This window comes from Phodopus roborovskii, unplaced genomic scaffold (assembly GCF_943737965.1).
Source record: "Phodopus roborovskii unplaced genomic scaffold, PHOROB, whole genome shotgun sequence".
Lineage (NCBI taxonomy): Eukaryota > Metazoa > Chordata > Mammalia > Rodentia > Cricetidae > Phodopus > Phodopus roborovskii.
Window position 1 is genome coordinate 15347929 of NW_026125397.1, and position 288358 is coordinate 15636286.

Genomic DNA, 288358 nt, shown 5'->3' on the forward strand with positions numbered 1-288358 from the left:
GAAACCCTGTCTCAAAAAAACAAAAACAACAACAAAAATTATAATGGCAAAATTTCAAGAATATCGTGTCTTATTAATGAATGAGTATGTTATCAATGGTGAATAAGTACTCACTTCAGAATATTTTCAATTCATCTGTTGGCTTAGGTAGAGTAAAAGGTTATAAAGGTTTTTGAATAAAGGATTCTGTGCTAAGGATTTGTGCCTGCCACCCTCTGAAATTTCAGCTTCATGAAAGAACATTATTTGTGTGTCCATGTGTCAGAGGGAGATTCTTGTGGCCAAATCGTATGCCAGCACTTCTAAGAATACCGAGAAAGAATTCAGTCTGGCCTTCAAGGCCCCTTGTAGGCAGTGACCTCAGCTGGCTGAGTCATTATCAATCAGGGTGATGGCTACAGAAGCCAACAGACACATGAACAAGGCTTGTCTTCTCTTTCTTCCTTTAAACTCTATTTACTGGAGTGTTTGCTTTGGATTTAACTGGCAATTCATTTATTTTTCTGGTCCTTGGCATTGAACCCTGGCCCTTACCCATGCTAAGAAAACTATGCTCTATCAAGGAGGTATACCACCAGTCTCTTTAAGGATGAAGTTACTTCTGAACATGAACAAAAAGAGGAACATAAGCAAATACATTAACATAATATTTAAACTTGCTTCCTCACAGAGTCTGCTAAGAGACTCCTCAATCCTTGATACTCAAACCTTTCTTTTTGTACATACTGATTATGCACAATAGTGGCTTCCGTGGTAGTTTTTCTTGTCCTGAGTAAAATCAAGGAAGGTTAACAGTAAAGCACATCACTAATTTGTGACTAAAATATGCACCATGTACAGTTATATTATGAGAAATACAAAACCCACCCCTTTCCCCCTTTTAAGACTGTGTACGGCTCTGTGTGTACCATGCCACATGTGTTTCTGTGTGTACCATGCCACATGTGTTGATGTCTGAGGACAACTTTCCCTCCTTATCACCTTGTGACCCTCAGGTCAGGTTTGGTGGCGAGTGCCTTTACTCTCACTGTCCCTCGTTCATCCCCCATGTAACTAAGTCTGGCCATGTCCCCCTGCCTCCTCCACCTCCACAGAGTTGAGACTGCAAGATGTGACATGCCAATCATCACGTGCCTTTTCTTTTCCCTTTACAGAGCTGCAGACAGGTCTCCTTACAGCCGTTCTGCTTCTGTGTGGTTTTACTACATCGGCATCAGACATCCCCCCACTTCTCCCTTTCTCCATAGAAAGGGCTCTGAATTAGACCACAGGTACCTGGGCCTCTTGGGTGACAAAGAGGCAGTAGCAGGTGGATAGCATTGAATACAGTCAGGGAGTGAAGATCACCTGGAGGGTTCCCATACTGGATATCTAGACAATCCACATAATCTCCTGGCTAGGAGTCAGGGCAGAGGGAGCAGCGCGCACGCGCACATCGGGTCTCCCTTTAGATTGCCACGATACTCACTGGATACTAACCTTCTTTTCTTCTTTTCTTTATTTTGGACAACTTATCAATAATTGTTACTGTTTGGTTTTAGAGACAGAGTTTCACTGCAGACTCATCTGGAAATTAACACATAGCCCCACTGGCTTTGAACCCACTCCTGCCTCTGCTTCTCAAGTGTCGGGACCATATCCATAAGCATTCCTAGCCTTTCCTCATAGAGGAGGGCAGAGGAGGGCAACCTGTCTTCAGGATCTGTCACTCTACTGAGTCCGCTGATCTGGCCTCCAGTGACTTAAACACTGTACAATTTATATATGCGTACAGTTTACACGTTATCCCATTAATATGTGCAATATTTAGGCTTTTTAGGATCACTTTGGATGAACTCAACTAAAAACAATACAAAACTAAGATACCATGCCCAAGAGACATGGATGAGTTATATTACACTTTAGTGGGTTTCGATTCTGTCTTTTTAAAAACTGTCTGTGAGCTGCTATTGTATAATTAAGATTTCTCTCAGGATGACCTCCTGTTATTGTCAAAGTTCTATTACATTTCTAGCAATGTTTTGCTCTTGGAATCAGAGGTGTCCTCGAGGGGTTAATTAACGGCCAGCTGCAGCCCCAGTACTCACCACTAGAGGGAGGAAGCACACCACCGAGAGCAGCGGCAAGTGGCAACTAAGTTTCTATGGCTTCTTGAGGCTCTCCCTTCTGGCTGTCAGCCAGCAGGCATGGGCATGAGACTCAGGTGCCGCTTGGCAACAGAAACTAGGAGCCTTCTTGTCTGAAAGAGGCCGTTTTGCCAGTGATGGGAAGCACCTGTGAAGGAAGAAAGGTTTCTTACCTCAGCACTGGTGGCATTTCTTTTATTTTGTTACGTTTTAATGTTTATTTATATACCTACTAGTTCATGGATTTATTTATTCTTTGTTATTTTTCTTCCCTTCTTGTTTGCTTTAGACAAGGCCTCCTGTATCCCACTCTACTCTTTATGTAGCGGACAATGACCTTCAACTTATCCAACCTAGCCTCCTACACTTGGAAAACGCTGGGATTACAGGTGTGTGTCCCAGCCAAGTCCAGCCAAGTGTTTATTTCTGAAACACCCTACTAACTATTCAGAGTAATCAGGTCAATAAAAATCAGGTTTCCATTAAAACATGCCAACTGTGGAGAGAATGGGGACACTTCCGTCTTAACTAGGTGAGCCCATGGAGGGGCAGACACTTTGACACATGCACACATACACATGCCATTTCAGCTGCACAACTGTGGGTTCTTGCAACCCCGCCTGTATATGTTGTACAATGTACATGTTTTTGTTTTGTTTTGTTTTGGTTTTTCGATACAGGGTTTCTCTGTGTGACCTTCCTGGCTGTCCTAGTAATCGATTTGTAGAGCAGGCTGGTCTCAAACTCACTGAGATCTGCCTGCCTCTGCTCCCAAGTGTTGGGATTAAAGGCATGTGCCATCACTGCCTAGATCTCTGGGGTTCAATAAAACAAAGCCTCCATTGCTAATGATACACATGCAATTTATAGGCTCCATTTTCCCACCAGGAAAGAGAAGAAACAAAACACGTGTGACTAGTATGGATATATATATATATATATATATATATATATATATATATATAATTTTAATTTTGAGTTAGGCTAGGCATGGTGGTACCTGTATATAATCCCAGCCTAGGTAAGGGCAGGAAGCTGGTGCTAAGTAGGGAGACCTTGTCTCCAAAAACAAAAACTGATGGGAGATGTCATTCTATATATGTTTCTCATACTGGTTAATGAATAAAGCACTGTTGGCCAATAGGAAAGCAAGAGAGGAGGGACTAGGAGACAAGGAGGAAAGAGGAAGTGGTAAGTAGGAGTCAACATGGAGAGTCTGGAGAAGGCAGAACCGCCAGCCGCCTCTCGCTGGTAAGACCACGTGGAAATACATAGAAATGGGTTAATACTTAAGACAGAGCTAGCTGATAAGAAACAAGTAACGGGCCAACAGAATTATATCAAATACAGAGTCTTGGTGTGTTAATTGGGGCTGGCGCGGCGGCGGGACAAGACCCAGCAGCGCGCTGAAAAATCTTACTTGTTACAAAAAACAATAAAAAAAACATCATGGCTGATAAGTGGTTAAAAGCACTTACCAACACAAGCTTGAGGAACCAAATTCTATCACTAGAACCCATTGGAAGGTAGGACAAGAGAATGGGTCCACACAACTGTCCTCTGTCATCTATATATGCACCAGGGCACACATTCCCCTCCCTGATAATAAATAAAAATTTAAACCCTAAACAAATAAAACCCCCCCCAACCAAACAGCCGTCTGCAAAACATTAAGTCGAAGCACACATGAAAACTAGAGAAGCCAGGTGGTGGTGGCACATGCCTTTAATCCCAGCACTCGGGAGGCAGAGGCTGTCGAATCTCTGTGAGTTCAAGATCAGCCTGGTCTACAAGAGTGAGCTCCAGGACAGGCTCCAATGCCACAGAGAAACCCTGTCTCGAAAAACCAAAAATAAGTAAATAAATAAGAATTAAGTTGACTTTAAATTATTATTTTCTTTATCAAAATACTTAAATATTAAGGTGTTACCTCTTTTGATTTATAATGAAAAACTAAGAAAGTATTTGGTAATTTGAAATATGAGTGACATATGAACATTAATTTATTTTATTATCTTTGAACTAAAACTAATAGGCAGCTACTCAGGGTTACCATGGTCACCGACGTAAGGAGCTCAGCAATGAGGTCTAGGGGAGAGGAAATAGACTCTAACTCTCAATAAACTTGACCATCATTTAAAATGAGGTAAAACTCAGTAAGACGTTCTTTTAAAGAACTAGTCAGAATCTTTGTAACAGCTGCCATTATGCAACTACTTTGCAAAATTCACCATCTAAAATATCTAAAATGCCTTTTAAAATATCACTATTGCTGGGCAGTGGTGAGTTCGAGGCCAGCATGGTCTACAGAGCAAGTGCCAGGACAGGCTCCAAAGCCACAGAGAAACCCTGTCTCGATAAACAACAACAAGAAGAAATATACCATTACTGTCATATTGAGAACTATTCTTTTGTACAATATAAATATAGGGAATATAATTTATATCTCACCTTTATTAAAATCCATTCTTTTTCTTAGTGTAACATTGAATTTTTCATAATGTCCTCATTTGTGTGTAAGGAAGGATAAATATTTTATATACTAAAACATGTTATTTACCGCCTGCTGGGTTAGTGTTGGCTTTGGAATGCAAGGGAAATATTAGATTTCAAACACTCAGAGAAACTTCCTGCCTGTGTGGTGGGTGAGCAGACACCATACTGTTCACACGTGTTTTGTTTCTTCTCTTTCCTGGTGGGAAAACGGAGCCTATAAATTGCATGTGTATCATTGGCAATGAAGACTTTGTTCTATTGAACCTCACAGAGCATTGACTGTTTCTTTGCTTTGTTCCTTAAACTGAGGCTTGATTGTCCCATGTCACATCTGATCCCATCAATCACATGACATTGATAGTACGAGTTCATAAAGGTCTGTCGAGCACTACTAAAAAATTTCAGAATCTCAAGCTTGAAGGTCAGTGAATCTGCTTGTCATAATTTGGTAGAGTTAAATTTAGGAGGACAGTGTGGTCCACAAGGTTAAGGGTTTTTGACAGAGACTCTTCTTGACAAACTACTTTTCGATGATAAAGTGTATGAGTAATTTGTAGGGGCACAGTTAAGAAAACCATGGCCCTTTTGCAAATCAGATCAATCCAGGGAGGAACTGGGGTGGAAAGGAATTTGCAGATGCAAGGCTTGGTTTTGAACACCAGATCCTCCTGTTCAGGTCATGTGACTTTGCAGAATCACTCTAAGTCTCAGAAGCACAGCTTCTCATCTGCATCATCAATCACACAGAGCATTGTGAGGATGACAGGGAGGAACTTATCCAAAGGACAGCTGTGGATTACAAAGTACTATTTCATGACCCCACAGTTTTGTTGAGGGTCTCCTGGAAAAGGAATCCATTTCATTGCTTTAAAACACAAATGGAAGGAAGGTTGTTGTTGATACAATTAGGTCTTGGATATGCACAGCTTCCTTGAATTATAAAACAAAGCGCCCCACCCCCCATGGGATCGGGAACATTCCTTCTGTACCGTATCTATGTTGACCACCCACAGATTCAATCAAGCACTGAATTCTGAGTCATTCTTATAGAAAACACTCCCCCAGCTCCCACACACTTTGCTGTCATCCAGGTTGGTCTCAAACTCATGGCACTCATAGTGCCCACACCTCCTCAGTGCTGGGATTATAGGCATGCCTCAATGTACCTAGCAAAAGCACTCTCTTGTGGCTGCCACAGGTCATTAGAGTTTTACTGTCCTGATACTTAAACAAGACAAGCTGTATCGATCTTACTAGAAATTAACTGAGACTGTCCTATGGGTGCTACAAGGTCCCCATTCAGAGGCCACATGGGATTTAGAGTTCCTCCTTTCCATAGTCATCTGTGAGTGCGAGCTTAATCTTAATTAACCATATATGTCTGCAGTACACATTCAACATCTTTTCGTCTTCTCTTTTTTTTTTTTTTTTTTTTTAAAAGTTGGGGGATAAAGCAGCAGCTAGACTCCAAATGCAGGGTGACAAGGCCTTGCAGAGACACCAGATTTCCACTAAGGTCAAGTGTAGTTAAAATTGTCCTTCTATTTTCAGTGCTAACCTCCGCTCTGACATTTCAGCGTCCTATGCTTCAGCTGTCTTGTAGATAAGATCTTTGCTTCTATAATAAAACTTTTGTGTTGTGAGTTACAAATTGACTCCACCATAACTCCAGTGGCCAAGAAAACATATAGAAACTGGTTTGAATCCAATTCAGTTTAAAGCAGTGGGACTCGGCAAGTTACTTTTTCTCTTGGGTTACCACGGTTTGTCTCATTTTACTTAAGGTGTTTGGAGATTCTGCTTCCCAGCTGGGTTCATTTCAGTGTAATACCATTTGCAAGGAGGTGGGACTATTCATCCTCCAATGGCATTTCATGGGGAGGAATCCAGAGTTTCCCTTAGACAGGGTTGTTGAGAGAACTGAGGGAACAGGATTTGCTTGGCTCCAGTCTAGGGCCAAGCACAGTACTATCTTTCTCATCTCACAGCCGGACCCCGGCTCTTTGAGGCAATGAGCCAGCTGCCACCCCTAATAAGCTCCCAGTTGGAACTCAGAGTTATGGTCAGGTTGGTCTGGAGGGCTTCTGACTCTGTTCTGACAGCCGCTCTCCTTTTAGGGTGCCAAGGCTAGAGCAAAGCCAGGTCCCCTGCATCCGATTTCTCCTCCTCATCACCACTGGCTTGGGGAAGGAGACTTCAGAGATACAGCAGGACAGACACGATGTTCTTCCCGTGCTTCTTCTCCCGTCTCATGCTCTTCCTTTACCTTTGTTGACAGATGGGGAACTCCTCCTTGGCATTTTAAGTGAAAGGAGTCCCTCCTGCTTTATGGGAGAATTCCTATGATCTGATCTCTCATGTTGTCAGGTCTGGCTAAACAGATGAGTTTAATACCCTTCAGGACGACACTAATAGACGGCTTACACAATTCCGTATTTATAGCAACAATAACAATGCGTATTATTTTGATCATTTAAATACAAATTAGATATTAACTACAGAGTAAAATATGAGCAGCTGCTCTTTCTTGCCTAGATTTTGGTTTCTGCTATTAATTACTTTGGGCTTGTTGCTATTCTTAGATTCCTAGTCACTTTTCCACAATTCAAATGCATACGGGATCTCCTCAGGAGAAGCAGAAACCACTTCAAGAATTAACAAGAAGGGGAATCGAATGCAAAGAACTGGAACTCAGTGAGCAGAGCTAAAATGAGGCAGTTAAGTAATTGATGCAGTAGGAAAAGCACCGTGAGGGTAAGAGAGAAAAGCCAGAAAGGTGGTGTCTGCAGCCCAGGGTCTGAAACCACGCCCTCCGTGTCTACGGAAGGCTGGAAGTGGAAAGGGAGCGATGAAAATCCTAAAGAAGCTACCCAAGGTAGAGAAATAAAGAAATCACTGGCTTTCCTTGCCATAGCCCTCCCCACACTACTGCCAGCAGCCTTCAGGGACAGTGAACTTACACAGGATGCTGGGAAAGCGTACCTGTGGGCTCATTTCTACTGAAAATGCAGAGACCAACAAGGGATGCATCTGGGGGCAAGCAGGCCCAGGAATGGCCCAAGCCAGCTTTCTAGCATGCCACGGGAAGAAGTTTTGCAGAAGACTTCTGGCCCGCTCACCACGGACTGGACACCCGGTAGGTTTGGTTTACTCCTTCCGGGGAGGGTTCTATTCCCTATCCTAGACTGGGTTTTCTATTTTCTATACCTTCATCTCTGCTTTTAGGTTCATCTGGCCCATATTTGAAACATTTTTCTAGTAAATTCCTGGGAAATAATAGAAGAGAGTATATTTTAAACTTTATATTATAAGTATATAAATACCCTTATTCTGCCTGATTCCTGATAGTTTGATTATATGTGGAACTCTATGTGATAATAATTTCCCTTCAGAAATATGAAGATATTATTTCACAGCCTTCTGTTTTCCATTTGGCTATTAAAAGTCTAATGATAGTCTCTTGGGGTTTGGGGAATGTTGTATTGATTTTTAATAGATTTTTAAATAGTTCTTATATGCATTGCACAAAATCCAAAAGCAATAAAACAGTAATTCAAAAAAGAATGTAAGTTTTTTTCTCTCATATTTCTTTTTCAACAGCCAACTAGTTTCCCATTCTCAGGGGAGCAAATACTATTTAGAAACTTCTTGTAATATTCAACTGCCAGAGATACACCCTATGTATTTATATCTGCAAATCAGTTATCATGTCATCTTAAATTCTCTAGTTTTCTTTTCTTTTTTTTCCCTTTTTTTTTTGTTTTGTTTTGTTTTTTAAGACAGGGTTTCTCTGTATAGCTCTGGAGCCTGTTCTGGAACTTGCTCTGTAGACCAGGCTGGCCTCAAACTCACAGAAACCCTCCTGCCTCTGCCTCCTGAGTGCTGGGATTAAAGGCATGCACCACCACCACCTGGCTTCTCTAGTTTTCATACATGCATGTGCACATAGGTGTGTGTGTGTGTGTGTGTGTGTGTGTGTGTGTGTGTGTGTATTCATGTACTGTGTTCTACAGGATCCAAAGTTTCATTAAAATAAAGCTGAAATTTGGAAAAGACCCTTTGTTTCAGCCACTGATACTTAAAAATATTCTCTACTTGGGATTCCAGTGACCATACCATAAATTTACCACATATACACCTGTTTTTTGACAAAGAAGCCAAATATACAATAGAAAAAAATCATCTCCAGCAAAATGGTGCTGGTCAAACTGTATGTCTGCATGTAGAAGAATGCAGGCAGACCTGTATTGATCACCTTGACCACAATTGAAGTCCAAACGAATCAAGGACCTCAATATAAGGCCAGATACCCTGAATAGGATAGACGATAAAATGGGAAATAGTCTTGAACTTATTTCCACAGGAAAAGGTTTTCTGTCAGAGCACTGATAGCATAGGCACTAAGACCAAAAGTTAGTGAGATCTCACAAAACTGAAATGCTTCCCTGTGATAAAAGGACATCATCATTTGAACAGAGTGGCAGGTCACAGGATAGGAAAAGATTTTCCTCAATTACACATCAGATAAAATACTGATATCTAAAATATATACAGAACTAAAAAAACCTGGACATCAAGAAAACAACCCAATTAAAAGTTGGGCTACAAAGCTAAGCAGAGTTCTCAAAAGAAGAAACCCAAATAGCTGAGGAGCGCTTGAAGAAGTGTTCAACAACCTTGGCCATCAAGGAAAGGCAAATCAAAACTACTTTGAGATTTCATCTTATACTAGTCAGAATGGCCACGATACATAAAACAAGTGATAGATAGCTCATGCTGATGAAGGGAGAAAGAGGACATTCATCCATTATTGGGGGGAGTGCAGAATTATACATCCATTATGGAAATCAGTGTGTCAGTTCCTCAGGGAGCTCAGAGTAGCTCTATTTCAAGATTCATCTAAACCACTCGTGTACATACACAAATGACCTCATATCCTTCAACAGAGATACTTGAACATCTAAGTTCATAGTCCACTCATAACAGTCATAAAGTGGAAACAGTCTAGATGTCCATCAACAGATTAATAGATAATGGAAGTGTGGAACTTTTGCACAATGGAATATTATTCCACCGTTTTAAAAAAATCATGAAAATCACAGGTAAATTATGGAGCTAAAAAAAAAAAAAAAAAAAAAGCCAAAACCAAAAACCCATTCTGAGTGAGGCAACTCATACACAAAAAGACAAATATGGTATGTATTCTCTTATATGTGAATATCAACTTTCAAGCCTTTGATAGGAATCTCACAATCTGTGCATGTTCAGTTAGTATAGAGTATAGAATTAGTTCAGTATAGAGTAAAGAATTAGGGAGAATGGGAGGATCTCCCAAGAAAGGGAATAACATATATAGTTACAGGAAAATAAGTAGAGACTGATGCTGGAGGATTAAATGGAGGGGGAAGAAAAAGAGGGCATGGGGGGAAAACTAATACTAAGGACGATCAGAGGAGTCATATGGAAATCTGTTATAGTAGAAGCTTCCTAAGAGTTTATGTATGTATATATGTATGTATAGGAGCACACACACACACACACACACACACACACACACACACACACACACGAATAAAAAATCTAAATGAAGTCACCAAATAACAGGTATGATAATGCCCCAACTAGATATCTTTTGCCAAGTGAAACTTTCAGTGTCAGGAATGGGTTAAGTGAGTGTTGACCAAAGGAATTCCATGGAATCCTCCAAACATCTTAGGTTAGTGCCAAGGCTATAGGTAGCTTTCCATAAACTGATGGTAAGACCACATGGCTGAAGACAACATTTACATACCTCATTGAACATGGATAAGTTTAGTTGGTGCCTAACTAGAGCCTTCATTGCCTACTGACTAATTACTGGAAGGTACTCTGCATGCTACCAGAGGAGAAAGGTAAGCACCAACCATGCTCTACAAACCCTGAGATCTACAATGGTGACCTGCCTGTGAGATACAATAGTGGCATAAAAGTAATAGGAGTAACCAATCACTTCTGATTGACTTTAATATACCTTCCTTGAGATGGAACCCATGAGAGACACTGCTTGGGTGGCTAAGAACCTGAGGCTAGATAGTTCACACACTTAGAGAAAACAAAATAATATTGTTTTGCTCTAGGGACACATGATTAAAATTACTCCTCTCAGCATTCTCCTATGCCCATGGGTTAGTGTCTTGCATAGCCATCATCGAAGAAGCTTCCTATTGCAATGGATAAGAGGTCCACCATTGGGCAACTGTGCAGAGAATAAGAGACACTTGGTCCTCAACGGGCTATCTCCATCAAAACCCTGTCCTCAAGGGCTCAGGTGACTATGCACGAGATGAGAAAAAAAGATTGTGAGAGCCAAAGTGAGTGGGTGATAACAAGAAAACATTGTCTTCCAGATGTAACAGGATTGCTGCACATATGAACTCACAGAGAGTATGGGAATGTGCAGGGCCAAGCTGACAAGGTCACAACACTGACAGAGGGAAGTGGACAAGATCTCTGGTCCCTTCACCAAGAAGCTGTCTTCAATTGACAACTGCTTTCAGAGGAAAAATCAGTTGGGTAGATAAACCACACTTAAGGGAGGCCCCATGCCCAGCAGTAGGTGGTCAACACAGAATGAATTCATTGGATTTTTGTAGATTTTTTTCTCATATTTTTTGGGGTATTTTTTTTAAAAAAATTTACCAGTCATTTGTATATTATAGTTTCCAATTTTGTTTTTATAATTTGTTGTTGGTTTTTCTTTTCCTTTTTTTTTTTTTTTTTTGGTGTGTGTATGTGTGTGTGTGTGTTTCTTGTGCACTTTAACTGTTTAACTTTGTTTTTAAATTCTAATGTGTTTGCTTTTTAATTTACCTGTTTGCTTTCTCATGAATGGGTGGGAAGGGTAAAGAGGATCAGGGAGAAGATGGGGGAGGGAAAACTGTGAAAAATTTATTTTCAATTAAAAACAAAGTAATTTAGAAGTGTAGGGCTGGGGACATGGCTCTGTGGTAGAGTGCTTTCCCATCATGTGTGAGGCACTGGATTCCATTTCTAGCAGGAGGGAAGGAGGGGGGCGGGAGGGAGAGGAGAGGGAGAAAGAGGAAGGGAGAAAGGGGAGTGAGGGAGGAGGGAGGGAAGGGAAGGAGAGCAGGAAGGGGGGGACCTGGAAGTCTTCATTCATTCTCACCTTTAGCGATTTTTAAAAGTATATTCACTTCTTATTCTCAAGAAGCAGTAGAATCCTCTTTTATTGATATTACTGTTTTCCCAACCATGTAGTTTGATGTGGATTCATTTCCATCCATTGCAGGGCAGTATATTAATTAATTGTCTTGTTGCTGTGATGAAATCATGTATAGGTCAAGCTCAGGAAGGAAAGGGTTGTTTTGATTCATGGATTAAAGATATAGTCCAGCACAGCAGGTCTGTTGGCCCATGGCTTGGGCTTCTTATTGGCTAGCTCTCTGTAAATCATTAACCCATATCTGTTAATCTATGTGTTGCCATGAGGCTGTGGCTTACCTGTAATCCGACATGTTACTCCTTCAGCAACCAGGCATCTCTCCTCCACCTCTCTCCCCAGCATTCTCCTAGTCCCGCCTATCTTTCTGCCTGGCCAATCCCCCATCAGCCCTCTACACAAGGGACATCTAACATTGTTGGGTTTTTGTCTGTTTGCTGGTAGGAGGCTGGTCAAGTTTTCAGAGAAGATAAGCTACACTCATATTCTTCACAGAGGCTGAAGATCCACCTGGCTGTGGCGGTTTCTAAGGAGACAAGAAAGCAATGCTTTAAAAGCAGTTTTCTGATCCAGTACTTCAGAGAGGCCTCTGCAGAGAACACATTTCCACGTGTTTGCCTTTTCATAAGCTGCAGCTGGACTCATACATTTGGCTATCTCCTGTGATTAGATTGGTGACTACCCCAATTGACATCAGAGAGCCTTCATTCAGTAACTGATGGGAACAGATGCAGAGATTCTCAGCAAAATATTAGGCCAAACTTAGGGAATCCTGCTGAAGAAAGGGAGGATGGATTATAGGAGTCAGAAGGGTCAAGGGCATCACAACAAAACCCACAGAATCAACTAACCTGGCTCGTAGGGGCTGATGGAGTCTGAACCAGCAACCAGAGAGACTGCATGGGACCAACATAGGCCCTCTACATATATGTGACAGTTTTGTAACTTGGTCTACTTGTGGTACTCCTAACAGTAAGAACAGGGACTGTCCCTAATGCTGTTGCTGGCTTTTGGGAACCTATTTCTTATATTGGGTCCCCTTGCCCGGATTTAATATAAGGGGAGGTGCTTAGTCTTACTGAAACCTGATACACCATGTTTTATTGGTACCCCTTGGAGGCATGTCCCTTTCTAACAGAAACAAAGAAGTAGGTTGGGTTGGGGGGGAGGAATGGGAGGAGAGAACATACGGGAAACTGTGGTCAGGATATTAAATATATAATAGATGAATAAATCTAGAATATCTAATTCTTGAGCATTTGTGCAGAACCATGACCTAAACCAGGCTAATTTCTACATACTACAGCTTAATATTTTTGAAATGAGGTATCATGTAACCCAAGCTCATCTTGAGCTGCTCTTGAACTCCTGATTTGCCTGTCAGAATCTCCCAAGCCCTGAGATTACAGTTGAACATCACCATGCCTGGCCATGTTCATGTTAGCTCTTGGCTTCTCCCTCTACTGTTTTAAGTTATTTTATTCTTAGTTTTTCTGAGTAATTTTATGTTTATGTATTTTTCCATGTTATAAAATTTTATAGGAATTCTACAGTCACTATCCTTCCTTTTTTGTTAGTTTATATTTGGACAATTATTTTTCATCATTTTATTGTGACCCTTAAAAAGCAAACAGAAATATGTACTTGTATCCAATATACTGCCTTTGGCTGGGGGTTCACACAAACACTTTTTATTTCTTTGGAAATAAAAGTGATTGGGTTATTAAAATGTTTGCATGACCCATAGTGGGACCATTCCTAAAGTAAGTGGCCCAAGCATTCAACTTGGCTTTTTTTTCACACTTTCAACACTGCCTATGAAATATTAAAACATCCAGATTTGCAAGCTGGTGGAGTCAGGAAGTTGCATCTGAGGTCGGAGGTTATTCCATAATCTCATTTAGTTTTTAATTCAGCTGCTAAAGCCTGAACAACTTTAACATTTTAGATACTGGCTTAGGTGAAGGGAGTTCAGTGATTTAAAAAATATATATATATATACAGAAGGCTTTGCCCATGTAGGGTTTATGTTGTAGTAGAAGGAAATAGATGGTTAGAAATGTAAGGTGATTTCTATAAAGAAAGTGGGAGTTTCCTTCTTGCTTTGAAAATGTTGGGGTACGGGGAGGGAGGGGAGCTGGAAAGGAGGATGGGGTTGGGTGGCTGTGGGTATGACAGAGATAGCCCTCTGGGAGATGACTTCAGCGAGACAGCTCAACTTTATTCCAGGGTATAGGGAATATATAAGATTGGGAGCCTGGAAACAAGCTCAGGTTTCCATTAGGTGGCGCACTCCTATCATTAGGCTTCATACATGACAGCAGGGTCCTATGGCAGAGCCCCTAGTACCAGTCTTAGTTGCCATATGTGCAGTCGGGGAGGCTTCTAGCAGGAAACTGCCTAGGGTCACACTAGAGCTAAATCAGGCATCCAGGGTTAGAGAGAATTTCCAGATAAGGTCAGTCCTCCAGCCTAGAGTCATTCTCTAGATAAGGGCAGGTGGTCAGCAGGAAGTCTCTCTGGGGAGGGAGTCTCTCATGTAGTCAAGCTTTGGAGGGAGTTGCCAGGCCATGATAGACTTAAACCTCTGACCAGAAAGGCCTCCCCACAAAAACGTAAAGCAGACAGAGGAGAAAGAGGAGGGTTTATGTGTTATGTAGAACAGGAAAGGTCTCTTTGAACATCTACTTAACAAAATTATTTACTACCTTTACTATTAGGTGTTTGTAGTTTGTTGACTGCATTCATCTTCCTCTTGTTCTTTTCCTCCGTCTCAGGCTAGTCTCAAACTTACCATGTGGTCCAGGCTGGCTTTAACTAGCAATCCTCCTGCCCCAGGCTCTAAAGTTCTAGAATAGCAGGTGCACACTGCCATACTTGTTGGGTCTTTAACTATCAACTTGGAAAGTTCTATTACAAATTAAAAATGAAGTTCCTAAAAATCTTGATGGCAGGAGCCAAAGAGATGGCTTAGCAGTTAAAAGTGGTGGTTGGCTACGCTTCTGTGGGACCAAGGTTGGATTCCCAGAACCCACATGTCTGTGCCTCCACCAGGCATGCATGTGGTGCCTAGACATACATGTGGGCAAAAATACCAGGGGAGCTATGTCACAATGAGCTGGTAAGTTCTGATTGGCTATTTTAATTAGGGTGGTCAAAATAACGGATTTTGACTGGCGGACCTTGGTGGTTTGATAGTTGTATCTTAGTGATCAGCCGCAGGAATGAGTCAGGCATATCCAAGTGGCCAAGTAAGGGGATGGACGTTGGTGGCTAGCTTTAGGAATGTAACATAAAGATACAGCAAGCGAGAGGGGAGGGGAAGTGGTGAAGTCTGCCGGCGCCATGTTTGCTGTGCTCGGGCCAGCTACAGCCTTTCATCTTTACCTTAAGCCCCAGAAGAGCCAGGTTTGATCAGACCTGAAGAAATGGAGGGAAGCGGGAAAAGGCAGAAGCATGAGGACTGTGGGCCATGAAGAGCTGGGTTGGTGCACAGTCCCGATGGTAAGTTACACTGATGAGGCCCTGACCATCGGGTTTGATGGGGTCTTGCCGAGACCAATGGATGCTCTGCAGGGTCTTTCTGCAGCCGTATCTGTGTCTTTGCAGGAGCAAGTCTGCCCGTACGAAGGGGTCAGGTAGGAGAACTCATTTCCAGGCAGCTGTAAGAGAGGAAGAACTCTGTGTCCATTCTCTCACAGTGAAATCTAACATGCCGTGATGCAGCCACACCAAGTCTGGCTTCCCTTAGGGTCAGGAGCCTAGAAGCAGGGGCGTCAAACCCAAGCGTTCTAGCAATGAACCCCTGTGTATTTGTTTACTATTTCTGAGGTCGGAGCAGGGCTGCTGTTCATACTTAAAGAGGCAAAAGTGCAAAGATAGCCTTTTCTTTTCCCTCATAAGGGGCTGTGGGGTGGGGGGGAGGGGAAGCTCAAGAAGTCATACCTGTCCCTGGGGAGGGAGAGATTTTCTTCAGTGTTGTAGCCATTGGTAAGGAACCTGTTCTGTATATAAGCCCTCACTTAAGCCAGTCAGCAACCAGAATGAAACTGAGGTAGAACTGAGTATCAGATACTGATTTATTCATTTATTTTGTGATTGACTTAAAGCCTATTTGCCAAGCGCGACTTCACTTGCTCTCCGGACTCGAATGACCCGGACAAATAGCTGAAACACTGGGTTGTGGCTCTGAACCGCATTCTGACTGCCGTTTCTGTTTCTGAAAACGTCTTGCCTGCTTGCTTGCACTGCCTTTGTGGTTATAGAGTATAAAATGAGAATACAAGCGACCCAGCCCCAAATTCTTGTAGTAGTTATCCTGGCTTCAGGCCACGGGTGACATCTTTCTTCTCCTCTCGCTGCTATCAGAGGGCTTGTTTCAGAGAAATTCCTCCAACAGAATGAATTTGGTCATTATTTAAAAAAAAGGGGGGGGGGGATGAGTTGGGAAAATAAAGGGATGAGTGGGAGGGGGTAGGGGAGAGGAGAGGGTCTTGGGGTACATGTGATCAAATTGCATTATGGATGTATGAAAATGTATTAATGAAATCTATTATGTACAATTAATATATACTACTAAGAAGTAAAGGACAAAGAGAAAAGATTGGCGAATAATATAAAACTGGTAACAACAGGTGAGTAATATAAAACTGATAACAACAGAGGGAACACACGCACTGCCACACTTTCCTGCATGACCCACAACTAACCAAAGAGCTGGGAGATCAACTGGGAGCAAGCAAAGGAAAGGGCTGGTCACGAGGTGCTTTGGCCATGAGAAAATGGAAAACTCAGCTGAAGCCTGATGGGTCTCATGGGGCGAAAAGCGATGGGAGAGGGGGAATAAAGCCTTGATAAGGGAGCAGTGGGCATTGCTGCATAACACTGTACCATGAGCATAGCCCGGAGGACTGACTGGGATTGTGAGGCATGGCTTCAAAAATACATCTCATTAGGCTAATTGAGAGACGGCATCCTTGCCGAGAACCCAATCAGTACTTAGTGAGATTCGGTTAAAAAAAAGGACTCATGTTAGAAGCAAAGCAGAACAGAATAGAATGCAGGGATGGAAATCACTGTGCAAAGAGAAGACTTGAGCAGTTTCCGGGTCAAGACAACAAAACCTAGACTACTGAACGCAGAGCAGAGAAATACCAGGTAAGTGCAAAAGGAAATTCCCTCAGCTGATGAGAGACAGCAGGCTAACTGATCCCTGCCTCAGACAGAGTGTGATACGATGGCATTGCTACACTCCAGGGTTAAAGAAGGCTCTCTCCAGAAAGAAACTAAAACACAAATTACCAAAATAGTATCAGACCTCTTACCTATAGTAGTAGAAACTAGCACAATGCCACTAATGACTATGATATTTCCAGGGGACAATAATGACATTTGTTTGTAAAAAGCAATGAAAAGAATGCTGTGTCTGTAAGAATTCTGCATGGGCAGCAATTACACATACTCCCTAACAATGTATCGAGAAATAGTACAGCTTCCAATGGGGATTTTCCCAGACAGAGGTGGGGGACAGCAGCACTTTTACTTTTACTGTAAGTATTATTATTGTTGTTATTTTTGTTTGGAGGCAGGGTCTCTCTATGTAATTGACATGGCAATAAGGTGATCCCTCAGCCTCCTGGGTCCTAGAATTACTGGCATGTGTTACCCAGTGTGTCAGGAAGCAATGAGTCTCACACAAAGTGTTAAAAATCTTAAAACCCTGGCCAGGTACCCTACGTAACCTATCTACATGAGCTCTCACCATGCTTCTGCCATGGCATTCCTAATGGAAACCATTGGTTCATTCCAATAAAATAAATGCAATCAAGGTCTTGTGGTCTTTGTTATAGAATTAAGGAGGACTTTTGAATCAGAAGAGACAGCTTGTAAGGGGAACTTCACTGGTAGTTAAAACCCGAAGTATAAGCTGTAATTGGGATGGATGCAGACAGGGAAGATGCTGAGTTAGGGGACTGAAATGCTGATGGTTCTTTTCATCAAACTGGACAAAGCAGGGAGCCATTCTGAAAATGTCATCCTTTCACGGAGGGCATCCTAATGAACTTCTCGGAAGCGATGCTGTTATTTTGTGCTTGTGTAATAACAGGGAAAGAGTTTGATGCTGTTCATTAGAGATAAGAAGGTAAAATGTGGTGAAACAGCTTAGGAAGGAAGAGATGTGGGGGAGAAGATGATTGCTCATGCCCAAGTATCAGACAGAAATGTGAGGGCAAAGTAAATGAAGTCAGCAAGTTAGTTAGGTAGTGAACATAAAGGAAGCCACAGTGGTAAAACACTCTCACTTGGAGCTGTGTGAAATCCTGATTCTTGAAATGAAGTCAGGACTCTCCATCGTGGGAAATACTCCAGCAAAGGTAGCAGACAGAGACAAATAGATGAAGGGTTGGGAACTCCAGGCTGTGCAATGTTGGCTATGTAAAGTTGTGTAATGCTAGCACAGAAATGTGTATTCCAAACTACGTTTCAGTGAAATAGACAGGTGCCAATGATCAGAATGTGATCTTTAAATTTAACGTTTTATAAAATAAGGCAGATGCAGACCGACTACATATAGGCAAGATTTAAATGACGTCAAGTTTCCTTTGATAGATTCAGAAACAGATCCTCTTACTCCACAGGGTTACACATGTGTGAAGGAGCCACAGGTAGATGCTAAATGTCCACCTCAGGCTCTGCACCTTATCATCTTAGACAGGAGCTCTCGCTGAACCCAGAGCTCACTGCGTCTGCCAGACTGGCTGGCCACAGAACTCTTACATTTTTGGTTGTGAGACTAGCCTTTAGCAGCTGAGCCATTTTTCCAGCCCTGGCCACAGAACTCCTGTCTCTGCCTTCCCAGTGATGGGATTGCACACAGAAGGTGTTTGTTTTTATGTAGATACTGAGATTCCAAATTCAGGCCCCAACTTCGTGAACGCTACTTAAAATTTTTATTAGTATTACTATTACATTATTATTCTTTGTATGTGTATCAACACATGCATGTGAAAGCATGTGTGTGCATACATGTGTGGACATCATAGGACAACTCTGTGGAGTCATTTCCCTCCATCCACATTTATAACTCGGGTCACCAGACTTGAATGGTAAGTACCTTACCACTGAGCCATCTCACCAGCACTACAAATACGGGGAATGATTGTAAAAAACTGATCATATGCTTTATGTTAAAAAACAAAAAGAATTTTTAAATGTTTTTGAGGCTAGATTCTCTAATTACAATTGTAAAAAGCTTAGTCACTGAGTCTGCTAGACTGGCTGGCCAGATATCTCCAGGAAGCCTCCTGTCTCACCTTCCCAGTGATGGAATTAAATTTTTCAGAATATCTATGACAGGTTTTGTAGAAGTAACTGAAAGACGATACATTTCATAGCAGTTAAAATTGCTGCCCGGGGACAACTTAAAGACACGAAGTCATGAAGTGTTTTTTTGTTTTGTTTAGTTTTGATTTGTTTGTTTGTTAAATAAAATAATAAAGTTTGTCAAGCACAGAGGGGAGGTCCTGGTAGCCAAAGTAACATTTCGGTAGCCAAGAGTTATTTTGAAGAATGGGGGAGGGAGTAATGGCGAGATAGAAGGATGAAAAAGAGATGGCTGTGCTGGATGAGGTCGGTGCTCGTCAGCCTTGCTCCCCCAAAGGCACACAGAAACCACACCTCCCTCAGTTACGGAAATCACCCCTTCCCCCCTGAAAATTACCTACATGAAGCAAGGCATCCAGTATTTAAACTTCCAGTGAAAGGAGTAAACATCCCAAATGTGAAGAATTCAGACGCAGAAATGACTAGGTGCTGAAATTTGCTATAGGATGACTATAACTGAAGAAGGGATTGTCACGGGAGGAATAAGCTAGTGGAACGGAATGAAGTGTTCACAGACACATGGGAAGGGATTCAGAAAAGCAATCTATTACAACAGTAGTGTCAGTTATTTGAGTAAATAATTGCTTATTTAATAATTAATGTTAATGCAATGGGCCATCTGCCTTAAAACAAAAAACAATACCTGTAATCCAACTCAGACCTTAGACTAAATCCAAGATTGATTATAGATCAAAATGTTAACCTTGGCATGGTGGAAAATACCTGTAACACCAGCACTCTGGAGCCTGAGACTGAAGGATGGCAAGTTGAGACCAGCTTAGACTATATAACAAAACAAACAAAAGAACGAAAATGTTGAAATAAGAACAATACAACTACTAGATAAAATTATAGGAATGAATTTATAGAGCTGATTAGCCTGGAGGAATTTTCCATGTTAAAACAAGAAGTTTCCAAGCACTGAGCACATGGAAAGGAAATGTAAACAGTTAGCCTACACAAAATTAAACACAGCTCTTATAGAAAACTATATGCCACATAAACACAGGAGGCAGAACATTTGGAAAGAGAATACTAGCAGTGATAATTACAACAGTAATTAGCTGAATGGACACCCCCCCAATGGAAAAAAATACCTGTGCTGGAAAGTTTTATGTCAACTTGACACAAGCTAAAGTCATCTGAGAGAAGGGAGCCTCAATAGAGAAATTATCTCCATAAGATGAAGGCAATGCAAGCCTGTGGGGCATTTTCTTAATTAGTGATTGATGGGGGATGTGTCTAGGACCAGCCCGAGGTGGTGGCCCTGGGTTCTGTAGGAAAGACTGAGCAAGCCCTAGGGAGCAAGCCAGTAAGCAGCACCCATCCCCGGCCCCTGCATCAGCTCTTGCCTCCAGGTTCCTGTGCAGTATGAGTTCCTGCCCTCGATGCTTTTGATTTGAGTTGTTGTATGGAACCGTGAGTGAAATGAACCCTTTCCTCCATGAATTGCATTTGGTTGTGGTGTTTCATCACAGCAATAGTAACCCTAAGGAAGATGCAATCTGAATAGGATCCATAAGTGGTTGAATACATGGTCATAGACTCCTGGTATGGAATGTTCTGAAGTTATCTAGAAAGGGAAGATTATGTACTTATTTAGAAAAGTATGGGAGAGTCGTGGTTTCCTCAGAGGCATCAGGGCAATCTCTAGGCCCCAGGTCCACTAGAAAATTACTCATGCACAGTGTGACAAATAAAAATTGTGTAATGATCCATGCACTCCACTCCACAAAATACATTATATTTATAAATATTTTATAAGCATAGAGATAGTAGAAGGATATTTTCCTGACTGTTGATAGCTACCTGGAAAATGGACTATATAGTTATTTATATACTTCAGTATTTTTTCATCCAGCCACGGTAATCATTTCATAATTAAAATCATATCAATTTTTTAAAATTTAAACTCTTAATTTACAAAGCATTTTTCAAAAGCTAAATTAAATTGGAAATAGCTGCCAGTGATTGCAAAAGTATGAAAAGTGAATGAGACATGCATAGTAGTGTGTGTTTTTTTCTAATAAACTATTTTGGAAAGGGCATTATATTTACAAACTTTTGCATACACCTAGTTTCCTTTGTTACTCACATCATGCATTAGTATGGCACTTTTGATACAATTAAGGAGCCAACACATATACATTATTAAAGCTTATAAAATATACTGTCTTCATTCAGGTCTGAAAGTTTTTCTACCATTCTGTTGACTTATTGGTATCCATCCAGCGTATCATATTATACATACTTGTCGCACATTCTTACATTGTGTGCGTGTGTGGGGGGGTGCTGTCTATCTAGTCTAGGTAGGCCTTGAACTCACTATCTTCCCATTCTAGCCTTCTGGTCCTGGGATTACAGGCATGTGCCACCATGTCTAGCCTTAATATTTGATTGAGTATAAGATTTTTAGGGTTGTTTTTAATGACATGTCAATTGTTAAGAGTGTTGATCTCTACAGCCTCAGTGTTTGGGGGGGGGATGGGAAGTCCTCTCCGGGCAGCCTGCTGTAGTCCTGTAGATCAGAACCAGAGGAACACACTTTACTCCCGTTTCTCTTATCTTCTCCTTCTCTATCTTTCTTGTATTAGACTGCAATCACTGGTTTTGGGAGTTTTACATTTATTTATTTAGTGTTTATGTGTACACATGTCAGCCCTTGTGGGGTCTGACACAGCTCGTGGTAGTCGGTTTTCTCTTTCCATCCTGTGTTTTCTGGAGATTGAACTCAGGTCATTAGTCTTGGTGGCAAGTGTCTTTACCCTTTGTTCCACCCTTAAATGTTTTGTTTCCTCATGTTATACCAGAATGCAAACTATCAACATGACATACGCTGTTGACACTGACCTTGGTCATCTGGCTGGTCCTGTGTCTGAGGATTCACTACTGTGACATCACTTTATTTTCTATGCATTTTGGAAGGGAGGTTGCTGCAAAGATGTTGATGATGAATGGTGAGTGCTATGGCATCTTGAGAACAGATATCTACCTAAACTATTGGGAACACTTCTCTAAGAGAGACTGGCCTCTTCTCACTATCTACTGGGTCAGTTTCTATTTTAGTGTGGACCAAGAGATATTTACCTTATGCCGAGTTACAATACAATTCTTAATTTTGTCACCTGGATTGTACTAGTTTTGGTCAATGGATGTATTTTTCTTTACCTGGTTGCTGTTTATTCTTGTCATAACTCTGTCGTGGCGCGTATTCATTCCATTTTGAGCACTCCTTACCTTCTGACATCACAGGATGATGTGTTATATATTGCCCTCCTCAGTCTTAGAACCAGCCACGAATCGGAGAGTTCCTAGATCCTTTTATTGAGCAATAGAAAATCATCTTAAAATCCTTCTCTGGATGCAAGGTATGCTTTTCTTTTTATTGACAACATTGCTTCCTGGCTACACTAGTGGCTAGAGCAAGGAAATGCATACATGTTTGCATTTCATGTGCTGCTATGCCCCACAACATGACTAACGGTCACTGCATGGAGTGAGTTCAGAGTCAAGACTACTGCATGCTGCAAACTGTAGTGTTTTCACTGTGTGTACAAAGTTTTCTGCACTCACAGAAACACAGTGATTTAATATGGAAAACAAAGGCTTTATACTTTCCAACCACCATTCTCCAGCAGGTTAGTGGCAAATTAGTATGCATGATTTTGCATTGTGTTAGAATGCTTGATTTTAAAAATTGCAGTTTAAGTTGCTGACTCCAGTTTCAGAAAATATGCTTAAATGAATTTTGGCTCAGAATGAGAACAGGATTTCCAAATATTTCTGAAATGGGCTTAAATATACTTCTACTCTTTTGTAGTATGCATTTATGCCAAGTCACATTCTTAACACTGCTGTTTATAAAAATCAAAATATTGATCAACCATGAAAATGGCAAAAATGTTCATCCTGTGGCATCAGACATTTGGCCAATATTCAATCTTTATGTAAAAATTAGCAAGCACAATCACCCTATTCATATGCAAATGTGTTCTTATCTTTAATAAATGTAAAATTATATGCATGCTCAAACTGTTTTAAAATAATTTTCTCTATGATTTAGTATCAGCAAATGTTTCATCTATGTACATTTTTTACATATTTACATATGCAAGATTATGTAGAAGTTTCTGAGGCATAAAAGGGTGGTACATGGTAAAGTTTTTAGAGGTTCCATGCTATGTTAGCATCACTAATAACAGGAAAACTTTCTTATTCATTCATTCATTCTTTTTTTTTTTTTTCTTTCCAGACAGCGTTTTTTTCTGTGTAGCTTTGCAGCCTGACCTGGGAACTCACTCTGTAGACCAGGCTGGCCTTGAACTCACACAGATCCACCTGCCTCTGAGCCCCCACTTGCCCACCTGCTGAGTACTGGGATTAAAGGTATGCATGCCAGCACACCACCTGACCTTTTTCCTTCCTTCCTTCCTTCCTTCTTGTGATAATGGACTTTTTTTTTTTTTTTGCTTCTAGCCTTGCAAACTCTACATCCTTCCAAAATTGCATCTAATTTGTGAGCTTTTTAAGCAACCACTGTTGTTTCAGTCCTACACTTTTCAAACATAAATGGTGTCATATTTTGCAGCATTTTAGGTTCAGTACTGTTCCAGGCCTCATTAAAAGTATAGGTATAGGTACTTTGGTTATTTTGAGTTAGTCTAGTTATGGAAACTTGTTGGGGGGGGGGTGTCTTGAGTTACAGAAAGCACCACACAAAAGTTTCACGGTGTCTTTATTCTCTTTTAAAAACAGCGGCAAACAATATCCAGATATGACTTCTACCGTTCCTGCCCTCTGCTTGAAGGTGAGATTAATTTTTAAAGGGGTTTGAAGTCTAGACGTGGGGGTTTTCTCTACACTGCCAGCTGGGCCTCCACAGTTGGGCTCTGCTAATACTGGGAACTGAAATTGTCCCAGCCCCTTTGATTACTTTCTTCTGGGAAAGACTTGTGGGCCCTGAGTGAGTCCCATCCACAATCCTCTTACCTCTTTTGGAGCACAGAGGTCAAGTTTCTCTTTATTCTCTTCAGAAATATAAAAACAACATTAAAAAAAAAAAAGCCCCAAGGAGACTGGTGTGTGGAATAACAAATATACTTTGAGCTGAGGAGTTATTCACTGCAGGTGTGAATATGGTGGTGGCAGGTGGTGTCATCAAGTTCCCCAAATGGGATATTTTTTTCTGAAGGTCTTCACTAATAAAGTCACTTCCCCACTGGAAAAAAAAATTACTAACTAAACAAGTAGAAAATATTTTCACAGTAAACCAAAGAGCCTTTCAGATAAACTAATGCATCCAGGCATGGCAAAGTTGGGCACTGGTGGCACACGCCTTTAATCCCAGCACTCAGGGGTCAGAGGCAGGTGGATCTCTGTGAGTTCAAGACAACCTGGTGTACAGAGTAAATTTTAGGACAGACAAAAGTTCACAGAGAAACCCTGTCTCAGAAAAATAAAAATGAAAGGAAAGCAAATAGAGTGATAAAATAGCCTCACAAAAATGAAAACTACACAGCTTGTCTGAATACTGGATGCTCTTGTGTTGCCTTTCAATTGTTTGACTGCTGAGGAAGTAGCAACAACTCCTAAAAGAAAGGTTGCTGGATTAATCCAATTTTAAAAATGCTTTGACTTCAAATTTTAAGTCTAAGGACAGGTTACTGGGGAAAATAATTTTCTGTTTTTTGTTTTGACAGAAAATGAAAAGCTATGGATTCCTTCCTGAGTAATATGGCTTGATGAAGCAAGACCCCTGAAACAGAGTCCCAGGTGATCCAACATTCAAAACAGCTGGGACAAGGCAGCCTTGTAGACTACAGCCAGGATTTCTGCCTCTTCCTAGGATCTCCATGGTATTATATCAGAGAGCAGTTTGGAAAGAACGATGTTCAAATTCCCAAATATTGTCTATAAATGGTTATAAGTGGTTAATGAAGGGAATTACGGTATGGAAATGAATACTTTATATTGGAATGTATTTTTACTTATTGATACAAATTTAAGGTCAGTTTGTGACAAGTATATTTCTCCTCTTGTTTACTTATTGTGTTTATATAGCTCATTTAAAATGTAATATATAATTAAATACAGATTGCAGATAGTTACCTATAATAGTCAAAGCTTATAATTAGGTTGGTTAAGTTTTCTAGAAATACAGAGATACATTTCAATTGGATAGGCATTCTTCAAACCTTACAAAAACCTACAGGAAATGTCATTTAAAATGGTGTAGGGTTTTTCTTAACAGTGAGGCACAGCTGCTCCTGGCAACCCTAACTGCATCAGAAAGGAAGATGGGCATCGAAAAAACTCGTTATGAAGTTTACTTCCAATATGGTGAAACCAGCCACTTCGGCAAGGTACTGCTCTTGTCTAGACTGTTTGACTTTATGCTGTATAACCTGGACATGCAGGACCCACAGAAAAGTGACTGCTAAAACAAGATAAGATGGACAGTGCTACAGGATTCCTGCTTCATGCAAGAGTCTGCCAGACATTCTGGAGGACACACATTAAAAAAAAAAAAAAAGACTGACAAACTACCAACACAGATGGGACAGTTTGAAATTTCCTACTTTGCTGAGAAGTCTGCTAGATACACTGTGGCCTATGGGCTGAAGATGGATGAGCCAATTTACAGAAGAACTTTGGATAACTGTCCAGGTAGCGAGATGTCTCTGTCATTTCTAGAGTTCACATATTATCCTTCTGTGGTCTTTGATGGAGTTGAAGACAGATAGTTATGGTTATAGTTTTCCTTAGTTAGGATTAAAGATAAGTTACATATAAGACTTTAGACTCAAAAGATAGGAGAGATGATGGAATATTTTCTTTAAATCTTGCTAAATGTTAATGGACTAAATATTGTTAACTATAGTTCTTATTTGATGACTATTTTGTTATATATTTTACTATGTTAAAGTTAAAACCCTTTTTTATTTTAGACAGAAAAGAGGAAATGATAGGAAATGTCATTCTGTGAATATGTTTCTCTTATTGGTTAATGAATAAAGCACTGTTGGCCTATAGTAAAGCAAAATAGATGGGACTAGAAGACAAGGAGGATTCTGGGAGATGTAATAGAGAAGAGTCGAAATGTAGGACGAAAGAGGACTAAGCAGTCTGAACCCTCTCTCTGGCAAGATAAGACCATGTGGAAACACTTAGATTGATAGACATGGGTTAATATTTAAGACAGAACTAGCCAATAAGAAACACTAGTAACAGACCAACAGTTTCATAACTAATAGTGTCTCTGTGTGTTATTTTGGGCTGATGCGGCTGTGGGACCAGGCTGGTGAGAAAGGGCTTGTAACACAAAGTCACTTCTACACTGAAAAAAAAAATTACTCATAAAACAAGTAGAAAATACTTTCAAAGTAAACCAAAGAGCTTTTCAGATGAACTAATGCATCCATGCATGACAAAGTTTTGGAGCTTACATTCCACATCTATGGCATGCTATGGAACGCCACAGTTGGTAATTTTGGAAGTGAGCATGACTTAGGTGATTACAAGAACACCTTAGCATTCTCCCAAAGCTTTCACCCCTTTTAGGTCATGCCAAAAATGACTATATTTTGAAGTTACTTTCTAGGATGTTCCACAGTATAGTCAGTTTACTACAAAAGTGGCTGGCTGTATTCACCAACGCAGATGCAATCTTGCTAAAGCTTCAGTCCTAGTCACTCCAGGACAATTCTCTTTACCCCATGACTAGTCCTATCAGGCATGCTGATCTGTGTCTGTTCCCAGGCTGGTCCCCAAGAACAATTTTATACTTCCACACCATGTATTACTCTTTATGAGAACAAGGGTTTTGAATGAAGTCCTTAATATACAGACCAGACTGGCTTTGAAATTCTGATCCTTGTGCCTTAGCCATTGCATTACCAGAACCACAGGCATGGGCCACTGCATCCAGGTTCTGTCTAAAAATTCCCGTTCTTCATGTGTCCCTAGAATTAAGTGTTTGGGTATTTAAATGGCTTCTGAACATCAATGAAAATATCTGAAATAAGCTTCTCTAGAAGCAACCCAGATTCATCAGTCTGTGTCGCCAAATCCATGCAATCTATATTAAATATAAGATGCATATGTTAAATATTTATTACATCTCTTATCAATGCTTTCTGAAGACAGACTTCATCTTTTGTACCATGCGCCGCCCGAAACCCCATAGTTCTAGAAGCAGTAACTCAAGTTTTACCTTTAAGTCTGAAATTTCCCAACACATTGCATTCTTCCTTCTTTTGGAAAATACTAGCAAACGATCCCTTTGTTTTTATTGTTCTCTCAAGTGAGTCTCACCAGTGATAACATATGGGATTGCTTTGAAGAACAAGGGCTGCAGCCTAAGGTTGAGGAGATGACCCTCAAACAGTCCCTCAGTTATTTTAAGACAGAGCACAAATTAGAGATCACCACGTTGTCCTAACATGTATTCATGCTTTATTCTTTTTTTCATGCCAGCTGCTAAGCTCAAGGAATAGTTGGATCAGCCAATGACAGAGATTGTGAATCGCGTGTCAAAGAGAAAGCTGGACCACCACATGCGGGCACTGGTGCGTGAGTTGTGCTTGTAACGATGAGAGTGTCGAGGATGTCGAGGTCCCCTGTGTATGATATACCATTCGCTGAGCACTGTGCATTCTCCTAAGCTTCAGTGTTTCCGCAGAACCCTTCCAGTACTGGTTCCCATTTGGCCTCTGGCAATGTCGGTCTAGCCAAGCCTGGTATTCTCTCTCACCCCTGCTTTGTATCTTGCTTGGAACTTAAACCCCAATAAAAAAGGATGACAACTCACTTTGCTCATAGAACAAAGCGAGTCAGCACACGGGGGAAGCACATCCATGACACCCACTAGATCACACAGTTGTAAGAGTAACACTACTTTTCAACTGCTTTCCTTTGTAATTAAAAGTCAGCAGGGTTAGGATTCACCAAGGAAACAGCGCCTTCTAGACACAACAGGACGAGGACTGTGTGAACTCACAGAGATGGTGGCCTCATGCACAGGACCTTCATAGGTCTAAGCCAGATGGGATTCCAGTACTGAGAGGGTAAGTGGACATGATTTTCTACTACTTACCAAGAAGTTATCTCCAATTAACAACCACTCACAAAGGCAAAGTTGGTTTAGTCCAGGGGACTCTCAGGGTGTATAAAAACCACACTGAAGAGCTCAAGGACAGACCTTGCCCAGCAGTAGATGGCCAACTCAAAATGAACTCAGTGGCATTTAGGGAGGACATTTTTTGTTTGTTTGTTTGGTTGGTTGGTTGGTTGGTGGAGTTTGTTTTGTCTCACCATGCTTTTTCTGGGTATTTTTCTTTTCTTGCATTACTGGTCTTTTGATTATATATTATGGTTTCCGATTTTGGGTTTTTATGAATTTTCCATGTGGTGTATGTGTGTGCATGTGTGCCTGTGTGAGTCACTGTGTGCATGTGCTTCTTATGTTATTTCTTTGTTTTTCATTTGGTCTTTATTTCCTTTACTATGCTTGTTTGGATATACATATAAATATAAAGTAAACATTTTTAGATTATGGTTATCATTGTTAATAATAATAATAATAGCAGCAGGTCCTTGCTATGTGGTTCAGGAAGCTTTGAACTTGTGTTCTTCTTGTCTCTGCCTCCTAAATCCTGGGGATGACAGGTGTGGTGATTGGAATGAGAATGGTTTCTTAAACTTGTACTAAACTGTCTTGAAGGATTAGGAGATATGGCCGTGTTGGATGGATGTGGCTTTGAGGTTTAAAAAGTTAGCTAGCTTTAACTCTGCCTCATGTTTGTAGGTAACATGTGGGCTGTCAGCTACTGCTCCAGAGCCATGCCTGCCTGCTAGCTGCTATCCTCCACACCATGATGGTCACCAACTCTAACCATAGCCCTCGATGAACCCTTTCTTCTATAAATTCCTTTGGTCATGGTGTCTTAGCCATAGAAAGGTAACCAAGACAACTGCTTCTATTTTGTAAAGTAATATAGTATTTGTTTAAACTTTAATACAAATTAGACATAAACCTTGATTTAGGAAACAAGATAATATAGAGAACAAGAGATTTATGTTCAAAGACCACAGTGCCTGCTTTTGAATCTAGATCCCTTGGCTATTAGCTGGTGGCTAATAACCCTGAGCATGTTATCTGCTGTTTCCTCCCGGGAAAGGAGAGCAGAAAGTACTTCTATATCTTAAAGTTCTGGTGGATCTGTCAAGACAGTTAATGCAGTCAGATGATTAGGAAAAGTCTTGGCACAGAGTAAGTGTTCAATTGATGTGAATAATATATTTGGAGCACTGGTCATACCACATCTGTCTGCACTGGTTTTAAACCTTAGCTTTTGGATACTTGTGACCAAAAACGAACAGCTTCCTAATAGTCTAGTGTACTGTGTGACATAATGGTGACATTGGAACAAGGTCCAAGAATGGAGTCGTGTGAGACTTCTTCGAGCTTGTGAGAAAACTCTGAGAAAACAAGACAACAGAGCCTGGCATTGGTGGTGCACGCCTTTAATCCCAGCACTCCGGAGGCAGAGGCAGGCATATCTCTGTGAGTTCAAGGCCCGCCTGGTCTGCAGAGATAGTTCCAGGACAAGCTCCAAAATAATACAGAGAAACCCAAGACTACAGTCTTGTGACTTCAGTTTCTTCAAAACCCACGGATTTGGTCTTGGGATGTGCTGCCATGCTCTCCCAGATGTGGCAGGTAGGAGTGAGTTCACTTCAAGTTATTCCTTACATCATCTGGCTATTGTTATTAGTTTATGGGCCTCTATGGAGAGACATGCTTTTTCCCTGAAGGCAGCCTGCCCTTGTGTTTGTACACCTTACTTACATGACTCTTCTTAACCCTCAGGGAATAAACTGTTTGAAGCTAAAGTTGACTATTGCATGAGACTTTAGTCTGCCTCATTTATTGCCTCTGTTCTCCCAAGGCCCACCACCTCTGGAGTGATAAACAGGCATTATGTTCTGTTTGGTTTACTACATAGTCACTCACAGAAAATCGTGGAAGAATCTGAAAATGAGAACTAATTTTCTCTGAAGTTGCGGAATGATGAACAGTAATGTGCTTTGCAAGCCATGTCAAGTTGGACCTCATGGCTCTCCTTTTGAAGTCAGCCCGAGTACACTATGAAATCAGAGTACAAACAAACAAACAAAAGGGCCCACAATATTTGTAAAGGTTTGAAAGTTGTTTGATTTACAAGAATTTCTCACAAGCCCCATGTGAAGCCTCCCTGTCATTCCCCTAAATTCTGGCATCACACAGCAGAGCAAATGCACACCAAATACTTATCTTCCCACTGCCCAACTTCCTCACAGCGAAACTGGATTCCTCCTTAGCTTTTGTACCCTCCATTCTTTCGGCATGCATAGTCATTCTTCGGAAAGTGTCCTCATTGTTTCCAACATAAGGCAATCTGACTCGTCTCTTTCCCAATTCTTCCTGCACAATAAAATCAACACCTGATGGGAGATGTCATTCTGTATATGTTTCTCATACTGGTTAATGACTAAAGCACTGTTGGCCAATAGGAAAGCAAGATAGGAGGGACTAGGAGACAAGGGGGAAAGAGGAAGTAGTAAGGAGGAGTCAAGATGGAGAGACTGGGGAGACCAGACACTGGCCCCACTGCCCGGTAAGGAGGCCATGTGGAAATACTAGATTAACAGAAATATGTTAATAATTAAGGCAGAGCTAGCTGATAAGAAACAAGTAACTGGCCAACAGAATTATATCAAATACAGAGTCTCGGTATGTTAATTGGGGCTGGCACGGTGGCGGGCAGAAAAACCTTACTCCTTACAAACACCTTTAAAAACAAAAGTCAGGACAACTTACTCAAAAACACCAAGAAAATTAGAGGGACGAAAATGAGTTGGCATTTTTCAGCAAGGGGAACTATAAAATAGAAAAATCAGAATAAATGATAACACATAGAGACAAATATAGAAATATTTAGCATTTACTTATTTTTCTGTCCTAACTATTCAACTACAAAAGTAAATACATGAAAATTATAGCTGAAATTACAACTTATGGCTTCTTTAGATACAGAGAAATCTTAATTCTAAAATTAGAAACTGATGGCCAGTTGATTCTGGTCAGAACAGCATTACCATTGATGCCTTGAAGCTGTTACATATCAATGGTAAATACAAGCAATCAATGTGTTTTAGATAGTCAACTTGTTTCCACAACTTGCTAAAAATAACATTAACATTTATGTGTTTTTAGAATACTTATCTAGTTTTCTTTTTGAATATTTGTTTTCTAAAAAAGCCATGATCCCTTTATTAATTATCTTGTTTTAAAATGGGAGAGTGCATGGTTAGTTGATTGAGAAAACTGAAACAGGAGGTTTCCTATACTGTGCAGGTTCACTGAGCAAAAAGTGGGCATCAGAGTGTGGCTTCTGCCTAGCACTGGGCCTTGGAAGTCTGCCTGTTCTTCAGTGTCTCCCCCCTCTCCCCCCCCCCCGGGTCCCTGCAATTATACTCTGACCAGTAATTACCAAGTGATAGAGCTTTCTTGCCTGGAAAATACCTCCCAAATGGGTTTTCAGGTGAAGAATAATTGTTGACATGCATTATGGTTGATACAATTATTTGAAAAACTGTTTGGGGGTTAAATGAAAATAAATCAATATTGCAAGTTTATATTCCTGCTATTCAAAACTAAAGACACTTAGGAAAGAAAGTTGTACTTTGGGGATTTATATTTACAAAGAGATTGTTGAGGGCCAAGTTCAATTTTTTTTTTCTAGGATTTAGCTATTTAAAAGGAAGTTATGACTTATGTTGTTATTCTTAACCACAGGAGATATTTTTCTGAAATTCCTCAATCTTCTGAAATAAAAATGTACACAACCTATAGTAAATGTTTAAGCCCAGCTCTTTAGCCATTAGCTGTAAATTATTACGTTTCTCTTATTCAAAGCCAAACAACTACGTATCAGAACTTTAATTTTTGGATTTTTTTTCCTTGAAAATCAATTTCAAGTAAATATAAGGATTAAATCTTTGGTTTAAAAAGGCAGCCAGTTCCGAGTTGTGAACTTTCCCCCTCCCACCCCAACTTGTCTGATAATAGTGTCTGGTAGGTACACATAGTAACTGCGTTTAATTGTAAGAGAAGTTTGCACAGAAAAACATTAATGCTATCCTAGAAGGCCATTCAGGAAACTAAATCCTTGTGTGAGCACCACTAGAAATTACCAGGGATTTTAGAAACTTCTGTTAGTCTTCAGAGTGGTTGTCAAGTAATGTTAAAACCTGCAGACTCATTTTTAATTCCCATAACTGTGGTTGCCTAGCCTCTGAAGACTTATGCAAAGGATACAGTCCTATCATAAATCCTGGCTACTACTGTAGGAATGACTACACACGGGACACAAGTTCATAGAAGCTTATTTATGGTTCTGCTCTCTATTGGCTGTTTTTTTTAATCCATATAAAATTACTCATTTGCATTATTCAAAGAAAAGAGCTCAACATAAAGTAAACAGGGGCAATTGTAAGCTCTCAACTACCAAGATTAATTATATGCGTTGGTTCTGCAGGAAACCAAACAGCAAGATATTGAATCAAGAAAGGCAAAATCCTAGTTGTCATTTACTTTTTAATCACAAGCCCTTGAGATTGTCTGCTCTCTTCTGAAACGCGTAACAAAGTAATTGATGGCAAAGTATTTTCTTGATGAGAATTTTATTCCATTTTTTTTTCACTATTTAACTTTTTTTGAGGCAGGATATCATGTAATTTGTGGGTGCCCATAAAGATGGCTGCACTCCATCTTGGCACAAGGGCAGAGAGTTCAAAGCTGTCAGCAAGTCATAAGACCTAAAGGTCAAAAGTGTGACTGCAGAAGGATGCTTTGGCTGTCTTAATCAACAGACCTGAATCTGAGGTGGGCTACTCCTGACCTCAAGGCTAAGGAACAAGAAGTTAGAGTTAAGGTGTGGTTACTGAAACCTTAGAATAAGTGAGGAAGGAAAGTCTGTTTCACATATATGATACTGTGTTTCCCTTTTTGGTTAAGGTATATAAGAATGGTGAAAAATAAAAACATGGCATTTCAGTATTGACTGATATGCCCTCCTGACCTTTATTCTGACTCTGACTTTCTTTATTGCACATAGCTAGCCTTTCCCTCACTCAGGTACAGACTTGGGGCCGTTCAGCTGGCTTTGATAGCAACCCCACAAAGACTGCTCAGGACAGTAGCTCAGGCTGGTCTCAAACTCACTGTGGTAACCAAAGATTACTTTAAGCTTCTGATCCTCCTGCCTGAGTATCCCAAATGCTGGTATTGCAGACATGAGTCATTGTATAGTTTTATGTAATACTGGAGATTAAATTCAGGGCTTCATGTATGCTAAGCAGGTACTCTACCAATTGAGCTATACATCCTTAGATCTCTACTCCATTCTTCAGTTCTGTTTAATAGATACGGGCTAACTGGGCATAATACATTCTTGAAGACTATCATCTGTCTATCTATGTATCTACCTATATATCCATCTATATATTTTATTTTCTTTCTTCCTTTTTTTCCCCCCTACTTTTGGTTTTTCAAGACTGGTTTCACTGTGTAGCTCTTGCTGTCCTGGAACTCATCCTGTAGACTAGGCTGGTCTTAAATTCACAGAGATCTGTCTGCCTCTGCTTTCTGAGTGTTGGGATTAAAGACATCTGCCACCAATGCCCAGCCCATCTATCTATCTATTCTAAATGCAAGAATCTATATAAGCATTTGCACAAATCTGCGTACAGAGGCCAGAAGATGTCATTGGACAATGTATCACTCTTTGGCCACTTCTTTTGAGGTAGGGTCTCCTCCTGAACCCAGGGCTTGTACCTTCTCAGTTAGACTGAGAATCAGCACACCCAGGTGATGATCCTGCCACTGCCCCTTTAGAAGCTTATCCTGGGATCCATACTCTGTTACTCGTGATTGCAGAGCAAGCATTCCAACTACTGAACAATCTCTGCAGCCTCACCTGAAACAGTATTTTATTTGATCACTGATGTGGAAAATGGCATACTTTCAGATCACTGATTATTATAAAAGGTACAGAAGATTAATGATATTATCAAATATATTAAGAATTATAAACATCTTTCTCAACTTATTAAGCTAAGAAAAATGATGCAGTATTGACAGAGTAAATTATTTTGCATTAGGTAAAACAGCTTATGTTTGCATTTGCTGTAATTAATAATAATTACAGCATAATTATAATGAAATGCCTTTACTATTTTTTAATATTTGAACTCAGATATTTCTTTATTTAATTTAAAAATATTTTGTTAAGCCTGGCAGTGGTGGCTCACACTTTTAATCCCAGCACTAGGGAGGCAGAGGCAGAGGCAGGCTGATTCTTGTGAGTTTGAGGCCAGCCTGGTCTACAGAGCAAGTTCCAGGACAGGCTCCAAAACAACAAAGAAACACTTTCTAAAAAAAAGAAAAAAGAAAAAATTTTATTAATAAGATAGAATTATATATTCAGAGTATATACCATGATTATTTGATGTATACATATATTATAGGGGTTGCTATTGTCATATTATTTTTACTTTCTAAACTAGATCTTTTTGATATTATAAATCCCATGTTACTAAGCAAGTAATAACATACTTTTGTGTCTTCAAAATCTTTTCCTTATTTACCTGCTGTGCTCCTATCTTATTTAGTTTGTGTGTGTGTGTGTGCGTGTGTGTGTGTACCTCTTTTAATGAAACATTTACAATAGCATTTTCTTTGTTTCTTTTGTAATCAGAGTTATAGTAAGTAATCAGTGAGCATTGTTGTAGTCAATGTAAAAGTCAATCAGAACTCCACAAGAAGCCAGTAAGACACCTATCACATGTTAAATAGATGTCATGCTACTACTAACTATGTGAAACATAAAGGTGCTATTTTTTTTGTGGTTGTTGTTTTGCTGTTTTTAGAAACATGGTCTCAGTGTGTAATCTTGTTTGGCTTGGAACTTGATACGTTGACCCAGTAGGCTTTGAACTCACAGAGTTCCACCTGCCTCCCAAGTGCTGGGATTAAAAGTATGTGGGCCACCAAACCCAGCTATGTGCTGGCTGTTATCTCTCTCTCTCTCTCTCTACCTACCTATCTTATGTGTGTGGGTAGGTAAAGCCTGGCACACTTGTGAACATCAGAGTTGGTTTTTTCTTGCCGCATGGTTTCTGGGGATCTAACTCAGGTTGTCAGCTTCTGCAGCAAGCACCTTTACCCACTGAGCAACCTTGCCAGTCCCAGGGGTGTGAGGTTTACCATATTTTTCATCTTCTTCCCACACCATTTCCATTATCATTTTTGAGCTTCTACGACTTGTTTACTCATGTCACCATTAGAATAATGGCAATTGGCAAAGCAAAAGTCAGTGCTATCTCATAGTTACTCCCAATGAACATCTTTAGGCTTTGTATAGTTTTCTTCATGTAGGTAGAAATGAGCTGTGCCTGATGCCAGGAAGTTAAGAAAGAAAGAAGGAAAGTTCAAGTTTAGCCTATACCATTTAGTGAGAAAATCTCAAAAATAAAAAGTAAAAATAGGACTGGGTATGTAGGTCAGCACTTGTTTAGCATGTGTGAGATCCTAGATTCAGTTCTAGGTGGTCATAGAAACTCAGTTAAGGAAAGTTAGCTAAAATTACCTGATTGCTAGCAAACTTACAGAAGAAGCACTGTGTTGGGTTTACCACAGTTCATTGCTATAGGATCTAATAGGTTTCAGGCTTTTAAAATTTTCAATTCTTTTGTCAAAAGTACCATAGTTGAAAATCTAGCACTTCACTCCAAATAGATCAAGAAAAACTAGAAATGCATTCAGGGTACAAGGCCAAGTCTCAAAAATAGAAAAGACTGGCAGCTTTCTAGTTCCTGTCTGTGTGCATACTTCCCAGCAAGTATTTGTTTTCTTTTTCTCTGTGTAGACTGCTTATCTCTATGTTCTGTGTTTTATTTACATTGTTGAAGTCAAGTAATTAATTAATATAGACAATTACAACTTCTAAAGGCAGTGGCTTCTTCGGTAGGCAGGTATCACGGTACGTTGATGATCCTTTGTGTGATAGTATCATGGGTACAATTCCCATAACAGGATTAGTCCCATGATAATACTGTGTGTACCCAAACTCACTAAGATGCATGCATTAAATTGTGGTGATATCTTGCTTGACTAATAAAGCTTGTCTGGGGATCAGAGAATGGAGCTTGCCGGTAGTTAACCATAGAGGTCTGTAGGTCTGTACAGACAGACAGGAAGTGAGGTAGCTGGACAGAAACAAAATCTCTTTCTTGTCTGCTAATATCCTAAGGAGGTAAAGTGTGCTGTGGCTTTCTCCTTCTCCTATCGCTCAGCATTTCCCTCTCTATCTGACCCCAGCCTTCTTAAAAAAATGCAGACCAATTAAGAACTCCTTTTACATTAAATGTGTACAAATTTTATGCCTATTATATCCAAATAAAGCTTTAGAAAGAAATAATTTGGCAAGTATAGGGAAAGGTTCATATGGTACAGTGGCTCTCAACCAGTGGTTCTTGACCCCCCCCCCCCCAGGGTCACATAGTATATATACTGCATATCAGATTTTTACATTACAATTCATAATAGCAGCACAATTTCAGTTATGAAGTAGAAATGAAATAATTTTATGGTTGGGGGTCACCACAACATGAGGAACTTTATTAAAGGGGTCACAGCATCAGCAAAGTTGAGAACCACTGGTTTGGTAGGATGAATAAGGCAACAGCTTTGTCTAAAATAAAAGACTTGCAACAGAAACCGCATATTGCAAGTGGCATCTAATGATGCGATGAAGCTGAAAAATCACTCTCTACCAGCTGACACGTCTACAAGAAGTAGACAGTCCATGTCCTGGGTTCATCATTCATAGTCTCGGTATTTGGAATATGATCCAAGGGGCACACATGCAGACAGCCAGTTAGAAAAGTATATGCACTGGATTCTCCTTGGAAGTCTGTGCTGTAACAAGTACAGATTCATCTGTAGAGGAAAATAATGCTACATTTAAGAACACAGTCCCCCTTTTGGAGCAGCCCAGGATGGCCTTGAGCTTGCTATATAGCTGAGGCTTTGAACCCTTGACCTTCCTGCCTCCATTTTCTAATGTCTGGGATTGCAGGTATATACCACTTTTCCTGGCAACAATTCTTTAAATGCTATTAGAAGAAAATTGCTAGAAGACAATAGTCTAAAAGATGAAGCTTGGAATATCATTGAAGTTGTGTTGACATCAAAATAGAGTAATATGAAAATTTAATAAGTTTAGATCATAAAAGAAGGAGAAAACCAGGAGGTGATGGATGTTAATTGGCTTGGTTTTAGTTTTTCTGCAACAAATGTATAAAATGCCCCATTGTACCCTATAAACAAATAATATATTGTATCTATATGCATATATTTTTCTATTTTATTTTTGCCATGTTACATATATTACATGATTATCTATTATATGGTTGGCTACCTCAATTTTCAGATCACATCTTCCATTGGTTTCTAAAAAGTAAACATTTTGAGCAGTAATTATATGAAATGTCTTTTTCCTACTCCTACAGTTAATTGATAGTTTGTGCTTATATTTCAAACTTGAAAATTACTTACTTTTCAGCATTTTTCACCATGGGAAACCCCATCATACTTGGTTTGAATTTTTGTTTTCAATTCATTGTTTTTGGCATTTTGTATGTGGGTATTTATAGTTTTTCATTTTGTTGTATTTTTTCTTTAAATGATGTCTTGGATTTTTTTCATAATTTTTTCTATTCCTGAAAATTCTGTTGGTCAGATATATATCTATTAGAGTTGGTCGTGTAAACTTTAATTTTTTAACCGTTGTGAAATTCCTTGTAATGTTGTTGAAATCCATAGGAAATATTCAACATTAACATCTTGACATTAACATCTACAAGTTCTGTTCCAAACTTTGAAAGATTTCTAATTTTTAGCCATACTCCTCTGCTCAGAATATTGTTTTACTTTTAGCACTGGTCAGTGTGTTGTTATAGCTTTGTGACTGCAGGAAGTAACCAAAACAATTATTTTTGCATCTTCTTAAAAACCTTTCAAAGAATATCATTATGGGTAATAAGATCATACTGTATTTGGGATCCATGCTAAGTTGTTAAACTTTATCTTCTCTTCCACAAAATACGGCAAAAATAATCTGTAACCATATAAAATGGTGGATATTCTAACTGTAGTTACTTCTTTGTTACCCAACTTACTGTGCACCTTGATTATACACTGTGTAATTTGTCATTTGAAAGAGCAAAGTGGGTATTTTATATCTGTTAGTGCTCTGTACATGTTGGTGAATTTTCCTGGGGAGTTATGCAAAAACATCTTGTCCCGCGCTACCGTCTCGCCATCTAGAACAATGCGGCACACTCAGGATCCTTCTGCAGTAAAGCTTTAATGCATCTTGAGAGGAAGAGCATAAGCTTACAGAGCGGAGACCCCAAACATCCAAAACCCAACCCTTATATAGGTTTACAACCTTCACCTCGGACGTGTCACCTCCTGATTGGCTGCAGCCCATCGGCCCATATGACGCCATGGGAGAGGCAGAGGCCAAGGGAGGGAAAATCACCCTGCACCTGCCCACTGATTTGTTTACTCTCAATGCCAGCCAAATGCAGGCGCCATCTTGTAATGGAGAATGCAGGGACAGCTCCCTACAACATCTCACATTTAAATTAACCAATTTTTATTTCTGTGTATAGCCACATGGCCATGGCATACTAGTAATATGCATCTTAACCTTTCAGCAACTACATGGCGTCTCCCTGACTTTGCCTTCTTTCTCTCCATATCTTTGTTTGGATTTCCCACCTGGCTCTAGTTTGCCTGGCCATTGGCCAAGACAGCTTTATTCATCTACCAGTATAAGCAACACATATTCACAGCATACAGACGGATGGATAGTACACATCACAGAAGATGTCTGGTGAGTCCCAGTGAAGGACCAGTGTTGGTGATGTAGCAGAGAACAAGGAGCCTTGAACCAGACTAAATGTGAGAGCTAGTCAGTAATATGCCTGAGCCATTGGGCAAACAATGATAATTAATATTTAGCCTCTGAGTGTATTTGCAGCCCTGTGTCATGGAGATCCTGCAGCCCTGGGTCCAGGACTGCCTGTCCCCCTTCCCATGCTGTAGCAGATCACAGATGGGGTGGATGTTGGGGTAGATCAACGCATAACAGTGGTTCTAGGCCTGGGTAGTTGCAAGGTTAGTCAGCCCACCAGCTCTCCCCTGTTTTCACCACCAGGGGGAGCTCTCTAGCATTGCCTTGGCTAGATCACCCCTTGCAGCAATGAGCAAGGGGCGGGGCCCGTTTTCCTACACCTACACCTTTAGGGCCAGCTCTACTGTGTTTCCCAAGCAAGGTTTAAAGGCCACTCTTCTGAGTGCTGCAGCTGAGGAGGGGCAGGGACAGCTTTCTTAAGGGCCTGTCTTAGGCACTGATGGGAGGGAGTCATCTTTCCACCGCCCATGCCACCATAAGACAGATGACTAATCGAGTCAGCTCTCTCATACTCACAACTTTGGGGCTGGCTCACCCACACCTCCACCAACAGGATCAGCTCTACTGTGCTATGTGCAATTCTTGACTAGCTTATGTTATTGGCAGCATAAGAAGTAACATTAAAGCCGGGCGTTGATGGCACACACCTTTAATACCTGCACTCGGGAGGCAGAGGCAGGTGGATCTCTGTGAGAGTTGGAGGCCAGCCTGGTTTACAGAGTGAGTTCCATGACAGGCTCCAAAGCAATACAGAGAAACCTTGACTCAAAAATCAAAACAAACAAACAAACAAAAAAGAAAAAGAGAGAGAGCAAGAGAGAAGTAACATTAAATTAGCTAGAGGAGTGACGGTGATGAGAGGATGTGTTATCAGTGCCTATCATTTCAATCTGTTAACTGTTTTTCAGTAACTTTCCATGTTTTCAGTCTATGTGTTTTATATTGTCCTGAATGAATTAAATGTTTGAATCACAAATTCTCAAATAGTATGTTAAACATCCCACCTCAAAACCACCAATGTCAACAACACTGAAATTATAACTTAGTTACTAAGACCAGTGCTAACAAACACTTCTGTTTTATTTTGAAATGTGTGACCATTCAAAGAGTTACGATCAGGTACGTGATTAGTGGATAAAACAGGAGTCTTATTGTGATGATCTTTCTTGTTCACAGCAATTGCTTGTGCTGTAGTCAGATGGTACAATGTGGGAATGCCATCTTGAAGAACCATGTTGGAAGACAGGCAGTGACAGCACATTCAGTGGTAATTCAGTGTGATAAATCCAAAAGTGGGACTCAGAAAGCAGCTGTTCCTGAATAACAGCTCTGGGCCAGGCACTGGGCTGGTTGTTGATGTGCCGTTCAGTCTGCATGGCCTGCAAGGCCAGCACTGGAGCCAGCACTTTATAACACAGCCTAGATTTCAGGGACTCAACTGTAGCATCCCAAAAAATATTTGAGGAAAAAGTATTGTCTGTACTTGATTTGGTTATTTTTCTTTTTTTTTAATTTATTAATTTATTTTTTACATTCCAATCCCCGTTCTTGTTTACTTTCCTATTACCGTAATAGAACATCATGACAGAGTATAGGAGACACCTAATAGAAGGAGTTTATTTTGGGTTTATAGTTCCACGGGGTCAGAGTCCATCACCATCACTCGGGGAGCTGTGGAGGCAGGAACAGTTCAAAGTTCATATCACAAGGCTAAAGCAGGAACAGAGAGAATGATACACTTTTTCCAGCCTCCCCAAACAGGGCCACTAACTGGGGACCAAACATTCAAATGCCAGAAACTCCGGGGGACATTTATCTTTCAAGCTATTATAGCACTGAAAAAAATATTTTAAGAAAACCAAGGCACTAGGTATTGTGTGTGTGTGTGTGATTCCTTAAATAATTCAGTAATATACCTACTGTCTGGAGAATTTTCTTATAATTTGGTCCTAAAAGTAATATGGAGATGATTTAAGGTACATATGTGCATGAGTATAAGTTATATAAAAATGCCACACCATCACACCATCATATATAAGGACTTGAGCATCCTCAGATTTTGGTGTTCATGGGGCCCTAGATCTAATCCCACACATATCCAGAGGGACAATGGTACCACTGTTTCCTTTCGGGTTAGGAAATTAATACTTATTTGATATTTACAGAAGATGTTGCTGACATAAACACAAATATAATGAACTCTAAAGATTGTTCTGATATGATTATGAAAATCTATTTGATATCTCTCTAAATTGTTAATTTTATGCTTTGTCCATATGTTAATTAGTTCTGGACATCATGGTTATAAAAAAATTCTTGTTCATGGAAACACATACTTTGTTTGTTTTAAAACATTGCAATTTATTCAAAAGTTAAGATTATTTATGAAGTTATTTAATTTGGGAACCATGCTACTTTTATAAATTTGTGAGCCAAGCCTGATAACCTCAGCTAGTCCATAAATAATAGGAATCTAAATCCTCATTTTCTTCAGCAAATATTTAATTAAGGAGAAAAAGCAAATAAGCAATGAATGGTCACACATAGAATAGCCACAGTAAATTAGAAATGAAATTTTAGAAACATTTCTTATTGTTCTAAAAATATGTAAACCCCATCCCAATTAGATGAGTTGTATAACTGAATGATCTCACATTGGCTTTGCACAAAAATCCTTTCAGAAAAGGGCTATGGGTTTCTTACTTTGATTTTAGAAACTTAAATCCAGAACAGGCTACAAAAGAATAAATGTAATCTCTGAAAAAAGAAGGAGCGTCGTTGTGTAATTTTAGAAGTAACAATCAGACATGATGAACTTTGTGTCGTTGTTTGGGTTCAGACCTTTTGTGAAGCAGGTATGGCAGCACTAGCCAGTAATTCCAGCACTTGGAAGGTAGAAGAAGGAGAATCGTGAGGTCAAACCTATTCTGGCAAGGTTGTCAAAGAAACAAAACCAGGTCAAATCGCAGGTAAGCCAACAATGGAAGAAGACAAGGAGCCTGTGTGTAACTTACTGATGTAACACGCCAACATGGAAATACGTTTTTCATTAAAAATGGATTTTCACTAAGACATGACTCTTAGCATGTACTGTACATCCTCCCCCACTCCTTTCTACATTTTCTTAATCTGTTGTTGTTCACCATGTAGGATCAGGAATTCAAGGCAAAGCTGGGCTACATAGTGAGATCTTGTCTTAAACATCTTAGAAAATGGATCGTGGTGCCGCCAGCCTTTAATCCCAGCACTTGAGAGGAAGAGGCAGGGAGAGTTCTAGGCAAGCCTCAGCTACCTAGTGAGACCCTGCCTCGAAACAAAAACAAAGCAAAACAACAACAACAACAACAAAATCTCTGGAAAGCTAGCTAGAACATACACAGAAAAGTAAGTGATGCACTTCTATTATTTTGTTGTAAAACTCACTTGACTGGTTTTACCAAGTGCATAGCTAGAAGCTATGATGAAACAAAGTGACCATTTTAACTAAAAATGTTTAATAAATTTTCTTAAGTGTACCAACAACCTGACAATAAAATAATAAAACTTTGCGCCACTTTTCTGAGTGAAGTAAGCAAACTAGAAAGGCACATTGCAGTGATATATTGTTTATGATTTAATAAAGCTTGCCTGAGGGCACAGAAAGCAAAGTTAGCCACAAGCCACAAAGCCAGGGAGTGTTGATGTATATCTTTAATCCCAGAAGCTATACAAACTGGTCATAGAGCTAGGCAGTGGTGGCACAAACCTTTAATCCCAGAACAGAAGACAGGTAGATGGATCTCTGTTAGTTCAAGACCACGAAGCTGATCCAGTCCTAAAGGGAAACATCTCACATAAAGGTGATCTCAGCACTTGGGATCACACATCTTTTAACCCAGGATTTAAGATGTATAAAAAAAGAAGCAAAGTCAGTCTTAGGGATTTAGCCTCCAGCCATGTGCAGGGCAGGATTGCTCCAGCCTGGGTAGAGCTTGCTGCTTTGCTTCTCTGGTCTTCAGGCAAGCTTTAATAAATCATAAATCATATATCACCATAGCATGTTGAGAAACAGAAATGACTTCTTTTCCAAACACATTTCTTTAGGGCCTCAACAGTATCAGAACAAAAAACAAGGCCTAAGATCTATCTGCAATGCAGAGTCTTTCTGGGGAACACCCCTCCTCCAATGGACTCAATGTATCAAATGCCTCAATGTATTAAGAGTGAGCTCGAGCTAGCCCTTTGCCTTCACATTTCTTCCCAGAGAATGGCAAGGATAACCAGTTTGCTTATCCAGGAATACTGTGAACTAAATCCACATTGGGGAGTCTCAATCTGACTAGGGGTAGATGATAACAAAAAGCTTTTAAATAAAAAAAAAAAAGAAAGAAAGAAAAGGAATAGAATGAAGTTACTAAGAAACAGCAAAAGAAAAACAGAGTAAGGAACTCCATCTCTGCTCTGGAACACAGGAGCTGCACACCTGCTTGCTAGCCCTCTCCCACCACCACCAATATCCACTTAGACAGCAACTTTGTTTGCTAAAGATAAAACTGTCTTAACTAGAAACCTGCAAATTTCAACTTCTGTAACACATGCTTAGCTCTGGGAAAATGATTATGATGATGCCTAACCCTGTATAAACCATGAACTATTTCTGATCACGGCTAGTGTCTTAGTTAGGGTTTCAATTGTGAAGAGACAACATAACCACAGCAACTTTTTTTAAAGGGAAACATTTCATTGGGCTCACTTAACAGTTTCAGGGGTTCAGTCCATCATCATCACGGGGTGGCGTGTAGGCAGACATGGTGCTGGAGAAGGAAGTGAGATTTGAGGGAGCTATGTCTTGATCAGCAACAGGAAGTGAACTGTCACAATGAGTGAAGCTTGAGCAAAGGAGACCTAAAAACCCACCCCCACGGTGACGCACTTCCTCCACCAAGGCCTCATCTTCTAACAGTGCCATTCCCTTTAACCCTTTAAGGACCATTTTCTTTTACAGCACTACACTGGGCCCCTTTGAGCAATACCTAGAAGCTACAGTTATGTGCTGATTAAAGGTTTTTTTTTTCCCCTTTATTTCTGAGAGCTGAGAATTTCTTGTTGGGGAAGGTGAGCTTCTAACAGTTCTTTCTCTGAGGCTTAATTCAAAAGCACAAGAAAAGGAAATAACTGAAACATAACTGGCCTGACAAAAAAGGGTGAAATTTGTTATTTGCAAATGACTTGAATGGAATAATAATAAAATATTATGAACTACTTGCATTGCTGAATGTACAAAAAGCAATTTCAGATTTTGTAAAATTTTTGTAGTTTTGATTATAATGACAAAATAAAAGCACTTATGCCAGTCAAGAATGGATTCTTCAAAATTATTGGCAATAACTTTTTGTAGGAAAGGAAATAATGGTAGCTACACATTCTCTTAGGTGAATTTTACAACTGTGTGTGTGTGTGTGTGTGTGTGTGTGTGTGTGTGTGTGCATACAAATGGAGCAGATCATAAAATACTATAGCCAGAGGGATTCATTATCTAGGGCCCAATCAGGAAATGTTATAAAATGTGCTGGTTAAAATATAACCATTTTTAGTACAAACGTTTAAAAGTCTGGATACTAAATTTGGTTAGGGGAATGCTGAACTTCTACTTGATAATTTTTACTGGTAGGATATTGAGAGTTCCTTCTCAATCTCAATCTCAATCTCAAATCTAAACATAGATTTTTTTTGTTCTAGAAGTTGTGAACTTTACATGTAATATTTACATAATTACATGTGTACATTTCACAATTCAGAAAATGTATTTTGAAATAAAATATTTGGTTTTGAAGTTAATATTCTCTTACCTGTCAGTTTATGTGTGAGATTGATTACAAGATCCCTTGTAGATACGCAAGTTCTTTATATAAAATGGCATTGCATTTCTATACATTCCACACACATCCTTTGGTATATATACTTTAAACCATGTCTGTATTATATATCAGATACGATTCAATGTGGAAACTATGTAAATGGGTTTTTTGTTGTATTTTAAGGAATCCTCATAAAAAGAAGTCTACTTATTCAGACACAATTTTTTTTCTGAACATCCACTGAATATGTTTATGGTTGACTGAGTTTATGGGAATAGAATCCATAGATATGGAAGCCTGATTACACATATAGTTTTCAAGGACAAACAACATGCATCAGCTTTTGGCTTTATTTCTTTTTAACCTTTTGATGTGATTTTCCTGAGGTGAGCAACTTAATTAATTGTTTTGCAGTGTTGGAGATTAGATTCAGAGCTGTGTACACTTAAGGCCAGTAGTTCGTAACCTTCCTAATGCTGCAGCCATTTAATACAGCTTCTCATGTTGTGGTGGTCCACAATGATAAAATTACTTTTGTTGCTACTTCTTAACTGTAATTTTGTTTCTGTTATGAATCATAATATAAATATCTGATATGTAGATGGTGTTATGCAACCCCTGGAAAAGGGTCTTTTGTTTCTGACAGGGTCATGACCTGCAGTTTGAGAACTGCTGATCTAGGCAAACCCTGGACTGGATTTTTATTTGAAAAATGTTGAGAATTCCTTCTTTTACAAACACAAATTCTTGTCCTTCAAGCATCAGTCTTTGGCTTTATGTTCTTTATCATTTAGATGTGATATTCTTGAGGTGAGAAACTTATAATTAATTTTTTGCAGTGTTGATAATTGAACTCAGAACCATGTACATCTCAGCAAATCACAATCAATGAATGTTATCTCCAAATCTTTTTGGTGTTCATTCATTCATCCAGTCAACAAGTATTCTAGATTATGTACCAAGCAATATTACAGAAACAGGAGAGATATGAATAAGAAAGAGTTGTAATCCTTGTCAACAGAGATAATGATCCAGTGGATCATTAAGTGTAGGATTGAATACTTCTGCTATAAAGTAAAGGTGGGAGTTTCCACAGAGAAATGAACATAGGATCCACATGATATTCTAAACACCAGCCAGGCATAGACAACACACACCTACGCCAATTCTGGTATTTAAAACACAGAGGCCAGTTTCAGACCAAACAGGGATATATAGTAAGATAATGTCTCAAAATTATCACCACAATGGCCAGCAATAACAACAAAACATTCTGATGTCTTGGGGTAAAATAGACCTGGAATTAGTGGCTTTTTGCTACAAGCAAATACCTGGCAAGAAGCAGGCTGAGGAAATAGAGGTTAATTAAATGAATCATGAGAAAGAAATAATTTTAAAAAATTAGCATTAACCATTAAATAATTATAATAAACATTGCCTTTGACCTTTAAATCTTCAAAGGTGATTTTAACTTAACATTACAAAATTTCAATAGCTTTTGTTCCTGCAGGTTTTTTTTTTATTTTCCTACACTACTTTTGTAGCAGTATTCCTAGGGGAAATTATTTCTGATACATAAAACATTTTATTGAAATCCCATTATGAACAGTATATGTTTAAAGGCAAAATGAATGTAAGTAGCCATGTAGCAAACTTTTACTTCACTGTGAATTTTTTTATATGATTGCTAATCCTCAAAATTTCTTTCCCTTGAGATTTTTTAAATGAAAGAATCATGAATGAGTAAATAGAAAAGTGAAATATAAATGATATCCTCAAATGATTAAAAATTCTACATCAGTGCTGTAACTATGTACTGCATATAAAAAAGGTCAATATTACACAATAATGAATAAGATTTAAAAAATATCGCAGCTGGGAAGCAGATATCCCTGCAGCACAGGAATCAGAGAGCAGGTAGGCACTGGGGACAGCCCGCAGAGCCCATGTCCTTCAGCTTCCCTGATGTCCCAAAGTAGTGCATGGCTGGGGATCAGCTATTCCAACACACCTTTCTATGGGGACATTTCACATTCAAATCACAACTTAAGATGTTCAAAGGAGGGTTGGAAAATGTTTGCAAGGGCCTTTTAGAGCTTAGTAAATAACCTGATAGGAGAGAACTTCATGAAATGATTAGGCTCATGTCTTTGCATATAGGGTGTTCTGTAAAGGCCTCTCTGCTGACCTAGTGATTTTTTTCTCTTTTGATGTAGTCTAAATGGTTGTCTTAGTTGGGGTTTCTATTGCTGTGGTTAAATATCATGACCACTATGCAAGACTGGGAGGAAAAGGGTTAGTTGGCTTACGCTTCCCCAGCACTGTTCAGCATCTAAGGAAGTCAGGACAGGAACTCAAGCAGGGCAGGAACCTGGAGGCAGGAGCTGAAGCCGAGACCATGGAGGAGTGCTGCACACTGGCTTGCTCCTCATGGCTAACCTGCTTTCTTATAGAACCAAGAACCACCAGCCCTGGGCTGGCCCTGCCCACAATGGGCTGGCCCTGGCCACAGTGGGCTGGGCCCTCCTCCATCAGTCACTAATTGAAAAAATGCCTTACAGGCTTGCCCACAAACCTGATCTCACAGAGACATTTTCTTAATTGAGGTTTCCTCCTCTCAGATGGCTTTAGTGGGTGCCAAGTCAGCATAAAAGTGTCCTTGCACAATGGTGTCCCTGGTATTTTGAAGGCACGGCCTCTAATTCTTTGTAGGGCATGGCCATCTTGAGTTTGGTGAGCCCTTGGCTCAATCTTTTTTCCCAATTAAATAAGATCCCTCTTCTCAGTTTGCCCTTGCCATTTCAGTGAACCTGCACTTAGATGTCTTATATGCCAAAGGCTTTTACACGGTGCGTCTGCCTATGTCTGATGGGGACTGACGGTGCGCCTGCCTATGTCTGATGGGGACTGACGTGGGGAGCTCTCTTTGACCTGGTCCACCCTCAGCATGTGCAAGTGTGTCACAGGCCTCTGTCTTCTTGAATGCCATAGCTCAATTTTTGACAACTTCTTAACTACAGAAACCATGTCTTCTGCTTAAAATATGCTTCTTTGGACAGGATGAGGCATGTCTTCAACCACAGCTCCTCAGGAGTCTTCCCAGAGGTCCAGTGTGTTTCTATAGTTCTATATGACAAAGCCTCAAGTTACAGTATCCATATTTAACAACCAAATTCTTGGCTACCTTCTCTTACATTCCCATTGCCCTTGTGGATTTCATACTTATTTATACTGTTAATGCTGTATTTGCACAGAACAGAAATAAATGCATGTGTTAAAACTGACATTTTTAGCAGGGTAGATATTTTTTTTTATGTCATAGTACCCAGCAAAATGTTCCAGAGATGAGTTTTCTGGTTATAACAAATGTGTATTATGTGGGTGACCTTGCTTAACAGCAAACTACATTTCTGGAAGTGATTTTTAAAAAAAAAAGCTGTAAAAATTCCTCACTTTTACTGGTCTAACAATACTGATGTTTTATATGATTTTATAATATAGCTGAACAATAAGAGCACTGTTAGTTTGCACGAGCTGTATTATATGTGTGTCTTGGAAGAAAGATAATTCAGCTTTTACTTTTTAGAGCAACTCCAGTCACCCAATTCTATTCCCTAGAGCCCCTCTTTCAGAAAAAGGAACTTTTTTTTTTTCAGTTCCTCACTGTTGTTGATGCGTTCAGGTTCATGGTTGTACAAAAAATCGTCTTTAAGAAATTTAAAAAGATGCACAAGTTGGGAGAGCAGGTTAGCTGCTCTCCCAGCTAAGCTGCCCCAATCTCTAGGCCCTAACCCCAGGGCACACCCCGTGCCCCTCCCCCTCCCATCTCAGCCCTGGTAAGGCAGCTGTGCCCTGCCCAGAACCCTGGTGGAACTCAGCAGCTGGTTGGCAGGGGAGAGATCATGAGCTGCCACCCACTGTACTCTGTTCCATACGAAATTGAGAAAGATAATTTTGTTATCATCACATAAGCTGTTTTGAAAGCTCCCACTGAAATGACTAAATAGTTGCAAATGCAAAGACCCTTTTAAATCTGTACACCAGGACAATGCCCGGAGATAGACTGTAATAGTCAGAAAAACTAATATGCCAGACTTAAACAGTTTAGAGAGTCAGCATCTTTACTTAGATTGTGCCAAGGCGAATGGGAATCAGTGCTACTGTTTTCTTCTCCTCCTTCTCTTATTCATTTATCTGTGTACATGTGTGCACATGGGTGTGCATGCGTGCGCATGTGTGCGTGTGCCCTCCGGTGGGGTATGTATGTGTGTGTGTGGCATCTGGACTCAGAACTGAACCCAGATCCTTTGCAAGAACAACAAATGCTCTTAACCACTGAGCTATCGCTCATGGCCTGTCGCATCCTGCTTTTTACATGGGCTCTGAGGACTTGAACTCAGGTCCGGGCTCTGAGGACTTGAACTCACTCAGGTCTTCATGCTTGTGCAGCAAGTGCCCAGAGCCTTCTTTCTAGACCAGTAGTACTATTTTTTTTTTTTAAATCAAGGAAAATATTGATGAGGTGAAAGGACTTTCATGTTAGCATATGGATGCACCAGCTTTCATTTAACTTGAAACTTACTGTGAAATTTTTAGTAACTTTCTAATTTTCTAATATTATGAACAACCAGTCTCTAAATATGCAAACAGCAAACTAGCAGCCTTGTCCCAATCCTTGTGGAGCCCAAGAAATGGAATCATCGAACCAAAAGTTCTCGACACACACTGCCAATTTCTTTGCCTGGAATTTTTTGTTTAAATACTCCTATGATTATTATACAAGAATAATATTTTAAAAAGTTAAGAGAATAATATCTATCATAATCTACATATAATACATATGTGTTTGCATATACACTCACATATATAGATTAAATGAAGTTTTCCCATCTGATTGATAACACTCCCTCCAAGAGCCATTGATTGTTTAACAAATACCCCAACATCAGTCACGAGAAATCCTCTTTTGTGCTGTTGGCCAGTTCTCTAAGAGACTCCTAAAATACAGGCTATTGTTATTGCCCTTGCTTCTCCACCCCAGCTCACAGAGGCGGAAGGTAAATCCCCATTGCAGAAGACACCATGCACTAAGAACCAGAGGACCTGACCAAGATCTGACCTGAAAGCCCTTTCCCTGAGAACTAGCTTTCATGATACCAGAAGTCTCTGTGCATGCTTTCAAGCGAGGGAATCAACCAATAGAATACCCAACTATGATGCTTATTAACCATGACCATGGGCATAACACAATAATTGGAAGGGTATAGTCATAGCACATATATCTTGACAGTAACCAACAGCTCTCTAATTAGAATTAAGGTAAGCTCAAGAGGGGGATGATGTCTGGTAAAGGAGATATAGCCAAAGTACCTAGGGCCAGTGATGGCATGGATCTTGGAAGAGAACATAAATTACCACCTTACTAAGCCAGAATAATCCTTGACTACATTCTAAATATTTATCTTTATACCCACAAGTAAGTATAGTCCTTGACTCTCAGCAGAGAAACTTCTCTTTACAACAGATGGGAATCATTACAGAAGACCACTAGCATTCAAAATGTAAAGAACAAGAAATTGTGTGGTGATTTGTTCCACTTGACACAACCCTTGTACCTAATGCTCCGAGATCATTGTGGGGTGGGGGTTTGTGAGCCAAAGGAAGTTTGCTGTGAGATTGTCTTCTAAAAATGTCAGAGAGGCAGTCTCATCAACAAGGCTTCTAAAACAAGACCTGAACAACAAGGACACCAACAGATTTGCTAATACAAAAGGGAGAAAGCTCCTGTATCGCAGTAAATAAGGATCAGGCTAAACAAATAGGCCGAATAGATGTTTATTTAGGGAGAAATAACTTACAACCTAGACAGATGAACACCAGGAAATTCAACCCGATCCTCTCCTGTCCGAGTCACGCCAGAAAGAGAGCGCCTTACTTGGCCCCCCCCCCACCTCCTTCCACCGGTCACTTCCGCCCATGGCTCTACCCCCCAATGGGTATGGTCAATGCTACAGAAGGACTATCTCACTACACTCCTGAGACTTCAACATTGAACAAGGAACTTCAGAAACCCACGGAATGCTGAGAACAGGAGAAATAGTCTTTGTTTGGGAAGAGCCCACCCTCCCTAGTTGGTTAACACATACAAAGTGGTCATCTATGAAATCACATACACACAAGTAGTATTAGATGGGCTGAGTAGATTACATTTAAATATATTAGGAATTTCATATAGTGTGCATAAATTATGTGTTCATATATTTAAATGAATGAGAATAATTAAAGAAAAAGAGGCATTAGAGGCATGAATTTAAGGAATGGCAGTGGGAGCTATGTGGGAGGGGGTCAGAGGAAGGAAAGAGAAGGAGGAAGTGGTGTAATTATATTATGATTAAAATAATAAAAAGCATTATATGAAAAGACTAATCATTGCAAATGATCCCTAACTAAAAGTTGCTAATCTTGTAGTCTTAAAGTGCTTACCTATGCTCTTCTTTTTTTTTTTTTTTTTTTAAAACTTATATCGATTCTTTGTGGATTTCACATCATGCATTTTGATCCTACTTACCTCGATATCCCCTTTCATCCATCTTCTGCCCTTGCAACCTCATCTCCAAATCATAACCAAACTTTAAAGAAAAACCAAAACCAAAACAAAACATAGAAACAAAGCAAAAAACAAAACCAAAGAAAACCAAGCCCAAAGCAAACAAACAAAAAGAGAAGAGTCTTGTTGTGGAAGCTGTCCTGTGACCCACTGAATCACAGTTTGTCCTTTAGTCCATTCATCATTCCTTGCCATGAGTCACTGGTCTGGGTCGAGGCCCCTGGTTTCTGCAGCACCACAGATAATGGGCTCTCGCTGGGACTCCTCTTGGATGTCCTGTGCTATAGACATCCTGCTGTTCTGGATCTGAGTCCCCTTCACATGCTCCAATGGTTTACAGAGTTGGTGGATGTTGGGGTGGGCCAACTCCTAGCCTTGGTTCTGGCCTTGGGTGGTAGCTGGGCCGGCCAGCTTTCCCCCATCGTCACTACCTGGGCAAGCTCTCCAGCACTGCCTCAGCTGGCTTCATCAATGCAGCCTGCAGCAAGGAGCAGGGTCAGTTCTCCTGCTTTCTCAGATCCTCAGATTTGAGTCCGGTCACCACCATCACACTCACGTCACCAGGGCCAGCTCTGTTTTGCCCAGGCAGGGTGCAGGCCCCTCTCTCCTGATTGCTGTAGGCGGGATATGAGGGGGTGACAGGGTCAGTTCTCCTGCTCTCTTGCCTTCGGGGCTGACTCACCTGTGCCCCTGACACAGGGTCAACCCTAGTGTGTCGCCCAGGCAGAGTGCAGGGTCCACTCCCCTGTGAGCTGCAGCTGGTGAAGGGCAGAGTTAGTTCTCTCACACTAGCGACCCTGGGGCCAGCTCTCTCATCTGCCAACCACAGGCAGCAAAGGACAAAGCGGAAGGGCATCTTTTTCTCATCCATGCCACCAAAAGGTAGACAGGGGAGGCAGGGTCAGCTTTGTTGCTCATACACCCTTGGGGTCAGCTCATTTGCATTCCGATCACAGGTTAAACTCTCCAAGTGAGGTGCAAGCCTCTAACAGGGGTGTGACAGGGAAAGCTATGCCCTGAGGGATAGGATCAGCTGCAGTATCCAGTGAAGGGCACAGCTGGCTCAGCAATGCATGGTTTCAGTGACCCCTTGTACTAACATGGGGCATGGACCGACTTCAACATAGACCTCAGCTGCAGAGGACCCTGACATGGCCCTTGGCAGCAGCTCAAGCGCGAACGTCACCTTATCCCGGTGGCAGAAGCCAACCAGATCAGTATGGGCCCAGCAGTGGCATGGTTCTATGACACTGACAAGGTCTCAGGTGGCTGAACAGACCCCCAGCCATCCACATGGCCCTCGGTGGTAACAGGAGCCATGGATATCAACTCAGACTCTGGCTGTTGTGTGGCCCTCTGCAGAAGCCCTGTCCCGAATGATACCATGACCCTGGGGTGACAGCATAGGCCACTCAGATCAGCATATGCCTAGAGGCTGTATGGCCCGCCAACATCCTCATGTCCACAGGTTGCAGCCCAGACCCTGGGCATCTATGTGGTGTTTGTTGGCAACATGGGCCACGGACATCAATACAGACCCTGGCTATAGTAGGACCTTGGACTCAGACGTGGTCCTAAGCAGTAGCCTGGGCCCGGATATCTCCATGGTCCCAGGTGTCAGTGCAGGTCACTTGGACTAGCATGAACATGGTGGCCCAGATCCCTGGCATTGGCACAGTCTTAGATGGTCTCAGGAACTACAGACATCAATGTAAACCTTGGCTGTGGCAGGACCATGTATCTCTGTTATCATATATGTGTATGTGTGTGTGCATATACATATATGCATGCATGCACAAAACACACACACACACACACACACACACACACACAGATGCCCCCTCCCCTCGTTTGAGATGGGGATGCAGCAGGGGAACTCTATGTAGACCAAGCTGGCCTTAAACAGAGATCTGTCTGCCTTTGCCTTTTGAGTGCTACAATTAAAGGCCTGTGCCACGATGTTGAGCAATACAACCCCTATTTTAAGACAGGGCCTTGCTGTGTGTATGCTGGATGTTTACTCCATGTTGGCCAGCTTTCATAGCGTCAAAGGGTGCTATGTAAACTCTGAGGTGAAATGTCATCAATGGTCCTATCCAGCTACGGATCTGATGAGCCACTCTGAGCTTCCTAGCAAGATATGCCCACTAGGGCTGGAGAGATGGCTCAGCAGTTAAGAGCCCTGGCTGCTGCTCTCCCAGAGGTACTGAATTCAATTCCCAGCAACCACATGGGGGCTCACAACCATCTGTAATGAGATCGGGTGCCCTCTTCTGGCCTGCAGGCATACAATAGACAGAACAATGTATACATAATAAATAAATAATTAAAAAAGATATGCCCACTGGTATAATAATGTGCTGAATGTTATGGGGGAAACAAAATGTTTTCTGGTTGGATTTGAAGTCAGCTTTACAGGAAGGGACCCATGTCGCTATTGCAAATCTGACAAGAGCGTCTATGGCTGGTAAAGTCATGGGCTCTTGCTGAGAACCTATTACTGTCATTTTGCTAAATGGATAAATCGTTGGACTGCCTTTTAGATACTTACACCCACACTCATAGATCAGTGCTGCTGCCAGCCTGTATCAGAGAAGCTGCTTTCTATAGTATGCAGCTGTTAATGCAGAGGTTTACAACTGGTCTCTAAATGGAACATTCCTGCTCCAAGGCCCAGGGAATATCTCAGAAGAGGTGGGTGAAAAAGAGCAGAGGAGCTGGAGCTTGAAGCGGATTTCTTCAAGACAGCGTCTCCTGGACATGGCGTAGCCCCGGTACTCAGGAACTCACTGAAACTGTGGTTATTTGCACACGACCTGCACAAAACAGGCCTTCTGCAAGCTTTATCCTGCATGACCTGGGAGCTCATGAGGCCCTACCCCTCACTGGGGGTCTATGTTCCGTAAATGGGTGCTGAAGGGGGTGGTGGTGTAATTTTCTTCAGGGGTGTAGCCATTGATAAATTACCCATACTTCAGTCAAAATCTCCTCCCCCAAAATGCTCATGCAGGCAACTGTAATTAAACCAAGTGCTTCATCAAAATAGGAAGAAGGGTTTCAGTGGGGGAAAGCACAGATAAAAGCAAGGAGTGGGGGATGAAAATCAGTATATACATGTAGGAAATTGTTTAAGAAAAATGAAAGCTAATTTTTTTTTTCCTAAAAAGCAAACAACTTATTTTCTGAACAAATATGCTGCCAAAGCTAGACAGAAATGTCTGTTTTCCAGGAAGCACTAGCTGGGGCAGGAGAATTACTGAATCTGGCTAACCTGAGTATATCTGATATGAAGATAAGACTATACGGCTGGATTTGGGAAGATTATTGACATCAAACCAATCGTCAGTGGCCTGGGGGCTGTTTTGCAGCTATTGGCTTCTGAATATTGTGTATGCTCAAGCTCCCATACTTTGCCTGTCTAATTTGTTCTGTTTCTTTTAAACTTCCCACTGGGTTATGAACAACATCCTAGGTTTCCCCAGCAATGGAAATACATTCTTGTTATTTCTTTTTGTAATTTCCCGTGCACAATGTATTAGATCATGTTCACCCCCACTACTCACTCCATCTCCAACATTAAAAATGTTGGTTTAAAATTATTTTATGTATATAGTGTTTGCATGCATGTGTGTCTGTGAGCAGTGTCACGGAGACAACTCAGGGCATCAGCTCTTGAGGAACTGGGTTTGCGAGACACTACGTGGGCGCTGGAAATTGAACCTAGGTCCTGTGGAATAGCAGCCAGTACACTTAACCACCAACTCTCATCCCCAGGCCTAAAAAAACAAAACAAAACAAAAAAAAAAAAACAAAAACAAACAATAGAAACCCATCAAGTCTGCTGTTTTGCCCTCTGTAGTTTCACGGATGGATGGATGTTAGGCCATCCTCTGGACAATTGACTCTCCAGCTCCCATAGTCCATAGCTCCTTAGCTAGGGGCGAGGGTTCGGGAGCTGCTTCCGGCCAGTCACGTGGCGTTCCTTTAGTAAGGCACTTAACCGCCCTGTAGTGAATTGTTAATTTGTGTCCTGTCACGTTATGAAGGGCCATCTTCACAGGCACGCGGTGCCTCGTAAGCGGCAGGCGCTCTACAGGTGTTAGTAGCTGTAAGAGAAGAGTTTTTAGAAATTGCGTCCAGTTGACACCTGTCAGCCTGCTTTCCTTCTGGCCTCCCCTGTTCTGCCTCTATTGAGTGCCTCTCGCCACTCTCTTGCAGAAGGAGCTTCAGGGCGGGACGGCTCTCCTCCTGGATTCACCCCTCCCACCGCCGCGTCGCCGAGCTGACGTCAAGCGCAGCCGGGGCGTTCCCGTCAGGCTCGCCCCAGCCTGACGCGTGTGTTCAGGTCGGGGGCTGCCCGGGCTCTGCCGCTACCGCCGAACGTCAGGCATCAAACGCCGACTTCAGCTGGCTCCCGGTCTCCAAGCCCAGGGCCTCGTTTTCCTGCACCCGGCCGCGGCCCCGCCCCCGGGCGCTAGAGGTGGTTGCCTAGGGAACGACGCTGCGCGCCGGCCGCGGGTGGACCGGCCGCGCGTGCGCAGTGGCCTGTGCTGGTGGCGACCCCCGCCGCGGGTGCCCAAGGGCTGCTTGCTGCACAGGATGGCCGGTTTCTCCAGCGACGATGAGGTGATGCTGCAGGCGATGCTCCGGCAGCTGTTCCAGAGCGTGAAGGAGAAAATCACCGGCGCTCCGTCCTTGGAGTGCGCAGAGGAGATCCTCTTGAGGCTGGAGGAAACCGACGAAAATTTCCACAAGTAAAGTCGAGCTTAAGTTTTTAAGCAAAACAAAATCACTGGTCCAGGAAAGGGGAAAATGATTCGGATACAGAGATTCATTTGACTTTTGTTAAAATAGCTAATTAGTGGCTCGGTTTCTCTATTATTTGTCCCAAGTACCGAATTTATTTTTCTTTATCTTTTAAAAGCTGGGTTTTCCAGAGCCTCTTCCGCCCATCCCTCCCCCTTACATCAGTAGTAAGCCATTCGTGTTGTTTAAAGAACAATTTTAACCACTTAGAGGGATTCCCTTCACTTTATCTGGAAGTAGTGGCCGCCGAGATCCCCATGTGCTGGTGTGTTGTCCACTCTCTACTGCAGTTAAGCCACCCAACACTGCCAGGGGCTCCCATACTGAAGCGGGTCTGGGTGCCTGTGCCTGGGCAGGACGCCCGTGCAGATGCCCTGTGCCCACCATGGAGGAGAAACAGAGAAAGGAAGTTGTCAGGTGCTGCCAGAATGACCTTTAAAATATAAACGTTCCTCCCACTTACAGATCTTTAGAGATTCGTGCGTTTCTTCAGAGTTCGTTCACATACTGAGTTAAGTGTCTCAGTTACAGTCTGTGTCCTTCCAGGCTCCCAGCGTATGATAGGTTGTAACTTTTAAAAAAATCCAGCGCTTTCATTTCATTTGGTCTCACAGACATTTTTCTTGTGATGTCGCTATTGTCTGCTTATCTGCTTATTGATTCTGGTCCTGGGGATGGAACCTAGGGTCTCATATATGATAGACACTTTATGGCGCTTTTATTGACTTTTGGATAACTTGAAGTTCAGTTTTTCTGAAAATGGGTGTTAGGATACCTTCAGGCCTTTTTCAATTTATTTTTAAAATAACTATATGTGTATGTATCCAATATATGTATGTATATATGACTCATTTTGCAAGAAAAATATAGAAGTATAGGGAAATACTATGCAGTAAACTGTTTCTACATTAGGATTCTCACTTCCATTCAGTAATGTGACTGGAGTGTACCAAGGTCAGTTGGTCAGGTTTTTACTTACGTAGGAAGATTGGTCAATCTATAGAACTATTGGTCAGGTGTTGAACTAGCTGGCCTGGTGGTATGCATCTGTAATCTCAGCATGGAGGAGGCTTATGTGGAAGGAAATTTGAGTTTGAGGCCAGCCTGAGCTACATACAGAATCCCTGCTCCCCTGCCTTAACTCTCCCAATACATGATAGATTTAGGAGCTGGAGATCTCTTACCAGCATTTGTTATTTATTTCCTTAATGACAAGGCAAGAAGTCTTTGAATATTGCAGGCCTTTGTGTGCTAAATTCCTTGGATCTGATTAATAAGTGAGACTGGTATTGACTATGTTTTATTTCTATATTTGTTTCAGCTATGAATTTGTGAAATACCTTAGACAGCACATATGTAACACGTTGGGGTCTATGATTGAGGAAGAAATGGAAAAATGCACATCTGATCAGAACCAGGGTGAGGAATCTGGTTATGACACTGTTGTGCAAGATGTTACCAAGAGAACTCAGGAATCTAAGGAGTGAGTATGATATAATGGTTATGTTTGCTGTTCATGATACATATATCTCTTCATGCTGTAAGCCTTCTAACTTCCCCTTTTTGGCTCCTTCTAGCTCGCTGACCTCTGCAGACACTCTAAAATCACATCTCAGATCTAAAAATGAAAACGTAGGATCCACATTTAAGAGAACATGTGATGTTTTTCTTTCTGGTCTGTGATACGTCACTTAATGTAGTATTTCCCAGTTCCACTTTCCTGAAAATCCTATTTTCCTTTTTGGATGAATAAAATTCCATTGTACACAGGTACATTCATTAACCATCCATCAATCGGTAGACATCTAGGCTGATTCCGTTTCCTAGCAGCAGTGAATATAGCAGCAGTGAATATGAGTGTGCAGATACCTCTGATACGATATAGAGTCTTTTAGCTATGTCCCCTGAAGTTGCATGGATAGAGCATGTGGCAGTTCTATTTTTAGCTTTTTGAAGATTTTCTACACTTATTTCCATAGTGGGTGCAATGGTTTACATCCCTGCTAATGGTGGATAAAGTGGATAAAGGTTCCTCTTCACCCACATCCTTACCAGCATTTGTTGTCATTTGCTTTCTTGATGATAGCCATTCTGAAAGGGGTGAGATGGAATTTCAAAGTAGCGTTACTTTACATTTCCCTGAAAGCTAGCAACGTTGAACACTTTAAAAGTGATTATTAAACATTGGTGCTTTTGTTTTTCTTTTGAGAACTCTGTGTGTTCATGGCTCATTTATTTCTTTGGACTGGCTGTTTTTATGTTTAGTGTTTTGAATTCTTTGTATATGCTAGATACTAATCCTCCGTAGGCTGTAAAACTGACAAGGATTTTCTCCCATTGTGTAGGCCATCTCTTCATGTAATTGGCAGTTTTCTGTACATTACATTCTCATTTGTAGATACTGGCCTTATTTTCTGAGTGATTCAAGTCCTACTCAGGAAACCTTTGCTTCTGCTTATTCCTTGAGGTGTACTCCCCTCTAGCAGTTCCAGAGAATCTGGTCTTCCTTGATCTATTTGTAGTTGACTTTTGTGCAGAGAGATAAATAAGGATTTCCTTTCTTCTAAATGGAGAAATTGTTTTCCAGCCCCATTTGAAGATGTACTATTTTCTCCAGTGTGTAAGCTTTATAAAAAAACAAACAAACAAGTTCAGTAGTTTTTTGTATTGTGGAATAGTTTTAGTGGTGTTCTTCTTCAAAGTTTTTATGAGAGTCATCAGTGACACCGTCCAGCTGGGCCTGGACTTTTCATTAGTTGGGACATTTTAAAATATCATTTCAACCCCACCGCTTGTTGTAGAGCTCTTTCAGTTGTTTAGCTCATCTTTTTAGATTTTCTGATCTTAGTAGATGATGTTTCCAAGGTAAGACCTAATAATTTGTGTCTTCTGTTTCTTTGGTTTTGTTAAGGGTTTGTTAGTCTTGTACATCTTTTCAAAGAACCAACTCTTCATTAACTATTAATTTCTGCCCTTGTCTTTTGAAAATATGTTTTCATTAACTGCTTGAGAATTTCATATATGCAAATAATGTATTTTGATCATAGTTGCCCCACTTCTTTGCGTAATTCCTCCTAGATCCACCCCCTCATCTTCTCAGCCTTCCAACTTCTTCTTCTTCTTTTTTGTTTTGTGACCCCTTTTGAGTACAATTAGTGTTGCCCATGTATGGGTGTGGGGTCATTTACTGGAGCATGGTGGACCTATCTGTGGTCACAGCTTTAAAGAAAACGTTTGTCTAGAAGCCATGAGCTGTCAGTAGCTATTTAGCCAGGGTTAGGGGTTGGGGAGAACCTCTCTCCCATCCTCTTAATGATTTATTTTGGGTATGTTTCGCTTGTTTGTTTTGTTGTTGTTGTTGTTTGTTTGTTTTGGTTTTGGTTTTGTGAAGTACATAATTAAGTTATTTGAGTCCTCTCTGATTTATTAATTTCTGTATTTAGAACTATATACTTCTGTCTTAATGGTATCAAATAAACTTTGTTGTGCTGTATATTCATTTTTCATTTGATTCTAGGAAGTTCTACTTCCTTCTTGATTTCTTTAATTACCATTCATCATTATGTGGTGTGTTGTTTAATTGCCATGAGTTTGTGTATGTTCTAGGCTTTTTATTGCTGTTGATTTGTGGTCATATTCCTGGTTTTTTTTTTTTTTTTTTTTTTTTTTTTTTTTGGTTTTTCAAGACAGGATTTCTCTGTAGCTTTGGAATCTGTCCTGGAACTCGCTCTGTAGACCAGGCTGGCCTGGAACTCACAGAGATCTACCTGCCTCTGCCTCCTAAATGCTGGGATTAAAGGCATACACCACCACTACCTGACATATTCCATTAAAAAAAAAAAAATCTTTATTGATTCTTTGGGAGTTTTACGTCATGTACCTCAATTCTGCTCACCTTCTGGTTCCCTCCCATATCCTCCCCTCACCCCTGAAACACACCCTCAAACAAAACAAACAAGCAAACAAACAAAAACAACAAAACCAGTAAAACCCAAAACAAAATAAAAACAGCAAAAAACCTCTACTTTCCTCCATGTTTCCCACCTCTCTGTGGGAAACCACAGCCCCAAGATGGTGCCTGGCTGGATGCCAGGTAGTCCGAGCTTAGCTGTAAACAAGTCTTATTTGGAAGTGCTTGATGGATCTGGTGTGCTTCCTCCTTCTGTGGCCTATCCAGGACAGCCAGGTGGCATGAGCTGATTGGGCAGTGAGCGCATATTTAAGGGCTTGCTGGGGCTCGGGGAGGAGAAGCAGAGGTGGAAGCTGATGTACAAGGTTCCTGAATAAACTGCTTGAAGAAGAGTCGTGGTCGTGTTTCCTTGCTGGCCGAGGTAGATGCGACACCTCTCCACCAACTCTTCATTCGTCCTGGTGGCTTTGGGGGCATCTGTGTGTCCTGTAGTATAACTTTTTGTCCTGTCAGCTTTACTGGCAAACAGTTATCGCAATGAGTCACTGGTCTGGTTCAAGGCCTCTGGTTTCTGGCACACCATCATCACACCATCCTCACTGAGTTCTCACCGGAACTCCTCTGGGATACCCTATTGCCACCTTGTCCTCACGATCCTGCATGTATCTTCCTGGGCTCCACCAGGTCCTAGACGGGGTAAATGTTAGGATGAGCCAACCCACGGCCAGGCTGTGGGCCTAGGTGGTAGCTGACCTGGTCAGTCTGGTCCACTGGGGCCACCCACCTCATGGGAGGGGGCAGAGTCAGCATCCCTTACGTCCATGTCCTCAGGGTCCATTCACCCTTGCCTGAGTGCAGGAACCAGTTCTCTTGCTGTAGGGTCCAGAGATGCAAGGCCAGCTTTTCCAGCATCAAAGGATGGGACCAGCTCATTATTGCCTTCTGATTTCATTTTGAATGTTTCCTAAGGCCTCCTGAAGTGACATGGGCCACAGACATTATTGAAGACCCCAGCTGCTGCTTGGCCACAGACCCAGACATGGCCTCAGGAAACAGCTTGGCTTGGTTGACATCCTAGCTCTGGGTGGTAGCCCCAGCCAACCAAATCAGGATGGCTCTGGAAGCATCATGGACTTTGGACACTAACAAGGCCACAGGTTGCAGCCCAGACCTAAGGCTTCATGTGGCCTTTGGTGACAATATGGGCCATGGACATCAACATAGACCTCGACTGCAGAAGGGCCGTGGACCCAGACATAGCACTCAGCAGCAGCCTGGGTCTGGTTGTCACCATGGCCCTAGATGGCAGTGAAGGCTGCCCCCATTGGCAGTGTGGCCCTTAAACCCATACACGCCCCAGGAGGTGGCCCAGACAACTGGAATCAGCATGGCACTTGATGGCAACAGGAACCATGGACATCAACACCGACTCTGTAGGATCAGGGACCAAGATGGTCCTAGGCAGTAGCCTGGCCAGGACATCACCATGGTTCCAGGTGACAAGCAGGGCTCCACCATCTGCCCATTCCTCGCCTCTTCATTTCTTCCTTTCTGTGTCTTTCCGCAGCACAGAAACCATTCCAATTTTCTTTCTCCACCACATCTTTGCTCATCATAATTAGTCAGGCCCATCTGTCCAGCGCCACAGATGTCTTCCACCAGCCAGGGCCCTGAGGACCCCAGCTGGCTAGTTAGTCCTATTGCATTATGAGGACCAGTTTCAGTTTTCTTGTATTTGTTGAGACTTGCTTGGTGTCCTATCAGGATCTATTTTGGGAAAAATTCTGTTGCCTGCTGAGAATAATGTATGTTCGGTGTCATTTGGATCGAGTGTCTGAAGGTATCTGTTAACTCCATTTGACTGATGTGTGATGTCATCTAATTTGTCTCTGTCTGTTTTGTTGTTGCTGTATGGAGAAAGTGTCCGTTGGTGTGAGTGGGCTGTTGAAGTCACCTGTTATTACTGTGCTGGGCTCAATCTATGACTTTGCATCTAAAAGTATTTATGAAACTGAGTACATTACATCTCTGTTCTGGGAATGGCTGTATGAAATTATAGTGTCCTCTAATGGATGTGCCTTTAATCAGCATGAAGTGATATGCTTACATGCCTTTTTTTTTTTTTTTTTTTTTTTTTTCTTTTGGCTTTTAGGGACAGGGTTTCTCTGTATTGCTTTGGAGCCTGGCTCGAAGTGACAAGCTTACCCTCACCAGTTTTGGTTTGATGTCTGCTTTGTCAGACAGCAGTGACACCTGCTTGTTTCCTGGGCCCATTGCTTATGCATCATTTCCTGTGTTTCCACCCTCGGATCTGGTTTTCCTGAAGGCAGCAAGTACACGTTCCAGATTTTTATGACAGATAGCTTTGTGGGTAAAGTAGTCTGGATTGGCAGTTGTCTTTGAGAACTTGAAGTACATATGCCCAAGCTCTTCCAGATTTACAGTTTTAGTTGACTAATCTGCTGTTGTGTCGAGGGGCTTGTCTCTGTTCTTGGTCTGGTGTTTTTCTCTTGTTGCCTTCTGTGAGCTTTCTTTGTTCTGTATATTTAGTATTTGAACTCCAATGTGATGGTGAGAGGTTCTTTTCTGGTCTCTCCAGTTCAGGGTCCTAAATGCCTCCTGTGTCTGCCTGGATTGGCATCTGTTTCCTAATTCTGGGGAATTTTCTCTTGAAAGCCTTCAAAAAAAATCTATTCAGTGCATATAGATCTAGAATCTTCTCCATATAGATGTCTGTATATAGTGTATAAATATATAATGTAAATATGGTAAGTTTGATCTTTTCAGAGTGCCGTGTGTATCTTGGGGTTCTCACCTGGACTTACTATTGTTTTATACTTTTCCTTGTTTGCTTGCTGCAGTTCCTCAACCTTGTGTTTACGCTCACATACTCTCTCCTGGTGCTACCCTGTTCTTGAGACTTTCCACAGAGCTTTTCATTTCATTTCCTGGGTTTTCCACTTCTAGCATTTCCTATGTCATTTTTACCCAGTGTTCCCATCTCTGTTGAATTTCTCTTTCATATCCTGCAGTTCCTTCTTTATTTTATCCAGCTGTTTGTATTCTCAATCAGGAGCTAACTTTCTTCTATGGGCAGGCACGCACACACACACACACACACACACACACACACACCAACATACCCACACCCACACCCACACCCCCCCACACCTGTATTTATGATCATTCCTCTGAGTTTCTGTCTGTGACTCCCTGTTTCTCTCACCAGATGCCATCACTGCACCCTTAGTGATTTTTGTGAGAGGCATCTTGTCCTTCTTTGTGTTTCTTATGTTACTCTGCTGGGATTTTATCTATCTGCTATGTTTTGCATCAGCGATACTCTTTTCTGTTGAAGTATCAAGTAGGCACATCTTTCAGGAATGTCTGCAAGTTGGATTTCTGTAGAGTGCCCTTTCTTTAGATGATATGACTTAACATCTCGGTCACTGTCTTGAAGGCATTTTGTTCTCTGTTCTTCATAACCTTTCCCCCTTTCCTCTTATTTCCGTATTTAGCTTTAGTTCCCTTTCGGCTCTTTTGTCACTAATAAAGGATATAATCTGTATCTCTCTTTTGCTTATCTCATTGTTTTCTCCATAGGATGGATGATCTACAAAGACACATTTTTATCTGTTTTTTTCTGTATCTTAATGCCTTGAATGTGCCTTGTACATTATAGATGCTTAATAGATGCTTGTTAGTGAAATTAAAGTGTTTCATTTGCCACTATAATCAGTTTTATGTTACGAATTACAATACTGTAAATGTTGTGTATTCTCAAATAGTGTTAGGCGCTTGGTCTCCAGTGTGGCAGAATTAGGAGGCGATAGATCCCGAAGAGAGGCTAAACACAAGAAAATTAGGTCATCGAAGATGGAGTCTCAGAGGGGATTAAGGCAGTTCTTAACCCTAGTTAGTTCTAATGAGTGAGTGAGCAAGCATGTATGCTGGCCAAGAGAAAACGCAATGCTTTCTGGTCTTGTCATATCATCTCTTTCTCAAGCAATCTCGTTATTTGTGTGTTCTTTAGCACGAGGTCTGGACCAGAGCTGGGTAGAAATTGGTGCAAGCTTGTGACCCCCAAGCTTATGATGCCCTCCTTTTCCTCATTAATGTACACAGGCTCGTTTCGATTGAGCAAAGGAAAGCAGACTTATGCTGAGAGTGGACCATGTCTTTAGCAGTAACTCTGTTTCCTTTCTCTTCATGTGTCAAATACTCTTCCCTCCCTCCCTCCCTTCCTCCCTCTCTCCCTCTCTCCCTCTCTCCCTCCCTTCCTCCCTCTCTTCCTTCCTCCCTCCCTCCCTCCCTTCCTCCCTCTCTCCCTCTCTCCCTCTCTTCCTCCCTCCCTCCCATAGGGTATCCTGTGCACCTCAGGCTGGCCTTGAATTCACTAAGTAACATAGGTTTGTTCCAGGGAACCCACCCCCTTCCATCCTTGGAGTTATTATACCAATTTGCTATACAGAAACATATGCAGACAAAACACCCATACACATAAAATAAAAATGTAAAAGTGAAATTATATTTCTTGAAATGGCTAGCCTGGTCTTTACAGCTATTTCTGGGACAGACAGGGCTACACAGACAAACCCTGTCTCCAAAAAAACTAAAGAAAAAAAAAAGAATTGTAAGTTTTCTCTCTTGCATATATTTAAACTTGTAGAGCTGAGGGAATCTAGAACATTTCCAGTTTGAAGTCTTACTTCAGGGGTATGTGTCCTGCCTCTCCTGAAAACTGTTCTGTGGCTTTTCTTTGAACGCTCACGCTGACCGCTTAACTCCCAGTTATATACAGAGAAAACGTAGAATGTCTCAGTTGGGGCTCTGAGTGCCCATAGATATGAAGAGAGAGAGATGGGAAGGTGGAGGAAGGAGATAGAAATGAGGTGAGCGACAGAAGTGGCCTGGGCTTTGGAAGTGTGTTGTGAACATTTGATCGCGTTGCTGATAATAGCTTGGCTTAGGATTACGTTGATTTTTATCACATCACTTCATATTTCCAGATGAAGAATTGTAAGAAATAATATGCTTTTGGGATTCTTTATTTGCATTTCATCAGCCTGGTTTGCCCTTTTTGTGAAACCGAACCTTAGATTTTCCTTGTCAGCATTGTGCTCTTGAAGAATCTTCTTTTTCATAGGTAAAAACAAACCGTACTTGAGTGTGGAGTTCTTCTACTGAGTGTCCATTCAATTTAAAGGTACAAGGAAATGATGCATTCCCTGAAGAGCATCATGATGGTGGTGGTGGAGTCGATGATCAACAAGTCTGAAGAGGATGATGAGACGCGGAGTCAGGAGCGGCAGAGGATACTGCAGGAGAAGCGGGGCAGCAGCTGCACGGGCAATTGCTCCGACAGCGACTCCTCCTTTAATCAGGTGTGCTCGCCCTTTCCAGTCTTGTCTTAAAACAGTCTTCAGTGATCACTAGCTTAAATTGGTGCTTTCTCAAACATTGTTTTTGTTCTGCAATTTAAAGATTCAGAAAAAAAAAAAAATCCAACAATGAAATGCTCTATTAGGATTTGGTCCATGAGGTACTATTTTACAGAATTGTTTGTTTATTGAATAATTATATCTCAGACAATTCTTAAGTGAAATATGTTTTGAATAGTTAATAATAATTTCATTGTGAATTTTTCCCAGTTTAATTAACATGTGGCTGAGATGTAGAGATAAAACATGTATAATTTTTATGCATTTTCTGGGATTGAAAGTGGCCGTAGATTGTCAGTTTCAAACATTAAAAGTTTTCAAATGTAAAACGATTTGGGGTTAGTTAGTCTGATGTGGTGGTACAGGACTAACCCTGTGAAGGAAGCAGGGGATCATGAGAGTTTGAGGCCACTTGCCTTACATATCAAGACCCTATCCTAGGAGCTAAAAACAAACAACTAAAAAGTTCAAGGCCACAAGGGTTAGTTTTAACTGTCTACTTGACACAACCCCAAGTCACCTGTGGTTGTCTAAATGAAGTTAGCTTGTGGGTATGTCTCTGGAGAGTGGTCTTGGATGCTAATGTTAGTTGATACAAGAAGATCCAGCTCACTGTGTGTGTGGTACTTAACCGTTCTGCACAGAAGATCCTGAATCCTTTGAGTGCAGAGAAAGCACAGATCTGAGCACAAGCAAACATGCACACTTAGTCCTTTCTGCTCTTGACTCTGTGTGTGTGTGTGTGTGTGTGTGTGTGTGTGTGTGTGTGTGTGTGTATGTGTGATGTGACTACCTGCTCAGCTTCCTGCTTCTGTGGCTTCCCTTCCATGATGGACTGTAATGGACTTTAACCTGTAATTGTAAGTTTGAAGTATTTCCCCCTCTGAATTGCTTTATATCAGGATATTTTGTCATATCAACAGAAACTGGGACAGAGGTCTTTAGTTTCCTCTAGCCAGGATTTAAGTAAGGACACTTGTCATTTGACTGCAGTAGAACTGTAAAAAGATAGGCTTAAGGCAGATTAGTCTGAATAGAAGACAAGGAAATCCGCTAGACATGTGCCAGGAGCCCGTGATAGGTTTCTAGACTGAACCCTGTCTGTGTGTCCTCCTGTCTGTAATGATTTCATTTTTGGGATTTGCTGAACTGAAAAGCAAGTCTAGGCCTTTAGGAGCAGCTGTGCGTGCATCATTCCTCACAAGCCTCTGCTGTGAGAAGGCTCCTGCCACTCTGCAGCCGATGGAGATTGCTTCCTTACCAATGTGTCTCAGGGCCTGGGCGTTATCTCTAGTGCTGCACATAAAGAAAGTAGACTATAATGGTTTCAAAATTGCTTTGAGGAGTTTGGATGAAACATGAAAATAGATGCACAGTGGCCCCCATTGGGACTGCACCATTGAACGGAAAGGCACTGGGAGTGGTCCAAGCCGACTTGAGTTGCTGTGCTTAGTTGCCATTCTATCACTGGCCAGGGAGATAGTGTCAAGCTGTGAACTTTCCAAGCCAGACTGATGATGTGGTGTGACAGAGGCTATGATGGAGATGGGGTTTCCCACCTGATAGCCTGTGATGATTTCTTGTTGATGATGGAGATCAGGATTCCCATGTAAGTCTGTGATGATTTCTTGTTGATGATGGAGATCGGGGTTCCCATCTGATAGTCTGTGATGATTTCTTGTTGTTGATGGAGATTGGGGTTCCCATGTAAGCCTGTGATGATTTCTTGTTGTGATGGAGATTGGGGTTCCCACCTGATAGTCTGTGATGATTTCTTGTTGATGATGGAGATCGGGGTTCCCACTTGATAGCCTGTGATGATTTCTTGTTTTTGCTCTTAGGAAGAAGATGACGTAGCTGCTTTCATGGGGTTGGCTTAATTACTTGACTGAGCTTCTTCAGAAATTAAAAGACAGAAACCTTTGTTTTAGGACTCAGGAGCTCACTATTGAATGATATTACTTGGTTACTGAACTCCTGAAACACAAGAGATGAAAAAAAAAAAAAAAAAAAAAAAAAAAACGAATCATTGTTAACACATCCCCAAAATGAAAGAGTTAAGGTCTAACTAAGCTTAATTGAGTACCGAGGAGTTCATCAGTTGCTATTACCAAATGCTAGGTTATTTCTAGTAACTATAATAACAGTTCTTTTAGGTTTTGACAAAACAAGTCATAATTTAAAATATTCACATTTTAATTTTGTTTTGTTTGGATTCTTCAGAAGAAACCATGTCTTCAGATCTGTGGCTTCCTTTGGGATGCCCACAGGCAGTACTTGAACTTTCTATCATTTACCCTATGAATATGACCGTTTCAGGAGAGATTAATTGGGTTGAAAGTGAACTATGTCCTTAAGGAGATTGTGGGATGCCTGAACTTTGTGAAACAATACATGAGTGTTAGGATACCCCACAGAGCTAGCTCTTTCAGAGTTGTGAGCTCAGAGAGTTGTGTGGCTATGCTTTTGCTTAGTGAAGACATAAGGGACCAGCTGAATTACTCTGAAAAGGTCCTGACCCCAATCTTCCCCATTGACCAGCTGCAGTGTTTTCTTTCATGACTGTGTGGTTGGATGAGCAGTGGGAGGACGTGCAGGCTGCTCCCTCCTCTAGGCTATCAGTATATGTATGCCAGGGGCTACATGTTAACACCCCAATCAGTGACAAGGACAGGCCAAGGTAATGATGATCTTTGCTCCTGATGCTTGCAGAACTGAGACGTATCTCTTTCTCAGGGACCAGGGTCAGAGGATTATCATTTGACCACACACCTCTGTCTGTGAGAACTTATTTCCAATCTGAAGTCATCCGTCTCCCATATAGGCCACCTTAGATCAGCCTCCAAGAAAGATAGCCCTTTATGGCTAATGGCCCTGTACCTTTCCTTCAGCTAGCTCACTGTAATAGAGTTGTTCTTGTTACCACTCGCTGCTTGCTGCTGGACACCGGATTCTTTACAACGGAAGCAAGGAGATAGATTCTGTGCCTTGTAGCAATTTCATTAAATACTGACATTCTCATCGATGCCTTCAAAATCACAACTTGCTCTGGGCTGAAAACAATGTACCTGGATTTCCCTTTTCTATAATTAAAGTTTAAAGTTAGCATACGAAGTAATAGGTTTCATTTTGACATTTTCATACACAAATGTCATTATGCTTTGTTCTTGTTTACCCCATCTTCCACTCTCTCGGCATCCTCCCTGCCTTCTTTTTGTTAGTCCTCTCCATTCTTATTCTCTCTTGCTTGGTCCTGGAGCAGTGCCTGAGAGCTCATGTTCTGTTGTACAAGACTGAGAGTGGTCTGGGCTTTTGAAACCTCAGAATCCTCCCCCCCAGTGACACACCTCCTCCAACAAGGCCACGCCCACACCCTCCCCCAACAGTTCCACCAACTATTCAGATACGTGAGCCTATGGCGGCCATTCCTCCAGTCAAACCACCACATTTGATGATTAACAATTGACCAGAGAATCGTGCTGGAAAAGGAGGAGGGAAGCTGGGAAATACACTGTTGCTGGGCCTGACAGTTTTGTAAAACATAAGAGATTTCAGGGTCTGGGATATTGCACATAGAGTCTAAAACATGACGTCTTTGTTACAGTGACCACTCAAAAGATAAATTCTGTTAAGAACTAAGGATTATCTTTTTAATTGACTGCTAATTAGCATAATACTGCTTGTCTCATCAACTGTGACAGAATGTTCAAGTAATTGCGCGCTTACTGTTTGTCACAGCTGTTAAGGAACTCGTAACTGTATTACAGATAAGAGTGGATTAATGTGAGAATCGGTGAATTATCTTTTCAGATTTCTTCTGAAATAGGCTATTGTAGGTGAAAAATCAGTCACTTCATTTTCTTGTATAGATAACAGAATTGTAAAATTTATTTGACAATTTGAATAAATGCTAAAGCAAAGCACTCAGGTATCCCACAGGTGGAGTGATGCTGTGGGGAGATGTCAGGGCTCAGGATGGGCAATGGGAATCAGGGATAACACGGCTAGAGCAGGGAGCTAGGATTTAGAACCCAAATACAACTTCTGTCCTGCATCCTTGACATTGTGGGAAGTCCCGGTAGGAACTCCAGCAGGAGCAGAGGCAAGAACCGTGGGGAAAAGCTGCTGCCAGCCTGGTTCTCCATGACCAGCGTAGCTGAGCTCCCCCACACCTGTCTGTGACCAAGAGAGAATGCCCCACAGACATGGCCGTAGGTCAGTTTGACAGAGGCAGTTTCTGAACTGTCAGCAATGATGTGATGCCATCACAGTAGTGTAGAGGGTGTTGAAGGTGCAGAAAGATTGCCATTGTGTCGCCAGGAGATTCCTTAAGAGGCTGGTTGAGCGAGGACTAAGTGTTAAGTGGGCAATTGTTCAAAGCTTTGCCGGAGCCTGTGGGTGTACTGTAAACCTTTTTCTACATGGAAGGTCTTATTTTATCACCAATAGGAAGGCTAAGGAAAGTCTGGGGAAGGTGGCAACAGAGGCGGGTGCAAAGCAGTGCGGCTGTGACACAGGATGAACAGTGTTGCGGCTGTGACACAGGGTGAACAGTGTTGCGGCTGTGACACAGGATGAACAGTGTTGCGGCTGTGACACAGGATGAACAGTGTTGCGGCTGTGACACAGGATGAACAGTGTTGCGGCTGTGACATAGGATGAACAGTGTTGCGGCTGTGACACAGGATGAACAGTGTTGCGGCTGTGACACAGGATGAACAGTGTTGCGGCTGTGACACAGGATGAACAGTGTTGCGGCTGTGACACAGGATGAACAGTGTTGCGGCTGTGACACAGGATGAACAGTGTTGTGGCTGTGACACAGGATGAACAGTGTTGCGGCTGTGACACAGGATGAACAGTGTTGCGGCTGTGACATAGGATGAACAGTGTTGCGGCTGTGACACAGGGTGAACAGTGTTGCGGCTGTGACAGGATGAACAGTGTTGCGGCTGTGACGCAGGATGAACAGTGTTGCGGCTGTGACGCAGGATGAACAGTGTTGCGGCTGTGACGCAGGATGAACAGTGTTGCGGCTGTGACATAGGATGAACAGTGTTGTGGCTGTGACACAGGATGAACAGTGTTGCGGCTGTGACACAGATGAACAGTGTTGCGGCTGTGACGTGGGTGTGAGCAGAGCAACAGTGCCGCTGTGCAGTTCCTGCCTTTCTGTAGTTTGCTGTTTGGTATTTTTGTTTCATCCACATCACATTTCTGGGCCCAAGTGGTGGCTTTTCTTTTCCTTTTTTGTTTTAATCTCTTTTGAGCCTTACAGTGTTGTGTACATTTATGGTGGCTCGGCAGACAGTTTCATGTACACGAATGAACATTGAGTATTCTATTGAGAAATTCCAGTTCTGACTACAAAGCCATGGGAAACAAAAGTTACAAGTTCTCCAAATCAAAGTAGATCACCTGTCTCCTGGTTAGACTCCATAGTGTATCTGTAGCTGTGTTAACACAGTCATCTATAGTGGGTCTTATGGAAGTCTACTAAATAATTTTATATTCTATCTATTCTATTACAGAGTTACAAATTTTGTCAAGGAAAACTACAGCTGATTTTAGATCAGTTGGATCCTGGGCAGCCTAAGGAGGTAAGTTTAAAGGGTAGCTGTTTTGCACAATAAGATACCATGTCCTAGTCTGGACTGCAGTCAGTAGTAGCTGGTTGTTTATTGTGGTGGTGTTTTTGTTTGTTTTTGGTTTTTGAGGTGCTAGGCTTTTATTCTTATAAGCAATCTTGGGTTGGTAACCATGATTAGCTTTTCTGTATGAAATGGACACTCATTAACTCACTCACTCACTCACTCACTCACTCATTCACTTGCTCGTTCACTCACTTCCTTCTTTCCTTCCTGTGTGCCTACAGGTGTATGTGGGTTCATGTACATGTGTGTGCGAAATCTAGAGGTCAACATCGCGTGTCATCCTCTATTGCTTACCACTTTGTCTGTCTGTCTATCTATCTATCTATCTATCTATCTATCTATCTATCTGTCCATCTATGTATCTATCTATCATCTGCCTGCCTGCCTGCCTATCTATCTGCCTACATATGTATGTAAGTGTGTATGTATGTATGTATCTATCATCTACCTGTCATTTATCTATTACCTATCTACCATCTATCTGTCTGTCTGTCTGTCTGTCTGTTTGTCTGCCTGCCTGCCTGCCTATCTATCTATCTATCTATCTATCTATCTATCTATCTATCTATCTATCTATCTACTTGCCTGCCTGCCTATCTATCTTATCTGTCTGTCTGTCTGCCTGCCTGCCTGCCTGCCTATGTGTCTGTCTGTCTGTCTGTCTGTCTGTCTGTCTATCTATCTATCTACCTACTTGCCTGCCTATCTATCTGTCTGTCTGTCTGTCTATCTACCTACTTGCCTGGCTATCTGTCTGTCTGCCTGTCTGTCATCTATCTTCAGACGGGTCTTTTACTGAACCTGGTGCTCTCTGATTGTGTCATCTCGCTGGCTTGTGAGCTAGTTTCCTCCATCACTGCCCTTCTGTTTCCCAGTGTTAGAATTACAGATATGCAAAACTGTATCTGGCTTTTTTTGTGGGTCCAGGGGATGTGGATTTAGGTCCTCATTTCTCCCCAAGGAAGAATTTCTTTAGAGATTTTATTTTATTTTTTGGGTTTGAGGACTATACATACTCCATGTGTTTTCCCTTAGCTTCAGTTTGAAAGAGATAAAGCCATGTGCAGTTTTTATATAGCTATCCCTTTTATTGTTAAGAAACCTCAGTGCTTGTTTTGTTTTTATAAAATGTGAGCATCTAGTAAAGGTTATTTTTAATAGATAATATGATATACTATCATGTATAATGCCTTGAAATATGTACATACTGGGAAGTAACTAAGTTGAGATAGTAAACATGTATGTTACCGCCCATACTTACCCCTTTTAAAATTTTTGATGGAGTAGCTTACATTCTTTTCTTACCAATTTTTGGAATTAGAATATATTATACATATACATTATGCTATAAAATAGATCTCCCCGTTTTTTCCCTGTGACTCATATTTTGTATTTGACAAATATCTCACCAATGTTTGTGCCACCACCCTGATGACCTGAGTCCCTGGACCCACATGGTGGAAGGAGAAAACTGATTCCTGTTGTCCTCTGACCTTCACACATGCTCCCACAGCCTGGCACACACCCCTCACACCCATACACACCTGCTGTCACACACTAAATAAATAATGAAAAGCATTTCAAAAGGAAAAAAGGATTTTGAAGAAGCAATTATATTAAATTATATATGCTCATATTTTGAGAGATTTTATAAACTATTAATGTCTTGCTTTATTAGAAAGTCACTTTGAATTAGTAACTACAACAGGGATAACACAGTAAGCATTTATTTCTAAGTGTTTCTAATTACATATTTTACATTATTTCATAGAAAAATAAGCTTACATCTTGTTTATTAAAGGGAATTTATTATGGCTTCCTTTTAAAAACTGTGTTAGTGAAGGAAAAAGAGGCTTCTGTGTCCTATTTCTTGGGACCAGGACCATGTATGATCCAGTGACGGAGGCGGTTTTTATATTGTTGATTGGGAGAAACAGATTTTACCAAAGCGAGAGGATAAAAGGTGAACTCAGCTTTTACAAATCCAGCAGTGTACAGGAATAGATGAAAAAAGAAATTTACCCAAGAAGGAAAATTCATGGACTGTAACTCAAATTAAACTTGTCTGAGGCTCAAAAAGCATACAGTGAGAACGAAGGACAATACAGTTACTTTCTATTGCTTTGATAAAACACAGTACCAAGGCAGCTTACCAAGGGAAGCATTTAGTGTGGCTTATGGTTTCAGTTTATAACGGTGGAGGGAAGGAACATCCGAGTTTTCACATCTCCATCCACAGTAACAGAGCGAGTGCAAGCACCTGTAATCACAGGAATCATTTGAAAACTCAAAGCTGGCCGGCAGTGATGCATCTTCTCCAACAGGCCTCCTAATCCTTCCCAAGCAGTCCCAACAACTGGAAATCAGGAATTCAAGTACATGAGCCCATTGGGCCCCTTCTCATTCCAGCCACCACAACCAGTACAGATAAATTATTTAGGAAACGGGTTTTGCAGGAGCTGGAAAGTACCTGCATATGGAAATAGAAGGTCGGGAGTAATTGGCCTCAATGCTTAGACAGCCAAGAAAAGTGATAACCTTTGAGTATTGTAAGGAAATAAATCTTCCTTTTAAAATTGCTGGTCTTAATTATGTTTTTAAAATTTCTCTAGTGGTCCTAATGTGTTTTCTTTGCTGCTTCACTTAAATAACACTGACCATATTTTCCCTATGAAAGGTATAAAACAGATTCTTAAAAACAAACTTGAGGTATGGAGAGTTACTCAGCCATTAAAGGCTAGGCTCACAACCAAAAAAGAAAAGAAAAAAAAAATTGAGTGTATGTATGTATGAGAGATGTATGTAGCATCTACTGGTTACTCTCACATCTAGCCACACCCTGTCCACCTCAGCCTCTCCCAAAAATCTTTCACATTTATTTGTGTTAATTTGAAAGAGCTTTTGTGTGTGTGTGTGTGTGTGTGTGTGTATATATATATATGCACTCTAATTTGTCCTATTGAAGTCTAAGAAATTGGAGAATTCCTTTTGGCATTTTGCATTCTGCTTTATTTTCTTGATTATTAGTAAAAAGTGCTAAACTGGATATGATATGAAACCATTTAAACTACTTTTATATGTTAAGAGTTTGGCCTTAATTTAAATTGACTACTTCTAAATATATTCTTGTATAGAAACTTTTCTTCTGGGTATATTACAAGTAGTAAACTCTTAATGGAATTTTGTTCTAGAAGCTACCTGTAAATGTGAAATTGCTTTATGTTGGAAGCTCCTTGATTTTTCGGACCCTCTTTCTAACCTTACTGCCGCCTGTCACATGGGTGTGTTTAGTAGTTCTTCCTCGATGGTCCTCTGTGACATCCTGCATTTCCCCTCATCTGAAACGGTTGAGTCTGTGATGGAGATCTCTGCTGTCTCACGGTCACTTCCGGGGTACTTCCGGGGTTTGATGTGTTGCACGTGAACAGACTTGGAGTAGAAGCTTGGCCTCGCTGTGAGAGTGCAAATGGAACATTGCTCTACTGAAGAGGATGGAGCCTCTCCCAGTTGTGTCCCTTGGGTCACAGGGTTTGGGGGAATTCTGATTGGATCTATGATGATTAGGAAGTAGCCTTTCTGGGGAAAGGCAGAAGTTCAATTTTGCATTTCACAGCTGTATTAGGTTTTCGAATTCAGTGGCTAGAAGGTCAGAAAATGTGGTCCAGCAGAAAAATGAAAACGTCTGATGAGATGTTTTTCCCTGGGAGTTGTTCACTGGAGTGGGAATGCTTTCCCAGTGGCTACGTGGGCAGTGTGTTGGAATTAAATCTGGCAATCTGTAGCAGCTCTATGGGGAGGCTTATGAGAATGGGGGGTGTTCAGGATGAGGCTCCTGGAAAATGCTGCTTGGCGAGTCCAATGCAGTCTCCATCCCTTTCTCTTATCTGAGACACCGTCATAGTACACTTACTGTTTCAGATTTCATTACAAAAGACAGCCTGTTTTTGTTTTCTCTATTTAGCAGTTAGTCTGCAAAATAGTTATTTTATGAAAGGACATCTGATTCTCAGAAGTGACTCTTTGAATCATAGCTTCTTGGTTCTTTCTTTTGGTAGTTTGTTAAATGTTTTCTTGGAGAATTGAAAGTCTAGCATTAATAGCATTGCCTTTTTGAAATCTGTAGGTGAGATATGAAGCTTTACAAACACTATGCTCAGCTCCGCCATCTGATGTCCTGAACTGTGAAAACTGGACCACTCTCTGTGAAAAACTGACTGCGTCACTGTCCGATCCAGATCCTATGTTCACCGTAAGGAGTCGGCCATGAATCCATCATTGGCATTACATTATTTTCCTTAGTAGTCAGCTGTGGAACTTCAGTTTAGGGTTTTAAATCATAAGAGAGACAGGAGGCAGGTAGCTATGGAAAACAGGATATCCAGATACATTTATCTGTTTTAAATCATACTCTTCTATCAGTGGAGATATTAAACTGGGGGGAATGATTTGGGAAACACTTTTGTTAGTTATAAAAAAAGAAAAAGAAGTTTGCCTAATACTTGGATGCAATTCAGAGTTACAAACCCTGGGAAGTAGTCTACACTTGTATAAAAACTTTGATATGAGGACTTCAAGGGGGGTGTAAAAGTGGTATTTTTAGGGTCACCTTTAGCATTTCAATGCTAAGAAGAAATACAATTGTCTGTTTTTTTTCTGTAATTTCCCCCCATTTCTGATGGGAGAGAATCATGTCTGAATATATTTTCTTTATTTTAAAGATGATAACTTTATAAGCAGGTTAGAAGTTTCTAATGGGCCATTGCAAGTTGCTTTAGTTAATGTGCATCACTGTGCAGCAAGGTTCAGCTCATTACTGGAGTTAACAAATCACACACAGTTTTATAAAGAAAACTGGAGATAGGATCAAATCATTTTGGACCAATATGTCATCCTTTATTTCATGTTTGTGCTGCATCTCCATCTCTAGCTACATCATTGCTCTTCTGTACCGCTGTTATGTACAGTTGACCGAAGCCTGTGACAGTACATTGCAGCAACTATAGACATGGACTTCAGACACTTCCCAGCCTTCGTGCAGTGGGGATGTCTTATGAGTTATTGGAAGATACCATTAATCATCTGGGGACCTATTTCCTGTGAATATATTAGCCTGGGTGATATAAACAACGATATTAATTTTGTTCCTGTAGCTTAGAAAATGTGAGGCAAAATTGTTTTTATTTAGTGGCAACTTATATTTCTCTAGTAGAATCATTCTTCTCACAGTATTTAGGTCTGAAAGAAAATGCAAGGACAGGCGCCATTTTAATGCTTACTAGTACCAGGCACATTTTAACTACTTTGAGTTCTCAGTCAGTTTATTTTGTGATATTTTCTCTGTGTTTTGATCATTAAAAATTAAAAATTTTAGGTAGTATTTTTTTTTTCTAGTGAGTAGGCACAGTTCCTAGAAAGACTCCCTAGTGTTTACTTAAGTTAAATAAAAAGAGAGAATTCCTGGACTTGGAAATGTGAGGTCTTGAGATGTAGTGTTGCCTGTGGGCCCACTGCTGGATGACACCACTGAATAAAAACTGTAGACCCTCCATGCAAGCCTCCAGCCGCATTACTCAGCACCTTTCCTGTGTTTTCTGCTCCCGTTACCGGCTATTACAGGATTTCACAAACATGCCTTTTGTGTCATCTGTTTTACTATTGGTTGTGGTTAATTATACTTTTGACTGAAGAAGAATATGCCTTTTAAAGTAGACATGCACTTTGTCTGGTTTTGCATAGTGTATTTTGTGTTTATTTTCTGTTTAAATGTGGAGTATTTCAACTGTGCTGCTGTGAGAACCCTAGGTGAGGATGCTCTGTCTCTTTTCTATAGGACCGGATTTTAAAGTTCTATGCACAGACTTTTACACTCTCACCGTTACACATGACTAAGGAAATTTATACAAGCCTGGGTATGTGTATTATATCACTTCAACTGTTTTTTTCTTATATGCACTTAAGAAGAATGCATAAAAAATGACTTTTTCCAGAAGCATTGGGTAGTATAATGTCTACGTATTTTCATCTTTGTTTTCAGCTAAATATCTGGAGTTATACTTCCTTTCTAGAGAAAATCACATTCCTACTCTTTCAGCTGGAGTAGACATAACCAGTCCTAATGTGATCCGCTTATTGAAAAAGGTATCCATTTATTACAATGTACAGTGTGTAAAGTAGATCTGTTATTTCAGAACTATACTATTTTGAGAGCTTTTGTACACTGCTTACAGGTTCGCCTTCTGAATGAGTATCAGAAAGAGGTGCCATCTTTTTGGATTCGTCACCCAGAGAAGTAAGTCCCTCAAGTCAGGCAATGTAAGGCGTGGGCTGTGCCCCTCAGGTATTTCAAAGGCAGAAGGAAACAGTGGCCTTCTGGGATTTATGTGGTTCAGTGTGCTGCTTAGGTTTTGCCAGCCCGAGGTAAAATAGAATCACCCAGGAAAGGAAGCCCTCAACTGAGGAATTGCCTTCATCACATTGGCCTATGGGGGCATTTTCTTAGCTGCACATTGACGCAGGAGGGCCTCCTGTGGACGGTGCCTTCTGTAGGTGCAGGGCCTGGGCTGTGTGAGGAAAGAGTTTGGTGAGAAAGAGGAAGCAGGCTTGAGGAGGCAAGCCAATACAGGGCCTCCATGGTTTCTGCCTGGGGCTCCCGCCTCAGGTTCCTTGATGATGGAGTATAATTTGTAAGCAAAAGCGGACCTTTTCCTCTTCAAGTTGCTTTTGGTCGTGGTGTTTATCACGGCAACATGGAAGTACACTAGGAAAGAAGGTATTAATATAGTTTTTCTTTGCTATTTGCATACTTAGCTGTGGAAATGGCTCCACCCAAATACTGCTTTTACGTCACCTACAACACTGTGAAACTGTGATGTTGAGGGCTTAGGTTCGTGGTGATGTTTGCTACTTTGGAGAAGTTTCTTAAAAAATTCTGATACGATTGTAAGAGCATCTGCGAGTCTAAAACTAAAAGTTAACATTTGGAGACTTGTGTGTTGAAGTAGAAAGAATTTAGGATTTTTAGAAGAGAAAAACTGCCTGTGGCTCTTAACCTCTGCCCTTTATAGAAAAAATACAAAAGAAATTCTAAAGACTACATCCTGCATTGTTATTCCAGAAGGGTAAGCACATCACTGGTCTCACACTCACTAACCATTGTTTGTTTATTTTATAAATGCCGTCTTCCCCGAACTCTAAGGTATATGGAGGAAATTGTGGAGAGTACGTTGTCCCTGTTGTCAGTCAAACATGATCAGAGCCATCTTGCTTCACAGAAGATTTTGGATCCCATCTATTTTTTTGCATTAGTTGATACTAAAGCTGTGTGGTTCAAAAAATGGATGGTAAGGAAAAATTGTTTTTTTTCTATCATTTTAGAGACTAGCCAGTTTTATGTGCTCGGTGTGTGCTGAGTTCGAATTGATTTTTCTGCGCATGTTAACGTCTTTAACCTGTACACAGATGGGTGTGGCCGAAGGTGGAGGTACCCTTTGGTGGCGCGGTGGGTATGAGATCTAAGGCATGGGGAGGATGTTTTCCTACTGAAAGTTAGGGTAAGATTTTAAGTGGTGATCCATTTGAGTCTCTATAAGATGAATGATCTGTCAAGGATCTTAATTTTAACCATTCTAAGCCTTCAAAACTTTTAAAGAGCCGTGATAGGACGTCAGGATTTAGGGTTCATTTTTCTTGGAGTTTAGAGCAGTGATTCTCAACCTTCCTAATGCTAAGACCCCTTAATACTCTTCCTCCTGCTGTGGTGACCCCCAGCCATCCAGTTATTCTTCCTGCTGCTCCATAACTGTAATTTTGCTATTGTTATGAGTCATAATGTAAGCATATGGTATGCAGGATATCTGATAAGTGGTTCCCAAAGGGGTGTCGACCCACACGAGAGGCTAATGCCTAGAATCAGTTTGCTTGCTGCTTCCCGCGCCTGCATTGGGGGATATGTTTAATGCCAGAATCTGGCAGTTTCCAGTGAAGCTTATGACCGCCCCAAACTGAAAGTCATGTTAAAGCAATCCTTATACTGTCACCTGTCAGCTAATGTGGAATAACAGAGCCCTTATCATGTAGCAGCAGCAGCAACACTGACTTGTGTGTTTATGTCTGTCTTTCTCACCCTGTCTACCCAGCGCTAGGTATTTGTCCTGCTGGAGCAGAGGGGACAGGGACTGTGTCACTCAGTATTCAGCAGAGCAGTTTGCCTACTGCCTAGCTGGCTGACTTTGTCTTTTGATGTTGGAAGCCTATGAAATATGTCTGTCCAGTTTATTAGAACCCAACTCTGTAGTGCTAGCCCTTACATGACCTATGTGTTTGATAGTCTTTTAAACTTATTATTATTAATTAAATCAATTTACTTAATTAGCCTAAATACCTTTTGTAGCCTACATCTGATACTTTTTCTTCATTTTCCCAAAGGTAAAACCAGCTTTATTGAAGACAATATGTAAAAAATGTAAAAGCACATTTAAAAAAAAAAAACCCTATATAACAACAAGGGATAACCATTAAGCCCTAGGTTTACATAGATCCATATTTACATGATATATTAATATGGTTAAGTTTTTGTCTTAAACAAAAATTAAGTTATATTCTGATAACTGTTTGTAAAGCTTTTTCACTTAACATTTTGATTTTTGATAAGTGAATAAGGGAGATCACAAAAAATTAAACACTAGAAAATCATTAAATTAATTACCTTATTTATGCTTATGAAAACAACAGAAATTTATTTCATCCCTTTGTCTAAGGTAAGGGTTGGAAGACATTTAATGCAAAGGGCCAGGCTTTGTGCACTGGACAGTTTTGGCAGCTTTTCAATCTAAATGATAACAGCCCCAGGGTGTTCTAATAAAACATTATTTACATAAATGCATAGTAGGTAGGTTTGGTTTCAGGGCTATCGTTTGCTGACCTTTCTGGTAAAGATATAGTAAGGTTTCTTTTTCAGAACTTTCTGTTTATAAAGCAGGTTGGTCCTGAACTCACTATGTACTTGAAATGGACTTGAACCCCCGATTCTCATGTCTCCATCTCCAAAGTGCTGGGCATTGTTCATGCCAGCCACTGTACTTGGAGGGACAGGATAATACTTAAGAAAGTTTCACTTATATATCACCAGCATATTTTCTTTAGTAAGACTGAGAAAGGTATTAATTTTTTTTTTTAAACATTATAAGCCAGAGGGCTAAATCACACAGGGTTTTGGTGAACTTCAAATAAAAGCACTGTCTAATTAATTAAAAATTCTACATCAGAATTCTGATGAAGTTTTCTAGTGATGTTTTAACTATTTTATTGTTTTTTAAATAAAATGATGGAACAAATGTAAATATTAAAGCTGTTTAGCTAAATGCTTATAATTTTAAACTAAAATACTTACAATTTTCCTTGTCTTCCTACAGTGTTATATATGTATGTGTTTTATTTCCATGTAATATTGGTCCTGAGGAAATAAAGCCATTTTGGGCATAGCCATTTATTTAAAAATAATACTGGTATAAAGTGGCAAATATGTCTTGTTGGAGTATCTCACCTTTGAAAATGTCTGTGCATGTAGTCAGTGTACGGTTAGTGGCATTGTGCATGTAGTCAGTGTGCAGTTAGTGGCCTTTTCCCCTCTCATTTACACTTTTCCCCACCTTGGGCCGTACACTGGTAGCTGGGCATACATATTAAAAAAAAAAAAACTAGTTTACCATTGAAGTTGGACATAAGTAATGGATTGTTGCCCTCATCTCTAATCTGTTACTAAATGGTGACAGGTTTTTTTTTTTTTTAATGTAATTTGCATTCTTGTGATTGCTATGGTTGAAGTTCATTGCACACAGGTGAAACCAGCTTGACATTGGTTATAATATTTTAAACCTAAGTTATGGTGTGGTTTATGATATTGAAAATGATGGAGGAAATGGATTTTAAATGGCGTACCCTTAATATTAAATGCTTTTCTCTTTAATTTTAGCATGCATATTACAGCAGAACTACGGTACTAAGACTGCTTGAAAAGAAATATAAATCTCTGGTAAGCACATGTCTGTTCTCATGCTGTGAAAGAATATCAGAAAAGAGATGTGGTATAGTGCCGTAAGTATGCAAAGTCGAGTGGTGGCGATTGACATTGGGTAATGTAGCGCTCGCTTTTAATATGACCTTAAACTCCTCATTTATGAAATGTAAAGAGATGAAAGTTGAGTCTTAAAGTACGATAAGGGAAACAGGAAATAGGCGAGTATGTGGCAAATTGGGCTGTCATAAATGATAGACTGTCTGGAGAGAAGCCATATTTGGAAGTATTAGCATGTAATTTGACTCAGGTTAGCTGTTAATCATGGAATTGCTTCTATGAAATACACTGATACACCACGTGAAAGTGGCATGGAAAAGCCCTGGGGAAGTGCTTTCGTGTTTGCAAAAATTGGTTTGATTTATACTAAATACAGCTGGGTACTATTAATGTCTTACCCAAAATATCCACGTTCATTGCTGTAGTGGAGCAATGTAAAAGGGGATGGAATGAAATGGAAAAGAACTCAGTGAAACTGGTAATAATTGGCAAACATGAAAACATGGAATTTCAAAGAGCATTTAAGAAGGTAACAAATATGGTTCATGCATTGAGGCAGAACCTGGAGTCTAGAGGCTATTTGAAGGCAGGATTCTTGAAATTGTGAATTTTTGGATTTGAGTAATGGAGCAAAAAGTGAACAAGGGAAAACTTGGTTTTGTGTTTGACGCAGAAACGTGGGAGGAGAAGGAGAGAGGAGCATTGGCCAATGGCGGGGCCTTTATTTGTTGAGATCAGTCATCCTAGAAAATGTGTAGAACAATTGACATAGATTTGTCTCTCTGTAATTTCCATTGAAAGGGAGATTTGTTGCCATAAATACATTTCTTGTAGGCAGGTCACCACTGTAAATCAAAGGGTTTGTAGCTAGCCTTGTGTTAGCCTCCTCCTCTGGTCATGGGTAGAATAGAATACCTTCCAGTAGTGCTATGAACACTAGTTGCTAGGATGAAGGCTCCAGGTCTTCTCCAGTTTGACTTCTCCATGTTCAGTGAGTTATATAGATATTTCTTTCATTCATTCATTCATTCATTCATTTATTTATTTTTAGTGATCCTTACCGTCAGTTTGTAGAGAGCAACCGCTAGTCTTGGCAATATCTTGGGTGGTTTGGGGTTTTTCATGGCGCTCCTTTGGCCAACGATTCTATTAGATGTAACCATCCCTGCCATCAGGAGTTTCACTTGGTGCTGAGAGATGTTTAGTAGCGGCTTTGTATCCCTTGATATGTGGTGATTCTATTTAGATTTCTTCTGTGTGTGTGTCTCTCTCTGTGTGAATATGTATGTTATATGTATGTATACCACATATACACATACATATACATCCACATATGTATATATGTATGTATGTATGCATGCATGCATGTATAATGTGCATTGGTGTTTTGCCTGCATATATGTCTGTGTGAGGGTGCCAGACCTCCTGGGGGCAGAATTACAGGCAATTAGCAGCTGTCATGTGGGTGGTGGGAATTGAACCCAGGTCCTCTGGAAGAGTAGCCAGTGTTCTTGACAGCTAAGCCATCTCTCTAGCACCATTATCTATGTATATATTTTAAGAAGTTTCTACCGTAGTCAGTATCCATACGATTCCCCCAAATGGCCTTAATTTTAGTTGTCCCTCCCTGTGCCTTCCCTTGGCCTCTATTCCCTCCCCCCCCTTTTTTTTTTAATGTGATCCTCCTTTTCCAGTCCCTGTTTTCCCCATCTTTCCATGGCTATTCTGTTTCCCTTTCCCAGGGAGACACCCCCCCCTCACCCCCCAGTGTCTTACTCTATGCTCTGTGCTTATATAGTTTGTAACCTTAACAGGTAATACAGATTGAAGACTTAATTAACATCCACATTTATGTGAATGCATACCATATTTGTATTTGGGGGTCTGGGTTACCTCATTCTGGATGATTTTTTTTTTCCTAGCTGTACCCATTTAGCCGTGAATTTCATGATTTCAAGCAACTCCTTTTAAATTACTCTAGGTGGTAGTCACATTTGTTGGGGGATGCGTGAGAGTGCCATAGAGAAGTGACAAAAGCAGCAGTAAGAGCCTGGGCAGTCAGACAGAAGCAGGTGATGGAAGTATGACTTGAAACTGTGACGGATAATTTGTATAAGATGATTCGGGAATGTCGTGTTTTGGAGGTGGGATCTGGAGACTGGCTTTTGAATGGGCATTGGTGAAGCCTTGGATAAAGGAATGATTAATGAATGCCTTTAGCCAAGGTAAGTAACCTGGTAGGAGAACATTTTTTTTTTTTTTTTGGGAAAGATGATGATGCTTGGATGTAATGAGTTTAAAATGCAGACCTTGCCAGGCATAGATCTGGACCTCTGAAGTTTGGTTCAGGCAAGATGGACGTGGAAACAGATTCTTAAGAAACCTGTGGATTTGATGATTTTCTGGGCACATTCTCAAAACCTAGCAGGTATGCTTCCAGTTGCCAGGTATTGAAAGGAAAGGGAGCAACATAAAAATGAAATGTTCAGATATCTAACAAAAGGGTAGTTTTTCCCTGTCTTCTCCCCATTGGGTCCCCACAGGTCAGCTTATGCTTTCTCTGTACCTTTGTTTGCATTTCCCACCTAGTTATACTCTGCCTGGCCACTGGCCAGAGCAGGTTTACCCGTCAGCCAGTGAAAGCATCACATATTCGCAGCACACAGAAGGACATCACACATCAACTGGGTACCTCTGCATTCCCAGTTCTTACCTGTTATTATACCTCCCCCGCCCACAATTAAGACTGATCTCCAACAGTTTTGTATCACCTCAGCCAACTCTCACCGGCTCCCATCTTACCAAGGGCATCCATTTTGTTCAGAAATTAGAATTAAAAGTCACCTATAAGTAGTGTGTCTGTGGGGCAGGAGTTAAGGGCATTTGTTGCTCCTGCAGAGGACCCAGGATCGCTTCCCAGCACCCATGTGGCGGCTCACAACCACCTATACCTCCATTGTAACCCCTCTTCTGACATGTCAGGCAGCTGCATGCACAGAAACACACACAGGCACATATACATAAGTAATATAGATACATAAAATTTAAGAAGCACCATGTCTGCTATGAAGGAGGTTGGAAATTTCTGCCACGGAGAATGGAGCTATGATCATCGAGACCTTCAGGGACAACAGGATTGGACATCATTTTTTAATTGCATCTTTGTTCTTAGAAATCTGAATGTTTTACATTAGTTTTTCGCAATTCTGATATTTGAGGTGGAAACAAATGCTAGGTAATAGTTGGTATTTTGCTGGGTGGCTGAGAAGAAAAACCTGTAAAGTCTGGGCGTGAGAAGAGACTTTTCTATTACTGGGCTCAGCCTGGTTCTGTAAAGATATACACACATCTAAAATAAGAAGGTATCTTGTTGCTGTAGTTATTTTATTATTTAAAACATTAACGCTGCTTACCTGCATGTGTCAGTGCACCATGTACCATGTGTGTGCCTGCCTGCTGCCTGCAGAGCCACCATGTGGGTGCTGGAAATCGAACTTGTTCTGTAAGAGCAAGTGCTATTAATCACTGAACCGTTTATCCAGTACCTGTACTTTAAATTTTAATACTTATTGGAGGAGTTTTCTCGATTTGTATTTTCTTAAATTACTTTTTAAAATCAGCATGCTCAATGATAGGATCTCACATAGTATTTCATGCGTACACATCATTGGACGTTTTAATAGCCTTGATTAATTTTTGCATTTTTGGACACAGTGGCTCTGTATTTCTGAAACCGATCAGTTATTATTACTATTTGTTTACTCAGATAACTACAGCAGTTCATCAGTGTGTTCAGTACCTGGAGCTGTGTGAGGCTGTGAAAGCTGATGGAATTTTGGGACACTCAAAGCATTGTGGTAAGTATTGTTTTCTTTATCTTGGATACTAAAATGGCTCACTTTATTACTGAAAACAGGTCAATAATGGCTTAAATTTCTTAAAAGTCTTATTTTTATAAGTCTGGTATTCATTGTACATGGTAGTATATTACTTTTAATATATGTGGTGAGCACACTTCACCCCATCATACCCTTCTACTTTCTCCTTACTTTCCATCCCCAGTCTCCTTTATTCTCCTAGACAGTCTGGACTCTGCTTTGATATCGTGTGTGTGTGTGTGTGTGTGTGTGTGTGTGTGTGTGTGTGTGTGTGTATTTGTATATACATGATTTAGAAGTAATGTGCAGATATATAATTTTATGTCTTTGAAATGTAGGAACTAAAAACAAGAGAAAAATGCATTTGTCTAAGACTGGCTTAATTTCTTAATCTCTAGTTGAACCCATTTTCCTGAAATTACATAACTTCCTTTTTCTTTGTGTCTGAAAACACTCTTCATTTAACCCCCCCCCCACACACAGACACTCAAATATATATGTCAATACATGGTTCCCTTGTTGTTAGACAGCTTGGTTGGCACCATGAGCTGGGATGTCTGGTCTGGAGTTCCACTGCCTGATTCAGTCCTTGTTCTGTGGTGCTTTGGCCTTGTTTGTTTAGCTAAGCATTTCCTTCTTGTGGTCATATTCCACTGCTTGGAATATGTATTATTCCACTCTATGTATTATGTATTAGAAGTCTGTAATTTTTGAGACAGAAGTCACAGAGATCTGTTTGTCTCTGCCTCTAGAATCCTGTGATCAAAGGTGTGTGTGTGTGTGTGTGTGTGTGTGTGTGTGTGTGTGTGTGTGTGTGTTTCCTTTTAATTTTACGGAGTTTGAACCAAAGAATTTTCTTTGAGTTGAAGAGCCCTTGATTTTTTTTTAAACAATGCTGAAATTATTAATGACTGTAGGTTTTTTTTAAATTGCACTGAATATTGGGTGTGTTTTGTGTTCTGAGGTGGCAGCAAGGCTCTGTGGGGCAGGTGGCGAACCCCGAGACTCACGTGTTTTAAGACTTAGTCCCCATCTGCTGGTGCTGTTTTTAAAGTTTGTGGAGGCTGTGAGAAACACTACACTGACTGGAGGGTTAGGTGGCCAGGGGTGAGGGCTGTATCTGGGTCTTGGTTCTGACCAGAGCACCTTCTACTTTCTGATTGAGATGTGAGGAGCCCTAGACTGCACCCTGTCAAACTGTGAGTTAACATAAACTCTGCCTCGTTGAGTTGCTTCTGTCAGATCTATCACAGTGATGAGGACGGTGACTAGTACAGATGCTTCTTTGTCTGATGCCCCCAGCAGTTGTTAATCCTTGCCAGTATCATCAGCTTCTTTTCCTTCTTCTTGCCTACTTTTGTCTCAAGAGTCCTCACTAAGGAAATGAAGAAAACATATATATGAACACTCCAGATATCCTGTGTCGGTGTGTACAGATGCCATGTTAACATGCCTATGCCGATACTCATTTTCTCCAGCCTGTAATACAGAGGTGTCTCAGTTGAATTTCAATTGGTGTGATAAAACACCAGGGGTATCAGCAACCTGGGGAGGAAAGGGTTTATTCCACATCACAGTTCATTGTCGGGGCATGAACTCACTGCAGGATCCTTGGAGCAGGAGCTAAAGCTGAGGCCATAGAAGAATGCTGCTCCCTGGCTTTCTGCTTGTGACCACCCAGTCTGCTTTGTTATAAACCCCAGAACTGCCTGCCCAGGGTGGTGCCACTCACAGTAGGCTGGGACCGCCCACAGCAGTCAGGAAAATGCCCCACAGGCTTGCCTTACAGGGAAGCATTTTCTCAATCACAGTGCCCCCTCTCAGGTCTCTCTAACTTGTGTCCAGTTGATTAAAAAAAAAACAAGCAAACAAACTCATCAGGACGAGTGTTGTGTTTTAGATTAAAACCAAAGCCAAAGCCAAGCCGGTCTTGTGCTGCATGTGTGGATGACCTCTCTGCTTGCCGTCTAACCTGCATGGGCTCTAATAGAAGTGTTCTGTTTATTTCAGGTTCCAGCTCTTCATTTGATGTCTATTTTCCCACACACAGATGAGGCGTCCTCCTTTAGTACGACATGCCCCCCCCATTACCAATTCTCTGCTTACCGCCCCCCTCCCCATTTCACAGATTAAACCTCTGTGATTCTTCGCTTGCTCCTCCTCATGTGACAGGCTGTTCCTGTTCACCGTGATGTGCTTCTCTTTTCTTTATTCATTCTGGGAAACTTTGCCTATTGCTCCCCTGACGCCCCCCCCCACACTCTGCTTGTTCTTATGGGAGAGTCCATTGACTTTCACGTTTTAGGTATTATGTATTTTTATGTAATGTAAATGTTAACTGAAATCTTCAAGTGCACATAGTTTTCTTGAATTCCGCACTGTATCTTACTTAATGTCACTGCTGGGATGTTCCATTGGCACTTGTGAAGCTATAATGCCAAAAACCCAAATTACTCTTTCTTCTCTCTAGACCCATTGTTTTCTTTATTGGAATTACTTAAAAATATAAGAAGAAACTTAACACAAAGCTAACAACTTTTATTATTCTTGTGACATCATTGTATAATTACTGCTAAGTTGTATTGATTTAATTTTCTTAAACATGTATTCTTATGTTTCCTCTTTATTTTGCTAATGCCTTTGTTTATATACTTTTTAAATGATTTATTTTAATGTTTTTGTTATGTGCAATGCATCCGAATGTGTTTTATGGGGGTATGTGCATGTGAATGCAGTTGCCTGTGGAGGCCAGAAGAGGGCATCTGACCCTGTGGTCCTGGGGTACAGGCAGTTGTATGTCTCCTAACATGGGTGCTGGCAACTGAACTTGGGGCCTCGGTAAGAATAATACGTGACCTTAACCACTGAGTCATTTCTTTAGCCCCTAGTTCATAATTTTGAAGTGGAGTCTCTTCAGATTTTGACCCTGTTTCATCAACTTTCTGTACTGCCGCCGAAGTCCATTCCTGACAATCCATGCTTGATTGCATCTGTCTTCCTAAAATTCGCCTAATATCTTCCTCCTGGCGTCTGTCGCTTCTGTGCCTCATTCCTCCATGAGCTATTACTTTTACCCTCATAGCTCTCCCCCTTGTCTCCTGGTGCTCCAATTATACCATGCTGTTAGCGAACCCTGAACGGAAAACCAGGTTTCATGCTACCGAAGTAGTTTTCAAGGTGTGTGTCTGCGTGTCTGTGTACATGTACACATGTTTATTGACTTGGTGTGGGTGTCCATGTGTGAGGATGATGTGCATCTGGAGATCAGATGTCAGCTTCATGTGTCATTTGTGGGGGACTACCTGCCCCTCTTATGTCCGGAACTCTCGCTAGCCTGAGTCTTGCTGAACAGGCTAAACTGAAAGGCCCAGGAGCCTCAGGAGCATACAGTTTTCACTTTCCCTGTGCTGGGATTATAAGCATGTGCCACATGCTTTTTGTTGTTGTTTGTTTTTAATGTAGTCTGGGGGATGAAATTCAGTTCCTTGTTCTTTCAAGGTAATCAGTCATTGACTTAGCTATTTCCCTAGTCCTTCTGAATAGTTCTAAATACTAGTGAATAGATTAGGATCCTGTAAGATTAATACTCAATACCTTGAATATATGGGTGATGGATAAATGAATGGAGAATATATATTGGATGATGCGTATTTTAGAGATTCTAATTTTAATTGCAATTTTATTTAATTTTAATTGTAATCAGTATAACCTACTGTATGTAGTACAAGCTGAATAGCCCTTATTAAATGCTTGGGACCACAATGCTAAATGCATTTTAGTGTTTACTCAATATTGGGATATTTCCATAGACTTTATCTGTGTTGCCCTTTTATGTGGTTTCTCGAGTTTTATTTCTGTAGCTGAGATGGAAAGCAGCAGATGAGAAGAAAGTTTATTTGTCTGACAAGGCCAGGCTACAGTCCATTATTATGGGGGACACAAGACAGGGACTTAAAACATCACATCCACAGTTAATAACAGAGAGAATAAAAACAGGTCTGTGCTCACTTGCTCTCCGGTGGCTCTTTTCTATTGTTCTGGACCCCTGCCTAGAGAATCCTGCCACCTACTATGGCCTGGGTCTTTGTTTATCAATTAACAATCCAAATGATTTCCCAAGGACATGCCCACAAGCCAACCTGATCTAGATATTTCTCATTAAGACTCTCTGCCTAAGGGTTTCTAGGTTGTATTGACAGTTAAGATCAGAACAGTGGTAAAAATTAAGTCATTTTTTTTATTGACTTCTCTTTTCCCCTTATTTTTGACATCTGTCTTTGGTGATGAGTAATTTTGGCAGTATGGCGATAGTTTTAGATTGAAAATGGGCAATAGTGGTTACCAATTTTATAATGATTGCTCCCTTCAGATCTACTGTAAAAGGTTATTGGAAACATTAAGGAAAATTCATATGAAAAGTTTATAACAACAGTTTGTCCAATGTAGATGATATCATGTTTGATTGTCTGGAGGGGTTGAAGACAAGTATTATGAAATATAATGTTATTAAAATAGATGATCTTTTTTTTCTTCTCTTTTAAGGAAACAAGCAAAAAAATTTCTACTACTCAGGACAAGAGCTGCAATATATTTATTTTATTCACTCACTGTGCCTTTTAGGAAGATTGGTGATCTATACACAAGGCAGAAAATTATTTCCCATAAAGCTGAAGAATAGAAAAGGTAAGTGTAATTAGGATGAATGAGTAGGTAAATTTACAGCACATAGATTCCTATTCATAAATTTGGCTTAGTATTTGTCATAGTCACTATTCTATTGCTGTGAAGGGACACTGACCACAGCAACTCTTATATAAGAAAGCATTTAATTGGGAATTGCTATACTTTTAGAGTTAGTTCATTATCATCATGGCCGGGAGCATGGTGGCATACAAGCAGACATCACGCTTGGAGAAGCATCCAGATAGGCAGCAGGAAGAGAGAGACACTGAACTTGGATCGGCTTTTTAGACCTCAAAACCCATCCCTGGTGACACACTTCCTCCAACAAGGCCACACCCATTCCAACATGGCACGCCTCCTGATCTTTCTCAAATAGTGCCGTTCATTCCATGATGACTAAGCATTCAAGTCTATGAGGCTATGGGACCATGCTATTCAAACCACCACAGTATTTCTTGGCACCATATTAGATTGCTCTTCATTGCTGTGATAAAATACTGCGATCAAAAGCAACTTGAGGGGGAGAGGCTTTGTTTCATCTTACAACCGTGAGAGGAAGTCTGGGAAGGAATTCAGTACAGAAACCTGGAGAATTCAGTAATGAAACCTGAAGCAGAGGCTGTCAAGGAGTGCTACTCAGTGGCTTTTGGCCGGATGGCTTGCTCAGCCTGCTTCCTTATACACCCCAGGACTAGTTCCCCAGGGGTGGCACCACCCACAATGGGCTGTGACCCCTCCCATCAATCATCAAGTAATAAAATGTGCACCTGGCTTTTGTATAGGCAATCTGGTAGAGGCTCCCAGAAGGTTCTAGCTTGTAGTAAGCTTACAGAAGACACTCACCTGCATAGGCACTTAGCTGTATACTTTTTAGTCATATGTACTGTTGAGAGTTTTTCTTTCTGTATTTTTTTTTCAGTTTCAGTATATGTTTATTACTGTATATGTATTTAATTATTTTCTTATTTCTCTTTTCAAAACCCTAGACTAGATATACTTGGTAATTCAATTCTGCATGTGAAACTAGGAGAATTTTGAAAATTCTGGCTAGCCTACAGATTGTGATCTTTTGGGGAAGCTACTCGCCCTGTGTTGCTGTTTTTCAGCTTGTAGTCAATGATGATGAAATTTTGTGATCCCAGGATGTGGATGTGCTCTATAGTTTTTTTTTTTTTTTTCTCTTTCTCTTTTTCCTTACTCTTCTGCCCGCCCTCTGCCCCCCAATCAACTTGACACAAGCTACAGTCATCTGAGAGGAAGGAACCTCAGCTGAGCCAGTGCCTGCATAAGATCAGGCTATACGGCCTGTAGGGCATTTTCTTAATTAGCGATGGGGCCACTCCTGGCCTGGTGGTCCTGGCTTCTCTAAGAAAGCAGGCTGAGCAAGCCAAGAGAGCAGTAAACAGCCCTCCTCCATGCCTTCTGCATCAGCTCCTGCCTCCAGGTTGCTGCCCTGAGTTCCTGCCATGCTTGCCTCAATTTTGGACTTAGAAACTTTAAAATGAAATAAACCCTTTCCTCCCCAAGTTGCTTTTCGTCATGGTGTTTTATCACAGCAACAGAAAACCAGACTGAGCCAGACATTGGTACTAGGTTGTGGAGTGTTGCTGTGACAGGTGGGGTCATATTGTTTGCAGGAGGATTGTGGACCGACTTTGGAACTTTGGGCTTGAAAGGCCATTGAGTGTTCAGAGCTCTGTGGACTCCTCTATGGGCGTTGAGATGTTAAGAATGTTGAGAACAGATAATGGAGGCCTGGCTTGTAAAGTTTCAGAGGGATGTGGCAGAGCCCCTTAATGAGTCTGCTGGGGCATTTTAAGTGATAGTTTGAATTAAGGATCATTAAAGAGAAACCTAGGACTGAAGAATCAGCTGTGCTTAGAAGAGAGCAGTATCAGCAAGGCAAAATCTTCTGGGGGATTGTTTCCTCAGGTCAGCACACAGAGGCTGTGGTCCAGGGGTGGCCAATGCTGCTCCTTGTGCTGGCAGCTGAACTTGGTAACGAGGAAGAGTCAACTGGGTACTCCTGGTCATGGAGAGCAAGCAAGGCTTGGCATGTGAGAGTCTAGGAGAAGCCATTGGTGAAGAAGCTAATTATAATAGAAGCCCTAAGATGCAGGGTATCATGGAGAGAAGTTGAGGGTATCTCCATGTGACAGGGTCAGAGTCCCTAAAGGGAGCTTAGGAGAAGCCATGATGAAGGTGTAGCCCAGTTGCAGGAGAGACTAGAACCCATGGAGCTACCACCACCTAGGACAGCAGCAGCTGTGGACTGAGCCACTCGGAGCCTCCTGGACAAGCTGCTTGTGACAAGCTTGACAGAGATGGCCAAATGGAGCCGTTTGGAGTCAAAGGATTGTGGCTGGGCCCCCTACATCAAACACCGAACCTTTCACACTGCTGAAAGTTTGTTGTGCTTTGATTTGATTGGCACTGTGTCCTGAGTCTCCCATCTTAAGGAAGTATGAAATTTATATTTTATTTTATAGGTGTTATGATAAAGTACTAGGGGAAACTTGGCGGATTCCATGGCAGGTGAGGGTGACCCAGGTGGGGGACAAGCTTGCCAGGCAGACAGAGCTTAAGTGAGAAGTTTTATTAGGAAGGGAAGGGGGGAGGAAAGAGGTGAAGAGTCTCAGAGACAGAGAGAAGACAAGCGAAGAGGGAGACAGGAAAAGTCCCATCTGCCCCAGGGGAACAGCGGGAAAGAGATTGTAAGTGGGCCAGGGTCCTTTGAACCTACATCAATGCATTCTGCCAGGGGACAGCTTGGGAATTTTTGATTTAGTTCGGTTTTCTGTTGCTGTGATAAAACACCATGACCAGAAGTAACTTGGGGAGAAAAGGGTTTATTTCATTTTAAAGCTTCTAAGTCTATCACTGAGGAAAACATGGATGGAACTCAGGGCAGCAACCTGCAGGCAGGAGCTGATGCAGAGGCCATGGAGGGGCGCTGCTTACTGGCTTGCTCTCATGGCTTGCTCAGCCTGCTTTCTTATGGAACTCAGGATCACCAGCTCAGGGATGGCCCCACCCACACTGGGTTGGGCCCTCCTGTGTTTTTATCACTAATTAAGAAAATGTCTTACAGTCTTGTCTGCAGCCTGATCTTATAAAGGCTGTTTTCTCAGCTGAGGCTCTGTCCTCTCAAATGATTTTCTAGCTTGTGTCAAGTTGACACAAAATGGCCCAGCACACAAGATGGTGTGGAGGAGAGTATCATATCATATATTATTATATTATTTTTATTCTGTCTCATTTAATTTAGCAAATTGAGATCAGTTATCATTGTTAATTCTAAGATTTTCTATCTGTAGTAGGAACACAGTTGTTGAACAGAGTTCAACAAACCTGAAAAGTGACAGTAAATAATCTGGCCTTGGTGGATAATATGGTATGTCTGGTTGTTCAAGAAAGTTCGTGTAGCATGCCTGAAGCTGCTTTCCTTAGAGTAGCCTGTTTGCAAGCTTGACTCTTAGTTGGCATATGGGAAGTTGGACTCTTTCTAATCCCAGTGCTGATGAGGATGCTTAAATTGTTTGTACACTACCCCGTGTGCTTAAACTCTTTGTACAGCATTGCTTTTTATGCTGAACACCAGGTTTGCTTTTGGAAGTTTAAAATGTTGACATGTACTGGCAGAGGGTATGTATTTCCTCCCCCCTGCCCCACCAATAAGAACCTTGAGCGCTGCATCCCTAGATTCCTAGTGAGTTTTTCTGGAGGGATTGAACACATTCTGCCTGACTCCTCTGGGAGAGGCCCTCACAAGCTTGTGCCTGGTTTGCTCTTAATTTCGTCTCCAGTAAACTTTCTTTTTGATTTTGCTTTGCATAGTTTTATTATAATGTGTCATGTGAACATGATTGTATGGGGCCTATGGGTCTAACAACTCAATCAAATCTGAACGTGGTTTTTGGGACCCCTGACACGTTTTAATAACAGAAAATCCATTCTTAGCTTGTTAGCCTTACAGAATCTGGTCATATGAGCTCTAGTTTATTGATGTTGTTACAGTCTATTTGTCATGAAACCTCTTGTCCAGTTGTTTTATTTGCCCTAATCTATTTGAGCTCCCCGAGAACCGACAGGGCACTATGTACTTCTCGAACAGTGTTCAAGGCTATGCCGGATAGTTTAAAACAGTGTGGGGACAGCATGAGCTCTTCAATTACAGAAGAAGTATTTCATATGATATTGCTGGCTTTTACAGAACTCGAAAGACTAGTGACTATCCTTGATATTTTTGCAGGTATTCGGCTTAACTTTACATGCTTCTCATCTATAATAAATTTAGCATTTTATGTTCTTATGTTTTTGGTTTTGAGTCTAGCCTTCAACAGCTGAGCCATCTCTCCAGCCCTACATTTTATGTTCTTTATAATGATTATATTTTGCTCTATCAAGAATCACAGTTCATTTCAAAACTGAATTTGAGAATAACAGAGACCAGCAATCAACTTTAAATTACATAGTTTTTCTCAGAATGTTTTAATGAAAGCTTCTATAGCAAGTCTTGGTAAACTATAGCCTGTGGGCTAAACCTGGCCTTCCATCTGCTCTGCATGCTTGTGAGCTAGGCATGTCTTTTAACTACTAAAAAATAGACTATTTTGTGGCATGTGGAAAATATGAATTCTCAGTACTCATGGCTTACACTAATTGTTTATTTGTTGATTGTATATGGCTGCCTCATGCTACAGTAGCCAACTTGAATGCTTGTGATGAGATGATTTAGACACAAAGCTGAAGTTGCTGTATCTTTCATGGGAAAAAAAATTGCTGACCTTGTTTTACTGTGCTAAAAAAGTTAGCTGAACCAACATGTTAAGCTGAATTTTACTTATCATAGTTGAATTAATTTAAATAGCCAATGGTGAGACTCATGCATCTGTCGTGGATTTCAGTGATCAGCTCAGAACAGATGTCAGAGCTGTGCTTTAGCATAGCAAGGCAGTGGGGTAAGCGCTGCCTTCTGACTGCCTTCTTTTCTGGGGTTAGGGTTTTGGATCGTAGATTTCTTCTGCCTGGGTTTACATAGGAACTGTGATGCAGTCTTTCAGGTGAGTGGAATGTAGGTGACTGTTATTTAGGTTGTAAGCATATTACAAATTACTTTTGTTTTCTTCTTTTGTAAAGATTCAGTGTCTCTCACAAATCTGCTGGTTTTGTTTACTCAACTCATCTATCATTCACCAAGTTGTCCAAAGATGACATCAGTTGCATATTCAGGTAAAATGCCCCCCTCCCTAAATTGATTGGTTGATTGATTAATTGCTGTACTAGAAATGATGCATCTCTTTTAAATGGAGGAAAACGAACAATCAAAACATTTGAAAGTTCTCTTTGAGTTACTTACCAATTTTGGTAAATAGGTTTATTAAGACTCTGTGTACTTGTAAGACATTGCATTGGTTCTGAAGTAAGCCATGAAATTTAATTTTGTTCATAGATATCTTAAGACATTTCTAATTTATTAATGTTTTAATTTAGATTTGGTTTTGCTGAGAATTGTAATGTTTTCTTAATATCAAGATTCTCAAGTGTTATAAAAAGAAATTGTATTGATAGGTGTGTTCCCATTTTGTTATTTTCTGCCTTTTGTGCTTTCATGGTGTTTTGTTCAGCTGGTTTGTTTTCGCTGGTTTTAGTTAGGGTTGCTATTTCAGTGATGAAACACCATGGCCAAAGCAATTTGGGGAGGGAAGGGTTTGTTTGGCTTATACTTCTGTATCACTGTTCATCATCAAAGGAAGTCTGTAAGGAGTTAGGTTTTCCCCTGCCGCCCTGGATCCACCGCGGCAGCAGCCCCAATTAACACACAGAGACTCTGTATTAGGTATGATGCTGTTGGCCAGGTACTAGTTTCTTATCGGCTAGCTCTGTCTACAGTATTAATCCATTTCTATTAATCTAATTATTTCCACGTGGTCTCATCTTACCAGAGAGAGAGAGGCCTCTGGCGTTCTGCTCTCTCTGTCTCTCCATCTTGACTCCTCCTTACTACTTCCTCTTTCATCCTTGTCTCCTAGTCCCGCCTATCTTCCTTTACTATTGGCCAACAGTGCTTTATTCATTAACCAGTATGAGAAACATATATACATAATGGCATCTCCCATCAGAAGTCAGGACAGGAATTCAAACAGGGCAGCGACCTGGAGGCAGGAGGTTGGAGGCCTTGGAGGGGTGCTGCCTACAGGCTTGCTCAACCTACTTTCTTATAGAACCCAGGACCACTTGCCCAGTGGTAACCCTCCTCTCAACTAACTCTAGCTTGTATCAAGTTGACATAAAGCCAGTCAGCACAATTGACCCCATGTCTGCTTAACACACATAGCTATCACCTCTCCTTCCTCATTCATCCCCAAGATCTCAATATATTAGGAATATCACGATATATAATATTCCAAGTTTTAAAAGTACCAGAGTCTTTAAAAATTCAGATACTTAAAAATTCCCTTCCCTCAACAGCTGCAGTGCTTGGGAGAGTAGCCCCTCCACATTGCCTGGGCAACACAGTAGAGGTAGCCCTAAAGGTGTGGGCATGGGGGAACTAACCCTGAGGATGTGAAGACAGGAAACTGGCCCGCCTCTTGCTCATGGCTCCAAGGGTGAACTGCCAGGGCAGTGCTGGAGAGCTCACTCTGGTGGTGGTGGTAGTGGGGATGGTTTGGGGAGATTGCAGGGAGGAACTGGTGGGCTGAGCAACCTTGCTCACCCCAACATCCACCCCACCCACGATCTGCTGGAGCATATGAGATAGTGTTGTCCTACAGGCCCTAAGCTGCAGGATCTCCCTGACCCAGGGCAACAGCAGAATATCCTAGAGGAGTCCCATTGAGAGTGCAACGTCTGTAGTGTAGCAGAAACCAGGGGCCTTGAATCAGACCAGTGACCCTTTGCAGTGAACATTTGCACATAAAGATATATGGATAGAAGGGTTTACTGCGTGGCTCGCTACCTCACACTGCTGCTTCCATGATGAGATTTCTTTTCCCCCTTATCTCCTTCTTTTCTCTTAAATTTTATTTTATTTTACTTCAGGGGGGTGTTGCAGGGGCAGGAGGGTGTTACAAAGGGATGGGAAATGAATGGGATTGAGATGTATGATGTGAAAGACACAAAGAATGACTAAAAGAAAGTTAAAACATTTCAAAAATTCAAACTCTTTAAAATAGTGAATGTCTTTTAAAACCCAACTCTGGGGTCCTTTCAAACCAAAAATAAATGAAATACTTTCTTACTTCATGAGATGAGGGAAGAACTAGGTGCAATTACATGGTTCCAATCTAAATTTGTTACTTCCAGAATTTTCTTTTGTTAAGTGTAAAAGGGAGGGGGGGGGAATAAGCATGTTTTAGTGTAAATTTCTGTTTGTCCTTATGTATGTTGACCAGCTTGTAAAAATGGTCAAATTATTACCATTTAAAATAACTCCTACTTCTTTGTATATCAGTAAAAATCTCCAAAGTGAAACACAATATCACAAATAAAATCTAGACCATATTCTTCTAAAATTGGGAAATAGCTTGGAAATGCTAAAACAAATTCTGAGAGGAACTGGAGTAATTAAGAGAAAAAAATGAGTTGGGCTACATATTAGTCAGAGAATATCTCTATCAGCCAGTATATATTTTCTGTGTGGTTATCATAGTTTACTGCTCCCAACTGGGTTCCAGGACTCTCTCTGTGTCTACAGCATTTACACAAACAGTGTACTAGTGTAAGAGCCCTGTTGTATGCCTCTACAGCATCACTTATAATCAAAATCATCTATGATCTTTACTTGCTAAAAACAATCAGTATTTTGGCTTACTGTCTGTCTGGTCGACTGTCTTTCTTCTCAGACTGCAATGCTTGGGGCATTGTTCAGTAGGCATTTTCTTGATCATGTGAATAGCTATGTGCTCTTTGATAATGTTTGTCATTGGAAAGAGGGTTTCTCATTTGGAACTGATTTTTGAAAAAATCACTAAATCCTTTTTTGTCAGGTATGAACTTAGCATGCTTATGGAATGAAGACTACTGTAACATGAATTAAAAACTTGTTAGTTTTACTCTGTCTTTCTAAGGCACTCATATCACATTCATGTGAGGAGGTTAGATTGACCCTCTAATATTAAAACATTGCATTTATTTCGGTGGCCAGTCCAACCATGTCACACTTTAGGCTTTCTAGCTCAGGTTTCCAAGGATGATCTGAGGAACACCCTGTTTCCCCTGCCTTCTGGAATAGCACCTTCTGGAAATGTCAGTTTTGTGTGTCTTCTTTCTACTCATATTTTATCTAAATGCTTCATGTAATTATCTATTAAGCTCATATACCCAAATGCATTAAGAAAATGAACAAAAGTGAATATAATGAACTTGTTTTCTTGGAAGTAAAGAGTTGAGTTTTCTTTCAACCATACCTTCAGTATTAACGTATCATTTGGTGTCTAGCTGAAAAATGTTATATTGTCTATTGTCTTTTTTTTTTTTTTTTTTTTTTTTGTATTAGCCTGAAGAGATAGTAAGCTGATTGAGATAATAAGTTTCAGGCTCTAATTGTCATCTTCTGGGCTTTCCATGTGTGATTTTAGGTCAACTGGATTCCCTGTGAAATGGTAGATCATGCACAGAGAAAAGCAGTTCTTGGTAGTGTTTTGACTTTCACCTTTCTGTTTCTTAGAGAATTTTTCTCCTGCAAGTATGGTGACTGACATCCTGCGGATCCTCTGCGACCAGAAAGAGTGTGCTGTTGAATGCTTATACAACAGCACGGTGACAGAGACACTTCTCCAGCCCATTCACAACTTGATGAAAGGAACTGAGGTGGGTGTCACTAAAGAGTAAAGGACCTCCTCAATGGCTAGTGTAGGTCCATACTCAGTACACCTTTATTTCTGACAAGGTTGATATGTTTTCTTACAGATAGTTCTTACATGAGTTGTTTTGCTCATATGGATCCTTATTAAATCATAGTTTATGCAGTTATTTGATATATTAGTTATGATGGGAGGCAGGAATACACACACATACTACATCTTATTTTAGTTTCTATTCAAACTTAGATTTGGTGATGTGAAAAACTTAGGAAAAATTTATTCTATTAAGAAGCTATTTGTCTTGTGAATGTAATAAATCTTGTGAATGTCTCATGTATTTTAATGACAGTTTTATAGCTTTTGGAAATATGATTATTTTCCTGAAGAGCCAACTCTGCAAAGTAGGACGAACTAGTGTGAGAAAGAAGGCATGTGCAGTCTAAGAGCTGAACAGCTGCACTGTCTTCCTAGTTCACACTGTGTGCTCTTAGAGCTGAATAGCCATGCTGTCTTCCTAGTTCACACTGTGCGCTCTCAGAGCTGAACAGCCATGCTGTCTTCCCAGTTCACACTGTGTGTTTCCTTGTGCTAGAGAATTTCACCAAAGAGGCTGACGGAAGAGATCTGTCAATGCTAGACACCCAACACTGATGGAGTTGGTTTTCGCTGCACCAGGATGGCTGTGTGTCCAACATAGCTCTACACTTCTTTGACTTAAACTTCTTGTCAGTGACTTTAGAGTACACAAGAAGGTTCATGTCTGTTATCTACTTTGGAGCATCTTTACTTCTCTCTTTGCCCTCCTGGGCCACACTTCATTGGGTTATAAAATACTTCATTGATTGTTGCTTGCTGTATAAATGTCACCGTTTTTAACTTTGCATTTACCAAGTTGTCTGTGTACATATACAGTTTACATTTTCTAAACAAAGTTATGGTATGCTCACTCTTTTTTCAAGTCCCAGCTCAGGGGCAGTCCATCATGGTAGGGACATAGGAGCTTTAAGGAGCTGTTCATATTATATCCATAGTTAAGAAACTGAGACTAATACATGCTGCTGCTCAGCAACCTTTCTACATTTCCTCAGTCCAGGATCCAAACCAGGGAATGGTACCACCCACAGTGGACAGATCAGCACATCAGCTAATGCAGTCATGATTATCACTACAGATGTCCAGAGGCCTGGTGCTTCTCTGTTCTTTCAGGTTGGCTGTTATCACACACACACACACACACACACACACACACACACACAGTACGTATGTGTGTGAGGTATAGACACATATGTGTGAAGATTTGTATGTTTATGTGTGCCTAGGGGATCACAGGACAGGAGCATTTTTATATCCTTCTGTCCCTCTTTCCACGTGATTTCATTGAGACAGATTGAACTTGGGTTTTCATACTTCTTTAGCAAGTACTCTAACCCACTGAACCATCTTCCCAGCTTCCACCATATATAATAATAGGGGACTACACCCGACTCGGTTTGTTAGTGGATTTCATGAAATTATTATTAGTTGTAAGATACATGCTTTAAAATACAGAGACTATGGCCATTAGCATTCATGCAGGCATAAGAGTTTTTGTTTCTGTGAGTTGACTTCAGCATTAACATAATTTCCAGTGTTCTTACATGTTTGCTAAGCAGTATTAACACTTCCATTGAAAGGGAGCAGGTATGATTGGTCCACTTTGTTTCCCACGTGGGTGACATCATTGAGTATGTGTCAGCTCCTGTCCCTAGTCACTCTTTACCCAGTCAGGTATATGAGGGTGGCACCAATCTGACAGAATCATGGTGTATCAGACACTATGTATATCATGACAAATTGCAGGAAGGTGGTAACTGAAAAACACAGGACAATGCAGATGGGGAGGCAGCTAGAGCATTTGTATCCAGAATTATACACGGAGCTGTACTACAGTGATTTGCAGAAACTGACTTAGGTGAAAATCTTGGATTTGTTTGCCTCATCAGCTCTGCCGATAAAAGAATATAATCTAATGATACATTTAACTCAGACGTATTATTTTAGACTGTATACCACCCCTGCTACATCATAAGAGTATATGATATGTCTTTTTTTTTTTTTTTTTTCTTTTTTCTTTTGGTGCAGGCTGCTCCACATTGTTCTGAAACAGCTTTAATTCACATAGCTGATATTTTGGCAAGAATTGCTTCTGTGGAAGAAGGACTTATTTTACTCCTTTATGGAGAAACTATGAACTCGTCTGAAGAAGAAAGGTTCGTGGACATGTTAATGTAACTATTCCTGTGTGCCTAGGGTTCCCAAGCAGGTACTAGTGACATGTTAAGCCAGCTTTGATATAGTCTTTTGAAATACTTACTTATTGTTTTCATGTGTATACATGCATACATGCCTGCATGGGTTTATGTGCACCATGTACATGCCGGCCCCCTGGAGGGCAGAAGAGGATGTTGGATGCCCTCAAAATGGAGGAAATTGCTTACAGTAATTTCTATAGTAGTTACTTACAGTAATTACTGACATTACTATATAATCTTAGCTCACAATAAGGAGAGCGGGCATCAGTCCGAATGGGAACCCACAGCTTTTTATCTGCTCCTCAAGACCCTCTTACAGACTGTTCAGAGGGGAGGCCACACCTCCTTCCCTCAGCTGCTGTCACCCAGTCCTAGTTCCTCCTTAGCCAATGGTAGCCCTGGAGAAAGCCCAGGCTTTCTCTGTGCTTCTGATGGTGTGATTCTTAGACAAACCTGTGAACTTACAAACGTGTCTACTCTGGTTTGTAAAAATGACATCATATACCTTACCCTAAATCTCAGTTATTAAACACAGCATGGACGTTTTCTTGCAGTAGTACAGAATGGAACATGATTTTATTGTATAATTATGTTCTTACTTAGTTTGCTGTAATTTATTCAGACGGCCCTCCTCGCTTGTTGGTGGATAGCAGGTTGTGCCTTAGTTCTTTCCTCTGTCAACGATACTGAAGTGGGCAGCCTTTGTTCTCTTTAGCCCGTTGATATGATGGATTATGTTAATTTTTGGAGAATTATTTTGGAAAATAATTTGGAGAATTATTTTCTTTAAAGATTTATTTATTTCTGTATGTGAGTCCTCTGTGTGAATGTTATGCCTGCATGACAGAAGAGGGCATCAGATCCCATTACAGATGATTGTGAGCCACTATGTAGTTGCAGGGAATTGAACTCAGGACCTCTAGAGGAGCAGCTGCTGAGCCATCTCTCCAGGCCCAACATTAATTGGTTTGTAAGTGCCAAGCACCTCACTCAGGGAGTAAATCACACTTGGTTGTGAATATTCCTTTCCTCTTCCCCACTGTGGTGCTGAGTTTTGTGGTTATAGAGGATCTTTGCCATGTTGACACATGATATCAGCCCCCGAATCTAGAATGTCTTTGTCTTTTGATATTGCTACAAAGCTGGTTTCATAAGTTAGAAGCAATAACTCCTGTTTCTATCTTGTGAAAGAAATTGTAGAGAATTGTTATAATGTCTGTAAGTATTTGGCAGAATACATCTGTGAGACAATGCGTGCTTAGCATTACCTGATTCTTTGAATTATTTAATCTCTTTATTAGGTGTATGGACCTGGCCAGAGTTATTTCCTTTGGTATGAAATTTAACAGGTGTGTCTTTCAGAGAAATGGTGATGTTATTTATTTATGGTTGAGAGTTGCCAGGAATGTGTTTTTACTGGCTAACTTGTTAGTGTTGCCGTATCAGTAATGAAAATCTTTGCGCTCATTTTTGCTTCATTATTATTATTAGTGCTGACTTGAAACTTACCAATTTTGTGGCTTTTTTCCAGAAAGTCAATTCTTGATCTTGTTGATTGTATTATGTGCACATACATGTGTTCACAGGTGTATGCGTGCTATGATACGTGTGTGTGTGTGTGTGTGTGTGTGTGTGTGTGTGTATCAAAGAACAACATTGTGGAGTTTGTTTTGTTCTTATACACTGATATAGGTTCCAGGGGATCAAACTCAGGTTATTGCAAGTGCTTTTACCTGCTGAGGAGTCTTGCTGGCCTCTCTCTCTCTCTTTCTCTCTGTGGTGCGTGCGTGCGTGCGTGCGTGTGTGTCTAAGCAGAACATCTTATTCCTTTTGGAGCCCTGTAAATTTGTTTGCTCACTTCTGTGGATAATGAAGTTGTCATGTCATACTTTGTCAGTTCCTCCATTTACTCTTTACTTGTTGGTTTGCTTTCTTTTATTACTCCTTAGATGTCTCAAAGACCTGCTGGTAACTGTTACGAGGGCAGATGTCTTTATAGTGTGTTGAAAATGCCATGGCATTTTGCTGGGAAGGCCCTAATGAAGCCTTTTGCAGTTACCTGCCTGAAAAAACAGGGCAGTCTCAGCAGGAGACCACTGAGTAGAAGTTGTGCTGGGGGAAGGTCCAATCCCTTCATTTCTATGCATTTACTCATGCATGTTAGTGTTAGTGGAGGGAACAGATGGATGTTATGCATTCAGTTTGTCCTTTTTAACTGGAGATGCTGAGTACATAATGATTTTTTTTAATTAGGAAGATTTATCTTTTGTCATGAATTCTAATATCTCCTTATCTATTCCTTAACCCTTTGGAAATTTAATATTTTTCATTTTTTAAAAATAAGATCTTACTAATACCATGGGCCAGCCTTGAACTGTGATTCCCCCTCAACTAGTCAGTTCTGACCCCATGTAAATCCATTAACTGCATGGACTTGAGTCTGGTTAATTTGTTGTGTGATGTTTTTTATTTATTTGCAAGTTTTTGTAACAAAATTTTATACTTTTATAAATTAAAAAATAAAGTTACTTATTAGAAAAAAGAATGCTAGTATGTGTGGCACTAATAATATAAAAATCCTAAGTTTTCTGTTTCTATATGAATATTGTTAATGTGGATGAAATCAGAGCTTTGATTTGTATGTGGGTTTTTTTGTTTGTTTGTTTGTTTTTTATTTGTTTGTTTTTGCTTTTTGAGACAGGGTTTCTCTGTGAGGCTTTGTAGACCAGGCTGCCCTCAAACTCACAGAGATCCAAGTCTGCCTCCCTTCCAAGTGTTGGAAGTGGTTTGCTTTTGAAGAAAGGTTCTCATACATTGAAGTTAAACAAACAAGATGTAAATTACAAGTGGGTGTTAGGTAGGAGGACTGGGCAGTGTATGCGGCCTCTGGTAGTGGATCAGCATTCATCCCTAGTGTAGGAATGGACTTTGGGAGCCCATCCCACATAGAGGGATGTTCTTTCAACCTAGACACACAGGGGAGGGCCTAGGCCCTGCTCCAAATGATATGACAGACTTTGAAGACTCCTCATGGAAAGCCGCACCCTCCCTGGGTACCAGAAAGGGGATGGGCTGGGCATTGGTGGTGGTGGGGGGAACAGGGGAGGACTGGAGGGTTTGGGAACTGGGATTGACATGTAAAACAAGCTTGTTTCAAATTTAAATTAAAAAAAGATTATCAAAGAGAGAGAGAGAGAGAGAGAGAAAGAAAGAAAAAGAAAGAAAAAATGAGTACCATTAAAAAAAAAATATATATATATATATATATATATATATATATATACATTACCAGAAGTGATTCCTGAATCATCATTATGTAAAGTTTCTACAAATTGTTTCCTTAGGAGAAAGACTGTAATATTTGCAAATGCAACTAGCCAGAGTCTGGCTCATTACATTTTGTTTTTCACAATGGAGCAGTGAGCAGCTAGATAGCTCTAAAAAGGAATTAGGGGGCCAGAAATGGCTTAACAGAGAAACATGCCACCTGCCAAGCCTGATAACCTGTCTTTATTTTCCTGGGACTCGCATGGTAGAACCAGAGAGCTGATTTCCTGCAATTATTCTCTGATCTCCAGGTGTCCTGTGTCTGTCACACACACACACACACACACACACACACACACACACACACACACACACACAGAGAGAGAGAGAGAGAGAGAGAGAGAGAGAGAGAGAGAATTAGGAATACTTTTATGCATTGCTTATGCTGTTAGCTTTAGACATTTTTAACTGGAAAAAGAAAACCAGAGACCTGTTTATAGAATACTGTCCTGTGTAACAGGACTGTTGGGTCATTCCTTTGTTTATTGCTTAGGAGGGAATTGTTAATGACACCCTGAAAGACAATGGAAACAGTCGGTTCTAGGGAGGAGAAGGACAAAAGTGTGTGTGGAGAAGCAATCCATACACTGGCCATACTTAGATTTTACTTTCCCAATGGTAAACACATTAAAAGAAAGAAGCCACAATTTCTAAAACCTTCAAAGCAAATGAGTAAGAAACCTTAACAGTCATGTTAGTTACAAACTCAGGAAGAAGAAAATGACTTAAGTAACCTCATCCTCACTGAACTTGTAGTGGGGTAGGGGAACTAATCTTCAAGATCGGCTGCATTTGGTATGTTTAGAAGCAGTATTGGTGTAATTTGAAATTGTTATGGATAATGAATAGGTAATGGCATTGGGAACTAAGATTTTTTTTTAAGTGTAAGAAATAAAAGCATAAAATTAAAGAACAAATAAAATCTTTACTATTCAGTTATACTGGAAATGCAATTATGATCTTACTTTTTCTTCTAAAGTTTTTTGTTTGTTATCTTCTGATTTTTTGAGATCACCAACATGGGAAAGGCCTAGAAGCAATGATATTATTGACAGTGAGCAGATACTTTCATTGTGGTATCTCTCTGTATCTTGTTTTTTTTTTTTTTTTGCTTGATTGTTTGTTTTTACAGGAGACAGGAAACTTTGAAGAAATGACCATTGTTAGGTCAGGAATAAGAAGTATACAGAATCGTCCTTGTGTTCGGAGTACGTTTTTCCCCCGGCGGTCTGCCGGTCTGGTCCCACCACTGTGCCAGCCCCAATTAACACACAGAGACTCTATATTAGTTATAATTCTGTTGGCCAGTTACTAGTGTTACTTACTGGCTAGCTCTGTCTTAAATATTAACCCATTTCTATTAATCTAAGTTTCCACGTGGTCTTATGTCAAGCGCTATCGCCTTGCCTGCAAGAACGACGCTCAACAACAGGATTCTTCTGCAGCTATGTTTATTGTGCGGCTCATTACAGCAAGTTGAGGGAAGACCCCGAGGAGGAAAACGGGTTCTGCTTATATATGCTCAGAGGAGTCGTGTCCGTTACTGACAGTTGCAGCCCGCAACGCTCGTAACGGTCACCCCATGATGTGGATCGCGCATCTGCGCCTTGCTGGCTTATGGACAGGAAACCGGCGCCATCTTCGGGAATGGCACCGGTGGCTCTCTACATTTCCCCCTTTTTTGTTTTATAAACGCAACAGGCAAGGGTAGTGGTCTGATCTCCAGTAATGAGATGGACATTGTAATGACCCTGAATCCTGGTAGTCAGCCAAGTCAGTGCCATTCCTGTCCAGCATCTTTTCCCTGGAGGTGGGGCCTTGGACACCAACCCACATGCAACCAGACTTGCCCTTCTCGGAGCTGCTCATGGCCAGAGTCAACACGGAGTGCAGTGCTAAGCCAAGCAACCTGAGCGTGAAGAATTTATTACAGTAGGCTAAACTAAAGAAGCACCTGTCTGCGTGCAATGGGAAAAACCCCCGCAGAGCATTAGGGCTGTTTCTGGTAAAAAATGGACACCCTAACCTGGTGCAATGGTGCAATGTCATAGAAGACTCAGGGTGCAAGGGCTTTCCTATTGGACAATTAATGTTCATTTTTAAACATGCTTAGCCACACAGTGGGAGAGGAGCCTATCTCCATAGCAGCTAGGGCTTGAGCGATAACCACTTTGTCACGTGTCTGTTGAGCACGTAGCTTATACACCAACCAGAGCAGGAGCACCACCCCACCACATAACAGCAGGCCAAACCCCATTACACCCGCCCATTCCTTAAAGCTGTAATGGCAACCACGATAGCAGCAGTGATTCCAAAATCTCTCTTCTGTCTAAAGAGGGTCATGGTGCTTGGCTCTCTACCGGAACGGGAACGTACCTGGGCATTCTGGTCACAAGGGCCAAAGGAAATTTTCCTCCATCCCAACATAAAGAATAGGAGCATACTTGAGGTGTACAATATAGCATTCTCTCACTAGAGTTTGCAAAGGTGCCATTGCTTAATCACAAACACAAAAGGCTCCACGTTGAGCTGGGTTTTGATTACAATAAGGAGCCCACCTGGGTTGCTGGGGAATAGTGGAGTTACCCCTCTCCCGGGCTCTAGGACATCAACCTCTAATCCAGGTGGCATTACTCTTCAAAATGGTTTCACCATGTGGCGATTAAGAGCTTTCACCTGCGCTATTGCAAAAGCAGTAGTTATTTCAGGGGGGTCTGGCTTGCTCAAACCACATTAGTTTGGAAGGAATCCACAGCTTTTTATTTTCTGTGGAAACAAAAATAGAAATCCTTTTCCCCAGTAACTTGTCCTTGAACTTAAATTTTGGAGTCAAAACATTTTTAAAATATATAAATTGAATTAATCCAGCAACATTTCCTTTAACAGTTGTTTCCTCAGTAGTCAAACAATACAAAGACAATATAATACCGTACAGTATCCAGATTCTCTCCATCTGTGGCTTTTTTATTATTCTGTTTCTTTTCTATTTTATTTTATTTTTTTGATCAGTCTCTCAGGGCTCTTTCACTTTCTCTTTGCTAGCCTTTTTCTTTTTGTGCACACCCAACTTTTGGTCACGTTCTGCTTCTGACATGCTTTCCTGATAGCATGTCTATCAGAACTTACCTTATTTTGTTACCTGTCTGCCACAGTTCTGAATCCTCTCCAGCTGACTGAAGGGTCCCCCTTGTGCCGCTGATGTCAGGTTCCCCGGTTTCGGCACCACTTGTCAAGCGCTATCGCCTTGCCTGCAAGAACGACACTCAACAACAGTATTCTTCTGCAGCTATGTTTATTGCGCGGCTCATTACAGCAAGTTGAGGGAAGACCCCGGGGAGGAAAACGGGCTCTGCTTATATATGCTCAGAGGAATCGTGTCCGTTACTGACAGTTGCAGCCTGCACTGCTCGTAACGGTCACCCCATGACGTGGATCGCGCATCTGCGCCTTGCTGGCTTATGGACAGGAAACTGGCACTATCTTCGGGAATGGCATTGGTGGCTCTCTACAGTCTTATCTTACCGGAGAGATGGGCTGGCATTCTACCTCTCTGTCCTCCATCTTGGATCCTCTCTACTACTTCCTCTCTCCTCCAAGTCTCTTAGTCCCGTCTATCTTGCTTTCCTACTGGCCAACCAATAAGAGAAACATATTTACAGAATGACATCTCCCATCATCTTTGATTAATTTTGTTTCTAGAAATTAAGGTGGCTACTTAAAACTATCAGGATAGGGCTAAAACTATCTTAAGGGATATTCTACTGTATTTAAGACGTGCAACTTGAGAATCAAAAAATAATGGGTACAATAGGGTGTAATATGTTAGGTCTATAAACATGGACTTAAAAGATATTACAATGATAAAAATAGTAAAAATAAAACACAGATGGGCTGAATAATTTCTTAATGAAATTGCTGTGATACCAAGTGTATTTATTGCTTTGCAAATTGATAAATTAGACTATTTTCCAACTTTCCTTTACATACTGTATTTCAACAAATTACACAGGAAAAGTTATTTGTGGAAAAATTTTAGTTAGTAATTACAAACAAAATTCTTGGATCAGAAAAGATGCATGTAGTATTTCTTCACAAAATCTTGGTAGTTATCATAATAGTTGCTGAAGTCATCAGGTGAAGAGAGCCTTTCTTACCAGAAATGATAGCCTGGTGCCATATGCCAAACGGATTTTTAGTATCACCTAAATTGGGACCATCAGATAAGTGCTTCATAAAGGAGGCACACATGACCAACGAAGTCATTTTGTCAAGGAGGGATAAAAGAACTAAAGTATAATCCTTTAGATCTAATTATCATCTTATAGAATACTTGGGGAAACAGGAAATGGGTTGGAAGATACTATGGGGAAACAGCCATTCAGATATAAAATCACTGAATAATTGGCCTGGCGAAAAAGTACATTGGGCGTTTAAATCACCTAACACAACCTGTAGGACGTGTGTGAAATGTAATTTACACAAACCTATCTAGGTAAAATGACATCTTTAAGACAATAAAGAGAAGCCTGATGTAGGCTGTCTTACTGAAAGTTAGATTTTTTTTAAATGTGGGTATATTGCATTTAAAATAGAAATTTTGTTATTTGGAGACACACACCGAGTTACATATGTAAGGCAAGGATGGTAAGGTGTCAATAATGTTGCTGGAGAAAGGTACCTGGACACTTGAGTGTTGTCTGAGTCTAATACTCGTTTCTGTTTTGATGTCACTGTTTTAAGTCTACGAAAGTATTAATGCTGCTTTTCTCTGGAGTTAGGCAGGCCAGGTGATCTTGTTTCTTTCTCATTATTACGTGTGATACTGCGCAAGTTACTTCTGTAACCCGTGCATATACTTTCTGAACTGTAAACTTCTACTTCAGAGGATTATAGAAAAAAACATTACTACATAAGCACATTAAAATACTTCAAGCAGTAAGATTCACATTGGAAGCAGTTTTGTCTGTATCATTATTATTTCCAGGAAAACAACCTTGAACTTGGTGACTGTGTTGTTACTGTCATGGGGGAGGTAGCAGCAATAAGACATGCTCACTGGAAAATCAAGAACACTCATGTGTGACCCTGGCGTCTGTCTCTCCTGAGTGTGTGCAGATTTGCTGTTTCCCGTGTCTGATTACCCTTCCCCGTGTCCCACCGAAAGGGTCGTGCTCACATGGTGGATCAGGCATATTGACTTGTTTTCAGAAAGCTATACGATATCTGAAAGAGAACCAGCAACTGAGCTGTGTTGAGACGGGCTGCTTTGCTGGTGCGCCATGAAGCCAGGATCTCTTGGCTCTGGAATCTCATCTGTGATCTCTTTCTTAGTCCTACAGGTGCTCATATAATAGCCAGGTTTTCAAAGAAACTTCTCGATGAAGATCTTTCTATTTTCTCTGGATCAGAAATGTTGCCTATAGTCAAAGGCGCTTTTATTTGTGTGTGTCGTCAGATATACAGCACGTGTGAAGGCTTGCAGGCACTGCTCCCGTATGGCCTGCATGAATCCATAGCAAAGGCATGGAGGAAGGTATGTGTTATAAACTCTTCCTCCCTACAGTCTCGATTTCAGTTACAGGCATCACTGTAGTTCCTTACTGTGGACAGGAGTTAAAAAAAAAATTTTTTTTTTTAATATTGGGTTTCTCTGTGTATTCCTGGTTGTCCTGGAACTTTGTGTTGACCAGGCTGGCCTCAAACTCAGAACTCAGAGTTTTGCCTGCTCTGCCTTCCTAGTGCTGGAATTAAAGGTGTATGCTACCACCACCTGGTGTGGACAGGATATTTTAATGGGATGTGTATCTCCCCCCCCCCCACTTTCTTTCCTTATTTGAAACAGGGTCTCACTATTTAGCTGTAACCGGTCTGGAACTTACTATATAGACCATGCTGGCCTTGAACTTACAGAGATCTGCCTTCCTCTGCCACCTGAGTGCTGGTGTTAAAGGTGTGTGCTACCATGCCAGGCTAAGGATCGCTTCCTTTGAATTGTGGTACTTGGTATTAGCTATCCATGCTTCTAAACTTGACACAGGATGACTTCAGACCCCCTCTTTTAGTAGACCTAGAGTCTAAACCTTTGATTACCACGTTTTTTTTTTTTTTTTATTCTGGTAGCAGAAGCTTTAGCTGAGTTCTCTGTGCACATGCTCACAGTCTTCTGTGGAGGTTATGATATCAAGAACATAATAGAGCAGGAGCCATGCATAGACCAGGGGATTGCTTAGTCTTTTAACTTCATTGAGCCAGCTTACTTAATTTTGAAAGCATAAGGATAAAAAAAAGCAGAACTACAGTACTAGAGATTTTGTGAATTGTACTGTAAGTTAGAAAAACAGGGAAACAAACTAATTTGTTTTTTGTTTTTTAGACAAGCTTGCTATCGGAAAGGATCCCCACTCCAGTAGAGGGCTCTGACTCGGTTTCCTCAATGAGCCGGGAGTCTCCCACCATGTAAGTATAATGTTCAGTATCTCTCTTGTGTGTGTGTGTGTGTGTTTAAAAATTATTTAGAAATAACTGAACATCTTTTAAGAACTGTGGCAAAACACTTTCCAGGAAATTAAACTATATGCATACAGGTTTGAGGAAAATTATATTTACTTATAGATTATGTAATACTTGTAGCCATTAACAAATCTAGAAATATTACACAGGTTTTGCTCTATTGTTTTATTTTTTGTTAGGAAGCTTGGTGTATTGTAAAGTTTTTAGGAAAATTGGAAAATTATCAAATACTAAAATTGGAAAATTAACTTGTATGGCCAGTAGAAATAAAATGTTTTCAAATGCTGGTGAAATCTGTTTTACTTGTTTTTCAAAATACTTAAAGAGTGCAGTTTAATTATGGTTTGGCATTTGAATACTAAATTAATATTTCTGTGTATATAGTTATGCTTTGTTATGAGCACTTTACCACCTGCTTGGTCCCACAGCTGCTTCAGCCCCAAATAATACACAAAGACTCTATTAGTTATGAAACCATTGACCTGTTACTAGTGTTTCTTATTGGCTAGCTCTGTCTTAAATATTAACTCATTTCTATCGATCTAAGTATTTCCACATGGTCTTATCTTACTGGAGAGAGGGTTCAGGCCTCTGAGTCCTCTTGTGTCCTACATTTCGACTCCTCTCTACTACATCTCCCAGAATCCCCCTGTCTCCTAGTCCTGCCTATCTGGCTTCCTATAGGCCAACAGTGCTTTATTCATTAACCAATAAGAGAAACATATTTACAGAATGACATCTCCCATTAATGCTTATTTTTTTAAATATTAATCTATTTGATGACATGCTAACAGGGAAAATATTAAACTAAGGTCCCATGATGTATATGTTCTTATTTTAGTTTTATGGCTGAGCATTTACCCAGTATGAAACATAGTAGGGACAGTCATTTTTTTTTAAATTAAGCTATATATTTTTCCCCACTCCCCTCCTCCTCTCTCCCCTTTTGTCCCCTTCCCTGCCCTCCACACTCACAATTTACTGAGATCTTATCTTTTTTTCCCCCTTCCTAGGCTGATCCCATGTATGTCTCTCTTAGGGTCCTCTTTGTTACCCAGGTTCTCTGGGGGAGTGGCCTGTGATCTGCTTGTCCTTTGCTCTATATCTAATATCCACTTATGAGTGAGTACATATATATTTGTCTTTCTTTGTCTGGTTACCTCACTCAGGATGATATTTTCTAGTTCCATCCATTTGCCTTCAAATTTCTTGATGTCATTGCTTTTAACAGCTGAGTAGTACTCCATTTGTAAATGTACCACATTTTCTTTATCCATTCCTTGGTTGAGGGACATCTAGGTTGTTTCCGGGTTTTGATTATTACAAATAAAGCTGTTATTAAAATAGTTGAGTAAGCAAGTGTCCTTGTGGTATGATTGAGCATCCTTTGGGTATATGCCCAAAAGTGCTGGGTCTTGCAGTGGATTGATTCCTAGTTCTCTGAGAAATTGCCACATTTACTTCCAAAGTGGCTGTACAAGTTTGTACTTGCACCAGCAATGGAGGAGTGTTTCCGTACTCCACTTCCTTTCCAGCATTACCTGTCACTTATGTTGATTTTAGTTATTCTGAAAGGTGTAAGATGGAATCTTTGAGTAGTTTTGATAGGCTTTTCCATGATGGCTAAGGATGTTGAACATCTCCTTAAGCGTTTCTTGACCATTTGGGATTCTTCTGTTGAGAATTCTCCGTTTAGATCTGTACCCCATTTTTTTTTAGTTGGATTATTTGGTTTGTTATGTCTGGTTTATTGAGTTCTTTATATATTTTGGAAATCAATCCTCTGTTAAATATGGGGTTGTTGAAGATATTTTCTCATTCTGTATTCTTTTTTTTTTCTATTGATGCCTTTCAAAAAATTTTTCAGTTTTATGACGTCCCATTTAATAAGTGTTAATCTTAGTGCCCATCCTATTTTTGTCCTGTTTGGGAAGTTGTTTCCTATGCCAATAAGCTCAAGGCTATTTCCTACTTTCTCTTCTATCAGGTTCAGTGTATCTGGATTTATGTTGAGGTCTGATACACTTGGACTTAAGTTTTGTACAGGGTGATAGATATGGATCAATTTGCATTCTTCTATATACCAGGATCCAGATATGCAAGCACTATTTGTTGCAGATGCTTTCTTTTTTCCATTGTGTAAGTTTGGTTTCTTTTAGGGGTGGTGTGGTGGGTGGTGTTCTATTGCTGTGAAGAGACACAGTGACCATGGCAACTGTCATAAAAGAAAGCATTTAATTGGGTCTTGCTCACAGTTTGTGAGGTTTAGTTCATAATCATGATGGAAAGCATCCATGTTGCTGGAGAAGTAGCTCAGAGTTCTCCATCCAGATACACAGGCAGCAGGAAGAGACAGACTGGGAATGGGTTGGGCTTTTGAAACCACAAAGCCCACCTCCAGTGACAGCAGGCAGACCTACTCCAGCAGGGGCATCCTTCCCAATTGCCTGCAAGTAGTGCCACTCCTTGATGATAAAGCATTCAATCTGTGAGCCCATGGGGCCATTCTTATTCAAAGCACCACACTACTGGAAAGTGGAGTCTGCAACCTCAGTCATTTCTCATTGCCCCTGTCCTAAAGGGCAATAAAACTCAATGGCCCAGATCTTCTGTCCTCCTTGTTAAAATTTACAGGGCAGTTAAATAGTTCCAGAGGAGAATTATTACAGCATGTCATCACTTATTTTCCAGAATTATTATACTCTTATATCATGTAATAATGCCATTTACATGATTTTTTTTCCTGTTTCATTTGTGGTAAATGTGGAAACCTTTTTTTTTTTTATTGATTTTTATCTTCCTTAATGATTAACATTTCACATGCATATTCCTGTTTGAATGACTTGGTTTAAATTTTCTGAAAAATTTTAATGTTTTATTAGCATATATTAATTGCACGTAACAGTGGTCTTAACTATGCTATTTTTATGAATATATAATGTATTTCCATAATATTGACCTTGTCTTGTTCCTTTTCTACTCCATTCCTGCTATTTCCCTCCCTCTCCCAACTAACCTTCCTTCTGCTTTCATGAGTGGTGATCCAATCAGTAGCTTTGGGGTTGTTCATGGGAACAGGGATGAGGGTTTGCAGCATGGACACGTGACTAGAGGCTACACCATTGGAGAGAATGTCTCTCCCACTATCCCACAATTAACTGCGTATAAACCCCCAGGCAGGGGTGGGCCTTCTCATCAGGGTCACACTAAGGAATAAGAAAGAGACTTTTTAAAAGGAGAAGTTTAGCTCAAGTGAGCCCAAACTTAGTTCTCTACTTCTTTTTCTTTTCCCATCTTCCACATGTCTGTAGTTTTTGTTTTTTTTTTTTTTTTTAATCATAGTCTGTATTCTCTGTGTGTGCGTCTGATCTGTACCCACATCTCTCCCTAACAAAGGCCTTTGCTCTCTGTTTTTTGAACAACATAGAAATCAGAATAGGAAAGGGATGGGGAGTATATTTTTACAGAAACCTTTACTGACTCCAGCAGACCCAGAAGAGCATTGGAAACCATACACAGATGTTATCATCCTATATCCATCCACATGTTGCTTCTAACATTTACGGGGTATTTGTTTTCTTCAAAGTTCTTTTCAGTGTGTTGGCCACTTGCAGCAAATGATTACCACAACACACAAACACACTTCTGGGTCAGGGACATGGAAGAATTCCCAGTTTAAGATTAAAGCTGTGCATTTAGCTTAGATTGTAAAAGCTAATTAAGTGGGAACTGCAAGTCCTAGTAGGTAAGTTACATCATTGTTTTCAAAGCACTTCCAACTTAGGGAGCAGGGCTGAGTACACTGTGTGAAGGCAGATTGAGAACACAGCTCTAGATCTCAGAGCACACTGCTAACCGGGATGCAAGGACTGGCCAAAATTCAGTCTCCCTAAAGGCAAGAGCTAATTTCAGAAAAAGATAATACTATAGGCCTCATAGTGTCCCCCCTTTGCATGGCAGGGTGCTGGGGTCCACGCCTGCACAGCAAGTACTCTTAACCCAGACAGCCATCTCCCCAGCCCCTTCCCACGCTGTTTCTCAATTTGTAAGTTGCATGCTTGCTCTTTGAGAACCATTTTCCTGAAGAACTTTAGTGCGTGTTTACTTACCTATTTTCCCTTTGTTCTGAGACAAGGTCTGGTTGTGTAGCACTAGTTCTTCCAGTACTTGCTTTCTAGCCCAGGTTTGTCCCAAACTCACAGCGCCCCTCTGGGCTCCACCGCTGAGTGCTGGCATTACAGGCATGTGCCACCATATCCAGTCTAGTTAGAAGTGCAATGCACAATCCCCGGCCCTTTGGGGCCACCTCCCAACTCTAACAGTGTCTTTAAAAAGGCAGTGTAAAGTCATTAGGTATTTGTGTTGTGTTTTGAAATTTGTGTTGTGTTTTGACGTATATTCTTAGGTACTTTAATTATATATAAATGTTGAGGCCTACCTATTGGCCATTCAGCTTTTTATTTGATCAGTCAGGTACCTTAGACAGGCAAGGTGAAACAGCAACACATTTTTACATAATTAAACAAAAACATACATTTATGTAATTCAACAAATGCGGCATAAACAAATGTAACACATCATTACATAGTGAAAGTAATACTCCACAACTGCAGCAGTGTCTATAATTTTTTTAACCTCTGGAAAAAGCTATCATTCTTAAAAATGTGTTTTGAAAAAACTGTTACTATTCACTTCCAAATAAAATAACAGCATCTGAGAATAGAGGAGAAAGCATGCATGTTATGTTGTAGAACACAAGAAAACACATATTTTCATAAAAGAATGCATAAAAACAATGGAGAGTTGAGGTTCAGGGGGATCCAGGTGCAGTGGAATCATGGGAAATTACGGCATGGATGAGAAATCAAGGCTTGGAGTGCGGAGATGAATACTCCTCTCAGCGATGGGAGCTGTCCCAGAGGACGTGAGAAAAACACTCACCGTTTCCATCATGTTTCATAGTATTCACCGAACAACCTGTATTCAGGGTGTACTCTGTGAGTTTAGTTCTTGTCCATGCCGACCTTAAATATCTCAGTTTTGCGAATATTAAATACCTCTATCCCCATCCTTTCCCTGTTCCAGTATGGCTTGGGAAGACAATTTGCTGGATGATTTACTCAACTTTGCTGCCACTCCCAAAGGATTACTACTTCTTCAGAGAACAGGGGCCATCAATGAGTGTGTGACGTTTATGTTCAACCAGTATGCAAAGAAACTCCAGGTATGAGTTTCTGCCTGCTCCAAGCAAAAGGAGTTGTTGTTGTCGTAAAACAGTCCTTCTGGTCTCTGTGTGTGACCAGCCTATGAAGCTTTATTTAAAATCCCGAGTTACATGGTACCACTTGATTTACTTTTATTTTTATTTTTGAAAGGGAAGCTTTAGGTAGTTGATATTGTGTCTGTGGCTGTTGTTTTGAAATTGCGAGCAGCCAGATGGAATTGAAATTTTCAGTTGATTTTCCAGATGTTTTGAAAGCATGATATAATACATCCATATGTAGCAAGGCTGGAAAGAAGTTCTAGGGGAAAAAAATCCTGTGAAGGCTAAATGTATGTATCAGTGAAGGCTTAGGCCTCAGGCATTTTAAAAGATACAAACTTCCCTTTAGAGAGATTATATTATACTGTTAAATAAAACTTACAAGGTATTTAATCAGGCAGTCTGAAGTAAATGACTCATAATCAGCTTTTGTGTTTTTCCGGTAATAATACAGATAACCGCATTTCTGGGATTTTTTGGATCTTAGGTATGTTTCTGAGGATTTTTTTTTTTTTTAAATGTAGCTCCTTGGCCTTTTGGTCAGGATCAAGGCATGCCCATACATGCTGTGTGCTTTGTGTGTGTGTGTGTGTGTGTGTGTGTGTGTGTGTGTGTGTGTATGTGTGTGTGTGTGTATGTATGTGCAATGCATGTACATGCTGTGTGTATGTGTGTGTTTGTGGGGGGTGTGGTATGTATATCTGTGTGTGTACGTGTGGTGTGCTTTGTGTGTGTGCTCACGGGCATGCACTTGGGTGGATGTAGAGGTAAGTGTCAGCTGCCTTCCTAAATTGCTCTCCACTTTATTTTTTAAATAGATAGTTATATTTTATATACTTCATGTAGTTGCTTAATTAGATTTTTGGCAAGAAATTCAGGGCACCCATTTATGAGGATAAATTCCATTTGTTAGAGCCTGAAAGACTGCACATATCCCCAGAGCCGAGGAATAGCTTGACCTTTTGCAGACTGTCAAGTCCATAGCTTTCTGATCAACTTTGCTCTGCATAGTAATCTTGTATTTCTTCCATTTCCTGTCAAAGATCTGCCTGGCTGGCATCAGCAAGGTGTTTGGGGACTGTAGCATCACTGACAGCAGTTTTTTGTGGAGGTGGCAGTGGCTGGCTTCTGGTGTGTTCTGTACAGTGAAGACTGAGGGAAGTAGCTCCAGCCACAGGCTGAGTGCTCAAGTTATTTCAGGAAACCTCTCTTGCTCGGTGCCTGCCCATTGAAGGTGGTCAGGGCTGGGCATGGTGTGGTGTTCCGCTTCCCACGTCATGGAAGCCTTTCTTCCTCTGGGTTTGCCCCTTCCCAATGGTTCTTTGGCAGGGCCACACCTAGGTGTGTCTTGCAAAGCTTAGGCATGTACTTACACCTCCTTTCTTGTCACCCTGACAGTGGCAGGGTCCTTCCATGGCTTTAAATTTTTGGTTTTCTCTCAACCTTGGATTTAGCAGTTGAGTGCTCATCCTGCGCAGGACCCTTCTAGGAGCACAGCAGGTTGGGAGTGTTCCCACTTCCTCTAACAGCTCGGGCTCCTGGCTGCCCTGGGTCTTCCCTTGAGGCTTCTTAGCCTTCGGGTTACCCTTTTCGGCATACCTCAGCCCTCTTGACTGCAGTTTTCTTCTCCTTTGTATCAGGCTTATCAGCATTCTTACTCAGCGTCTTGCAACGTAGCAAAGAGCTCCCTCTTATTTTTTGAGACAGGGTTATCAGTTGGGAGCTCACCAATTTGGGGCTAGGCAGAGATAGCCAGCAAGCCCCAAGGATCACCAGCAACATTGTCTCTTTATCCTCAGTGCTGTGTGTGCTGCTTAGCCCAGCCTCCCTTGCCTCCCTCCATCCCAAAACGTGGGTTCAGGAGATTGACCTCATGCTTATGCAACAAGTGCTTTGCAGATGTAGCCAGGCCCTGGTATCAGTTATTTCACAGTGTTTGGTTATTGTTGTTTTATCTCTGGCATCTGTTGTCTTTGATGTTTTTGTGTTGTCTCATGGCAAGTTGTAATCTTTTACTCTCTTAAATTCTAATCCCCCGCCTTTGCTTAAAAATATAAGAAAACAAATAACCCCCTTTCCTTGTCTCTGCCGGTGAAGAATAAGAACTTTCTGAGGTAGGCCTCTAACATTCTTTGCATGAGGAAAATGTGTCTGTGTTTTTTCATGGGCTTGTGAGGTTAGCTGTGTATAGGCTGGTACATTTTTTATCTTGTTTTATTGAAGGTGGACCCTGAGTACAGAAAAATATAGTTACCCCTGTTCCTCAGTTTATGGCATACTTATCTTGTCCATCTGTCTGAGATTCCTATTCTGTTTTATTCAATTTATTCTAGTGTCATTCCAGATAGCTAGTTCCATTTCATCCTGTACACATTTCCCAAACACATACTTAGGATTTTACTATGTGTAATACCCTTACCCACACACACACACACACACACACACACACACACACACACACACACACTTTTTATATGTTACAAATGTTCCAGTTTATTTTGAGTTCCCCCATAGCTGAGTTTAGAGTTGTCCTTGTATACTAATTAACTGCTCAGGCTTTGTTTATACTGTTTATCGTTATCAAAATTTGCAAGTACCTCGAGCACATTTTCATTTTCATTCAGGCACTTCAGATCAGGCAGGCATATCTTTACATGATACATCTAGAATTAGATGTCATTTTTGTGTTTGTAAATTTTAAAACCTAATAGTTTATGCATCATATCGGTAGCTTGTCTAGAAGAGACTGTCCCTTTGACATTGGGGATTTACAATGATAGTTCTTCATTAGCATATTTGTCACACTTTAATGTGCCCTGCGATTTTTCATCAGTTACATCCTCAGATAGTTTTCAAAAAAGCCCGAGGACCAGGCTATTTTCTCAATTTTGTGTAAGAGAGATTGGGAGCCCAGGTTATTTATGAAATATGTTTTGTGGGTCTGTTAGCTGGCTAGTTATAATGAATGGTCAGACAAAAACTCAGATATCTTTTTTTGCTAGTTTTTGGTCATGTGCATGAAGATGTATCTTGTTTAATAAAGTGTCCAGCTTATGATATTTTTTTTCCTTTTTAGTGTAAGTGGGAATTGGACAAACCATGTGGCTTCCAATACTCCAATTTCCAGGGCGAGTGGGAGGGCCTTATGTGTGAGATGCTCTTTGGCAGGAAGATGCAGGGAAAGGAGGATGGGTGTTTATCATCCTGGACTTCTGTGTTACTCACCGCAGAAGAGTGGAGAGTAATTCAAGGAAAATGGGAGACATGACTAATAAGATTGAAGAAGAAGGTTGATTATAAAGACATAAGCAATAGAAAACAGAAATTGATGAACAGACCCAATAATTTTCAGCATGGTCATTTAGCTCCTTATTAGCTAAAAGTTGGTTTTGGTTTTTTCCCTTTTCTTTTCTTCCCTTAGAACTGAGCCTACACTTTATGCTTGAAGAGTTTGGAATTAAACCAGGTGCTTTTAATGAAATGTTCTAAAGTATCAGTTCAGCATGGTTAACTATTCAGAAGTTGTGCATTTTTTCAGGCTAGCAAGGTCTGATGGGTGCATTCTAATGCTGCTCCTCCTTATTCTGATCATGTGATGAGATAAGCTCACTTCCGTACTCACCCCAAGTAGGTTTATTCTTTGTTAGTTGACAGAAACTGAAGGATTTTTACATAGAAACTGATATATTGGTGTTTAGGGAGAAAAATATATCCTCTAGAAATACCCATTTTAAGGAGAAAGTATCAGTTTTTTGAGTTTTTGTTTTGACTTTTAAAAAACCTTTTAAGAATCTGGTAGTGAATGTTTATAAATGAAGACGTGGCCTACAAAGAAATAATAGGATGATGTAATTTAGTAACAATTGTTTGGTAGATGCTAGAACTGTAAACTGTCCTAGTTTTCCATGACCCAAGTCCCTTTTTATGAGAAACAAGTCCCTTTATTTATAAGAAAATAAATATGAGAAAAAGTGAGTCTTCATAAATATTTATTTTTAACTGTATGTATATGTGTGTGAGTTCAGTTGTCCGCAGAGGCCAAGGTGTTGGATCATCTGGAGCTAGAGGTGTAGGTGTTTGTGAGCCTCCTCATATGGAGCTGGGAACTGAACTTGGGTTCTCTGAAAGAGCAGTATGTGTATGGCCTTAACTGTGGTCTCATCTCTTTAGCACCTTACTAAGTGAATTCTCAAAGTCAGTGAGCTAAGACTAAACTCAGATCAGAAATAAAATGGTTAAAAATACCCATTAGTACTGATTCACTGTGAGAGTTTTGTTATTGTTTGTTTGCTTTTCTGCTGTTACCACCTGAAAGAAATTTCTAGTCTTCTACTTGTTAAAGAGTGGTAAGTAGCTGTACATGTAAGTTTGTATTGCATATAATAGCACGATGTGTTCTTCGATTCTCATTGCATTCTTTATGTTAGATAAACAGGCAGAAGAAGTTTGGCTATGAAGTATTGGTTGTACAGGTGGCATCCACAGCAGCAGGGGCAGTAGCTCTACAAAATTCAGGCAAGTTTTTTTTTTCCTCATAAATAAAACGAGATCACTGTTAATAAAATGAACAATAGCAGGATAAAGTTCCACAATAATTTTAACTCTAAAATTCTTCTGTACTGTTTGTGATCATGAAAAAGAAAGTTTGCTGTATTGTCTTTGCTTTTATGTTTTTACACGGGGGATTATTTATCCTGTGAGATGTAGAGACTCTTATTTTACCATTTTGTGTTTAGAACAGTGGTACCTGATGATCTGTGCTAAAACTTGTTCAATCATTAAAGAATCCCTCTTCACCTTAGAAACCTAAACAGTGTGCTCTGTCTTGGTATAGTTGATTGTCTCTGACTGAATGGCCCAGCGTTTAGTAGATTTGCACATGTATCTAAGTGCAGAGTCATCATAGTTGTTATGTTTCTTGTTCCCATCATTCCCTCTTCCGTCTAGAAAGCATTTCCCTCACTATATAGCCTTCACACACTCTTTGCAGTTTGCTGTCTGTATATATTCCCCGATGTCATTTGGGTTTATTGATAATAAAGGAAGCCACCATGGTTGTAGTATGCCCCATGTTTACTTTACTGATCACTGAGCAATGCATAATTTGTGGTACGGGAGAAGAACTTCCAGTTGGAGATGATGAATTGTCATAGCAGAACCAGTGATCACTATTGCTTCAGTACTTAAACCAAAATATTTTTTTTTTTTTTTTATCAACCAGTTTGGTTCTTTGTATGTGTTCCTTGACAAAACTGACCCTAAACTGAATCACATTTTTCTTCTACTTAGAATAAAATCTATGTAGCATTGTAGACAGGAATATATTAATAGAACCATTTGAAGACTAAATTTTACTCCAGATTTGCTTATCATTGAATAGTCAAACTTTTGAACCTCATCATTCCAAACTTTTCTTGAGATGGTTAAATGAAATCCTGCACAGGTCATAGGATGAGTATGGATCCCTGAACTTACATTGCTTACATTACAGGCACTGCTAGGTCACACTATACATGCATTGTCCCATTTGTATGCTGTGGAATCTCTGGAGTTCCCATTCTCAAATACCATAATTCCTTGGTCTCTAATGATGAGGAATCACCCTCCACCTGTGAATGCAAACAAATTAATAAACTCTTAAATTAGACACCAATATCCTGTTATAGAACCTGCATTGTTTTTTTTTTAGTTGTGCCAGAAAAGCACTTCTCTCATTTTGTTATAAGCATATTAGTTTGTCCTAAATTCTTTTTTTTTTTTTTTGAGATTTTAATGAAATTATACTATTCTCCCCTTCCCTTTCCGTCCTGCAAGCCCTCTCAAGTACTCCTTGCTCTCTTTAAAATTCATGGCCTCTGTTTTCATTATTGCTGCATGTACATGTATGTATATTCATATAAATCCCTAGAAACAGAAATAACACTCTGCTCAGTCTCCATAAAGTTACTTGTATGCTTTTAGCGCTTGCCACTTGGTATTGGACAGCCAGCTGGTGTGCTCTTCCCTGGGGAAGACTGTTTCTCCAGCTCGCAGCATCCCTTGGTTGCCTGTAGTTCTTAGTGTAGGGTTGAGGCTTCCTTAGTCTTCCTCCCCTGGCCACTTTGTCAGTTTCTGTCTTCTTCTTCAGCTCATGTTTAGGCAGTTGTGTTGGTACATTTTATGGATGTAACTTTTGACATTGCTAGGAGACACATTCTTAACAGCAAACTCCTTGACCTCAGGTTCTTACAATGTCAGCATGCTATCATCTGCTATTTCCTGAGCCTTAGGTGTGGGCTTTGTGTTGTAGATGTATCCGATGGGGTGGGGCTTCACCACTCTGCGTTTTGATTGGTTTTGACTTTCTGTAATAGTCTGCACCTATTGGGAAGAGAAGTTTCTTTGATATAGGGATGAGGACTACACTTATCTGTGGGTATAAGGACAAATATTTAGAATGTGGTAAGGAACTGAGACTTACTGACCATGATTAGATGATAGGTTTTTATAAGTAGTATATGATTGAAAGAATTTAATCATCAGCTTTAGTATTCATCTTCATTTAGTCATATTACTCTATGACTCGAGAATTTGAAGGCTGCATTGAAGCAAAGTTCAGAATTGTTTTAAACATGGAATTATGAATGACTATTAGATTAGGTGAACAGCAGTATCTTTTGATGCCTGCCTGATTTGCTGGTGCGTCCTCTTTCTTCCTCTAACTCCTGAACACATTCTTCATAGTCTCCTGGGAGATACTTCTCATGATTTATTTAACATTACAGGGTAATGAGGTATGTATCATAAACATTTAGTAACAATAACAAGTACCATTTCTAACAAGGGTAGAGATTACACTATTATTTCTGTAAGATGCAAGTGTTAATTCTCTGTGAGAGTAAATAAGTCTTTTCATAAGAATGATCCCATCTTCCGTAAACCAGACTATACTATTTTATGGTATAACATAAATTGTGCTATAAATATGACATAGTAATACTTCTTCCTAGGCTTCATTAGTGCACTAATAACTGAGTTATGGTCCAATCTTGAATGTGGAAGAGATGATGTAAGGGTAAACCATCCCAAAGCTACTCCAGTGGATCCTATTGACCGAAGCTGTCAAAAGGTAAGGAGGCATGTGATGTAATAATGCACAGATTTGAAGTATATTACACAGAGATGACTCCATAACTCCATGGAAACCTGACCCATGTCACTGATAAGCAGCAAACTTTCTCGTTCATGTGCTTTGTTTTTCCACACAGCGTTTTCTGTGTGTAGCCCTGGAACTCACTCTGTAGACCAGGCTTGCCTTTACTCAGAAATCTGTCTGCCTCTGTCTCCCAACTGCTGGGATAAAGGGATGTGCCACCACCACCTGACTAACTTTCTTAAGTGGACCTTCTCTCATTTAATACCTAAAATAGTTTTCATTAAAATAGAGCTGTAACATACAAATGTTAGTTGGGAAATGTATTCTTTTGTGTTATGATTATTATGCATTTTAGTAAGGGTAGTAACACCCCAGGCATGTTATGAAAAACAGACACAAGCTAAGACCACAGAAGATCAGGAAGCTTTTGCCCTTGGATTTGAATCGGATGAAGTGAACAGTAGAGCAGGCAGAGGGAAGGTGCTGTTAGAGGAATGAGGCAAACATTTTGTAGACATGCTTACCCAGTGTTGTTGAAATGCAATTGCTTTTCCTATGTGTGACACGGTCTCCTAATTTCTTTTAGTTGAAGTAATGATTCCCTGCAGTGGAAGCCTGAACAGTTTTTAGTATAATGATGTCACAAAATTATTTAAGGTACTCCCCTCTACCTAATATTTCAGAAGTTCCTTCCCCTCCCCACAAGGGTATTAGGATAATTCCCTCTTGTACAAAACATGAACATTAAGAATAACTTAAAAATGAAGGGGTTAAAAACAGCACAGAGATATATCATATAATGTTAAAAACTATAAAAACCTAGCAAAACAAAAAACCCTAGAAAAGGTGAGAAGGTAAGATCCAAAGGAACTGAAGGTCAGTAAGGGAAAACAGATAGGAAAAGAGTAGCCTGAAATATTAATGTTACTACAATTGCATTATATTAAAAGGACACCCACACACTGAGCAAATAAATGAATGAGCAATTGTATGAATAATACGTTCTAACTATATGCTGTCTTTGTGAAGTTTACTCTTAAGTAAAGAGGTGTAGGTAGATTAAATTCCAACTACATGCTGTCTTTGTGAAATTCACTCTTGAGTAAAGATGTATAAATTAAATTCCAACTACATGCTGTCTTTGTGAAGTTCACTCTTAAGGCTTGGGAAAAGCCATGCTGGAACCCTGTAGAGAACAGAAGAGTAGCATGGCCCTAGTTAGTATATGGGTGTGCTTTCCATTGCTGCAATAAACACCACGGTCAACAGCAACTCTGGGATGGAAGGGCATATTTGGCTCATGTGTACTAGTCACAGGATATTGGTGAGGGAAGTTGGGGCAGGAACTGAAGCAGAGAGGTCGGAAGAAGGTGTTTTTCACACTAAGCATCTTCTCTACTATAGACCAACACGTCCACACTTACTTGTTATTACCACTTGAATTACTTTCTGATTTGTTCCCAGGAGTCGTGATAAAATAGAACTCTCTCTTGAAACGTCAAAATCAACGTTAATTTCATACTTTCTAATACTGTCTACCACCCAAATTATTTCCTTCTTTCTAAAGTATAAAGGATAATTTGTACTAATTTTCTGAAGGCGCTGTCCATGGGTCTTATTATCATAGCACATCACTGCATCCTGTCTGGTCAGCTCTCTCTGAATCACACCCGCACATCCCCTCACTCTGCCTGGTAGTGAAATCCTCCTCATCACCTCTGACTTGTCCTCAGAGCACAGTACCATGAGGCCATTTATAATACCAAGTGGAATGTCCTCACAGTGTGTTTGTCCTGTCCTTCAGGGCAGGGACTATTGTTTCATTCATGTTTTAATTGGCTCTGGCACCTGGTATTAAAACATTTTGAGTGAATAGTCATTATGAACCCATAAGTTTTAGTTCATAAGAACTTTGTCACTTTAAGTAATTCTAAGCTTGAAATGCCAATATTAAAATTCATTAACCACTAAACCTAGTTTCATTAGCATCATTACACAAAACCTTGTTATGCCTAAACATTGATGAGTAGATAGATGTTTTGTGCTGTTTCAATTTTAAGATAATATCTGACACCACAAATACATTTAATGTACTTTTATGGGAACTGATGATTGCATTGAAAATATTTTCAGTTCCATCACAGTTTTATAATATGCTAAGCGCCTTTAAAAATGTCTAGTGAGTGAGAAATGGGTTTGTTTGTTCTTGTGGTAATCTACTGAAATCTTATCAAGTCTCTTTAGAATTATATGCAGGTTATTTGTTTTCAAATACAATCATTGGATTGTTTTCATCTGAAGCGCAACTTAATTTGCTTGGAGTAGGTAGATTATCAGAAATTATTACAATTGTATACCAACAGAATTATTTCCTAGAAAGGAGATTCCATAAACACAAGTGGAGCTATTCTGTGTAAATAATAAGAAACCCTCAATATGTTGCTGTATGTTTGATAAAGAAATCCACTTCCTATCAAAGTGGATATCTATTCAATTTATAAATTGTATTTGTAACCCATTACTTACAGAAGAGATTAATATATTATTATATCTAAATATTACTGGATTAGCATCATGAAATGTTTAAAACATTTGAAGTTATATTTATTTACCTTTGATATATTCTCTGGGTATTAAAATTAATTTTCAAAAGTTATGTTGAAATCTGCAAATCATCCTTCTACTTAATACCCGTGTTTTGAATTTGTTTGTGTAATTGTTTTGTTGATGGCCATGAACTGTCTAGTTTCCTTGTAGTTCCTTTTATAGTAATTTAGAGACACTTTTCTCTAACATGCTTTCCTTGATATCCAGTCTTCCTCCTTCCTATACTTACCTAGAGTGATAGTTTTCTTTCATAGCATTCTCTTAACTAAGCCTGCGCTGTAAATTTTAACTAAACATTCTCACTTATTATTTGGCAATTTTACTGCGATGCTAATGTATATTAGGTTTAAATTCTGGCTTATGTTATTAGAATTGGTAAGAAATTTAATCTTTATTTTAAGAGGTTGCTTAATGCATGTTCATATTTTATCAAGAGATGCAATTGGTACAAAGCACCATATGTTGTATATGTTTACAATATGCCCACTGTAATTTGTGAATTATCACTGCATTGAGTATAAAAGGAGGACACAGGGAGTGGACTCTACTTTTTCTGTTCACAAACAAGGATTGGACAGTGGCTATTCCTGTTAAATAGTATCAGACAGCCACTTTTTCATTTGCAGACAGGAACCTTTGACAGAAAAAGAGAAAATGTATCTTAGTTTGCATACAAAGGAGTTATTAGTCAAACTTTATCATGCCCTTAAGTCTCCTCATCTATTAATGAAAAAAATCAAATCAAGTAGATTTTTTAAAAATTTTCTCAAATTTTTATTTTTCTTATAGTAAAAAATCTGACTCACAGATTTTCAGTCTACTGAATTTTTAAAATATCAAACTATGAAGCAGAACACAATGCTTACAAATAACTACAAATAATATATAAGCCAGTAAGTGTGTGGAACTTCTGGAAGAGGACAGAGTCAACTGGAAAGCATATGACAAACTTGAAATTAGTGCAGTTGAGGGTAGGTGGAGTCAGTTGAAGGAGACCATGTGACTTTATTTGGGAGGATGGTGAGAAATGAGGCTTTGGGGATGCAGGAGAAGAGAGTGAAGTACTGTGACAATCATCTAAAGAATTTGGACTTCCTTGCTGTCCAAGGATGGATACCCATGGAATGCATTAGAGCTAGGAGCAAGAATGGAATTTGTGTGAGAAGTATATCCAATTGTTGTTAAGTTGATGAAGCTAAAATGTCATAGAGAGATGGATTAGCTTACAAATGCTGTGGAGAGGTGAACTTGGAATGATCATACTGGGACAAAGGAGCTATTTTTGCTAGGATGGTCATGGCTTTTGAAAATTAACTATAATGTCTAGTTTTTTTTGATTTTTCACTGAGTATGTTAAAAGATAATCGTATGGATTAAGTGATTGGGATGTCCTTTTGTATGCTGTTAATATATGTTCCTCTTATTGGTTGATGATTGAAACACTGATTGGCCAGTAGCCAGGCAGGAAGTATAGGCGGGGGGGGGGATTCTGGGGAGGGGATGCAGGGAGGAGGGCCAGGGAGAGGCGGGGGGGGGGGAATTCTGGGGAGGGGATGCAGGGAGGAGGGCCAGGGAGATGCCATGCAGCTGGTGGGAAGATAGGAAACCAGGCATTCTCTGGTAAGCTAAGGCCATGGAGAAATACATAGATTAATAGTTATGGGTTAGTAATTACGAGAGAGGTAACCAATAAGGAGCCCAAGACATTGGCCAAACAGTTTATAATGAATCTAAGCCTCTGTGTGTTTATTTGGTTCTAAATGGTGGTGGGAGTAGGCAGAATAGTAACGTCTGTCTACAACTAAGCTTGAGAATATATGGACTTTATTATTTTGCCTTAGAATGTTACTCTCTTGGATTTTCTTAGTTACAATGGTATAAGGTATGAGAAAGCGGACACTTTTTTGTTTTTCATTTAACATCGAGAATTATATAGCATTTTGAAATGTTTTCTAATTCTTACATGTATAATGGTTGTTATATTAGTTCCCCAAGCTTTTAGAATATTGCCATTTAGGTTTATTTTTCCTATAATGGGTATATATCTCATGCTGACAATTGATGTTCATGAGGGTTGTAGCATTTACATGAATGACTCTTTTATTTTTAATGCAAAATTAAAAACAAAAACAAGTAATTTCAATGTCTCATCCCCTCCCCTAGTCCTTCCTGGCACTGGTGAACCTGCTGTCCTATCCTGCTGTGTATGAGCTAACAAGCCATCAAGAACTTCCCAATAAGGCAGAATATTCTCTTCGTGAGGTTCCAACGTGTATTATTGTAAGTTTCTTTCAATCATTCTCTTTCCTCATTGCCTACTGTTTGAGATTGGTATTAAAAAACTAATTTGATAAGAATACACAAAACTCCCCATGCTTACCAAGGTCAAAATTGATTACTTATCCCTGGATTACCAACTTTTGAGTTATCTATGAATGGAAGCTTTGGTTCAGGCCGTGCAGCTATTCCTTTCCCTATCAGAATGCAAAGCTAACTAACTCTCTACAATCAGAATAGCAACTTGTTATGTAAACAGGTGTCTATATAAATGAGTTCTATGTGACTCATTACTTACGTGTAGTTGTTGGTTTTGCTCTTTTTTGGGGGGGGAGACCTGCTGCCCATCTCTGAAATAAATCACATGGAGTCTTACTATTACTTATAAATGCCCTGCCTTAGCTTGGCTTGTTTCCAGCCATCCTCTCTCTCCCCACCCCCCTCTCCTTTACAGTCAGGATTTCTCTGTAGCTTTGGAGCATGTCCTGGAACTTGCTGTGTAGACCAGACTGGCCTCAAACTCACAGAGTTCTGCCTGCTTCTGCTTCCTGAGTGCTAGGATTAAAGGCGTGTGCCACCAACATTAGCCATCTTTTCTTAACTTAAATTATCCCATCTATCTTTTGCCTCAGGGCATTTGTCGTTCTCTATTTCTGTATATCTTTTCTTTCCTTCTTATTCTGTGGCTGGCTGTGTGGCTGGGTGGCTGGCCCCTTGAGTTCTCCTCTTTTTTCTCTTGCTCCTTCTGTTTTTCATTCATTGATCCAAGATTTTTCTTTCTCGTTATTTCCTCTGCTTGCCAGCCCTTTCTATCCTTTCCTCCTGCCTCACTATTGACCATTCAGCTCTTTACTAGACCATCAGGTGTTTTAGACAGGCAAAGTGTCACAGCTTTGCAGAGTTAAACAAATGCAGCATAAAAGAATGCAACACATTTTTGCATCATTAAATGCTGTAACCCATCTTCGTGGCACCGGTCTGTATTAACCTGTGTTTGTGCCTGAGAGGGGGAGTATGGATTGAGAAACGGCAGGTTAAACTGCTAAGAAAAAGACAGAGACACAGGATAGAGTCAGGAGGGCTGTCCAGTGAATACTCAATGCCCCAAATTTATTCTTCAACATTCTTAAGTACCCCAACCAGAAGGGGGACGTGGCAGAAGACTTCTTTATCATGTGTAAGAAACAGACTTTCTTTCCTTAATCCTCCAAACATTTGGTAATCACACCTTAGGCTCAGTTTCTCATTATCTTGCCTTGAGGGTCCAGAGTAACCACACCTGAGACCCAAGTCTGTTGTTATATTAGATATTTGATACTCTACCAAGATCAAAGCAACCTACAGTAGCCACACCTTAGACCCTTAGGTCTTATGACTCAAGTAAGGAAAGTTTTGAACTCTCTGACCTCGAGCCAAGATGGATCCGAGCCATCTTTATGGGCCCGACAATTAAACAAATGTTCCCCAGCATAAACAAATGAAACATACCCCAAACTAATATTTCATGACACTTAATGCTTCTTCCTCACTGACTAGGGCAATTAAGAATCAATTATATCCAAACTATCCAATGTATTTTCAACCTATGTTCTAATGAATTATGTATTATGTCCACGAGGACAGAATATGCATATTTATTTCATTTGAAGCTTAATTTATATTCAAAGTGCTCATATTATTAGTTTGGTAGTCCATTATCTTTGAGTGTTTATGAATTAAACACAAGCATATACATTTGTGCATGAACACACATACACAGGGATTAATAAGGAATTAATTAGTACTAAAATTGTATTTCTAAACATTACTTTTTCCTTGTCTGTTTTTCTTAGGTTTTATTGGTTTTAGAAATGGTTCTGCCCCTCTTTGAATTCTTTTCACCTTTGTTAATTCCAAACATTTAAATTCTTAAAATCGTTTTCTATCGTGGGAAAGTTTTGGTAACTATCATTACATAAAATGTAAAGATAGATATGTCTCATTACAGCTTGAAGAATCTAGGGTCTCTTATTGTTTTAAATTCTTCTGCTCCCATCCATCTTGTGCTCACTTTTATCTCATTGTTTATATAGTTTATAGTTAGTGTTCTTATTCTGCTGCTTGACTAGCTTTGAATGGGTTACATACTGATTTTGTCTACCAAAAGAGGGTGCTGTGCTAAGTGTAATACAGACTGAAGTAAACATACTCTCTGATGGGATGACTTTGAAATAGTTCTTTTAGTTAGAACCAGAGAGTAAGGTATTGGTCACCAGGACTGAGATGGGACAAGAAGGCAAAAAAACCTAGTCCTAGTCAAATGGACGTGGTTTTGGTTACCCAGGAAAAATATCCCAAAGATTTATTGTATAATATGATGCTTATAATGAATAACACACATTATGTACTTAAAGTTCCTTAGTAGAGCAAATGTGTGCTAAATGTCTTTTGCAGACTCAGAACGAAGGTGAGAGGAAACTTGAAATTTGTGAATAGAAGTCACTAAAGGTATCTTCAAAGCCAAACTCTCTTAGGGATCTAGGCAGGACTGCCATTGACTTTTTCACTTTTTCACTTTTGAACTTTTTTTTTTATTTTGAGGATTTCATACATGATTACTATATGCCCATCATTTTCACTTCCTCCTTCCTCAAACTCTTCCTATATTCCCCACACCCTCTTAAATTCACACCTTCACACCTCTTTTTTATTGTTGTTATACGCACGCACACACACACACACCATTTCGTTTTGCAGGAGCTGATGCAGAGGTCATGGGGGGAGGTGCCGCTCATTCTATATGGTTTGCACAGCTTGCTTTCTTGTAGCACAAGCTGTATGACCATAAGCCCAGCGGTGACACACCCATAGTGTGAAATTCACAGGCAAATGGATGGAACTGGGAGAAACCATCCTAAGTGAGGTAACCCAGTGACAGAAGACAAGCATAGCACTTTTTGATACAGTGTCCTTAGGGTGTAAACTTGCAGCTCAGTTCCTCCCTGGCCTATGTCCAAAGAGTTCCAAAGAGAGTCATGTCTTCAGGGTCTTAACCTTCAAATTGTGCGAGGCAACTTCAAAAGCCTACATTGTTCTGGGAATCTCTTGGACCACCTGACCATCAACCCAAAGGAAGGTTTATAGTATAGCCTGGCACTGTGGGTTTTTGTCAATAGTCAGTGACTTTTGGGGGAAACATTATCACCCTGTGTAGTATAATTCTATTGAAATTATCTCTACATCTGTCAGATATCTATCTTCTATTTACCTATCCTCCATCTACTTATCCATCTATCTCTTTATGTCTGTCATCTGTTAATCTGTCTATCTGTCTATCTTTCATGTAAATGCATTTTAGATATTTCATGCCTTGTTACTGCCTGACTCCGGTTCTTGACATGCCCGACCATCTTCATATGGCCATCTCCTCTTCTTGACTGAAATCTTCCTCTATTTCTCTTGTCGGATATTTGTCTTTTCTTATGAAGGTCCTTCTAGATGACCTAAGGTGACCGAGATTTGCAGCTTATTTCCTGCTTCAAAGATCCCTTTTCCAAAAAAGGGTGGCAGTCAAGTTCTGGGGATTAGGACGCAGACAGACTTTTAGGAAGTTGGTATTTGACTCACTGTATAGGTGAGTTCCCCACAATGAAGAATCCCAAGGAAGGATCTTGACTTGATTCATCTTCATCACAGACAAACCAAGGCAGTTCACTCTTGGAAGGTGCAGTTGTAGGGCTCATTCACCTGTTCCTTATCCTATATCTGCTCATTTCCTAAAAGCAGCAACATAGCACGTGAATGTCCACTAAACTACTTGAATAGAGTGGGCCCTCAGATGTGTGTCTATTTTGAATCATGCTTTTTCTTTTGGCCATCAACCAGCTCCTAAATCACAACAGAGACTTAGTTTTGAATTCGGCCTTAGATCTTTTTTAACTTAAATTAACCTGCTTCTCTTCATCCACCTTTTGCCCTGGAGCTCATTACCTTTCTTACTTTTGTGTATCTTACTTTCACTCCTTCTTTGTGGCTGGCTGGCTGGCTGGCCCCAGGTGTGTCCCTCCTCTTACTCATCTTGAGCCTAGAGTTCTCCTATTTGTTTTTTCTGTCTGACAGCACCACGCACCCTTTCTCTGCCTAGCTATTGGCCTTTCAGCTCTTTATTAGACCAATCAGTTTTCTTAGATGTGTAAGGTGAGACAGATGCAACAGATCATTTTATAATTAAGCACACATCCTTACATTATTAAACAAATGCAGCATAAACAAACGTAGCACACCTTTACACAGTTAAAGTAATCTGCAGCCTAAATAAATGTACCACATCTCTGTCTAGTTAAAATAATACTCTATAACAGTACTTATACTGAATTCCTCATTGTTTACCTAGCCCTGGCTGTAGGCTGAACACTAGCTTACTGAATATATTCTCAACATGGACAGTATGGTTTGGAATAGGATATTTCTGCAGACTGCTTGCTAGTTCCAGCCCTTCCCCTGGCTGGTTGCTGGGTGCTGGCTTAGTCTGCTTTAAGACGCTGATTCCTTTTCTGACATGCTGTGGTGTTTAGAAACCAGAGCTCCCCCTCCAAGAGGCAGGCTTCCCTGGAGCTGTGCTGTCTTCCCTGGGTGGTGTTACATCAATGCAATCGTCTTTGAAGAAGAAATTGTTTGCTATAGCAGTTGTTCTCTGAAAATACGTTACCATTGACGGATTATTTCTGTCTTTCTTTTCATCAGCTGATTGGCAAAACCATATCTTGCCATCATTTTATTCATGCAAGTCTTAGATTCAGATCCAGAACTTCAGATCTCCCAGGTGTTTCCAGCTGCCAGTATGCTTAGCTTTGTATTCTGATAGCTGTGCAAATTTGTGTTAAGTGATGAAGACAGAGGTGGCTCAGCTGTGAAGAATATGGCTTTGCAGCTGGGGATGTGAATGGGAGTTATCTATTCATTTCATTACATGATGATTGGAACAGGGTGCCCAGCCAAGATGACTGAAGACTACAGTGACAGAGCTTTAACAAAATGAGTCTTTTTACTCTCCATTGTTCACTAATATTCTCCCATTTAAATTGATGCATTAGTAATTACACATTCCTACAAGATCTCAATAGATTGGAGAATGTGAACATATATATAAAAATGTATAAATATATGAGATAGGATATATGTGATACATATATATTTTGTATGAGATAGTGTGCATACAGACATATATATGAGATAGGTTCTCATGTAGCCCAGACTGGCCTTCAACTTGCTATATACCCAAGGATGTCCTTGAACTTCTGATCCTCTTGCCTCCACCTCCTGACTGCAGAGATAACAGGCATGAGCCACCATATCAGTTTTTGTTGTGCTGAGACTCAAATCCAGGGCTGCGTGCATGCTAGGCAGCCCTCTACCAACTGTGCTATTTCCCTAGCCCAATATATTCGGTCTTAAATGTTGAGCTTTAGATCTTGCTAGGATAAGTTTACTCTGTCCATTTTTATTGCGTTTATAGTAGTATTTTTCAAATGTACTTTGAATTATTTATGACTTTTTCCTCTTATAAATTCATTCCCTTGCCTCTTATTCATGTGCTGGAACTGGTTCCTTGTCATCATTCATAAAGCATCTATAAATTTTATTTGACTTTGTTCCTCACCCAAACCTTTTTGCCTTATTTGCCATAGTAATATGTTTTATTGAAATTCATTGAATTTATAGAGAGAAAGTTTTTAGATTTGTACTCAAGATATGCACAAAAAACAGAGCTTTATGTTTTGATTTTAATCATTTCATTTCATTTATTTTATTTTTTGAGACATAGTCTCACACTATAGTCCAGGTTGATCTCAAACTGAAGGAGATTCTTTTACCTTTGCCTCCTGAGTCCTGGGATTATGCAGTATGGATCATGCCATCACACAAAAAGCAGGGCTTTAAAGAAAAGCTTTTAGACATGCTCTATTGATACAGAAAATTGTGTGGCGAGATAATGCTGTCAGTGCTTGAGACAGCTTGTTGCTTCCAGTTTGAGGGATGGCTACAAAATGGGAAATCTAAAGGAACTTTAAGAGTATTAATGCTGTAATCCCACCTGTAGACATACTGTCTTAATTGCTCTTAAGTAGAGCAAGCTATCTATCTGTCTGCCCTTCTGTCTATCAATCACCTATTTGTCAGTCATCCATCTTCGTTTCCTAGATGATGAAAATATTTTTCCAGGACTCCAAACCACTTATTCACACAAACTAGAGAGGCTTTTAACATAGCCTTAAGTAGTTGCTAGATAAAAATATTCAGTTTGCTTCACATTTGTAGATTTTATATTTGCTTTTAAGAGTAGTTTGTATTTTGGTCACTTTAATCTTTATTTTATTGTACATACAACCTGCTTGCTGCTTCGACAGTTAGGTGTATAGGTGTATACTCTGGTTCTCCACTTGGGGTGAACATTGAACTCTGTTTAGAAACTGTTCCAAATCATGATGCTCTGGCCTCACCTAGTCTAGTAAGTTCACAAACTCTAGGGTGGGTCTGGACCTCTCATGGCTTCCCGTACTTCCAGTGTGAATTCAAATCTTAGTCTCACAGATTTAAATGAATATTTAATTTATTGGAGTAGCTTCTGTTGAGTCTCAGTATTTCTTTGTTATTTTTAGGATGTAATCGATAGGCTTATCATTTTGAACTCTGAAGCTAAGATTCGTTCTTTACTGAATTATGAGCAATCACACATCTTTGGTCTAAGGTAAGTTACCAGATTTTAAACAAATTTTACAAATTGCTGAAATTAAGCTTTGTTCTATATCCTGTGTGTGTGTGTGTGTGTGTGTGTGTGTGTGTTGGTATATGTGCACATAGAGGCCAGAGTTTGATGTCAGATACCTTCCTTGGTTGCTGTCTCATTGTTTTGAGACAGGGCCTGTCCATGAACCTGGAGCTCCCAGATTGAGATAGACTGCTTGTTCAATGAGCTCGTGGGGTGGGGTTGCCTAGCTCTGCCTGCCTGCACTGTGGTTACAGAAGAGTGTGACTTTTAAGTGGGTACTTGGGAGCAGGCTCAAGTCCTCATGTTTGTTCAGCAAACACTCTATCCACTGAGCTGTCTTTGCATCCCTATTCTGTACACTTCCAAGAAGTGTTTAAATGGGTTAACTTAAAAATAATGCTTTAAGTATAGTCTGTCACTCTATAGCATTATAGTAAAAGCAAGTTATAGCGTTTAGGCTATGGTACTGTAGCCTTTGTATTAATGTGTTCTCTGCATGGCTAGAGGCAGTCACCTTTGCTCATTGTAGAGGGGCACAGTGAGGTTTATTTTCCTTGAGTTTTCTCAGACATCTCATGAAGATTCTCTGGGCTGGTTTGTAATTAGACCCTTGCCACAATAAAGCCTTGAAACAGGACCAGGCATGCATAGTTGATCTTGAAGCCCAGATTTTGCTTTTTGGTATTGATCATTAATTGTCTGTTTACTTTTCTTGGGTTTCAGGACTGATTGAGTTCATCTTCCTTGATATTTCAGTTAGTGTGCTGAAATGGGGAAGAATGCAGGTTTGGCAGGCATATAGAGACTTAGAAATTCTCAGGACTTTTCTTATATGGAGATATGTATGTAGCTTGCGTTCCCAGTTGAAAGGCAGCTGAATTAAGCAGAATGGCCTCAGAGTTCTTTTTCCCTTTGTATTAGCAACTTCCTCAGCCATGAGGGAGGCCAGTGGTGATGTGCTGCCTAAGAAAGACAGCTTGTGCTCTTCTGAATAGGCCTCTTGCTGGTGGTGCATTTCATAGGTCTTTGCTTTAGCTTCTTAGTTTTGGCTGTTCATTAATAATTGAACATTATCTTTTGACTTCTTGGTTAAAAGAAGACGCAAAAAGCTGCAGTTATGTTTTTTTTGGAAATTGTTTGCTTTATCTCAAAACATGTTTTCACATTAAATTTTAACCTTCTATTTATGACATCAGAGATATCACATAGCAAGAAGCAACAGGGGATTGGAGTCTTAAAGAATTCAATAGAATTTTCAACTTCAGTTGAATAATTGAAAGTAGATTTGGTTTCTTCTTACTATATGCCAAATAAATACTCCACCTTATGTATTCATTTTAGAATTTACATTTATTTATTTAGTGTGTGCACTAAATAATGTATGTCGAGGTTAGGAGACAATGTCTGTAAATTGGCTCTCTCTTTTACCATATGGCTTCTGGGGGATGGAACTCGGATAATCAGGCTTGGTGGCAAGTGACTTTACCTGCTAAACCATAGCCCATGTGGCATTTTCTCTAACTGTTCTTAAGGAAAAATTACTAGAATTTTTTTAAAGTTACGTAAAATAATGTAAAACCAAAAGGCTGTAGTAAGTATTTTCTGTGCTGTTTCTTACCATGTGCAAATGGAATTATCTGTCTTGTAGAAAGAAAATTATGTCTTGATGTGCTGACAACCCGCTGCTGATAGATGGCGCATTCTCACAGTTTGCAACCTGGGCCTTGTACTGTACACTTGTAGGAGGTGGAGCTGCCTTCCCACAGCTGTAAAATGCAGGACACTGACATCATTATCCTTACAGGGATGTGGGAATTACATGCGAACAGTTCCGAGAGCTTGAAACAGTGCACGTAGTGTTAGTAGCAGTACCAAAAAATAGTACTTGTTGTGTTTCATTATGTAACTAGCTCTATGCTGTGTTTCACTATGAAACAAATATTGCCAGACTAGCAGTTTTCTGTACTTTCTGTAGAAGGTATTCGTGTGTGTGCCTGTATGCATACACTTGCATGAATTTATGTATACCATATGTGTGTAAGTGCTTACGGAGGCTAAGTGACGGTGTCACATCCTTGGTGACTGGCACTTCAGATTATTGTGAGCACCCTGGCGTGTGTCCTCTCTGAGTGCTCTTAGCCACAGTGCCATCTCTCCAGCTCCTTTGGACACGGTTTTTCATTTTGTTTTGTTTTCTAATAATTGTACTCACTCCTTTTCTCTTTGGGTATAACAAAACAGCCAAAGAGTCCAAGGCCTCCAGCCTATGGGAAGGTACTTCCTACACTGAGAATGAATCCTCCTAGCTCAGTGAACCCAGTCAGGAGATCCCTCCCAGACAGGCTCAGAGGCCCATCTCTTTGAGTGACTCTAGAGCCCGTCAAGTTGACAGGGAATGTTAACCGTCATAGCAGTAAAGTTATTTTTATTGTAATGTGACGTTTTCTCATTGCCTCGTTCAATGGTAGTTTTGAAGGAAATATCTGAAGTCATTTCAGTCTGCTCTTTATTGTTCATTGAGGTCTCAGGGCCATAGATCCTAGCATCGCACTGGGTGGTTTTGGAACTTTACCCGGATCTTTCCTCTTACGGTCAGTGCTGTGCTTGCGATTGTACCTTCAGGATACAGTCTCACGAGTGTGTCTGACTTCTGTTGCTTATCTGTCCCTTTATGTTTCTCTTGTTTCAGGACCTAGAAATAGCATTACTGGTAAATTTCAAATAACCTGTGTCTAAGCACTTCCATGAGGCTAATAAGAGGCTTAGTGAAATGTGGTTTATGGCTTTTCACATTTCCACAGCATCTCATGCTACTTAGAACTCTGAAGTCTAATTTGCTAAGATGGCCGAAGAGATCTTCCACTGTAATTCTCTCTTACTCAAGAAGATTGCTTCTTTGATTAGCCCCGGTGTGCCTTCCAGCCTCTTATGTCATCCTGGACCATTCTTAGCAGAGTGTAAATGTCTCCATGCATGCCACCTCACATTGTGACAATATTAAACACTCAGAGAAGCTGCCCTGGCCCTCCTGCCTCCCTGCAGCCATGTTTTTTCTCCATCTATTTCAAGATTGATATTCCTCCTATGTTAATGATCCTTGTGTACCCCTTTTTGCCTTGTTATTACTTTCAATAACATTTGAAATAGTGGTTAAATTTTTTTTGTTTTTGTTTTTGTGGCTGGGCATGGTGACTCATGCCTGTAACTCCAGCATTTGAGAAGGAGAGTCAAGAATTATTTAAGGTTATCCTTCCTTACATGGTGAGTTCGAGGCTAGAGTGAGCTAGCTATCTTAGACTCTATCTGAAAACAAACCTCCCCCCCAAAAAAAAAACAAAACCGAAAAATATATTTTGCTTCTGTAACACTACATGCTTGTTTAGCTGTAGCTTTTGCATCTTTCATTGAGAAGAGTCTCTGAATGCAATTCTATGGATTTGGTCCTGGGTCAATCTCCACCCCCATCCCCAATACTCTTTTTTAGTTCTATCATATTTGGCCTTTTGACGTCTCATTTCAGTTCTCAGGTACCATGTCAAAAATTGAACTCTGGGATCTCTTCTTCCCCACCATAAAAGCAAACAAAGATCTGGTTTCTGTCTTGTTAAGCGCCTTATCTATCTCTTTAGTTGCTTAAGTCTGGAAGTCGTTTTATTTTATTTTTTTTCATTGTTTTTCAAACAATAATTTATCTTATTATGACTAAATTAAGCAAGATGGGAAATTAAATATAATAAATTAAATGGAATTATTCTTAATTCACAGTGTCATTGTTGACATTGAAGAAAATTAGTCTAGACATCACTGTGTATGTGCAGGCCGTAGGCTGCACACACAGAAATAAACTCAGTTACGAAGATGGAGTCAAGAGTGCCACTTTAGATTCTAAATGAATTCTACAGGAAGGAAAGGACACCCCAGTGAGATGGAAGGAATCGCTGAATTTCAAATAACTTTTCCTTTTTTCACTTCAGTAAGTACTTTCCTCAGGATCCCTGTAAGGTTAAGAAGGAAAATTATGTAAACTCCTTCAAGAGATTTGAGCATATTTCATTTTCAGACCGAATTGGTTGGCTCTGCTGTGAATGATGAAGACATTAATGCTGCCTTTGGCCTCCCGCATCGCTTGTCCCTATCTGTCTTAGTCTGTTTTATGTTGTTATAACAAAATCCCTGAGGCAGGGTAATTAGGAAGCGTTATATTTGCTCAGTGACTCGTAGGGCTGGGAGGTCTGAACAGTATGGTGCTGGTGTCCAAGCCACAGCCCCTCACTGCCTTATAAAATGAAGGGGAAACAGAAAAGGACCCACCCGGAAGGAAACGCTCATGTGGCAGGGTAGGAAGCCTGGGGTAGGGGGTGTCCTGAATCAGTCTTGCTCTTTTTATTACAGTTAGGGTCTTGTAATAAAATTAACCAGGGCCTTATTGGGAACTGAAAAGGATCCATGGGCAGCTCAGATTTGAAGGTGACATCTCATTGACCTTCCCACCTGACTCTAGGCCGGACCTGTTAAAAGCTCTCCAACTCCTCAAACTGTCTACAAAATGAATTTTTGGACAGTGCACTCAAACTACACCTAACTCATAGCTCCTACCCTGAGCCTCCAGCCTCCCATCTCCATGTCAGAAGTTAGCTGCTTTGCTTAATTCTGAACCTGCCTTCATGAATCAGACACCATCCTCTCCTCTTTATCTAAAGGAGGGAATAAGCTGATTGGAGTTTCACCGTATAGTGCCTTTTATATATAACCATAACACGTACCTTTTCTTTTTCTCTTTTTTTGTGAGACAGGGTGTCTCTATGTAGACTAGGCTAGCTTCAAATTCACCAGAGATCTACCTGCCTCAGTCTCCTGAGTGAATATTTGTAATTTCAAACTTTCCATTTTGGAGGCTGCAGAGATAGCTAATCAGTTAAGGGCGCTTGCTACTGTACCTTCCATTATGACCCAGGTTCAATATCCAGCACCAACATGGCAGATTACAACAGATCACAACCATCTGTACCTCTGGGTCCTGGGTATTCAATGCTGACTTGGGCCCCAGACATGCCTATAGTACGGAGACATACATATGGGCAAAACACCCATACACATAAGATAATAAAAACCATTACTACTTTCTTTACTCTGCTCCTGGTTACTGAATTCCTAAAAGCGGTGTTCTGTGCCACACGAGGGTAAATATTGACGAGGAGTTATGATGTGGCAATTACTCTCTCCAATCCTATTGTCTTCCGAGGGTTATTATGAAAGTAGCGAGGTAATTATTGCAGAAAAGAAGTATTGATATTAAACCACCCTTCCCTTTTCCCATGTTGAAAACCAGAGCTGGACACCTTAGAAGGGTTTCCTACAGTCTGCGCCCCTCCCCCCTTTCCTGTGTACGGCAGTCATTTCATGCTTGTTGAGCTGTAACACTCTGAGGAATGCACAGTCCTTATCTCCTCAAAGCACAGTGCTCCTTACAGGCTGTGCCGGTTTCTGATGCCTTTAGCACTGTAGTCTCTTTTCCCAGCACACACAGTATGGCCATCCTGAAGGGTAAAGCTTGCAAAGTTATGCACAACAGCTTCTGAGCCCCTTACCTGTGACCTTTGCCTTCATGGCTCCTCCCACACACTGAGTAATTCTGAACTTTTGTCTACCTCATTGCCAAGCATTTTTTTTTAAACTTTTATTGACAAAATCTATTGGTTTATTTAAAGATTTGGACACTTTAATCATTCCAAAGGTTTAGCAGGTTAGTTTCCCTAGCCATCTAAAGTGGTCAGAGGAATGTATTTTTTTTAGGATGTTTTATTTCAACATAAAAACTGCTTATTTCATGGGTAAATAAATAAATAAATAAATAAGTTACAGCATCTGTCTGGCAGTGGCAGCACATCCCCTTAGTCCCAGCACTCTGAGGCAGAGGCAGGTGGATCTCTGTAAGTTCCAGGACAGCCTGGTCTGCAGAGCTAATTCTAGGACAGCCAGGGCTACATAGAGAAACGCTGTCTCAGAAAACAAAACAACAACAAATAGAGCATCATTCAGTATTAACTCTTTTCATTATATCGGATTACAAATTGTTTTAGTTAATCTGTATGCTTTTGAAAGTTTACATCTTCTATAGTAATTCTTAAATATATATTTAAACAGTATAGTTTAAAATGTTAAATTTAATTCTCCAAAGCTTGCTGTTTTCTTTGTTCTCTTCGAGACTGTAATATCCAATATCAAATTATTGTCAGCTTGCTTCAAAACGAAGGAATTTACTTTGTGCAACAGGTTATGAGTTACGGGCTTTCTCTTTTTACTTTACACTTATCCACCATGAGTAAATTTTGTATGAGAGTAGTGAAGTTTTATAAAGTGTTTTTCAAACAAGACAAAAATTGATTTATTTAGATCACCAAGCATACTGTCTCACAGAAAGGGAACAGTTACAAGCTCTGTGGTTGCCAGTTCTCTTTTGCTGTTGGTGTTGATTTTCCCCCAAAATACTTTGAGATGGCCGTGTGTCCAAATATGAACCAGCATGTGCTGGTTGGAGTTCTTTAGTCTCATCACATTAGAAGAGTCTTCAAACACATTTTAGTGCTAAGGAATATCTAAACAAAGTGGTTCTTGCCAGCAGCCTACTGTGATGTCTCCTGGAACAGCCTAAGGTATGTCTTTTCATGGATGTTCCCTCTGAACATAGCAGTGGCTGCTTCTCGATGTCACACACAGCATGTAAATTAATTAAGCAACTTTACATCTGTACAGGCATGACAACCACAAATAGCTCAGGATGTAAATCTTAACAACAACAACAACAACAAAACCCTACAGTATGTGAACAACTCAAACATCCAAGCCTGCCCTCTCAAAGAGCCCCTCCTCCCCCAGGGTGGGCCCAGGTAGAAAGGAAAACAGCAAGCCAGGTCGGGCAGCTGTGCTTACACAGCCATCAAAATTTAACAGATTGTCCTGGGGTTCTTGCTGCTGTAGTGAGCCTCACAGGCTGAGACATAAGCCGACTCCAGGAAGAAGTCAGCCTGGTATTCTGCTAAAAACCTCAGAAAGAGATCCAAGTGCTTCAGCAATGCTTTCAGATTCTTCTCAGAGAAGGACATCTTCCCAAGAATCTCGGGAAGTTTTACAAACAACCGCAGTAAATGTTGTGCGCCATAAATGTAGGAGGGGGGAGGCGGCTGGTGTCCTGGTGGGTAATTGTCAGGCACCAGCTTCCAGGAGAGGACCTCGTTTATTTCCTCAGCTGACCCTTCAAAACCAGCAAACAGAGCAGTCCCTTCCTTCCCTGGGGTCAGAGACATGGGGGAAGGCGAGGTGCCGCGCACAGGTGTCTTTTGCAAGTGCGGGAACAGCTTGGGCACACTGCGCTTGGCCTGGGGTGAGGCCCGGTCCTCGGGCTGCCAGTGGCAGTGGGCGGTGTGTCGCATGGATCGCCTGGGAGCCCGCGGCGTCTCCGCCTCCGCTTTGCGCCTCTTGGGGGCGGCCGGCCCCGCCGCGGGCTGGCTCTCGGGGGGCTGCGGGGTGGACGGGCCAGGCCAGGGCGCCTCCTGGTTCCTGCCCGCATCGGTGGCTTTCTCCTCGGTCGGGAAGAAGAAGGTGGAGGAAGTCACCATTTCGTATTGCGCCTGTTCCTGAGGGTAGAGCAGCACCAGGGGGAGCGCGTGGTCGAAGGTGATGCGCAGCCCGTCCGCCATCTCCCTGCAGAGGCCCACGCTCCTCTCGGGCGCGGCGCGCTGGGGCTGCGGCCGCCGGTCCCCCGAGGCCAGCGCGCTCGCCCAGAAGTGGCGCACGTAGCACTCCAGGATGGCCCCCACGTTGGTCTGGCACGGCAGCCTCACCAACCGCCGGCGGCGGTTGATGTAGTAACAGTCGTCCGCCAGCCGCTGCTGGAGCACTTCCGGGATGGGGATGCGGACGGCCCTCTCGTCCGGCTCCCTCCTGGCGTGCGGCTCCGACTCCTTTTTCCCTTTCGGCTTTTGCTCGGCGTCACCGTGCTCACCCACGTCCTCATCCCTGTCCTCAGCGTCGTCCCTAGGGCCACCGCCGAGTGTGCTCATCCTCCTCCTCCTCTTCCTCACGTTTCCGGGACAGTCACCGCCGAGCCGCAGCCGCAGCCTTCCCCGTGCGCCTGGGCTCCTCGGGCCGGCGGGCGGCGGCTGCTGCTGCTGCTGCTGCTGCTGCGCTGGCCGGCTCACGCTGTAACCCGAGACTTCATCTGGACCACCAGGCCGGGCCTTTTAGGCTGCCGCCGACAGTCTGGAACTTTCTGCCAGTTTTGTCTTCCCCCAGCAACAACACGACGTTCTTGGAGCTGCACGGCGCTCGCGTCCGGGCGGGCGGGGGTCAAGCAGGAAGCGCTGGGCTTTGTGGGTGGAATTGAAATTCAGTTCGTTGATCTTAAAGACCAACTTCTCTATGACGTTGGGAGAAGAAGTAAAACACTAGTTTAGGTTAGAAATTGTTTACCTTAACATAATAAACATAGCTGAGTGTTGAATATTCCATCAGAGCAAATCACCTAATTACGCATTCCCAGTAACCCTGTTGCTGAAGTTAAATCTCATTATACTAGTAATGAGAAATAGTTCGAATTAACTTAAGAAACATATTTTTAGTATCAGAAATTGGAATATAACCTTGAATACACGTTCTTCATTTTAAAACTTTATGTACGGGCACACATTCGCACATTCCCGTATATACACACCCAGTACTTTATATTAACTTATATTAACTTAAATAAATGATCATCTGTTGCTAATTGATTTGATCACTGGATAAATGTTTTATTGTAGAGGTAGATTGTTCAGGATTTATAAAATTAGGATTTGTGGAATTTTACATCAAAAGCATAGGTGAATCCATGGGCAAATGTAATTATTGCTTTACAACAAATGTGTCAAAAGGATTGGCACAATTTTGACCTATACATTTCTATCTACTCTCTTAGCTTTGTGTATCTTAATGAAATTTATTTCTCCCACTGACTCAAGAAATATTTAAGTCTCCACCATGCTCTATTGGAGAGTGTGGTGGTGGGAGTGTGTGTGTGTGTGTGTGTGTGTGTGTGTGTGTTGCGTGTGTGTCTTTTTTATTCTTTTAATTTGGGTTTTTTTTTGTTTTTGTTTTTGTTTTAGCCGATTTTTTTCTCCATCTACTTTTTTTTTCTGTTTTTCTTTTTTGTAAAGTTAGGTCTTCAATACTCTGTCAGTTTTCTCTACAGTGGTTTTGAAGATCAGTTCGTTCTAGACTTTTTTTTTTTTTTAATTGTTGTTTTATGTTTGTTTCTTTCTGATACAGCAGTCTTGCTCTGTAGCCCAGGCTACCTACCTCCTGCCTTCACTGCCAAGTGCCGGGCATTGTATGTGTACCAATTCTCTTGCCAATCAGTTCTTAATAATCCTGTGTCTGTGTACCCAGGCCTAAACATTCCTTAGGGCGCGCGCGCGCGCACACACACACACACACACACACACACACACACACACACACAGCTTCTGTTGAACATTCAGATTTGCAAAATATGTAAATTTATCAATCTCAACCTCAGTGTGCTTCTAATCTATAACACACAGGCACACACACACACACACACACACACACACACAGAGAGAGAGAGAGAGAGAGAGACAGAGAGAGAGAGAGAGACAGAGAGAGAGAGAGAGGGATGTTTACAAAAGCCCAAACTAAACTGCAGCTTCAGGAGGTCCCAAACCTTTCTGCAATCCAGATCTGCATCTGAGGGTAGAGGTAGGTGAAAAGACACCTCACCTTTTCCATTCACAAGTCAATGCAGAATCCTGTGGCAAAATGACTCTGTTCCCTTTTTTCCTCTACAGATTTACTTGGGTGCATGATTGGTGTACATGGCGACCTTTTGCATAAATTATGTCTCAGTTTTGGTTTTGACTGTCAGGCAGGTAGGAAGTTTTCTTCAATGCTGTGGGATGAAAACTTTTGTATCAAAGAAATGAAATGTAAGCTGTGTATGTACACCCAAGTACATGTAATGTACTAGTGTATATTTATCTGATGCACACATTCTAGAACATATTTATAAAGGAATATAGAATTTATGATGGTGTACAAACATTTAAATTATTGCCAGAAATAAAGTGTACTTCTTTCCTGAATGCACTGAATTAATAGCAGGAGGAAGTGGCAGAGAGAGAAAGGACTTGTGCCTGTGGGAAGGGATAAATTAAGATGTGTTCGGAATGTGTTCAAGTCCAGGCATGACACCCAAGGCCAGACTACACAGAATCACCCCTTCTAGACAAGCACCTGCCTCCCTCCTCCTTCTAGTGGTAGGAAATATTTTTAAAAGAGGCATGCAGTGTTTCCAATAATTAAAAGTACACTTATTCAGAGATGTGGTTTGGGTTATGCCAACAGCTTCTTAGGGATATATTATATTAAAACAAGGGATCCATTTTATTAAAATATAAAATTGAGAGGGTTAGTTTCTAGTTTCACAGATTTTATTCAGATACCTCAGATATTTCATATTAATTTGTATTTCCGCTAGTGAATGAGGAGGGAAAGGGGTGGGAGAGGTAGGCGATGGAAGGGGTGTGAGAAGGCAGTGTAGAGCAAGCAAGGAAGAGGAGGGGGAGGGAAAGAAGTAGGAAAGAACAGAGCAGGAGAAAAGAACCAAGTCGGAGCAGAGGGACGAAGAGGTGAAGAGTCCGGTATTAAGTTTCAGCATGTGTTAGTCTTTTGTTCCCAGGACAAAATAATGCGCAGGAGAGGCTGGCTTTGGCTCCGGATTTCTTTCACAGGCTTCAGTCCATGGTCAGGAGCTCTGACTGTCCACAGTCCTCTAGAGGAAGGGCCGGTGAGGGAGAGCTGCTCTCTGGGTGCCATTGCTGCTCACCTGCCCACGCACACTGACCTACTTCCTTCAGTTAGCTTCTGCCTCCTCCGGTTTCCACAGTCTCCTAGTTAGCCACTCAAGTAGGAATCCATGAAAGGAAACCCACTGATCTGCGTGGCCAGTCACATACACAAGCCCCACCTCTAAACACTGTCCTGGAGACGAAATCTGTAGCAGATGGGAGCCTTTGGGCTGGGGGTTAATATCCAAGATTGTAACAAGACAGAGGATGGAGTGGAGGGGTTGTGGATGATGGGTGAGCATGGTGTGAACACTACGTCATCAACAGAAACAGAGCTAAGTTAGTGATATGTGGTAGGTTTGTATTTCCGCTGTTCCTGCTAGCTTACTAGGTTCCTGTTGCATATGAGGCCCACAGACTTTCTTAGGAACTTAGATGCTTGGAATTTAGGTTTCATCTGCTCTCCTCCACTCACTACTATTTTAATGAAACTTTATGTTACCATGGCTATATAAATATTATTCATTGATGGATTAAGTAACAATACAGTATAATTGTATTATTTCCTACAACTTGGTTTTCTTTAATACCTGAACCATTTTGTCTTATTTTGTACGCATCTTCTACTAAGGTAGCTTGAGACTATCCCAAAACACAAACCGTTCCTTCCCAGAGATTATCATGCTTGCACACAGCCAGGAAGTCCTAGGTATGTGCATTGCTTCTAATTTAAGTCTCTTCATTTTGGAACAATTCCCTTAGTTTGTTATTTTCAGGCTCCTTCAAAAAACAGTTGACACAAATAGGGCACAGAAAAAGTTAACTATTTGGATGGTATTACTAATTTGTGCAGCTGGGATTTGAATGTGGGCTTACTAGTTCCAGAGACTGTAAAGGCCAACCATGCATTACTGAGGTTCCTAGACACATGTGCAGAGACACGTGCACGTACATGCTCACCACTGTACTAATTTTCTCACCCTGTGATGATGGTTACTATAGAAACACTTTCTAGAGACAAGGATGGCTAGTACAATTCTCACTGATGCACTGAAGTTTTATGTGGTATTTTTTACTTTCCTACGTTATATCTACTTTTTGCTTCCTATTCAGAGAGACTGGGCTATTTAGGGTCCTCTGTCTGACCTTCAGTCCTGTCACTAAAGCAGATTTTTGTAGGTTTGAGTCCCGGGAGAGTTGTATTAAATGTGTATTGGAGTTGATAAGGGGATCTCTAGAGCCTAGCCATTTTTCTCCCTTACCCTTCCTGGCCTAGATAACTGTGGTCTGTCCTTACTGTTTGTTGGTTCAGTGATCTAAGGAGAACTTTTGTATTTCTGCATATGGGAGAGGTACTCTAGAATACCCTTCAGGACTGTCCTTCCGTTGAGCTTTTCTAGAAGAGCATAGCTGACATCTACTGACACCGGAGCAGCATCCAAGTCCACCAAAGTCCAACTTGGTAAATGCAGGAGCCCTGTGGCGTGCAGGGCTAGAGGAGCCTGTAAGCGCAAAGGCAGCTGCATCTCTGAGAAGCCTACCTCAGTTTGGAAGTGGATTCTGGAAAATGGCACCCCTGCTGCTCCCCACAGTACTCTCTTGGCCAATCTAAGTCCCATCTCACTTCAGACTGCTTTTGCAACCTTGGAGGATCTTGTTAGTTTCAGTTTTCTCCTGATTTGTCTGGTTTACTTCCTGAATATCTAGCGCCCAGGAGGGAATGTTTCAATTTGGAAGAAATGGCTACAGGACTGGTTCATCAAATCCTCCTCCAGGGGCGGGGCAGCCAAGGAAAAGAATGAGTTTTAATGTGCGTTATTATTTTCTAAAACATAATTATGTCCTCCCCCACCCCCAACCCCCAAGGAGCTTCCTGACCGACCAGGAGGCTCAAACCTTGGGGGCAAAGGAGCCACAGAGCCCTCTCCTGGTAGGCTGTAGTACAGCCGCAGACTCAGAAAAAAGAAACAATAGATCACTAAATCCCCGGCTGAACGAAGCAGTGTTGGTAGGTGGGTGGGAGACACAGCAGGTGGTTGCCAAGGTCACCATAGCAACCAAAAAACAGACTGTGACTTTCTTAGGCTCTTTCGTACCTGGGTGGGGGTGAGGGGGCGGAGACTTGTAAAGCTGATTGGCCACTTTTAGCTGGAGGAGGACTGGCTTGGGGTTCTTCCTACCATTTTGATAGCTCTGCTTGGATTAGTCTTTTTTGTTCATTTTGTTTGCACACTTACATCCAGCCTATCAGGGCCACTCTGGCACTATGGCAGCCCCATACATTTGGATGTTCTGGGGCCTCCGAGTCCTTTGTTGCATGAGCCAAAGGAAGAGGGAGATAAGGGAAGGTTTCCTAGTGCAGCTCCTAGCTCCATCAGGGATCTTGCCTCCTCCCCCGGGGTGGGGCGTTAGACTTCAGAACTTGGTCCTGGCCAGATTGCTCATCATAGAGGGAAGATTGTCTTCAAGACTCAGGAAAAGCTCTTATAACCCTCAAGTCTCTCCTCCATTGGGAGCAGCAGGAGCTAGCCTCCAATACCCAACCTACAGAGCGACTGATTTCTGTTTCATTCTTGAAGACTCCATGCTCTGCCTGGCTGTTAGCTTAACTAGCTGCGATCAAACACCCTGGCCATAAAGTAACTCGGGGAAGAGGGTTTATTTACACTCCCACATCAAAGTCCCCAAGGCAGGAACTGAGCAGAGGGGCGCGCTGCTAACTGGCTTGTTCTCCTTGGCCCTCCCACATCAAATGTCAATCAAGAAAATGCTTGGCAGGCTTGCCCTCAGGCCAGCCTACCAAAGGCATTTTCACAATTGTGGTTTCCTCCTCCAAAATGTCTATAGTTGTTGGTATAGAGTTGACATAAAGCTAGCCAGCACGTCTGTAGCAGACATTTGTCTCTGCAGCTGCTACCAGCCTCCTACATTCCTCCCACAGCTCAGCTCCAGGCTCCAAGGTGTTTTGCTCCCCTGACTAGCAGACTTGCTCTTCACAGGATTGCTTTCAGCCCACACCTCCACCTCCTGAGAACTTTGAGCTACAGACCTTTCCCAGAGCTAACACTTCTCTGCTGTAAAGGCTCACAGCAAGCGTCCCTCTGCTATTGAGAGTTCAAACCCCTTTCATTTAAATCCTTTTTAGTGGCTTTATCCCATTTAAATGTTGTTAATTCCGAATTTACAGATTGCTTCTTATTTGTACTCTTTGCTGTCTGCCCACTCTCTTCTTGGAGAAAGTCAGACAAAAAAGAACCTGCCAGAAACATAATAATCACATCTTCAATTATTTGTACATGTTAACTCCACTATCAAAAGAAAGCAGCACTTTTGTAGGATAAGGTTAAATTGACCCTAAGAACACTGTGAATTGTATGAACATATGGATTGTATATGCAGCATAATCTTTGGTTTATGGGAATCTTTATATAGCTGCAGGAGAAAAGCTACTAAGTCTGTCTTACAGATGTTACTGTGACCTGTACCTGTAAAAACTGCTCTTTTCAACCACGGAGGGTGGTTGAATCCTTTTTTTTCTGATAACCTTGTTTTTAATATATTTTTAAAATTATTATTTTTTACGTTCCAATTCCTGTTCCCTCTCCGTCCTCTACTGCCACTCCCCTCCCCCCCACCTCCCATCTTCTCCTTGGAGAGAATAAGGCCTCCCCTAGGAGGTCTAGAAAGTTTGTTCCATCATCTCATTGAGGCAGGACGAAGACAGCACACCCCCCCCCCCATGTCTAGACTAGGCAAGGTATCTCTCCACATAGAATGGACTCCACTAAGTCAGTTTGTGCATTAGAGTTAGATCTTGGACCCACTGCCAGTGGCCTCATATATTGTCCCAGTCACACCATTGTCACCTGTATAAAAGGAGTCTAGTTCAGTCTTATTCAGGTTTCCCATTTGTCAGACTGGAGTCAGTGATCTCTCACTAGCTCGGGTCAGCTGATTCTGTGGGTTTCCCCATCATGGTCTTGACTCCCTTTTTCATAATATCACTCCTCCCTCACTTCGATTGTACTCCAGGAGCTTGACCCAATGGTTAGTTATGGACTTCTGAATCTGTTCCCATCTGTTTCTGGAAGAGGGCTCTAGTTTCTCTGGGGTTGTGGATTGTAGGCTTTATGGCGGGTATCCACTTATGAGTGAGTACATACAATATTTTTCTTTCTGGTTCTGGGTTACCTCACTCAGGATGGCTTTTTCTAGTTCTTCCCATTTGCCTGCAGATTTTAGTATGTCATTGTTTCTTACTACTGAGTAGTACTTCCTTGTGTAAATATACCACATCTTCTTTATCCATTCTTCGGTTGAGAGGCAGCTAGGTTGTTTCCAAGATCTGGCCCTTACAATTAATGTTGCTGTGAACATAGTTGAGCAAATGTCCTTGTGGTGTGAGTGTGCGTCCTTTGGGTATATGCCCAGAAGTGGTATAACAGGGCCTTAAGGTAGGTTGATCCCTAATTTTCTGAGAAATCACCATACTGATTTTCATAGGGACTATGCAAGTTTGTACTCCCATCAGCAATGGAGGAGTGTTCCCCTTTCTCCACATCCTCTCCAGCATAAGCTGTTCTTGTGTTTTTGGTCTTAGCTATTCTGACTGGTGTAAGATGGTATCTCAGAGTTGTTTTGATTTGCATTTCCCTAATGACTATGGATGTTGAACATTTCCAAAGAGGGAAATCCTAAAGTGCAATATCTACTTGTTCATTTAGGCTGGGAAGATAACCATTTAGGTATTAATTTTATAGCTTTATGGGCCTTGGCTAATTACTGGGATGGATGGCCAGGGTCTCAGAATACAGTCATTAGGAGATGTATTAAGATGATGGGTTGAATATAAGAACTTCTGATTCCACTAGGATTTAGTGGGTAGTTTCCAAACTTATAGACACACAGATGAACCTGACTAAACTTAGTGAGTCACAAAACAAAAGCCATGAGTCTAGGAAAGGGACTGGTAGGGACAAGGGAGGGTTGACAGGGAAGAGAATGAGGTAAGAAGGTATATTAGGGAACAAGTAATGGGATTACATCATGCACCCATATAAACCTGTCAAATAGCAAAGTAAAAGAAAGACAAAAAAAAGATCAATGGAAAAGTAAATAGTTTCCCTGAGAATAATCCAGAGTTTTCTTGGTATAATCATATTTATTCAGGAGATGTTTTTTGTTTTTGCTGTTTTCAAGACAGGGTTTCTCTGTGTAACAGCACTAGCTGTCCTAAAACTTGCTCTGTAGACCAGGCTGGCCTCTGCCTCCTGAGTGTTGAGATTAAAAGTGTGTACCACTACCACCACCTGGCCAGTTGAAGAGTTTAATGGACATGTTTTGATTTAAGTGTATTATGTGCTTTGACCATATTCATCCCTATACCTTCATCTTTCTAACCCTTCCCATTCTGTCTAGTCTCCTTCCTATTCCAAGATTGTCTCATTTATTCTTATACACACACACACACACACACACACACAAACAAGAGAAAGAATATTTAAGTATAAAAATTAACCTGGGGATCCACATGTAAGACAAAACGTGATACATTTTTTTTTGAGTCTGTTTTGCTTAACAAGATCTCAAGTTGCATCCATTTTTCTTAAGAAAACATAATTTCCTTCTTTTAATGGCTGATGAAAACTCTACATTGTGTGTCCATACCACATTACTTTCCTGTTCATTTGTTAACATATGGTGGATGAGGCTGGTTCCATGATTTGAGTGTTGTGAAGGTTGCAGTAAAGATGAATGGACAGGATTTGCTATAGGTATCTGACTTAGATTTTTTTGGATATGTTCCCAGGAGTGGTGTGTCTGAATTTTATATTGATTTGTTTGCAATTTTGAGTGGATTTTTCTGTAAAGAAGGTCATTGAAATTTCTAGGGGGGTTATCTGCATCTGGAGATAACTCTTGGCAATATAGGCAGTTTTGCAATATTAATTTTCATGAGTATGGTTGGCCTTGCAGATAAAGTAATAATATACTTAAGAGATTGTGAAAGACTATATAGAAAACTAAGAAGTAATAAACACTTTCAGTAGAGGGATTTGAGATTAACCCTACAGAAATCAGTGCCTTTCTTATGTACTAGAATTAAAAGTGTTAAGAAGAAAATCACAAAGGAAGAAAATAATAACAAATCAACAAACTAAAACTAAGCCTAATCAAGGCAGCAAAAGGCCCCTGTAATGTAAAATTTCAGATGCTGAGCAGGGCAATTGAGAGAGTAACTTTGTCTCACATGAATTCTCAGTAAAGGAGACAAAATAATCCCTTTGTGATTGGTCTGTCCAACTGGGGTGATTGACAGAATGACCCCCACGAGAGTTTGCAGTCATTTTTATCAAAATAAGAACAAGATGGAATTTTAAAAAAAGCAAATCAAAAGCAATGAGACTTACTCCAAAATTCGAGAAGTTTGTGTATAGTTCTTGTAGTCCATTTGCTCTTGTAGTCCTCAGTCTGTCACTGAAATGTGGGCTAGTACTCTACCTGAATGATGGACTTGCAGGAAGTAGAGACTGAGATTCAGCTTTTATGTCTGCCCTGCATCACAAAACTGGCAGAGTTGACAAGTAGTTCAGAGTAATATACAAACAGTACCTGCTGCTCCCAAAGCTCAAAGAGGCAAAAATTAATGCACCACACTGCTTGCTGCCTTGGTGGTAAACACTAGTAGATTGCGTTTTAGGATTTCTATGTAGACATCTTCTGCCAATAGTATTTAGAAGTTTTACTGAGATGGTAGAATCTCTTACTGTCAAGTTGTTAAGACATTTAGAGGGAGGTACTTCTTCCTCCTTCAGTTACTGTTGTGTTAACATTAGACAAGTCCTTCCTGATGGCATCTTAGATGGTCCCACACTTGAGACTTACTTTCACCATGTTTAGAAAATGTGGTGGCTGCATTGTGTCCATCCTAGGTGGGAGCACATGCCTCCTGGTATGCATGTTGACCAAGGCAGAAGTGCAGGTATATAGACTATGAGATGCAGTCTTGTATAGAGAGTTTAAATGATAATATATTTGATTGCACATGATGAGTAGATGTGTTTTCTATGATAACTGGGCACAGGGAAACTTAACACTGGTACATTAGACAGAAATGCCAACTCCCCAGTTGTGTATGAGAACTTTGCTTACTACAGCATATATCTGTCTGTCTTTAGTGTTTTAGAGGGTTTTGATAGCAACAATAAAGATGTGAGTAGCTTCTGCCATTATAAGAAGTCTTAGGAAAACCTCTTGGCTGTTCATTGACACCTGACATTTCTCCCTTCCTTTCCAGTAGGTACAAATATGGCTCCTACATTGGGACTGTTTTATTTTGGAATATATTTAGGGATTTCTGTATTTCTTTATAAAAGGATGACCTTTGGCAGGTAGGGAGAAAAAAATTACAATGATGTTGAGGAATGTACAAAAAGTAGTCCTCTACAGGCGCTTCAGTATCTGACGGAGATGAAAAAGAAGCCTTTGGTACCCAAGGTTAGGCAAGCAGGCCATTTTGGGATGTTGTCAGTAAGCATGATTCAGTTGAGGTTAGCCATTTTGTGGGGCTGTCCAGATGCTTTCCTAGTGACAAAAGGGGTTTGAGTCCTTCACATTTACTCTCATGCTGTTCTTAAAAAAGATTTTTTATAGGCAACCAAGCTCTTCTGTGTTTATCACATCATCCAACAGTCCCAAGAGTACTAGATTGTCTGGCTTCTTAGGAACCACAGGGTCATAATGTACCATGTTTTGTGTTGTTTGAGAAAGAGAATACATTAATTCCTGCAGTTTTTTGCTTAGTCTCTGTCTTACCGTGTCCAGAAGTGTCTCAACAAAAGTGATGTAATGAGACTTTGCCTATGATGGTTTTGTTGGGGGTAGCGGTCCCTTTCTTTCAAGTCATATTAGGACTACTCAAAAATGTATCCTCTTCTAAGACTTAAGTTTAACTTGCTGTTTACATAAACTTATTTTTTTTGTATTTTTTTCTTCATTCTAAGCAGTTCTGAAAATTTTTATGATTTACCAGTGACTTTAGATTCAAGAAAGATGGTTGATGAATTTCTTTGGAATAGTTTTGTTGTTGTTTTGACAGGATCTCATTCTTGAAGGAATATTTCTGAATATAACCTGTCGCTTTAAATTTAAAAGAAGCACTGCGCCCCATTTGAATTGGGTTGAACAAAAATCAAAACGGATGGTTTGTTGCTTATAAATCTCATATGCAAGATTTGAAATGTATTTGCTAGCCATTTTTCTGGATTGCTAAACACAGAGAGTACTAAAATAGCATGTATACTTTTATTTACCCTATTAACTTACATTTAATATCACATTGACAAAAATAATATTATTTTACTCAAGTGCTATTTCCTTCTGTGTTTAGTCTATCTGCTGTTTTATACAAATATGCTGGTATAATTAGTGATCCATTAAGATTTGTTATATTAGATGAATGCATAATTAAGAAGCAAATGGCATTAGCTGATATCAGGTCTGGCAAGAATCTGTATGCATCATCATTAAAATGTACTCTCCTATTAGTGTTCAGCATCTGTTTACAAGTCACATATGCATTTATACTTCTTATGGCTGTAATGATATATTCTTCCTCATTAGCCACTGTAGCATAACACTTGTTTTTAATGAAATATTAAAACATAATTATTAAATAAAATTTAAACATGCAGTTTAATAAATTTTTATAGACAACTTACCCATGCAATACTAATCAAGTAAGATTTGCTGTTAGACTTTGTTTTTTCATGGCTACTTATTTTCCTCCAGTGGTTCTATTATTTTGATTTTTTAATAGTACTTAAATATTTTTTTAATATTTTATTGTCTAGACATGCATTCCTAAACAACATTTTAATTTGTTGCTTTGTGGACTTTATAATAATATAGCATAGACTATATATCCTGTCATCTCTGGCTTTTTCTATGTAGCATTATGTTATTAAAATTAACATTACATGTGTTTATAGTTTAATTTAATTATCATATACTATTCCATTATATAAGTATGCCATGTCTTGGCTATATATTGTGCCATTAAAAGTTTATTTAAGGATTTTCCTATTTTGGCTGTTGTTAACAATTCATACAACATGTAGAACATTAATTACATATGTATGTTTGCATGTGTGTTTTTTCTGTCTGTTTGTCTGTCTCTCTCTGTGGTCACATAATTCTCAGACAAGTCAAAGGTCTTTTAAAACTTCCCATTTTATTTAATGACATTCTTCTTTATTTTTGTATAAGTATCAAGTTGTTTTAGTTGTACTCTGTACTGAGTTACAAGTAGTAATAAAGAAATACCTTTGTTCATTCAAAAAATATCCTGCTTACTTTCTGATCTTCTCTTGCCACATAAAATTTAAAATCAGCTCATCATACTAACCTCCCTACTGGTATGATGATTATCATTGAGGGAATGAATTTGCATCTTTATAATACCAAATTTTCTTATCTATAAACATACTATATATCTGCATTTAATTAGGCATTGTTAAATTATGCTCATTAAAGTTTTATACTTTTCCCCATAGAAGATCTACAGCTTTGGGGGACTTTTTTTCATCCTACAGTGTTTTCTGTAGCATATATATGACAGTGTGTGGCTGTGTCCCCCAGTGACAGATTGCAAAAGAGGCTGGGTCTTTAACCTCCTTGCTCCTGCTTCCTGATGGTGACATGTTGACAGTGACTGCATTTGTGGAGTTAACTGCTAAGTGAAGTGTGTTAACACCTCTCCCAATATTGGAAAGTAGTAAGCACTTGATAGGGAGGATTATCTATTGAGTTATAAAAATATGTAAATTGTTTGATTAATTCTTTTCAGTTATCTTGATTAACTTTTACTATAGTGAAAGTAGTTTTGATTATATTTAAATTGAATTTACATTTTTTGCTAAATTTAGCATGTAGGTAGGATCTGTGTCCACTTACTCTAATACTTACATTCTTCAGTCTTATTCTAATAGCTGTCTTCATATAAATCCTATGCTTTTCATATTTCAGAAGATGTTAAATGCTTTGCTATTATTAGAAAGCTTTCTTTTTTCATGGCAATGTTTAATAGACCATTGTTAGTATAAGTAAATGTATTGGAATTTCAAAGTATTATCCTACTGGCTTCCCTACATAATTCTCATATATGTACATATAAGTACTCACACACATGGGTGTGTGTGTAAATTTTTCCCTGTAGTTACTTTCTTCTTATCACCTGAATGGCAGGATCCTACTTTTAGTTGCTGATGTATTGACCTTGGGGTTTCTCCTGTGATTCCCTCCCTCTTACCTTGGAGGCTACATGCCAGGATGTGCAGTGAAAACCTCAAGTTTTGCACAATACTGAAGCTTATATATACTATACTTTTTCTATGCTATAATAAATAGTTTATTTCTAAATTAATATAATAGACTAACAGTAATTAGATTATAGTATTACTTACATACTCAAAAACTTATTTGAATATTATCTTACTCCTTTGTGCCTCTCTGACTATCCTCCTTGTAATAATGTTAGAATAGATGCCATACCTATCAGCTGAGATGAAATGTGCTGAGTGAATAGAGTTAAGCTACTCTGTAAGTGTTGTTTCAGCCCAGGCACTACGATACCCAACAATTGATCTAACAACCAAGGAAGGCAGTTATTTCATGACCAATGGGCAGGTAGCATGTCCAGGGGACAGGTCCTAAGCCATGTAACACTGCATCTCAACATACTAGTCAGAACATCTGGCCAACACTCTCTAACATACTCAGCTGGTTAGAGGGAGATTACAGGTGATGTCTGCTCTCAACCGAAGAGCAGCATGGGATCTGTGAGACCTGTGTATGTCTTCCACAGGGATACTCTTTCTTTAAGTTAAAAAGAAGGATACCCTTCTAGTATCCTACTTTAAACCACCGTCTTATCTAAATATAATACAATCATTAGTAATTTCTACACATCTGCTCCTGCCTAATTTTAGAGTATCCTGTAATAGCAACCAGAGTTATCTGTACCTTAGAGTTGCAGTTTCTTATGTTAATTTTTGCAGATAACTCATGTTATTAATGCATATTTATACTTGTCATCTATTCTACATTTTACACATACACATTTATGGGGTAATGTGTGCATTTTAATACATTATACAGCGTATAATGTCAGATCAGGGCAATTGCTGCACCCCACTTGAACCGTGTGTCATTTATTTGTGTTAGGGATATTTAGAAGCCTGGTTATTGGTTACATTTTTATTTTTTTTTTTAAGGATTTCACACATGGGTTACAATAGACAAGTCTGGAACCATCATGATTACTGATGCTATCTGGATATCTGGGCCCCTAACATCCCTTTGGCCTCGTCTCAACCTTACCTTTTTAGTTCCACCCTTTGCCTATTTTGGCCCCTTTACTGTTGTTCCGTTGTGCTAGAAATGTTCCCCTCATAGGCTCTTAGCTCAGGCCATTTGCTCTTTGACTTGGACACTTTTCCCTCGTAGCTCTGTGGCTTGCCCATCCTTTGTTCTTTGCTGACTTGTTCCCATACCAAGGTTCTGTTCACATCACTTCAGTTGATACCCCACAGAAATCCATTTCTCCCACTCTGTTGTAGCAGCCACTGTCGTACTCGACTGTTCTAGATGTATCTGTTTGTGGCTTTTGTGGCTTGACTCTCCTATCTTCTTTCAAGACATTTCAGTCTCTGTAACCCACCAGGCTGTAGTCTGTGAAACAAACCAATTTTGGAAATGATGAGTGATATGCTGGCAGCAGCCAGAATGTGAAAGCACCCTTATAATCACATAAGAATGCTTACCTCTTTTCTAAATAACAGTAATTGCCTATTGTTCTTGTCGGGAATTTAAAACATTATTATTAATCTCTGTGTTTCATTTGCCAAGTCGTCATAAGCAAATGCAACATCTGATGATGTCGGTCTGCCTGTTTGTTCTGGAAGATAACACACACTGAAAGCCACTCACCACTATAAAATTGAAACTATTCATATGTATATGAATAGCGAGAACATACCATTATTTTACATGATACTTGGACATGAACTTGTAATCTATAAAATTCATACTTAGAAGTTGAGTAAATAAGTTATAGAAACAATAGGACCCTCATGTTGTAGGGAGCTTACGATTTTGTCCTTGGGTCGTCATAGCTGTCCTGTGTCCCTTCGCTAGGTATTTATCTGTCAGATAGAATTAGTAAAATTCAGCACCGCAGGTGCAGCAGGCATGGCCTTCGATCTTTCTTTTGAGAAGCCAGCTGTGGGTTCCTTACTGCAGGCGGAAGGGTAGGAGCCCCTGTGGGCTGACTTCAGTTTATTTGCCTGTAACCTTATTTTTTGTCTTGTGAATGCACGTTCCTACTTTTTAGTGTTAAGTGGAAATGGTGGGGATTATTCACACCTATTTGGCTTTCCCAAGACTTTCCTATCCACCATTAGCTGCACTTGGCAGAAGGCTGAAAAAAATCTTGCCAGAACCTAGGGTAGTCTGGCTTAGCAGAGCCTGCGCTAGAGCCCTTCTTAGGCCACCAGTATTACCTCATCCGTGTTTCACAGCAAAATATCCTTGTTTGTAAATTCTTAGAACTTTAAAGAGATTAAAGTCCCCCTTTGCTTAAACATAGGAGAGGGTGGACTCTTTTATCTTCTTGTGAGCCTAAAGGGAAGTTTATCAAATGATGACATGATTTTGCTAGGTTATGTATTCATGTCATGAATTATATTAAGACAGACTCTACTAATACACTTGCCATTTTATCCCCATAATGAACTGTATTGGGTTGAGTATGACTTTCTTTTGATTTATTATGTAATTAATTTTTTTAAACTTTGAACCTCTTCTGGTGTCTGCATGAGTTTCAAAATCTTACATCATCAGTTGTTCTTAATTCTTCATCGTCAAATGAGGTATGAATTTGTTTGCAAATAGAGTTGTTCCAATTCACATGAATCACACCAAGACCCTTCTCCTTTGATATGTTAATTTAGAGAGCCATTGGTTGTCATTTTCATCATCAAGTCAGTGATTTAGTGGCTGGAAGAAGACAAAGATTGCCTAGTTTCTACCTACATCTTTTTTATTTTGGTGTGTGTGTGTATGTGTGTATTTGTTGGTGACAAGGTCCTGTTGCTTGTTTGACCTAAGCATCGTCCATCATTCTTGATTCTCCCCTTTTACACCACATCTTCAGCCCAGTAGGAGTTCCCATATTAGATTATAGAACCTCTTCTACCTGCCTCTCAGCCACACCCCTCTGCAGCTGACAGGCCTTTGCTGGGAAAGTTAGTGCATATGGATGGAATGGGAACACAAACCCAGCCTCGCCCAACCCCTGCATGTGTAAGAAAAAATTTATGGTCTTACCCTGTAGCTGGCCTCTTGGCACAAATACTGTGACAGATCAAATCACATGATAGAGAACGTACCGCCATCATATGAAAACCTATAGAAGTCAAAAGGGTTGGGGGAGTTCACTGAAGGTTCTCTCTCTTCTTCAGGAGCGTCATGTTGGAAGATGCCAGCTCTCCTTCTATGCTGTCTCTCCTAATGAAGCTCTTCTCAAGGTTTTTACAGGAATGCCATTCTGGTTTTCTCTCTCCAGGCCCTACTGTGTTGTAGGCACAAGCACACTGAGCTGTCTGGGTTTTTTGTTTTTTATGTAGACTCTAGATATTCAACTTAAGTCCTCATGAGAAGAGCCTTTCCCCCACCGCACGCCTCTTTAACCCCTTTATGTACTATTTTTTCTAACTTCCGTTGGCTGATCTTCAACTTGCTTTTTTGTTTCAAACTGTCTTTTGTGTGATTTTGAGCATCTCAGTTTTTAATTAGATGTCTAATTTTCCCTTTGCTTCCTCTGCATTGAATCTGAACAGTAGCAGTAGTTCACCTCTTGATTTCTGTAAGTTGGGTGGAGCATTTTTCTAAACTGTTGGGTTGGATCTTGCTTTGGTTTTATATCTTTTGAATAGTTGTAGCCAGGCTCAAGACAATACATCAAATGTCTATTTTTGATAAAAGTCTGTATTTGTGTGTGTTTTGAACAGGTATGACAAGGTAGTGATAGTGTAGTGACCCTCCCCATCCCAGTCATAATACATCAATATTCTGTATTGCTTTGGGAACCTTTGGGTATCTCCGTGGCCTAAGCTGTCCCCCACATCTCTACACAACCAATATCATGTTTTCAAGTTTTATCTCCTTCTTCTCTTTTCAGATAAATAAATAAGTAAATGAAAATAAAAATCCAAAGATCCAAAACAGATAAACTAAAAACAACCAATAAGACAAAACAAACAAAAAACCAAACCAAAACAAAAAACCCCAACTCCTACCCCAAAACAAATAAACAGAAAAGCATACAACAAAACATAGGGTCCATTTTGCATTTTGAGTTGGCCAACTATTCCTGAGCATGAGGCCTGCCTGGAAGTGTGGTTGATATACCCATTGACCTGTCATCAGAGAAAACAGTGGGTATCAATTGCATGTAACTCTGTTGGGATGGGGTCCATGTCTACTTCTCCCCTGTAGTGCTGGGATCCTGTCTCCTTGAACCTGTGTGGGCTTTGTACAGGCTGCCACGATCACTGTGAGTTCACATGTTTGTCATCAGTCCTGTGGTGTCTGGAGTTAGCCATCACCACTGGCTTTTACTGTATTTCCGCCTCCTGCTTCCATACACCTCTGAGCCTTGAAGGGAAGGCTTAGATGGAGACATCCATTTAGAACTGAGCACTCCAAAGCCTCTTATTTGCTGTGTGTGGTCCTGTCGTGGGTCTCTGTGTTAATCCCCATCTACCGAAAGAGCAAACTTCTCCGATGGGGGTTGAGTGAGGCACTGATTTCTGAAGTCTTCATTTTGTATCCTAAGCTTTTCATTTCCAGAATATCAAGTTTGGTACTGCTACTTTAGCACTGCCATTTCATCTAGTGAACGTGTCTTGGATTAGACGCAAAATTACTGTTTCATCATTTCATCTGTAATTAATTATTAAATGAAGCTTTATAGCAATTTGTAGTTTGAGTGGATTTGTTAATATTCCCTGATGAATCTTCAGGTAACGGTTGGGAAGAATGAACTGTGTTTGTTGGTATTGCTGTTTTTTGTTTTGGAGACAGGATCCTCTGTACTCCAAACTGGCCTTTGCCATCTCAGCCTCGCGAGTGGTATGATTACAGGTGTCCACCATGAGCCTGGCCAAGTAGAATGTTCTTGTCGTATTCATGATGCTAAAGTTTGAAAAGTCTGGATTAGAAATTAAGGATAACTTCAGAAGCAGAGATTACATCTCTAAATATTTACAAATAAATCTGAGAGCTCAGTGTGGGAGCTCCTGCCTGTAATACAGCACTTGCAAAGCTGAAGCAGGAGAATTGCGGCAAAGCTGATGTTTCAGAGTGAGTCCCAGGCTGACCTGGGCTGTGGAGTGAGACTGTCTGAAAACGAAAACTAACTGGAAATAACTGTGTAGACATTTTTACAAGGCTCAAATATGACTTTAAAATTTAAGATCGTCCCCTGTACTTTACATGATTGTTAGTTTTCTTCTTGTAGGTTATTGAGTGTGGTATGCTGTGACCTGGATGCTCTTCTCTTATTGGAGGCTCAGTATCAAATATCCAACATGTTACTGCACGCTCAGGAAGAAAATACCTTTGAGACAGCCGAGAACCACAGGTCAGGAACCAAAACAAAATAAAACAAAAGGTGGCATTAGAATGATACAATTAGCAGGTTGCCTGTAGATGATTTGTAGCTATTTTTCTGTATAACTTTTATGTCTGAATTACTACATTTAAATGACAGAGTAAAAAGCTATTTAAGCGTAAGTGTCACAGGAAGACAATGATACATAGTTTTGGAGAGTGCCACATTTAACACTGGTGCCTTTTGTCTCAGTGTTTTCTTTAGTCTTCGTGAAGTCAGACCGCTTTTATACTTACGTCACTTTGTACAATGATCCCTTGAGTAAAATGCTTGGTTTTTCATCCATCCCTCTTGGAGCCATTCTGTCCCCAGTTTCCTAGTTAGCTTACAATCGTGCATTCTGATTATTTGCCAAGTGAGGTTATGCTCATTTTTATTTCCTACAAATAAATCACACTTGCCATTACCTCAATTTGGCTGACATTTATAGAATCCACATTCAACAGCTGTCATTGCTCTTGTGTCTAATTCAGAACATAGTCATGCATCTCCTTCCCCTCTAGGCCATGGACGATTCTAGGATATTTCATTTGATGTTGAGGTTTGATATATAGAAGGGAAACATTAGCAGCGTCAGAAACTGCTCATCGGCAGCTTGTGTGCTGTTGACTTGGGCACTGACTCTGGAACGTGGACCTTGGTTGTGAACCTAGCCTTCAGTTACTAAGCCACCTCTTCACCCCAGGAGTAGTTTTCTTAAAGATGGTTAAGTTACTTCACAAATAAAACACAGTCCTGTCTCATCTCTGTAAGTACAGGATCATTCATCAAGGAAATATTCTTTGTCTTAGTGCTTTTTGACAGCAATGAAGTAATGATATAAAAAATGAATGTAGCCTTCTATATTATAAATATTCTGATGACCGATGTGTTTAGCAGATACCTTTTATTTCTGTTTCTTTTCTTTTTTCTTTCCTTCTTTGAAATCTAATGACGTGATTTAAAAATCAGACCATATTCAGTTAAGGAGACAGCAAAAATGATGTGTATTCTCTTTTAGGGACTTTATAATTGATGGCCTATCGGTAGAGAGAAATCATGTTCTTGTAAGGATTAATCTCATTGGTGGGCCCTTGGAGCGGATTTTGCCTCCAAGGATGCTTGAGAAGGTGAGTGCACTATTTTGACGTATTTTAAAGTGAAGTATCCAACCGAAGTGCCATTAAACAGCATTTCCAAGTTTCTGCATACTAGGGTTCAATTTTTGTTGCTCGACAAACTTCACGAAACAGGAAAACACAATCACAATAAAATAGTAGTGTCTCCAAGAGCTCATGAGTTGCTGCTGGTGAGTGTCCAAAAGTCGTAGATTGTTGTTTTATTACATTCTTGTCATCCTTCTGAGTGTCCTTGGGTATTTGAGTTCTGAAGTCTTTCTCTTTCATTCTCCCTAACTGTTGTATTTATACATGTTTTGCAGTATGGAGTGTGTGTGGTCCTTACGGAGGGTGGTTGTTAAGAGCTTCCTTTTTGTGACTTTCACCCTGGAAAAGATGACCTAGGAATGATTGGCAAAAGAAAAATAGTTTTGGGGGGGAGGGAATACAGGGCCTTTTGAAGACCGTGTTTTTCCTTTCGTGAAGAAAACAAACCTATCACTATCAGTTCAAATCACGAGAGTAAGCTGTCATAGTCCAACTTATTTAAAACTTCTATTATATTTTCCTTATTGCCTTTTGGAATAGTGGATTATGGTTGCAAATAATTGAACAACAATTTCATCAATCTAGATGACTGATATTCTCGAAAGTGTGAAGTTCATTATCCTAACCCACCTCATAAAGGTCCCTGTGCTCTGTGCTTTAGGGCGATGACCCGTATCCTTGGCCAATGTTTTCCTCGTTCCCATTGCCACCCTGCTACCTGTCAGAAGTTCCGCAAAGTGCTGATGTAAAGCAAGGTAAATCTTTCCTACCAAATGACATTCCAATGCTCATGTTATAATTTGAGAAAGAAACCTTAAGGATGTATAATGTTCATTTCCCTCAGAATGTGTGCAGGAGTTCATTGCTGCCCCTTAGGTTTTACGTTTCTCTCCTGTTGTTTAATTAGTATTGTACGGTGCCAAACAAGTATTACTTACAGCAAAGGCGTAGCAAGTGTGTTCATTAGCAATAGGTGTTTGGGTTAAAGCCTGAGTTAGTAGATAGCACAGAAGTTAACAGCACTGTTGCTCTTGCAGAGGACCCTGGTTCTCTATCCAGCACCCACATGGTGGTTCACACTTATTCACTAGAGGGTTTTTTAAATGACTGCTGTATCTACATAATCTCTGTGTACTTAAGATTTTCCCACATGGTGGTTCACACTTATTCACTAGAGGGTTTTTTAAATGACTGCTGTATCTACATAATCTCTGTTTACTTAAGATTTGAATTATACCGGGAAGTATTTTATCCACCTTTGGAGGAATCATCGTGAATGGGTAGTTGCATAGCTATTCAGTGTAACATGAGCAAAATAGGCAAATTAGCTTGCTAAGATAGGGTACAATCAAACTACCTTAACAAATGTGTAAAAAAGAACATAGTGTTAGTATTCACTTTCTAAGAAACTGAATATTTTGAGAAGAGGAGCCATCAGGAAAACTGAAAGAAACAAATTCTAATTCGGGGAGCTGCGCGTTTTGAACTGTGTGTGAATTTTGAAGGAGAAAGCAACGGCGTGAGAAGGTGAGGCTCACACGTAGGGGCCAGGTTCGAGGTGGGATGGCATCCCGCACTGCCAGGGCTTATGCTAAGGGCTCCTAGGCCAAGGACTTCCTACGTGAATGATGAGGGCCCACGATCAAACTGGTCATCAGGGTTAGAAGCCAGTTCTTTCATCAACGTCCTGCCCTTTATAATGCCATCAAACTCTCATCCAAAGGAAATCATCTGTAACAGATTTATTTCACATTCGCTTAATGCTCTTTAAAATTGTGGCTTTGGGTTTCTCTCTTGCATGGCAAAATCTGTTACCTTTTCAGAGACTTGGGGGTGCCATTACACATTTTTCAGGAAGAGCTTCTTGTAATGGTGCCCTTTGGATGTTATCGTACTCAGTCCCACCCTTCAGTGAACCCAGGCCACTTTCTAGTGTTTGCTCCCATCTTCCTAATCTGGTCCGAGTCTCTCTGTCAGACTGTTGATAATGTGTCTTTCATCCTTTTCATCCTTTAGATCTCAACATTTGTTAACCTGCGTGCTTGTTTCCCTAATGCATGTTTCATGAGTACTGGGTACAGGGACCTTCCCTGGGAATTATAAGTAACACATCAATTATAAATAACGTATCAAGGTCTGTTTTTTTTCTTCAGCACCTCAACCCTTTTCTTGGTTAGTCTTCCTTGACACATTACAATGGTGTTTCTCCTAAGTTTTGTTTGGAGAAAAACATTTCTTTACTATGTTTCTGAATAACAGATCCATTGTGAATTTTATTGGCTGACTTCCACCTTCATTAACCTTCATTAATTTGTTTCCTCAACATACTTTGAGAAATTGAACAAGGGAAATGAAAATTAAAAAAAAAAATAAGTTCTAAATGGAGATTTCTCAAGGGTGAAAATGTTCCATCAATACCTAGGAGTCAGTCCTCATGGAAGTGTATTTTTACTGTGTTCAGAAGTGATTTATAAAAGAGCAATAATGGATTCCTGTTGTGTCCAGAAGATGCCAGTCAGTGGTAGGGAGTTTCAGGGTCAGTTTATTCTCCTGTTCTCTTAGATGAGTGTTCTCGAAAGTCTTTTCTGCATGAGCCTTCCTATTTGCCATCCTTCCGTGGATAATCACCAGCTTCTCCCTTTGCTGGGAGTAGGAATGGTGAAGAACATTCTTGTGGGCCTAACACATACCAGCTGCTTTCACTGCCCATAAGCCTGTTCAGGCCTGCAGTCGGGACTCAGTGAACTGCCTTGCTTCCCTTCCGTGAGAGCGCTCCTTAAAGTTCTCCAGTTTTTCTCTTTATATGTACATTCCGTGAACCTACAATGCATCGGTAATTTCCTGAGCCTGTTCTTATACCATGTGCGTGCGTGCGTGCGTGCGTGCGTGCGTGTGTGTGTGTGTGTGTGTGTGTGTGTGCGCGTGCACTATGTTGAGTAAAATAAGCCAGGCAAGGAAAGATAAATACACATATGTGTGGATGAATATATTCTGTTTTTCTGGAGGACCCTATGATAGCCTTCAACATCCATAGCTTAGTTGCATGGAATTCACCCTTCAGCCTTTATCAGTATTCTCCTATAATGGCCAGTGTTTTTTTTGTTTTTTTTTTTTTTTAACATGTTGATCCCAGTTCCCTCTCCCCCCCTTCTTCCCTCCCTCCCTCCCTCTTTCCCTCTCTCTCCCCTCACATGCACCGTAACCACCCTCCCACCCACCCCCACTCCATATGTAGGGTGATGCCATCCAGGAAGGGTCATCTAAATCTGTCAAGTCATTTGAAGTAGGGACTAGGACTTCTCTCCTGTCTCTAGGTTAAGGTATCCCTCCATGGGGGATGTGCCCGCAAGGTCCTTTTGTGCACCAGGAATACATCCTGGTTCCACTGTCTGAGGTCCCTTAGACTGCCCTTAGACCCATATTCAGGGGGTCTGAGCCAGTCCCATGCTGGATTCCCAGCTATCAGTTGGGTGTCCAGGAGCATCTGTGGAGGCCACAGGGAGTGGAGGAAGAGAGGCAAGGCAGGACACTGCAGTGGTCTGCTACAGGGCTGGGGGTGACAAAGGGAAATTGGAATTGAGGTCAGGTAGACGTGTGAAGATTGACAACCTAATTCCCTGGTCTGCATGGCCAGCAGGTTTCCGGGGAGAGGGCTGCCTGGAGTGTGGGCAGGTGAGACAAATTTGTAGGAGAGCAGAAAGTTTTGTAGGGCAAATGGAAAGTTGTGGAAGGTCTGTGTAGTCTCTTTGGAATGGAGTCAGGGAGGAAGGACAGAGTGCAGTTGAAGCTCTGCAACCAAGCTGGGGGTGTGACTGAGGGATTGGAATTGGAGTGTGGGAGGGAGGGTGAGAATTCCTTACCTCATTCCCTGGCTGCAGTGGTGATGGTTTCCAGGGACACAACGCTGTTACTGATTTTCAAGTCACAAACAGAGCTCTTGAGCTTCCCTGTTGTAACCGAAATTTTGCATCCTTGACCAATATCTCCAGAGCTTGTCTTTTAGCTTTCCAGAACTATCATTTGCCAGTTTGCTCCTAAGAGTCCAGAATCTTTAAATTTTACAAATGAACGAGGTCGGGCAGTAGCTGTCTTTCCTTGCCGGGCTTTCTTTACTAAGCATAAAGTCCTAGAGGTTGACCCATGTTGTCACAGTGGCAGAACATGGATCTTTTTTAAAGCCTAAACTCCCTACTGCATCTTTCCCGTAAGCCAAAAGGATACTGCTTATTTATTTAAATTAGTATGTGGATGTGTTGTTTCTGTTCTTTTGTTGTTTGTTGTTGTTTATTTGTTTGTTTTGAGACAGGGTTTCTCTGTGTAACAGCCCTGGCTGTTCTGGAACTCACTCTGTAGACCAGGCTGTCCTTGAACTCACAGAGATCTGCCTGCTTCTGACTCCTGAGTGCTGGGACTAAAGGCGTGTGCTGCCACCCGGGCATGTGTTCCTGCTCTTGTGTATGCCCCTGTCTGTGTGTGTGTGCATGGAGGGGTAAGCAGTCAGGGTCTCAGTGAGGCCTGGAACTTGTGTATGCCCCTGTCTGTCTGTGCGTGTGTGCATGGGAGGGGTAAGCAGTCAGGGTCTCAGTGAGGCCTGGAACTTGTGTATGCCCCTGTCTGTGTGTGTGTGTGTGCATGGGAGGAGTAAGCAGTCAGGGTCTCAGTGAGGCCTGGAACTTGCCAAGTACATTACACTGATTGCTGGAATTACAAGTTTGCCACTGTGCCCAGCTCCCTTTTTTAATGTGGATTCTGCAGGTTGCACTCCTGACTGACTAAGCTTTCCCCCAAACCCCGATTCTCCCGCTCTTAAATTCGCAATTCCATTCCCACCCTTCATTTTATTGCAGAATTCCGCACGTGCATGTCCATGTCCGTATCTCATGCTGTTGTCTGCTGAGCCCACCTGCGAGCTAATCATTAGGCTTTCCGCCAGCACTCAGCTCAGAAGACATGCCAGCCTCGTCTTAATCCTCCTATTTAGACCTAGCAATGGCAGCCTTTGACACAGGTAGCCCTGTCCCCCTTCTGCTCCTCCTGTACTCCCCCCACCCTTCTTCTTTGGAAACATTTTCCACTTGTCTTCTGGAAAATTCACTTGTTCAGTTTTCCTCTTGAATTTATGGTAAATAGGTCTTTGTATTTTTTTTTTAATTTTATCTTTCAAATCTCCTCACCTCTAAAACTTTGGAGTGCTATGGGGCTCAGTCCTTAATGGCCTTCACGTTTACTGGCCATTTTACTGTTGTGAGGTTTTTGTCTCGCCACTAAGAATCCTGCCCAGGATGCCAGTGGCTGTCACATCGACATCTCCAGCTTTGAGATTATCTGTGCTTTCAGTTCTGGGCTCCTGTGTCTGTTTTTGTGACATCTGTCTGGGAAGGTTGGTAAGCGCATCAGACTTAACATGACTGCGATCAATTTCTGACACTTTCAAAAGCTATTGCTCTGGTATTCTTCCCCATTTTCGAAATGGCAGTTTTGTGCCTCCATTTCTTGAGGCAGTACGCCTGGAGGCCATTTTGGCGTTTCCCCCTCCTTTAAGCACCGAAAGTAATCTGACAGCAAGTCCTCTTGACTTTACAAATCTCAAATGAAACCTGTCTTGCCTCACCTTGCCTGATTGCATTCAGTCTGTTCTCACACAACAGCTAGGAGGAGGCTTTTGAAGCATTCCCTGGATCAGGTTACTCTTGTAAGCCACGCCTCTCTCTTATAGCTTAGAAGGCTCCTGCCCTTGTCATAACCCTCCTGGCATAGCTTTGTTTTAGGAAGTATGGTACAATTCTAGCATTAGTTAGCTAGCCTCTCGTTCCCACATGAGCGGAACTTGTTTGTATTGCGTTTCCAGTTGTGAATAACCACAAATGTTTGAACCAGACAGTAGTCCTAATTTAACCACGGTAGCTGGTGTATCTTCCAGAACAGCTGGTCCTGAACTCGCTGTAAGAAACAGTGATCCTGTGAAGACACTTTAGGAAGAGGTTTTGCGAAGATGTACAGACCTCATAATGTCTCTCATTCTTATGCTCCTGATATCTGTGCCATGATTGTAGATGAGGGAGGGTCACAGAAAATGCCAGAGGAACTTAAAATTACTTCTAGTTTTGTCTCAGATTTGAGAATGGTGATCGTAGTCTTGTGAACTTAATGAGAAAAAGGGAACCAAGTTCATGTCCAAAAAGGTAAAGTCAGAACTAGTGTAGTTGAAACAATTAAGTAAACATTAACTGTGCAATGATGTGCTCAAGCCAATAATACTTTAAGACATGGATGTTATTTTAATAGCAGGAGTCTTTATTTTGCACTTTGCTTTTTGATTCGGAAGGAATGACCCATTGATTCTGACAGGCGTTACGTTAGTCATCATTTGCACACAGAATTTTAGAATGTTATTGCATTGTTGAAAAAAAAATTCATTTCAGTTATGTGCACATGATAAAATGATCCTCATTTATCTCCCAGTTTCTAGATTTATCCTGCTTGCTAAAGTTAGCATCTCCTCTTAGGTTACATTGTCTCTAACATTGTTAGTTCCTTGGTGATGAATGACTTCTATGTGTATGTGCACACACATATATATGTTCTATATACACGTACTTGTATATGAGCACAGAGCATCAAATGCAAGCATTGCACTGCATTGTTAGCAGTAATTAATACTTGAAATATTCCTGAACTATTCTAGTGTAATTTATATTGCCCACTTTGCAGGACACAAACGGGACTTCTTCTTTTGTAAGAGGTGAGGGAAATATAGACTTCATGTGCTGAAACTGAAAAGTAGTCTGAGGAATCGAGTAGCACATTCCAGACACTGAAGGATTAGAGAGAAATATCTCAGAAAAATAAGAAATGCTCCATATTCTGTTTTTCTGTATCTGGCATCTTTTATTATTTTTAAAAATGACTTATCCCTGCTGGGGAGAGGTCTTGGTGAGTAAAGTACATGCCGAGCCTAGCAAGCTTGAGGACCTCAGTTCAGATCCTTAGCCACCACATACAAGTGGGTGTAATGGCACACGTATGCTGGAGGAAACAGCCAGCCAGGTCCCATGGATTCACTAGCCAGTCCATCTGGCCTAAATGGCAAGTCTAGGTTGTGTGAGAGACCACATCTTAAATAGAAAGTGGAGAAACAATAAAAGACATGTCAACACCAACCTCTGGCCACACATATCTGCGCAGCTGAGCACACCCAGACACTTGGGCACGTACAAATATGCCACACACAGAGACTACACACACACACACACACACACACACACACACACACTGTCTTTATATGACCAACATAAAAAACTCTATTATATTCATATTCCATACATCTTGATGTTGTGGCACCACATCCAGGATGGTTCCAGGGACAGTCCTGCCTGGGACAGCAAGGGATGAGAAAAGGACAGACACACAGACATAAACAAGGAGATACAACTAATATACCATACAATGTACCCATTTAAAGAAGACAGCCCATTGATTTTTAGTATATTCATGGACATACCCATTCAGATCCTCAAAGTGATACAGTTAGCAATGTTGAACTAAAGCCTCTGAATGTGTGAGCCAAAAAAAAAAAAAAAAAAAAAATCTGCATTCATTTTGATGTTTTGTCACAGCATCAAAAATCTAAGTAAAACAGGTAGTATGCAATAAATACACACATTCTCAGTGACTAGAGGAATCAATATTGGTTCCTCCTCTTGTTTTCACATCATCAAATTCTGCCTTTCTGGCTTTTGTCATTAGACACTGGAAATTACTTATAAATTAATGTGGCTTTAGAAATTCTAACTCTCAGATTTGACGAAACAGCCACAATCCATGTAGCTTTGTGGTTGAAAGCTCCTTGCAGTAGATGTCTGTAGACCTCTTTCTTGAGTTAGGTACTCGCTACACTTATTCTGTCATCTACAAAATGTCACTGTCATTTTTACTGACACATAAAGGTATGCCTTTTGAGTGCTTTATCCCATTTTTCCATAATTAGAAAAAACTCAGAAAATGAACAGTCTTTCATTGTACAATTATTTCAAATTTAGCCTTTTATGGCATCAGTATTCTATTTTACTGCTTCTTCTGTTATATTTCTACTTATCTGATGGGACATTGATTTTCTGCCTGGCAAAACATTCTCATACTACTATATAAAGAACAAGTTCCTTACTGATAATCACTCTTCAGTGCAATGTGCCAGATAATATTAAAGCACAGATAAATTCTTCTGATATTTTCCCATATTCCCATATGAGAAAATGGCCCAGGCTATAATCCATAACTATAAATAGCATTCTCTCTTAGTTTTGCCAATCATGATTTTATTTTATTTCACAAATTAAGTGTGATTAAGGACAGAGTGCATAATACAAAACGTAAGTGAATTCCATGCCAAACTTGTTGGCATATAAGTTTTGAGGTCTGAATAAATTCAGTATAAATTCTTGAACCTTTAATTTCTATGCATTTCTGTATGCAGGAGCCATATCATGTCTTAGGTGAACACACGAGTTTTCTGCCATGCTACATGTGTGTTATCTGTTTGGCACATTATGACGAGAGTATTAGGAAAAGTGTAAGTCTGCAGACACTGTGAATTGTATATGACGGGAGTAAAGGATTTATTTTTCTAAAGAATTCTTTTGAGATAGGGTTGCATGTAGCTCTCACTGGCTCAAATCTCCTTATGTGGCTGAGGATGGCTTTGAACTCCTGATTCTTCTGCTTCCACCTCCAAAGTGCTGTTTTGAGGTTGAGTCCATTGTCACCGTGGCAGGAAGCATGGCAGCACACAGGCAGGCATGGTGCTGGAGAGGCAGCTCATAGTTCTACGTCCGCGTGGGCAGAAACAGGAAAAAGAAAGACTGACCCTGGCTTCTCAAACCTCAAAGCCTCCCCCAATGACACGCTTCCTGTAACAAGGCCTCATCTCCTAATAGTGCCACTCCTTGGTGGCCATCCAAATCTATGAACCTGTGGGGGGGCATTCTTATTCAAACCACCACAGTATGTTTACACATATGTGAAAATGTTGTGATGAAACCTGCTTCAATAACTATATGACGTTGAAAGAGGAAACGTTACTTATATCTTTCAGACTTAGAGTTGGGTAAATGTCAGTCTTTATCCCCTGTGCTTCTGGGAGACTCTTTCAGTGCTTTCTCTTGTTTAGTATAATAAGGGTAATACGAAATGATAGCCATGTTAATATGACTGGAAGGAGGGACATGTCTGTCTCTATCGTTTAAAATACACCAAACTAACTTTTAGATAAAGAAAATTGGTAGGTTTTTGTGGTAACTTTATCAGGGCTAAATTATTATAACAGTGATAATCTATGATATTAAGTTTCTAGAAATATGTTATCATTAGAACTACATAGAATTGTTTGCTATTAAAATGGTGATGTAAGTCAGTAATGAAATTATTATACTCAGTGTGTGTGACCACACACACACACACACAAACACACACACATACTTATTTATGATTCATTTTTATACAGGCCCTTGTATTGCACCTAAAAATCAGCCAGAATTATAAAAGTGTCATAATTGTCAACCTCTTAAGCTAGTGTGGTGGCTGTTTTCATTAGGTTTTCTATTGCTGTGATAAAACACCATGACAAAGCAACTTATAGACACAGTATTGGCATGTAGGGATCTTAGCAGCATCTCTGAGCCTCCGCGCATCAGATGCCAGCAGATCTCTCCTTCCACTTCCTCAGCTGTGACAGCTGAAATGCCTATTGCCAAATGTACCCTGGGGAACAAAACTGCATCCACCCAAGAACCCGTTTGCTATGAGATCATTCTTCCAGTGCTAGCGTTTCACACAAATACAAATGTATAGGATACATCCTCTGTACATATTTCCTTTGGCTCATTATAATGACTCAAGATTTATAAAGGTGGTTATACAAATATTATTTGCTTTTATTTTTTTCTGAGTGGGAGGTCAGTATTTAATAATAAACTACACTGCTTAACCATTTCCTTTTTATGCTTCTCCAAATCTCCAGTTGTGCTTAATGTTTATCTCAGGCAGCCTTTTTTCATTAATTGATTCATTTACTAATTATAAATCACAGTGTTCTTTTCTCATATTCTTTGGATGTTGACCACATTTTTAATTTTATAATGATTTCAGTTTGATTTTTTAATTTTTTAAATGGCAGTGGGTACTTTTTGGCAGGGAGTTACTTGTGTATCATCTTGATTTTCTAAGGTTGTCAATCTTGTTTGCAACTGGGAATGGTGGCACGCACCTAAAATCCCAGTACTTTGAGTCTAGGGCAGGAACATGCCGAATACAAAGTCTGTGCCATGGTGAGATCATGAAAAGCTTTCCTCGTAACTTCAATACCCTTAATCCATCCTCGGTTATGCGTACAAACACAATTCCAGCTGTGACAACTGTGGGATGATGGATGATGTGTGTCAGGCTTCTAAGACTAATTAAAACTGTAATTTAGATCACGGACCTTCTGCACCTCAGCCGGACTGCTCTCTCTGTGTGTACATGTACAGGAAGGCAATAGTTTATTCTTTCCTGTAGCCTCACTTTTCCATGGTCAGTTACCCAGTACCAACCAAAGTCTGCAAATATTAAGTAGGGAAGTTCAAATGTAAATAATCGTTTGGAAATTGCACATTGTTGCAGGAAATCTGATGAGGTTCTCTGCTGCTGGCTCTTCTTTTCCTGTCTTCCACAAGAAACGTTCCCTGTCTAGCGATGTGTTTTGCATGTAGTTTGCCATTAGTCATGCAGTACCATTCTGATAATTGCCAATTGTTGTATACTAGTGTTTAGTTAACCCTCAATTATTTTATGGCTCTAATATGCAGAGTGGAGTGCTGTTATTTTCTTGTAAGAAATTATCATTGCTCTATTTTGTTATTAGTGTTATTGTTAACCCTGTTCGCCTCACTATGGATATTTGACCCTATCTAGTTTGTAATATTCTGACATGTTATTTTTCTTACTAGACAGTGATATCGGAAAGCTCTTATCATGCTTCAAAATGTCTGACAAACAAACAGAGTGGATAGAAAACTGCCGAAGACAGTTTTGTAAAACCATGAAGTCCAAGCCGGATTCAGTGAGTGGAGAAGGTGAGTGTGGTGCCTTCTAATGGGATCTGCCTGCATAAAATTACTTTAACCGAAGCCGTAGCTCCTGAAGCTTTCTACCCGTGTGTGCAGGAAACATAATGATAATTGGAAAAGGCCATTGCCCCCCCCCCCCCAAGAGACTTGTAGTTCTGAGTGAACCGATGGTCAAACATCCCGAAGCCTTTTTTACGGTCTGGACTGTGATGTGGCGGGCAGCTCTGAGGTCCCCCTGCCTTTTCTGGGGCTACAATTTACCTGGTTTCAACAGTCTTCACTTTCATACATCTAATGTTGCTGTATCTTTTTATTAGTGACATTAAGTAAAACCCCCGCCAGGCATCCACCAAACAAATTGAGTGATTCCTAAGGAAGCTTTGTGTTAAGGGAACTTATCAAGCAAGCTTAACTTCAGTTATTCACTGCTTTAGTTTCTGGAAGCCATAGCTTTGCCCTGATGCTGTTATGAGCTAGATTTCCTACAACTTGTCATTAAGGAGTGACCTCATTTCATCAGCCATACTTAGTGGTTTTCATATTTTTTTTTATAAAATTAAAATCAGGAATTTAAAATTTTAATTTACACCTTGCTGGAAAATGGTATTTTCAGAGAACAATACAATATTTATGTGGCAACAAATCTTAGATTATTCTCCACAGTATGAGTATAAATGAGCAGTTAAACTATGCTTAGTTTCCCTTAAGATTTATAAAAGTATCGCTGGGCAGTGGTGGCACACGCCTTTAATCCCAGCACTTGGGAGGCAGAGGCAGGTGGATCTCTGTGAGTTCCAGGCCAGCCAACAGAGCTAGTTCCAGTACAGGCTCTGTCTCAAAAAAAAAAAAAAACCAAAATAAATAATAGTATTTGGAAATTTAGTTATATCTGGTCATCTTCACAATAGTTAAGAGAAAATTGCCCAGTTTTTTTTTTTTTTTTTTTTTTTTTTTTTTTTTTGATGTGGGCTCCTTGTGTTTCTAGGTTTTTTTCCAGACAGTAAGCTATGAGAGGATCATGGAAGCCTGTGGGGATGGTCAGCTGTGTGTTCCTACACTCAACAGCCCCCCCCCCCGCCCCCCGGGCGAAATGATGCTTACCTAAGCCAGAATCTCTCCCGACCCCCAAAGACATGTCAGTGCTTAAAAAATGAAGAGACATTAGGTTCCTCCTCACCTCACCTCACTTTTGGTTTGAATCTCCTTTCAGCCCCTGAGAAACAACTGTTTTTCAGACTGTATGATTGTTGGAATGTGTTTCCTCCATCTGCATTCCCACTCCAGTACCAGAAGGAAATGGGGTGGGGGGGGGAGGAAGAGGGGAGCATTCTCTACTTCACTGGTTGAATTTCAAATGTGGCTTTAGGTCCTAGACTTTTTATTCATTAGGAAACAAATCATTCCAGAATTTTCTTTGTGGGTTTTGTTTTTGTTTTTCTATTTCACTGTCAGGAGAGTGTCAGTAAATTAACTGACTCCTGGTGTCCTTTTGGCTTTGCTGCCTGACTTAGTGCCTGTCTACTGTGAGTAATCCAGTTCTGAGTCAACCCCAGATGTGGGATTGATTCTGAAACTGAACCAACCCCAGATGTGGGCTTCCCCACCCTTGCGTCAGTATTCTAGAGTCAGCTCCCCATTAACTCACCACTTCCTCATTATAGTGTAATCAATATCTCCCATTAATCTAGTGATCTAGTAGTTTTACAGTTTAATATATCCCCTACATATATTTCTATTTTTCATTGATATTGACAGATTCACAACTAAAATTCCCATATGTGTTCACTACAGTTTGAGATGGTCACTGTAAAACACTTACAATGTATTTAATAGTCAATAGAAACTTCAGTTGTACATGGTTATACACACACACACATACACACGCATGCATTTGCACATATTTACATATAAATATATGTACACATATATATTTCAATCCCAAATTCCTTGATTTTCATCACTTAGTTCCTAAGAACATGTTACATAAGATACTGTCTTAACTGAAGTACTTCTTATTCACCATCTGGATCACTATTATCCAGTACATGAATTTTTTTGGACACAATATTGCTATGGAAAGTAGATTAACCCAAAACTCTAAAGTCTTGTGCCTGAGCCCCTAAAGTTCCTGGATTGCAAATATACGAGCTTCCTAATTACGTTAAATAAGCAAGATAAAGGCATGACTTCATTTATAATTTTATTATTTAGTGATTATTTCTATATTTAAAAAATTATATTGCATTCCTGTGTGTTTAAATGTGTGTTACACATAGTATGCATGCATGTGTGTACATGAGAGGGTGGGAAGAGTAGCATAACATACATGTAGAGTCCAGGAGAGCCTGTGGGAGTCCATTCTCTCCTTCTGTCTTGTGGGTCCTGAGGATTGAGTTCTGGTCATTAGGCTTGGGCTGCAGGTGCCTTTTCTTTTAAGATATCAGGGTTGCAAGAATACCTCAGTGTCAGAGCTTTTGCTTAGCATGGAGAAGGCTCTGTGCTTAATTCTTAGCCTTTCCCTAAAAACATTGTCAAAGAAGGTAACAATAAAAGAAGAAAAACACACGGTAGACTGATTTATCTGACAGAACTAAATTTTTGCCTTTAAAGGACCTACTTAGTAAAACTGTGAAAAGAGCTTCCAAAGTGACCCACGCTTTTGGAAGATGGTTGTGGTGCTATTTTGTTTGTAATCTAACAAATAAAGCTCGCCTGAAGATCAGAGTGCAGAGCTGAGCCACTAGTTAACCACACACCTACATCACTAGTTAGCCATAGAGGACAGGCAGTGGTGGCTGTATCTTTAATCCCAGCACTTGGGAGACAGAGGCAGCTGGATCTCTGTGTGTTCAAGGCCACCCTGGGCTACATGAGAGCGAATCAGTCTAAAAGAGAAACAGAGCTCACAGTTTTGATCCCAGCACTTGGGATCCCATGCCTTTAATCCCAGCACTAGAGAGGAATATAGGGCAGGCAGGAGGAGACAGGAGCTCAGTACAGTCTGGGGATGCAATCAGAGGACACGATCGCCCCTTCAATCTGAGCATTGATAGAGGTGAGGACTCTCTTGTGGCTGGCCACTTTGCTTCTCCGACCTTCAGCTTGAACCCAAACATGCGTCTCTGGGTTTTTATTATTAATACCAACTAGAATTCGTGCTACAGATGGGTCGGGTGTTTTTGTCCTTTTCTGTTCTGGGATACAAAGGTAAACACCTGTGGTATCCCACATACAGCAAACAAAATATCTCTAGAAAACAGAAGGCAAGCTGTCTGCTTAGGATCTGTGGAAGTGAATTTTCTTTGTGTACTTTCGACTAGTATATTTTAGCTTTATTGGTGGAGAATAACAACAAAAGCAGGAAACTAGAACAGAGCAATAAAACCCTGCTTCCTCCAGCTACAGAGCCAGGGAGAGGGCAGCTTCCCAAGGGCAAAAGACTGTCAGAAAGTTAACTTCTTGTCCCGTGAAAACAATATGGAAAATGATTCTGAGCCATGCTCAGTATTTATGTCCCAAAAGATAGTCTGGGACAACAAAAGTGTTTGAAGAGACCACTAAACCTGAGAATCGGGAGGAGAACAGACCAAATTAAAGCCAGCTGGCTGTCATGCCAAATAAGGATTCTGGGAGCAGCCCCTGCTGGCCTCTTGAAGTCCCTTTTATAGGAGAGATAAGGTGCTCACACAGGTGAGAGAGTTGGCTGTTAGACATTGTTAGAAAGATACAGGGAAAGAGAAGGAACAAGGGTAAGGATCATGTGAATGGGGTCTCAAGCAGTTTACGTCAGAACTAAGAAAGGGAATTTCTTCTTGCAAGGACTTAGCACAGGACGACAGGAGCTTATTCTTAACTGTTTAAGTGCAAACAGAACCCTTAATCTTCAAGGTATATTTTTCCTTTCTTGTTCTCCCATTAAGTACAAGGTTCCTGTTTTGGCCTTACAGAAATGATGACAGGAAGCTTATTAATTTGTTAAGAGCACTGATCTTATAAGGCCTGAGAAGAAATGGAGAAGCACATGTCAAAATAATGACTCCAGACTTTCCAAAGCAAGACAAGACAGTCTTGGAAGCCAAGAGAGTCAGTGCCTTTCCTACAAGGGATAAGCAATGCAGAGGGCAGTGGGGAGAGCAGTAATCATCACACTGCAATTACCCTCAGAAATGAAGAGAGATGCTCTCTCTGAAGGAAGGCCACCCCACAGCACGGCTGTCCCTACTACTCATGAATCCGTGATTATACAACAGAGGAAAGACTTGAGTGAAAGAAGAGATGAGCAACTTGAAAACATCGAGAATAACAAGCTGGCTGTGCGTGCAATAATTTGTATTAATAACTAGATAGAGTTGTATAGTTCAAGTTCTTACAAAATTAGGATTCTAATTTGGAGGAGAAGAGACATGAGAAAAAAGATTCCATTCTTGAGTATGCAAGGGTCAGAGGAACAAAATATCTGGTCACTACCTACTTGCAGGTTAGTAGGGAGAAAACGGAACTGTCAATGTTGCTCTCACATTCTCTTGATGAGACTGCAGTCATATAATCATTTCTGAGTGTGTTTGCAGAGTGAGTCCAGCAGGCAGTTTTATGTTTGCCTCTGTGTTGTTCTTGTTTCAGAAGCACTTGCTGTAGTGATGGGGATTTAGTTTGTTACAGCCTTAAAAGTGTGAATTTATTTCTCACAGTTTTGAAAGCTGGAAAAACAGAGGTCGGGGTTTAGGCAGATTCCGTGACCGGTGTAGGCTTGTTGTCTGATTCACAGACTGAGCAGTCACTGCCTTTTCTCCTGATGGAAGGGGGCATGGCACTCCAGAAACCATTGATGAGCGCTGGTCTCATTCTTAAGTCAGGGCTCTCCTGACTTGCTCTCTTCCCAGATGTTTCATCTCTTTGAGAATATATGGGAGCCCATTCCACATAGGGGCGCGCTCTCTCAGCCTAGACACACCAGGGAGAGCCTAGGCCCTGCTCTAGATGATAGGACAGATGTTGAAGATCCCCCCATGGGAGGCCTCACCCTCCCTGGGGAGCAGAAAAGGGATGGGATAGGGAGCTGGGAGGGGGGGATTGGAGAGGAAGGGAGGGTGAGGGAACTGGGATTGGCATATAAAACAAGCTTGATTTCTAATTTAAATTTAAAAGAAAAGGAAAAATATATTTTACCTAATATTTGTACAGTATGTTTTAATATCAAACCTACTTCCCATTTCCCCGCCTCTAAGTCTTCCTATTTCCCACAACTACCTTTTGCTCCAAAGTGCTTATGCTGACTTCACCTCTCCCTCTGCTTCCCCTTCTCCTGAAGAAAACTGACTGTTGCTCCCCCTGGTGTGACCAGTTGTTTATAACAGCCTTAAACTTGGTAGGGTGTAGTAGGCTTTCTTGTCAGACTATCTTTGGATTGCAGCCTCCAAATAACAGCAGAGAGACTTATTACTAATTAGGAAAGCTTGTTTCCAACTAGCTCTTATAACTTAGTTAGCCCATAATTTTTTTAAATCCACGTTCTGCCACAGGTCCATCATCCAACTTGTTCTGAGCCTAGCTGTGTGCCTAGATTCCCCCCTCGCTGCCCTGAAATCCCACATATCGTCTTCTGTCTACCTGTATGACGATGCAGCTCTTTATTAAACCAACCAGAAGGCTCCTTGGCAAAGACACACCTTCACAGTGTACAAAAAGATTATCCCACAACAGTGGGGAGTAATCATCTTACAGTATATGAGCGTAGGGAGATATTAACAGTACGGTAGCGTCAGGGTTGGGGTGGGACAAGGTCAACAGAGAAGTGAAGACAACACTTCTCTTCAATTTCTGCCGTCAGTTTTTCATCTACAGAAAACCCATGAGCTCTTTTAGGCCTATAAATATAATCGTGGAGTCTTTTAACTATGTTGGAACTCTAGAGACCTGGCATAATTAAAGGTAGAAAGGCCATAGTTTAAAATCCTTCATAGCCATTTCAGGGTAGTATTCTATAATTAATTTGTAACATTAAGAATTGCTTCTCTCCCCCCAAGTTTTAAAATCTTTCACCAACAAGCCAGGATGTTGGTGACTTTTGATACTTTTTTTGGTTTGGGGAGATTTTGCTGGCATTTTGAGTTTGTTGCGTCTAAAAAATACAAAAACCAAAATAAGGTTTTTAAAATCTCCTCCCAGTAGCTGGAGGATTAGAAATCAGAATCCCCTGTCTCCCTTTGTTTCCACTGGGACAAGAGAGATGGGATTGTGCTTTTCTCTAGCTTCCCTTTGAACCGTCCTGTCCCTGCTCAAGTCTCATGGGTCAGTGGCAAATCTAGTAACTCCCATGACAGGTATCAGTATCATGCATATAGGTAAATATTGTGTTTTCTGGTGTGAGGCTCACAGCAACATGCAGATTGATGTATGAGCCTATGCACAGAAACAGTAACACACCCCGGTTTTTGAAGAAAACATGCTTTGTTTGAAAGAGAATTCACCTCAGTAATTGCCAAGCAATATGCTTTAATTTGTCCCACTTGAATACATAGCACATAGCAAATATGCTTGAGCTCAGTGAAGATAAGTACATTATAATTGAAGGTCTAAATGGACATTTCCATTGAAAATGATGTTTCTGAACAATATTTGTTATTGTATATTTTGCACTTTAGATTATTAGTCTTAACCATGAAATTAAGAATTATTATATGTGAAGTTCATCACATTGTCATTCTACAAGATCTATCTCAGAAGTTTATAGACATAAATGTTAAAACTTGTCACCTGGGGACATTATATGTGGATTCATAAAAGACATTTGAAACAATTTTAGAAATCTGATAAATTTGTGCCTGTGTTTGTAAATGTAGAACCAGCCTAAGCAATTACAAACTCAGACCTGTATACAGAGGTATTTCTTAAGCCATGACTTAAATTTCTGTGTTTTTAAATACTCATTTCACTTTGAAATCATATCATTAATAGAGTTCAATGAATAAAAACATTTCATTTTTATCTCTAGTCATCAAAATGTTATGCTTATATAGCTTGCTGTCCAGAGTTACTGAAAACCACACCATTCCTTTTTTATTATATGAGTGTTACATGTTGAACATTAGTTTTTCTTTGAGGAATTTTATGCTTCAAGTATAATTGCATGAGAAGTAGGATCCATATAGTTAATAAAGGTCATGGTTAATATTCTAAGTGTGAGAACGGTACAATCTTAAAAATGTAGCTCAAGACTGTTTTCTTCATTGTTAAGCAATCAGCTACTGTACAGATAGATTTCTTTAGAGAAATAAAAACAATTCCTCTGGTTTGCATATTAATTATAATCCCCTGGAGCCTCCATCTGTAGGATGTATTCAACACTGTGATATCACACGGGCCGAGAAGGGAACCATTTTGTCAGATAGTGCATGCTTTGTTTGATCTGGTCCTGGAACAGATACCATCAGCTACCAAGTGTAGAAGGCATAATATGTCACAGATTTGAAAGTGGCATGTGCTGTGCACTAATCCTCGTCTTAGAGTTCACTACTTTTGTGTATACAAATGACAAAATATGATAACCTAATGAGTACATTAAAAACGTTTAACAAATTCTGAAGTAATCATTAGGTAATCTAAATATGATAGAGAATTCTTTTTTAGTTATATACTGAATAAGTTCGCAGGGAAGTTATTAAAATTTAATTGAAATCAGAAACATTATGAATATTAATAAAAGCCTGCATTTTGAATTAAACTCCTCAGAACTGTAGAGTTGAGGTGACCTTTTTAAAAAAGATTCTGTCCTACAAGCTTCCCCTCCCTCCAGTCCTTCTCAAGTGATCTTCATGTGCTGTGATCTTCATGTTTGTGACTTAAAGATGCGTTGTCACGCATTGTCCCCTCTTGACTTTTAAATTTCTAATTACTCTCCTGTTTGTTACAGCGTTAGGAGAACTACTTGAAAAATTTGTGCTTCATCTCACCGAAAATCCGTCTGAATGCTACTTCCCTTCAGTGGAATACACAGGTATCTTTGAAACTATTGTGATGTTTGGAAAATGTTCGGTTTGTAAATAGGTGCTAATCCTCAGTGCCAGGTTTCTGGAGGACTGATACGTGCAAGTTTTCCCATCTGAAAATTCTCTCGTTTCACACCTAGTGTTGCTGTGCCCTTCATTTGTTTCTGGTCTCTAGTAGAAACTTTTCTTAGGTAGCTTTGCCTACTCTTCTGATTTTATCATATGCCTCTCCCTGGCCTCATCAGCTCAGAACTAGCTAATGATGGTTGTCTGCTTTCCGCTGCACTGATATAAGACTGGAAAAGTTAAAGTGAAAAGTTTACGTTGACTCATTATTCTGACCCAACATCACAGAAATGTAACTGGTGATGTTCTTGCCTCTACATCCCCATATGATATCATTTGGTCAACATGAGTCAGTGTGTGTGTGTGTGTGTTCTTTTTTTCTCTCATCTAACCCTGACAGCCTTCTGCAGACTCCACCTTGAAATTGGCATGGTCACATTAACGTTTTGCTTCTTCTAAAAAAATTATTATTATTTTTATTTCATATGTATGTGTTTTACCTGCATGTATGTATGTAGTGTGTGTGTGTGTGTGTGTGTGTGTGTCTGTGTGTGTGTCTGCATCTGTGTGTGTGTGCTGTGTGTGTGTTTGCGTGTGTGGTGTGTGTGTCTGTGTGTGTGTGTGCATGTGCGTGTACGTGTGTGTGTGTGTGTGTGTGTGTGTGTGTGTGTGTGTTGCCAATAGAGACTGGAAGGAAGCACCAGGTCCCTTGGAGTTGGAGTTCAGGATGTGTGTAAGCTACCATGTGAGTGCTGGGAACCAGTCCCCGTCCACAGCAAGAACAGGAAGAACCCTCAACCACTGAGCCATTTCTCCAGCCCCTCGGTTTCCCTTTTAAAAAGAATACTCTAATTATTTGAGAATTTCCTACAATATATTTTGATCATATTCACTCCTGACTACTCCTGATACACATACTCCCCCTTCCCCTTTTTAATACATTGAGTCCAATTTATGTTGCCCAAACACTCTTGGGTTGGGGGGGAGCTTCCCAAAAGAATTGAGCTACAAGGGTTCACACCCCTAAAGGAAATCGGTTTTTTTTTGTTTGTTTGTTTTTGTTTTTGTTTTTTTCCCAGCAGCTATCAAATGGCAATAGCTTCTTAGCTAAGGGTAGAACTTTATGCTTACCATCATCCCTCTGTGATGGGATTTTGTGTGCCTTGAGCATGTACAGGTCTCATGCATGTTGTCACAGTCTGAATTCCTATGTGCAATTTCCCTGTTGTTTCAGGAAAGCACTGTTTCTTGTAGTCATCATTTATAATCCTTCTACCTCTTCTCTGCTTGTTGATGCTCTCATGAGGGATTAATCATCGAGTTTTGTCCCAGACGAGATTAAATAATGTCATTTAATCTACTTCATATGAATTTAATGATTTTCAAATTTGCACTTTCTCGTCAGAGGTTTTTATTTTGTCAGCTTCATTCTCATAATTCCAATTGCTAAATAGGAGCACTAGCTGGGTGCCTGGATATCATGACATTCTTTAACCACAAAGTGTCAACAGTAACTGTTTTGCATCTGCTGATGTACACTGTCTTTCTGTGTGCCCTGTCATGGTAGGACGTATATCTAAGTGGAAAACTGAGGAGTCAGTACTGATATTTGCCTTCCACTGTTACTCCTGTGTTCTTACTGTATCTCCACTGCCTCTCAAATTTATTTCAGCTCTCCCTCATTGTTATTCTTTATGTTAACTAAAGCCAGCATCGCCTCTTGCCTAGGGGATCAAAGACCCTTTGCATGCTTTTCGGTTTTCAGCCTGGTTGTTTAACCCATATATTCTTGTGCCTGGGGTTGTGGTTGCTTGAGACAGGGCATCACAGTGTAACTTAAGCTGGCCTCGTACTTGCTCTCCTCCTGTGTCAGCTTCCATACTATTGTCATACGACCTTTATACCTACACACAGTAAGGGTGATCCTTGGCATGCAAATCTGGACCTGTTCATTCCTCTACTCCTTCCCCTGACCACTGAGTAGAGTCTGAACCAGTAACCCAGCTCCTGGTCATTTCTTTCTCATGTTCTGACTCAGTATCTGGTTCTTCATGGTACTTCAATCTCCTACACATAGTTTCTGTGTTTTACTGTCATTGTATCCTTTGGTTCTAGAATGATGTTCATGTTCATAAAAATAGTTCAGTGTTATATGTTACTACTGGCATCTATGCCAGACACCCTTGCCTTTACCTCATGATTTCTACTGGATGTACACGGTACACGGTAGCACCTGAATGATAATGCCCAACTCAGCTGTTAAATTCAGGGCTAGGTATCAACTTTATCTTTACTCCTAAGTAGAAGTTCCTCCTCTCTGCTACAGTGTGTTCTTACCTTATTGCCTCAGGCTAAAACACTCTTTAGGTCTCACATAGCTTTGTACCTCTCCGGTTTTACTTGATTAAATATATTTGATCTTATATAAGTATCCTGGGGTTCCTACTGGTATGATGAAATACCATGACCAAAAGCAACTTGAGGTGGGAGGAGTTTATTAGGCTTACATATCCTGACTCACAGTCTACTGAGGGAAGGTTAGGTAGGAACCCAAACCAAGAAGAAGCCTGGGGGGCAGGAGCTGGTGCAGAGGCCTGGGGGGTGGCCGGGGGCAGGAGCTGGTGCAGAGGCCTGGGGGGGCAGGAGCTGGTGCAGAGGCCTGGGGGGCAGGAGTTGGTGCAGAGGCCTGGGGGAGGCAGGAGCTGGTGCAGAGCCCTGGGAGGCAGGAGCTGGTGCAGAGGCCTGGGGGGGGGGCTGGAGCTGGTGCAGAGGCCTGGGGGTGGGGGGCAGGAGCTGGTGCAGAGGCCTGGGGGGGGCAGGAGCTGGTGCAGAGGCGGGGGGCGGGGGCAGGAGCTGGTGCAGAGGCCTGGGGGGCAGGAGCTGGTGCAGAGCCCTGGGGGGGGCAGGAGCTGGTGCAGAGGCCTGGGGGGGGCAGGAGCTGGTGCAGAGGCCTGGGGGGGGCAGGAGCTGGTGCAGAGGCCTGGGGGGGGGGCAGGAGCTGGTGCAGAGGCCTGGGGGGGGGCAGGAGCTGGTGCAGAGGCCTGGGGGGGGCAGGAGCTGGTGCAGAGGCCTGGGGGGGGGCAGGAGCTGGTGCAGAGGCCTGGGGGGCAGGAGCTGGTACAGAGGCCTGGGGGGGCAGGAGTTGGTGCAGAGGCCTGGGGGGGGCAGGAGCTGGTGCAGAGGCCTGGGGGGGGCAGGAGCTGGTGCAGAGGCCTGGGGGGGCAGGAGCTGGTGCAGAGCCCTGGGGGGCAGGAGCTGGTGCAGAGGCCTGGGAGGCAGGAGCTGGTGCAGAGGCCTGGGGGTGGGGGCAGGAGCTGGTGCAGAGGCCTGGGGGGGCAGGAGCTGGTGCAGAGGCCTGGGAGGCAGGAGCTGGTGCAGAGGCCTGGGGGGGGGCAGGAGCTGGTGCAGAGGCCTGGGGGGAATGTTGCTTTCTGACTTGCCCCTAATGCTTTCTCAGCATGCTTCCTTGTAACATCCAGGACCACCAGCCCCAACCAAAACTGGCTGCTTCCCACAAGTCATTAAGAAAACAACCTACAGGCTTGCCTATAGCCTGGTCTCATGGAAGTATTTCTCAACTGAGGCTCCTTCCCTCAAGTGACTGTAGCTTGTGTCAAGTTGACATAAAGCTATCCAGCACAATAAGTGTCCCTATTCTCAGGAATTTAATTCCACAGCTAGTCCAAAGAGAGTGACTTGTATAAACACACAGGTGACTCTGTAGTAATTATTTACTTCTAATGTCAAACTGAGAAAAAGATAAAAGAAGCTCTAAGAGAATGAAAAGAGATCTGCAAAGATTAAGTGGACGGAACTGATATTCACCGGGCTTCTGTTCAGCTTACATGTGTGCGGGGGTTCTGCATGTGTCCTGTCATAGGACCCTCTAACGTTCAAACTGTTAATGTTTAAAACAAGGAAACTGAGCTATAAAGGAGAGGAATCATAGATTAAGAAGATTTTTGAAGAAACGCTTTTGGGAAGGAAACTAAAATTGAGCGAATGAACCTTAAAACTTGCCTGAGAACATCACCGGCTTTCGCAGTGACATCTGTAGCAAGAAGCGAGTAGCAGACTCTAAACACGTAGTCTCCTATGACTAGAGTGAGCAGACCTTCAGGCTGAAGGGTGGTGTTCTCCACTCTCTGTAATTCTTTATGGTATGTTGTTCTGCTGGGTCATATTTTCCACAAATAATAATGAAAACAAGATGATGTTTTTCTTACCAAAAGACTTAGCAAGATTGATCAATAACGTGCATGTGTCTACTATCACCCCTTACAGTTCTGAATTGTGCGGAGTGAAATCTCAGGTGTGGGATTCATTGAATGTCTTTTGCCGTCCAATGAGCCTTGAATGTGAATTTAACTTACTTAAAGGGTTCAGCTGAACAGCTGTCTTCCAGAGGTTTATAGTAAAGTCAGAAATAAAGCAGCGTCCTTTGGACTCATAGTTGGATATTTATTATTCTGATACGGTGAGTTAGTGCTGGTTTCTGTCTAAGCTGCTATGGGTCCTCATCCTCATGTGGTTTTGAGACTGTAGGACAATGGTTACTATTGTGAAATCTTCCTCTAATTACTGCAAGTTGGCAAGTCTTTTGCTTTAGTATAAAAAATGCTTCAAAACAAATTCTGGACATATTCACTGCTTTTCTGTATTTCTTAAAGTGAGAAATCGAGTGTCTTTAAAAAAATGACAGCTTTCTAAGCCCCAAGGTAGCTGAAATTAGAACAACACAACTATCCATCTGTTGTTAGTTCCCTTGGGATCTCAACTCACTATAAAATTGCAAATCTGGAAAAATCAAATTAGTTTGGTTGTTTATTTCCTCAAAGAAAGAAGAATGGACAAACAGATAAAAGTTCTGCACACATGCAGTCAATACTAAACCCATACAGGTATCTTTGCAAACTTAACAGATGTTCATTTCTTCTTAGCTCATCTCTCAAACAAACAAAATATTTTTGTATTATAATTGCTTCTTTGCAATATTATACTAAATATACCTTACAAAGGAGTAGATTCATAAAAATCTCTTCTCCTGGTACTAGTTTATCTATAGACTGGAAAGATAACATGGTTTCACTTTGGAATATTAAAATGTAACTTTGAAATTAGTTTTATGTATTCTTATGGATACAGGTGTTGTATACATGCACCACATGCATGCCTGGCACTCACAGAGACAGTTGGGGGCTGCCATTTGGGTACTGAGAATCGAATCTAGGTCCTCTAGAAGAGCAGCTAGTGCTCTCAACCTCTGAACCATCTCTCCAGCCTCTAAAATGTAGCTCTTTCAATAATGTGTTTCTTTTGTTTTTTATCATTACATCTTTCTGTTTATTAGTGTCTTGCCTGTGTGTAGGTTTGTATGCATCGTGTGAATGTAGTGCCTGCAGAGGCCAGGGGAAGACACTGGATCCCCTGTGACTGGAGATGCAGATGACTGTGAGCAACCATATGGGTGCTTGGAATTGAATCCAGGTCATCTCGAACAGCAGCCAGTGATCTTAATCTCTGATCCATCTTTCTAGCACCCAAAAAGTAACTTTTAATTTCATATATGCATATGCACATCTTTTATATTTTGTTTGAACTTTAGGCCAACAAACTTTTATTTGCCTAATGTTTGTGGAATATTTGCCACTGTCAAGGCAGTCTGTCATATGGAGCTATGTTCAAAGGGAACTAATGGAAATTTTGTTTGAACTTTAGGTCAACACATGGTCTTTTTATTTTTTTTTTTGTGGAAGTTTTATAAGCTAATATTCGTTTCCTTTTACAAACATGTCACAATATGTATCAAAGTCAAGTCAATAATTATAGCTTCTCCTTTAATGTATGTTCTGAAACCATTTTTGGGACTGGGGAAGACTTCTTAATTCCTCCTTTGAAGACTTTTTTTTTTTTTTTAAAGAAAAACATAAATGTAGAAAAAAGTATTGGTAGGATTTTATTCATATCAAAGTTTGTTTTTTTTAATCTTTTCACAATAGTACTTTAAAAAATCAAGTAGTTGATACTGATTTTGATATACTCAGTACCTCTTTACTACTCTTTTCAAACCTTTTTGAGGTTAATTGTAACCTTCATTAAAGTAAAATATATGTAGTAAATATACTGTCCACTTGTACTGTATCTGTATTTTACATGTATAGAAAGAACGTGGACCTCAACTTTATGCCCAAGAAATCACCCTGTAGATAGCTAAAGCTAAAAATGACAGAGAACTCCCGTTTGCAGTTGAATTCACTGCTGTGCAGTGGAGCTTGTGTCTCTTTCCTGTTGGAAAGCTCCTTGGAGGATGCTGATACACACCCATAACTGGGAGCTGTCACCTTTGGACATGAGCGGCTTGTTTGCTTTTTACGTGAAAACACAGTCATAAACTGTAAAACTATTGAAGTGAGAAATGTGTGTGTATACATTTATGTATGTGTATATATAATATGTGTGTGTGTGTGTGTGTGTGTGTGTAAGTACTGAATGATGGAAATGAAAATCAAACTTACTTTGTGCCTGGAAAAGGAGCAAAAACCTGAGCTCACAAATAGAGCAGAACTGAGCCTAGCGCTGTCTCCTTCACCTCCCTTCAAAATAGGTGCATTTCCTTCTACCAGAGACCTGAGGGTACCTTACAGCTTCATGGCATACAGGAGCTTGGAAGGTTTAGAGATGACATTGAGTAGCCCCCTTGCTGTGAGTTGTTGTGGCCACTGATTGGTCATCTGTTGCTGAAAGGGCAGAGCTCATCTCTTCAGCCAGTGAAAGAAAGTGTATCTGCCAACTCAGTGAGAATTGTACATAATAACGAATGCTAAGCTGTGTGAACTACAGCCTAATTGCTGTCATTAGAGACAAAAGAAACTAATGTGACCGACTGGATCCCAGTATAAATATGACCCAGATATATATTTTTACAAGGAATTAACCCAGTCTCTTAGAAAAGGTGATTTTATTTTAAAGATTTTATCTATTACTATGGTATGGGGGACACACATGTTCTCCTGCACACGTATGGAGGTCAGGAGACAGTTTTGTGGAGTGGGCTCTCCCTTCTATCCCTTACTTGGGTTCCAGGGTCAAGCTTGGATTCTCTGGCTTGTGTTGTGAGTTCCTTAACCTGCTGAACCATCTCAGCTCTGCTTCCCCTCCCTTCTTTAAGTATAATACTTATTTTTGTTTTATTTTTCTGTGAGAATATTGCCACTCCAGCATTGGTGAGCATGCAGTCTAGTTTTCAAGGACCAGAGTGGTCCCTGAAGCATGAGACTTTCAGGGATTTGGCACATAACATGCACAGTCAAGCCAGGGGTTATTGGCTGCCTTCAGTGCAAACAGTGAAGATCTATTGTTGCTCGTCTACAGAGTCTGTACTCAATAGCAGTGCAGTTTAATTTGTTCTTGCCCATCTCTGAAGATCCAAAGTCTACTCATATTTCAAGATTCAGCTTAAATGCCACTTCTTAAGCAGTGAGATGTAATCTCTTCCTCTTTGAGGGGCTTACACAGTGTTTTATCTGTACCATTCTTCTTCCGCTTTGAGCTTTGAAACACCTTTATCAGTTATCTGTGTACACATTTTATCTCTGGCACTACACGGGAAGTTCTTTCAGTGTATGCTATTTCATTTTATCATTTATCCCCATGACTGCTTCATAGTGTTCCTCACTTTATCAGAAATGATTTATTACAAGGGATGCGTGAATCTGAAGTTGAAACAGATTGCATCAGTGGTATGAGATATACCACTATGCGATGCTTGGAAAACTCCAGTAATGATAGGACTCAGAAAGTCTAGCTTTTCTTCCCCTCTGCCACTGTGTGATTTGTGAATGAACCCTTTCATAGTGTTCATTTCTGTGTGTGGATGCTGTACTTTCTTCAGATAGAAGTAGAGAATTCCAGCTGCTAACTTCTGAATGCTACCTAACTATGCTTTTATTCACATTAACTTGCTCATGTGTCTGAGAACCAGTCCAAGTCCAAACTTCCATCTTCTCTTGTCTGCTGAACCTTTTCCACTTTTGGCCAGTGATCACAATTCTTACGTCACAAAGGAAATCTGACCTGAAAAGGGAAACCCATGAGTTTCCACGAGCTTGGCTCAGCTGTGTCTGTGGATTTCTCCATCATGATCTCAACCTACCTTGCTCATATATCTCTTCATCTGGATTCCTGGAGCTCAGCCTGGTGCTTGGTTGTGGGTCTCTGCATCTGATTCCATCAATTACTGGATGAAGGTTCTATGATGATAGTTGGGGTATTCACCAATCTGATTATAGGGGTAAGCCTGTTTGGGCATCCTCTCCACTATTTCTAGGAGTCTTGGCTGGGGGTCCTCTTGTGCATTCTTGGGAATTACCCTATACCAGGTTTCTTCCTAACCCCATAGTGGCTCTCTCTTTTAAGATACCTCTTTCATTGATAGCTATGGAGACTTCAGGGGACCGAACTAGGCCTTCTATATGTGGGAAACAATTGTGAAGCTTGGACTATCAGAGGGGCCCCTGGCAGTAGAACCCCAGTACAAACCTGGTATATGAACTAGCTTGTCAGAGCCCATACCCTATGGTGGGATGTCATGCTCAGCCTTAATGCATGGGAGAGGGGCCTGGCCCTGCCCCAACCTATTGTGCCAGACTTTGTTGACTCTTCACGGGAGTCCTTACCTGTGAGGAGGAGTGGACTAGGGTTGGGAGGGAGAACTGTGGTTGGAATGTAAAATATAATTTAAAAGAATAAATAAATTATAAAAAAGAGAAACCAGTTCACTCAACCCTAATGTAATGTTATTCAGTAAAAGTTAAGTATGGTCTGCTGAAAGATTGTGTGTTGCTGAGTACTGGACTCAGGAACAGGTACTCTACCACTGAGCTATATATCCTAGCCCTTAAAATTAAAACTTTATTCATTGAAAACTTCATACATTTATAGAATGTATTTTCACCATATCTATCTGCACTTCCTCCCTCCAACTTTCTCATGTGTGTCTACCCTGTTTCCTTCCCAACATCGTGTGCTCTTTTTATTATTGCCACCAATAACCCCTTGAGTCCAGTCAGCGCTGCCCATATGTGCATGGGTGTGTGGCCATCTACTCAGACATGGAGACCCTACCGGCAACCATGATCGCAGGAGTGACTCTTTCTCAGAAACCATCCATTGTCAAGACTTCCTTCACAAAGGGTGGGGCTTCATCTCCCATTCCCCCATCCATGCTGGAATTTTGACTGGCTTGATCTTGGGAAGGCCTTGTGCAAGTAATCACAGCTGCCCTGAAATGGTGTGTAAATAACCATGCTGAGTCTGGAAGGCAGCACATACTACAAGGCCTACCAAAAGATTTCAACGTGAGTGTCAGCAAGAAATACAGAGCCATAATTACATATACTTACCCTTTAGAATTTTATATAAGCATGATGAAGCATCATGTTTTAGATCACTTTTTATGTTTTGTTGAATTTTCTTGTTTTGCACTAAAGAATTAATCATTTTATGTACTTCTTGGTGTCATTTTCTTTGAGAGATAAGAGCTTATGTAGCCCAGGCTGGCCTCCTAAAACCCCAATTCTCCTGCCTCTGCCTTCCAGTGCTGGTATGTGTGTATCTCACCGCTCCCAGGTTTTAAATGATTTTTATAGGATCAAAGTTTTGTAAAAAGTTTTCTGTTAATATCTTTGAAAATGTAAGTGACAGCTCCTAAAAGAACAAATTCATCAGTGTTTTCAAAATTCCCATTAAAATGTGTAAAAATATTGCTTTCATCAATTTTCAATTAACATGTGATTATTATGCAGACTTTATACATTTTTATAACTCCCTTTTCTGTTGTTGTTAGCTACTGATACGAATGTGAAGAATGAAAGTCTCTCAGCTGTACAGGAGCTCGGCATGAAAATGACTGTCAGGTATGTGGAGAAATGTCTCTCCTATGCATTCCTAAAATTCTTCTACCTGATGTGTGCTTGAGAATATTTAATAGCCAACTACTTTTTATACTTTAAATGCAGACTTCTCCACTCAGAAAATAATAATGTTTTATCTTTGAGGATATTGGCACATGATTAAATTACCTCTGGCTATAAATCAGTTACAGCTCATTATTATTCCAAAAGCTAATTAGTGTGTTCCTCTATGACCATCAGGTTTTTCCCACCCATTCACCCCCTAAAAAAATCAGCGTTGTAAACATCAGCATGCTATGGCACAATTGTACATCTTCTAAAACGTGACTTGTTCTAGTTGTCAGGTTCCAGTGAAGACAAACATACCTTAAGGATAGGCTGAGAAGTTCAAGTGAATAAACCAAAATTGTCATAGTTTGAGTTTTCAGATCTCATATATTAATTTTCAAAAGAAGTGACCACAAACTGGGTAGTAACCTCCTTTTTGTGTTCTTAACAGACCTCATTTAATATGAGGCTCTTAACTGTCCCATTGTAATTAGTGGGTCACCGTTTGAATCATATTGAAGAAGACACATGTGATGATCTATTAAACTCTTGAGTTTTATCTAACCACCCATTGTGATGAAAGTCATGGCATGAATTCTGGATCATCTACTTCTGCCAGAATAACTGTTTTGATTATGGTATGTGACTCTGTATTCATGTTCTAAAAAAAGTATGCTGTAATGCTCCATTTCCAATTCAGTGAAACCTATAGACTATATATGCAGCCTGGCCACACATTTTTAACTCGATATAATTTCTTATTCATAGAAAGAAAATGCAAAATAGTTCCTAATGAAGAGTTTGGATAGACTGTGGTATGGTGTAGCTACCATCCTGTTGAGTGACTGAGATAACAGCGGCAACAAAACACGAAATTCACTAGCAGTGTTGCCACTAAGCAGGAGACTTCCTTGGTGTTAGACCAAGTAAGGTCTTAGGAAGGTTGGAAAGGGAACCGATGTACTGTTTTCCCTTGATTACAACACAACATTCAGTGTGTCTAAAATAGAGAGACTTAGATAAAACTGAATTTCTTTCAGCTAACTATGAATAGCTGTTTGATCCATGTAATTGCCAAGACATTTCAAGTTTTGGTCCAGGTCTGTCCTAGTCACAATCCAAAATGTCCAAACCCCTCTTGATATCCAGTATTTATAGATGACCGCCACAGGTACTTCTTGACTTAACATTCCATAAACTAAACCCAGTAATCTGTGTTTTCGATTCATTTCAGACAAACTTCTTACATTCTTCTCCTCTTCTGTGGCCTACTATCATTTTACTTTCTCATCACTGTTTTCACCACCCTGGGATGTTAACAGTTAATGTTGCTGATCCAAATGTGTTGTAACTATCAGGAATGAATATTGAGTGCCTTGTTTAGCGTTGTCACCCTCGAAGTAGAGTCTTGAAAACATCAGACCTTGAGATCTCAAGAGAAAAACACTTTAATGGATGTATAAAGATGAATGTCCAGGGAAGATCCTGATAGTTTTTATTCTGTGGGTTTTATGTTGTTGTTTTGTTTTCGGCCTTTAACATAGGTATGGCAAGTTTCTCAACTTGTTAAAAGATGGCGCAGAAAATGATCTTGCCCTGGTCTTAAAGCACTGTGAGAGATTCCTGAAACAACAGCAGTCATCAGTGACTTCTTCTCTTCATATCCTTGAGTGGATTCATGCAGAATTGAGTTGTCTTCCTATATTTCCCATAGTTTGTTCGTAGGATGTGTTAACCTATCTGTAATAAGTAATAACTACTGTGTGAATTCTTACAGTGTAGTTTTATAGGATTTTATTCTGTTTTGGAAACACACATTTTATTAAATGATCCTTAAATTGAGTGAAGTGATTTACTGCATACAATTAATAACTCTCCGGCTAGAGATCCTAAAAGTGAGTATTTATGAAATTGTGTATCTCCTAAGACAACATGACTGTTCCTTAACTCTTCTGCAGTGTGCCTGCAAGGGAACTACACGGGCCATGACTGGTTTGTGTCTTCTCTGTTCCTCATAATGTTGGGGGATAGAGAGAAGACATTCCGGTTCCTCCAGCATTTCTCCAGGCTTCTGACCTCTGCATTTCTTTGGGTGCCAAGGCTGCATATTTCTGTAAGACTTAAAAATCTGTTTTTAAAGGAGATTTGAACTTAAGAAACACCATATTTAGCTTTCTTAGATTATTATCTTATAGGTATACCGTGCCCTAATAATTCTTATTCACGTTCCTACCTAAATATAGCAGGTAGGAAATCTGTTCTTTGACAGTTTCATACATGTATATATAGTATTATGAGTATTCTCAACTCCTCCCATCTCATTTCTCTCTTCTATCCCTGTCAACTCACCCCTTCTTTACTTCAAGTTTCTTTCCCAGATTCATAGCCTTTTGTTTTGTTTTGTGACATTCTTGTTTAGCTAGGGTCATCTGTGTGACCATGGATTTGAAGTTATCCATTGCTCACCAGTGGGTGCACAGTTGGAAAAATAACCGTCTTTCCCCTGGAACCCCTTGGTAGTCAGTAGTCCAGCAGGAACAGGTAGGGCCCTCTAAGCTCCTTCCCTGTCCCTGATTGAGTTGTGATAGGCCTGGTGTTGTGTGAGCCTGGTGAAGGCAATCACAGTTTTTGTGAGATGTTGATGGCAGTTACTATGTCATACACAGAGAATAGCATTTTACAGCCATTATCTGTTTCTGGCTCTTACATTCTTTAAGCCCTGTCTTCTGTAATACTGCCTGAACTTTAGAGAGGATGGGATAAATGTTCTCTTAGGGTTAACCACTCAACCATTGCTTAATTTTCTATGTGGTAAGTAGCTATAAATCTTTATTCAGCATTCCTTGCAAAGAAGAGATTCTCAGATTAAGGCTGAGATACTATGAAGAATGGTATTTTTCTTTGGGTATAAACATAAATATTTGGATGTCAGTGCACCATCAATTTAGATAAACAGCAGTAGTATTCCTAGGGATAATACAGGTTTGAATACTCTCAAGTGGAGCAGGCCTTGAACACAATCAGAGAGTGGTTGACTTCCCTTATATCAGTTAGGCTAATGGTTGTATTTTTGGTAGGAGTTTCTGGCTCACCTGTGGGGAGTAGGCATTTGATCTGTATTGACTTGGAAAGTTTTAGGAACTACTTACAGCCACTTGTTGCTGACTCATGTGTGGAATTAGTAACGTGACTCTCATCCAGCTGGCTTAGAGCTTCCAACTTCACCAGCGGGTTCTCTTGGGGGTGAGTAGTTAATCAGCAAATAACCTGACTCAACAGGACTAAGGCATCAATAAGTAAATCTGAAAAGCCATTTCATGTGCAAGCAGATGCTCCAATACAGGTCTCTAGATGATGATGGGAGGCAGAGCCGAGGGAAAGCTGATGGTTTGTGAGGATCTTGGATTGTTCCTCAAGAGCTAGTAGGTAATTGATGCAGGTCTTCAGATGGTGGGATTGGAATGCCCTAGGAAGAGGGAGCGGAAGGCTTGGTTGATAGCATGGGCAGAAGACTTCCTGGGTTGGGAGTGTAGTTTGGGTGCCCAAAGGAGGAGGTCTGAGAGTCCTTACCAACAATGTGTGAGGGTTGTGGGGCTTCCACCTGTGGACATCCACATCTTCCATAAGTAGAGAGGGTTTTACTTCAGAGTCGGAGGCCTGTACTTGGGAAGAGCCAGCAGAATCCTGGGATGGATGGCCTGAATGCTTTTCCATGGATTCTCTTCGAAAATATAGACTTGACCTTTTCTCTTTAAGGTTATCTTACATAATGATAACAGAGTGAGAGATATTTAATCATGGAAACTTTTTCATGAAATAGAAATAAGATAATGAGCTAAAAGTCTAAAATTAAAGTTAAGTAATCATTATGCATTGTTTAGCAATAAATAATGGAATAAAGATTTTGAATGTTTTAATGTTGCTTTGTAAGAAGCTCTTGATTATTAGGCTATAGTATAAGAAAAGCATTTCATAAATAGAAATTATAATCGTACTTTGTAGAAGAGAAAACCTATATGAATATATTTTAGAAACGTGTTCGGAGGACTTACTGATATGTTAGTGTTATTATTATAATTATTATTGTCATTCTTATTTTATGGTACTGGGGCTTTAACTCTAGATAAATTCAAACCAGGAAAGTACTCTGCCACTGAGATATTAATATCCCCAGGCCTTTGAAGTATTGCATTTTGAAAGAATTTGCTATTATGAGATCTCAGAGATTACATTAGACAAAAGTACATTATGCTATGCTTTTGTTTGTTTATTGCATTTTGTTAAGATCTTCAGCTGGGAGAAAATAAATAGGCATCAGTTCTGCTAAACTTCCTAGTAATTTCTCATGACATACTGTGTGCTGATAGAGAAATAATATGCAAGCAAGGACAAGCTAAGAGGTATCCTTATGAAGTTAGATAGAAGCATTTATTAAGTGTCTTTTACTATGTGTATGTATTTTACATATGTACATGTGTAATTTATATATTAAATTATGCATATATCTATACAGATCTCACATATATATACACATGTATGTATATTTACACACTGTATAATACTGAAAATAAAATCAGAGCCTTATGAAGTAGATATTGAAATTAAAATTTTTTTTTGCTTGAAACATTGTCATGCAGTCGGTGACAAGACTAGTTAGTATTCTACACCATAATAAAAAATTTGTTCACATCAACAGCAATAGGAAACAATAAACAATCTATAAAGCTCTTTTCTTACTGTTGCTATGAATTAGAACAATTTTGACCCTTTACAATCGAAACTTTTAAAATTCTTAAATTTCTACTCTTCTATTAAAAATACAATTTCTAAAATATTGTACTAATGGTTTTTTAATTAAATAATTTGATTTTCTTATCAAACATTTTAAATGTTTATCTGTGTGAGAGAGAGACACAGAGACAGAGAGAGAGGAGTTGGGGGGAGAGAAGAGACCAGGGCGCATGTGTGTGAGCATAGCTGTGCATGGGCACACAGAGGACAGATTTAGAGGTCAGTTGTCTTCCCCCTTGTTGAAGCAGGGTCTCTTGTTCCTACTGTTGTCTGCATACTCCATGCTAGCACCTGTGATGCTCTGGGGGACTTCTCCGTTGTGTCTGTCTCTTTCATTTCAATGGTGCTAGGATTAGGATGTAGTTATCTGGCTCTTAAAACACAGATCCTAGGGTATCATCAGGCTCGTGCTGTGCCATCTCCCAGTGTTTTATACCAAATATTTGAAAGTAGTAATTGCATTTTATTTGATATATCTATCACTATTTTTTCATTGTATTTATTTTTAATTATGTTCATCTGTGTACTTCTGTATGCCTGTACGTGCCCATGAGTGCAGGTGCACATGAAGGCCAGAGAAGGGCAGCAAATTGCCTGGAGTTGGAGTTACAGGCAGTGATGAGCCAACCCACTTGGGTACTGGGAACTGAACTTAGGTCCTCTGCAAGAGTAGTGTGTACTCTTAACTACTGAGCCATCTTTCCTGCCATGAATGCATCATGTTTAATCATGATTTCCCAAGGTTGCATTTCTTTGAGCCTGTAAACTTTTTAGTAGCATGCATTTTACTTTTCATAAATGCAGCAATGCTTTGTCTTCCTGTGAAGTTGAAACGAAGCAAGAATCTGGCAAGTTTGATCGTGTTCACTTCACCATCTGGATATCCGTACTGTGGAATACAGTTCTGTGTAGAATGGAGAACTGTGTTACTGGAATCCGATTCAGCTCTGTGTAAGCACAGACACTTTCTGCTTGCTCACCAGCAAAGTCAGTGGAGCTCTCTGCAGCCTGTTCCCTCAGCATTGCTGTTACTTTCAATTTTGAACACAGCATGTTGACTCATTCATTACCAGCTTGACAGAGTAGTGGTTCTTTGTAAACAGCATTCTGTTACAAGCGCTTTCCTGCCAGCCTGGCCCCAGACCACGTCATCAGCCCCAATAACACACAGAGATGCTGTGTTAATTATGAAACTGTTGGCCATTGGCTATGGTTTCTTATTGGCTAGCTCTGTCTTAAATACTAACCCATAATCACTAATATATGTACTTCTACATGGTCTTACCTTACGGAGAAAGCCAGACTCAAGTCCTCTCCTCCTGAGATAGCATTACAACTCCCTCCTACGTTTCCCAGAATCTTCCTTGTCTCCTAGTCCTGCCTATCTTGCTTCTCTACTGGCCAACAGTGCTTCATTCATTAAGTAATAAGAGAAACATATTTACAGAATGACATCTCCCGTTAGCATTCTACTAATTTCCCCTTATAAGTTCTAGCAAGGAATATTAATTAATTGTTAATTATAATGTCCCAGCAGCCACCTCTCCATACTATAAATTCTTCTTATTTTAATAATATTTAAGATTGTTTCCTCTATGCCATTTGTCTTCAGGTGGTGCCTTCAATTTTGGATTTTCAGGACAGGGTTTCTTGGCTGTCCTGCAACTCACCATGCTGGCCTGGAGTTCACAGAGATCTGCCCGCTTCTGCCTCCCAAGGCCTGGCATTAAAGGCTGTGCCACCACCATCTGACTAAAATAGAACATTTTTTATTTGCTCCATTTTCTCAAACATTGTGTCAGTACTTCCTGTGTAGGTTGATAAAAGAGAAAGTTTTTAGTCTTGTGACACTTGATTAGCTGTTAGTAGCACAATGTGGCTGCCTTCTTTAGCTCAAATGGTACATTTTTGACATGGCCCTCAAAAGAAAAAAAATAAACCAACCTGTACTATTTAGGAGAGTCCCACCAGCTACCAAAACAATAAAGGCTATTGCCATTCTTCTCAGTTGGCCTTCAAAACTAGTTGGTATGTCCCTGTTGCTGAAGATTCCAGTTACCTTCATTGCAAGACAGAGAAATCCAACTGGAAGTGAGACTCATAGCTAGCTTTCATAGCTACGGAAGGCACCGTGCAGGCTTCCAGGGGGTGGAGGGGATGCAGCAATCATTGTAATCGACTGGGACTCCTATACACTATAACACCTATCTGCCAGGCAAGATGTGCCCACTGGTGCAAAAATGTCACCGCTCTGATTGGGGTAATGAACTGCTCTATGATAGGGCTCCAGACCTGCTGCCCAGCTGGGTGTTCACTGTGTGGTACTGTGTGATGTTTCCCCTCTCCCTCTTTTGGCTCTTTTTTTGTTCAGCTCCCAAGTGATGAGTGCCCAGCCTTAGCTTGGCTTGTTGCTAGCCAGCTTTTCTTATGTTAAATCTTTCTTAATTCTGTGCATCTTGCTTTCCTTCTTACTCCAAGGCTAGCTGGGTGGGCGGGTGGCTGGGGGGACTGGGGGGCGGGGCGGCTGGGCGGCTGGGGGGGCTGGGGAGCGGGGTGTTGGGTGGGCGAGGGGGCTGGGGGGCCCGGTGGCCGGGTGGCGGGTGGGGGGGCGGGTGGCTGGGCGGCTGGGGGGCTGAGCGGCTGGGGGGGCGGGGTGGGCGGGTGGCTGGGGAGGGGGGGGGACTAGGGGACTGGGGGGCTGGCCCCTGACATCCTCCTCCCCTTGTTCTCTTCTGGCTCCTCTTTCTCATGTTTCTCCTGTTTATTTTCTCTGCCTGTCAGCCCCGCCTATCCTTGCTCCTGCCTCACTATTGGCCGGTCAACTCTTTATTAGGACCATCAGGTAATTTAGACAGGCAGCTTCTCAGAGGTAAACAAAGGCAACATAAACAAAAGTCACACACCTTAAAATACTATTCTACCACACGGTACTACAAACTTGATGAAAACCGTCTTAGGCTCTAACAAGGGAGTTACAATTGCTCCTTTGCTAAATTGACATGGTATAAAACTGCTTTCTAAATATGTATGTTAATACTGTGGAAAAATATCCCTTTTAGTCTAATCAGAGAAACCCCTGTTTGCAATAAATGGTGGTTAATGAAGAGACTCATGGCTGCTTATCATGCAGAGAATATGTGATGGCTGAGTGGTTTACACCAAGCAGAGCATGGATGCCACTTCCCTCTCAGGCTCGGGAAAGCTCTTGTTACAGCAGGCAGACAAAACCGGAGGAGTCAGGAGACAAAGAGAAGGGCATGCAACCCTCTGTCCATGGTCTTAAGTGTCAGGGTCTCACAACAGCTGGAGCTGCCTTTACTGGGCCTGCACAAGAGTTGACTGTTATCAGTCAATCATGGATGAGTTCCCAGGGCCTACTCCTCCCAGCTAAACTATTGGCTGTGGATTGATTCCAGGGAAGGAGCAATCATGGTCTTCCATGGCTTGCCCATTAGTAAGTCCACCGGTTCCAAACTCGTGGCCACACAGACTGCCCTGGTTAAATTCAATGGATCACAAACCCGAATGAGGGTCTGCATATAGAAAAGGGCCTTGAAGGGAAAATGGGGCTGACGGCTAAGAGGGGAGATAGGAAAGGGTGTACGTGAGAGTAAGGCACACGCAGTACATGTCACGCCACCAAGGAAAGTATTTAATACATACTGTGGTCTAAAACATTGCCGTTCTCTTCCGCCAACCTCACTTTTGTTCTTGTTGCTATGTTGTAGTTTTTACTTTTTCTCATAGTATCTATCACCTGCTAATACATTATTTACTTCATACATTATTTACTAGCCATAGGAAGACACTGTTCTGTTTTGTTCACTGATACAGCCCTCTTTGTTCTTAAACTAGACCCTTTTTTAACTACTCCATAAACGTGTTGTGAATTAATATTTAAAGTGGAACATGTTTGGAACAGTAGGCTTTTGTTACTTTAGAAAAAAAAAATTACTGAAAAAAAAAATCTTTGATTTCTTGCCTTCTAAGGGATGTTATAGCCAGGCATACACCTTTAATTCAAGCACTTGGAGGCAGGGGCCAGGTGGATCTCCATGAGTTTGAGGCTAGCCTGGTCTACAAACCAAGTTCCAGGACAGCCAGTGCTACACAGAGAAACCCTATCCCAAAATTCTGCCAAAAGAAAAATGCTGTAAACTAATTAGCTCAAGAAAAGTTCTTTTTTTTTTTTTAAATAAGCCTAATATAAGCAAAATGAAGAAAATGGATCTTAATTGTTAATTAAAACAGTAATAAGCTCTCAGAATTTTATAAAGTGTACCTATACTAGTTATTAGTTTAAAATTTTACCCTTAGAGGTTATTTAGACTGGAAGAATCCTTTAATTGACTTAAATTATCTTCCAGTATTATATGAAAAACTGTAAATCATAATACAACAATTCTTCAGGGTATTTCTTAGGAAATCAAGCTAAATATTATGCTTGCTGCCTCTGTTAGTATAAGTTATGAAAAGGACAACAAATCAATTGAATAAGAAACATTAACTCATATGCATTGACAAACATAGCTCCACGATGTTAAACCAACCTGAAGCAGTAGTCAGATGAAGTGGTATGATCCAATAGGAGCGTGCTGGACAGCTGCTGTATAGCATCGTTTATTCCTATTAAATACTTAGTGTTAAAATATTAGGTTAAAATGCTAATCTAATTGAAACCATCTACAATGACAAGCACATCGTGAGAATGTACCCATAACCCATTTGTGGGGCAACTGCCAAAGTGAGCTATACAAAACATATTTGCTTGTATCTGAATGTGAATATTCTACATAATTGAAGATTCCATTTCCTATTCTCCTAAAAGGAGAAGTGTTTATGTCTTATGATATCATATCATCAAAGCTTTGAGAAATCCTTCTATTTTCTCTGTATTCCTTTCCACTTTGTGCAAATTAACAAACAATATTGCTGCAGGGCTTGACTGATCTCTGCCCATGGAGACTCCGATGAGGAGTGGGAGGAACTGCATTGGATCAGTGTGTGTTGGATTGGAAAGCTTCAAATCCTTTTAATACTGCCTTTCTACTTACTTCCCATTGCAGCACAAAACTCGGTTTCTCATAGTTTCAGGAATAAAATGACTCATGAGAAACAGTCAAAGTCAAAGTAAAAAACTAAGACTGCTCTGCTCCATTTTTAATTGTCTTTCATTTTAACCACTAGCACATAATATTCTAAAGTTATTTTAGAAGGACTTTATTTCAAATCCTGTCATATTCTAGTATCTTCTAAGCCTTTGGTCTACTGATTTTATTTTGGCAATTAGACTAGTTCCTATTATCATATGACTTTAAATGCCATTAATCATAGTGTTCTCTGAATATGAAAGTGTTGATATTATTTCAGGGTGTTACAGTTGAACTGAAAGTGCAAATTATAGTATGGTGGTTCATGGACTTTGTTTTGTTCATATGAACCTTCTGTTGTTGTTTCTCTGCTTTATAACTACCATTTACTATAGATTAGAGTGATGATATTCAAATAACAGATAAGCTAGATGATGTTAATTATAAGTGAGTTTACTGTAATAATAACTACAGTCATTAGACTCTTGCTATTTAGCCCATATTACATATGGCACATTTGGTATCAGGAACTGGTTGGTTATCAAAAGTGTGACTTGAAAAAGTTCTTTTGACAGTGTATGATTTATAAGAATAGAGGAACTCTTGTCTTATCTTTGGGACTCCATTACATAATAATGGCTTGTTTTCTTTGACAGCATAATTAATGTCTACTGTCTTTATCTCTTCATAGGCTTGTTCTAAAGATATTTCTACCACAGCATAGAACAATGCTGTTTAAAAATTAGGTCCAGTACATTCTATTCGTAAACTTGCCTCTGTACATATTGCATAACATTAGTAAGTTCACATTGAAAGTATAAATGTGTAAGTTAATCTTTACATTTTATGTTTGTCAGATTTACTCATTATGTAAAGTGAGTGAACCACATTTTGTGTTTGACAAGTAGCAAATCAGTGGCTATTAATTCATACTGTGCATTATATTGAACTACCTAATAAAAAGCATTGTCCTTGTTCTCTATATAAAAATGACCTAAGATGTTCACTTAATGTGCTATGACTTCATCAGTATTTAAGCATTTTTATGTGCAGTATCGCCTAGAGAACTTGCCATAAAACACACAGTATTTACACTGATTTATCCCTGAAACTATAAATTTCTGTAATTTGAAGGACTAATACATCATTTCTGATAAGTGGCAAAAAATGAAAATCACTGTTAAACCCATGTAGTAATTCCAAAACGTCATTACATAAACATAGTAAATGCTCGAACCATAACAAGTCCAAAGTGGTGTCCACATGTTTTAATCCTTATGTAATTTTATGAGTTTTGTTTATTTTATCTAAAAGTAGGAAATTTTTAAAAATTTAAATAAGATCTTTGGGAAAAAGAGTTGAAATTTATGGTAAAGTTAAGACCTTTAGGGCGAGCTGTTAATTATGTCGTCTTCAGGCCTAGGTCTAATTGCTATTAAAACAGTTTTCTTCACACCATTACATCTTTGAGTTTTTTTTATTCTTTGCTATAAATGATGATTGTTTGTTGATACTAAATTTATAATCATAACACATAAATATCCTCAATTATTCATAAACATAAATTGCACCTGAGAACTATTTTTTAAGTGGAAGCTGATAATTGAGCTTCATTTCTTCTGTGTGTTAGGTCAGAGATCTACACTGTACTACATTCCCAAGCCTAAAATCTAGACCTTTAGAATGCTCAACTCTTTGTAAGCACACTGTTGAAAACCTGTTTGTGTTTATATGCAAATATATATATATATATATATATGTAAATATATATATATATATATATACACATACACACACATATATATTCATACACAATTTAGTATATCTATGCTTGTGTGTGTGTATGCATACATACATACATATGATTTCATGAAAGTTGTTAATGGAAAACCTTTGCATAAACATTATACACTTCCCCAAGCTTAGAAGTGAGTTTATTATGGAACTCTCAGTTTGTGTTCTGATTAATTCAAGGCCAGCTATGAGTTAAAGTCTATTAACATTTAGCAAGATTTAAAGAAAATATTCCATCATCTATCCTATCTTTGTGAGTCTAAAGTCTTACATGTAACTTATCTTTAATCCTAACTAAGGAAAGCTATAACCATGACTATCTGTCTTCAACTCCATCAAAGACTACAAAAGGATAGTATATCAACTCTAGAACTGACAGGGACAACTCGATGCCTGGTCAGTCACCTGAAGTTCTTTTGTAATGTTGGGGCATCCATCTTCAGCCCATAGGCCAAAGTGTGTCTGGCAGACTTCTCCACAAAGCTTGTATTGTCAGTTTGTCAGTCAATTTTCTCTGTGTCCTGGAGAATGTCTGGCAGACTTTTCCATGAAGCAGGGACCCTTTTGGACTGTCCATCTTGTTTTGCAATTTCAGCAGTCACCTTACAGTGGATTCTGCATGCCTGGTTTATACAGCATACAGTCAAACAGTCTAGCCAAGAGAAGTTTCTTGCCCAAATGGCTAGTCTGGCCATATTGAAACCAATCTCTATATATAACGAATTTCTTCAGTGCCCATCATCCTCTGAACTGTAATTGGTTTGGCCAGGAACAGTTGTGTCTCACTGTCAGGGAAAACCCTACATCATTTTAAATGCCATATCCGGTAGGTCTTTGAAAGGTTTGAAGAATGCCTATCCAATTGAAATATATCTCTGTGTATCTAGAAAACCCAACTAACCTAAATTTTGACTATTATAGGTAACTATCTATAATTGGTACTTAATTATACATTATGCTTTTAAATGAATTGTATAAACACAATACTTATACAAGAGGAGAAATATACATATCACAAAATTGACCTTAAATTTGTATCAATAAATGAAAATCCATTCCAATACAAACTATTCATTTCCATACCATATTCCCCTTTTACCTTTAAAAAGAGATTGGTTGTGGTCATTACCATTTATAAGAAACCCCATTTAAATGAAAACAAATATGGGCATTGTTCTTTCCAAACTGCTTCCTATTGGTAGGGGGCACTGTCTTGGGGATCCTAAGAAGATGCAGAAATCCTGGCTGTAGTCTGCAAGGCTGCCTTGTCCCAGCTGTTTTGAATGTTGGATCACGTGGGACACAGTTTCAGGGGGTCTTGCTTCATCAAGCCATATTATTCAGGAAGGAATCCACAGCTTTTCATTTTCTGTGGAAACAAAAATAAAATCTTTTTTCCAAAGTAACATATCCTTATACTTAATTTTTTCAGTCAAGGCATTTTTAAAATATATAAGTTTAATTAATCCAGCAGTATTTCTTTTAGCAGTTGTTATTTCCTTAGCAGTCAAACAAATCAAAGACAACACAATGACATACAGTATCCAGACTTTCTGTGTGTCTTCCATGTTTACATAGCTTTTATATTACGCTATTTCTTTTACTTTTATTTTTTCCTTTTTTGAGACAGGGTTTCTCTGTGTAACTTTGGCTGCCCTTGAACTCACAGAGATCTGCTTGCCTCTGTCTCCCAAGTGCTGGGATTAAAGGCGTGTGCCACCATACCCAGCCACTTCCTTCCTACCTCCCTTCCATCCTTATTCCTTACTTCCTCTCTTTCTTTCTTTTAAACCACTTTATCCTGTTTCTTTCTCTCTCACAAGCCTATGTATATTTTTAAACACACTGTAAACCTTCAGAGGTTTTACTTTTTTTAAAAAATCTGTCTTTACTGTATATCTCTACCTTCTTCTAGTCATGAGTCTTTTATCTCCTCTACAACATTGCTAAAATTAAAGCGGCAGCTGTTTTAGCCACTGTCTATCCAATATGGCAGGAGTGCATTTACCGGCAGCATGGAGAGCTGTGCTCACTGCCTTGGTCTACGCTGCCGTCAAGCAGCATGCTGCTGGCTTGAAGAGGTGGTCACTGCTGCTGCCGCCTCTTGTACACACCATTCAGTTGTTAGCGGGGCCTCTCAACAGAGCCCTGCGTTTTTTTTTTTTCTGCTTATGCAGAGCCAGGAAACCTCCCTTAAAGGAGTTGCATGAGTCTGCCTGTCTCTAGCAAAACAGCCCATCCGAGAAAAACGCTGCTACTAAGAAGCCTTGCTTGTCTCTGTTATTTTTTTTTTTTTTAAATCCTTTCTTAAGCTTTTGTCAAGTTTTAAGTGGAAGATCTTAGTGCCCACGTTGCAGGTGCCATTTTGTTATGAGCACTTTCCCACCAGCCTGGTCCCAGAGCCGCGTCAGCCCCAAAACAACATATAAAGATGTTGTATGAATTATATTGCTGTTGGCCAATGTTTAGAGCTTCTTATTGGCTGCCTCTATCTTAAGTCATAACCCATAGTTACTAATATATGTATTTCTACATGGTCTTATGTTACTGAGAATGCCAGACTCACATGTCCTGTCCTACCGAGATCACATCTCAATTTTATTATTTATATTTTTCAAGCAACCCTTTGCAACCAGAAGCTTTGAAGTTTCCTGAGTTACAAGCTACCCATATTCCTCTGCTTTGGAAAGATACATAACCTTACCCTTATTGAGGTTTATTGTTCTACAATGTTAAACTTTCTGACATTTACATATTTATAGTGATTGTGTAGTGTATGACATCACCACATAAATTTGGTTTTCAGATATTAATTCATTCTATTGAGGCAGGGTCTCATGTGGCCTTGGTTGACTTCAAACTCTGTGTATCCTAGATGACCTTGAACTTGTGATATTTGTGGATTTAAGGTTTGCACCAGCACGCCTGGTTTAAGTTGTGCTGGGTCTTGTGCACTGGAGGTAAGCATGCTGTCAGCTGACTGTATCTGTCATATAAATTTTAAAACAGTGAACCATGGCTTGAGCAGAAAGACTCGGCTAAGTATATGTTTGATTATTATAAATCATCCATGTAGTTACTATCTTCCACTTCCCTTTCATGCAGAAGTACCTTCCTGCTGACACCATTGAAACTGGAATCCACCCCATATATTTCTGCAGCACGCACTACACTGAAATGCTCCTGAAGGCTGAGGTGCCCCTCGTGTCTTCTGCTTTCTACATGGCTGGATTCGCTCCATCACAGGTAATCCAGTGAGGAGCACCAACTCTTCAACTCCCACATCTCTGACTTTAAAGCAAATTATTTACCCTAAAATATAGGAAATATATTTAAATTAAGAAAAGGCATCTAATTATGTTAATTAGATTACATGTATTTGCATACATTAATCTTTTCCCCAACTTTTAATTAACTTGCTCTATCTCTTCATTTGTATTAAGTTATCCAGTTATCTTAAGTATAAATCATCATCTAATTATAATAAATCTAAATAGCAATTGTTTTACACTATATATTATTTATATTACATTTTTTAGGATTTTATTAATTGTTTTATATTTAAACTGGTAAAAAATTACTCAGACATTTTATCAGTAGGTAATAATTACAAAAAATTAACCATTATCACTTTTGAAGAAGTTTTCTATTTTTGTCTTATCATTACTTTCATTTCCTTTAATCAGTTTTGAAGTTGACCAAGTAAAATTATGCCAGTTTTCTTTTTGGTAAGCATTGGTTTAATCAATGGCTTATTGGATCCTTTTTTGTGGCACATGGGTGGTTTTCATTATAAACTGAGCTTTTATTTCCTTGTGTCTTACCCTACTAAAGAGAGTCCTTCTTACTTGGGTAGTAGCTCTTCTTGATGAGATATGTTTTTGTACTTACCTTGATGAAGTATCACATCATTCATTGCATATATTTATGTGAGATACTCTGCTTGCTTTACATTTGGTGAAGTTCTTAAATTTAAATACAACACGAACTTCCATTAAGTAGGAAGGAATAATTCCTTGTAATCATTTGCTTTAACTTTGAATCACAGAAATTTTAGTTTTTTTTGGAGGATGTCACTTAAAAAGTACAATATATTTACTATAATTTATAAGTTGATGCTTTCATATCTTCTAAAATTGTGGACTGAGGGCAATGTTCCTCAGTTACTTGTTGCTGTCCTACTATTGGCTGATAGGATGGATAGTATTTAATGCATCTAATCATTTTTAGTCATATATATGCATATATACATACATACATACATATATATACATACATACATATATATATATATATATATATATGCTTCAAGTTAGAAATGAATAACCTAAGATTGTGGGAATATGTATATCATCTCAGGCCCTATTAATGTTTGAAAGAAAAATATTCATCTATCAATTTTATGTATCGTGTAAGTCTGATGTTCGTTCACCAGAATAAAACTGCAAACACCCCTAGCATGGTAACTCACATTCACAGTCCTAGCCCTTTGAGAGTGTGAGGCAACAGGGTTGCCATGAGTTTGAGACCAGCCCGTGGGATACATAGTGAGTTCTAGGCCAGGCTGGGTTACAGTCTGAGGCCCTGTCTCAGAAATAAACAAGCAATCAAAACAAAACCAGAAAAGAAGCCTCTTTATAAGTAATGCATTTATTTAATAAGGTATTATTTCTGGACAGTGATATTATTCTTTTTAGTAATATAGAAACCTTTCAGCAGCCCTGGATGTGAGATAATCACTTGTGTTAAGTACCCATCACTGATTTTATAATTATTTACAACTTTATTGCTAATTATAAAATATAAAAACAGGTGTAAGTAACTAAATAGGTATTCATGATTAAGTCGTTATTTGGGTATCGATTTTGTGTTTCAAAGCTTACTCATTTTGATCCAATTAGAAGCAGTGCTATTTGAAGCTGTGTAGTTTTAGGCACAAGGGGACTGGCTAGTTAGTGAAGGATTTGTGGGAAGGTTGCTAAATGAAACATACAGATCTCCAGAGTAAAAATAATAGGCTCAACTAGAGTACACCAAACTAAATGGGGTTAGAAAAGCACATTTGCTGATTGGAGTTTCTTCTAAGAGTAATTGCGACTGGAAAGAAAGCAGAATTTACATTCTCTCTTTAAATAAGCAATGCACAATTACATTCTAGTGAACTTTGCAGCAGTTTGCCCTTTCCAACCAAACTTATCTTACTGCATTTTCTGCACAGTCTGGGTTTATAAAGCACCATGTATCTTTAATGGCGCACCTCTTACTGCTTGGTATTGACTGTTGCACAGTACTGTGTCAGGAAGCAGACTAACTTAACTAACTTGACTGCATAGAGTGCATGAAACGCCATTTGGTGCTTGTCATCGTCATCATTATCATCATCATCATCATCATCATCACCATCATCTGTTCCTTTCTACTTTCATTATGAAAACAAGACTCTAGAAAACTCTCTCATGCTTCATGGTACAGTACTTTTTGGAAATGTAAAATTATGCAGTGAAACCAGATCTCCAGATGTATAACAAAAGTAGCATAATATTCACAACTATTGTTTGTGCTTGAGGATGTGCATGTAACTTTCCATGTGATAAATGGAGAAATGCTGGAAGAGATGGGTGGGCACATTCACCGGATTGAAATTACTCAGAAACACTTCAGACAAGGTCTTCCTATGTAATCCAGACTAGTCTCAAACTTGAAGCAATCCTCCAGCCTCAGCCTCCTAAGTGCTGAGAGTTTTACCTTGATGTCACCATGCCTGTCTTTAAAACCACTTTGAGTTTTCAACTATTTTTTTTCCTTTTTTACTAATTTTTTGTATGTGTAGTGAAAACAAGTAACACAAGGCCCAAAGAGCTGCTAAAAGATAATGTCTTTGAATAAAATAATTGATCATTTAGAAATCATGCTTATTTTCACGTCAATAGATATTTGGAATCAATTATTTTGACTTCAATGTTTCTGATTCCTCTATTTTTCTTATAATCTAGATACCAGAAGAAATAATTTACTTCATATAAAATAATATTGTATTGCATGTTAATGCCATTTGACATATGCTTATGTGGTTGGATATCAAAATTTTTAGAAAACTATAATACAATTTGCACATTGTATGAGTGATCTTGCTTCTTAATGCTCCTGAATGATATGTAAACGTGACTACCTAATAATGTAATTACAAACTTAAAATTCCATACACCACATGGTTAGCATTACTTAAAAAGGCATTATGATCATAGGATGAGATTTTTAAAAATGTGCTCTTAATAACTAGAATTCAAAGTTCAGAAGTTGACATAATTAATAATATATAGAAAACAAAAGTCAGTGGTGTTGGGAGACACAATAAAACCCCAACCTTCTTTGGCTCACAGTACATCTGTACTACACATAAGGTGCCTGAGAAGTATCTAAGATAAAAAAATCATATTATCAGAATGGACCCTAGCTCAGTATGACTTGTAAGGGGAGATTTGGACAAGACATCTCCAGAGGGTGACCATATATGTGTGACAGGGAAAAGACTGTCATTTATTTACACAGTAGGAGAGCAGGCTCTGGAGAAACTAGCCTCACTAACATTGTAGTAGAAGTCTACTTCTCTAGAACAATAAGAAAGTGAGTTTCTTTCTGCTGCCTAGTTTCTATTTCTTCGTTATGGAAAACCTAGCAGACTTATAATACATGTTTGCCATAGGAAAGCAGATTCAGCATGCTAAAAAAGTGGGCTAAGAGATAGAAAAGCACCTTTTTGATTTAGAATAAAGTTTTAAAAAGGCAAATTGAAAGAACAAAAAGAACAAGTATATGTGTATCCTTAATACCTATGTTAAGTTGAGACAAGCTACCACCATATCTGTGCCTTTCTCCTCCCAGGCTCCTCTCATAGTCCCGGTCATCTGAGGAGCACAGGGCCTTGAACCTGCATCTCTCAGATCCTGCCTACATCCAGCCATGCTGTTCTCTGTGTGTGTCTTCTTCCTTTGGGCCATGTCTATCTTTTGTGCACATTACCTTTCTATAAGAATATAAGACACACTGGGTCAGGGCTCATGCTCATACTCATTTGAACTTGACTACCTTCATGATGACAGCCTTACCCCCAAGTAAGGTCAAATTCTGAGGCTGTGAGTTTGCTGATTGCCTTTTTTGAGGAGAGATCGGGGTGGTCAATACATAGCAATGATATACCAATTAAAGAATTAGGGTGCTCAGTACATAACAATAATATACCAATTAAAGAATCGGGGTGGTCAATACATAACAATGATATACCAATTAAAGTATTGGGGTGCTCAGTAACAATAATATACCAATTAAAGAGTCAAAAAAGGAATCCTTTTTGTAAGTCTCAGTTTTGAATTATTCTGTGTTAGCTCCCAGTTTATCTCTTCTTGATTCTGTTTGCTTTCAATTGTTCTCCAATTCAGTGAGAGTCCCTTTGCATTTAAGATTTTTCAGTCTGTCATCTGCATATTTATACACCTGTGATTACAGGCAGGATGGAAAAAGAACATCTCTGAACTCAGGTAGCTTCTTCAAATTTGTTAGCAGATTACACTGGCATTTGTGGTAAGAAGAAGACAAATGTCAGAGGAAAGCACGTAGGAGGAGCGTGAGCATCATTAGGTCCTTAGTTCCTGAATCCAGAGGCTTGAATCTTCTTACACATGCAGCAAACAGGGATTCTTTGGGACTCTAGCCAAAAAAGCAGAATTTTAAGGCCACTGAATAGAATGCTTTTCTAGTCTGATTCACACAAGGTCTTTCTCTCCCTCCCTCCCTCCCTCCTTCCCTCTCCCTCCCTCCCTCCCTCTCATTCTCTCTCTCTCTTTCTCTTTTAAAATCAGTTTCTTGTGTTACTGGTTCCTATTTCTTAATAGGCATATGTGGCTTTTTACTCCTTCCAAATACATTTCTTCCTTCTTTTTTCTTTAAGATTTGCCTACAGTGGATAACTCAGTGCTTTTGGAACTACTTAGATTGGATAGAAATATGCCATTATATTGCTACTTGTGTTGTCCTTGGTCCTGACTATCAAGTGTATATCTGCATCGCTGTTCTCAAGCATTTGCAGCGAGACATTCTCCAGCACACTCAGACTCAAGATCTGCAAGTCTTTCTCAAAGTAAGTATGTCCATGTCTAAGGGGAAGAGTTATTAAAAGTTAACCACTAATTGGGGGCATTTTATTGTTGTCTTAGCCATTTTTCTACTGCTGTGATAAGACACCATAACCAAGACAACATATAAAAGAAAGCATTTAATTTGGGGTTCACATTTCCATAGGATTAGAGGCCATGACTATCATGGCAAGGAGCATGGCAAGAGGCAGGCAGGCTTGGTGCTGTGGCAGAAGCTGAGCGCTTACATCTTTATCCACAAGCAGGAAGCAGAAAGAACTAACTAGAAATGGATGATGACATTCCTCTATCAATAAGGCCACACCCCCTAATGCTCTCTAAACAGTTCTGTCTACTAGGGTCCAATTATTCAAATATATGAGCCTATCATTCTCACTCAATCCACCACAATTGTCAAATGCCCTGATCACCAAATCATCTCTGAGTGGAAGATTGTTTTCATTTTTGAAGTTAGGGAAGTGACACATGGAATCAAGTTGCCTAAATTCTATACAGTTAGTGTAGAGATGGATCCAAAGCTTTAAGTTAACCAGGTTATTGCTGTATCATATTTGATCAATGAATGTTCATTTTGTTAGTTCAATAGGTTGATACTTACAAAACAATTAATGTTTCAGAATATTTTTCTAGCTTTTCTATTCTTATAAAATGTTTACATAAATATTATTCTTTACTAACACTCATTAGAGTAGAATATTTGATATTATCTTAAATTAATATTTCTTACTTTCTAAATCACAATGTAATATATTAGAAGCTTAGGAGATTATCAGGCATGATATATAAATACATTGCTATATGTAGTTCTGCTTGGACTTGCAAGAAATCTGTTTGTTTAATGCTGAAATCATAATTGAATTTGGCATTTTCCTGCTCTTCATCCTGCCCATCCACTTCGCAGTCACAGAATACATTCATTTGCCAAAATGTGAATGTATCTTCTCCTAGGTGAAGGGTTGTTTTTGTGAATTAGTTTTATTCTTTGCTATTAGTTATTTGCCATAATTAATTTCCACTTAGTGATGTTAAGATAATGTCATTAATCACTTAAGACTGCCAGCCAATCATTTCCTCAGTAAAACATTTTGATTTGGAACATCTTAAACTGTAAACATTACTGGAATTATAATCATAGGTCATTATGTTTGACAGAAGAATGGTTGTACATATAGAAGAACACTGAAGCCCAAATAATGAGTGGTCTGAGGTGGCCCAGGAAATAGGCCATTTAAGCACAGGAATTAAGCTGAACACAATTTGGGCTCACATGTAGTTGGGGACATTTCTTCAGCTGTGGTGACTGGGTACTGGAATTTTAGGGTATATTGTTTGTCTATACTCTTACACCTGAATTTCCCCTAACACATAAGTCTCTAAACTCCTTTGAGTTTAGTTGATTATATACATTTCATTGGTATCTGAGACGTTGGTGCTCATCCTTTTCCAACATACCTTTTAGCTCTAAAAGAACTGTGATGTGGTCTGTCTAGTATAGTGGAGAATTCTCAACCCTTGCTCATTAAGTATTTGTTGAGAAAGTAAGGAGAAAAGGTGAGCAGACTAGTTTTGTTTACACTAAGCAGAACGCATTCTTTAATTCTTGAAATGGCTCCTGCTGTCACATCCATTGGAAGAATGTCTTTATGTGCTCGTCTGGTGAATGCTGGTGCCTACTGCGCAGTTGCAGTAGGGTTTAAAAGTGATGTACATTTTAAAGGTATGCCAAACGTCGGTGTGTGCTGGGCCCAGTAATGTCAGTTTAAATGGTTTGAAATGGTGGTGCAAAGGTTATCTTTTAATTCTGACTTAAATTACTAGAATTTGAATTGAGTTGGTTAAATCCCAACTAAGAGCATGTTGGCAAGGAATTGATTGTAGTGTGTGTCCTGGGGCTAACCTTACTTTAAAAATCTGTTATTTGCATTTTTGAGAGACTTAGGAAAAAGTGCTTTTCTTGCTGGTACATGATTTCATTTTGTTATTACACTTCCAGTGTGTAGCACTCAAACGCCTCTTGTCTTTTGATGGGCATTTTATCCTTACAGGATAAATTTTGGTGTAGTTTTATTAAATACATGCCCATGCATGTATAATATTTGACCTCCATTAAGACCTATAGATGAATCTTGTTTGCAAGTATATGTGCACAAATTCTCACAGCTATATATAGTCATATTATAGTAACATGTGGCTCAGATTTGTTGAAGGGACAAAACACTTATCGATATTTCTCCATAAAACAAGAAGCTACAGCTATGATAATATCCCTTATATTGACAGTTCCACCATTTTATTCCTTGGTTTGAATATCTGCTGATATACTTCTACGGGGAAAGAAGTTGAACTAAAACAACTTCAAATTTTTATTTTGTAAATAAACCATGTTTTATCTACAACAGATAATGAGCACAGAAATGACTCAGTATGTAAAGGCACCCAAAAAGCTAAGTTCAGTCTCAGGAAACACAGAGGATGGAAGGAGGGGACTGACTCCTAGCAATGGCCCTCTGACCTCTGCATAGGTGCTGTTGCGCACACACACACACACACACACACACACACACACACACACACACTCATTCACACACACTCGCACACTCACTCACACACACATGGTGGGGGAGAGAGAGAGATAATTTAATGAATAAAAGGATGGCGATTCACTGTGTAGAAATAAATAGAACAAGCATTTGACTGTTATAAATGGGAATTTCAGTTACTAAGGCAGAAGTGAATTAGTGTTTAGAATCCCGAGAACCTCAGTTGTGTTTAATAACCCTTCAGTTATTACCAGCTAGCCCAAGAACCTCTAGAAAAGCCGATGACTCTTGAATGCTGAAAATCTCGGCTTCTTTTCTCAACTTAAATTTCACATATTGATTGAAAGTTAAGAGCGTGGCATGACAATCCTGGCTTTCCAAACGAAACTGTGAAATACGTTCTATTGAGAAAATATCAGCCCATCCATATTCATTTTAGATTAGGCTCTTGGTTTCAAATCAGACTATTGAAACTCTTGCCTGCATTTCTAACAGCCCCCTGGAGAGTTCTCGGTGATTCTGAATCACCAAACTGAAAAGACCAGGAGAGGTAGCTCAGACCAGACAGTGGGGAGCACCACTAATTGTCAGTCCTGGTTCACTGTGGGAGCACTGAGGTTGGATGGGGAGTGTAGTTGGATAGAGTTGGGTTTTCCTGTTCCCGTTATACCACTAAGCTGTCACAGTAAATGTCATGGATATGGACTGATAGAAGGCAAGTTCTGTCTGTTTTTGTTCTTGCTTTGATTTTAGCTTTTTTATTTTATTTTGTTTTATTTATCTATTTGTTTTTAATGAATTTTTATTTAAATTAAAAATCTTATTTTCCTGTTCTTCTATTCCCCTCCATCCCCCTATCCCATCCCCATTCATTCCTCAGGGAGGGTAAGGCCTCCCGTGGGGGATCATCAAAGTCTGTCATATCATTTGGGGCAGGACCTAGGCCCTCCCCCATGTATCTAGGTTGAGAGAGTATCCCGCCATAGGAAATGAGCTCCCAAAGCCCATTTGTTCACTAGGGATAAGTACTAGTTCCACTACCAGAGCCCCATAGACTGCCCAAGTCCCCCAACTGACACCTACGTTCAGGGGAACTGGTTCAGTCCTATGCAGGTTCCCCAGCTGTCATTCTGGAGCCCCTGAGCTCCCACTTCCTCAGGTCAGCTGTTTCTGTGGGTTTCCCCAGCATGGTCTTGACCCCTTTGCTCAACACTTCTATTCTTGGCTAACCTCAAACTGGCTATATAGACCAGGCTGGTCATGAGCACTGGAATTAAAGGCATGTACCACCATGCCTGGCTTCTTGTTTTGTTTTTCATAATATCCTTGTAGATAACAACAAAATGTGGGCTGGATAATAGAATAGTCAAGCGTGTTATTGTCACACTTTAGCGGGACACCTTTGAAGCTATGATAAAGCACTCAAGCTTAGTTCTGAAGCCTAGTGTTCCATATTTACTTATTTATTCATCTATTTTACTCATTCACTATTAATTTTTCTCCTTGTGGGGTGCTAGGGATTTGAAATATTTTTATCTGCAACAGCCACTAAAACTCTGTGGCTGCCACAATTCCAGAGAGAAAAACATCCAACAAAATTAATGTTCTAAAATTTTTTAGTTTTCAGAAATTTTTGATTAGCTCTGTATAACAAGAATATTAAAAAGTATACCTATACACATATATTTGTTGGAAGTTTTGTTTATAGGGTCCTGGGGGAAAGTTGAGTGTGTCATGAACTGACTGTACATGTTCCTTCCCCTGCCACATGCTCATAGGCTAGAAAGAATTAACATTCATCAGTACATGCACCTTGGGGACAAACTTCACCAAAATGCCAAGGCAAGGGGAAACCTGCCTTCCATTGGAAATCAGGCTGCGAATGCTCAGAATACTTAATTAAAATTCCTCCACTGAATTCTGCATATTACAGAAAATTAATTTATAATTATGAAAAAAATAAGATTGACTTCAACCCAATCAGTGAATTGTTGAGAGGGATTTTTGTGGATGGCTGTTGGAGCTGCTGTTATCGGAGCGTAATGACAGAGTAGAAAATGGAGATTAGGCGGAGAAAAACTGATTAAATACCAAACTTTAAAAGACAAAAGTGTACATAATATTAACGGAGCTCATCCCAGGGAATAAATAAAGCATGCCCCATCCAGCATCAGCAGGGTTTTCAGGAGTTGTCTACATTGCCTTATGTCACTTGAAGACTTAGGCTTCATTCCTCCTTTTGTTTAGAGTGGGTTCATTGTTTAATCTCTTTATACCTCAGATTCCTCATCTGTGCAGTTGGGGATAAGGCAATAACTAGTGCATGGGGTTATTGAGCAATTAAATGAGACACCTCAAAAATACTTCTAGAACATTGATTGACATAGCAAGTACTCCAGAAAGAATAATGATTGGATTTCTATATCTCTACACCACCCCCTTTTGTTCTTGCTCCTTTGTTAATAAAACGATGTTTAGGGAACATCTACAGTAAAGAAAACAATATTTTTTGAAGTCTAGGGTAACCTTTGACCTACTTTTAAATCATATCATATATATATATATATATATATATATATATATATATATTTTTTTTTTTTTTTAACCTGTTTAGCTTTTACCAAACACCTGAGTCATCGTAGCATATGACGTCACAGTAATGCCTGAGGTGGATAAGATCTTCCCATCTTGGTGAGAAACACTCTAAGGTTGTGCCCAGTCAGGGCAGTTCCCTCACTGACCCACCTAGAACTGACATCTCTCTTATCATCACATATATCTTTCAGTTGAGTTCAGATATCCAGGTAGAACATGGCCAATCCTAAACCTTTAATAGCGTTGTGTTCTCTCCAGAACTACACACTGCCTCAGCTGCCTGGTTATAGGGATCGGGTCATGTGCTTGTTTATATGTTTGGACCTGTCCACAGACCTGTAAGAAATACACACTACATAGGCATGGATGCTCAAGTGATAGATTCTCTTGCCTCTGGCTCCCATGTGGCTATAGGAGTGCCAGGGCTGTAGGGTGCCACTCCACCCAGCTTTTTACATGGGGTCCAGGGCTTGAACTTGGGTCATCAGGTTTGTGTGGCAAGTGCCTTTGCCCACTGCTCCATCTCCTGGCCCCATGGTTGTATATATTTTTAATAGTAAGTATTTATGACAAACAAAACAGTTCTTAAGTGCTTTTTATGAGATTTGCCATTAATACAGATCAACTCTCTTCCACTTTGACCCACCCAAGATTTTTGCTCTATAAATTAATTTTTGAATAATTACCATAACCTTGCAAATACATTAATAATTAAATGTCTGGGAATGAATAGACTCAGTCATGAAATCATAAAACCAGGAAGGTAGGCCATGTCCGCACATCAATCTTTCTGTATCATGTATCTACTTAACACCAAATAAAAATATTAAGTTTAATGGGCTTTTGGTTGCTGAAAAACATTTTTTGACAAGTCTCTAGTATCTTTGAAAACTATAACCTTTACAACGAGCTTTTAGAAATGCAGGTATAACTTGCCTTTCCCCATAAGCTTACCCCAGAGGATTTGTGAGAAAAGCCAGTGATGTCTGAGTATCTGTGATGGGTATTTACTTATATTCTTGGCCAGGGATTGAGGAGCAAAAGCTGAAGTCAATAATCCTTCATGTATCACCCTCCCTTGATTTCCCTATGTCTGATGTGTGCTCTGGAGAGGGTATCCTGGCCATTGTAAACACTGTCTGTTGATATTGTTATGACCACCACTAACACTTTGTGTTTGCTGAATGAGAGGCCATGGACAAAGGATGTAGAGGCATTGTCACTTTTGACTTAGTCAGTACTTACTGTGTTACAGCTGTATCCCAAGCACTGTTGTAGTCATATGACAGAATGTCCATGCCCCACATGGTTCTTAAATTCTGCTGAGAAAAATAGCACAAATAGATATTTCTGACTTTATACATCTGATTGAAGGACACTTTGACATGGTGAGTTAGTCAGAGACGTTGTTTGGGCCATTCAAAAGGATATAAGAAGGGTCATGAATACCTTAAAAGAAAAACTTTATAATGATCTCTAGACAAAAAGCCTTCATAAAAGCAGAGAGAGGCAGCTGCAAATCTTAGAGGCAAGAATTCCCATAGAGTAGTGGTTCTCAACCTTCGTAACACTATGGTCCTTTAATAGTTCCTCATGCTGTGGTGACCCCCAACCATAAAATTATTTTCGTTGACATTTGTAAATGTAATTTTTCTATTGCTATAAATCCTAATGTAAATATGATATGCAACACCATGAAAGGGTCATTCAACCTGAGCATCAGGACAAGTATTATGCATAGAAGACCTTGAGTATATAAGGATGGGAAGGGATGGGACAGAGAACATAGAAGGGTCTGTGCTCTATGGCAAGATTTCAGGGTTTAGTATATGTCGTCCACAGAGCAGCCTCAGCATTGTGGTCCCCAGTGGCTCATGAAAAATCAATATTTACAGTCAGGAAGCTTACCTAAGTTCATAATCTAAGAATTAGTGTGAAGAGATTTTCAACCTTTCTTGGCTAAATCTAAATCCTGTTGACTCAAATTGTCCCTGGTTAACTAGTGTAGTTATCTTTTAAATAATATTCTAAGTGTTTTAAAAAACAAGAGTTCTTGGAATTGAATGTTTATATCTAAAGGAAAGAAGGAAGCTCTGTTTACATCATATCATGTAATAGCAGGTAAGAATGTTAATTTCTAATGCTTTTTTTGCTAAAAGCCAGAGTTAATGAGGAAAGCATACTGAATAGCAATTAGATATAATACGAGATGTAGCATCCTCTCAGTGAACATTGTAACTAATTTCAATTATTGTAGTATAACCTACTAAAGTGTTTTCTTGAGCAACTACTTCACTATTGTTACAAAAAACGTTGAAACTTTTTTTTTTTAAAAAAAAAAACTATACAATGCTTCCCTATTCATAGACAGTGTGATTGAAATAGACTTAGATCAGCAAGTGAAACTACACTCTAAGAAAATGGGTAGTTGCAACTTGAATGATAGCCTAACAATTTAAATGGTCATAATCACAATCTATCCCCTGAGAAGAGGGTTAGAGAATGTCTAGGATGAGATGAAAAATATTCTACTTTACAGATTAAGAGTGAAACTTGGGTACTTTAAAATTTTTATTCAGAAATAAAATTGCCTGTCATATTTTTAAAGTGAACAGTACCATTTACAATTGCATTTAAAATGTATAGTTAAGTCTTTTCCTTATAACATGTAACCTCAGTACCCTTTTATGCTAATATTATGATATCTCTTCAATGTAGGTACTAGGATATTTTCTTTAGCATTAATATCTAAAAGAGGAACCAGTTTTTGAAAATAATATATTTTTAAAAGAAATCTATTTAAACCAAGTATTGACTGTGTCTTCCCTATGTAGTTTTATGTTTAAATGAAAGTAGAACAATAATTAAAATATGTTAAGTAGATTTTGATTTTTTTGTCAAGAAAGTATAATTAGAGCTATTGTTCAAGTTTTGCTATGTCTCATTGTAACTTGCATTTAATGAGTAATAAGCTTTTCTTTGAAAATCATGAATGCATCTATCCTGAAACAGTTCTCACAGTACTGGAATTTCTGTGATAGGAAAGATGTTACTATAATTGCTTTCCAACTTAGAGCATAAATGATCACAGCCCAGTCACGTATCATTTAAAGAAAGTGGTTAAGTTTGTAAGAATTCTGTAATTGCAACCATAGCTATTTACAGTGAATTCTGGTCCAGTAAGGCTGGTTTCACTTTGATCCTTTCCCCACTTTTTTTAGATAGACAGAAATTTATAAGGACCCAATATTTTGCCACCAATCAAGTAACAGCTATTTGTTTTGTTTTCTTTGCTGAGACAGGACTTCTTTACGTTTCCCAAGTGGCACTGAATCTACTATCTCTTTGCCACAGTCTATAAAGGACAAGGATTACAAGTGTGGGAACAATGCCCACCTGAGCATCTTCTCTTGGGTTCAGTAGTGTGCTGGACAGTTTTATGTCAGTTTAGCACAAGCTAAAGTCATAAGAGAGGAAGGAGCTTCAGTTGAGAAAATGCCTCCATAAGATCCAGATGCAGGGCATTTTCTTAGTAACCAATGGGGGAGGGCCCAGCCCCACTATAGGTGGTGCCGTTCCTGGTTTGGTGGTCCTTCCTTCTATAAGAACGCAGGCTGAGCAAGCCCTTGGAAGCAAGCCAGTAAGCAGCCCTCTTTCATAGCCTCTGCATCAGCTCCTGCCTCTGGTACCCTGCTCTTTTTGAGTTCCTGTCCTCATTTCCTTCGCTAAGGGGAATTGTAAGCCTGATAAGCACTTTCTTCCCCAGGTTGCTGTGATTGTGGTATTCCGTTGCAGCATTAGTATCTCTAAGAGAAGTTTCGTGTTTTTTAATGGGAGGACATGGTTTAACCTTGGCCGTTAACCGTGTAGGAGGCAGTCCTTTCCTCCGTCATTTTTGTGTCTTGTGTGAACAACCAAGAGCTTGCATGTGCTAACCGAATGTAAGAGTGAACAGGGAGAGAATGAATGGCACATTCTTTTACCTTAAAGTGAGAAGTGGAAATCACATGTTTGTGTGGATCGGATAATGGTGGATGTCATCAGTAAACACCATTCAAGTTTCTTCAGTGTCTGGCAACCTTAGTGATTAGTAATATTTTAGATTGTCTGTGTCTTTCTTCAAATTATGTGGAGTTTACGTGACACATGGAATATTAACAGTAAAGTTCCACATAACTATTTGCATGATGTGAATTATTGCTCATAAGTGAGTATATATGAAGTTATATTTATACATATATATATATAATATGAGCACATATGAAGCTTTTAAAATCATCTTTTATGTGAGAAATCGCATGCCTTTTTAGCTACTTACATTGATGGCTTCTATCATTACTGAAAAACTATCTGGTATGTAATATGCATTGCTTTTCATTCTTTAGGATTGCTGTTGTATTTATGTTATTCAATTTTAATCTTTAAACTGTAAGCTTGTAAAAGGCATGAATTGTCTAAAATGTTTATGTCCTCCAAAGCTAACATAGTTGTGTCGAATTGAGAATAACTATTCTGAAGATTTTAAAGAAACCTTTCAGGTAAATACTACGTTAGACACATTTGAGAGTGCTGAAAGGCATAGTCAACTGCTTCCCCTAAAGACATTAAAATAATGAATAGATATCCATGCCATTTATTCTTGAATGCCTCATCTGGGACAGTATTAAATTAAAAATGACTGTCCACATGCCTAGTGCCAGCATTGTGAACCACAGGCCAATGGAGGTCTTTGTGAGCAGCAAGCATCCTTAGGTAGAGAGAGTTCAGAGCCTTTATCAATTACCTTTATTAGTTTCAATTTTAGGAAGAGTTGCTGCTATTGCTGTTGCTGCTGCTAGCTGTAAAGCATTTTTGTCTTTTACAATCATCTTGCACCACAAGGCCATGACTCATTCCTGACAGACACAGACACAGCTCCCCAAATGAAAAGCAATTCCATATTTACTAGCCACGCAAACTGCCCCAGCATCCTGAGCTGAAAACAAATGATACTTAAGCATTATTCACTTGGAGCTGTGCATCTTTCTCTACGTAAATGAACTTCCCTTCACATTTTCCTGGCAGGAAGAAGCACTGCGTGGGTTTCGAGTGAGCAACTACTTTGAATACATGGAGACTTTGGAGCAAAACTACCGACCAGTGCTGCTAAGAGACATGCGCAGCATCAGAGTGCAGAGCACATAGACCACGAGAGGCGCTATAACTTTATGTTTTATTCATTTTTAAGGGAGGTGGGGTGACTTGATTGTGTTCTGTCTACACTGATAACATGTGCTTTTTGTGCCCATGCATTGTAAATCAGTACTTAGAGGTTCTGAACAGAATATATTCCTGTTGCTGTTGTGAAATGAAGTGAGTTCATTTGTACAAGTTCTGTGTTCTTTACATTTTTTAGGAGCAGTCCTAGTTTTAGGTTTTATTTATGTGTGACTTACGAAAGGATCAAAGACCTCAGTGTAAAACCTAAAAATCTGAAACTACTAGGGGAAAACATTTGATCTGGAATAAGCAATGGCTTCTGAATAAGATCCAAAGGACTCGGGGAAGAAAAGCAAGCAGAGACAAATTGTACTACATACTTGTGAAGTAAAAGAAAAGGAAGGAAGGGTACAAACCAGGGAAAATAGTTGGCAATTATTCAGTGGATAAGGGGGCTAATATCTAGAATATATGTTGAACTAAATAAACTACAAAAGAATAAAAGAACAAAAAGACTCCAGTCTACAAACAGGGAAGGAAGTGAGCAGACATTTCACTTGCAGAAGCACCCATGCAAAATGAGTAGAAGATGAAAGGCTCACCACCTTTATCCATCAGGAAAATGTCCATCCAAACAACTTCCCCTCATCAAAATGGCTGTCACCAAAAAAAGCAAGTACTGGTCAGGATTGGGGCAAGCACGTATAGATTGCTAGTGGCAATGGAAACTGAGCTAGCTACTATGGAAATCAGTATGGAAGTTCCTCAAAAGGCTAAACGTTGACTTAGGTTGACTTAGCCACACAATATACACGATATAAATAAATAAGTAAATGTATGTCAGATTACCATGGAGGTCCCTGCACATCTGTGTTTACCATGGCACTATCCACAATAGCCAGGTTAAGGAATCAGTCGAGGTAGTCATAGTATATATACACAACAGAGTTTTACTGAGACATAAAGAACGCAATTTAGCATTTGCGGGAAATTGGAACAGGAGATCGTGTTAGGTGATAAAAGCCAGTCCCCCAAAGACAAGCATCACATGTTTTCTCTCCTATGTGGAAGCTGTGGGGTAGGGCATGAAAATAAGAGGACAAGCGGTGTGAAAGGCATGGGGATTATAAGAAAGTAGTCTAGGAGCAATGAGGAGCCGCCGACATGGCTCACGCAAGAAAGCCTCCAAGCCTGACAACTTGATTTCAACCCACCATACTCACATTGTGAAAGGACAGAATTGACTCTCGGGAGCTAGGCTCTGACCCCCACATGCACACTGTAGATGTGCCTGGAACTGTAAAGTAAAATACTTCAAAAATAGGAGAGAAACTCATGTGAGGCAAATAGGATGAAAGTACATTGCATGTCTATTGGAAGTGTCATAGTGGCATAGAGTGAAATGTCCCAGCCTACATCATCTCTACTGCGGGGTAATATGCCTTCTACTGATCTTGGGAAGAAGAAGCAATTTTGTTTATGAAGGAAGGAGGCAGGGAGCAAGGGAGAGAGGGAGGGAGGGAGGGGAAAAGGAAGGAAGGAAGGAAGGAAGGAAGGAAGGAAGGAAGGAAAAGACAAAAGGCATGTGTACCATAGAGTTTGTACAAATGGACAAAGGTCTGTTTTCTTCCTTTTTATGACTATACATATGGAAAAACACAGACAACAGCTCAGTTGCTTATTTCCCCTGTGGAGGCACAAAGGACATTGTTCTACCAGAACATTGTTCTCAGAAATAATTGTCTTTCTAGGAGGCACTTTTTATACCGATAGCAATTTCTAGCTTTTCCTTGGAAATACAGAGTTCATATGGCTCATTTAGAAGACAGATTGTCTCCCTTGTTGATAAGCATTCTGCTATGATTTCTTGGTGATAGATTTGATTTGTACTGAACTTGAAAACATTAAGAAGGATAGATTTCTAAATTGAAATGTTTCACACTATGTTTTATTTAAGCAGAAGTCTCTGTGCCTGCAGGATTAACATGTGAGGGTCTGTTTTCCTTATGACTATCCATTTACTGTTTGAAAGCCAATACCCAGTATGCTATTAATTTACCAATTTCAGTTTTTTAAAAAATCATATAGGTTAGAGTGTATTTTTTTGCTTACATGACCATACATTTTAATCTAATACTACTATTTTTTATTTTATACCAAAATCAGTCATGCCCATTTTTTTCCCTCAGCATATGAGTCAACAGTTGATGTACAGGTTTTAATCTGGGGACATTTAAGCATTTGAAATATGTTTTTCCCAAACCAGGTTTTGTACTGTCTAAGCCAACAGTAGCTTTCCAGTAATAGTGTTGGTAAAGGACATTGTAAATTGGAGGATGGTACATTGAGCAAGCTAATTAGACACATTGCACATTTGGCTCCTGCTGAGTGAGTGAGGGGAGTAGGAGATGACCCCAAGGTGTGCTTTGTTTCCTGAGCACCTGTGGGGAGGTAGCATGCATGCTGCAGATCCCAGCTGCTGTGTGTTCCTGGGTGATGCTCTAAGGGCTGAGAGGCCAGAGCCTCCTTTCACGGGAAAACTCTCGCATTGCAGATAGAAATCATTTACATAGCTGGTGATAGACGACTTATTGGAAATTCAGGTAATATCTACATTATGACAGGTACATTTTGCAAACAGTGATGTCATCTGGAACCAGGTGGTTCTTATTTTTCTTTGACAAAGTAGAAACAGAAGGTTGTCCACACCAGAGATCCCAGCACTCAAGAAATAAGGAGGCCATCAATGCTAGTTTCAGACCAACTAGACCAACATACTGAAACCCTACCTCAAAAATCTAAGATGAAGAAATAAAATAAGTAAGTTAAAGAAAATGATAACACTAGGCAAGTTGTCTCAACAGGTAAAGGTGTTTGCCGTCAAACCTAATAGCCCAAGTTCAATTCCCATGTCCCACACAGTAGCAGAAGTGCACCAACTCCCACAAGTTGCCCCCTGCCCTCCACTCCTGTTCCCACCAAAACAGTGTAATTAAAAACTAAAAATAAAAAACAAGAAACCAAAAAAATTCCAAAATTAATATTAAATAAGGAATGTCTCAGAAAGAATGACTTATATTAGTTTCATGGAAGAAAACAGAAGATATATTTTGTGTGGCTATCCTTGTGATTCATGTTTCTCCTTATTTTAAGAATAATAGCCTGACAGAATACTGTCTTCCTGCTCTGGGTAATCAAGTATGAGCTCTTAGGACAGACTTTTCTCTTATTTGTGAAGAGCCAATTAATATATTTTGCAGAATTTAGTTACAAATAAAATTTTATGATATAAACTGTCCTGTGAGAGCTTTAGTATTTATTATCTTTGACCTATGTTTTCAAATGTTTATGTGTAGTGAATAGAAGCATGATAGCTGGTAGTTGAATGCTTTCCAGGATGCACAAGGCTGTGAGCCTCATCACCAGAACTTCAAAACACAACACTTGTTTGTAGTTAGGGTTCTTGTGATAGGTATCTAAAGTGTCTATCAGAGTATTACACAGTAACTCTCAGAGAAGTATTAATACTTCATTACAATAGTCTAAATCTGTCATTAGTGAGTCATACTGAGTCATACTCTCTGTTTCCCAGATGTTAAGAATGTTTTATTTTTTGTTGACATAGTCAACTTAAGTAAGCACTGTACATGAATATATTTGACAATTTAAAAAAATGATCTGATAGGGGAGAAATAGATCAGCAGTTAAGAACACTTGGACTTGCCAAGGACCCAGGTTCAGTTCCTGGCAGCTTGCAACCATCCATAACTCCAGTCCTATGGAATCCAAACGTTCTGACTACCACAGGCAGAAGGCATGCACACAATGCACATACATGTAGACAAAACACCCATACATGATAAAAATTTGAAAATAAGTCTAAAAAATTTAACTTGTAAAACAAGTGAGATATATATACCACTACTGAGAGAATAATATTCTCCTGAGATGAGTTATTTTTAAACTATGGAAATATAAAATTGACAAGATCACCCACCTGAGACTTAGGAAGGTTTCATGAAGTAATAAGAGATGAATCTGATTGGCTTGGGTTTAATAGAAAAGATTTTGAAACTGCCCTTTTGAGGAGTATTACTGTAAAATAAAAAAAAGCAAACAAACAAAAACAAAATAAAAAACAGGTAGTAGCTAACACAGACATGGTCTCAATCATAATTATTTTAATTTAACTTTATTTTAAAATAGGAGAAGTACATTTGAGATAAGCATGATGAAGTGGACAGAGACTTGATTTCAGCCCAAAATGAACTAAAATGAGTCCTATATTTAGGTAGAAGAGAATGCTACGAATCTTAGGGCATGCATGAAGTGTTAGCATCTACTGAGATCTGGACATTTTATTCACAGTAGCATAAGACAGTAAAGGAACACAGATGTATCATAGGCATTTTCAGAAACTGTTGTTTTTGTACTGGTAGAGGAAACAATTTGGTGTGGAAAAAACCATAGAGGATTTTTAGATGATAAGGGTATGTTATATAAGTCAAGGACAATAAGTGAACTGGGGGAAACAGTATAATTATGAATCCATGGCTGGAAGATGAGTTAGCAAAGCTGTATGTTCCCGCCTACTTATCCTTTTCTGTCCAGGGGTGTGCCAGGAATAGGTAGTAATCAGGATTAAGTGGAGAGGGGAGTTGGAGAAAAGAGAAAAGGGGGGATTTACTCCTTCCCATTCTGTTTTTCCTCTCTCTCCCTTTAAAACACTGTATTTTATTTCTCCTTCCTTGAATGATTTCCTCTTCCCCATGATCCTTTCCTTGTTACCTGAGCTGTGTGGGTATTCCAAATAAAAAACTGAAGAGAAAGCTAACATTCACATGTGAGAAGACATATAATTTCTGTCTTTCTGGAGCCTAGTTACCTCATTCAGTGTTATCATTTCTAGATCCAATCATTTACTTGAAAATTTTATGATTTTCATTTTTCTACCACCTTAATAATATTTCCTTATACAACTGTACCAAATTTAAGGAGCCATTCATTGGTTGAGGGCATCTAGGCTGTTTCCATTTCCCAACTATCATGAATAAAGCAGCAATAGACAGGGACGAACCAGAATCTCTGGGGTAAGATCGAGACCTTGGATATATGGCCACAAGCGGCATAGCTGGATCCTTCCGCACATCTATTTTCAGCTTTTTAAGGAAGCGTCTACGGATTTCCATAATGGCTGTACTGGTTTGCATTCCCCCAGAAGTGCATGCTCATTCCCCTTCCCCCACATCCTCACCAGCATCAGCTGTCATTTGTTGTTGTTTTCTTTTCCCCCTATAGGCCATGCTGATGAGGAAAAGATGAACTATTACAAAAGATACTCTTTAATCAACGTTCAGTAACAAGGAAATAGACGCTCAAAGCATTTCTAGTAAAAGCCTTACAGGTCAGCTTATAGAGAGCTTCTACCATCCAGCAATAACAGACAAACTATGTGCACACTTACATCTACCCATCCCAAGTAGTGGAAATACATAATGCAAATTGTTGTACACATTTTTCCAGTGTTAGAAATGGAATCCACTTCTACTAGACAAGCTCTCTCACTGAACTACATCTCCATCCAAATAAAAAAATATGTTTCAACAAGTACTTTACCAAAAAATACATACTTAAGTAACACTGGAAAATATTCACAATCAGTGGTTTAATGGAACTGTTAGCAAAATGCGGGAGATAAGCACTGCATAATCAGTGAAATTTCTACAACAAAATGCATAACTTGAATCCCAGTAAAAATGACTTATAAGGTCTGTCAACCTCGTGTGGCAACTGGAACTCTGGAACTCAGATTTCTTGGTGGGAAACGGCAATAACTGGAAATTCCCTTTGGAATGTTGTTGCCTTGAATGAAGTTAGACAGATATCTAATGATGTGGTATGGTCATGTCCCTCCCAGGCGTCCCCAAAAAGAAATGCAAAGACACATCAGCAGCACAGCAGTTTCACTCATATAGTTACAAAATGGAAACCACCCCAGATTTCTTTCAAATAATGGATGGATAAATGGCTATTCACATTTTAGCTCAGTAATAGGGATGACATCACTTGGTTCCCACACAATTATGGAGGAAAGCTAGCTGCGTTATGGTGAACAGAGAATGATGGAAGAAAACAGGCTATGATCCCACTCATGAGCTCCAGAGGAGGCAATCGGGAGTGAATGAAGAAATTGTTAGTGGCTTTCAAGTACTGGGGTGGGAGGAGAATAAAGAGCGATGGGATATAGAAGCTTGGGGGAGGGGGTGTCCTATACCATCAGAACCTGCATTCTCTACATGTTTTTAAAGACACTGGAATGTGTGTGTAAATCGAGTAAGGTTTGGTCACCTTATCAAAGTTGACAATATCAAAAGAGAACATACTATAAAGAGAATCTGACAAAAATGTCATATGACAGAATCCCAGTTATCACTTTAGCTGAAGGTTCCCGTGGAGCCACATCAGGTCCAGTCCACTCCACCTTTGCCAGCATTTGTCTGGGTTGAAAAGTGATGTAACCAATTGCTTCATGTGGAAATGGTTACTTGTTACTCCTGCAGAGGGCCTGGATCTGGTTCCCAGCACACGCTTCAGGCAGCTGGAAACTGAGCACGTGCATGTATACACACATGCACACACATATATGACTTTTCTCTCTCTTTTAAATGAGAATGATTCTAGGACTTTAACTCCTTGCTTCTCATCTGAATGTATTAATACCTATTGATTTTTTAAAAAATGATCACCTAGCCTTGTGTTCTTGAGGTTAACTTCAGTTAATCATGATATCATATAAATTTCACATATTGTCAGGATTAAGATATTAAATTACAAGAATTTTCTATGTGCATGAGGAATATTTATCTGTAGTTATGTGGTTTGAGTTTTTGGGTAATATGTAGGGCTGAATTCCAGCCTCCTTCCTTTGTAAGACCTTGTATATAAGTAATATGTTTTCCCCTAGATGTTTAATAGAATTCTTCACAGAAGCCTATAATTTTTTATAAGGTTTTTAACTAAAAATTTAATTTGTATAATAGCTTTAGGGCTATTCAAGTTATTTTTTAAAGTGAACTTTGGTAAGCTGTTCTTTCACTGAGTTTTGTGCATTTCATATTAATTTTCAGCGCCAATGTGGAAAGGGAAACTCACCAGTTCCCACTCCGAGACAAAAGAATAAATCACTACTGAGAGATGGAGAATTAGCCTCACCTAGGGATGAGGCCCGTAGTTGGTTACCTAATGGAAAGTGGTCATCCTTACCCACACTAACCAACTTAGCAGGTTGCATTTACGTATTTATTCATATAGATGAACAATAACAGAAAATAGGCCATCAATTTAAGAGGGAGTGGGGAATATAAGAGGGGTTGGAGGGAGCAAAGGGAGGTGTTATAATTTTAATTTAACTCAAAAATTTAACTAAAAATATAAATAAATAAATTGCCAAGGTTATTGGCACCAAGTATTTCACAAAAGTCTTTACTATTTACTTCACTTAGTGGAGTAATTTTTATTGGTGTCACTGCTCTTGTCTAACTAGTTTGGCTGATGTTGATGATGTTTTAGTGATTTTAGTGTTACTTCCAGTCCCGTTGATCTATATTGGAATCTGAGGCGTTTCCTTTAAATTTTCATTTCATTTGCTCTTTAAGTCATCTATTTGAAGTCTTCCTCTTCTAGCATAGGCATTTACAGCTGTGAAATTCCTTGTGCTTTGCCTTAGCTGCATCCACAGATTTGAAATTATTTTCATTCTCATTTGCTTAAAACTCTGTCATATCCTTTTATATTTTCATTGAGCCACAGGTTATTTAAAAGTATGGTGTTTAGTTTCCAAAATGAGTTTTATTTCTCAGAACTATTTTTGCAATTCTTCTAGTGAGAGATAACCCAAGGGTTAAGATTGCTTGCCCTTCCTGAGTTCAGGTCTCAGCACCAATATTGGGCAGCTCACAGCCACCTGTAACTTCAGCTATATGGTCCCCAAGACATTCTTTTGCATTCCACAGACACCTGTATATACATATACATACAAATTAATAATTAAATAAATCTTTAAAAACTAATGTTCTTGGTGTAATTTTAATCCTTTCCAATTTATTAAAAGTTGATTATGCTTCAAAAATTATCTTCAATTGGTTTAATGTGTGCATTGCTATTTAATGCTAGCATGTTATTCAATTATGCTATTAGTAAACATTTTTTAGAAATCATATCTCAAAAATTATAGTCAATTTTTGTAACACTTGCAAATTTACAGTTACTTGTAAATAAGTATTTACAAGCACAAGCAAAAATTATTCAATCTTATTTTCCAAAAATTTTATCTTAGTAGTATGCAAAGAGGTTCCAATGGAATGATGAATGTAACATCAACATGATTTTGAATTATAAAACAAACACAATTGGAATGTTAAGTATTAAGACATTAGACCAAGCCCTAATAGATGGCTCAGAAGTTCAGAGAACTATGTGTTCTTGCAGACTACCTGAGTTCTGTTCCCAAAACTCATGTGAGATGGTTTAAAACCATCTGTAACTCCAGCTCCAGGGCATCTCGTGTCCCCTTCTGACCTCTGGGGTACCGCTATACACATATGACATACCTACACATAAATAAAAGTAAATCTCCCTTAAGAACTGGCCTATGTTCTTGACAAATGTATTTTTACTCACTTATTATGGGATATGTTGCTAATGTAAATAATAATAGCACATTTACGTCTATGTAATCACATTTATTAACTACAACATATATAAGAGTAATGTGTGTGTGTCACATACGTTGGCATTATCTGGACTACATCATGTATCTGACAGACTGCAATATAACCTGAAAATCCAGTCATGATTTGGAAACCATATGACTTCTTGCTATACACCATGTGTGCAAATGTGTGTTTATCTTGTATGGAAAACTGACAGAGATCAATATGGGATGCAAAAGAGCCAGTCACATATTCTAAAGGAACTGGTCTGGTGGTGTTGATGAAAAACTCAAGTATCTGATGTTTCAATATTTTTGCTAGCACAGTATTTTTAGATTCCTAATTTGTTCTTACTAATCCTAGCTCAGGTATCTGTGATAACTGGGACACAGTGGGCATGCCACAGCCTGCCATTCAAGCCCCACACAATGCCTTGCATTGTATGTTTGTGGTGTTGCAGATTGTATCCACATGGTAGGCAGGTACACACCACTGACTACATATCCAATCAATGCCTTATTTCAACATAATGCCCAGTGTTAATATATTCACCCATTGTCTGCTTTTGTGCGACAATGGAGGAGTTGATGTGAATATTTTTGACAGCTTGCAAAATATTTCAAGCTTACAAAGCTTAAAATATTCATTAGCTGTCCTTTATAGGGAAATTGTCAATGTGGTTTAGAATACTAATTTTACACTTAAATCAAAATTCATGTGGACTTAATAACAGTTTTAGAAATAAGAATCCAAGCCCACTATTTTACTGATGATGTAGATACTATTCAGAAGGAAAGAATGCACCTCAACACTATAATATATATATATATATATATATATATATATATATATATATATATGAAATCAAATGTGCTGATGTGCTAGATAATCTGAGGGAACCAGCCTTACCTGAATTTGAATCTCAGCTCTGCCATCAGCAAGTTACTAAGTCTTGGTTTTCTTGTGTATAGAATGTGTACAGCATTAGTACATACAGCGGTAACATCCTTTTGGAGGCGCTTATAAATAATAACTATTCTAAGTTGTGTGCCTAGATGGGGATAAGAAAGCCTGAAACTTGTTTCTTCTGGCCTTGAGCTCAGTCCTCTTCTCTTTATATTTGTTATTCTTTTATATATCCACTCATACTTTCATCAGTTCTTACTAGGGATGGGACATTGTTAGGCTCTAATATTTAAACTCATTTTGACTTTTAGAGGAATAACATTTATTTTCATTGCAATCAACTGACAGAAATTAAATTCCTGTGTGATCTGTGGTTGGACACATATTTTTGTAGATATCTAATTTACTAATATGTCCTTCTTATATGGCTAATTTATTTGCATTCTAGATTTAATGATATAGACTAGATCAATACATAATGGATTATCAAGGCATTTTAATTGTTTTATTCTCTCCACTGATAAGGAAGATGAATATTTCTTTTGTATGTGACATAAATTTTGCTAATGTATTTTTCATAATGAAATTAAACTACTGGTGTCCATTTTCCTCTTGTAGATTATAACAGGAAAGATTTATTCATTTAGTGGGTGCTTATTTATTTAATGTATTTACTTACATGATGAATTTAAACAGGATCAAGGGAGTTAGAGTTCCATAAACCCTGAATTTTCAGCACTAGCAGTATTTTAGCTTTTAAAATCAGTTAACTTCTTTGGCATGTTTCCAACCCTATATCCTGTTGTTGGCAATGGGCCACCATGAAATGCTAAGCACCATGGAGATAATTGGACTGTCATGTCTGCTAATAGAGTATGTTTGAGAAACATTGGGGGAGACAGTTATTAAAATGTTGGCTGTTAAAGTTGGATCATCTAGTCCAGTATTTAAACATGGATTTATTATCAGGATACATCTAGGCTGTTTTGTATCGAGTAACACATTTATATTTAGTCCTTCCCTAAAATGCCAAAGTTCATTTTTCCAGAGTCTTTCAAATAGAATCTTCTTTTTTACAGCAGCGGATGTAATTAAGTGTAGTTTCATTGGGAATAAATTGTATAATGAAAAGCAAAATTATATTTGGTCAAAGTATCTTCCTAACTTCCCAAGTTTTTCATTTTCTGCCACAGTCCTGCCATAGCTGCGTTCAGGTCCTGAGGTCCTGAGATGGGGTAGGGGTGTGAAGAAGGAATTGTCCAACCAGATGAGTGTCACACAAATGGCTGTCCCCACCCCCAACAGCTCCAGCCATCTTTATTTATACTTCAAAAACAAGCGTATTTTCCCCAATCTCCAGCTTTAACCTCTGGAATAAACAAATACCCCCACCCCAACTTTTACATCAAAACAGCCTGTAAAACAAAAACAATGCTGAGCATTTTGCTAGCTTGGCTAAATATCAAGCCCAGCACATCCTGTTCTTACAAAGCTAAAAGGTGATAAACATAGACACACATTCTCAAGAACAACAATATCATTTAAAACTTAATAAAGCATGATTGTGGAAATGATGATTTGCCACAAACTGCTTGCATACTGTTATTCCTCCATCTGTTCCCTTGTCCTACAAAAGGGTCCTGCATGCCTAAGCCTCTCTCTAGAGGGAAAACTTGAATAAGAAACTTTTTCCATCTTGATGATTGTTTTCCTAGAATTAGGAAATGTTAATGTTACCTATGTTGCTTTCTTTTTATTTTTATCACTTTTTTGATGGGATGTCATTCTATAAATATCTTTCTCTTATTGATGATGCTTAATGAATTTAGCACTGTTGGCCAATAGGAAAGCAAGATAGGCGGGACTAGGAGACGAAGAGGATTCCGGAAGTAGTAGGGAAGAGATTCAAGATGGAGGACGGAGAGAGAAGAACGCCAGGGCCTCTCTCCGGTAAGAAGAGACCACGTGGAAGTATTTAGATTAATAGCAATGGGTTAATATTTAAGACAGAGCTAGCCGATAAGAAACACTAGTAACTGGCCAATAGCATTATATCAAATACAGCATTTCTGTGTGTTATTTGGGGCTGGCGCGGCTGTGAGATCAGACTGGCAGGGGAGAACATACTCATAACAACTTTTTTTTTTTTTTAATTTTACATATCTATCCCAGTTCCCTCACCCTCCCATCCTCCCATGCCCCCCTCCTATCCCATTCCCCACCCACTCCAGAGGGAGGGTGAGGCCTTCCAGGAGGGATCATCAAAATCTGTCAAGTCATTTGGAGTAGGGACTAGGCCCTTCCTCCTGTCTCTAGGTTAAGGGCGTATCCCTCCATGGGGAATGTGCTCCCAAAGTCCATTCATGCACCAGGGATACATCCGGGTTCCACTGTCAGAGGTCCCTTAGACTGCCCAGGCCCTCTAACTGAGACCCGTGTTCAGGGGTCTGAGTTGGTCCAATGCTGGTTTCCCAGCTATCAGTCTGGGGTCCATGAACTCCCCTTTTTCGTGTCAGCTGTGTCTGTGGGTTTCTGAAGCCTGGTCTTGATCCCTTTGCTCATCACTCCTCCCTCTCTGCAACTGGATTCCAGGAGTTTGGCTCAGTGTTTAGCTGTGGGTGTCTGCTTCTGTTTCCATCAGCTACTAGATGAGGGCTCTAGGATGGCATATAAGTTAGTTATCAATCTCACTATCATGGAAGGGCATTTAAGGTAGCCTCTCCACTGTTGCTCACATTGTTAGTTGGGGTCATCCTTGTAGATCTTTGGACATTTTTCTAGTGTCAGTCTCCTCTTCAAACCTATAGTGGTTTGCTGTATTATGCTACCTATATTGCTTTCTTAAATGTTCCCATTAACCCTTATTACCTCCAATCCTGTCAGCACTGAATCTGAAAATTTCCCGGGATCTGGAGTGACGTTTGATATTTCTAGTTAAGAAACCTGAGAAGCCTCAGTTCCCAAACAATTTTAGGGGAAGATATTTTGAGGGAAAAAAAAAAGGGATTTCTGGGAAGGATCACATCTGTCCCAAATGTGTGACTGACAAAGTGAAACTATAAACTGCCAAGAAAATCAGCAACATTATGAGAGAGAAGAGAGTGCCCAGGCTCTGTGGTCCCAGCAGTAATCTGCAGTGTTCAGGTGTCCATCTCTATGGGTCTTGTCTCCTGGAGACTTGTTGAACAAATATTCATGTGCTGATCTATAACTAGGCCATCACAGCTCCCAGCAGTTTTCCTCTGAGTAGATTCATCAGGTTAATATTTTGGTTAGTAACAAGAAATCATTTTGATCCTCAAAACCCTTCACTGAAATAGATGATTGGTGTGGCAAAGCCTGGGAAGTGGTCATCAAATGACTTTCTCTTCCCAGGTTAGGAGTATGACAGGTTATCCACTCCACTGAGGTTAAGATGGGGCCAAGCCAAGAAAGCTGTGTGTAAGTTTTTTTCTCATTCCTGGGTACCTTTGGAACCCGGGTCCTTGAGTTTATGAAGAGCAAAGAAAGAAACTTTACATAATGTGACTAAAATCTTAAGCATTGAATATATCCTATTTATCTTGTTTGCCTGAGAAATCTTGTTATGAGCCCAAAGAGACAGAATTTTAATTTCGTGGCGTTTTATTAGTTTCCATATTGATGGTTCAAGAGGATGTGGGTGAGAGAAGGCATCTACTGCAGATTCAGCTTAGAAACTCTGTGGTATATTTGCCCATTAGCAGTTTTATGAGCGTGATGGGCAGTGTTTGAGTATTCATGTGCTGTCCGGAAGTCTGGTCATGTAGGTGAAAGCTGAGCAGACACTATGCTAATGTTCTGATGGTACCAGTGAACTCATATTGATCACAGTATTGTGTTTCATGTGTCCTATACGATAAGCTGTGTGTGTGTATACACACACACACACACACACACACACACACATCTCTATTTAAAAAAAAAATTGAACAACTAGGTTCACTTGTGTGCTGTAAAAAGAACTTCCCAGTATTTTATACAGGGAAAAAATATTGTAATTCTAGTGGTGCAGCCCTGTAATATCAGTTACTTGTGAGGGTGAGTCAGGAGGTTTACAAATCCAAAGCCTTCCTGAACTATAAAAAAACCTGGCCTAGGAGATTTAGTAAGAACTATTCTCAGAGGGGGTGTGTATGTAGAAATGTGGCTAGTGATTGAAGTGGGATATCCTAATTCAATTCTTTTTAAAAATTTATTTATTATGTATGCAATGTTCTGTCTGCATGTATGCCTGCAGGTCAGAAGAGGGTGCCAGATCTCATTACAGATGGTTACAAGCCACCAAGAGGTTGCTGAGAATTGAACTCAGGACCATCCTAAAAGCAGCCAGTGCTCTTAACCTCTGAGCCATCTCTCCAGCACCCTCATTCAATTCTCAGTAACACACACACACGCGCGCACACATGCACACACATGCACACACTCGCGCACACACACACACACACTGTTGCCTGTCAAATCCATGTGAATTAGAAAGTACTTTGATGTGCAAATAGAAAAGGAATATTTTGGTTGTGCTAAGGATTGCCACACTGGCCCCTCCATTTGCACATGTGAAATAAACCTAGGAACCCTGGTTATTCAGCCAAGGATACAGTAATTTACCAGGAGCAACATGGACATTTTACCAGGAACACATTTTGAGTGTTCACTCATCACTAACTCAAAAACAATGGGAACGGATTGGTTAGCTGTTCCCCAAAATATGGCCCAAGATTCATAAAAGCTCAGTTGCTTTCGATGCCACTTATTATTGGGGCATCAATCATGATCAGAAAGAGCCATTCCTATTCATTCAATCCATTCCTATTTCTCTACTTAAAGAAGCAATTACAGACTTTCGGGGATTTCCAGCTGCATCACTGAGGTTGTCCTGGGGAAGAAATCTGGGCGTGAAGAAAGCAAGCTCAGTCCTGAATTCACCAGTATTTCAAAACTTGATTCTTCCCAGAGAATATATGAAAAGAAATGGGCGGGGGCGGGGGGAGGAAGAGGAGCAAGCTGAGTACATAGCCTGCATCTTGCCTTGGAGATACTGAAGCACTGCATCATTTAGAGAAAATTCATCAGAAATACTTTACAGTGTTCTCACATGGTAAACCTGCAGGTGTATTTTATCATCACAAATCTCACAGAGGTGGTCCTTATGAACTGAAATTTAATCTTTTTGTTAGGACAAATTGTTCTGTAGATATCTTTAAACTTCTTGCTTATTTTCATTAATATTATAATACAAACTGATCAGCATTTAAAGTCATAAATATGCTATAAGAACTGCATGTTTGCTACAAGCTACAAGATCATATGGCAATTATACAGCCATCGTATCATGAGATTACTCAGAAGAATTAAGAATTCTGATAAAAGCCAGTACAAAAGTTGTACTTGGCATTATAATTTTGTGAATGAATTGGCTGTTTCTTGCTGTAGAGTCTTCCTGTAGCTTATTCCTTTCTGTAACAAAGTTGGAATTTATTTCCCACATGTTAGCACTATCTGATCATTTACTGGGAACAAATTTCTCCCCTGCATTTGGAGTTTTACTGATTACACTCCCTAGCTATGTGTGAATACCTGTTCTCCATTAACAGGTCCTAGTGTTTGCTAATTATATCCTTTAGCTATGTGTGAGGCCTGTTTCCCTCTCTCAGGTCCTTGGTAAACCCCTCTCCATTATAATTGCAGAGATCTGCCTTCCTGCAATTACCTTTATTGTCAGCCAGGCATTTGGTCAGTGTTTAGGGCCCAGGCAAAAGCATCCCATCTAAGACATTCCCAGATATCCAAGGATATAGAATTACTACATGACAAAATTGTTGATTCATAGCTGCCTGCATGGATAGAAAAAGTAAACATGCCCTGGTTTTATCTCACTGGCAGATAGAGAAGCGATGACCTAAATTAACCCTACACTTAAAGATGCTCAAACTTCTTGTTCTATTAACTCAAGACTTTAGCTTCAAGATTTACTGTTCCCTCCTGTTAACCCTAAGAAGTTAAAAACAAAGGCAATCAGCCCATTTGCTCATCCTCAGGGAAAAGTCAACTTTCCTGAAGGCCCCTGCTGCCACTGAGGCCAGAGCACTGGAGGGCCCCAGGCTTTGTTTCTTTTGCAAATTACACTTAGACTGTCTCTAAGCAATTGATGCTAAAAGTTTCTCCTAGCAGTTTTAGTTAATTGCTCTGTGTGAATCTTATCTGCCCTGCTGACCCTGAGAAACTCAAGCCTCACATTGTATTGTAAAAAGAAAAGAATTACTGTTGCAAACTTATATACATCTGTGAACTGGGGAGAAACAAACAGCACACACCACACACACACACACACACACACACACACACACACACACACAGAGAGAGAGAGAGAGAGAGAGAGAGAGAGAGAGAGAGAGAGAATAAAGGCAGAGGAGCAACTGTGTGCAAGTCAATTCTTTTTTCCCTCAGATTTTAGTTCCTTCCCTTATTTATAGATCCTTTTTTTTTTAAGGTTCTTAAAGTGAAAGCTCTAGAAGCTGTAATTTTAAGGCTTTTGACACATGTTCTTTATACCTTGTAGAATCCCATGACAGTCAAGTTTTAATCCATCAGTAAGTATTTCAAAATCTAGTATATATGATGGTCTCTATCAACAAAGATGCTCTAGAATCATAAAATTTTGTGTGACTCAAAAAATCAAGGGTTAAAGTTGGAATTTGCAAATCTTGAACATTATCAAGGGCAACTAACTGATGGCCTGTGCATGTGAGCAGAATCGGGAGAGGACTTTTAGGGCATGCTGGAGGATCTGCATTTGTTCCCCTGCACCAGAGTTTAAGAAGGATGGTGATCATAGGGATTTTCACAAGAAGGAGATGCAACCTTGAGCTGAGTGGGCATGAGGGAAGCAAGATTTTAGCTCCTCCAGAAAGGGTGCAAAAGAAGAACGCACTAAGGATGTGCAGGTACAGGGTCCGACAAAAATGGCACAGAAAAATAGCAGCAGGCCGTCCGTCAGAAAAGCCCCCAGGCTGCTGGAAACGGTTATTCCAGGAAAAACACCAGCGCTGCGTTCGTGACTGACCAGACTTTCTGCTGTAGGTTGTAACTATTGGTACTAATTCATGTTGAGATTTAAAACAGCTACTGTAATATCCTACTTGCTACATTTTATCTAGCTTATTTATTTAAATTTATTCTCTTTAAAAGTTTTCTGAAATAATTTCCTAATTATTCCTTCAACTGTTCCTAAGTTTTTATATTTATTTATGTATTTATTGGTTTTTTGAGACAGGATTTCTCTGTGTAGTGTTGGCTGTTCTCTTAACTCACTCTGCAGATCAGGCTGGCCTCGAACTCACAGAGATCCTCCTGCTTCATGCTTCGGAGTGCTGGGGTTAAAGACGTGCACCATCACCTCCTGGCTGAAAACTGTTTCTTTAAAATAAACTCTTTATTGTTGTATTTGCCAATAGTATGTGTTTCTAGTTCTTAAACTGTGGATTATGGTAATCAGGAAGGAGTACTTTTCAAATAAATCTTCCTGCCAGATTTTTCAAATTTCCTCCTGAATGGTATTTTAAATGCAATTCTGGAGACGGTGAAGAGGTTTGCAGTCAGAACAAAAGGACAAGTTAAAACTTTCAGCGATTCTAAAATAAGAATCTATTAAAGACAGAGTGAGCACTGCTAAATTTCTCTAATGAAGTAATTATTTCCAGCTGTGTTTCTTAAGGGATATTTAGTAATTAAGCTTGTGGGTCCTTAATGAGAGTAAAGCTGAAATAAAGCCCTGTCCTGAACACTCTTGACTGCCGTGAAACAGCCGTAGAGAGCAGATAAATGGCTGTAACCTTGAAAGCCCTTACGTGTACTATTCCCTTTCTGTTAGACATTCTGAACCATACATTTCCTACCATTTAATGCTATTGGCTGCAGGTTTGGCACTGGGCACTGTAGGGAGCGTTGTTACCCTCATCATCAGTACTCCCCTCCCCCACCTGCCCACCTCCTCTTTATCTGCCAGTGACTTTCCTTAGAAAACCGACTTGTTTGATCTTTCCTGAATTCCTTCTGAGACACTCCTAGATGCCACAGGTGCACGCTTGACCCATCTTGAAATTTCTTTCAAACTGTATCATAGCATTATTTGGAGGTGCTGTCTGAGCCAGGTGTTTCTGGGTTCTTTGGGTCTTATTTGAAAAAAAAATTGAAAGGCTCCCACAAATAGAGATACGGAAAGGAAAGAGAACTTTTGAGAGGAAAGTGGTAGCAATGATCTGATACTGTGCAAGTGAGCAGCCAGCTCAGAGTTAGAGTACCTTAGGGCTCTGGATGTTTTATGGGGTCCAGGAGGAGGAAGGATGGTTGCTAAGGACCATAGAATGCATGGCTATCTGTTTTTCACTGACAAGATTGATTTCTCTAAGTAATTGCTTACTGTGCATTGCCCTTGCCATGATGCATCTGACTTAGTCATATGTATGTCCAATTATGCATAGACACAGAGAGTAAAGAGACAGTTTTTCCTCAAAATTCACTCAGAAGACACAGTTTGCCTTACTGTGCATGTGCCCAAGACTAGTTCATGCTGGACTGGCCTCCTGTCACAGGTAGAAAATATGTTGTGGAACATATTTAAACAAAAATTGATGACAAAAGGGGATCTACTAAAGTTGGCAGGGGGGTTTGAAGTCCGGTGTCAAATAGCCCAATGCAAGTGAAGATGGTAGGTATATTGTTAAGAGACGGTATATGCATAGCTCATGTCAAAGGGCGTTCTCGCTTGCTAAGCTCTCCCCCTGCTCACTTGCCTTAATATAGTACATGACAAATATGAGGACAGGAGGTCAATAAACACATACGTTGGTTTTAGTACAATGGGTACCTAACTTATGTAAAAGTTATCACTTGAATGTCTATCTGTTCTCACTATCTACTGATATAAGACAAGGGTGACTGATGTTCAAGACCTCTTGGGATCCATCCTAAATGAAGTATAATACAGATAGGTTTTAGAAGTTTTAAATGGTTCCTTTCCCATGTTCCATTAGCACTTTTGAAATAAGAGTATTAATTGAGGTCATAAAGCGTCAAAACTGGACACCCATGCCTTCTTCACTGAAAGGACTTTTGGGAGGTGTAGGTGATGTGAACTATTGTTGGAGATAGTCGTTTGTATTGCATTCAGGGAAAATGCAGCTGCCAAAAGTTAAGGATACGAAGAGACCAAAAAAAGAGGCAGAGAGCCAGAGAGGACTGCACAAATACAAATTACTGGGGACTATGGACCCCAGTGTGTCTTTAGTAACAGCAAGGCAGGCCAAGGATCTTCATAGGCCAAAGCAGGAGGGAGGAGTCTTAAGGTAAGCAAAACAAAGTTAGCCTGTGGAGAACTGCATTGCATATAGACTTTTCCAAACATTATTTGACATATCAAGCATCACTTAAGAAAAAGTCTAGATGTCAGTGATAGGCCTGGCATACTTGGCTGTCTGTCTAGCAACTTTATAATAGGATATAACACATACTACTTGCAAATCAGATGGCAATTATAACAAAAATGGCTGTACTCATCGCACTGGAGGACTTCATTCACCCGTAGAAACTTGCAACATTAAATAATCAGGTGTTCACTAAGGGAGGCTGAGGAACAGGTCCAATGGTCAGCCCGGAAGACATGCATACAAGTAACACACAGACTCAGCAGGTTATGTTTAAGAATAAATATATGTATAAATATGCTTATGTGAATATATATTATATATATTATATGAAAGTTAATGAAAAAAGAGGTTATGATTTTGAAGGAGAGTTGGGAGGGATGTGTGGAAGGGTTTTAAGGGAGGAAAGGGAAGGGAGAAACATCATTAAATTATAGTGTCAAAAAAATTAAAAGTAAGATAAAAAAGAACCAAGAAGGGTAGTCTTTAAAAAGTGAGAAATTTGAACTCAGATAAATGAACAGGTAAAGAGGGGATCAGGGACCTACTTTTTTCACATGAATAAGCCAGGCTAGCAACTACTTTGACAGAGTCCAGACTGTGTTGCTAAAGCTATTCTAATGATTAAAAAATGAAGATGAACAATTAGTGTGCTCTTCCCTGGGGAAGACTTTCCCCTGTTCTTAGGATTCTTTAGTTGCCCATTAATCACTAAATGAGAAATGCCTTACAGCTGAATCTCATTGAGGCATTTCCTCAACTGAGGCTCCTTCCTCTCTGGTGACTCTATGGCTTGTGTCAAGTTGACAGACAAACCAGCCAGAACACACGCCTCTTAGCATTGTCCATGTTCGGGTCATGTTTAGACAGTCATGAATGTATACAGACTGAGCAAGTTATGCTTATTTGTTTGGGTTATAACAACAACATCAGTTAAAGGAAAAGAGGCCATACATTCAAAAGCAAGCAAGGGGTGAAGATACACGGGAGGCTCTTAAGGGAGAAAAAAAGAAGGGAAGGAATGGTATAAATATAATTTAAACACATACAAAAATGTAAAGACATGAACTTGGGAGTAAGATATGGCGAGGTGCTGTCCCTGCAGGGAGCAGGAGAGAAGCAACAGAGAACGGATACAGGCAGATTACATTGCACACACGTGGAACTTTCAAAGAATAATTTTTCTGTGAGGAAATAGCACAGCTAGTAAGTTACCAAAGTGGAGAACTTTTCCCTATTTTGAGCGGAACATAGTGCTCATGTCATTTTGTCTAACTTAGGTGATCATTCATGTGAAGAATGAACCAACATTTAAGCAGGCCACTCAAGTGCTTTGTACTTAAGATTTCCTAGGTATTTGGGGAGAGAGCAGGAGATATTGCAATTGACAGTTGCGCACAAATATTGGGCTTGAGAGAATTGGTTGAGAGAATTTATATAACATAGAGGATGTGTGAGACAGGGTAAAACACTTTCATCACGACAGGTAAAAGCAAAAGTTTCTGTAGACTCTGGACCTAGGTAGCCCCTCAGGTGACAAAGTAATTGCTATTAAATCTAACCATGCTAGGCAGAGATCTGTAATGTCACATAAAGAGCTTCTCAACCTGGTCCCTTAGGAATATAGCATAACCTTCATAAGATGGCTACTGTGGGTAGAAAAAGAGAGTTGTCAATTATCTGAGGTCAGCTGAAGTCAGTGTCATACACACAGACGTTGCTTTGATGACGTTCGAGGAATTATGGCTCCCAGAGGAGGAGGGCTTGAAATACTGAAATGGCACCCACAGCACTGAGTGACTAGGGACAACTGGAAAGAAATCAGCCTGCCTCAGACTGCCCCCACAGCCATGCAGTGTGGCTGGGTGTGGGTTGTGGCAGAGGTAAATTGCTAAGGATGTCATACAGTGGGACCCTCACAGAAGATTTCTGCTCAGAGTTTTTAATTCTTACCTCAGAAGACAAAATTTCTAACTGTGGATCTGGGGCCAAATGTTGTGTCCCACATTAGGTGATTGCTTCTCCTCATGATGGGCAAGTAACTGGAGAAGTCTTTTGCCATTCATTTCTTAATTTTTTTTGCAATAAGTATGTGTTAGACATATGTCATTTGTCTGTATTCATCTGGTGGGTGTATTATCTACATGCTTACCAGCACTCTCTGCCCTAAATTTTCCTAAACTTAAGACACTCGTTTCAGAAATAACTCCATCTTGATTTCTGTTATAGTTCCCTAACTGTCATACCTGATGTGTGTACTAAGAATAGCTGTGTTCTGGACCTGTCTTCCTTTGTGTATGTATGTATGTATGTATGTATGTATGTTTAGAATACCTCTAAACATAATTTCTCAGACAATGCAATTCTTTATTCCTATCTTTGCAGAAATTCGACATGCTCCGTGGTCTTGTAATATGCCCATCTACAAACCTGAAAGCTATTGTGGATTAAATCTCCTGAAAACTCCTTTTCTATTATTCAGATGGGGTATTTGAAAAGAAGGATGGAAGTGATACAGGAAGATATGGATGGCGGTCAGTTATGGTGAACAGGCAGCAGTGCCCGCGGAGAAGGGATGCCGGTTTCTTTGTTCATTTTGCTTTGAGAGACAAGATGGATGCATTAGGATCTCTTGAGGGACACGCTGCTAGAATATACATACACTGTGTGTGTGTGTGTGTGTGTGTGTGTGTGTGTGTGTGTGTATGTGTGTGAGAAGAAGTAAAAGTAACTGACTCATACTTCAGTGCCTGAGAGCCTAGTGTTGCTCAGTTTTGGGACGGGGTACCTCAGCAGTTGGAATCTGGTGCTGTAAACCTGGTGGATTTCTAAGTCTGGAAACGCTGCTTCTCACGTCAGAGAAGGAAGCAGCAGTAGCAGGGTAAATTAACCCGGCAGGGATTGGAAAGGCAGAGCGACCAAAAGGCTAAAATTCTTTCCTTCCGACATGACCGTTTGTATCTGGGCTCTACCAGAAGGTTCAGTCTACATCTGGGTAAGTCTTCTACATCGACTAAAACAGTTAACACAGTTCATTGACTGAGACCCCCTACTCAGATGTTTGACAACATTAAAACCAAGCATGTAGGTGTTCAACTCAAGATGCTCCAGCCTCGGTCTCCCCAGGGCTGAGATCACAGCCATGAATCTACATGCCTATTTACCCACACCTAAAGTAAGGAGGTAAATTTCCACATATCATGGAAATCTAAATTACAAGATCCTACTGCTAGGTTTCCTGTTTGGAGTATGTTTTTCTTTCCATGTTTCAGAGAAAAACTAGAATTGGGAAAGACAAAATAGTAAAAAAAATTTAAAGATTTAATAATTGTAAAAAATTGGTTGGATGAGGGTTTTTGTCATTTTACTTACCATATTTTGTTTTGCTTGAAAGGAATTATCTTTCCTCAACTGAAAATGTTACTGCTACTGCTGTTAAAAATACTTATTTGTCTATAATTATCTTAAACTGTTTTGACAGGATTTTTTTTTTTTGCTATAAACTCCTACAGTTATGGCAGACTCATTTCTAGGACACTCAGCATTGGCAGGGAGATGGCTTGGTGAATAAAGTATACACTGTGTGATCAGGGGAACTGGAATTGAGATCCCCAGCACACCCGCATAAATGCTAGGAGGCTGGGGTCTCCTGTGACCCCAGCAATTGGGACACAGAGATGAGGGATCCCAGAGGCAAGCTAGCTAGATTAGCTGGAATTTGAATTTGGCAAGCTCGGGGATCATTAAGAGGTCATTTCTCAATAAGGAAAGTATAAAGTGATGAAGATAGAACCTTTCTACACACACACACACACACACACACACACACTCACACACACACACTGTCAATATGTCAGGCACACATACACAAACAGATCACACAGAAGAATAATTTAAGACATTTTCAAACTGAGAAGATGCCTATGCATTAGAAACTTGCAGTTTTTGTAATAAAAGGGCTACAGCAAATGAAACCAATCTAATCTTCTGTGAATTAGGCAACTCAAGGTCCATCGTCTTCACATTCACTTAGAACCTGAACCCTGCCTGTAATTGCCACTTGCAAAAACATGTTTCTCATTTCTTTCTGGCTGTTTAGTCCGTTTTCACTGTATCAAACATAGGTGTTTGAAGGAAGAAGTGAGAACCCCCAACTAATGAGCTTTTGTCAAACTGTAACTCTGCACAGTGGCCAAAAGCTCTGCTGGTTTCTGGAGTGGAGAGACCACTTTTCCTCTGGGCAGTCAGTCACTGCTTGAGATAATTACTGACGATCACGAAGCTCCCGAATTTCATAGATTTAGGCTCTGTTGTCATGTATCACAGTGAAACACCTTCTGTCTTCTCTGCTTTGAACATTTTAGATATTGACTGTCTCAGTGCCATGTTCTTTCCTATGAAAAGTCACCAAGAAAGAGTCCTACCGTTCTCAGTTTTAGGACAATAATGACGGTGACATCAGAGTAAGAATTATCTGTCTAACCACAACTTAGAAGCAGGGGATAATAAGCTTTATAGGTAAGAGCTGCAGCTGGGGTTTGACTGAGAAGACCCGCCCATAGGCTCACCTGCTTCAACGCTTGATCTCCAGCTGTTGCTGTTCTGGAAGGCTACAAACCCTTCAGATAGTGCAGTCTTGAGGGAGGAATGAGTTGTTGGGAGTGGCCTTTCCTGGTCCCTCTCTATTTCATGCCTAAAAGAAGCAGCGCACGCAGGAAATCTTAAACCTCTGCCATTGTACCTTTCCCTCCATGATGGACTGTGTCCCCTGGAACTGTAAGCCGAATAAACATTTTCTGCTGTAAGTTATTTTGTTCTTATAAATTAAAAAAAAACATTTTATGTATGTGCATCTGTGTATGTGAGTACCACAGAGGTCAGAAGCAGACATCAGATCTCTTGGGGATGCAGCTCAGGTGCCAGGGCCCAAACTCTGATCCTTGCCAGCAGTAAGTACTCTTAACTATTGAGCCCTCTTGCCATCAGCTTAAGTTACTACTTGTTGCGTGTTCTATGACAGTCCTGAAGTCAAACATACAAGTAATACTATATAGACTTCGCAGGTTGTATTCATGTATTTAGGGATACAAAATATATAAAAGAACAATTAAAGAGTCCAGCAAAGGGAAGGGTTGAAAGGAAAAGAAGGATGATGTCATTACAAAAATTATTTTTAAATGTTGAATATTTTATTTTTAAATACCTTTTTTTTAGTACATTTAAAAGTTTTTTTAAAAAGACTTATTTATTATGTATATAGTTTTTTGCCTACATGTATGACTGCATGCCAGAAGAGGGCACCAGATCCCATCATAGATGGTTGTGAGTCACAATGTGGTTGCTGGGAATTGAACTCAGGACCTCTGGAAGAGCAGCCAGTACTCTTAACCTCTGAGCCATATCTCCTGCCCTTTAAATACCTTTTTCATACAGGATATTCAGATCATGGTTTCTCCCTCCTAGTCTCCTCCTAGATCCTTCCCACGTCCTACCCAGTCATATCTATGCTTTCTGCCTTTCTTTTAAAAAACAAGCAAAAACAAAACAAGTAACCCAGAAAATTTTTAAAAGAAAAAGCTCAAAAAAACCACCCCATCAAAACACAAAACTGAAACCATAATATACAAGTAAAAGACCATTAATACAAAAAATACCCAAGTAAAGCAAAATGAAAAAAAAAAAAATCTATAAAAAATGCCATTGAGTTTGAGTTGCCATTTACTGCTGAGCATGGGGCTTGCCCATAAGTGTGGTTTGTATACCCAGTTAGACACCATTGGAGAAAACTAATATTTATTTCCAAGTAGTTGTCATTTGAAGATACCTTCTTATTTAGAAATGAGAGACCATGTCCACTTAATCTTCCATTTAATCTTCCCATTTTACCCTTCCCATCTCTCCATGACTACATAACCTATTTCTTTTTTCTTAAGTGACACCTCACTCCCTCCTAGTCCCTTACTCTATCTACTTAAGCTATGTGGTTGTATGGATTGTAGCCTGCCTATCAAAGGCTCGAGAGATAGCATCCACCTATGAGAGAGTAATACAGTATTTGCCTTTTTGATTCTTTGTTACCTTAGTCAGAATGATTTTCTTCTAGCTTCATCCATTACTTATGAGTTACATGATTTTTAATTTTTTAAATAGCTTAATAATATTCCACTTTGTGTAAATGTACCTCATTTTCTTTATCCATTCATCTGTAAATGGACATCTAGGTTGTTTCCAATTTCTGGATGTTGTGAATAGAGCGACAATGAATGTGGTTGAGCAAGTGTCTCTATAGTAGGAGGTAAGTTCCTTGGGTGTACACCCAAGAACTGTATAGCTGGATCTTGAGGTAGGTCTATTCCCAGCTTCCTGAAGAACAAGCTCACTGATTTCCATAGTGTTTGTACAAATTTCTATTTCCAGAAGCATACTTCTAGTTTATCAGTACGCATTTCCAGTGTGTATTTCTGACTTACTCATAAAAAAAATCAGGTATTCATATGCGTGTGAACTTATGTCTGGGTATTCTGTTTTCTGCTTATATACATGTCTGTTTACTTGTTCATGTCATACTGCTTTCATTATTATGACTCCATTACAACCTGAAATCAGGGATGTTTCTAAGTATCTGCAGTTGATTAGCCTGCTGGGGTCCCATGTACAGAGCAAGAAATTAAAAAAAAAATAAATAAATAAAATAAAAAAAAAAAATGAAAAATCAGGGATTTTTATTATAACAATTGGAAAAAGAACAGAGACTTCCATTGTCTTCTTCAAGTTTCTTGATTACTTTTGATTTCTTGTATAAACTTATACATTTTAGAACCAACTCATAAAATCTTATTATGTCCACTTTTTCATGTTGGAGAGGATGTGGAGAAATGGGAACACTCCTCCACTGCTGGTGGGAATGCAAACTCATACAGCCATTTTGGAGATCAGTATGGTGGTTCCTCAGGAAAATGGGAATTAGTTTACCACAGGATCCGGCAATCCCCCTCTTAGGCATATACCTAAATGATCCACATCCATGCAACAAAGACATCTGTTTAACTATGTTCATAGCAGCACTATTTGTAATAGCAAGAACCTGGAAGCAACCTAGATGCCCCTCAATTGAAGAATGGATAATGAAGATGTGGCACATCTACTCTGCAGATTTGATGAATCAGAAAAGAACTGATATTTTTCTAGTATTGAAACTTCTAATACTTTTATTTCCTTGGTGTTTAAAAAACTCAGGATATTTTTTGTAGTGTTCTGCAATAAAGTTCTAGACAAGTTTTGATGTTTCTTTTTAGATGTCTAATATTTCCATCAGGCTTGGCTACACACAATTTTAGTCACTCAGCCTTCTTACTGGTCCTAAAAATCTCATTTTTGTGGCTATATCCTTGTTTTCATTCAAAAGCTTTTTACCTGTGCCTTTCCTATTTTTTTTTTTTTTTTTTTATGAGATTTCTACCAGTTCGTTGTCTAGTCACAACCACCTTAAAGCTTCAGACACTGTGAAAGGACACTTGTCATCTCCAAATGTCACACAGGAGAGAGAACCACTCTGTCAATATCAACAACCCTGCCCTAACACAGAGAACCAACCCATAATGTTCTAAGTGAGTTTTCAGTTTAGTGTTGGGCTGTATTCAGAGGTATTTTGGATGTCATGCAGATGTGTCCCATGGGTTAGAATTTAGATATGCCTGACAGTGCCTCATCCTTTTCAATGAACCAATTTTTGATTTTTTCCTTTTTGGAGATCCCCACTGTGACTCTGTTTTCAACTAAGAAGATGAAAAATGTGTGCTCCTAACTTTTATTTCTGTATTATAGGAACATACTGTATTTTATGTTAGTAGGCCTAGGCTAGCCTGGAACTTGCTGTGTATCATAGAGTCACTGTGAACTCCTGATCCTTTACCTATGGCTCCCAAGTGGTAGAATTGTATGTTGCATCACCATGCCAACTCCATGTTATGTTTAAATGTACCATTTTCTTTGTTAGTTTCAAAAATATTTCTCATATCTCACTATGTAACCCAGATGGCCCTCAACATGGAATGCAGACAGTAGTTAAGAAATCCTGGAGCTGCAGGCCTGTGCCACCATGTGGCATTCATAATTTCTTCTTTATAATGCAAATTTAATGCAAAATTTTTCCTTGAAGGTTTGTTTCTCCACGTCTTTCAAGATTTGATATGTTGGCATCCATTAGCATATAATTCTATGCATTTTAATATTGGCATTATGGTTGTTTGATTACAAAGCACCTCAAGTTTTACAAACTTTCATATGCATGGAAAAAATTATGTGTTTGCTGCTAACTTCCAGAGAATATAATCAGCACATCAGATACTTCCATGAATGTGTATGTGTAGACTCATGTATATGTTAGCCTAAAGTCAGAAGATGCTTGTTAGGAAAGGTTGACATATTTAGTGCTGAATAATTTGAGAAAGAGCAGTTATGGGAATATTTCTGAAAACAGAAATTTCTAGGGGAAATTACATCAACATAAGGCATCTTCAATTGCAAAGATATCTCCTCATGGTACTAGCAAACTCTAAAATGTCTAGAGATAGGGACTTGCAGTGTGGCACACTGTGTAACAGCTTCCCTGAGAAGTCTAACCCATTAAGCCTTACTTTTTCCTGTCACCATCCCATAAGTTATATTAGTATCCTGCAATACTTTTCTTTGAGCTGAAGATGGCATTTAGCTTGGACTCAAAGCCATCCCATTTAGATTATTTTTCTTGTTATTAAATTATGTTTTTCCTTGTTAATTAATCTTTTGTTACTCAGAGCTCAAGACAGACTGATAAACATTTATTTCCCACCTCGACAATCCATGTGCAATTATTTTCTTCAGTAGTTGACAATGTATTCCCCCCCCCCATTTTTCCTATTTATGCCACAACAGTGATTCAAAGCTATGTTGCAATCTCCCATCAAAATGATCACAAAGATGGATGTAATTTCTTCCATTTCCTTTCATGATTCATGTGTAACTTTAATCTGAGTGTATTTAAATTTTTGCTAGTGTGTTTAAAATACTATTGTATCTTCCTGGTGAGCTCAATGTTTTAGCATTGCTGAGCAATTCAAACTCAGAAACTGCGAAAGTAAAAAGATTCTCATTTGAGACTTAATGTAATGTGGGTCCTAGCAATTAGGACAGCTGCAGGAAATTCCATATTGGACATGAAAATGGTTCATTCAAGAGCCCTGCCACCAGAAGACTACCTATAAGTTTCCCTAACTGAAGCTCATACAGGAGCCGGCAAATGAGTATTTTCTGCCTTTTGTTTCATCTTTTCTCTGCTCTGTAACAAGCAGAAACAGATTAAAACTTCAATTTTTCCTAGTTTTGTCCCAAACTGAATATACATGCATACACAGGAACATACATATCTTGTTTTCTCTCAATGTATGCAAACATTTGGATCTAGGACAAAGTATTATGCTGCTGGCTACAGTAATATTAGAAACTGTAATTTGGGAAAGTACAGATTCAGAGAACTCAGAATCATTGTTCAAAGAAGTTAGGTATGTCCCGCCGTCGCGCCAGCCCCAATTAACACACACAGACTCTGTATTTGATATAATTCTGTTGGCCAGGTACTAGTTTCTTATCGGCTAGCTCTGTCTTAAGTATTAACCCATTTCTGTGTATTTCCACGTGGTCTTCTTACCGGGGAAAGGGGCCAGCGTCTCGTCTCCCCAGACTCTCCATCTTGACTCCCCTTCCTACTACTTCTCTCCTCCTTGTCTCCTAGTCCCGCCTACCTTCCTTTCCTATTGGCCAACAGTGCTTTATTCATTAACCAGTATGAGAAACATATATACAGAATGGCATCTCCCATCATAGGTAAAATGAGAGCTTAAATGGTGAATGGTACTGACTGAGGCATGCCTGAGAGGTGGAGGGAAAAGAAGCAAGCTGCCACGTAAGTAGAAGCCTCTACCATCACAGCCCACAGAAAAACAACTTGACTAAGATGACCCCCATCTGTCCTTTGCTTTGTTATTGTGACATCTCTGTTTCATCAGCTTTGTGAAATCATCACTCTTACAATGTAACTCATACAGTGGACAGCACACCTAGAAAACTAAAGACAGAAAAGGAGTCAGCTCCATTTCTGGACATTTCTGGCTTATTCTTGGATTCCTACATCACAGCCCTCCCCAAATTGTGAATAATCATCCCTCATTAAGTTTGTCTGTAAAAGAGCTACCCAGGATTCTAATGATGAATTGAGAAGCCATGCTCACCTTTGACATACAGTATTGTCCTCTCTCTCTCTCTCTCTCCATATTTGCATCTGTATCAAGTCTGTGTCTGAATAGCCAGTGACTTTGCTTCCTACTCATCATGAAATGGAATGTTATGCTGTGTGAGACAAGATCTCTGATGCAACCAAACAGATGTCTCAGAAACTGCTTCAGGCTGAATCCCAGCCATATGGAACTGTGACTTCCACTACTACCAACAGCACAAAACACTAGATAACTTTCACTGATGTTCAGAAAGAACACATGCTATATAACAAAGGGATATGATGTTAGGGGCTAGAGAATACATACATACATTTTATTCAAATGTCCAGGGGGTGGGGAAAAGCCCAATAACTGCTATGCCTCTGGAGTTTGAATGTAGTTGCTTGTTCAAACTACCTGCAGTCAGCTGCAGGTATGAGGGCATGGGTAGTTAGCTTAATGTTTATATTCTATGACAGCAGTTTGAACTGTGCCCAAGTCCTTCTTTTTCATGACCTCCTGTCCCAAACTCAAACAGGTCATTCTAAGTTAAATTTTTTTTTCCAGGAATTTTCTCTTTTGGTCCTCAAAGGATTATATAGCTTTAAAACATTTTTGATTTAAAATGCTATCAGTAGAGCAGCATCATTTGATCATTTTTAAAAATATATCTTTTCCATTCTTTTACTTGCATATTCATGTTTTAGACTTATTTTGGGTATAAAGGATGATTTTAAAAATAGTTTGACAGTCTGTGCTTTTAAAAGTTATTCACTTTTTAATGTGTATAGCTGTTTTGCCTGTGTGTATGTCTCTGTAACACGCGTGTGCCTGGTACCCACAGAAACCAGAAGAGGGTGTAGGGTACCTTGGAACTGGAGGGGCAATGGTTATGATCTGCCATGTGGGTGCTGGGAACCAAAGCTGGGTTGTCTCTGAGAACCCTCAGCTGAGCTATTGCTCTCATGTTTCTAGACCCAGTGTGTGCTTCTTTTCAACTGTACTCACTGTAAACTAAGAATGATCATATGTTATTGAGTTTTCACTTCACACTTTTAATTTTATTTTACTACTATTTGTGTTTTTTCTTCTCTATGCAAAAATGAGTATCTATAAATTTCTTTAGACTAAATAAGAACTTGAACATGATCTAAATGTCTGAATTTCTCCTTTATCTTCTCCAAAATCGTCATGATTTTATATTATAATTTTAAATCTAGGTTTCTATATATACATACCTGTCCTTTTTTTTAATAGGGTTGTCATAGTTCTGTGAAAATAAGGTACCTAAACTCTTAGTCTTCATACATCTTACATATCCAGTATATTTTTCATCAGTATTTCTTCCCAAAGTGCCTCCTGGGTTGCCTTTTATAAAATGTAACTTCAGAGGCTTAAGAACCTGATTTTTTTTTTTATTATGACCTGACACTGCGATGTCAGTCTAAGAAAGATAAATAATTCTAAGATCCAAGCTGTGTGCTTTTGATATTCTAAAACTATTACTCATTGTTTTCTGATATGTAGTGTGGCAGTGATGAAGGCACTTTCCCTCGGGGTCTTCTTCCTCTCAAGATGGTCTGTCCTGTGCAGACTTTCCCACACTACTGCATGCCATTTAGATGAGTGTAGGTCAGGCCATTTCTGTTTAAATCTCTCTGTGTTTTGTTTGTTTGTTTGTTTTTGTTTTCATCTTTCTCCAAATCTATATTTATCTCCATCATGTTTTCAATATTCATGTCCTTTAATATTTCACTGTAACTTATAGTAACTGTATTGTGCTATATTTATTTCAACAGTCTCTGTGTCGTAACTCTTCCCTGTAATTTCTTCATGCTTTTCCACTTACTTTATCATTCATTTTGGGAACGTTCTTCCTGATTAATTTTGTATCTTTTCTTAGTTTTATCCACTCTACTTCTGTGCCTATATATTATATTTTCAACTATTACAGCTAGTATCCTAATATATTTGTCAGGTCTTAGAATTTAAAAAATATTGACGACATATTCCTTCATTCCATTTATATAATTATTTTAAGCCCTGGAAGGAGTAGCTTAATGACTGCCATCTTTTAATAAGTTTGTTTTTGGTGAATATGCCTCTTTAATTTATTTCTAACTTTTAAATTTACTCATTATTGCTTGGGTTGGGTCTTTAATACTACTCTTTGTCAGCTGTCATGGCTTAAGTTTTGCCAGTGTAGTAGGACAGACACCTAGCCAGTACTTTTAGTCATTTTCTAGAGGTCAGGTATTGAGTCATGGTGTACTTATATACTTAAGAGGCAGCAGAGGCAGCTGGAGGGAAGGCTAGGTGTTTAAGGGCACTGATTGAAGCTCAGTTCAATTTGCAGCTTTCACAAAGTGACAGCCATTTGTAACACTGTTCAAAGGTGTCAGATGCCCTGCTCTGTCCTTTGACCACTACACAAACATGCTACACAGATATACAAGCAGGCAGGACACCCATACACAAAACATAAGGTAAAATAAACTACAAAGAGACACCAGAATCTGCAAATTATTGCGTTGGAGCCTGTCCTGAAACTAGCTCAGTAGACCAGGCTGGCCTGGAACTCACAGAAATCCACCTGCCTCTGCTTCCCAATTGCTGGGGTTAAAGGTGTGTGTCACCAACTCCTGGCTCCTGTTACCTTGACTTGGGTTAGTTATGAGATTTGACTCCAGAGTTCTTTTAAAACATCAAACTGAACTACTACTGGCAATACATTACATGGCTGGACACCATGCCCACTCTCTCATCAGTTCTTTTTTCTTTTTTTAAATCACTTGCATAAATAATCTCTCTCCAAGGCTCTACTTCTGGACAGGGCGAGTTGACACCCTCAGACCCCTGTCCTGCCTTTTAGCCTGTTCTTCAGGTAACAATGTTAGCTTTGGACTCGTGTATACTTTGCGATTTTATTCTTCCTTCTTTCCTCTCTCTCTCTCTCTCTCTCTCTCTCTCTCTCTCTCTCTCTCTCTCTCTCCCTCCCTCCCCCCCTCTCTCTCTTTCTTTCTTTCTACAGGGTTTCTTTTTATAGACCAGGCTGTCCATGAACACCCTGAGATATGCCTGCCTCTGCCTCCCAAGTTTTGGGGTTAAAGGTGTGCGCCACCACTGCCCAGCCTCTTTGGGATTTTAGAGAGAGATTTTGAAGTTTATGGATGGGATGCACAAGAGTTGTTGCCAAGACAATCAGTTCCGGTTGTTGTTTAAATTAATGGTTTCAGTTCTAAGCCAGCCTATTTCATGACCAGATGTCATGGCTGGTAATTAGTCAAGATATTCTTGCTGCCATGGAGCTGAGATTAAACAAGGAATTATATCATTTTTACAATTTGTTTCAGGATGAAAAGTTGAGCCAAGGATTTGTTATAGATCAGTTATCTATGTAAATAAAACAAGATATCAGCTCTCTTTAGGACCCCATTGCCCAATGTATGGGGAAGGGCAAAGGCCAGATGTATTGTGCTTTGCCTATAGCTAAAGCCAAGAAAAAGGACATGAGAACTCTTAGGCAGAGGACAATAACTTGGTTTCTTACAATAATTAATAAAAAGGTTTTGCTATTTATACCTCTACTACCTATCTCTTTAGGGAAATACTTTGCACTGGTAAAAGTGACTATGCTTTGTGTCATTTTTAGTGGTCAACTCAATTCTCTACAGCTTTGGGGGTTTTCCATGTACTTTCCCATCATCTTATTGCTGAATACCTTGTTTACTTCTAATTCCTTATGCAGGGGAAGGGAGCCAGAATCTACTGCTCATTTTTTTTTTTTAACATTCTGGCAGAAATTAAAGCTTGCTCTTTCTTCCCCTTTAAAGTAATACGTAAATAACTAATTATGAATTTGAGTTATCTAAAAAGGAATTTCCGAGTTTAGTAGATTAGAAGCAAAGGGAAAAAAAACACATTGCAAGGACATGTTAGTTATTTTAAAGATCTAGTACTTTGGAATCCTTAAAATATCAAATTATATATAATTATTATAGCTTATTTTAAATCCCCCATTAAAGTTTTTTCTTTGTGTTTTTTTTTTTTTTTTTTTTTTTTTTTTTTTTTTGTGTGTGTGTGTGTTTTGAAATAAAGTCTTGCTATTTAGTCCAGGTTGGTGTTACAAGTAGTTTGGTCAGTGCCACAGAAGGGGACAAATTGAATATCCCACTACAGGTTGGCCTCAAACTCAAGATGCTTTTGGCTTAAACTACCAAGTGCCAGGATTAAAGGCACATGCCATCATACCTAGCTGTATAAACAGTTCCCAATGTTAAAATATGGAAGCTTGGAAATGCATATCATACTGGGCTGGAGATTCTGCTAAGGAATGATGCATTTGGAAAATAATGAACCCATCTACATAGATTCTGGAAACATGTAGAAGTGTGCAGGTCAACAGACTTTAGTCCCATTTGCAGGAGAATCAAGAGACTAAATAATATAAAGCCATCTGATACCGGGATCAGGCTGTCTGAAAGGCTTGGGGTCCTTGCTCCAATCACACTGTGCCTTGGGAAGCTCTGTGTTTCTCCTGGAGGTTTGGGGATGTCAGAAAGTTTGCAGTCAAGGGGCATAGACTGCCATTCCTACTTTTGTGTAAGGTGGAGCTGCCTGCAGGTTAAGTTCTGATAAACCTCTGGACCAGATGGTTTCATTTAATTATTATTCTCACCCTCATGTCAACTACTCGGTACCTCATTAATAAAGGAGGGAAGGGAATGAGGGAATTGACAAAACTCAAGGAAACAAAGTTATGCGTGTTTCTAGTTTTTCTACATTCTAAATATAATATTTTAAAGAAATGAAGTATACTGTGATCTGGCTATAATTATAAGAAAAAAAACATATGAAAGTAGGAGTCCCATTGGTCATGTGATACATTGTTCTAAAATGTCTCTGAGGATAGTCAATTATATTTTGATCTGACAGTTGATCTAAAGGGCTAGCATATTTTAGAGTGACTACTAGTAAATGAAAAAATGGGAGGAATTTTATGAGCTTGGGGTTTGGTTTCATCATCTAAAGTTAGCACTACTAACTTTGTGACTGCCAGGGGAGCTTTTTTGTCCGTGTACTGTCACGGAAGAGAACTTAAGAAGATAAAAATGAAGTCCCAGAAAAAGATACATTGAGATTAAAAGAAACCCATGATATGATGTCAGACCATCCTGTAGACGATCAGCCCCTATCTGAGCTGTGGTGCTATCCTTTCCTGCTACGTTCTGCCATCTCCATCCCACATCAGTCCTGACTGGTGACTTCAGCATAAACTGCTGCTAATGTTTGCCTACACAGAACCAGTTTAACCCAGCAGTAGGCAGCCAATAGGGTAAGAACCTATTGGTATTTTTCTAGAGGCTTTGTCTTATTTTGCTTTGCTTGGGCATTTTTTGTCTTATTCTTGTATCTTATGGTTTCTGGTTTTGTACTTTCATGGATATCTCTCTTCTGTGAGTGTTTGTTTCTTATGCTTTTATTGATTTTTAATTGCTTATTCTGGTTTGTCTCTTTCTCTTTTTAAAAACCTGTTCATTTTATACAGAGAAAGAGAAATGATGTACATAGAGTTGCCTGGGTGGGGTTGTGGTGAGAATATGGGAGGAGATGGATGAGGAGAAATTGTAATCAAAATATACTGTATGAACAATGTAGCATGAAAAGTAAAAAAGCTCAGAGACAGATAGTGGGGTTCAAGCTGAAGATAAGAAAAGCAGAGCAGCGAAGTCACCAGAGAGCTCTTACCTTTTTCAAGGCTAGAGAGATCCTGTCCTCAACATGCCTGGAGACTAATTGCACAAGACTGAATGCCATCTCTGAGACCCTGTTCCTGTCTTATGTACTTTTCTAGTGCTGGGATGAAAGGTATGATTTCTGTTTCTTTTTTAGACTGATTCACTCTCAGGTAGCCCTGGGTGGCCTTGAACTCACAGAGATCCACTTACCTCTGTCTCCCAAGTCCTGGGATTAAAGGTGTGGCCACCACTGCCTGGCCTCTAAGGCTGTGGCCAGCTTTGAATTCTGATCTCCAGACAAGCTTTATTAGATCACGAGCAATATACCACCACAGAAAAAAAAATATTTCCAGTGAAAATATATAAATTATTCCTATTATTTTTGAGATGATAATGTAATTGCACCATTTTTACTCTCTCTGGTCTCCCACATGCCCCTCCTTGTTATCTTTCAAATTCATGGCCCCTTTTTAAAAGTTTATTAAGTCTATGTTTTTAAATTTACAACCTGCTACTTGTATGCTTGTTTTCACGGCGTATCATTTGGTATGGTGTGGTTTTCCCTGGGGGAGACTCTCTCTGCCTCTCAGCATTCCTTCATTGCCTGTAGCTCTTCATGTAGGGTTGAGAGTCGCGGGCTTTCCTCTGCCCACTGTGGGATGCCTATTACCCTGGTTCAACTGACTTTTAGGGAGAAATGTTGGTGTGACTTCATAGGTGTAGCTTCTGACATTCATAGGAGATAGAGTGTCACAGCAAGCTCCCCGAGACTCTAGCTCTACCTTCCTTCCCGCCTCTTCTGCAGGGATCCCTGAGCCATAGGTGTGGGAGTCGTGTTGTAGATGTATCCATTGCTGCTGACTCCTCAATTCTACATTTTGATTGTATATGGTTTGCTGTGCTGGTCTCCCTCGGTTGTAAAGAGAAGTTTCCTTGATGAGGGGTGTGGACTGCAGTTAATCTGGCTAGACCCCAGAGAAGGATCTTTAGAATACTTTTCAAGGTTTGGTTTGTATTTTTAACTATTTCTAAGAATTGTGGTTGTCAAGCAATATGTAAAGAATATTTGATGCCTGTTGTCTTGACCAGTGCATTCAAAGCCTGTGAGGTAAGGTTGGGTCATTAACATTCTGGAGGTCCTGGGGGGGGGCGGAATCCAGAGCAGGGAATAACTTCCTGTATTAAGACTTTGACTACCTCTGTGCACCCTTACTAGGCAGATTAGAAATGCTTCGACATATCTGGTAAAGGCATAGATAAAAACCATCAGGTCTTTACAGCCTTGGTGAAGATGCCATGCCGGAAAGCACATTAGCCAGTCTTGTCCAGCTTAGTCTCCTAGGCAGCGAGCAGAGGAGAGGTCTTCTGGGGCTGGAGTCATCAAGAACGTTAAGTGGGAACAGCCCCATGTCACCTATATGTTTCAGAAGAGTCCCTCTCCCACAACTCTAGTTTTATTCTGCCAAAGTGGCAAGTGTCCTGGGACACTTTGGTAAGCTTCTGTCAGGTGTTTATTTCTAGTCACACAAACAACACTCTTTCTGTGAAGTCTTTCTGTGCAGTAGTTCTTGTGGCCATAGCTGCCATCTTTGTGGCTTTGTCTTTTTGACTTTGTGGTTTTCTTTGTCTTTGTGGCTTTCTTTTACTGACAAGTAAACTGAACCTTTGATGTGCCTTACGACATACTGTGAGTCCAGAGGGCTTCTGGTTGGCTTGAACGATAAATACAATCTGCTACCACATATTTCATGGGACCATTGCAGAGTCTAATAACTGCCTTTCCAGACGGCAGCATGGGCAGGCAGTGTGGGGGCTGTGGGGGGGGGCAATGAGAGTCATGTGTGTAGTTACTCTGACAAGAGTGATGTATACTCAGCCACTTAGGTTGTGATGTCTACCGAAAGAGGCTAGACCTACATGATGCCTCCAAGATGTAAAGTGATGGACTCAGCCCCCTGCTTTCCTTCTGACATGAAAGGACATCTGTTAGGACCCCAGATCTAGTTCGATTTCTTTAGGGTCTTGATCCTGTAGTTCCAGCTGTACTAGGATGGAAAGGAGACTTAAAGATTCTGGTTGTCACAATGTGTACTTCCATGGGGAGGTAAGAAAGCAGTTGGGTAGTAATCTCAGGATATATCAAGACACTGGTATGAGGGAAGCCTAGTCAATCACAACCAGAGACCCTCCCTGCAGTATAGATTCTATTAAGGATAAAAGTTGGTATGGAGTATCAATAGCAATGAGGACCTATGAGTAATGTTAGAAGTTTCTTAATCCAGTAGCATTATAGCTGTACATAGTGAGGGGGACATCTTTGGATTATAGGGTCTAATTGTCTAGTTAAGTATGCTATAGGATTTTTGTGAGGGAAGGAAACCATATGGTGACTCCATGTTTCCAAGTATTATGTAACTGAAAGGCTTATATATTTGGGGTAGTTCCAAGTTTGAGCCCCAATAAGGCTTATTTTAGTTTAATAGAGGGTTTCTTTTGGTCCCTCAACTATTGCTAGAAGTGGTGTGGACTCTGGATCCTTTTTTTAGATTTTCATGTAACAACCCAGACAGTTCCTCAACTGTCAGGCTCTGTATTTTAGGTACCCAGTTAGTTACAGGAAGGCCTAAACTTACCTCTTAGCTTGGGGACAGGGCAGATTTACAATTGCTGTGACTCTGTCTGCAGACAAGTCCAATGTTCCAGGTGCAAAATGAAACCTAGATAATTGATTTTTCCCTTATAAACCTCATATCCCTCTGGGTCCAAAAATTGATAGTTTGTTGGCAAGCTGGCTGGTGAGTTCCTCTGAAGTAGAGTCCAGGAGCATATTGCACAACAGTTGTAGAGCACAGGTTCCCAAGGTCCTAGACCAGGGGATGGCCAAAACAGGGAGGGGTATATAATAGTTACACAACTGCTGAACTCATCTTCTGAGGGTGGGACATTCAAAAGCTCAGCCATAATAAAAGCATTTCAGTGTCTCCTCTAAGGCTCAGGGATCATTGGGAATAGAAGGGGTAGAAAGGATGTAAGAGACAGGAAATTAGGAGATGGGCTACAAAATGCAAGACACATCCTTTGCAGTCATGAAATCATAGCATTGCAGCTTCCATTGGGTCAGCACAAGAATAGCCTTGTCAGAAGTCAGATATGAATGTAGGTGAGGCTAAAGAAGCCTGTAGTTTGCTTCCTTTTGCTGGGATGAACACCACGACCAAAATCAATGTGGAGAATAAGGATTTTATTTCAGCTTACACCTGTAGTTCATCTTGAAGGAGAGTCAGTAGGAACTGAAGGAGAGATTACTGGGCCCACAGCTTACTGACTTGCTCTTTATGGCTTCCTCAGCTTACTTTAACACCCAACACCACCTGCCCCGGAACAGCAGCATCCCTAGTGGGCTGGGCCCACTTGTCAATCATTAATGAAGAAAATTCCCTATAGACTTTCGTACAGGCAATTTGATGGGGAAATTCTTCTCAAGTGAGGTTTCTTTCCCCAAATAACTCCAGCTTTTGTCAAACTGACAAGAATCTAACCGAGACAGGGGCCTGCCTCTCACTGACAAACTATTTGCTTCTAATAGATCCAGGAAGGAAAGGAGTCATCGCCTTCAGCTGTGTGCCCACTGCTGACCCCACCAGTGGATAGTTTTAACCCAATGTTTGCACAGATGGTCCTGGTTGAACTAAATGAATTACAACCCTAGAGCCAGGAGCCTGCAAAACTGAGAGGTGGGGTGGAGGTTGATTGGTAAGAATAGGAGGGAATACATTAGTAACATTATGAAACTGTCAAAACCAAAATTAGTCAATGAAAATGCAATTAAAGACTTGCTACAAGAGAATTCAGTAAAAGACATCCTTTAAGTCTAGTATTATAAGCCACAAAGTCTCTGGAGGTATCAATTCTACCGGGGTATGGAATTAGGCACACATAGGTGAACTGAAATGATAGCTTCTTTGATAAGTCTTATGTTCTTTATTACTCTGTGTCAACCATTTAACTTTGGAATATTGAGCTCAGGGAGCATTACAGGTAGACTTACAGAGCACAGGGAATTTATATTGACGATTTTGTCAAAGATGAGTCTGATCATAGCCTTGGGCTTGTGGGACATTGTTTTCTAAGGGAAAATGAGCAAGGTTCCTTAGTTAAACTTATATAGGTTAAGATGGTGTTGCCTGACCTAGAACTCCTGTTTCCAATACATTTACATTTCTATGTAACTCTACTGCCTCTGTTAGGCTACTCTCATGTGGTGATATTTTGTTTATGACCCAACAAAGTTTGCCTGAAGATCAGATTGCAAAGCTAGCCATACTAGTTAGCCATAGATGCCAGGCAGTGGTGGCACATACCTTTGATCATATGTCATACTAGTTAGCCACAGAAGCTCGGCGGTGGTGGTACATGTCTTTAATCCCAGCACTAGGATGACAGATGCTGATGGATCTCTGTGAGTTCAAGGCCACCCTGTGTTACATGAGAGTGGATCAGTCTAAAAGAGAAACAGAGCTCACACCTTTAATTCCAGCAGTAGAGAGGAATATAAGGCAGGAACACAGTCTCAGGCAGTCCGAGGAGCAGTGCAGTCTGGAGATGCAATCAGAGGACACCATAGCCCCTTCAGTCTGAGAGCTGGTAGAGGTAAGAACTCTCTAGTGCCTGGCTGCTTTGCTTCTCTGGTCTCCAGCTTTTTAACCCAATAACAGTCTCTGGGTTTTTATTATGTGTGCTACACTGTGGTTTTGAAAACCCCCAATCAAAGGTGAAATGATTTTATGTGTACATTGTTTTTTCCACCGTTCCTATTACCATCACGTGACTAACGTACAGTGAAGGCCTCAGGGGACTTGTAATTGGTTGTAGGACCTGGCAGTCTTCATCTCTTTTCTTTTGGACTTGGAGGAAATGTGTAGTCTCTGAGTGGGGAATTTAATAGCAACAGCATATAACTAGAAACTAGTGAGGAAGCAGAGGGAGTAATAGGGTCCTTCTGCCCATGGAAAGTCAAACTGCAGAGGGATTATTTGAGAAGGACCCTTGGGGCTTCTGGGAGAATCCGTGGGAGTAGATGTCATAAAAGCTAGAAGAGTCATTTTTTTTTCATGGACTACACAGATCTTTGTGGTCTCTAAGGAAAATAAAAACAAAAACAGTTATGCATAGAGATCTCAGACCAGCTCCTCTCTTACCTAAGAGGTCCAACTGGAGAATGGTGTTATAGTTAAAACTGCCACTAGATGGCCACACCTCCGCATCCCCTAATGGTACTGAGAGCAAGCAGGATTTTTAAAGAAAATTAAGCATGAGAGCACTTTGGTCCTGGATTTCTGAAACACATCATAAAGGTTGGTATAGAGAGTTGGTTTCTCATTTGCAAAAGAAAATAGAAGAGAAGTCTCTGGCTCTTCTCCCAGAGGCACATGCCTGTCTTCTGGAGGTGCCTACAGTTTTCCCTGTGAACCGTGCGTTACCTTCTTGATAGCAGTATGTGAAAGACCGCGTGTCAGGGCCAACCCTGTTATCCCAAGTATGCATTGCATTCAGCCCATGCCCTTGATTCCATACTGTTCTCGTTAAGGTCTCTGTCGCTGTGATGAAATGCCATGACCCAAAAGCAAGTGGGGAGAATAGGACTTATTTGGTTTATACTTCGATATCACTGTTCATCATCAAAGGAAGTCAGGACAGGAACTCAAACAGGGAAGAAACCTGAGTCAGGAGCTGATTCAGAAGCCATGGAGGGGTGCTGCTCATTGGCTTGCTTTCCATAACTTTTTCAGCCTGCTTTCTTATAGAACCCAGGACCACCAGCCCAGGGACAGCACCACGTAGAATGAGCTAGGCCCTTCCCCATCACCACTTAGGAAAATACCTTACAAAATTGCCTGCAACCTGATATTATGGAGACATTTTCTAAATTGAGTCTCGCTGCTCTCAGATGATTCTAGATTGTGTCACTTTGGCATAAAACTAGCCAGCATATAAGCTGAATCTTCTTAGCTACATCCTACGGACTTTCTCTTTTATCAGAAAAGCTCCCTTAGCTCCCTATCTAGGCACTGAAAAGAACGTCCCTCAGGCCCACATTGCTCTGAATAGATTTCCATGTTGAACAGTGGGAGGGGACTGAGGGATAAAGTTAACATTTGGTCCTAACATAGACAATTAATATGGCAGAGGATGGTAAATTTGGGCAGGATGTTCAAATGGTCACACCCCATGACTTTTGTAGGGACTCTAGCTTCCTTTCTTGATTTCAATCCTCCCAGGCTGTGGGTAGGCTAGCCAAGGGCCATTCAGAATTTGCCTGAAAATTAAAAGCGAGAGGGCCCATTGTTGTGGGATATTCGTACACTGTGTGAAAATGTATCGTAGACAGAGGTATAGATGGGACTTCTGGGAAGAGACAGCAGATAGAGATGTGGGCGGGCATGAATCTACGCATACATCAAATGGAGGGAGGGAGTTGAACATACGGAATGAAAGGAAGGTACAAAGCCACTAGGTAAAAAGTAGGTTACTATAAATGTGTTAATTTAAGTTATACTAACTAGTTATATTAACAGCCTAAGCTAAGCCCAAGTTTTCACAGTGAATAGAGTCTCTATGTCATCATTTAGGACAGAGAAAAGAGAAAGACTCCTGTTACAGGCACACAGTTCTTAGAACTGTGTCTACAAATACCCGTGGCTTCGGAGTAGGAGCTGGAGCCTGTGACACTGGGTAACCCATGACAAGGCCCACTCCTCCAGAGCAGTGGGTCATTCCCAAGGGTGCTTTGGAAAGTAGAAAGCGGTTCTGAGCTGAAGCTCAGAGAGGAATGAGAAAATGTGAACTGTGTTATGACAAATCATAGTGAAGTAACCCACGGGAAAAGAATGTACATAGCCAGAGAAGAAACCAAGGGTGGGCTGACACCGAGTGAACAGGGAAATAGCAGAGTCAGAAAGAAGCCAGAATAGAGAGCTGGGATTCTGTGACAGAGAGAGGCAGAGAGAGGAAGAACAGAGGGACAGTTACAGAGACCTCATTCCTAATGTGTTTGGGATCAAAGCATATGATAAGCATCGAGAATAGCTCCTCTGAGTGTCACTCACTGTTAGTTTTCCCAGCAGCTCTTAAAAAAACTCATCTGCCCTTATCCAAGGTCAAGAGACTCAGACAGCAGCGCAGTGAACCAGGGTTGGTATATTCCCAGATAGCTAGGATTGCTCCACCCTATCCCATGCACCTAGGGGATGTCTCTTATCCAGGGATTGGGGTCATTATAAAGACATTGAGATGACTTTTCCTGGGAGAGGTAAGGAGTGTGAGAAGGGAGAGGGAGCCGAGTTTCCAGGAAAAGAGAGGGAGGGGTATGTGGGAAAGAGAGTGAGGATTCCTAGTTCTCCTTACTCATGGAAGGGAAGAACTCTGTCACCTTCAGTTGATGGGAGATGTCATTCTGTAAATATGTTTCTCATACTGGTTAATGAATAAAGCCCTGTTGGCCAATAGGAAAGCAAGATAGGCAGGACTAGGAGACAAGGAGGATTCGAGGAAGTAGTAGGGAGGAGTCAGCATGGAGAGACTGGGGAGACCAGATGCCGGCCCCACTCCCGGGTAAGATGAAACCACATGGAAATACTTAGATTAATAGAAATGGGTTAATAATTAAGACAGAGCTAGCTAATAAGAAACTAGTACCTGGCCAACAGCATTATATCAAATACAGCGTCTTTGTGTGTTATTTGGGGCTGGCGTGATGGTGGAACAAGACCAGCAGTGGGAAAAATCTTATTCGTAATATTCAGTCCCTTTCAACTACAGCTTCCAGATGTTCTCTGTGTTTCCTTGGTTCTTGCACACTCAGCAAGAACACTTCAGCAAAACACAAAGAAAATAACAGCAAGCAGATATGTCCAAGTAAAAGCCCACTTGCAAGGGATATGAATAGAGCATTCAAGTGAAGATTAGTTCCTATGGTCTCATGCTATTGCCCCCTCCCCCCCACATCTTTATAATGCTACCTCCTCTCTTTTTTTGACTGGTGAATTCAGTAGTCTGTTTCTGCATTTTGCCGCATAAAATGGTTCTGTCATGCACACAGTGGCTAAAGAAAGCCAACCTTCTTAATAACTCAGCAGAGTGATTGCCTTGTTTGGCAAAAGTCACCTCTCTTTATCCTGCAGGAGCAGCCTCCAGAAAACAGAGTAGACATCGAGGAAACTGTGACCAATGTTTGTCAAGAGTTTTCAAAAGCATTAAAAGGGGTCTAGGAAGATGGCTTAGTCCATAAAGTTCTGGCTGTTCAGGCATAAAGACTGTGGTGCAGAGTCCCTACAACCAATGTAAAAGCCAGGCATGAGGGGAGACAGGTGGGTTCTGACAATTTCCCTGCCATCCAGTGTAGCTGACTTGGTGAGTTCCCTTGCCCCCCACCCCAAAAAAAGATGGAGAAACAATTGAGGAAAACACTTGAGGTTTGCATGCATACACCCACACCCACACCCACCCACCCACCCACCCCCACACACACAGAGACAGAGAGACACAGAGACACAGAGACACAGAGACACAGAGGCACAGAAAGAGGTAGCTCAGTGGTTAAGACTTTGCATATTCTTCGTTCGAGAGGACCTGAGTTCAGTTCCCAGAACCCATGTCATATGGCTCACAACCACATATAACTCCAGTTCCAGATGGTTCTCTGCTTCTTGATCTACAGACAATAGGAATTGAACTGTACTGGGCATAGCCTGAGTATTGGAGACCCCAAAGTCCATCTCCACAGTGACACACTTCCTCCAACAAGATCACAGCTACTTCAACAAGGCCAAGCTTCCTCACAGTGCCACTCCCTATGAGCTTATGGGGACCAGTTACATTCAAGTTACCACATTGCCCATCTCCATACCCTACGGCTTGGATAACAGGCACTCATTGCCTTGTTCAGCTTTTTGCATGGGTGCTGGGGTTTCAAGTGTAGGTCATCATGCATGCCCAGGAAGTGTGCTCTCTCTCACTGAATTATCCAGTAAGCTCCTACATTTGAATTCTTGTATCACTGAATGGGAGCAAAATACTGTGTTGTCTGATTCTTACTGTGAACAGAACAAATGAAAAGATGTGTTAATAACTGGGCAAATTTGACTACATACTAGGTGTTAGTCAGCATTAGGAATTCCTTGTAATTAGCTGACATTTTTCCATTTTGAAATATTATATAGGAAAATAGTATGATTTATGGGTTGGATACTATGTTTTATATAATTTACTTCTAAATTTTAAACAAATCTGTGCAACACAGATGAAATACAAGCCACAAGTATACAGATATTTCTTATTTTCAACTCTACTTTTCTGCATATTTGAAATTTTTCATAATACAAATTACTAATACAAGACAAAAGGGAGAGGAGAGGCAAACTATTAGCATTTTGTTAAGAAGCAAACAAAACAATGGATACAGAGCCACATAGCAAGATGGAGGCCTGGCTTCTGTCATGTGCCCGGTTACACAGGAGCCATCCCCACCACTGCCTAAAACAAAAGACTGGCAAATGAATTGTTGATAAGCATGTGAACGAGTAGATTATACACCTCTGACATGAATTCTAAAACTGTAAAAGCACTTTGGAAAATTGCTCAGTCTTCTTCTAAAACTATGTGTAGCCAAGCAATTTCACTCTTGGCTATACACAAGCAAATTAGTGTGTATGTCTACAAAAATATACATAAAACATTCATATCAGTTCATTCGGAAAAGCACAGAACTGCAGGTAGCCAGATGCTGTGCAATAGGTAAATGGATAGACAGTGTGTTTAATGAAATATACACCAATTAAAAAGGTGAATTCTACATGCAACAATTATAAAATTAAAATTCATAGAGTTAAATTGCATTTTTTTTTTGCCAAAACAATATTCTATTTTAAAACTGTGGCCCATGTTATTTTTGATCAAATAAAGCAAAGAATGAAGTTCACATATTTTGAAGTGAATTTGATGCATTTTGGACTGTATTGACATAACTTTATTCTTATGACAATGCTGGCTTTTGCTTCTAAAGTGGACAAATTGTATATATCTATTAATTTACAATTATCCAAATTTTCATAAACCATTGGTTGAATGCCTTACATATGCCAAATCTATTGTTAGGCACTGGTAAACAAATTTAACTAATACATTATCTCTTTACATTTTAGAAAATCTCAATTATGGCATGACAGCTTGAGTTCTATCAGATGCCACTTCTAATAAAAAGACAAAACAATGATCATACGTCAAAAGGACATGCAAGTCCATTTTCAGCTATATGCAATCTATATTGAACTTATCTACCTCTGCTTTCAGAAGCATCCACCAAGCTTCTGAATGGTAGGTACTTTAGGCTGAATGATTTTGAAATGTAATATAAGACTCTGAATTTCAGATTGTCTAAATGCATATTAAACACAACCATTTGAAAAGAGTTGAATCTGTAAATAGTTACGTAGCTTTATATTACTCAAATTTCCTTGGAAATGTATAAATTGCAGATGTTATCCTATTGTTTTGTTTTGCCTGCATAATACATACTGTGTATTCGATCACTTTTCTGCTTCCTTGGTAAATAATCACTTGGTGAATAAAATATTTGTGTCTTCGCTGTTCTCCAGCAAATATGTTTGCTTGCTTTCTAAATTCTGAAGCTTGACTTTTGAATGTGAGAGTTTAGTGTTTAGACCTTTCATGGTACTCCTTGAGAAATCTGAATATAAAGCCCTCCTCTTGGGTGATTCCCCGTATCTTAATGCATTAGGCACAATTTCATCTGAGACATGTGAAGATGACATACCGTTCTGAACATGTGATCATTTGAGTGATAACATGTGAAAGCTACATGTCCCCATGAAACCTCTGGAGACCTTTCTAAAATTCAGGCACACAGAGCCCTCATTCTGAAAGGTAATATATCTGTTTAAAACTCCACTCTCCTGTTTTCATCTCCCAAGGCTTCATTTTGTGAAAAAATATTAGCTGACATTATAAACAGGTGCCAGAATGCATTCATCCAACTAATGAAAAATTTAGCTAAAGTTGAGCACACCATCAGTGTCATTTACTGGGAGAAAATGTAGTCTGATAGATGACACTTATTATAAGGGAAATTATTCACATTTTACCAAAAAGCAATGATTTGGCAAAGACAGTCATCTTTTACATATTTGAAAGAAATAGGAGCATGTGGTGTGAGTGAGTGATGTCACATTGTGGGACACAACTAAAATATTCTCCAACCGAGTGCAGGAAGTCCAAGTGAAGCCAGGCCATCTATGATGGTTAACTTTTAAAGGAGCCACTGTCACATCAGTGTATCAGTGTTTAAGGACAGAGACAGAATGGACAAAGAGAGTCCAGAAATTATACATCCTTCCAGAACCTAAATTCTGACACATTAGATATGGGAGCAAAGATTCAGAGAGCCTCTATTCCACCAAGTTCTTAAGGACAAAATAGTTATAAATGAGAAGCATCTCTGAACAATTTTTAGACACTGCCTTCTATCATGTTATACTATTCTTAGATAATCTGTGTGAACCAGAAATACTAAGTATGAATTAGATGATATAACATGTCACTTGCTATCCAATGGTATTAGTATGCAGTGTGCACCTTGTGAAATTTTATATTTGTTTAACATTCATCGTACACAATGGTGAAGGAAAGGCCTCTAGCTTTTGAGTACACTTTTTTCTTTTATATTCTTATTCAGGCACATCTGTAAATGCTTGTGACCTGTAATATCTAAGTGTATTGTGTTGGTTTTGGCGAAGAGTCACAGGAAGGTTGATTTTTCCCTTTCCTGTCTGGGACCAATCTGAGAGGGCAAAATAAGATAGATGTCACCTATCTTAACTGAAAACCCAGAAAATTTTCCTTCTAGCTAGAAAGTAATGTCTTCACAGCTTATCATCCATGGCTTAATACTATTTCCTCTCAGCGTTTGTCTGTACCACAGAGCTATTGTGTGGCTTATAGTCAAGGCACAGCCACATATAAGTTTATTCTCGATGCAGAACTCAACTCCCATCATGTATTCGAAAGTGAGCTATATTAAGAAACATTATACTCTGTGCATCATCCACACTCCACAGCCTCTACCTCTGTTGAGATCCAGTTAAGAGATGTGGTAGGAAATGTGTTCTTTATAAAAAGAAAATTGAGATACCTTATTTCAATAAACAATAGCTCTTTTCAGGGGAGACTGTGGCATAATGACTACTTGGTTTCTACAAAAGTTTCAATAGCAGCATTCAGGCTGCAGGAAGCGGAAGTTTCAGTTTGATTTTCTCCCCACACAACCTGTGTCATGTGACCTGTCCCATTTAAATATGCTGTAGATTTATAGGATCAAGGGAGTAGGGGCAAGGGTTGTGAACACTGGCCTGGGTAGTCTTCTCACCTTGACTGCATTATAGTCAAAAGGCTAGGTGAAATTTGGGTTTATAGGAAGCTCATTACAGAGTCCATCTCCTATAAATGGCTGGTTACAATCACAAAGACAGAGAAAAACGCTGCACTGTAGGACTTCGGACTTGCTTTTCTGTTTTGGCTTGTCTTTCTTTCCTACTTATGCTCCCCTTTGAATTCTTAAGTCCATGACTAATAGCCTCTCTTTTCTTAAATGGTTATTTTGTATGCAGTTGGCCTTTAAAAAGTTTTAGACTCTTTTACCGAAAAGACCTGAGTGGGAGCATTTATTGACACCATTTGCATTGAAAGTGCCCAGAACTAGATGTGGATTAACATTTAGGAACTGAATAGTGAGGGCAAGGAAGCCACGGAAAACTCTTAAGCCAACAGAAAAAGCTGCTGGAGTTTGGAAAGTACAGTGGGAGCTAGCTGGAGGTCAAGTACCAGAGCCTGGTCTCAGGAAGCTGTTCTGTCAAGCTCTGCTTACATACGGGGCATGACGCGCAGGGTCAAAGTTTAGGAATGAGAAGCTAAAAGCACAGGGGAAATCAAACATTGGGCATGTGCTGCTGACCCTAGTCAACAGCACCTCATAGAGTGTTCTCTACTTGGACAGAAGACATTGTATTTCTGACCTATGTATGTCACTTTGGATCGTTAGGAGGTTCCTTTACACCAGGTTACCTACAATGGTCTCCCTCCTCTCCTCTCCTTCCCTCTGTGGCCCCCTTCCTTCTCTTCCACTGACCCCCTCCCCCACCCTTTCTTTATTTCTTTGATCTCATGTAGCCAAGGCTAGCCTTGAATGTAGCCAGGGATGAACTCAAGCTTCTCCTTCCTCTATTCCTAATATTTGTAGATTTGGTCTTTCCATAGTGTGCCAGATTCCCTGGATGTTTTGTGCCTTGATGTTTTGGGATTTAACACTTTTTTTTTTTTTTGACTGAGATGTCTACTTCTTCTATCTTGTCTTTAATGTCTGAGCTTCTCTCTTCCATATCTCTGAGGCTTTAACTTGACTTCTTAAATTTTTCATTTCCAGTTTTACCTCAGTTTTTTTTTTTCTTTTCATGTCTTGAACAGTTTTCTTCACTTCGTTGCTCTATTTGTGTTTTCATTAATGGATTTGCACAGGCCCCTATTTTAAAAGGCCCTTGAACAGATCTATAATAGATAGTTTGAAGTCAGTTTCTTGTGTTTCAGCGGCTCCTGTAGTATGCTTGCTGGCCGCTGTTACAGAGATATTATCCTGGCTGTTATTGATTGTGTTTTATAGTTGGTGTCTAGGCATTTCAGTTTGGGATGATTATAACTCTTTCAGTGTTGGAATCTGAGCTTGCTTTTGTTGGGTGGGTGTTCACTTCCTTGTATCCCCTTGCCTTCTCTGGATCTTAGCAGGATGTGGAGGCTGGAGGCTGCCTGCTACTTCTGGGGCCCTGCCAAGTGTGCACATGGGGAGATCCCGGTGGAATGTGCTTCTAGGTATTGGGAGCTGACACAAAGGGATGTGGAGAGTCTAGAAGTGGGGATGCCTGAGAGTGTTCACAGGATGGAGGAAAATGGTTTTCCATCAGGTTCTTCAGAGTTCCCATGGAGTGGAGGCACAGTAGAAAGACAGCACCCTGCACGTGATCTACTCCAGGGCTGAGGATGAGACTGAAGGATTGGAAATGGAGAATAGGAAGCAAAGTGAAGGCCACCTACCTGAGCTGGTGTGGCCAGTGTGTTTCCGGTTAGAGTGTGCCCCTGGTGTTGGAGGCCAGGGAGCGATGCTGAGTGAGGAGATCTAGGGAGTCCCCAGGTAAAGGAGGAAGAAGAGGTTACAGCAGGTAGTGTGCTACAAAGCAGGGGCTAAAATTTTGGAACTGGATTTGGAGACAGGAGGGCCATTCCCTGTCCAGCATGGCCAGCTAGTTTCTAGGTAGGGAGTGTTTCTGGGTGTTGGTGACTGAGAAAGGCTGGATAAGGAGAGCTGTGAGTCCCATAGACATGGGGGCAGAGGGAAAGGAGAGACCCCAGGCAGTAGTATACTTCAGGGGGTCAGTCTGGGGAACTGGAATAATCATCGTTGGACTTTTTTTTCTAAGACCGAGAAGAATCACTAAAGACTCACTTGTCTGGTAGAATCATTTCTCTAGCATTGTCCAGCTTGTTTTTTGTGACACAGTTTCTCACTAACCTGACACTCACAAACTTGTGCAGTCTGGTTGCCCAGAAGAATCCCAGGAACCCACCTGTCTCTCCCTCTGAATTAATGAAGTTACAAACTACCTCCACAGCCAACACTTTCACCTTGAGTCCTGGCGAGTGAGCTCAAATTATTCCCAACTAATGACAGACCATATTGTTTTTAAAGTGCCTTGTGCTTTCCTTGGATCTGACCAAAAATGCACTTCGGTCTCCTCTGCAAATATATATGATCTATAGTGTCTGTATTTTAGCCATACATTTTTAAACTTATGTTTTTAAGAAGAAAGAATATCCTATAAAATTTCTCTTTGCTGGGAAACAAAAGATGAACAGTAAGACTCTAGGCTTTAGATCAATCACTGGCTCCATCTGGTGAATGTTCTCTTTGATGGCCTCATTTAGAACTTCAAGAGATTTTGCTCAAATTTAAAATTCTCATTACAGCCTTTGCCAAAACATCTTAAATGCAAAGTGATCTAAACTTTAAAATTTTAGGAATTGCTGAGGGAGACTTATCAAGGACTGAAACTCTAAGATAAAATGGGTCAGAAAAATATTCTAGCACATTCTATGAGACTTCTACTATCTGAAAATAAAGGTAATAAGACCTTTATTATGGTTTTTAGAGTTTTTTCTATCTAAAGCTACATTCATTTTTCTCTGCTTTGTAGGTCCCACCCCAATTTGCAGAGAGACATGAAATATAGCCAGTATAGACTTTTATGAACATTTGCCATTTCCCTGGCTTTAGAATGAATCCCAAATGGATCTGGTTTTATACATTACATGTTTCTTCTGCTCTTCAAGCAATATTGATCTCCCCAAAACCTTGTCTTGTTTCTTCTAGGAAATGGATGTCTGCTTCTGTTGTGTATCCATATATGGCCATTTTTCAGAGGGAAATATACCCAAACACATTTTCTTTGTGTTTCCCAAGAACTACTATATTTTATCATTAAATTAACCATGGCCAATTTTCCAGCTCAAGGTTACTACTGATTTCAATCCTTCTCTATAAAAAAAGCTCTTATTATTTTAATTGGGTTTCATTTTCCTTCAAAAATCTTCTCATATTTTGACTTCCATAACATGTAATGTTTCCAAATTTTAATGTTCAATAAATTCATGTACACATACTTTTCCTTAGATATTTGACTTAAATTAAACGATGTAATATTTCTTTAAATAAAACAGAATGGAGAGAAAAACAGTAGGAAAGTTCACAGAGCCATGATAGTGATAGATTAGCAACATCTTCATAATTATTTCTATCACAACTCTTACGGTGGTAGCACACAATCAACGGAAGATACATGTATTAAGTTTCTTGGGAATGCCAACCACAATATGCTAAATAGGCACAAGGCACACTATTGCACATTTATAATGCCAGCAAGTTGGACATAACCTTATTTAAAAATTCCCTTTCAATACAGATACTACATTCTCTCTTTTCTCTTTTAGAAATATGTGGATAAAATTGTTAATCACCAAATTTGTGGTGAAGAGGAAAGGAAAAAGGCAGTATTAATGATTAGTGAACACCATCTTTGTGTCAGGTTATTTCATGTAAGTTTTTGTTTTTAATTGATTCCCAAAGCCATGTTCCAATTATTCCCTGTTCATACTTTTTCTGTCTTGTATATGAAGAAATGGACACTGAAAGTTATAATAAAAAGGGATAATTTTATTCACATGTTGGAAACAAGGTTTCACTTTGTTACCCCAGTCTTGTTATCAAATTTGCAATCCTCCTGCCTCAGCCTCCCAGGGCTGGTATTGTAAGTATGTACCACCATGCTCAGGGCTCAAAAGCTTGAATTGTTAACCAAAAAGGAGTTGGCACATGGAGGCCCTCTGCCTGAGTCCTAATGATTTCGATGCTGTGCTATGGGAAAGATGCATGTAGAAATATCAAGTGGCTTTGAACACATTAATAAGTCACTCATACAAATGATATTCAACTGATTTAAATATATCTATCATATGAATAGATGAAAGATGAGCAAATATTATTTAATTGGTCATGATGCGTCTCGTATTTGAAGTGACAATAAATACTACATGTTTGAACTTAAGCACACATTCATGATTTCACGGATGACTACATTAAAATAGCTGAAGGGTCATTAAACACACAGATTGATTATTACAGCACCATGCTGAATTGTTTTCTTTGGCCCTCTTTGAGAACAAGGGAAAATGAATTATCATCTTTTTTCAAGTTAAGCAGGTAACAGAGCGAATCCCTTTTCCCCAGCTTCTTCAACACCTAGCTCCTCTGAGAAATCTACCTTAATGAATAACCCTAATAATTGAATCTTCTATCCTGTGCTTCCTCAAACACTTAATGTACCATAATACTTTGCATAGTAATTTATGTCTGGTCACTTTCAGCTCAGTAAATGTGTTTGGGACATAATGTATACTAGCCAGTGAACTGGTTAATAAGCTTTTTTTTTTTCTTTCCAGAGGAGCGATCAGATTTTAAGCATTTGTACTGAGGTGCACACGGGAGGTGGAAATGGGAAAGAAGGGCAGGGGGCCGACTGTCTTAGCAGAACTATAAATAAAATAGATGCCTCGTAGATACTTTTGGATTTAAGTAATAGGAAAGTCAGAGAGAATGATAACACATCTCAAGAGAAGTAGATGCTAGGGTGACAAGAGAATCATATTCTGTTGGACACGCATTTGATGGACATGAGACTACTTGTTTGCAAAGTGGTGATTATAAAAATTATCACATAAGGCAGCCTAGAGAGTTAGTGACCGAGCTAGGGATGAAAAGTAGCGGCAGGACATGTATGTTGTCAGATTCTAGGAATTTGATGCTAAGTGAGACACAGAAGCAAGAAGTCTGAGTAAAGAGGAAATGAAAACCGGATGGAGTTAGTTGCAGCGCACAGTGCTTTTGCAGGTTGAGAGAGTGAAAGAAAGGAAGACGCGGATGGAGACAAGAAGCAGGAGAAGCACTATCGGTCAGTGCTAGTCACGTGTTACCTCTCACCAGCATATGCAGATATATGTTTTGTTAGCTGTGTGAGTTTGGACAAACTTCAATTTAGCAACTTATTAAATGGGGGGGGGGGTAACTCGGCCTGTTGAAATAATTTACAGTGTTGAGTTCAGTGAATGGAACATAGTGAGCATTCAACAGATAGCAGTTGTCATGATTAATGCTGTTAGATCTTAAGTATAAACATAGTGAAAGTATTGATGCCCAAGGATGGTTTTCCTTTTTGAGACCCATAGGACTGCTGATGTTGTCATTCACAAGCAGTAGGTAAGCTACCAACAATGATTGCAACAATAAAACATCAAATGACTCAATTTTAAAAATAAGGTGCTTGCTTTTGTCACATAAGAGATTCATCGTATTGGGCTTGGGGATATCTGTGTTCTATCAAAAAAGAGAATTATTAGATAATAGTATGCAACATGATGGTATTTGTGGAGGCTTTGAAGGCAGAAGTCCAAGTGGGCTTATAGGTGCTGGAAGGAAGTAAAGCTGGGAGGTGGTTACACAACCAGTCACGTATGATGCTATTGAGGCAGGAGCATGAGAGTTGGCATGGCAGACAGTAGCGGAAGGGACCAGAAGACTACGACAAAAGGATATAGGGATACGCTAGGCAACCACTGGAGATGCTTTTTCTAAACTACAAAGAAATGCTATGGTGTAAAGAATCCAATTCCCTGAAAGTTCCATGAACATTATCCTCTGTAGGTTACGGGTGATACTAGCGACAGCATTATAGCACTGTCCTTATACAAGCAGGACAAATGATAAGGGTTGGGAGTAATAAGCCAAGTCAGCACTCAAATATTTGGAGGAACTGGCAACAATGGGTATTCAGAGGTGTGTGTGTGTGTGTGTGTGTGTGTGTGTGTGTGTTGACTCATAATATGCTCTGGAAATAGTTAACAGAATATGGCATGTTTAGTGGTGTGATTTAAATTTTACTAAAGCTCTTTGGGCCACAAGACCATCTAGACGGTAATTTAGTGGATAAACTGCCACAGCTTATAATTCCCATTGATTGGGAATGCTACTCTGCCTCATTCATAACTGACTGGGAAAATTTAACTTTCACCGTGTATTAGTTTTGGCTCTGAGGAGTTCCAGGATGGAATCAGTACTTTCTATGACCGTGTTCACATTCTCTTTAGGTTATAGCCAATGCCATGATTTGTGTGATAACAGCTGGGGATCTGCTGACATAGCACTATTTTTTTTTTTTTTTTTTACATCTTTGGGACCAAATGACTCACTTTGAGGTCACCGAAGTACTGTCCGACTGTGATGGTTATTATTGACTGTCAACTTGACAGGATCTAGAATTACTTAGGAGACAAACTGCTATGAGTTTTGTTTGTTTGTTTCTTTGTTTTTGAAAGAGTACATAGATTGGGTTAGCTAAAGTGGGAAGACGTGGGCCAGGATACGAAACTAGATAAAAGGGAGAGGATAAACTGATGTCAACATTATCATTGCTTCTTCACACACTTCTCTCCCAGGATGGGTTGTCTCCTCAAACTGTGAGCCAAAATAAACTCCTTGCACATTATGGTGTTTTTATCAAGTGTTTTTCTGTCATAGAAATAAAAAAAAAGAAATGAATACAACCACTGTACATGATTTACCTTGAAACGCCTGATCTTTTTAGAGTAACAGAACAGCTGTTTAAGGGTGTGGCTGAGGTACCCAACTAAACACAGTCTTTTGTAAGAATGTTATGTTTTCCCCCCTCTCTCTATACTATTTACTCAACAGTAATCATTATTATAAGAATGTAGATTTCATTAGTCCAGGAGCCATGAGAGAAAGGTAGGAATGGCCTTGATTGTCATAATTCCCAGAGACCGACTAGTATCATTTATTTTCCTGATTCCCATGTGAGATCCAGAGGAAATAGAGTTTTTTTTTTGTTCCCAGAAGAGGATTAGACTCTAAGCACTTGCAGTTACTTCTGGTACCTATGGCATGAGAACAGACGAGGAAGGAATTCACCCCGTGTGCAACAATAGTCAACTTTGATTGTTCTGAAGGTTGAGAGGCTACAGTTGTCATGGATACTTAAAATACAATTGTACACTTGTTGTCCATCAGGGCTTTACAATGTCTCCTGGACAGTTCTGAGTGTGTGTGTGTGTGTGCGAGAGAGACAGAGGCAGAGAGAGAAGTAGTTCCAGTCTGAGAAAGGTGTGGCATTTAGAAACTCAGACAACCAAAGGAACACTCTGGACTGGTCTCACAAAGTGCCTTGGCAGTACTTGTGCTATCTGAGGGTGGGAACAATTAGAAATGAATGATGGCAATTAGCACTGATGGGAGCTATGCAATCAGAAGTCATTGTGGAGCTTCAATGTTCCCATTAATTATTCTAAGTTTCATTAAGAAAACATTTGGGCAACTTTTAAGTGTAACAGATTTATTACAGAAGATATTTAAATGCAAATTATGCAAAGGGTCCATCATAAGGATGCTTAGATCTCTTGGTTGACCTGGTTGAGTACTGGCTACGTTTGGCTCAGTAAAGTCTCTCTCTAGCAGGTATCACCATCCAAAGAATGCCTTACAAAAGGCCAGGATTTCTTCTCATGCCATCCTTGCATTTATGACTGGTTAGCATCAGTTTTATGGATTTAGTCCCTTGTCCTCTAATGTCATCGTCATCATGTGGGTGCCTGTGTGGTCTGTTTATTCTCTTTCACTGGAGCAGGTTAGTTTCCCCTGCCCCACGTGCTTCCTTTACTTCCTTATGACCTTGTCCTTGAGAGCTTTCTTCAAGAAAGTTCCCCAAGTTCCCACCTGTGTGTGCATCTTTGTCTCTGATTCTGCTCCCCGAGGAGCAAAAATAAGACAATGCATTGGTGTAAGGGAACACACCAGACTCAGGGAGTTGTTCCAGAAGCCCAGGACAGGACTTCCAGTTTTTTCCCCTTGTAATGCCCCGTTTTCTAACTTCTAAATCTAGTAGTCTTCAGCTTATCTTCTGAGAGACTTTGTTTTGTATTTTGAGATAGGGTTTCTCTGTGTAACCCTGGAACTCCCTCTGTAGATCAGGCTGATCTTGAACTCACAGAGATCCACCTGCCTCTGCCTCCCTAGTAATGGAATTGAAGGTGTGTGCCACCAACACTCAGATGAGAGATTTTTTTCTGAAATGCCAAAATATTAATTTAAGCTGTAGAGAATGTAGTTGTAAAATAAGTTAATATACACAGAGATTGGGCTTAGTTATTTAAGGATTTTCCATAGTTAGGAAGAAAGCTATTTAGTAAGCAGTGACCACAGCTCACCTAGGAGAGCAAGGAGAGCAAATCTTTATTGTGGGGTACAATGATTTCCACACCAATGTCCAATTTAGATATGGTGCATACGGCTGTAGTACATGTTTAAATTCTCTGAAGTTTCATGCTTGCAGCTTTTCCTCCCTTCCTACCCATCTCTCTCCTTCCCCCTCCCTTTTTCTCCTTCCATGCATGTGGATGCCAGAGGTAAATCTCATATGTCCTTAGGCACCATTCACCTAAATTTGGTGGCCAGTCCCATGAATCTGCCCAACTCTGTCTGCCCAGTGCTAGGGTTAGATACTCATGCTAGTAAGCCTGGCTTTTCACATATGCTCTGGAGATGGATTGTGGATCCTCATGCTTGCATGGCAAGCATTACAATACCCGAGCTATCTCTCCAGCCTGCATTTCCTTGGACCCTAGCCACATCCCTCCCATTTTAAAGTCATCAATATAGCGTCTCTCTTGACTGATTAGCACCAAGAAAGATGATGTGATTTTAAAGAGTCTTGTGAACAGCATAGACCCACCTTGGTTAGCACAAGATCCTCCATTTTATCACACAGAAAAACAGGATAATCAACCTAAAAGAATACTATTTCTTAAAGAGTACCTTAATTTCCTAAGGGCTGTGTGTGTGTGTGTGTGTGTGTGTGTGTGTGTGTGTGTGTGTGTGTGTATTCCATGGCTCATACATGGAACTCTCAGGACAACCTTTGGGTATCAGTCCATTATCATCTTGGTGGATAGCAGGGTAGCATGCAGGCAGATGCTGCAGCATGGCTGAGAGCTATATCTTTATCCATAATCAGAGAGGGAGAGAGAGAGAGTAAACCTAGGTCTCACATGAACTTTTGAAATCTCAAAGCCCACCCTACAGTGACACACTTCCTACAACAAGGCCACATCTATTCCAACTAATCCGTTCCAAGTGTTCCACTCGACCAAGTGTGCAAGTGGATGAGTGTATAGGTGTATTCTTATTCAAACAGCCTCGGATCCCTACACGCTTGAATTTAAGTAGTTAAAGTATCAAATGGGTTAGTGCACATTTCTATACTATCGGCATTGTATGGTTTTGATCTAATAAGTATGCCGCTTTCAGTTTTAGTTTGTTGACTTAGAGAATCTTAGTAAATATAGGAACTATTTGAATGGGTTGCTGTAGAGATGCAATATTAAGTGAAGTTGTAATTGCTGTTATTGTTATCATTAATTTGGGTGTTATCTTTTTGCTTACTTGTTTCTTTCATCCTCAGAGGGCAGTGATTAATATAATAATCTTGTTAAAGGCGGTAAAGATTCATAGGAATAGAGATGAAGAAGAATTACAGAGAATTTAAATAGAATTAATCTGCTATTTTTAGTTCTGCTCATCTGAGGTATTTTTAGTATTAATGTGATTACTTGGTATGCTAGCTATGCTTTATGTAACAAAGAGAGAAGAGGCACTAAGTAATGAGAAACTGAGAAACTGGATCTACATCTTTCAAGATAAATCAGACCTATATCAGACTTTCTTCCTAATAGAAAGGGTACCATCTTCTAGGAGCGAGCCCTGCTCCCACAGTCTGACTTTGTGTGTTACAAGATGCTCCATAACAGTAGCTCTGCCAAATGCTTGGAGGAGACAAGGCACTCATTATATACGGCCAGTGTAGGCTCTTGGGGAACCTAAAAGGGAGAGGTGGGAAACTCTCAGGAGCCCTAACTCTTTTGTGTGTGTGTGTGTGTGTGTGTGTGTGTGTGTGTGTCTTGTGATTGACTCTGTCACACATGCAGGCAAATGCTCTACCACTGAGCTTTGGCAAACACTGGCCCTAGAGGAGGTTTTACATCTTGAGGTCTTTTGCTGATTGTTCATGAAAGACTTACTACCTTAAGGCAAAAACCATTTCGAGGGTTCTGCTCATTTTTTAAAAATTACATTAAGAATTTTTTTGGCCAAATTTTTAAAAACCCTTTCCTTCCTTTAGTTATTTCAGATATAGCAATTGCCCTCTGTAGCAAATAGCACATCATACTCCTGGCCATCTTCCCTCAAGCAGTGGGTGCAACTCCATTCTTTATAGTCTGCATTTTAGCAGAGCCACAGTGTTTCATTTTCTTAGACTCAAATACTTCTTAGCTTTGGGCATTTTTGAGACTATTTCAGTGTTCCTAGTCTCCCATCTACCATGCTTCCTCTTATGATATTTTTTTCATTCTTTTAGGCTCATGTTGGGAATTTTATCATCCAAAGCTAGGTTTGCCTTGACCGTTGTGTCTTGCCAGACCCACAGTGGTGTACAGGACCCTATATATCACTCTAGTCTATAAGAGTTGTAAAGGTTGTTTAGTCTCAGCTTAAATCTATGTCCATATCTACTTCTCCTAATGTCTCAGATCACTGGTGTAGTACCTTCTGTTTGAAAATTCCCAGTTCCACTAAGATCCTCTATTTCACTGTGTGACTCTGTATCTTCACTAAAACTGAGGCAAATCAAAAGCAAAACCCGCATAGCCCAGGTTCACCCCCTTTCTGGTCTCAGTTCCTACTCTTCCTATCTTGTACACCCTTTTCTGCAGAAACTTGCTGTTCATTCCTGAAACACATTAGACACGCTCTTGCCATATGGCCAGTTCATCACCTTCTGCCTCTAATGGAACATGCTCCTCGTGCTTAACATGGGCCACTCCTTCACTTTCTCTAAGATTTTAATCACATGTCACTTTCTCAATGCATTCTCCTTTAAAATTGAGAAGATTCCTAACTCCATTTGCTTTAAAATTGAAAAGATTCCTAACTCCACCATATTCTATAACTTTTTTTTCATTTTAAATAGTACTAATTACTTAGTTTTCTATAAATTTTTTTTATGAATTTAGTGTTTAGATATTGTCTCTGTACCTTTAGTACAATATAAGCTTTATAAAGAAAGAAACATTTGTTTCTTCTTCTGTTGTAGCCTACAGTCACAAACGAAGCTTGACACATGGTATGACTTCACAAATCCATGTTGACTTAAATCTTCATAGAAACACCACATTTAACACTGTGATTTAGATCTGACTCATTCATCTTCCACACTAAATTGCAAACTCCATTATACACAGACTACCCTATTCATCATTTTTCTAAACTGTATTCTTGAGGCATAACTTAAAGATCTTAAAAGTTACCTTCTTAAAGCAATTAGTGTCTTCTTTTCTTCTCTTTGTTTGTAACGATTGAACCTACTATGGTCTTGTACATGCTTCTCAAGGGCTCTTCTATGTGCTATATCCAAGCCCAACAATGGGTTTTGACAGAGGTACATGGTCGTGTAACTGTTGTTTTAAACAAGAAGCAGCACATCTGTTTCATGAAAGATTTCACTCATTTTTTTTATGACTAATCTTTTCTTATCTTCATTCTGCTGAACACTGGTTGGTATATTTATGAACTTCACTTTTGCTTCTTTCCTTTAGTGTCATATAAAAGAAACTATGGTGTATATATAGCCTTTCAAGTTTGACTTCTTATTAGACTGTGTTAGTTGAGATTGCCCACGGTAATACATTTACCATTGTTCATTACATTAAAGGGTATTATTCTATTGCACCATTTTATCACGGTTTGTTTATTCATTTCTGTTATTGTTGTAACAGTTTCCTTCAAGAATTGAAATATTCCATCCTGCAGAAAGTCCCATAAACAGGAAGTGAAACAACTCAAAGTAGCTTCAGGAAGACTCTGAAACCAATCAGATTCACTAGTTCATTACTCCCCTTCCTTTCAGATTTAGCAAAATAAATAAATAAAATAAATAAATAAATAAATAAATAAATAAATAAATAAAAATAGCAAACAAACACATAGATAATCCTGAGGATCCTGTTCAGACAGAAGTAAGCCAAGCTGCAAAGAAGACCCTGAGACCAGAGCAGCTGTCTGGGAGAAGCAGAAACCAGTCAGTCTGCCCAGAAGAGGTTTAGACCAAGTGAGACACTTGGAAAGGACACTCTTCAAGCTGTTGAGCTTTGTGCTGGCTGTTCAGTATGCTCCCGTTTCCCAGCTTTGTGAGCTGTGACCCATGCTGTGGTGGGCTTTGGTAATGCAGCTGTCTGTGAGTTAGTTCTGCTCTTGTAACCCCTCACCCATACTTTTATAAGTAACCGTAATAAAACCCATTGGTTCACCAAGTTGGACTTTGGTGGTGTCCATGCTTTGATCTGCTGTAGGTTCCTTATTAGGGTGAATAAATATGTGTTGTGTCTCCCCAGGAAACGTTTAGTCATGCAACAGTTATGAAGATGGGTAGAGGCCTTTATTTGAGGATATTACACTTGTCTTGGATAACTACCAGCACATTTTTTTAAAATATGAAAATGCTAAAGTGTTTTCTAAATTTGTTAGATTGTTTGTAGTAGGCCAGGAATATGTGAGTTCTGTATGACAGCCAGCAATTAGTAATGGCAGTTCTTTCAATTTTAGCATTTGTAAGTTGATGTATACTGAGATTTCATTGTGAGTTTCAAGCTTTATCCCTTGATGGCTCATAATACAGTTTTGTCTTTATGAGTTTATTTTCTTTCAAGTAATATGTATGTATGTATGTATGTATGCATGTATGCATATATGCACTTTCAGTGTGTGTGTGTGTGTGTGTGTGTGTGTGATTGTTTTGGAGACTTTCCTGTCCACTGTTGGAAATTGAACTGAAGGTCTTGGGAATGCTAGGCAAGTGCCACTGAACGGCACATGCAGCCTTCATATAAGTACTTCAATAGAGTGTCTTTAAAAATCCTTTACATATTTTATTGAGTTGGTCTATTGCTGTTGTTGATATGTTGTTTGTGGCCTGTTTTCTCATGTTTCAAGATCTTTTCAATAAGAGAATTTTCAACTCAATGATATTTAAGTACATCAGATTTTCTCTTATTATTTATGCTTTGCTTTAAGATGTGTGCGTATCAAGGACATACATGCATTTTCTCTCTGTGGGGTTTTCTGGATATTTTATAAGGTCTGTGCTCTATTTTGTATTATTTTGTATATTTAAGAACTATGAAATTCTTTCTTCTGCAAGGCATTCCATTTTTGAAACAGAATTTGTTGAAAAGACTATCCTTTTCTCCAGTGAATATTGTATATCTGTTGAAACCTAGTTAATCGTATATTTATTGGGTTGTTTCTGACCATGACGCCCTGGTTTCCCGAGTTCTACTTTTATTATTACACCGATATAGCACTGTTTTGCTTCGAATGTGACTTTAGTACTAGTAGTGTTTAGTTTACAGCTTTGTCCATTTTCAAAATTATTTTGGATGTGGTGGTTTGATAAAATTTTGAAATTACCTTGTTGATTTCTTCAGAAAAGTTTGCCGGCATGCTGATTTTGATTACATTTAGCTGAATAGTCAATCAGAGGAGAAATGGCATGTTGACAGTGTGCATCTTCTAACTTGTGAATACAACGTGACTCTCCACTTAAAGTTCACCTCTTTAATGTCATCTGTCAATTAACTTCCCGAGTGGAGCTCTGAGACCCCTTTCACATCTTTCTGTAAGTTGCTTTCATGTTATTAGAATGTCATTGTTTAAAGTTTGAGTTTCCAGTTGTCTGCTATGAGCAACATGAAAATACACTTGGTTTTCACATATTTGACTTTCCATCGTGTCTGTCACTTTGCTGGGTTCCCTGAGAGTCTGGTAGTATTACCGTAAATACCCAGAGACTGTCGAAGTAACAACCCTGCAGTCCCTGAAGAGGCAGTTTCAGCTACTTGTTTCCAGTCTGGAAGTTCTGTGTGTTCACACACTTGCACACTCACTCTGGCTTTACCCGGTGAGAGTAAATCAACCTGTTTTTTTGTGGAGTGGCTCCCCCAACCCCCGATTTTGCAGAATGTTATTTACTATTTTTCCACAGTCTCTGTGTTAATAGTTATTTTACATACATCTTTTTGTTTGTTTGTTTGTTTGTTTGTTTTTTTTTTTTGATTTTTGAGACAGCGCCTCCACCTCCAGTCCCATATATTCTTATTGGATTGGGAAATTGCCTTGTATATCTGGTTGAGAACTTCTGTTATGAAATCATTTTGAATTTTGTCAAATGTTCTTTTTTTCCTATCAATACTGTTTATACTTCTGTTTCCCTTAGAATGTTACTTTGGTTATATAAATTAATTGTTCTTTAAAGATTTTGGACTGAACGTGTCTTTTTGGCATATGCATAGGCTGTGATGTACTTTTTTTGTTTGTTTAATGTTGCTTGATTTGAGTGCTAATAATTTTGAAGGTTTTATTGCATTTTATTTATGAAGTATCCCTTCTATTGTTTCATTTTATTAAAATTATATTTTCTGCTGTTGGTATTGAGTTGTCAGGTATAGTTTTATTGTTTATTTTCTGAAGGAGTTACCTAAAATTATATTATTGTCTTAATCTTTGATTTCATTCTCTGAAATTATATTGGCCTGAAGATTTCTTTGGGACTGTTTTAAAATTTACAGTATATCTAGGTTTATTATAATTTTGTATTATCTATTCCATTCATTAGTTTGTCCTTTTAACCTTCCTGACTTGTATTAGTCATATATTCCAAATATTCTGTGCAGTGGTACCTTTATTTAAGTCATGTCTGGGGCCAGCTTTGTAGCTTTCTGATTCTTTGAAGTATGTTTTATGTTTTTAATAACACCGTATGTCATACTTTTACTGACTACATTTTATACAGAAGAGTAAGTGAGACAAGTACTATTGTCACAAATAGTTTGCTATCACATTGTTAGCATAGGGAGTCAAACAAATCCTAGTAGCGTAACTAAGATGGAGTTGTTGCTGTGGTTGCTTTGCTGTGCCATGTACATTATCTGTTATAATACAGTATGATTGTAAGAATGTCACAAATTCAGACCGACTCTGGAATGTTCTTTGGGCAAGCTCTGCATTTCTGGGGCATAGTGGGAATGGAGAGAATGGAGTTGTAGCTCTGAGTTTTCCAATTCACTTTCAAATCCAGCCTGCTCTAGTAGGCTGTGCATGTATCATAGATGGTTTATTTACTCTCCCAGAGTAGATTGTCATTGTATGTTTTTTCTTTCAAAAATATTTTTTCTATGTGTGTATGTTTTGTCTGTATGTTTGTGTGCTACTTGTGTGCCTAGTGTCCAGGGAGGCCGGAAGAAGGTGTCAGATTCCCTGGAACTGGATTACATATGATACATATAGATATATTGGAAACTGAACCCAGGCCCTCTAGAAGAGCAGCCAGTGCTCTTAACCACTGAGCCATCTCTCCAGCCCCCACCATTGAATTTTGCCTGCATGCATCTTCTAGTGTTGATGTTGGTCATCACCCATGACTTTCTCTGTGTTCGCCAGTTGGTGGAATTTGCCTTGCCGTCATTAACAACACTTCCTTGGATGTCAGCTCAACTCTGCCTCATGTCTTGGGAGGGTGTTTGTTTTGTCTACTGCAATTGGCATTTTCTTTGGGTTGCCAGTGAGCTCCCAGATGAAGACATGGAGACTTATTCTTAATTATTAAACAAGTTTAGGCTTGTTTCTAGCCAGCATTTTTTTCTTTAACTTAAAGTGACTAATTTCTATTAATTTATGTGCTCATTTACTTCATCTATGTACTGTTAGTCCTGTTTTTCTCCTTCCCCCATGTCCATTTGGTTGGCCCCAGGATGGCTGCCTGGCTCCCTTTTCTCTCTGCCCACCAGCCCTGCCTATCTCTCCTCTCCTCTGCCTAGCTATTGGCTGTTCAGCTTTTTATTAGACCCATCAGGTGCCATAGGCAGGTAAGGTAAAACAGTAACACATCATTATATAGTTTAGCAAATGCAGCATAAGCAAAAGCAGCACATCTTTACATAGTTAAATAAATACAACACAGACAAATGTAACACATGTCTACATAGCTAAGTAGTCTCAATAGTCTACAGCCAAGATTTCTTTTTCCCTTTATTGCCCCCAACCTTTGCTTTGTCTCAGCATTGGATCCCGAGTGTGAATCTGTTTTCTCCTCCAGCCACAGATTTTCCTTGTTCTTCTCCAAATATATTTTTCTTTCCGTTTAGGTTCACGTATGTGTCTGTGTGATTTTTATATTACCCAGCAACTAAAGATGTCTTTGGGGGTGAGTGGGGACAAGAATGTTTTCTAGCCTTTCCTCAGGGTCATATGGTATTTGGTTCTGTGTACCACTGGTTACCAACATTTATGTAGAATGAAAATGTTAGTTATAGGGTTTTATTTTAAAGAGACTTGAGTTTTATAACCTGACTTGCTTGTTCTAATGTTATAGTGAATTGGCACCTTGATGCCAATCCTCAGAAAGGGATTTCTGAGTCATCTGCTCCACAGTCATCCTTGGAAACAACTTGAAAGCGATGCTTACTTTAGGGTTGCAGGTTCTGGTTGCTGCCCATGCTCCAGTGGCTGGTCCCACACCCATGTACATATTACACACTAAATAGACTCAGTAGGTCTACAAAAAAGTTCATGACATTTGGAGATAAAAGCTGTCAGGGCATTTGGAGAAGTTGGAGAGTAAGGAGAAAGGTTTGGATTTGATTAAAACAGTATATATAATACTTAATATTCAAAAATATAATTTAAAAAATTGGTTGTATTTTTCTCACTTCTGTGGTTGGCATTTCCCTTTCCATGCTCAGTCAAGAGCAAAACATTTGGATTTCTCAATTTTCCTGAGATAAATTCACATGTTTTAAAATTCTGCCTAGCTGGTAATTTTGAAACTTCGGCTCAATGATAGACAAGATTATAGTTTTATAGACCGAATTGCCCTCGTCATTAGAATGGCAGCAATACTCTAGTATATGTGTATCTATAAACACTATTTATTTCCATTTTTGTGTATGTGTGTATGGGTGTGTGTGTGTGTGTGTGTATGTGTGTGTGTGTATGGGTGTGTGTGTGTATGTGTGTGTGTATGTGTGTATGTGTGTGTATGGGTGTGTGTGTGTATGTGTGTGTGTATGTGTGTGTGTGTATGTGTGTGTGTATGGGTGTGTGTGTGTGTGTGTGTGTGTGTGTGTGTTTGTGAGAAGAAGGTGCTGGAACCTCTGAAACTAGAGTTACAGGTAGTCATGAGCCACCCTGAGTTGGCACTGGGCTCTGAGTCAGTCTTCTGCTAGTTCAGAAAGTGCTTTTACCTTCTTAGTCATCTCCCCAGCCAAGAGTCTATTTACATCTTAAGAGGAAGGAGAACTATATCTTTCTTCCTTATGTCCTAATTTGGTACTTCAAATTATTGGGTGATTCTAACAAGCATTTAGAATAATTTTAGAAATATACTTAATTTAAGAAGTCTCTAGAAACACCCTGAAATGCAGATTTAAAATTTCATTTTAGATGGGTCCAAGTCTGAATACCTCAAACAGTTGCCCTATGATCAATGAAATAGGACATTTCTGGCAAGCCCTTCAGAATTTCACATGCCCAATATGTTCTTTCTCCTTCAGACCCTACACATGCTGGTCCTCTGCCGTTGCCTCTTCTATGGGCCCTCATTATTCATATAGGCATGATTTCATTGCCTCACATTTTAAATTATATGTTAAATATATCTGAACCACTCCCCAGTCTAGGTGGTCCCTTCCCTTCTCCACTAATTTCTCACATGGAACCTCATATTCCTTCCCTTCTCTGCACTAACCTTAGTCTGCAACTCAGGGACACGTTTGATTACTTGTTTAATTAGCCTGTTGCCTGTAGGTGTGCTGGCTCAGGGCCCATCTCTGTTGTTCACTGTGTTGTTGGCACGATTTAGCTAGTACTTTATACTTTGCTTAATGCATAACAGTTGCTCAAAATTTGTTGAATGAATACAGTTCTTATGAGGTGGAGACTAGGAAGAGAGGAACAACTATATCTAGAGGGAAAGAAATTTAAGGCTGGTTTCCAAGGCAAGTTTTGGCAAAGGAAAAACTGGAGGGCAATTGTTAGATCAAGAACTGGGATCGAAGGCTAGAGTTCAAGCATGTGATGTAGGTATTGTTTTTAAATCTGCACACCAGTTTCTGAGTGAGCAAGAAGATAACATGGATATTTGCTTGGAGTTTATTTTCTGTGTGAAAATACAGAATGAAATGCCCACATTGATTTAAGATATGGTTACCATGTGTGGACACATTTTATGCACACTGACCTCAAGGACACACTGACCTGCTGGGAGAAAGACACACATACATTAAATGGAGCATTATAATGGCCTCCTACATG

The 288358-nt window shown here is 40.0% G+C and overlaps 2 protein-coding genes across 2 annotated transcripts; one reads left to right on the plus strand and one right to left on the minus strand.

Annotated features, from left to right (window-relative positions):
* The first annotated feature begins 56310 nt into the window (after positions 1 to 56310).
* Tbc1d32 (TBC1 domain family member 32) lies at positions 56311 to 222303 on the plus strand. The gene is made up of 33 exons (XM_051175508.1): positions 56311 to 56509; positions 57883 to 58044; positions 65678 to 65855; positions 71444 to 71512; positions 75690 to 75815; positions 77397 to 77475; positions 77601 to 77704; positions 77794 to 77855; positions 78762 to 78906; positions 81537 to 81596; positions 85405 to 85495; positions 90059 to 90199; positions 95339 to 95431; positions 98871 to 99013; positions 101128 to 101255; positions 109956 to 110157; positions 110998 to 111080; positions 116220 to 116358; positions 120825 to 120912; positions 123387 to 123505; positions 128303 to 128419; positions 135055 to 135143; positions 161586 to 161708; positions 162739 to 162847; positions 163545 to 163638; positions 173866 to 173991; positions 181895 to 181978; positions 191881 to 191950; positions 193540 to 193655; positions 193954 to 194108; positions 206776 to 206916; positions 211616 to 211804; positions 222020 to 222303. The coding sequence occupies exons 1-33, from the start codon at positions 56355 to 56357 to the stop codon at positions 222137 to 222139; spliced, it is 3900 nt and encodes a 1299-aa protein (XP_051031465.1). The 5' UTR covers positions 56311 to 56354; the 3' UTR covers positions 222140 to 222303.
* On the minus strand, positions 141484 to 143388 carry LOC127215116 (male-specific lethal 3 homolog). The gene has a single exon (XM_051175507.1). The coding sequence runs from the start codon at positions 143222 to 143224 to the stop codon at positions 142109 to 142111; it is 1116 nt and encodes a 371-aa protein (XP_051031464.1). The 5' UTR covers positions 143225 to 143388; the 3' UTR covers positions 141484 to 142108.
* Positions 222304 to 288358: the final 66055 nt, after the last annotated feature.

Excerpts from the sequence above, each read along its gene's own strand:
- LOC127215116 (XM_051175507.1), bottom strand. The coding sequence starts at position 143,224 with ATGAGCACACTCGGCGGTGGCCCTAGGGACGACGCTGAGGACAGGGAT.
- Tbc1d32 (XM_051175508.1), top strand. The coding sequence starts at position 56,355 with ATGGCCGGTTTCTCCAGCGACGATGAGGTGATGCTGCAGGCGATGCTC. Across the intron at positions 58,045-65,677 it reads AGAACTCAGGAATCTAAGGA|GTACAAGGAAATGATGCATT; the intron begins GTGAGTATGATA and ends TTCAATTTAAAG. Across the intron at positions 77,705-77,793 it reads TGATCCGCTTATTGAAAAAG|GTTCGCCTTCTGAATGAGTA; the intron begins GTATCCATTTAT and ends CACTGCTTACAG.